This window comes from Xenopus laevis, chromosome 4L (assembly GCF_017654675.1).
Source record: "Xenopus laevis strain J_2021 chromosome 4L, Xenopus_laevis_v10.1, whole genome shotgun sequence".
NCBI classification, from domain to species: Eukaryota; Metazoa; Chordata; class Amphibia; order Anura; family Pipidae; genus Xenopus; species Xenopus laevis.
In genome coordinates, this window is record NC_054377.1 from 84,620,310 (window position 1) to 84,902,705 (window position 282,396).

The 282,396-nt window shown below is 38.6% G+C and overlaps 2 protein-coding genes across 8 annotated transcripts; both read left to right on the top strand.

Annotated features, from left to right (window-relative positions):
* The first annotated feature begins 26,444 nt into the window (after window positions 1-26,444).
* On the top strand, window positions 26,445-172,189 carry st3gal-iii (st3Gal-III protein). 6 transcript variants are annotated; one of them, XM_018256382.2, is made up of 13 exons: window positions 26,445-27,446; window positions 49,021-49,165; window positions 79,306-79,353; window positions 92,348-92,470; window positions 96,839-96,881; window positions 109,162-109,254; window positions 130,298-130,392; window positions 144,724-144,787; window positions 146,250-146,345; window positions 146,598-146,784; window positions 163,420-163,566; window positions 169,221-169,367; window positions 170,956-172,189. In XM_018256382.2, exons 2-13 carry the CDS (start codon window positions 49,045-49,047, stop codon window positions 171,043-171,045), a joined length of 1,254 nt encoding a protein of 417 aa, XP_018111871.1. In that variant the 5' UTR covers window positions 26,445-27,446; window positions 49,021-49,044; the 3' UTR covers window positions 171,046-172,189. The 6 variants fall into 6 exon arrangements, with proteins under 6 accessions (XP_018111871.1, XP_041445043.1, XP_041445044.1 ...); XM_018256381.2 differs by having other exon boundaries at window positions 27,373-27,506; XM_041589109.1 differs by lacking the exon at window positions 79,306-79,353 and having other exon boundaries at window positions 26,446-27,446.
* A 25,406-nt stretch (window positions 172,190-197,595) lies between these two features.
* artn.L (artemin L homeolog) lies at window positions 197,596-239,236 on the top strand. Of its 2 annotated transcripts, none has more exons than XM_018258308.2 (5): window positions 197,596-198,019; window positions 210,342-210,777; window positions 231,943-232,007; window positions 233,517-233,721; window positions 237,002-239,236. In XM_018258308.2, the coding sequence occupies exons 2-5, from the start codon at window positions 210,489-210,491 to the stop codon at window positions 237,442-237,444; spliced, it is 1,002 nt and encodes a 333-aa protein (XP_018113797.1). In that variant the 5' UTR covers window positions 197,596-198,019; window positions 210,342-210,488; the 3' UTR covers window positions 237,445-239,236. The 2 variants fall into 2 exon arrangements, with proteins under 2 accessions (XP_018113797.1, XP_018113798.1); XM_018258309.2 differs by having other exon boundaries at window positions 197,596-197,889.
* Window positions 239,237-282,396: the final 43,160 nt, after the last annotated feature.

The following is a 282,396-nucleotide window of genomic DNA, read 5'->3' on the forward strand; positions in this document are numbered from 1 at the left end:
GGCAGCTTTCCATACAGTCCAGGCACAAAGTTTCAGGCACAGGCTGGAATCGATCTCACAACATTTGGTATCATAGGTACGCGCCTTATCCATTTGGCTATTGAGGAGACCCGCTTTTGTAAGGTAACTTGGGTTCGTATTGACTCTGTTAGGCAGAAGATGGACTGCCGGTACTGCCAGTCAATGAAGAGGCCCAAGAGGACATTGGGTTCTTATGGTCATCTTCGACATGAGCAAAACTTGTGGCACAGTTGGTAAAGTGCTGTTTTTTCCCCACGAGGAGTCCAAGGTTCAAATCCCCGTGTGGATACTTTCCTGGAACCTTGAGAGTTGTCATTATCTTTAGGCTGCATTCAAGAGTGACTGCTACTTTAGGACATTGGGTTGTTATTGTCATCTGGAACTGTTCCACACAGGAACCATCACGGTGGCTCAGCAGATAAGTCACTTGTTGGTTTCCTGAGGAGACCTGAGTTCAAATGGACTGCCGGTACTGGCAGTCAATGAATCAGCCCAAAAAGACATTGGGTTGTTGTGGTCATCTGGAACAGGACCCTACAGGAACCATCCCGGTGGCTCAGCAGCTAAACCGCTCGCTGTTTCTCTGAGGAGTCGCAAGTTCAAATCCCGGTGTGCAACTTTGAAGGTTTTCATTTTCTTCAGGCTGCATTCAATAGTGAATGATACTTTAGATTAAGCAAAAACTGGACTCCTTACAGGTCTATTCTATGGTGCATGCAGCAAATTGCCTGGTTTCTTCCCAAAATGGCCTGGGTTCGAGCCTGTGTGGTAGTTGCCTTTTTAATTTTTTCGAGCTGCATTATTGAGTAACTGATATTTACGATTCGGTAAAGTGACGAAAGCTGCCTTTGCTAATCAGCTTCTCAAATGTTTTTTTCAAGCTATCTTCAGAAGCCTGTCTTTGTTAAAAAATTGACCAAGGTCCACTGCGAGCTGATGCAAGGCATGGCCCAAGAGGGGGCAGGGAGGGCGTCTTACAGGTAACCCCTGTAAGAAAAAGGGGCAGTACCCCTTTTAAAGAATGGGTACTGCCAACAGCCATTTTTTTTTTTAGCAAGGATGCTGCTGTCCATCACAGGCACGTTAACACCAGCCCCCTCTTTGCAATCAACCTAGGAGCAGACAGCTTGCCCTTCCAACTGTCCACCATCTGAGCTTTTGGCACAGGCAGGCATTGTGATTTGTCTCCACCTCTTGATAGGCAGCTTTCCATTAAGTCCATCCAGTCTAGGCACGAAGTTTCCGGCACAGGCGGGAACTCGATCTCACGACCTTTGGTATCGTAGGCATGCACCTTAACCATTTGGCTATCGAGGAGGGCCCCTTTTTGTAAGGTAACTTGGGTTCGTATTGACTCTGTTAGGCGGAAGATGGACTGCCGGTACTGCCAATCAATGAAGAGGCCCAAAAGGACATTGGGTTCTTATGGTCATCTGTAACTGCTCTTTACATGAACCAAACTTGTGGCACAGTTGGTAAAGTGCTGGTTTTCCCCCCGAGGAGTCCAGGGTTCATATCCCAGTTTGGATACTTTCCTGGAACTTTGAGCGTTGTTATTTTCTTTAGGCTGCATTCAAGAGTGACTGCTACTTTAGGACATTAGGTTGTTATGGTCATCTGGAACTGTTCCACACAGGAACCATCACGGTGGCTCAGCAGATAAATCGCTAGTTGTTTCCCCTAGGAGACCTGAGTTCCAATCCCGGTGTGGATACTTTCCCCGACCTCTGAGGGTTGTCATTTTCTTGTGGCTGACTGCTACTTTAGGACATTGGGTTGTTATGGTCATCTGGAACTGTTCCACACAGGAATCATCTCAGTGGCTCATCAGCTAAATCGCTCGTTGTTTCCCCGAGGAGACCTAAGTTCAAATCCCTGAGTGGATACGTTCCCCGACCTTTGAGGGTTGTCATTTTCTTCAGGCTGCATTCAAGACTGACTGCTACTTTAGGACATTGGGTTGTTATGGTTATCTGGAACTGTTCCAAACATGAACCATCTCAGTGGCTCAGCGGCTACATCGCTTGTTGTTTCCCCGACGAGACCCAAGTTCAAATCGCGGTGTGGATATTTTCCCCGACCTTTGAGGGTTGTCATTTTCTTCAGGCTGCATTCAAGAGTGACTGCTACTTAAGAGTCAGAAAAAAACAGCCTCCCCACATGTCTGTTTTATGACACATGCAGCAAATTGCCTGGTTCCTTCCCCCAAATGGCCTGGGTTTGAGCCTCTTCGGAAGTTGCGGGATCATTTTATTTTCAGGCTTCATTAATGAGTAACTGATATTTACAATTCGGTAAAGCGCCAAAAGCAGCCTTTGCTAATCAGCTTCTCAAATGTTTTTTTTCAAAATATCTACAGAAACCTGTCTTTGTTAAACAATTGACTAAGTTTCACTGTGAGCTGATGCAAGGTATGCCTCAAAGAGGGCAGGGGGGGTTCTTACCGGCAACCACTTGACCATTCAGGTGCCCCATTCGCAAGGTACCCAGGGTTAATATTGACTGTGCTGGGCGGAAAATGGACTACCGGTACTGGCAGTCAATGAATCAGCCCAAGAGGACATTGGGTTGTTATGGTCATCTGGAACAGCATCCTACAGGAACCATCCTGGTGGCTCAGCAGCTAAACCGCTGGCTGTTTCTCCGAGGAGTCGCAAGTTCAAATCCCGGTGTGCAACTTTGAAGGTTTTCATTTTCTTCAGGCTGCATTCAATAGTGACTGATACTTTAGATTAAGCAAAAACTGGACTCCTTACAGGTCTATTCTATGGTGCATGCAGCAAATTGCCTGGTTTCTTCCCAAAATGGCCTGGGTTCGAGCCTGTGTGGTAGTTGCCTTTTTAATTTTTTCGAGCTGCATTATTGAGTAACTGATATTTACGATTCGGTAAAGCGCCGAAAGCTGCCTTTGCTAATCAGCTTCTCAAATCTTTTTTTCAAGCTATCTTCAGAAGCCTGTCTTTGTTAAACAATTGACCAAGGTCCACTGCGAGCTGATGCAAGGCATGCCCCAAGAGGGGGCAGGGGGGGCATCTTACAGGTAACCCCTGTAAAAAAAAGGGGCAGTATCCCTTTTAAACAAAGGGTACTGCCAACAGCCATTTTTTTTAGCAAGGATACTGCTTTCCATCACAGGCACATTAACGCCAGCCCCCTCTTTGCAATCAACCTAGGAGCAGACAGCTTGCCCTTCCAACTGTCCACCATCTGAGCTTTTGGCACAGGCAGGCATTGTGATTTGTCTCCACCTCTTGATAGGCAGCTTTCCATCCAGTCCATACAGTCCAGGCACAAAGTTTCTGGCACAGGCGGGAATCGATCTCACAACCTTTGGTATCGTAGGCATGCGCCTTATCCATTTGGCTATTGAGGAGGCCCGCTTCTGTAAGGTAACTTGGGTTTGTATTGACTCTGTTAGGCAGAAGATGGACTGCCGGTACTGCCAGTCAATGAAGAGGCCCAAGAGGACATTGGGTTCTTATGGTCATCTGTAACTGCTCTTCACGTGAGCAAAACTTGTGGCACAGTTGGTAAAGTGCTGTTTTTTCCCCCTGAGGAGTCCAGGGTTCAAATCCCAAATGGGTAGGCGCGTGCCTACGATACCGAAGGTCATGAGATCGATTCCCGCCTGTGCCGGAAACTTTGTGGATGGACTGGATGGAAAGCTGCCTATCAAGCGATGGAGACAAATCACAATGCCTGCCTGTGCCAAAAGCTCAGATGGTGGACAGTTGGAAGGGCAAGCTGTCTTCTCCTAGGTTGATTGCAAAGAGGGGGCTGGCATTAACGTGCCTATGATGGCAGCATCCTTGCTAAAAAAAATGGCTGTTGGTAGTACCCATTGTTTAAAAGGGTACTGCCCCTTTTTCTTACAAGGGCTACCTGTAAGATGCCCCCCCTGCCACTCTTGGGGCATGCCTTGCATCAGCTCACAGTGGACCTTGGTCAATTGTTTAACATTGACAGGCTTCTGAAGATAGCTTGAAAAAAACATTTGAGAAGCTGATTAGCAAAGGCAGCTTTCGGCGCTTTACCAAATCGTAAATATCAGTTACTCATTAATGCAGCTCGAAAAAATTGAAAAAGTAAACTATCGCACAGGCTCGAAACCAGGCCATTTCAAGAAGAACCCAGGCAATTTGCTGCATGCACCACAGAATAGACCTGTAAGGAGGTCAGTTTTTGCTTAATCTAAAGTATCAGTCACTCTTGAATGCAGCCTGAAGAAAATGAAAACCTTCAAAGTTCCACACCAGGATTTGAATGTGGGACTCCTCGGGAAAACAGCGAGCGGTTTAGCTGCTGAGCCACAGGGATGGTTCCGGTAGGGTGCAGTTCCAGATGACAATAACAACCCAATGTCCTCTTGGGCTGATTCATTGACTGCCAGTACCGGCAGTCCATTTTCCGCCCAGCACAGTCAATATTAACCCTGGTACCTCGCGAATGGGGGCTCCCTAATGGTCAAGTGGTTGCCGCTAAGAACCCCCCCTGCCCTCTTTGGGGCATGCCTTGCATCAGCTCGCAGTGAACCTTAGTCAATTGTTTAACAAAGACAGGTTTCTGTAGATAGCTTGAAAAAAAACATTTAAGAAGCTGATTAGCAAAGTCTACTTTTGGCGCTTTACCAAATTGTAAATATCAGTTACTCATTAATGCAGCCTGAAAAAAATACAGGCAACTACCGCACAGGCTCAAACCCAGGCCATTTGGGGGAAGAAACCAGGCAATTTGATGCATGTGTCATAAAACAGACGTGTGGGGAGGCTGTTTTTTTTCTGACTCTTAAGTAGCAGTCACTTTTGAATGCAGCCTGAAGAAAATGACAACCCTCAAAGGTCGGGGAAAGTATCCACATCGGGATTTGAACTCAGGTCTCTTTGGGGAAACAACAAGCAATTTAGCCGCTGAGCCACCGTGATGGTTCCTGTGTGAAACAGTTCCAGATGACCATAACAACCCAATGTCCTAAAGTAGCAGTCAATCTTGAATGCAGCCTATAGAAAATGAGAACTCTCAAAGTTTCAGGACAATATCCACACTGGGATTTGAACCCTGGACCCCTCAGGGAAACAACAAGCATTTTAGCTGCTGAGCCACCGTGATGGTTCCTGTGGGGAACAGTTTCAGATGACCATAACAACCCAAAGTCCTAAAGTAGCAGTCACTTTTGAATGCAGCCTAAAGATAATGACAACTCTCAAAGTTCCAGGAAAGTATCCACACTGGGATTTGAACCCTGGACTCCTGGGGGAAACAACCAGCACTTTACCAACTGTGCCAGAAGGTTGGCTTGTGTGAAGAGCAGTTTTAGATGACCATAACAACCCAATGTCCTCTTGGGCCTCTTCATATACTGGCAGTACCGGCAGTCCATCTTCCGCCTAACAGAGTCAATACGAACCCAAGTTACCTTACAAAAGGGAGCCTTCTCAATAGCCAATTGGTTAAGGCGCGTGCCTACGATACCAAAGGTTGTGAGATCGATTGCCGCTCGTGCCAGGACTGGACTAGATGGAAAGCTGCCTATCAAGAGGTGGAGACAAATCACAATGCCTGCCTGTGCCAAAAGCTCAGATGGTGGACAGTTGGAAAGGCAAGCTGTCTGCTCCTAGGTTGATTGCAAAGAGGGGGCTGGGGTTAACGTGCCTGTGATGGAAAGCAGCGTCCTTGCTAAAAAATGGCTGTTGGCAGTACCCATTGTTTAAAAGGGTAGTGCCCCTTTTTCTTACAGGGGTTACCTGTAAGATGACTCCCCTGCCCCTCTTGGGGCATGCCTTGCATCAGCTCGCAGTGGACCTTGGTCAATTGTTTAACAAAGACAGGTTTCTGAAGATAGCTTAAAAAAAACATTTGAGAAGCTGATTAGCAAAGGCAGCTTTCGGCGCTTTACCGAATCGTAAATATCAGTTACTCATTAATGGAGCTCAAAAAAACTTAAAAAGTCAACTACCACACAGGCTCGAACCCAGGCCATTTTGGGAAGAAACCAGGCAATTCGCAGCATGCACCATAGAATAGACCTGTAAGGATGAAAGTTTTGCTTAATCTAAAGTATCTGTCACTCTTGAATGCAACCTGAAGAAAATGAAAACCATCAAAGTTCCACACTGGGATTTGAACTCGGGACTCTTCGGGGGAAACAGCGAGCGGTTTAGCTGCTGAGCCAACGGGATGGTTCCTGTAGGGTGCAGTTCCAGATGACCATAACAACCCAATGTCTTCTTGGGCTGATTCATTGACTGCCAGTACCGGCAGTCCATTTTCCGCCCAGCACAGTCAATATTAACCCTGGGTACCTCGCGAATGGGGGCACCCGAATGGTCAAGTGGTTGCCGGTAAGAACCCCCCCTGCCCTCTTTGGGGCATGCCTTGCATCAGCTCGCAGTGAACCTTAGTCAATTGTTTAACAAAGACAGGTTTCTGTAGATAGCTTGAAAAAAGACATTTGAGAAGCTGATTAGCAAAGGCTCCTTTTGGCGCTTTACCGAATTGTAAATATCAGTTACTCATTAATGCAGCCTGAAAAAAATAAACAGGCAACTTCTGAACAGGCTCAAACCCAGGCTATTTGGGGGAAGAAACCAGGCAATTTGCTGCATGTGTCATAAAACAGACATGTGGGGAGGCTGGTTTTTTTCTGACTCTTAAGTAGCAGTCACTCTTGAATGCAGCCTGAAGAAAATGACAATATTGAAACATGTATGAAGGGTGAATTAAAGGGGGGTGAGCATCCTTTCCATGTACAATGTTCTGAGATGTAATATCATGTCTGTGATTTATGGACAATGGTGATTGATTATTTACCCAAATTAAAAAGAGGTGGTGATAGGGAATGGCGTTTTATCCAGAGGGAGTGTTTTTGGATATATACATTCGATACCTTGAAACCATGAGGGTTAAATGTTTAATTACCTTTTGGGACCATTGAAGTTTATTGGAGGAAGCCTTGAATGTATTAGGGCATGACTACTATTTGTAGGTTACAGAACTGATTTTTTTAATGAAATATTTTAATGTTACTGGTCCTTTAAGTGATCTGATATGGATGGACTTACAAGATTATGGTATGGTCAATAAACAGAGTTACCCTGTATTGTCTAGGCTGCTTGCTTAAAACTATCCATTTAATATAGAGCACGTAATGTTCTGAATGGTGGGAAGGTCAGAGCCAGTACAAAATTTTCCATCATACATATGTGGAAAAACTTATTCTACATTGCTCTGACTTATAACATGCCAACGTGAATTGTTCTAACTTATGTGCACATTTTTCCATGAACTCTAATGTATTCACTGATATCATAACGTCTGAGGGTGTGATACAGCATAGATGGAAACTTGCTTATAGAGGTATGGGATCCCTTAAACGGAAACCCATTATTCAGAAAGCTCCGAATTAGGGTAAGATAGTACAGTCTCCAATAGATGCCATTTTATCCAAACAGTCCAAATTTTTAAAAATGATTTCCTTTTTCTCTGTAGTAACAAAACAGTACCTTGTAGTTGATCCATATTGTTTTCTAGTAGAAGAAAGATCTATTATCTGAAAAACCCCAGGACACGAGCATTCTGGATAATAGGTCCCATAAATGTATAGGGAATTATGTAACTAATTGTCAACTATAAAGCTATTAGCGGTCAATAAGTTGTTCCTTGACCATAAAAAAACACAAGGCTGCAAGTGTTGAACATATATTCTGTGGAAGGTCAGGATACAAAATATTCACAATGCCCAAAGTTTACTGTGCCCTGTGACTCAAATTACATTACTATGCATCAATTACTACTGATTAATCAATAGGCACCATCTATAAGGATATATTTTTAGCTATTAGTAGATTAATAACCTGCATGTCATTGCTTTGTCAGCAATTGTGCATGTTCGAATGCATGAGCATTTGTAAGACGTGGCTTGTGGGAAAATGTAAATTTGCAGACTCATATACCAACACAGGGCTTGGGCCTAAGTTTTACAATGAAATAATTACATTCCTACTTGAAATTTTCTTTTTATTTATTTACTCTAATTTTTCCTGCAGAGGGCATATTATTCCTCTTTCAAGTCTTAGTACTGATAATCTGATCAAGCAAATCAAATGAGAATCTCCTTAAAAATTAATTGTAGCCAGGGATTTTATTTCCAAGGTACAGTAAATAATGAGAAAGCAGAAAGCCTTAAAATGTAATTCCAGCAAGACATAAGCACAGATGAGTATGGGGAAATAGAGAGCAAAAGGTCATTTAATGCTAATACAAGTATAATACTCTCCAACCATGTGTGTGATTAGGTTACTGTAGTAGGAGACAAGTGTTTAGTAGTGTATTACACTGCAGTAGTTTTTATTTTCTATGCAACACCTACTGTATTGTTTGCACACACTGTGTTTTGTAATTAAATGAGGGAAAAGTATCATCTCTAACCAGAGATACCAAACAAGCAGAAAGCTGAAAATCTTTATCTGCATATTGAGTCTTGAATTTAATATCATTATCCTTTTGACATTTATCTGTTGGGAACCTATACTTGAAGGGGTCACGGCCAAGCATTTCCCTTCTAATCCTTTTACTGGCACAATCATCTCACTCGTGACAGAATAGGAAATATCACATGATCATAATGCAATGTCACTTCTTTGATAGCAAGGGCAACCAGCTGTCCCACCTTCTATTCTATAGGCATTAGGGGAAGGAATTACCTTCTTGCTCCAGGCCAAGAAAGCACACAAATAACAGTACACACAATTCACTGGTAAGTAGTCCTTGCTTTCACATGGCATAGAGGTGTTGTATATCTTCCTAGGTAGTGCTGTTGTGTGCAGCTATAAGATATTGCTCATATTCTCCCCAGCTTCTTTATGGGTCCACTATCTACCACCAAATTTCCTTGCTTGTGTCTGCAAAGAGTACCCTGCATGAATATGTGTCAGTCTTATATGTATGACAAAACTGAACAGAGATGGGAGCAAGTCCAAACCAGACTACAGGAGAACAAGGTTAGCAGGGCTCAGGCGCTAAGTGCACCCGCATAGCCCCAATTAGATATTTGCATACATTTCCTAACATGTAGTGGTCTGATCAAATGTCGGTGCTAATTGGTTGTTATGCAATGGTACAATTTACCATAGTGCTCTGTTTTCTTTAGCTGCACAGGATTGCTGAACCTAATAAACAGCACAGTAGCTTTACATCATGTACTCTTCATAGAAAATACACTCCTGTGCTTTACTGGCCCATGAAAATAAAATAAATGGAAGGTGATCATTTTACAGATATTGCATTTCCTCTTAATCATTTTCTTCTGTATGCTCACAATTTTTTTTTTTTTAAATATGTGCGGCAAAGGTCTCTTATGCAAGTTAGCATACAGCAGAAATAGCTGCACGGGGTACTGAAATAAATGCCAAATTGGTGTTGTAAATCATAGGCACTTACTTCTATTTGTATAGCCACTGCAGCATTTGACTCAATTTCCACAATGGATCTGATTTAAATAAATTGAAAGGTAGTAATTCAAAATGCCCCATCCCCCCACTGACCTCACAGGAGACAAAAATGGTTTCCACTTAGAAGAGCAGCAGATGGAAGGGCCTCTGCTCGACTTCTCTGTCTCAGATGGGTGTTTCCATCCTGCTTGTCACTGTCACAATAAAATAGATGCTCTTTAGTGCTAGACAGTCGGCTGGAAAAGCCCAATATCTATAACAATTCTCAGGCAATGTTTCCATGAGCATTATCTGACTCCATGTGTGGGTGTAGAAATCAACACTCAAGACAAAGGGCTTCCAACATTTGTATGTTGAAATCATTTATAAAACAATAACAACAGTTTTTTGCGCATCGCCTGAAAAATTGTCTGTGAGATTTTACAGCAAACACAAAGGGGGAAATTTGAAAAGTGGAGATAGCATTTTTTTAAGTGATGTTAAAGCTAGTGCAAATACTTTCTCCAAATTCAGTAACCCAAATTCTGATTAAACCACTACTTTTCACTTTCTGATGAAAAAAAAAGGCAGTTTATAGACAGTTGTGAATACGTTGTTAAAAAATACAAAATGGTGAAAAAAAGGTCACTTTTCACATCATTTACCCACATCATCAGCTCTGCATTGCTTCACCCAATATCCATTCACGCTTATTTTGGTGGTAGTATTGGGGACTCGTTAACATAATCATGGGGATTAGCTGGCTATTTTTTTTTATTAGAAAGAAAAAGATTAACTCTTAAAATAAATAAATACTCAGAATCTACAGCCACCCAAGGAGTGCTATTCAATTATAAATAAAAAAAGAACCTTGTTTGTGACCGTATCAATTTACCAGACCTCTTGTATTTCAAACACTTCCCTTAATATTTATCTTAATGATAATGGTTACTTAGTTTATATTTATTGTATATTTTAGAAAGGATAACCTTATCTGCTTAAATTGCCCAACTTGATACTTTGTTATAAGTCTCTAATATAAGCTGATAATACCAGGTTATATGAATAGTGAAAATTACAATGTTGCCTATTGTTGAAATTGAGTAGGTAGCTGTATACTGATGAATATAACGTGCCACGTGTAACGTTCACCTTAAAAGAACCCCAATAAAACATTTTTAAATGAGAAGAAAATGATCAATTGTTTTCGTTGTTTATTTATTTTATTCCAAGTTAAACCCACAACGCCAACAACAATTGAAGGCAAACCAGGAGTTAATCACAATTCATTCAATCAACATTTTAAGTGCCAATACTGTATAAAACTCCAATTAATTCAAAAATGAATTATGTTTGCTCTTAATATTTTGTCAAACCAAGTTAACTGATAAATAAATTATTACTACAATTCATTAACGTGCACAGTGTAAAGTGACCTGTACAATTAATTGTGCTATAATTTTTAGATTAATAAAATATGTTCTAGTTTATAAAGTGACTTGTGCAATTAATTTAATTCACCAATTCATTGGATCTAAAGTGCACAGTTTCAAAGTGACTTGTGCATAGATTAGCAGGCTATTGGCAGGGTATAAGCCATATTTTCTTTTACCTTATCTAGCAAAAGGCATAAAAAGCCTCATTAAAGGGATGCTATCATAATTTTTATGGTATAGTTTGTATTACTAAATGTGTATAAGTGTTTATGGCATAGTTTTTATTACTAAAATATGTATATTGCAAGTAATTCATTCTACCATTTAAGTTTTTTTAGATGTTGGAAGCAAAACTCAAGATTTTGCATTTCATGTCAAAATCTGTGTAGTGTGGCAGAAGTCTAAGGAATTACTGAAGTTTATCAGAGCAAATCACATGACTGAGGGCACCTGGAAAATTTACATGTCACCCCTATGTAAAATTTCAAAATTAAAGGTAAAAAAATATGTTTACTCTTGAAAAACAGATTTCAATGCAGGAGTACTATTAACTGACACATTTTGTAAAATGAAAAAAAGTCTTTAATATTTTTATAAACAACACAAAAAGTGTATTTTATAAATTAAAGTGCCAACATAAAGTAGGTATTGGACCTGTTATCCAGAATGCTTAAAACCTGAGGTTTCTGGATAACAGATCTTTCCATACATGGATCTTCATACATAGGTCTTGCTTCCAAATAAGGATCAGGATTAAGTGTAAGGTACTTGTATTATTACAGAAAAAAGGAAATCATTTTTAAAAATTTGGATTATTTAGATGAAATGGAGTCTATTGGAGATGGCCTTTCAGTAATTCGAGGCTTTCTGAATAACAGTTTTTTGGATAATGGATCTGTATAAATATTTACTTAAAGGGGTGGTTCACCTTTAAGGTAACTTTTATTATGTTATAGATCAACCAATTTTAAGCAACTTTTCAATTGGTTTTCATGATTTATTTTTTATAGTTTTATAGTTATTTGTCTTTTTCTTCTGATTCCTTGCAGCTTTCAAATGGGCATCGCTGTCCCCTTCTAAAAAACAAATGCTCTGTAAGGATACAAATGTATTGTTACTTTTTTATTACTGATCCTTCTATTCAGACTCTCTCCTATTCTCCTATTCATATTCCAGTCTCTTATTCAAATCAATGCATGGTTGCTAGGGTAATTTGGGCCCTAGTTACCAGATTGCTTAAAATGCAAATTGAAGAGCTGCTGAATAAAAAGCTAAATAACTCAAAAACCTTCAATAATAAATTATCTTAGAATATCACTCTCTACATCATACTAACAGTTATCTCAAAGGGGAAGTTAAGTCCCCCAGGCAAGTTTTTAGTTTTTGTACAAGTAAACAGCCCAGCTCCTTCTCCAGTGTCACGGACACTTTTCCCAATTTATCTGTGCCCTTTAGCATACCCAGAACTACAAAGCCTTTGAGCACCACCTTTAGGGCAAGGGCACACATAGTGGATTATCCGCTTTCCTCCACCGGAGCTTTTTATAGAGGCAGAAGTAAGTGGATCCAACATTATGCACACATCCCCGTAGCTCCATTGACAGGCCCAGTGTCAGCCTGTATAGTGCTACACATAGTGGAACATACTGGTGAAAAAAATTCATACATTCGTATAACCCACAACTTCTTTGATGAACTGCACTAACTATTATGCAGAGTTCACAATAAATATGAACATGTGTAGTAAGTGAAGGTGTGAGACTGCGCATCACAATGAAACCTCAATTTTACATGCCCTGATTTTAAGTCCTCTCTCATTTTGCATTGTTTTTTGAGTTCCCACCAATATATAATGCATAATACATTTCCCATTGTCCTGCATTTTACACAACTCTTTCTGGTCCTCTGAAAACCATAAAATGGGGGTTCTGCTGTACTTGTATTAATATATTGTCAGTCCTTTTCCCAACAGAAGCAAAAAACACAAATAGCGAGCACTCACCGACACCTGAACCACAAGGTGCTAATTCCACCAGTGCTATCACGTATACACGCCTCTGGACTTCAGCGTTTGGGAATACAAAGGTACAATGGTTCATACATTGGTGTGTTAGTTAAAATCTCAATTTATTAAATATAGTTAAAAGCATGAATATAGCTCATATGAATGTGATTAATATCCCACGATTGATGCGTCTCAATGGTTAATGATTTTATAGGGAGGGGTTAATGTGTCTATTTCTACTGGGAAGAGGGGTTTGGATCTTATGCTTGAGGAAGTGGCGAGAGGCCATGAAACGCGTCAAGCGTGGGATATTTATCCCATTCATATGAGCTATATTCATGCTTTTAACTATATTTAATAAATGAAGATTTTAACTAACACACCAAGTGCTCTATATGAACCATTGTACCTTTTGCCAACATCAATCTTGTCGATCAGCAAACAGGGCATGCAATTGCAAACCATCAAATTGGGATCTTGAGCTACTGTGCATGTTCCTAGTTGAGATTCATGACAGGAATGGAAGTTACATGGCCAAAGATTGTGGGGTGTCTGCAATTCTGGATGTACTATGGGCCACAGTTGAACTGGGGCAAGTGTAACTGATGTGTTTAGGGAGGTGGGATGGAGGATCTGCTTGCACTAAAACTAAGAATTTACCAGGAAACAACACCTAATGGATATAACTCATATGGTGCTGCATTCGTCAATTGAAAGATGTGAAATTCACTCAATGCGATAAAGCATGTGCTCTTCCACACTGGCTTTAAAATCAATCATTAGTACAATGCATAGGTACAGCTGGAAATCACAAGATGACAGTCTGACAAGATTAGGAAGAGCTAAAGACAAATTTAGAAAAAAATGTAAATGTTTTATGAAAGACAAAACTGGAAAGTGTTTAAAATACAAATTCACAGAAGTTTGGATAGAGGTTTGTGAATACAATGGGAAATGTATTCCCAGTTTTATTTCACCGCTTTTGTGAATTCCTACCAAAAGTCACAGCATGCTGTCCAGAGCTGAAGTATCTGGGATAAGATAGTCCAACAAAGGACACTACAGCTCACTGTGTAAACAAAATAGTACACCCTGAAGTTTAATTTTAGTGAGTGGAATTGCAAGCTGGATAGCTGCTGAATAAAAAGTTAAATAACTTAAAAACTATAAACAATACAAAATTAAAACTAATTGCAAATGGTCTCAGAATATCACTCTACATGACACTAAAAGTTAAATCAAACATTAACAATCACTTTAACCTGTCTCTCTAAAGCTTGCATTCTTACATACTGCATATCAGGTAGGCAATACATGGTATCATGTTAGTTTTTTCTGGAATATGGCGTACATAGTACAATACTCTACTCTGTACTCTACTACAACGTGAAGCGAATGACTGTATGCCGAAGTTTAGGCACCCCCACTCAAATTGAAAGAAGGTATTTTTACATATTATTATTCAAACTGGCAAGTTTAACACCAATCCATGAAGCAGTGTGAAGATTTTTTAATGCAATAGCAGCCACCTGGAGATATAGGTATAAATAATTCAGGCTTACCGCATCAATTGTTTTTTTTTTTTATGTATGTGCCATGCATTTCATTTGCAGTGCATGGCACAAATAATTAATTGTCTTAATTCTTCCCTGCAGGTTTATGCCAACAGGGACAAACTCCACTGCTCAATTCAGTTAGAATAATGTGTTCACCAATGGTCTGTAACCACATGGCATAACAGATTCAATTAACACAAGTGGTGGTGTTTGGTGGAATGCATAAAAGAAGTGCTACTTGGTACATGCCATAATGATGCCAACACTATTAAATGAATACAACCACAGATAATTTGCTAACATATTATGAAAACCAAGGGCAGGTGAAGGGCATATGCAATAAAAACTATTGCTACTAAACTTTGCATTAGAGTTGCTGTATGATTCCTCATGTTCATAATGGACTTATCCACATAGAAAATCATGTACAACAGCCATTTAAACTAAGTATAGCTGCATATCAGTACTTATTGTGGTATGTATTACATTTTACTTTTATCCACAGTGGTAAGTACCATTTTTGATTAAGGCTTTTTCTCCCCACATGCATTTCCCTGCTGTTGCAGCAACTTGCTGCATTCTACCTACATATAGCAGTTCCTTGCAATGCAGTCAGTACAGCCATTATAGGATTCCTCCGATGCATTCAATATGGCTGAATGCATCAGAAAACTCTCACGTGTAACGGCCTCTAGGTTTTAAGATACAGAGTCGCTCAGTGAACGAATGATTTGTTTTGATTCTGAATATATGCTCACAAAACAGAATGTGACTTTACTTTCAAATGAATTATTTGCCCTGTTAGTGCAAGACCTATGGCCATATTTGGGTGCTAGCCTGCCTGTGGAGAATATGCCGCAGTATTACTATAGGGCCTGAAAGGACCAGTAAAAAGAATTTGCATTGACATACTATTTAATTTGAGTGTTTCCTAGTTTTTGTTGCAGGGTTTGCTATAATGTCTATTTAGTTACATTTTAGTGACCATTCCATTATCCACCTGTGCCCATGGCTTGGGGAGTTCGCCAGTCAATTGAGCATTATTGCACTCTCCTACATTAATAAGAAATAAATTTACTATTAAATAAAGTGTTCACGTTTCAAAGTTACATTTTTAGTTTTTTGCTGCCCATGGTAAAATGTCAACTAAAGCTCTTTGCTGCCCATTTTAAGGTAAGGTCACACTGGGCGTTTTGAGGAGATTTGGTCGCCTGGCGATTAATCGCCTCGTCTTTGCGGCGACCAACTAATCGCTGCGTGGGATTAGCGCTGGCGGTTTTTCATTTTATCCAGCGCATAGTGAGGGAAGGCGTTTGGGGAGATTGGTCGCCGCAAAGATGAGGCGATTAGTCGCCAGGCGACTAAATCTACCCAAAACGCCCAGTGTGACCTTACCCTGAAGCAGGGTTCTCACCTCACAAAAAAACAAACAACTTCTTTGTAAATATTAAATTACTGACACAGCTTTCATTTGTAAACTTGCCTATGCTACCATTGTCTCCCTAGCTAGCCTCAAGTCCCATTATCTCTCACAGCTATCCTAAAGTGATACTGACACTACAAATGTTCTTTTCAAAACATTAACCTACATCAAAAGTTACCTATAGGTCATGTTTTTTTCCTGATAGTTCTGCTTTTGTATGTAATTGTCACTTGAAGTTCCTAAACCTGACTGTTTTGCCAACCTGTCAGTTAAGAGTTTCTAATGCTAATGGACTACTGCTGCACAAATATGGCTGCCCCCTCATAGAGGAACATGGGGGTAAGAAAGGTAATGTAAAAGCATCAGGCAAATACTTTAATGGCAAAATTATAAATAGCATTCAAAGACAATGTTAGGATTGATATTAAAAAAGGTTATTTTCTGATGTCGGTATCTATTTAATGTTTTATTATCCTTTTTCAATAAGGCAAAATGGCATCTCCACAGAAAGGATTTCTAGGTTTCTCACAGCTGCTACAGAAAGATCCAACTGAACTATACCAACCTAGTCATTCCTCTAATTCTACAAAAAAAAAAAAAAAGCTTGAGGATGCAGATTTTCAGCAAAATTAAACATGGTGCTGCAGTTACACTCCTGCATTGGGTTGGGTACCCACGGAATACCTACAAAGTGGTCAGGTTTCGGGTATAAAGTCCCCCAATTCTCTAACCATGTACAGTAGGTGATCTGCGAGCGCCCAGGTCAATTGCAGGATCGCATTGCCCCTGACTTAACCTGGTTGATCCAAGTCTGGAGCCACTTCCGATTGCCCGGTTTTGGGTTAAGGCTAAAGGCAAGGGCACATGAAGCAGATGAAACACTACTCTCCACCTGTGTAAATTGACAATACACATTGACCCCCCATAATATCCCAATTTGTTAGATCTGATATATTTATTTGGTATATCAGAAATGTAGCTAGCGCTGTACTACAAAAGGACAAGTTAACACCAAAAACTAAAAGAACTAATTTGAGCTAAAAGTGCTTCTAGATGTAAAACCATTTCCCCTTACGTCCCACTCGGCAGCACCATGAGATATATTTTGTCTATTACTGGCGTGTAGGACAAGTGAGAAAGAAAGAGTTAATACACCACACCCATAAATAGGATACTCCCAGCACCAGTTGCTGCTGACCGTCATTCTGCCAGGGCTGCAGCCTCCTGTTTAGGCTCAGAGGTACACGGTAGTTCTGTGAATCAGTCTGTTGATATAGGAAATTATCCTAACATGTGACTAATCATTTTACAGATGTCTACCCTAGATCCTCCACCTATTAAAAGACACAGAAAATCTAAGCACCAGCAATGCAGGGCATGTGAGGTGCCTCTACCTGACGAATATGACAGGAGATTTTGCAAGGACTGTTTGTCTTATTTAGCCCAGAAAGATTCTGGGGTTGTGCCTGAATCCTCTATGTGGATAAAGGGATTCATCAAATCTACAATGAAGGAAATGTTTAATCAGATGCAGCAAAGTGCACTGACTCCTACTCATGATATTAATTCTCCCACTCAGACTAATCCTCTATGTCTGGATGATTCTGAACAGGACTCATCTGAGGATGAGGAACCTTTAGCTCTTTTTCCAGTGGATTATACTTCCAAACTTATTAAAAGAGTGAGGCAGACTATAGAATCCCAGGATGGGGAGGAATCTCAGGCTACTACTTCGGAGTTAGTTAAAAGACTTTTCCTGTACATTCTGTTATGAAGGAATTAATGATCAGGGAATGGAAGAATCCTGAGAAAGCTCCCTCCGTAACTAAAAGACAGAAACTTTTGTTTCCTATTCAGGAGGATGAGTTACAGACATGGGAAGCACCTCCTAAGGTTGATGTAGCCATTGCTAGGCTTTCTAAAAGAACATTAAACCATTGGAGGATGGTGCAGGATTAAAAGATCTTATGGATCGAAAGATAGAATGCATACTAAGAAGAACATATAGTACTGGTGCAGCCATTTGTAAGCCAGCCTTGGCAGCATCAGGAGTTGCCCGATCAGCCAGACACTGGATACAACAAATGTCAGATGATATCAGTGGTACAGTTCCACGAGAGGAATTGTTGGAGTCAATTTTTAAAATAAGCACGGCTGTAGAATTCCTATGTGATGCCTCTATTGAAAGTATTAAATTGTCAGCAAAATCCATGGCTTTGTCTACAGCAGCCAGGAGAGCATTATGGTTAAAGCCGTGGCCAGCTGATGTGACATCAAAAAATAGTCTCTGTTAGATAAGCTCCTTGAGTCCCTGTAAGGAGCTAAAGGGAAACGTCTTCCTCAAGAGAATTTTTCTAGGAAAAGTAGAAATTCTTTTTTTCGTTACAGAAAATCACCACCCAGAAGGGAGAACACGTTTCGGAGAGAAATCAAGAGAAATAATTCAGACTCCTTTCAGAGCGCTAGAGCTTTCTCATCCAAGGGAGAGAGAGGTGGAAAAACCTTTACTCCCAAGAAAAAGTCATCTTTCTGACGCCAGAAGTGCACTTCCTGTGGGGGGAAGGTTACAATATTTTCTTCCAGAATGGGAGGAAACCATTGTGGATACTTGGGTCCTTCAGTTAGTAGCAGAAGGCTACAGGATAGAGTTTTGCAGACTTCCTCCTCAAAGATACCTACTTACCCCACTGGATTCTTCTCCAAGACAGTTGGCTCTCGAGGAGGCGATAACAGAGTTTGTATCAGCCCGAGTGCTCGAACCAGTTCCCTTTTTGGAAATACAGCAAGGAACATATTCAAAGGTTTTTTTGGTTCCCAAACCCAAGGGAGCCTTCAGAACTATTATAGATTTAAGATACGTCAACCAATTCATTTGGTAGAAGAAATTCAGAATGGAGACGATCAAGTCCGTAATAAACATTGTGGACAAGGGAGATTACATGGCGTCCTTGGATCTCAAGGATGCATACCTTCATTTTTCTATATTCAAGACTCAGAGGAGATTCCTGCGGATTGCGGTGTACATCAAGGGAATCCTTCACCACTATCAGTTCAGAGTCCTACCATTTGGGATCACAACAGCACCTCGAGTCTTCACCAAGATAGTGAGTTCTATAGCAGCTGTACTGAGACAGGAGGGGATATCTCTAATCCCTTATCTAGACGACTGGTTGATCACAGCCATATCAGCATCTCTTTTGAAGAAACATCTAAACAGGACTATCAGTCTGCTTCATCATCTAGGATGGATAATAAACTGGGACAAATCTTTTCTAGTTCCAACCAGAACAGTCCAGTTTTTAGGGTTCATTGTCAAATCAGTGGAGATGAAATTGTATCTGCCTCAAGTGAAGATTCAGAAGATGATTCAAGCCATTCAGGAAATAATTTGGAATCCATATTCTTCCCTCAGAGAATTGATGAAAGTATTAGGGTTGATGACATCATCCATAGATGCGGTGCCATGGGCAAGGTTTCACATGAGACCCTTACAATCGGAAATTCTCTCGAGATGGGATCGGAAAATATCTTCATTAGGAATGAAGATATGTCTCTGTCAGGAGACAAGACACCAATTAAGATGGTGGCTTCAGGAGAGCAACCTTTCACAGGGATTATCCTTTCAACAGACAACCTGGACTGTGCTAACAACAGATGCTTCTCGGGTTGGGGAGCCCATCTAGACCAAGAGACAGCACAGGGCAGCTGAATCCAATGGAGAGCTCTATGTCGTCAAATTTCTGAGAGTTGAGAGCGGTCCACGACGGTATTCTGGCATTTCAACACCAGTTGGAGAACAAGTGCTTGAAAATTCTTTCCGACAACTCTACTACAGTGGCTTACCTAAAGAAACAGGGTGGAACCAGAGTACCCAGTTTGAATCAGGAGGTTTTCAGGATCCTGTCCTGGGCAGAGAGTCATGTTCCCAGTCTGAAGGCCGTACACATAAAAGGGGTAGAGAATGTTCTTGCAGATCATCTGAGCAGGAAGATAATCAATCCTGGGGAATGGACATTAGACCAACAGATATTCTGGCAGATCACGGCACGTTGGGGGATTCCAACGATAGATCTGATAGCAAACAGGAAGAATCGCAAGGTACAGAGATTCTGTTCTCTCAACAGATTCGACCAACCAGATTACATAGATGCCATGTCCATCACATGGAAATTCCACCTGGTGTACATATTTCCTCCCATACCCATGATTCCGAGGATATTACACAAAATCAGAATGAAGCAGGTACAGACAATTATCATTTCTCCCTTTTGGCCCAAGAGAATGTCCAGGAAGCAGTATTGGATTCTTCCTCAAATTCCAACTCTCTTGGCTCAAGGTCCTCTTCAATGTCAACACCTTTCGAGATTACAGATGACAGCTTGGAGACTGACAGGGCCATTTTAGAGCTGCAGGGGCTCTCTCCTGAGGTAGTACAGATCCTCATTCAATCCAGGAAAGAATCTACCAAGCTACTCTAGAGTTTGGAATATATTCAAAACTTGGTGCTACAGAAATAAAGTTTCCTACACTCAGCCTCCAATTTCGATGGTCCTACAATTTCTTCAGGAGGGATTTGATAAAGGGTTTGCAGTCAATACCATTAAAGTTCAGGTATCAGCACTCTCTGCTCTTATGAATAAACCCTTATCTATTCATCCTCTTTTCAAAAGATTCTTCAAAGCTATGTCTAAAATTCGGCCTAGAATATACCAGACTTCTCCTTCAAGGGACCTTCCTCTAGTTTTAAGCAAATTATGTGAGATTCCTTACGAACCTCTGGAAGATTCATCGATTAAGTGCCTTTCTTTCAAGATGCTGTTTTTAGTAGCCATCACTTCATCTAGAAGAGTTGGGGAACTACAGGCTTTATCAATCAAAGAACCCTATCTAACCTTTTTTCCAGATCGTGTAGTTATTCACCTCCTGCATCCCCAATATCGGAACAAGCACCGCCAGAACCAACATTAGGTGAACTGATGGGGGCAATACTGGAAAACCGCACAACAGCCACTGCACAGCTTGAAGAACTAAAGATAGATGTATCATTGATACGGCAAGACCTACAGAATGTTAGGGAGAGAACAACGGAGGTCGAAAACAGGGTCTCTACTCTAGAAGACCAAGTTTCTCCCCTGCAAAACACTATACGAGGATTACAGCAACAGCTCCAAACAGCACTGGATAAAACAGATGATTTGGAAAACAGACATAGGCGTAACAACGTCAGAATCGTTGGTCTACCAGAGAGGGTAGAGGGACAAACTCCTGAAAAATCTACCGAAACTTGGCTGAAAGAATTGTTTGGAGCCACCATATTTTCTGAGGTGTTCATAGTGGAAAGAGCTCACAGAGTCCCTGCTAGAGCTCCTCCACCAGGAGCTCCTCCGAGGCCCTTCTTACTGAAAGTCCTTAACTACAGGGACAGAGACGCTATTCTCAGAGCAGCTCGCCAAAAAGGGGACATACAATACAACAACACCCGTATCTCCTTCTATCCCGACTTCTCTATCGCAGTGCAAAAACAAAGAGCTACTTTTCAGGGAGTCAAGAGGCGCTTGCGGGAGGCACAGATCCAGTATAATATGCTCTTCCCCGCTAAACTAAAGGTCCTAGATAGCGGACGCTCACATATTTTTGCAACACCATCAGAAGCAGACGGCTGGTTAGATGCAAGGGGTCCACGGAGACAAGCCCCCGACAACAGTCCCAGATCGTGTAGTTATGAGGTGGTTACGACGTCAAATATAAATCAGGAGATTGTATTACCCTCTATTCAGGAAACCCAGTAAGAGAACTCCCAACTTCCTCTGTTGGATGTATGTAGAGTACTTAAAACTTACATTAAGCGTACAGAAGATTTCAGGAAGGAAGAGAATATATTCATCAGTTTTGCTGGAAAGAATAAAGGATTAAAAGCATCTAACTTTTTTTAGTAAGGCATTTTTTAGTAGCAGTATGCACAAAATGTCTCTGTCTTAAATATATTGATAATGGGTTGAGTGCAGAGGACCTCTTGTAGTTGACTGTATGTATTTTGTGGTCACACCCTCATTGCACCCCCGCCTAATGGTTTTAAAAAATAGTGGTGAGCACAACTTTCCCTTGTTTGTTAAAAGCATCTAAACCATCTCTTGCCCGATGGATTAAAGAGGCTATTCAGATGGCTTACATCAAGGATGACCGTATGCCACCCTTTCAGATTAAGGCCAATTTTACAAGGAAGATGTCAACATCTTGGGCAGAAGCTGCTAATATTTCTATCATCAGATATCTATCAGATATGTAGGGCAGCTACATTGAGTAATCCTAACACCTTTATATAGCACTACAGGGTAGACATCCTGGGCTCTCAGGAAGCTTCCTATGGCAGTAGAATCCTGCAGAAAGCATTATGAAGATCCCTCCCTTTATTACATGTTAACTCTCATGGTGCTGCCGAGTGGGACTAAGGGAACGAGTAAATTTATATTTACCGTAATTTACTTTTCCCTTAGTCCCTTCGGCAGCAAGTTATTTCCCTGCCCTATTACAATTATTAAGCATTGTTTCTCTGTGTTATTAATGAAAAAAACAAAAAACACTGAGGTCTGATGCTGGGAGTATCCTATTTTTGGGTGTGGTGTATTAACTCTTTCTTCCTTTCTCACTTGTCCTACACGGCAGTAATAGACAAAATATATCTCATGGTGCTGCCGAAGGGACTAAGGGAAAAGTAAATTACGGTAAGTATAAATTTACTCATTCTTTGACATATAGTTCCCTGGTAACTTTTGCAGCATGTTTGCTGCAAAACACCGCCCAGTGTATTGTGTTCCATAGAGCTTTAGATAATACATATTCAAATACTGCACCAAACAATGTAGCGCTTCCAAAAACACTTGTTTTTATATACAAATATCCCATAACATTCATACAAAATTATAGCCCTAATATGGTTGTCAATGTGGATATTAAAATCCTGACCAAAATTATGCACATCTGTAGGGTCCATATCCACGGACATTAGCTAAGTCTGGGCACGGACGGCATGTGATAGGTGGCTGGACATGTGATGTTGGGACTGGGCATGTGATGTCAAGGCTGGGTATATGACACAGAGATTATTGATTGGCTGATCACTGCATCATACAAGGTGAGTCCTGTCCAGATTTCCTAATAAGGAAAACTAGGCAGGCAATTTTGACACTGACAGCCCTTACAAAGTGGGCTGTCTGGGTCAAAACCAGATAGGTGGCAACCCTAGACATTGTCTTAAATTATTTAATCCCTAGGATAATAAATCCAGATGAAACATGCATTATCCTTGGTATACAACCTTCTGATGCAATCTGCAAATTGACAAATATCACTGAAGATTCCAGTCTTACTAAAAAAAGGTTGCCCACTCTCACCACTCATTTTTGCTATTGCAATAGAATCGTTAAAGCTCTTCCCGTTAACATTCCTAGACATGAAAATATAGGAACTTATTTTTCCCTTCAAGTGGAGGACAGCCTTTACTTTCTTCTAAAAAAATATATCTTTACGATAATAACACATAATATAAATATTCTTCTCTGTACCCTCCATGGTTATGTTAGCTAACATAACCAACCTCTCTCTCTCTCCCTAAAACAACGTGGGTCAAATTTTGGGAATCACTTTGAAAAAGTTTTTGTGAGACCTAGGTAGTCTGTGTTGGTATATGATGAATGTAAAAACAAATTAGACCCCTCAGCTTCTCCAAATTGTTTTCATGGGTGTCTGTACAGGTCCATATTTTCATACTTGGTAAACATGTCCAACAGTTCAGACTTTCTGAAGGGAAATATTTATTGCTGCCTCGCAAATATTTTAACATATTTATCCAGAATCATAATTGGCAATTCATTTAAATGTCGCCGGTCAGTTGCCATTAACTCAAGTCCCCACTGGATAAGTTAACATGAAAGAAGAAAAGGTGTTGTTATAGAAAAGGCAGTGTTTCTCGACTACAATACAGCCACTTCCCACACTTTGCGTTTGTGCATCTGGTGTGTGTGTGTGATCTGTGGGTCTGTACCTCTTCAATTACTGCCTGCTTGTGAACTGCCTTGCTGCAGCATCCCCTCTCTATCTGATTCCTGTTTGCCAGCACAGAACACCAATCTTCCAAGAAGCCTTGTTTGATGTAAACATAAATATTTGGCTTCAACAATTAAGGTAATCCAAATGCATGTAACTGAACTGGACCAGCAGATGAGTTATTACATTTAAATCATTTAAATCTCCTGTGCCACTTGAATTTAGTTGCAGCTGTCACTAGGAGTCTAAACATTTTTTTATTGGGTTTTATAGATTTACAATATACTTTACTGTATCGGCCACTGCAGTGTAAAGGTGCATTCTGAGCCTCAATTGCTTGAAGAGACCGTATAAACCTTTTTCAACAAAAGCTCAATTAATAGGGTTTAGAGACAAACATACTTTTTGACTATTGTTTTAATCATTAAATATTTTTGTTACTTTGAGCACTTAACAAGATAATGAAGCCAGTTTCACTTTAGTACTTCCTGTCACTTCCTGGTTCTAGCAAACTGTATCAGTTCTGAATCTAGTATCAGTTCTAGTAACTGATAATACGAATTACCAGTTAACTGAAAACTCACTGATAAACAACTACTCAAAGGTTGTAACTTAGGGGAGGGAGGGGTTTGTATAATGGTAGATAAGGAGCTCTGAAAGAACTGCTCTTTCTATAAAGGGAGTGGAAGGTTCAGTGTAAACCCCAAATTTCAAATACTCCAAGGTTTCGATCCCACACAGGAACCTTTTTCAAGCTTTCCTTGAAAAAGGTTCCTGTGTGGGACCGAAACATTGGATTAATAAACCTGTTTTGCTTTTTAACCATATTAACTTTTGTGTGTAAAACCTGTGAGTGCCATCACTATGGAATATATATTATATATATATATATATATATATATATATATATATATATATATATATTATATATATATATATATATATATATATATATATCCCAAAAATGAAGGTGCCATGAGGGTCCCGTTTTTAATATATTTAAATAAAGACATGGATTTTTAATTAATTTATCAAAGGCTCCCTGTGTGCACCTTCATTTTTGGGATGATATATATATATATATATATAAGCAAAAAGAAAAACCGCACCAACAGGTCTATATACAAAAATAGAAAAAACTTTTATTGATCAACGTTTCGGCTCGACTGCTGGAGCCGTCTTCAGGAACAAAAAAATTGTGCATACTTACAAACAAACTTAAATACCCCCATTGCGCGCCAAAAGGGAAGTGACAAGTGAAAGTGTACAATGTGTATCAATTAGTGACATGATCCCCTTCATCTTTAATGAATAATAAATAAATAACCATCCATAATGAGTATTGTGCAGTATCGCTGATCTGCGTGCCTTGTGCCAAGTGTGAGGTTAAAATCCTTAAAAACCACAGAAATCGCCGTGTGTACTACCTTCACATGTGTATGTGAAGCTAACACGGACTGTGCCCCATCGGTAGGGAAGACGGCTCTTACATACCTCCATTCACATGTCGCCTCAGAAATGCAGGTACAGAGCAGTGTATAGCAGCAGCAGCGTAGTCTGTCTCAGCTAGCTTAAGATAGCTGATGGGGCGCAGTCCGTGTTAGCTTCACATACACATGTGAAGGTAGTACACACGGCGATTTCTGTGGTTTTTAAGGATTTTAACCTCACACTTGGCACAAGGCACGCAGATCAGCGATACTGCACAATACTCATTATGGATAGTTATTTATTTATTTATTATTCATTAAAGATGAAGGGGATCATGTCACTAATTGATACACATTGTACACTCCCACTTTCACTCGTCACTTCCCTTTTGGCGCGCAATGGGGTTATTTAAGTTTGTTTGTAAGTATGCACAATTTTTTTGTTCCTGAAGACGGCTCCAGCGGTCGAGCCGAAACGTTGATTAATAAAAGTTTTTTCTATTTTTGTATATAGACCTGTTGGTGCGGTTTTTCTTTTTGCTTATTATTATTGATATATATAACCAGCACACAGGGATTGCTCTTTGGATGTCCGTGTGCACTGTGTCTAAATTTACTATATATATTATATATATATATATACATATATATAAATAATTCACTTGTAGTGAAATATGAACAGGTAGTGTACTGCACCACAAAGCCCTCATAATGTGTGGGGAGTGTGGTTTGTGCACAGTGTGAGCAGGTGGGTTTCATGTTTGTGGCCTAATTATTAACATTTATTTATATAGCTTATGGTGGATTGTGGCTGGTACATCTATGTTGTGTTGTGTAGCACCATGGTACTAGAGGAACGTTGTTTCGTTTCACTGTGTACTGTATATGGATGAAATGACAAACTCACTCTTGACTCTGATGGTGTGATAGTGTGGCCTAATGGTGTGATAATGTGGCCTAATGGTGTGATAATGTGGCCTAATGGTGTGATAGTGTGGCCTAATGGTGTGATAGTGTGGCCTAATGGTGTGATAATGTGGCCTAATGGTGGATTGTGGCCTAAAGGTGTGATTGTGGCCTAATGGTGGGATAATGTGGCCGTGTGTGTGTGTGTGTGTGTGACCTCAGTCACCTCAGCATGTGATTCTCAGAAGCATCTGTATGCCTGGATTAGCCCATAAACACAGAAAAAAAAATAATGAACCCTTTGTGCCCAATTTCAACATTTTATTAGGGAACGATTACATATAAAACTTTTCAAACTTTCATTTTCGACACTTTACGTGTTTGTGAAAGGGGGAAGTCAGACCGCGCCATATTTCAACGCACCCCGGCCTGGGTGTTCCAATGAAGAGGCCAACAAGTGCGTCACAATAACAAACGTATTCGAAGAGACTAAAGAAAAGGTTTCCGACTACTATCATACAAGCGAGGAGATGTTAGCAGAGAATTATAAGGGACGCGACTACAACGCACACCATTCATGGTTTACCTCCGTATCATGCCTTTGCCCCAAAGAGAGACCTCAACAGCTGGGCTGAGAGTTCAAGCCCACCACTGGCTGGAAAAGCGTAGGCTGAACATCCCCACAGTGCTCACTAGATAGTGATTGGCAAAGCGTGGGATTATAACTTCCCCCTCCCTTCTAACCAAACACAAATTCCCCCATTGGAGCCTATCAGTCTGCGGCGCTCGGCAATTGGTGGTCGCTGTTGGCCCCTGATTGGTCAACCGCTTATCCAGCGTTACGGTGTTGTGGTTGGTGAAGATTCTCTCTGTCCTTTGCTCTGATTGGTGCAAGATCTTCGGGGGTTCTTCGCGGTGGTCGTGCAGCGATGCTGTCATTGGGTCTGTCTTGGAGTATCATCTGCTAATTGGTTTGACTGTACCTTGTGGTCAGTTTCCCTCAGACGTCCGCAGACAGCCGGGCATTAACAGGCGGAACACAAGGGGGCTTCCACGTCCAGCCTGCAGCACCAGAGCATGGCGGCGCCCCGGAGCCAGTGCACATCAAGGAGCTCCTTCAGCTATATGGAGGCCTCTCCGGGACCCTGTGCTACGCAGCGGTGCTGACCAACAACGGGCCCTTGCACGCCGAGCCGGACAGGTAGTAGCACCAAGAAGGGGAGTGAGGCTAGTCCTGGAGATAACGGTCCTACTAGGGGAGGTGTGTACAGGCAGGAGACAATGAACAACAAGGCACCACTCATAGTCAGTTGTACAGCGCTACAGCGTATGCCGGCGGCATATAGATTCCATAGTGACAGAATAGTGTTCTGCTTCATGCACCTATCAATAGGGGTGTTGCCTGCAGCAGCAGCTAATATATCATCTGGCGGAATCATTCATTGTGACAGAAGCACCGGTGCCAGCTGATGACTGGAGACTGCTGTTATTTCTTGGCCCATACACTGCAACATTACTCAGCTCTGGCTTAAACCACTGCTGCAATTGTTACACCAATTCAATGCGCAGGCTAGTGTATGTTTCCTCTTGTTGCTTTTCATGACTGTATGTGGCAATAGCAGCTGAACAGACCCACATCCAGCATTTCATTCTGACCTCAAGGGTTTTATGGCTGCTGGTTATGGCTTTCCTCACATCATATCTGCTTTACATAAAGGCTTCAGAGCTGTAGTTTGCTATTAAATATGGTTAAGATGTTTTTATTTTAAGTTATATACATAGTTTGTTCTTTGGCTGTCAGGCTTTGCATTTAACTGGATCTGGTTTCTAGGTTGTAATTACCCTAGAAACCAAGCATTAGTTTAAAAGTCTGTTTAAAAAAGGAATACGAGTGGTTACAACTGCAAAAGTAAGCAATAAAAGTGAAATCGTAGATTGAAGCTGCCTGTTCTCTTTTGGATGCTGGATCCAGTGACTAGATAACACGTTTGAGTTGCAGTTTGGAAAGAAGCAGAATAGAATGACCAATAATAACTGAATTGCTTAGAATCTGACCTTATATCATAGGGATCCACCCCCTTGAACCTGTGAGCAACATTCAGATTTTAAAGTAGTTGGGGAGTAACACAAGCATGAAAAATCTTCACAGGGTGCCAAATAAGTGCTGTGATTGGCCATTTGGTAGCCCCTAGGTGGCCTGTCAACCTATTTGAGGCTCTGTTTGGCAGAATATGTGTTTTTTCTATGCAATTAAAACTGCCTCCAAGTCAGTAATTCAAAAATAAGTGCTTGGTTTGAGACCACTGGGAGCAACATCCAAGGGGTTGGAGAGCAACATGTTGCTCACAAGCTACTAGTTGGGGATCACTGTTATATCACACTTCACTTACCCTTAATTGCCACTCCAACTTTTTAGGCTGACCACTAGTAAGATCAAAGTCATTTTATAAATCCCTTGGGCACTTTAAGAAGGTTCATGAACTTCATGTGATATGACTGAAAGTGTCAGCAGTAGGTCTGTTTTGTCCAAATGCATCACAGTTCATTGCAAAAGCGGTATACTAAACATGGTCATGCAGTTTCATATCATTTGCTCTGATCTTGCATGGCCTTTTCTTTATAAAAGAAACTAAAGGCTGTTATAAAATCTAACTCTGTGTGCAGAAAGTGCTTTCAGTTTTACAGTGTACTTTAATTTTATTTTTCAGGGAAACCACCCATATTTTCTTGCATATTGTAAGAAAATGTCATTCTAAGCAGCTTTATAGTATACATTAATGAAACCTTTTCAGTGGTCTTAGAGTTGTTTGTAAATGTATCTGCAATATGTTGATGTTATATAAAGAATAATTATACTGCTATGTTAGCGTTTAAGAAGGTGTTGGGTGGTTTGCATTACTGCCTTTCAGCTAAGTTCAATTCCAGACAAGGCACTTCATGGAGTTTGTGTGTTTTCTGCATACTTGCATTGGTTTTCTCTAGGATTTTTTGTTTTCTTCCTACTGTCAAAAACATAAAGGCAGATTAACCTTTTAAATGCCACAGATCGTAGAATCTACGTTCTGTGGCAAAGGTACTTGAAATGCCACAGAACGTAGATTCTACGTTCTGCAGCATTTCCTGTTTCAGGAGCGGAGGAGCGGCTGTTAGAGCTGCTCGATCCCCTGCCCCTAGGCAACGAGCAGAGCAGGGGATCGAGTGGCCCCTGGGGCGCGATCGCCATGGGGCCCAAAAACAGCAGCAGGCACGTGTTACTTACGTGTCCTGCTGCTGCAGCCTGCACCGGATCGTCGATCTCCGCCCCCACAGCACACAGACAGGAACCACGAGGCAGATGTCTTCCAGGGGCTCTTCCTGATCGCCTGCAACAGTCTCCAGCGATTTTTTCAGGTTAGTGCAACAATTACACACACAAACACACCAACACACACTTATTACAGTAATACACACTTAGATTCACACTTACACACACTTACACATACATTTTTGGGGATTGGGGGGGTCACTTACACTCACTGCACTTACACACATGTGCACACGCACACACGCGCACATAACATGTAATTTACCATTTGTACACACGCACACGCACATACATGGCATTGTGGCCTTTTTTTTTTTTTTCTTATCGCATCGTTTCTTTTTTGGCTGAAAAAAAATGTTTTATTGCCATTACGCATAGCGTATTCGCTAACCGTACTGTGCAATACCTTTTGTATGTTATTTCGGTGATTATATTGCAATTTTGGGTATTTTGGTGCATTTTTAGCCATTTTATTGAATTTTTAGCCATTTTATTGCATTTTCAGCTCTGCATATATTGTGTTCACTTTTTTCTAGCCGTATAACCTGTTTGGCCCATCTAAAATATTCAAACTGTGATTCTGACAGCTGATAACACTAGTCTGGAAAAAAAACATTGATTTTTGTGGTTTTATTGGATTTTTTTGCATTTCACCCTTTACTGCCTTATTTTGTTTTGCCTTGTAAATTTTATCTACTATATATCCATTTGGGGGTCTCTGTGCGCCACATAGTTTGGTATATCTATGCATTTTGGGCATCAAAGTGTTCAGTAGACCTCTGGCGTTCATATTTAGGATGTTTTATGCTGATACGTTACGAAATGTGGGGCATATAATGGGGTAAAATTCAAGCTTTCTGACAATTTTCAGAAATTTGATAAAAACCGTTATGTTCAGCATTGCTTTGCAGTTTGGCAGTTTGCAGTAGAAACACTTATTTACCCATATTGGATTCGTCAGAATGTGTACTTTCTGAAAATATATGGTTTTCTGGGGTCTTTGTACTGTTAGGGGGTCTAATGTCGCATAATACACACACCAGGTGCTTATATTGCAGCAGCCAGCGCGTCAGCTGTGAAAATGTATATACACTATTGTCATTTGGGGGTCTCTGTGCGCCACATAGTTTGGTATATCTATGCATATTGGGCATCAAAGTGTTCAGTAGACCTCTGGCGTTCATATTTAGGATGTTTTATGCTGATACGTTACGAAATGTGGGGCATATAATGGGGTAAAATTCAATCTTTCTGACAATTTTCAGAAATTTGATAAAAACCGTTATGTTCAGCATTGCTTTGCAGTTTGGCAGTTTGCAGTAGAAACACATATTTACCCATATTGGATTCGTCAGAATGTGTACTTTCTGAAAATATATGGTTTTCTGGGGTCTCTGTACTGTTAGGTGGTCTAATGTCGCATATTACACACACCAGGTGCTTATATTGCAGCAGCCAGCGCGTCAGCCGTGAAAATGTATATACACTATTGTCATTTGGTGGTCTCTGTGCGCCGCATAGTTTGGTATATCTATGCATATTGGGCATCAAAGTGTTCAGTAGACCTCTGGCGTTCATATTTAGGATGTTTTATGCTGAAACGTTACGAAATGTGGGGCATATAATGGGGTAAAATTCAATCTTTCTGACGATTTTCAAAAATTTGATAAAAACCGTTATGTTCAGCATTGCTTTGCAGTTTGGCAGTTTGCAGTAGAAACACACATTTACCCATATTGGATTCGTCAGAATGTGTACTTTCTGAAAATATATGGTTTTCTGGGGTCTCTATACTGTTAGGGGGGTCTAATGTCGCATAATACACACACCAGGTGCTTATATTGCAGCAGCCAGCGCGTCAGCCGTGAAAATGTATATACACTATTGTCATTTGGGGGTCTCTGTGCGCCACATAGTTTGGTATATCTATGCATATTGGGCATCAAAGTGTTCAGTAGACCCCTGGCGTTCATATTTAGGATGTTTTATGCTGATAAGTTACGAAATGTGGGGCATATAATGGGGTAAAATTCAAGCTTTGTGACGATTTTCAGAAATTTGATAAAAACGGTTACGTTCAGCATTGATTTGCAGTCTGGCAGTTTGCAGTAGAAACACTTATTTACCCATATTGGATTCGTCAGAATGTGTACTTTCTGAAAATATATGGTTTTCTGGGGTCTCTGTACTTTTAGGGGGGTCTAATGTCGCATAATACACACACCAGGTGCTCATATTGCAGCAGCCAGCGCGTCAGCCGTGAAAATGTATATACACTATTGTCATTTGGGGGTCTCTGTGCGCCACATAGTTTATAATATCTATGCAAATTGGGCATCAAAGTGTTCAGTAGACCCCTGGCGTTCATATTTAGGATGTTTTATGCTGATACGTTACGAAATGTGTGGCATATAATGGGGTAAAATTCAAGCTTTCTGACAATTTTCAGAAATTTGATAAAAACCGTTATGTTCAGCATTGCTTTGCAGTTTGGCAGTTTGCAGTAGAAACACTTATTTACCCATATTGGATTCGTCAGAATGTGTACTTTCTGAAAATATATGGTTTTCTGGGGTCTCTGTACTGTTAGGGGGGTCTAATGTCGCATAATACACACACCAGGTGCTTATATTGCAGCTGCCAGTGCGTCAGCCGTGAAAATGTATATACACTATTGTCATTTGGGGGTCTCTGTGCGCCACATAGTTTGGTATATCTATGCATACTGGGCATCAAAGTGTTCAGTAGACCCCTGGCGTTCATATTTGGGATGTTTTATGCTGATAAGTTACGAAATGTGGGGCATATAATGGGGTAAAATTCAAGCTTTGTGACGATTTTCAGAAATTTGATAAAAACCGTTACGTTCAGCATTGCTTTGCAGTTTGGCAGTTTGCAGTAGGAACACATATTTACCCATATTGGATTCGTCAGAATGTGTACTTTCTGAAAATATATGGTTTTCTGGGGTCTCTGTACTGTTAGGGGGGTCTAATGTCGCATATTACACACACCAGGTGCTCATATTGCAGCAGCCAGCGCGCGTCAGCCGTGAAAATGTATATACACTATTGTCATTTGGTGGTCTCTGTGCGCCACATAGTTTGGTATATCTATGCATATTGGGCATCAAAGTGTTTAGTAGACCCCTGGCGTTCATATTTAGGATGTTTTATGCTGATAAGTTACGAAATGTGGGGCATATAATGGGGTAAAATTCAAGCTTTGTGACGATTTTCAGAAATTTGATAAAAACCGTTATGTTCAGCATTGCTTTTCAGTTTGGCAGTTTGCAGTAGAAACACTTATTTACCCATATTGGATTCGTCAGAATCTGTACTTTCTGAAAATATATGGTTTTCTGGGGTCTCTGTACTGTTAGGGGGGTCTAATGTCGCATATTACACACACCAGGTGCTCATATTGCAGCAGCCAGCGCGCGTCAGCCGTGAAAATGTATATACACTATTGTCATTTGGTGGTCTCTGTGCGCCACATAGTTTGGTATATCTATGCATATTGGGCATCAAAGTGTTTAGTAGACCCCTGGCGTTCATATTTAGGATGTTTTATGCTGATAAGTTACGAAATGTGGGGCATATAATGGGGTAAAATTCAAGCTTTGTGACGATTTTCAGAAATTTGATAAAAACCGTTATGTTCAGCATTGCTTTTCAGTTTGGCAGTTTGCAGTAGAAACACTTATTTACCCATATTGGATTCGTCAGAATCTGTACTTTCTGAAAATATATGGTTTTCTGGGGTCTCTGTACTGTTAGGTGGTCTAATGTCGCATAATACACACACCGAGTGGTTATATTGCAGCAGCCAGCGCGTCAGCCGTGAAAATGTCTATACATATTGTCATTTGGGGGTCTCTGTGCGCCACATAGTTTGGTATATCTATGCATATTGGGCATCAAACTGTTTAGTAGACCCCTATGTTTATATTTAGGATGCTTTATGCTGGTAATGATACATGGACAATACGATGCTGGAAAGTTGAATCTTTGAGGCAATTTCCAGATATTTCACCAAAACCGCCAAATTTGGCAAAGCCTTGCGACTCAGTAGTTTGGAGCAGAAAGGCATGGGTACCCATTTTAGATTCCGTAGAATGTGTACTTTCCAAAAATATATGGGTTTGGGGGGTAAACATATATTTCTGTGTTTTTACCCCGCAAAAATGCAGTCAATGTGTTGATTTTTCATTAGCTGAAGTTACCCACGGGACTGTTTGTATGCGCTAACTTCATTTTGGGGCCTCTAAATGCCAGATACTTTGGTAAACTTATGAACAATGGCCACCAAAATGTTCAGAGGAACCCTGGCAATCATATTTAGGGTGCTTTTTCTTAGTACGTAATGACACATGGGTGATATGGTGCTGGGAAGTTGAAGCTTTGAGGCAATTTTCAGATATTTCACCAAAACCGGCAACTTTGGGAAAGCCTTGCGACTCGGTAGTTTGGAGCAATAAGGCATGGGTACCCATTTTAGATTCTGTAGAATGTGTACTTTCCAAAAATGTATGGGTTTGGGGGGTAAACATATATTTCTGTGTTTTTACCCCACAAAAATGCAGTCAATGTGTTGATCTTTCATTAGCTGAAGTTACCCACAGGACTATTTGTATGCGCTAACTTCATTTTGGGGCCTCTAAATGCCAGATACTTTGGTAAACCTATGAACAATGGCCACCAAACTGTTCGGAGGAACCCTGGCAATCATATTTAGGGTGCTTTTTCTTGGTGCATAACGATACATGGGTGATATGGTGCTGGGAAGTTGAAGCTTTGAGGCAATTTTCATATATTTCACCAAAACCGACAAATGTGGGAAAGCCTTGCGACTCAGTAGTTTGGAGCAGAAAGGCATGGGTACCCATTTTAGATTCTGTAGAATGTGTACTTTCCAAAAATGTATGGGTTTGGGGGGTAAACATATATTTCTGTGTTTTTACCCCACAAAAATGCAGTCAATGTGTTGATTTTTCATTAGCTGAAGTTACCCACGGGACTGTTTGTATGCGCTAACTTCATTTTGGGGCCTCTAAATGCCAGATACTTTGGTAAACTTATGAACAATGGCCACCAAAATGTTCAGAGGAACCCTGGCAATCATATTTAGGGTGCTTTTTCTTAGTACGTAATGACACATGGGTGATATGGTGCTGGGAAGTTGAAGCTTTGAGGCAATTTTCAGATATTTCACCAAAACCGACAACTTTGGGAAAGCCTTGCGACTCAGTAGTTTGGAGCAGAAAGGCATGGGTACCCATTTTAGATTCAGTAGAATGTGTACTTTCCAAAAATATATGGGTTTGGGGGGTAAACATATATTTCTGTGTTTTTACCCCACAAAAATGCAGTCAATGTGTTGATTTTTCATTAGATGAAGTTACCCACGGGACTGTTTGTATGCGCTAACTTCATTTTGGGGCCTCTAAATGCCAGATACTTTGGTAAACTTATGAACAATGGCCATCAAAATGTTCAGAGGAACCCTGGCAATCATATTTAGGGTGCTTTTTCTTAGTACGTAATGACACATGGGTGATATGGTGCTGGGAAGTTGAAGCTTTGAGGCAATTTTCAGATATTTCACCAAAACCGACAACTTTGGGAAAGCCTTGCGACTCAGTAGTTTGGAGCAGAAAGGCATGGGTACCCATTTTAGATTCAGTAGAATGTGTACTTTCCAAAAATATATGGGTTTGGGGGGTAAACATATATTTCTGTGTTTTTACCCCACAAAAAATGCAGTCAATGTGTTGATTTCTCAGTAGCTGAAGTAAAGTCCTGATCAATTTGGATGTGCTAACTTCATATTGGTGTCTCTAAATGCCAGATACTTTGGTAAACCTATGCATAATGGGTATCAAACTGTTCAGTGGACCCCTGGCAATCATATTTCAGGTGCTTTTTCTTGGTACCTAATATAGTTTGGGATATGCGGAGCAGCAAAATAAAACCTTTGAAATGATTTTTCAGAATTTTGAATTTTTTTTTGAAAAACCGCTATTTTCAGACAAGCTTTTATGTTTGGTAGTTGGGAGTAGAGAGACATAGTTACCCATTTTGTAATCGGCAGAATGTGTACTTTTCAAAAATGTATGGTTTTCTGGGGTAAACCTACGGTTTCAGGATTTTTTGCCTTGGAATCTAAAGCATGCCGTTTTCTGCCTTAGTGCTTTCAAAATTCGGTAATATACTGCCGGGAGTTTTTGCTGTACAGAAATCCTAAATCTCCCTAAAACTATACATATCTGGTATTGGCATGTTCGAGAGACATAAGGCTTTCCAAATCAGTTGGATTTTCATCCCTAAAATGAAATATTTTTCTGGTATAAATTGATATACGATGAAAAATGGTAATTTTTCATTTTTTTTTGGTATTTAGCACTATAAATTTTTTTGCACAGGTGGAAATACATGAAAACTCCGGCAGATTTAGAAAGCTCAGTTTCTACCGAAAAAAACAATGTATAGTTTTCCTAGGTAAACTATAGGTTTCCCCTCAGAAAATGCCCCTAAAGTGAGAGAGCACAAAATGTTTCAAAAACGGCTGGCATTTCGCGTAACCAAAATGTGAAATTCTGCTGGCACTTAAAGGGTTAATAGGCTCCTTATTCTCTTAACTAGGAAGACTTTGCAACTTTCATAGGTCATACCTCTCCTTATTGATTGAGACGCTCCTGTAGTTGAAGGGTTTGGCTCCACTGTAGTATTATTAAAGAACAACTATACCCCCAAAATGAATACTTGAGCAACAGATACTTTGGGGCAAATTCACTAAGCGACGAAGCGCCTAACGCTAGCGTCAATTCGCTAGCGTCAATTCGCTAGCGTTGGGCATTTTCGTTACTTCGCAAATTCACTAACAAACGCTGGTGTAAATTCGCTAGTGTTACTTCGCACCCTTACGCCTGGCGAATTTTCGATACGGACGTAACTACGCAAATTCACTAACGCGCGCAGTGTACTGAACGCTACCTTTTACGCTAGACTTCCTTCGCCACCTCAGACCAGGCGAAGCGCAATAGAGTAGATAGGGATTGCTTCAAAAAAAGTTCCAATTTTTTCTAAGTCCCAAAAAACGCTGGTGTTTTTTCTATATTATGGGTGATAGGCTGAAAAAGATCGAAACATTTTTTGGGGCTCCCCTCCTTCCCCCCTACATTTCTTCACTCATGGCAACTTAACTATACAGTGGGCACATGTGTAGGGCAAAAATTGTATTTGATGTTTTGAAGGTTTCCCAGGCATTTGTAGTGATTCTACATATTCCTCCATTGAAATTTGAATTTGGCGCTGTATGCAAATTAACCATCGCTAGCGTAACTTCGCTTCGCTTAGCGAATCAACGCTAGCGCAACCTTACGCTACCCCTGTGCGCAACTTCGGATTTTAGTGAATTTGCGGAGCGCTGGCGCAACTACGCCTGGCGAAGTGCGGCGAAGTTACGCCTGGCGCAACTACGAATCTTAGTGAATTTGCCCCTTTATCTCAAATGAAGTGGCATATTAAAGAATCTTATCAAACTGGTATATATATTTAAGTACATTTTGCCCTTTTACATCTCTTGCCTTGAACCACCATTTTGTAATGGTTTCTGTGCTGCCTCAGAGATCACCTGACCAGAAATAATGCAACTCTAACTGTAACAGGAAGAAGTGTGGAAGCAAAAGACAGAACTCTTTCTGTTAATTGGCTCATGTGATCTAACAAGTATAGTTTGTTTGGTATGTTTGTGTACACAGTTAATCATACGATCCCAGGGGGGTGGCCCTTATTTTTTAAATGGCAATTTTCTATTTTTACCCAATGGTACATACTGCTAAAAAAGTATATTATTATGGGAATGGTTTACATATGAGCTGTTTTATGCAGTATCTTTTCATCGAGACCTACATTGTTTGAGGGGTATATTTTTCCTTTAACACAAGATTAACACAGTATGGATCCCACAATGTTTTTTGCCTTAATTCGTTTTGTCTCTAAATATATATTTTAGGCCTTATATTTCTTCAAAAACCAGTATGTTGCTCTGAGGTTTTCTTGCTCTAATCCTGTCATCTGAAAAAACTGACCATAGCATGTGTGTGTGTGAATGTGCAGGGCCGGATTTGAGGTACACCGGAGCACATGGTGCTCCGTAAAGAGTGGCTGGGCGGCATGCCGCCCCTAGGAATTTGCTGGCCCGGGCCTTTGTGGCCTTGCCACAAATCCGGGCCTGTGAATGTGATAGGGACTGAGATTTTAAGCTCCACTGGGACAGTGACTGATGTGAATATGGTATAATCTCTGTAAAGCTCTGCAGCATATGTTGGCACTGTATATAACGGATAATAAAAATGTGCAGCTTTCAGGGTCAACAAAATGCAACAGGTCTCTTGGAGTCACTTGTAAACCTCCATCATGTAAGTGCTTAAAAATGCTTTTGTGTGCACATTTGAGCAATAAACGTGATATGAGTGTTTAAGCAGAGACAGTTTTCAGTATTGCCTATGGCATAGACAAACTGCCTGGTAAATTTTAGGGACGATTTAAGAAAAATTTAGTTTGCCTGTTTTCAACAATTCAAGAAAAAGCATGACAAATAAACATGAATAAACAACTTTATTTGTTTTGCCAGTTAGTTAAAACATTTGAGTTTTTAGCCTCATTAAAATGAATAGAACAATGTGATTCTCTCTGTAATGCAACTTGCATCTGAGAAAACCACATACTATTCTTTTGCGTTTTTCAAGACAAAATGTTCACGTTCCATTGCTTTTTTTTTTTATGGCCCTTTTTTCACTTGACCTCAAAATTGATAACTAGACCCTTAATCTCCCCTCTGAGAGCATTGGGATTGTGTACTTACGCAGAACTGTCTTCTCCTGCACTTGACGGCAGAATCAAATCAAAGAATTAAATGGACCTCAATACAAATTTTTGAATGTTTTGCTGTCCGAGCTGGAGTTGATTTAGCTTAGGTGACAAAACATGCTGTGTGCCATAACCCTAATACCATTACAGGTACAGGATGTGTTATCCAGAAATCTCCGAATTACGGAAACGCAATCTCCCATAGACCCCTTTATAATCCATTAAAATTTTTTAAATTATTTCCTTTTTCTCTGTAGTAATGAAACGGTACCTTGTACTTGATCTCAGCTAATATATTATAAGACATATTTGGATAAAAAACAATATCAATGGGTTTCATTTCTGTTTAAATGATGTTTTAGTAGATTTAAGGTATGGAGATCCAAATTATGGAAAGATCCCTTATCCGCTAAACCCCAGGTCCCCAGCATTCTGAATAACATCTCCCACACCTGGCTTATTACAAGGTGGAGTTGAAATTAAAGGAGAAACTAAACAATTATTGGTTTATAATAATAAAAAAATAAAATATTTTACACCAGTATAACATTTTTACTCAAAGTGGTTTCACCTTTTAATTAACGCAGTTGGTCTTTATTTTTTTAAAAATATTTTACTTTTTTGTCCAGCAGCTCCCCAATTTGGGATTTTTTAAGTCTGGTCACTATTGTCCAATTTACCCTAGCAAATAAGCAGTGGTTTGCACAGATTGGAAGGCCAGCACAGAAAGTTACGTTTTAAAAAAAAACAACAACAAAACTAAACAAATTAAAGTATATGTTTTACTTTAAAACCACAATCTGATGTTTCGGCCGACCCACGGCCTTTCTCAAAGTGTAAAGTAAGCAATGAAGGATGCCTTAAATCTGTGTTGTGGCGGGAAACAGCAGCATTACCCATGACGTATAGATATCATCATAATGAAGCGACCCCCTCATTAAACATGTCATTGTAAATACAAATAAATCCCAACCTCCATTAATTAAAAACATATAATCAATTAATGCTTTATACAATTCATCCCTTGGTATACGTTAGTTTAAAAACATAAAAAAAACAAAGTAGCAAACTTAAATGTATCAATATTGTAACTTCGCTAAACATTGTTGCTAGTTTGTCCGTCTCTGAGTAGATGTTCCATAATTTACAAAGCTCTCAGTCATTTCGTGGAATAACTCCTCTCTACAATTGGATCCCCTTTACTTTCTAGGGTTTTACACCCAATTCATTTCTTAATTTTATAAATTTTAACTAATGATTCATCACTAGATTATGTTTAATTTAACCCTTGTTTGCCCTTTCTATGTTTCTCATGTGGCCACACAGGTATTCTCTTCAACTCCGGGGTTCTGTCTCGTTCTATTTTTATTTAAACTTAATTTGAAATATTGCCTCTCTTTCTTACACATGGGGAACTAATTGGATCTCTGGGACCTGACACATACCCCCTCTGGTTTATATATATATATATATATATATATATATATATATATATATATATATATATATATATATATATTTATATATATTTATATATATATATACACATACACACACGGGGCAGCACTACACTACAATATTAGCTTTTCAGCAGGATCCAGATTCGGCTGAACCCTTCTGTCAGGCCGAACCGAATCCTAATTTACATATGCAAATAAGGGGCAGAGAGGGAAATCGTGTGACTTTGTATCACAAAACAAAGTACATTTTTCCCCTCTCCACCCCTAATTTGCATATGCAAATTAGGATTTGGTTCTGTTTTCGGCCAAATCTTTCACAGGATTCAGGGGTACGGCCGAATCCAAAATAGTGAATTCGGTGCATCCCTAATTTAAAAGGCTGTACATGCATTTTTTAATACACGTATTTCGATTTTTCACAAGAAAGCTTGGTGTATATATATATATATATATATATATATATATATATATATATATATATATATATATATATATATATATATATAGCAAAAAAAAAACGCACACACAGGCCTTTTCAAAGGTGCAAAATCCAAAAATGATGTTTATTCCAACGTTTCGGCTATTCACTTAAGCCGTCATCAGTGAATAGCCGAAACGTTGGAATAAACATCATTTTTGGATTTTGCACCTTTGAAAAGGCCTGTGTGTGCGTTTTTTTTTGCTGTATACATGTTCTGTTATAACCAGCACCTAGGCATTAACGTTTGTTTTGAGTGCACCAGTATTTGGACTGTATATATATATATATATATATATATATGTATTATTTTTTTATATATATATATATATACATATACAATGTATTATAGGATTGTGTATACAATCCTATAATGCAATTTGTTGAAGCGTAATTACTGTTGTGTGTGAACTGCATGTATTGTCTGTCCCTTAAGCTGAAACACATGCAAAAATGTCAGTGTATTGATACCATCTAAGTCACATGCTGTTCTTCGGTTGCACTAGGCAAGTCATTTTCCTCTAGACAGTTTGTTTATGCCTTTTTTCCATTGTTTCCCGAAAGCTTTTATTGTTGGTATGGAAACGTTTACTCGTACATATATTGTATATCCAGCAGCATGCTTAAAGCAAACACCACTTGCTTAACACTAAAGTGCATGTGCATTTTTCTTTGTTTCTTCTGGGTAATGTCATTTTGTAGGTGTCCACCGAACCCATAAAGATTAAGCAAAATACCATACCAAATCTGAACCATAATTTGCATAGTTAAGCCAATCGCTTTAAAGTCACAAGAATTTAAAGGTTAGGATTGTATTTGGCTGAACACTCAGGATTAGGCTGAATTTGGCCAAAAATGTGATCCTTCTTCCCACAGACAGTTAATTTTTTTCGTTGAAGCGATACCTCCCAAGTGTTCCGTTTTCAGAGGGACAGTCCCTCTTTTGACCGCTCAACCTGCAGTCCCTGGTTTGTGATGGAAAGTCTTGCTTTTCTCTGCACTGAACAGCCAGAAAAAGAAACAATGTTTCTAACTTAATTGGCTTTTGGCAGAGAGCCCAGAACAGCCATGCAGATAAGATAATTTTGTAACAATTTTGAGATAAGCAAATAAGTAATTGTAACAATATAAGATAACAGGTCCCTTTGGAGAAGTTAAACTCACAGTTGAAGGGTAATTCACCTTCAATAGCAAAACTGTAATAACTGAAAAAATAACCACAACAATATGTTCAAACTTTCATAACCTGCCAAATGAACATGGTAATTAGGCGGAGTGGCCACAAAATGGGTGTGGTCAAAAATGTGCCCCTCTTTTTCTCCATCTTTTTATTTCCAAAATGTTGGGAGGTATGTCAAAGCTAAACTCAACTCCTTTGGGGGAAACCACACTCTCTGAAACTGCTGTATTCTTACAATGTGAGAAATGAAGCATATTTACAGGAAACTCAGTAATATAACTGAATAGTACCTGAATCAGGTGTTGCTGATGTTGTTTCCAATTCTAAAAATACAGTATTTCCCCTTGTTTAATGTGAGTTCAATGAGTAAGACTAGAGATGAACATGCTTACTGTCCATTATTTTAAAGGAGACCTGTAATATTCATATTTGGGTATATGATTCATCATTCCTCACAATATGTAATGATGTAAGGAAGAAACTTTTGAAAGTAAAAATGTCCTTATCTTAGAATTGCAGAGAGAACCTTTCTCTGACAGGAAATGGTTATAGCACTGACTGACAGGCTGAACTCTGCAGCAGGGAAACTCCTCCCACCCTCCTGCCTGCATCTCTCTCTATTCCCAGTGTCTGTTATAAAAGATACACAAACAGTGCATGTTCATGCACGTTCATCAAGGATTTGCTTTCTCTGGAACTCCTGCAATTGATCATTTTCTGTTTCTGTACATTGATATTTATTTTCATCCTATTCGAGAAAATAATTAATATCACAGTATGTGATAATTTGCAGAGAGTTACAGAGGTAAATGTCCAGAAATATATTGCTTGCAATTTGTAAACTGTATATTCGGTTTGTGCAGAAAATGATGGAAGCCTTTCACTTCCATTTTTTATTTATTAAAAATGCTTTTTTTTTTTTAAAAAAAAAAAAATACAGCCATATGTTTACTACCTGTTATACCTGGGGTGTTCCGGATAAGGGTTATTTCTTTAGTTTGGATCTTCGTATCTTAAATTTACTAAGAATCATTTAAACAGTTAAACAGTTAAACCCAACATGATTGGTTTGGCTCCAATAAAGATTAATTATAGTTAGGATAGTTAGTTAGGATCAAGTACAACGTGCTGTTTTTACTATTACAGGAAATCATTTAAAAAAATTGAATTATTGTATTCCCATAATTCCGAGCTTTCTGGCTAACTGGTTTCCGGCTAAAGGATCCCATACTTGTACATTAGCTGTGCAGGACATCAGGGAGTGCAGAAATGTAAGAGACAATTAGTGCGGTTTCATTGGGAGGCTGACAGGGCAGGAACATAGGAGGCAATTGTTACAGCAGTGAAGGCAGGCCAGACTGCTGAGATACACTTAAGGACTGAGCATGACATGATGAACTCCTCCTCGAGCCTATTCAATTGCTGCCTGCCCAGTCTCCTCCATGGAAGCAGGCCATACATTATAAGATCTGCTTGTTTGGCAAGGTCAAAAATGAGCTGATCTTCCCCCAATATGCCCACCAAAAGGTGGGCGATATCGGGCTAATCCGATCGTTTGGCCCTACGGGCAAACGATCGGATTACAGTGATGGGATCACCAGCCAATGGTCGGGGACTGCATCAATTAGCCGATATGGTCTTCGATCAGGCTGGAAAATCAAACCTGCATTTTTTATCACCTACCATATCCCTCCAAATATGCTGTCAAGGGAAATCTTGTTTTTTTACAAAATGTATCAGTTAATATTTTGCACAGAAATCATTTTTTTAAAAGAGCTAACTTTTTTTTTATATTTCATTTTGAAATCTGCTTTGGGACTAGACATGTCCATTTCTCTAGTGCCCCCAGTTATGTGACTTGTGCTCTGATAAACTTCAGTCATTCTTTACTGCTGCACTGCAAGTTGCAGTGATATTACCCCCCCCCCAGCAGTTTATCAACAGAGCAATGGGAAGATGATCAGATAACAGCTCACTGGCACCTGCATTGCTAATAATGTTAACATGCCCCACCTAGTGGTAGCACTCAATAGTAAATATCCAATCCGGCTTACCATAAAACACAAATCAGTTACATTGAGTTGGAGGAACAATAACCTGTCTGAAAGTAGTTCCATTGTGAAGTGCTGGTTCTTTCTGAAAGCACCAGATAAAATGACCTGAGATGGTTGCCTATTCATTTACTTGCAATGTACACAGTGTAATTTAGTAATAAAAACTATACCATAAACACCATAACAGAATCCAATAACAAGTCAGCAATGTATTTAGCCTAGTCTGGAAGGGATTATAACATGGTCAGTCAAAATGTAACTTAATGTGGAATTTTACCCATTCTGCCTTATCATGAACAACACCCGTCTAGGCCTGCCCTGTACACATTTCAAATGCTAACCTTAACCAGAGATAAGTGAGTCAGCACAGTCTGGTAGATAGGTTTACTGTATAGGTATGGCAAGGTTAAGCTTTGAATTCTTATCTGAAAATTACTTGACCGGACACTTTGTTATATACACAGATGCAGCATAATGGTGACAAAACATGGATGGAAAATGATTATTGGAGTGAATGGAGGTAGCACCTTTTAACGGCATAGGGCTCTTAGACATGTGAAGTTGAACTTTAAAGTAGTTCATCTTTACATTAACTGTTCCTTTGTTATAGCTAGGTCTATTCTAAGCAACTTTTTTTATTTATTTTAAATGTGTTTTGAAGTTTTCGACTTTCTATACTGCCTGGAGCTAAATATGCACATCATGTTTACTTTAAAGGGGTTGTTCACCTTCCAAACACATTTTTCACATTTTTCAGTTTTCAGATTGTTCCCCAGAAATAAAGACTTTTTTTTCTATTACTTTCCATTATCTATTTTTTACTGTTTTTCCAAAATCTAAGTTTAAAGTTGAATGTCTCTGGCGTTTCAGTCTGGCAGCTCAGTAATTCAGGTGCAGGTTACAATTTTGCAAAATTTAGTTGATACATTTCTCAACAGCACCTCTGGACTATTAGCAACTATTGTATCAAGTCAAACAGCTGCCTGTAATAAAACTCAGGGATTCTGCTCAGCAGGGACACAGATAAGAAATGTATCAACTAAATTTATCAATTTAGAACAGTTTACAGGGTCAGCGACCCCCCCTCCAAGAGCTGCTTTAGAAGGTGAAAAATGACACTTTACACTTCAATATTGGAAAAACAGTAACACATAGAAAATACAAAGTAATTGGAAAAAGTTGTAATTTCTGGTGATCTATTTAAAAACTAGTTGTTTGAAGGTGATCAACCCCTTTAAGGCATCCATTTTTTTGTTGCGCTCATTTTTTAATTGCCCTCTACTATTCATTTGCTCTTTGGTACAAAACTGGTCCCTTTTTACTAGGCTATTTAAGCCCTGTTTTACTGTGCACACCATAATTAATACAACAAAGGGCTTAAGGGGTAGTTGTATCCTGGTAAACAAATTATATAATACCTTGCAAACATCAAACACAGAGTAGCTTCAATTTCCCAATTTGTCCTGTTTAGCTGAAGAAATATAAAAACAGCAACATATTTTTCATTATTAAAATAATAGGCAAAAAAAGTGTGTTCAGCACGAGGCCTATTCACAGAATTTATGTTGAACAAATAGGTATACTGCTCCTTTATTTCTAAATAGCTTAATTCTCGACAAGGTTCGGTTTAGATAGTGTTTGGCTTTGTGGTTTTACAGCAGAAACAGTACAGAAAGTAGTACAAGTGATACAAGTTTTTTCTTACCTCTGGTAGTTAGAATATTGACTACTATTAAGTCATAGAGTTCTGTGAGTGTTTTTTCTAATGGACCAGTGAGAAAACGCAAGTGCCTTCGTTCAAATGAGTGCTGACCCTTATTATTATCATGTGGTTCATGGGGAGGTGTTTGATTACATCAATATGTTACCTACCTTGCTTGGATAGCCATCAGGACGATTTAGTAAGGGCATGGTGTGACAAGTAGAATTCCACAGGAATACCCCATCTACTCTCTGGTCAGAATTACTTAAAGCAGTTGGCATTGCTGGCTTGCTGTGTGTGTGTGTGTGTGTGTGTGTGTGTGTGTGTGTGTGTGTGTGACCTTATATTGTAAGCTTCACTATGTTAGGGACTGACATATCTTAGTCTGCGGAATATGTTGGCACTATATAAATAAAATATAACTATCGTTTCACCTGATAATTATTTTATGGTTTTGTCACATTTTTGTGTTGTAGTTTGTTGCCTTGTATAGTAAGCCATTTACTTTCCTGTGTAGGAAAAGCCTCAGCTTCCTCCTGTCAATAATATGTGGACATTGACATAGCTGTAATATGATGACATCTATGTGTTATTGTTTAGAGTTCAGTGAAAGAGACCAGCACACAGTTGCTTTTTCACACTTGATGTTGTGTGCAGTCTGTTGACACTATAAACGTATGGGATCGCCATGTGGAATAGCAACTGTGTGTGCCAGTCTCTTTCTTTCAACTCCTATAACAGGTAGGCGAATCCTTCCCCCACTACTGAACATTGAAGTGTACCCTTATAATTTAGGTTGAGTGTGCCTGTGAGACTTTGTACTGGTACTACTTAGGGCCAGCATGATGGCCTCAGACATTTACTTCTATGGTTTCTATACAACAAATCGGCCATCTACAGTTATTGCACCCTTGAGCAAGATGGTTATGGTACAAAAAATATATATCCCTTTCTACTGAATTTTCAAACCTTTAGACATAAATTTGATTGGGTTACAGTATTGCATGTCTGTGTTTCTCTGTTATTATGGTTTTAAGTTGATGACAGGATACCCAGGATCATAACCAGCCATATAAAGTATGCAGTATATGTGTATATGGCACTCGGCTTGCTTATTTGTCTGTTGTACCATGCTGTCTTCTTCACTTCAGTCTATCTCTTTGCTACTTTTTACTAGTTTTTATCTTTCTCCTTGCTCTTTTGCTCTCCCCTCCAATACTATTACATTTCATACTCTCATTATTTCATATTCATTCCTATGGGATTTTTAGAAGCATATTTATCAATGGTTAAAAATGGTTAAAATGAAAGTTAGAGTTCCCCATTTGATAAATACACTTCTAATAATCCCATAGGAATGAATAGAGTTTTTCTGTGGTGAACACTTGGCTGCAGACATGTAGGGGCAGATTTATCAAGCCTCCTACACTGTGGGTGAGGTGCATGCTGTTTCTAGTTACAGCTTTGATTATGAACCACTCTTTTGTTTTTAATATATACTATGGGACTTGCTTGGGCTGTCTGCAGTGAGCTGCATGAGGACTGGATATTAAGCAGGAGACTTGGCAACTTATTACCATATCCGCTGCTCATTCAGCTCACTTCAGGCAGATAGTCTAGTTATTAAACAAGCATATTTGGTATCAGGAATGCACATTAAATCAGTATAGTAATGGCCACAACATTTAACTGCACAGCATTTAATTTAAGGTTGAATCTTACAGTTTGGGTCTAAAGTGTATATACACCTGTACTAATGATGTTTAAAGGAGAAGGAAAGCTAAGGAGGCATTTTATTGCCAATAGATTAGCTGCAATAGTGCAAGCTAGAATGCTATATTTATTCTGTAGAATGGTTTACCATACCTGAGTAAAAAGCTCTAGAAGCTCTCTGTTTGTTTAGGATAGGAGCTGCAGTATTAATGTGGTGTGACATCACTTCCTGCCTGAGTCTCTCCCTGCTCTGGGCTCAGATTACAGTAGAGAAGGGGGGGGGAAGAGGAACAAACTGAGCATGCTCTTGCCCACGGCAATGAGGTTTAAGCTGAAGGCAGGAAGTCTGATACAGAAGCCCATGTGTACACAATAGAAGGAAGAAATGCTGTGTTTCTTTTGACAGGGGACTCAGAGCAGCACTACTTTGGGGGTTTACTGGTATATTTAGATGGACCTTTCTGATAAGGCTTACTTAGTTTTTACCTTTCCTTCTCCTTTAAACTCCATCTTTTACAACTTCACTTTTATTATGCTACCATACATTGCTTATAGTAGCATAGATACCTGTACATTTCAGCTTTTATTTACCATATCTGTTTCCTGTTTGTCAAACGATGTAGTGCACCTATTGCTTTATTTAATGACCTTTCACTTCCTGTTTTCCCTTGATACTATGGCCTAACAGCCAAGAGCTCTGAAACAAAATTGTGGACATCTACATGACCACACAAACAAGGTCCAAATAAACAAACAGGGATTCATTAACCTTGCTACCAAATTTTACCTGAATACCAGGACAGCTTAAGGAGATTCTGGTATTAGGTATCCGCATCCACCATTAAGGGAGTCTTTGAACTGAAATAACAGGTCATAGGAAGGAGGCCCACAATCCTGTTTATACCAGTTCTGACGGAAGGAATTGGCAAAGATTTTGTGCATTGGCATGCACACTCAATGACATAATGTATATGAACATATTTAGGTGTATGTAAGCTTTAGGACTTAACTGTAGGCACTGCCGCTACCCTCTGATACAGTTATGTTGTTGCTCCATCATAGTCAAGACATACAGATGTCAAGTGGTCACAATGTTCATTACATATACTGTGCTCAGGATTATGCTTCTAGTTTCCTTTTGTTCTTATTTTGTTTGCCTTTCTTGAGGGAAAAATAGGTCAAATGATGATGAGGTAAAAATTGTTCTTTAGAATGTAGCAGTTTTTTTTACTGTGACTCTTTAGAGTGAATTGAATGAGTAAGACCACTAACAGGAGATTAGTCACCCTGCGATTAATAATGTAAATCGCTCATGGGAAAATATAAGAGACACTTTGGGCTGAAATCCACGGCGCTCTCGCCAAGGAGAGATCAGTCGCCATGCAATGACACGCATGCGACGTGTCAGATGTCCAGAAGATAAAGGAAGTGAATGAGAAATCTCAGGTAAAAGCTACATATATCCGACTGTCTGATGAAGATGCAGCATGCAGAGTTTTCATCCGCCATATATAAATATATGTCGTTTTTACCTGCGATTTTTTTCATTCCCTTCCTTTATCTTCTTCACATCCGACACGTCGCATGCGTGGCATCGTATGGCGACGGATCGTTTCTTGGCACGCTGTGGAGTTTAGTCCTTAGGCTTTCCTAAATTACCAGAAGTTTACTCAGGAGCCAACTTCGGGTGACTTTGGAAAGCCGAAGCAGTTCATGTTTTCCCACCAACAATTTATATTATCGCTGGTGGGAAAGCATTCAGAGGAGATTAATTGCAGAGCAACTAATTTCTAATCTGTTTCAGGGCCCTAATAGAGCCCTAACAAAGAGATGTCAAAGCTGCTCCCCTGCAACTATTTTAGAACCACAAATCAATCATCCAGTTAAGTTTATAAAGGCCGAGGGGGTTGTGGAAACAGTGGTAGTGCTTAATTTTGGACATTCATGTGCTGACTGATTGATTTGTTGAATAATATAATTTCTGTTTAAATTGTGTTTTCTGGTCCTGTAGGTCATGTAGGATTGCAGGTATGCTATGAAGATGGGAATTTTGGTGTTCATGAGGAACTTGCTGCTAGCCCTGTGCCTGTTCCTGGTGTTGGGCTTTCTCTATTACTCTGCCTGGAAGCTGCACCTTTTGCGTTGGGAAGACTCTCGTAAGTTTCCTCTTTCACTCTCTTCTATTTCTTCTTTGTTGCACTTTTTCCTTTTGCTCTTATAACATTATAGCTTATTTAGACTTTATCCTTTGCACTTCTGTATAGGCAGATTGACTTTGTTGTTCTTTTTTAAGTAAATATGCAATAAAGATCCCAGTCTTAGCCGCCATTAAATCTTAACAAGTATCCTGTGCTGAAAGAATCATGTTTAAAGGAAAGGGCTTGGTTAAACTAGTAGCTTTGTTGCAACAATTTCATCAAGTGTTTAAATCATTAAGTAGCAGAGGAATTGGTGTAGGTAGCCAAAATCCACCAAATTCTTGTTAAAGTGAATCTCACACTTGTGAACTTTTTTCTTCATTGTTTGCTAGGTCTATATGTTGTGCTTGTTTTTGTGAGCATCAGAGACACGCTTCCCCTTGCTTATGGGGGAAGGCTTTAGCGAAAACAATTCTGTAGTTTCTTCTGAATGTAGACAATGTGTGGGTGGGTCACTGATATATAGTTGTTAAAGAAATGGTTGACGGATATTAAGGTCAATATTTATTTAGAGTATTTTAGATTTTTGAAGCTCATTTTTATTGCATTCAACATTTATGTTGGCTTTCATGTGTACAAACCCTGGTCTTCAGTGGGACCCATAGAAATTCATCTTTTAAACAGGATTACAGGACAGAGACACAAACAGTGCTTCTTAGAAAGTCCAATTTGAAATCTTTAATCAGAATTAGCCTTGCAGCACTCAGATGTATCATACTAAAGGTGTTCAAGGTGTTTAAGTTCACTGTTATTACATTATAGAATGGCTAATTCTAAGCAACTTTTCTATTGGCCTTCATTTTATCTTATATATAGTTTTCAAATTATTTGCCCTTTTCTTCTGACCCCATCTAAAAAATGCCCTGTAAGGCTACAAATCTCTTGTCATCACTGCTTTTTATTGTTCATCTTTATAGTAACTTATTCAAGTCAATACAAGGTTGCTTGGGTATTTTGGACCTTAGCAACCAGATTGCTGAAATTGCAAACTGTGGAGCTGCTGAATAAAAAGCTAAATAACCGCAAATAATAAAAAATTAAAACCGATAGCAAGGTGAACAATCCCTTTAACTTTTCCATGTATGTATTTCCATCATAGAAATGCAAAGGAGCAGTGGTATAACTATATGACCAGTCACTATGCAAAATATGGTTCTGCTCTTTCTCTCCGCCCATATTCCTGAAACTCTGTATCTAACTTGTCAGTTGGTTCCTTCACATTCATTTTCCTTTTGTGATGAAAAATATTCTCCCCCAACCATGTTGAGAGATAAAACAGGTACCTGCACTCAAGGCAATACAAACATGGTGTTGGTGTTTTGAATGACTTAAATACAGGAAGCTTGTCTTAGATGGCATTCTTCTGAAAGCAAGTGTGCAAGCAATATTGTGCAGATCATGTTTTGGCACGGGTAAATAACTTAATTTGAATTTTGTTCCTGCCCCTTGACCTTGTTAAAATCACAAAAAATGTTTGCATTTGACTCATTGGGGCAAATTCACTAAGATGCGAAGTTGCGCCTAGGCGCAACTTCGCCACACTTCACCAGGCGTAGTTTTGCCAGGGCTCCGCAAATTCACTAAAATCTGAAGTTGCGCACAGGGATAGCGTAAGGTTGCGAAGTTGCGCTAGCGTTGATTCGCTATATAAAGCGACGTTACGCTAGCGAAGGCTAATTTGCATACGGCGCGAAATTCAAATTTCAATGGAGGAACATGTATCTGCATTACAAATGCCTAGAAAACCTTCAAATCAGCAAATAAAAAATTTATTTTGCCCTACACATGTGCCCACTGTCTAGGTAAGTTGCCATGAGTCAGGAAATGTAGGGGGGAGGAAGGGGAGCCCCAAAAAATTTTCGATCTTTTTCAGCCTATCAGCCATCATGTAGAAAACACGCCAGCGTTTTTTTGGGACTTAGAAAAAAAATTGACTTTTTTTTAAACAATCCCTATCTACTCTATTGCGCTTCGCCAGGTCTGAGGTGGCGAAGGAAGTCTAGCGTAAAAGGTAGCGTTCAGTACACTGCGCAAGTTAGTGAATTTGCGTAGTTTCGTCGCTAGCGAAGATTCGCCTGGCGTAAGGTTGCGAAGTAACACTAGCGAAACTACGCCAGCGTTCGTTAGTGAATTTGCGCAGTAGCGAAAATGCCAAACGCTAGCGTTCGGCGCTTCACGTCTTAGTGAATTTGCCCCATTGTCTCTCCTATGGAAATCAGCCTTATAGTTTGCAGATAGTAATTACTTATAAACACCAGCAGATGGCGCCATGTCCTCTCCGATTCCATCAGATGCAGGCAAAAGTTGTCTTGATAGTAATGTGTATTGTTGAAAAAACAAATTCCTATTGTTTGTGAAAGTGGGAATAAAAAGGTTACATTTAATGTGGAGATAATATAATATTACTATATAAGGATAACAAGCAAACTGTTACCTCCCTCTTTTAGCTGGCACTTCTTATTTGGTATCACCAAATATCTATACAGTTCTTGAATTAATTCACGAATAAGAGTGTTGTTTTTTCACTGAAAAAAGCACCTTGCTGCCATCTTGTCTCTTGTTCCAGGGATCCCTTGTGAGACCCTATATGAATCCCATTCTTTACAATACTGATGGACTTTGAGATGATTATTATGTAATTCAAATATTTCCTTTATGTGCAAAGTAAAAATAGAGAAACACTTGTTTAGCAGTGCTAACTTTCTATCCCCCAGAAGAAATCTTATTGTTAGGTACAGTTCTTAGCTAATATCAAAGTCGTTTTTTGGAAATATTTACTGGGGTCTCACTCAGTTTACGATTTCTACAGTTTTCCACTTTTGCCTGCAAGCCTATATATCTATCTGCTGTCTCATCATCTGCTACCTGCTGAAACAGTACAGGGAGCATGAGGAGTGGAGGTGGGCCTCCCATGGCCATTGTTCTGCAGGGCTCTACCATAAAATCTCTGTAGCCTGCAAGAGGTGATGGGATTTTCTTGGTGTATGTCTGGATGTTTACTGACATTAATTATTAATTTTTCTTTGACATGTTAGATGTAATTGCTTTTGCCATCTGCTACACATTAATTTCTCTTTTTTTTCATTTAAAAAAATGTTAAGTATAATAAGTCCAAGACTCAACATTCTTAGAGAAGAGCACCACTGAAAATAGCTCTTCCCCATGGGCTCAATAAAATCGTGTTTATATCAATATCATGCTTGGGATAATGGCATTTGCTGTGCTCACACTGCTAACAAAATGCAGTTAATATGAAACAATTCATGCTCTGCCAGACTAATTTTGGCAGAAACGGATTATTTTCTAAAAATTTATTTTGTTTAAGATACACCAGTCTGCCTTCTACTTTTGCTTATAGGTTAAGTAAACCTTAAAAAAGCTGATTGTTAAATTGCTCAGGTTGCTTTTCTAAGCACTTTTGCAATTTACATGAATTCTTTTTTTTTCAGTTTCAAAGTTATTTAATTTCTTATGAACTGCTATTGTAATGAATTTTACAACACCAGCACCACTGTAACTGTACCAGCATGTAAGAGACACCATGAGAAGGAAAACAGAGAAAAGTTCTGATGTTGCTGTGCTCAGGAAGGAGATGGGAAAGAACATCTGATCTTTTTCCTGACCAGCAAATGAATGGGGCTTTAAAGGACTAGTAATATCAAAAGGGAGTTTGTTTCAATTTAAAGTAACAGTAAAACCAACAAAGTAACCTGTTTACAGGGTCGGTCTGGGTCCAGATCTGCTCCCACCTGCCTGGTGATTTCTCCCCACCCCAACCGGAAAACGCAGGCAAACGCTGGTCTGGGTGGAGGCAGGTTACAAGCGATGCCAAAGGGGGAGTGTCGGGGGCCCAGAGTTGGTGTGTGTGGGCCCCTGAAAAGGCAGCCCCGGTGGGCCCGGCCCCTCCAGTCTGACACTGCCTGTTTATATGTATTCAAATATAATGTAGCATTACCCTGCAATGATAAATATTGTGTGTGTGTGTGTGCTTCAGAGACACTACTAGGGTTTATTAAAATAAGCTGATATGTTGTGTTGGGGGCAGCCATTCTAGTTGAATATGGCAAACAGGCACATTGACACAACAGATAGAAGACAATCTCTGTAGAATACAATGGATTTCATTCTTACACAGACAACTAAGCAGTGTTCAAATGTCATTTATGGCTATCTAGAGGGCTAAAGCCTAAAAACCTCACTAATGTTTAATAGGTCATTTGTTGCCAAGAAAATGTATTAGACACTTGTTCAACAGGTACAAACTTTAACTGTGTTGATTTTTTGTTGTTGTTACTGGTCCTGTAATTGATATATCTGTTTCTTTAGCAAGAAGAAGCAAAAAAGGTAAATCTGACCCTGACTGTATTGTTTGCATAAGCTTTGCAATATGTGTAATGGCTAACATTTTTTTTCAGGTTAAATCTCCAGTGGTATAACGCACAGGTCTCAATATCAATGTTACAGCAGCTTCACAACCTATTTTGATTAAAATATACAAGCATATATGTTTGTGAAGATTCTCATTCATCAGTTGATGTGACTTCTTTCTACAGATACTCAAACATATATGTGTGTGTGTGTGTGTGTGTGTGTGTGTGTGTGTGTATATAAATATATATATAAGTCCAACATGTGTATTGCACACTGAAAAACAGTGATTAAGCTGTACTAGGTGCGTTATCTCAAAATGTGGTAAGTCACTCCACTAAAAATATATATATTGTCCAACGAGATCACACACCATGATATAAAAGTTTAAAACAAAGCGTTTCATAAGCATAAAAACAGCCAAGGTAAGCTTAAATATACTCATCCATATGGAGATCTATGTGACGTTTCGGGTGCTTGCTGCTCCTTTTCTCAAGCTGGTCTCCATACAGTATTAGGACTACAGTTCCAAAAAGCTCACTTAAGCCTTGTGGCGTCCCATGTGGTCGGGATGACGTCACCTTTGTGCGCAGAAATGCAGCGTAAATATGCAGCGTTCATGCGCAGGCGACGACGTGACAATATATATATTCATTCTTAAGGGAGTAATTTTAATATAGGCTATATTACTAGTCACAAGCTGTATCCAAACAGTAGCTAAGAAATGCCTAAACCCAATAAATTTCCACTACTAACCCTCTGATCCCAACCCTCAGTCTAAGACGTGCTGCCGTAGTTTCACTGTTACCCATCTGGCATTTATTAGAATTGGCTAGTACATAAATATTTTGTTGTATGTCCAGGCCTGGATTAGTGGAAAGGCCCGGGCCTAAGGAGGCAGGATTTTAGGGGGTGGCATGTTGCCCAATTGGATATGGGCAGAAGATACCATTGTTTCCCGTGCGCCAATCTCCAGTGCTCTGGACCCAATGATGAAAATGCGCACAAATGAAAGGGGACACGGGTGACGAATGTCAGTGGGCCTAGGGGTGCCCAACTACGTAAATCCGGCCCTCTGTATGTCTTCCTTTCTAAACGATGCTGAGTATCACTAGAAAGTATATTTTGATCGGTGAGGATACTTCTAAAGAGCCCAGCGCATCTGGAAATAATTGAGGTTTGGACATATTGAATTTATGAGTGTGTAAATTTATGTTGAACAGTTTGACAGTTTAACTTTATATTCCATAATGTGCAAGATGAAAAAGCAGGGGAGACTAGCCAGTATGTGCTTTCTTGTGTGGGATTTTTTTTTTTTTTTTTGACTTAGCGCAGAGGGAGCTTTTAATGTTTTATAAACAGGTGCATAATGCCAAAGTAAAATAAATTGAGGCCACCCAGGAGAAACCTCTGGTCTTTTGCAAGGTTATTCGAGGGTGTAAATGATCATCAGCATATCTGGAAATTCATGTTATTCTCATCTGTAGAGTCGTATACTGAATACAGACCTATTAACTGTACTAGGGTGATCATCACCTGATGCACAAAGAGCAAAATATTACAAATTAAACATTAGACAATCCAGCTGTTCCTGATTCGCCACTTGTAACAATTGATATTGTCTAAGATTCATTAAATTTGTTAAGGTAAATTTTGAAATTAAAATCTATCTTATCTGTTTGAGCCATCCCACTTCCCAGAAAACAGAAGGAAAGTATTCTTACTACAGTTAAATGATGTGTAATGGTTTGGATAGTTTAAAGATGAAATATTTGTAGTTTGAACACTAGGAGGCATTGCTAGCACATATCTTACAATTTTACATGGGTTTTTAACTTTTCTGCTATAGTTTAGCTATGGAGCAACCACAGTGGTTTCAGCTCAGAAGTCTATAGTCACTAGATTTATGCTGTACACAGTAGGTGTTGAAGAATTCTAGACTGAATTCTCCTGTTTTAATTCTGGGATCTTTTAAATTGAAGTCCACTGTTTTATTACAATAGTATGTACAAAACATTTGGCAAAATAAATGGTGATGAAGAAAAATCTAAACTTTATAAACTTTCTTACTCTTTGCTTCCCTGTTTATGATCATTTTAATTTACTCCTTGGTGCAGGAGCTGCATATTTCACAGCACATTTGGAGTGCTGACAGTGCTACCAGGAAAACTCCCGTGGGCCTAGGTGTCAGGGGGCCCTTGTGCTGCTAAAGATTTGGCCTATTTCATGGCCATTTCCTATTTCCTTGAGAACAAAGAGGCTAAATAGATGGAATCAAAGATTATAGTATGTAAAGAATAGAGACTAAGGGGCACATTTACTAAGCTCGAGTGAAGGATTAGAATGAAAAATACTTTGAATTTCGAAGTTTTTTTTTGGCTACTTCGACCATCGAATTGGCTACTTCGACTTTCGAATCGAACGATTCGAACTAGAAATCGTTCGACTATTCGACCATTCGATAGTCGAAGTACTGTCTCTTTAAAAAAAAAAAAAAATTTGACTACCTACTTCGCCACCTAAAACCTACCGAGCAACAATGTTAGCCTATGGGGAAGGTCCCCATAAGCTTTCTAAGCTATTTTTGATCGAAGGGTTTACCGCACTTTTTCGTTCGAATCGAAGGATTTAATCGGTCGATCTAACGATTTTTCCTTCGATGACAAAAAAGTGCGGTAAATCCTTCGACTTCGATATTCAAAGTCGAAGGATTTTACTTTGAGGGTCGAATATCGGAGTTAATTAACCCTCGATATTCGACCAATAGTAAATGGGCCTCTACGATAATAAAAAAGTAAAAGTACTGAGAGTGGGCCCCTGGTCTATGGTTCTTTGGTGAGCCCCTGGTGTCCCAGTCCAACACTGAGTGCAGAGTATTCTCCCAATGCTTTGTTTTTTTGTGCTGTATTGCTGCTCAATTTCTTCACCTCATTATCTAATGTTGGAAGTGTCCAGGTGAAACTTGTGTGCTGAAGAGACACGCAAGCTGCAGCACAAGACTTTCCTTTGTCAGATGATTTTCTTTTAAGAAATTGGCCCACCCAGGGTCACTGGCTTAGGGGATATGCAAGAAAAGATCAATAAAACACTGTTTAAAAGTGTTCAGTGTCACTTGTGGTCTGTTAGGAATTTCCAGAATGCACTGCTGTAAGGTTACATTGTAGACCGTCACATTAAGGATGATTGACCTCGGAGAGTGAGTGCTTGTTGTGTGTTTTTTTTCTCGGGAGAACACTATATTGATAACGATAGGCTTCAGAATAGTGTAGAATTGCCAATGCTCGCTGCAAGTCCAAAGCATGCTTACATATAGAATCTGAACTGTTTTGGTTTCAAATTTTGAGAATCTAGTCAATATTATTGGTAAGACCATACCAGATTAATGGAAAGACCTTTGCATATCTCCATAGGAATAATATAGCATATTGGTAGAGGAGCAGGCATCTTGACTGGTAGGAGTTTTGTTGATCTTTGTTTGAAGCATTTGATGTCTTCATTTAATCTTGCTTACTGTGTAACTACATGAAATAAGGTGCAAATAATGATTCACAAGGATGTTTTTACTGAACATGTACTGCTAAAGGATACATATTGAATAGTACCTGGGCTGTTCATTTTAAGTCTAATATGTCACACCTTGAGTTCTGTGGCCATATAAAATCCATGCATTTACTTGTCTGGAGTGGACTCTGAGGTACTGTTCATAATATCCTTTTAACTAACATCATGGGATGCTGACTGTGTCTGTGATGACTTATGTTAAACTAGAGGCTCTCTGACTATTTAATTGCAGCTCCCAACCAGGGCCGGGCCAAATTGGCTGGGCGCCCCAGGCAGCACGACCAGTCGCGTCGCCCCCTCCAACCCAGCGCATGTTAGGCAGCTTGTGCACACGCACAGGAGTGCACACGTTCTGGAGCGAGCACGCACTGACAGGCCGTGTCAGGCCACGCATATCACCCTTTGCTCACCTGGGTGCTCTTACAATGCGCATAGCCCAGGATTCTTCAGGCCGGACTGGGGTAGGCAGCAGTTAGAGATACGTGCTGGGCGCCCTCCAAGCTTTGTGCCCTAGGCACGTGCCTACTCTGCCTACCCCTAGTTCCGGCCCTGCTCCCAACACTCTGGCTGGTTGACTTGTGCTACTTTTAGATAAAGAAGTACCTTGCTGATTTCTGGTGCCCTTATGGGGGAGAGGGTGTTTTATCTCATGTGTACTGGGTAAGGTTAAAGCATGTTTATCACACAAGGCATAAATTATGTAACTAACAGAATTTACCTTACTGTCAGAGATTTTTACATTATACTCCAACCCAAAAAAGAAGCAAAAATAATTTTGCCACTGCATAAAATGTTTGATTTGGGGCATTTAGTATTTTTGGTGACCCTTATTTCTTGCGTTGAAACACTTGAGAATATATTTCTTTGTAAGCACTGATTCTTACTGTAAGAATTATGTCAAGTCTGTGCTTTTCATGAATTCACACATAGTTCCAGGTGCAGGTTTTAACTTGCAGTTATTTTACCCCTACCTAAAGGGAACACCACTGTAGAGGGTCAAAATCAAGCAAAGAAAAAAGTTCAACTGTTGATAAATCTGGCCATTATCTAGCAATTTGTTCTCTTGGATCAGTCCAGTGCCTTCCCTTGGTCTTGTCTCTGAAAAACACCTACTCATGCTTAATCTGTAGCTACAGAGTGCTTGTGCCAGTCCAGGTATGTGTGTTATGTTACAGCAGAGCTATACACACAGATGGCCTACAATGAAATGTAAATGGTAAGGGGAACAAGAAACATGTTGCTGCTTGCTGTTTAAATAGATCTGTAATAGGGAGGCAGTACAGCAGCCCATTTCTTTCTTAGCCATCATAAGGGCTTTGTAAGTGGCTTAAAGGAGAACTAAACCCTCAAAATGAATATGGTTTAAAATGCCATATTCTATATCCTGAACTTATTGCACCAGCCTAAAGTTTCAGCTTCTCAATAGCCGCTATGATCCAGGACTTCAAACTTGTCAAAGGAGGTCACCATCTTGAAAAGTGTTTGCGACACTCACATGCTCAGTGGACTTCGAGCAGCTAAACTTAGGGGTTGTCACAAATTATCAAGCAGAAAATGAGGTTGGTCTGTAATAAAGGCTGCTGCTACAAGGTTGATTATTAAATTCTGATGCTAGTTGCACTGCTTTCTGTGCTGTCATGTAGTAATTATCTGTATTAATTACTAATCAGCCTTCTGCCGTGGCATTTACATGATATATATGCAGAAACTTCTGCATCGGTCCCTAAGCTCAGTAACTGACAGCAGCACAGAGCATGTGCAGTGTATCTGCAGAAAAGAAGATGGGGAGCTGCTGAGGAATCTTCAGATACACAGATCTTTCCTGCTAACGGGCTGTGGTTGCCTTGGGCTGGTACAGAAGCCCAACGCATAATATACAAGATTTCTAGCCTAATTCTTTAGTTAGGCTTCAGTTGTCCTCTAAGTGCCCTTTTAAAGAGAAGCATTAATAAACAGCAAATAGTAAGGTTGAATTATTATACTTGTTTTGGGTGTCCACCATTTGCAAAGGCTTAGGGACCAACTCAAAATATACATTAAAAATAACAATGTAGATTGATATTATATGACAGCATAGAATTGCATTCTACATCAGAACTGATGATCAGCCCTGAAGCTTTATGTTTTGATGTTTAACCAAGACCCAAAACAATTAGCTTCTCAGCATCCAAGAGCACTCTGAGCATGTACTGAATAGGTGGGCTAAGTTTGAAAGATGGGGTGCTGCTATAAACAGTTTTGAAGCAATGTGAGAGTATGGCTTCTGAACCACTGGGCTATAAGATACAACATTTATAACCATAATATTTTTTTATAATTACTAGCCATATTAGTTTCTCAAATTTGTATAGATCACATTGATTATATACGGTTATGTGTAGTCATTGTTAGCAAAGGTTTGCAGAAGAGCTCCACATGTAAGACAAAGAAAACAAATGTTGTACTGAGTTGTCTGAATAGGAACATATTGCAGATGTTTACAGGGAAAATACTTTGTCTGGAACTTCAGCCATGTTTAGATCATGAGGTAGGTCTGGCTTACATAAGCTACTGTACTAATCACATTCCGTTAATTGCATGATTGGATTTTCCTTATGTACCAAGCAAGCCAATACACACAGTAGGAAATAATGATAACTAAACTGTGCAATTAGAAATTTTTTTTAACATAGACTATATAAAATTAGTTGTGTTTTTTTTCACTTTTTTTCTGTAACCACTTCTTCTGGATATCCAGTTGCTAGAATGAAACCACCAGACAGTGGTTTTAATGTCTGACAGATTATTGTTACTTATATTAATACATATTTTCAAAGCACTGCATATTTCGTGGTGGCGTACAATGGATGTATGTGTATATATACATTGAAAATACAAATGACTATGATCAATACAGTTCTAAAAATGTAAATTGCTTTACTAAAGGGTCAGTGTAACGATCTGTTACCTGGGATCCCGGAGGAGGACAGCTGGTCTTAGGCGGACAGATGGCAACTGGAACTCCTCTACGGCTCCGGTCTTCACCGACGCCCATTTGAGGCCCCGGACTTTCTGCGGCGGAGTCAGCAAAGGAGCCAAGCGTGTTAGCCAAAAGCGAAGTATCCAGGGATCAGGCAAAGGCGTAGTCAATTACAGGCAGTGGTCGGTTTCAGGAAGCAGAGAAGCGAAGTACCAAGGGATAAGGCAAAAGCGTCGTCAAGTTCAAGCAGTGGTCGGTCCGGGCAGCGAAGGTACAAGGTCGAATTAACAGGCCAAGGGTCGAATAAACAGGAAAGCAGGCAAACGGGACTTGAGCAGGAACTGTGGAAACAGAAGCCAGCTTGGGCAATGTGAGAAGGAAGAGGAAGGTATTTAAGGGGACAGGAACCAATCAGGAGCAGGCTGAGGAAGACAGACAGACCAGGGACCAATAGGAAGCCAGGCACCCAAATTAGTTGTCATAGCTCCTAAGTGTTTTGGTGGGAGCGTCCATTTTGGCATGCACCGGTGTTTATGCGCCGGCGCCTAAGTTGACGCGCTCCAGCGTTTATGCGCTGGCGCACTGCCGGTGTTACAGTACCCCCCCCTTCAGGAGACCCCTCCAGGGGCTCCCAGGGCTTGTCGGGAAACCTCCTATGGAAGGTCCTCAATAATCGGGGGGCATGGGTATTGGCAGCACTCACCCACGATCTCTCCTCAGGACCAAAGCCTCTCCAGTGGACCAGGTACTGGACTCCTCCTCTGGACCTACGAGAGTCAATAATATCTTGTACCTCAAATTCCTGATGGCCATTCAGGAAAACAGGAGGAGGAGGTGATTCCAGAGAAGAAAATGCGTTCTGGACAACAGGTTTGAGCAATGAAACGTGGAAAGAGCTGGAAATGTTCATGTTGGGAGGAAGGTCCAACCTCACAGACACCGGATTAATGATTTCCTTGACTTTAAAAGGACCGATGAAGCGAGGACCCATCTTAGGACAGGACTGCTTGAGCTTGATATTCCTAGAAGAGAGCCAGACAGAGTCCCCTACCTTGAACCAGGGAGCAGGGCGACGATGTTTATCGGCAGCCACCTTCTGGCGTGAAGAAGCCTTGGCAAGGGCGGAATGAGCATCTGTCCAGATCTTCTGAAAGTTCCGAAACAAGGAGTCAGCTGCAGGAACGTCCACTTTGACAGCAGTTGGAGGAAGAGCTGAGGGAGAGAGACCATAGACACAGAAAAAGGGAGAGCAGTTTAAAGAGCTATGTTTGAGATTATTATGTGCAAACTCAGCCCAAGGAAGAAGATCAGACCAGTTATCCTGATTTTGTGAGATGAAACATCGGAGAAACTGCTCCAAAGATTGGTTCGTCCTTTCAGTCTGCCCATTACTCTGAGGATGGTAAGCCGTGGAAAAGTTCAGATGAATGTTCAGAAGTTTACAAAAAGCCCTCCAGAATCTTGAAACAAACTGAACGCCACGATCAGAGACAATGGAGGAAGGAATGCCATGCAGACGAAAAACCTCTTTGACAAAAAGCTGAGCGAGAGTGGAGGCTGTGGGAAACTTCATGAGGGGAACAAAGTGCGCAATCTTCGAGAATCTATCCACGACGACCCAAATGGTAGTCATCCCCGAAGACTTGGGTAAATCCACCACAAAGTCCATTGCAATGTCCACCCAGGGTTGGGAGGGAGTGGGTAAAGGTTGAAGAAGGCCACAAGGAAGGGAACGAGGAGTCTTCTGTTGAGCACAAGTGACACAGGAAGACGCAAACAAAGAGACATCTCGTTTCAAGGAGGGCCACCAAAAGTACCTGGATAACAAATCGAAAGTCTTGTTGACACCAGGATGCCCAGCCAACTTGGATGAATGGGCCCAGGACAGGACTTGAGGGACAGAGGAGGCAGGCACAAAGGTCTTTCCAGGAGGACATTCTGGAGGAGAGACAGAAACAGGAGCCACAATGAATTCAGGAGGAATAATTGGAGTAGGAGAGAGAACAGGGGCTTCACCTGACGAAAATGATCTGGACAGGGCATCAGCCTTGGAGTTTTTTGAACCAGGGCGAAAAGAAATGATGAAATTAAATCTGGAGAAAAAGAGAGCCCAACGTGCTTGGCGGGGATTCAGTCTCTTGGCAGAAGGGATGTATTCAAGATTTTTATGATCCGTAAGAATGGTGATAGGTTCAGCCGAACCCTCCAGTAGATGACGCCATTCCTCTAGGGCCAATTTAACTGCCAAAAGTTCTCTGTTGCCCACGTCATAGTTTCTCTCAGCAGAGGAAAATTTCCGTGAAAAGAAGGCACAGGGATGTAACGGGCCATGAAAGTCAGACCGTTGTGAGAGGATGGCCCCAACTCCGGAATCAGAAGCATCCACCTCCAAAACAAAAGGACGAGAAACATCTGGATGAATCAAAACCGGAGCAGAAGAAAAGGCTTGTTTCAGGTCATCAAAAGCTCTCTGTGCTTCAGGGGTCCAGACAAACCTTGTACCCTTCCTAGTAAGGGCGGTGATGGGAAGGACGATGCCGGAAAAATTTCTAATGAACTTCCTATAGAAGTTGGCGAAGCCCAGGAACCGTTGGACTGCTTTCAGATTAGAAGGAGGGACCCATTTGTGGACCGCAGAGACTTTTGCTGGATCCATCTCAAAACCAGAGGCAGAAATGATGTAACCAAGAAAGGAAATCTTAGGCTGATGAAATTCGCATTTGTCAATCTTGGCAAACAAATTATTCTCTCTGAGGCGCTGAAGGACCTGTCTCAGATGAGAAACATGAAGAGATTCACAAGGGGAGAAAATCAAAATGTCATCTAGATAGATGACAACAAAGGAGTAGAGGAGGTCTCGGAAAATATCGTTCATGAAGTCTTGAAAGACAGCGGGGGCGTTGCAGAGGCCGAAAGGCATGACCAGGTACTCATAATGGCCGTCACGTGTGTTGAAGGCTGTCTTCCACTCATCTCCTTGCCTTATACGGATAAGATTGTAGGCTCCCCGGAGGTCTAACTTAGAAAAAATTTTGGCGCCCTTGAGCTTATCAAAAAGTTCAGGAATGAGAGGGAGAGGATATCTGTTTTTGATAGTTATCTTGTTGAGACCACAATAATCAATGCATGGCCAAAGACCCCCATCCTTCTTCTGAACGAAGAAAAATCCGGCACCAGCAGGTGAATTAGACTTCCTGATGAACCCCCTAGATAAATTGTCCTGGATGTAGTCCTTCATAGCCTGAGTTTCAGGTATGGATAAAGGGTAAGTTCTTCCCCTAGGAGGGACGGTTCCAGGGATCAGGTCAATGGGACAGTCATAGGGTCTATGGGGGGGAAGGACTTCAGCGCTTTTCTTCTCGAAGACATCAGAAAAGTCTCTATAACAGGCAGGAAGAGACTCGAGGGTGGATAAGGAACAAACGGAGACTGGAGAAGAAGAAGAAGAGAGCAAACAACTGGAAGAACAGCAGGAATTCCAAGCAGACAGTTCTCCAGCAGACCAGTCAATAGCAGGGTTATGCAGTTGTAGCCAGGGCAACCCTAGGATGACCGGAGTGGAAGGGCAGGAGATGGCCAAAAACGAAATCTTCTCTTTATGGAAAGAACCAACTTGCAAGTGCAGAGGGGAAGTGGAGTGAGTAATCAGTCCAGGAGAGATGGGATGTCCATCAATTGCTTGAGCCGCCAGAGGCACTTGAAGATCAACAAGGGGCAAGGAAGAGGCTCGGGCAAAAGAGAGGTCAACGAAGTTCCCAGCAGCACCGGAGTCGATGAAAGCCTGGCAAGGAATTGTTTTGGAGGAGTGCTTAATAAGACAGGGAACCAATAGGCGAGAGTAGTTTCTTGGTGGAGAAGAAGCGGCAGTGCCCAGGACGGTCTCCACCGGCCGACCTAGGCTTTGGAGTTTCCCTGCGGCCGAGGTTGAGGCTTGTTAGGACAAGTTTTGACAAAATGACCCTTCAGGCCACAGTAAAGGCACAGACCTGCCGTACGACGATGAGACCTCTCCTCGGGGGTAAGTCTAGTAGCCCCCAGCTGCATGGGTTCCTCCGGCACAGGAAGAGAATTAGCTGGAGAAGGAATGTTGGAGTCGAGGAGCAGTCTGTGAGCACATGATTTGGCCGAAAGCCTCTCCTTCAGTCGAACATCAATTCGGATGACCAAAGAGACCAGGTCTTCAAACTGCGGAGGCAGATCTCGGGCAGCCAACTCGTCTTTTAGGGACTCATTGAGACCGTTCCAAAAAGCTGCCACAAGGGCCTCGTTATTCCAGGAAACCTCCGTGGCAATGGTACGGAAATCGATGGCGTACTCGGCTGCGGAGAGTGACCCCATGGAGATCTTTAAGAGACGAGTCGAGGCATTCTCCTTCCTGCCAGGAGCATCAAAAATCTCACGGAAAGTGGATAGGAAGGCCGTGGAGTTGTGAACCAGAGGATCGTCCCGTTCCCAGAGAGGGGAAGCCCAGGGCAGGGCCTTTCCATAAAGCAAAGTCAAGACATAGGCCACTTTGGTCTTCTCATTAGGAAACTGTGAAAGCTCGAAGTGGATCTTGTACTGATTCAAAAAACCTCGACAGGTCTCGGGGTCCCGGAGTAACGAAGGGGTGCAGAAATCTTGGGTCTCCAGCAAAAACTCTCCCCACTGGGTAAATGAGCTGAGACCAGAACAGGAGCAGGCGGTGCCACAGAAACAGGAGGCAATGGGGTCTGGGAGGCCTGCAGGACATCTAGGCGACTGGACAGATGTTGAATACTCTGAGCGAGATGCAACTGCTGGGTCTCAGAATCCTCAAGACGCTTCATGAGAGCCTCCAAAACAGTCTCCAGAGAGGAAGGTCGACCAGCGGCTTGGGAGGGATCCATTTTAAATGGCCCAAGCTAACTGTAACGATCTGTTACCTGGGATCCCGGAGGAGGACAGCTGGTCCTAGGCGGACAGATGGCAACTGGAACTCCTCTACGGCTCCGGTCTTCACCGACGCCCTTTTGGGGCCCCGGACTTTCTGCGGCGGAGTCAGCAAAGGAGCCAAGCGTGTTAGCCAAAAGCGAAGTATCCAGGGATCAGGCAAAGGCGTAGTCAATTACAGGCAATGGTCGGTTTCAGGAAGCAGAGAAGCGAAGTACCAAGGGATAAGGCAAAAGCGTCGTCAAGTTCAAGCAGTGGTCGGTCCGGGCAACGAAGGTACAAGGTCGAATTAACAGGCCAAGGGTCGAATAAACAGGAAAGCAGGCAAACGGGACTTGAGCAGGAACTGTGGAAACAGAAGCCAGCTTTGGCAATGTGAGAAGGAAGAGGAAGGTATTTAAGGGGACAGGAACCAATCAGGAGCAGGCTGAGGAAGACAGACAGATCAGGGACCAATAGGAAGCCAGGCGCCCAAATTAGATGTAATAGCTCCTAAGTGTTTTGGTGGGAGCGTCCATTTTGGCATGCACCGGTGTTTATGCGCCGGCGCCTAAGTTGACGCGCTCCAGCGTTTATGCGCTGGCGCACTGCCGGTGTTACAGTCAGTCTTCCTTTCACTAATTGGTGTGGCTGTCTAGAAATAGTTGCATTTAACTGACATCTGATGGATTTGCAATGCAGAAAGAATTCAGAATAACAGTGTGAAAAATCCAAGTTTAAAGAAATTGAAATCTAATATAGGTTTCATGGCAGCTGCATTCATTTTTTTTTTGTCAGTAATTCATGATTAAACATGTCACAGTGGAAACTAATTATTTCCCTTTTACTCTCTTGAAAAGCATAGGAAGGAATTGTATTTTTTTCCTGTTGTGACAGAAGTAACTGCTTTTCCTGCACAGCTTGGATGTTTAGCCTCTAACTGTCCAACATCCCAGGAGTGATGATACATAAAAGTGGTGATAGTAAGTCCTTATGTAATAATTCTAGAGCCATGAGTGTTGTGAATGCATCTGGATGAGTCTTGCTGTTACACTTAAATGTTGTATCAACAGTCTTCTGTACGTAGCTCTGAGACTCTGTTCCTATACCCATTTAGCAGCCAATGAGGGGCAGCTGGTAGGATGTCATTACCCCTAGTGAGAGGGGGCATCTTCCCCATCTACTTGCAAGTTGTTTTGCATAGAGTTGATAAATGTGCAGAAGTATACATTACATAATAAATGAGAACTATGAGAATACTATGTTCAGAAATTACCTTGTTTTTCAGTCTCAGTGATTTTAACGTTTTATTTACGAGTAAATGCTTTCTAAAGAAACTCGAGTGCCTCAACACGTACAGTTGACACGTCATAACAGCTTCTGGGAAAATAATGCAGTCTTAACTTGCCTTGGAATCAGATAACTACTGCATCCTTTTACAGTGCACACACTAGGTCAAGAGAAAGGAAATCCCATTGAGAATGCTAGGAATGCATAAAACTCCAGGCCTTGTAAATGAACAATTATCTATAATTTCCCTTGTTTGAAAGTGAGTTCATTGTACAATGTATGGTTCAAGAAACATTTTTATGACTGATCATACCATATCTCTGACATACTCCTATAAGCACATGTTTTCGTGACTACTGTGTCAGCTAGGTCTGAACATTTTTTATTTTTTCTTGGTAGACAATGCATTCAAAGTAAAGCTCTGTTGTAATATAATATACAAATAGGTATTCTTAATTCTCATACTGTTAGCAATTGGTAAGCAATCCATAGCCATAAAACCAACATGCAGACAGATGGTTCTGACCTTGTTAGATCTAATCCGTACAAGATATATGATGATGACTCCTAAGGTACAGACAACGCTTGACCTCTCTGTGTTGTGGTCTCTTTAAGGTAAAAAAAAAAAAGTCGAGTGCTGTCTGTTCTATAGTTGGCCACTATGAGATGTAAAATCCCAGGGGTGTGAGTAGAAATCTATTTATGCTCTTCACTGCCAAAGGAGCCCATTTTTTTCTAACTTTAGTTTTAGCTAACACTAAAACTAAACATTAACACGTATTATTATTTCTGTGGATTTGAGCAGAGTTTTCTCTTCTGTTTATAGTCTGCATTCTGCCACTATGCAATGCATGCATGCAACAACAAAAAAATTAAGGGGATTTCATCCCAAATTAAATATTTGAAATGTTTCTAGATTTATTGATATTGAATAGTTATTTACAGGTCTTTAAGGAGAACGAAAGGAGAACAATGGTAGCTGCCCCCCAATGATTGTAATGACTTCCCTGATACCCCCGGCTAATGTTCCTGTTAGCAGAATACTGCAGAAGTACTAGCCTTCTTTCTTCGGGCATGTACAGTAGAGTTAAAAGCTGGACTTTAACAAAAAAAAAAGCTGCCTTTCAGAAGAAAGAAGGAGAAAGGAAGGGGTTTGTTCACTGTTCAAGTGCCCCTTGGGGAGTGCCCTAACCTTTGCTTTCCCCATCGATCGGAACTTTCATTTTCCTTTAAGTGACTTCTGTTGAACCAGCAGTGTGAGAATTGAAAACAAAAGTCATCTTTGTACTATTGTGGGCAATGAGGAAAACAGCATACATATAATTGGATTTCTTTAAAGATTTAAAGAACTGCAAAACTATGCAGTGATTTGCAGTACATCTGAGCAACTTCTTTTTTAATTACTGGTTTGGGGAAGTGATCAGTTGAAAAGTAACCCTATGGCACTAAATGCTGCCTGAGGGAGGTGCACAGAAAGCTGAATTTTCTCCTAGACTTGTGAAGAGTGAGAATTTATGGAGCTTGTAGCAAGGGGTTATGTATAGTTTAACAGTTTCCTCCTGTTGCACATCTTCATCTATGTGTAGTAGTTAGTGCTGTCAGCCAAAGGGAAACTTAACCTTTAAGTCGCAATCTTTCTATTGCACCTTTCTACATCTAAGGCATTCTAAAAATATCTTAGTACATAATATCTTAAAGAACCTGTGTGGAAGGTCACTAATCTCTAATATGTATAAAGTTTTAACTTGTTTTGTCTTTGACTATTTTACAGAAAATATATGGAAGATAACCTATGCATAAAAACATTTAGTTGTCATCTTATAAGCATGGCTTTGAGTAAAGCAACAGTATCCCCTTCTCTGATTTCCTTTTGCATATTTTGACTTGTGGTGTTTCAAATAGTCTTTGTAATATGAGTTTCACAGACTGGCAAGTGGACACCTGTCTACATTCATATGAAGCCCCCTGCAAGGAGAATGTCTCTAACCTCAACTATGGAATTATTGTTTGTTGCTTTTGTACCAAGCCTGTAATGTTATATGTTGCCATCTATGAACTTTGCACAAGGTCAGGTCTGCTTTTCAAAAACCCTGTGGTGTAATTTCACTGACAATTTCTTATGTCAACTTTCTCTGTTTAGATGAGGGAATTGAGTTACAGGACGTAGAATCATAATAATTGCTAAGCCTACTCAACACACAGTTTGCTTGCTAGCCCATACTATGCGTAGAAACTTGTTCCATTTGGAACAGTTTTTAGCATGGTTGGTTAATAGAAAAAATAAATTCACTGGATCAGTTAAGCAATTACAAACTTTGTGGAGTAAGTAATTGAAAGCTTAGGAAAGGAGCTAGGAAATAAAGTGTATACATGGTCCAGAGCTCCACATACCTTATTTATGTTTCAATGATTTTTATTGAAAGTTTTCAAAATTTCGAACTTCCAAAGTTAGACATCCACCGTGACATCCATAGAAAAAAAAGTCTGCATGTTACATTTTTAACAATTGTTCCAAATGTGCTTTACATACTCTAATATCGGTGGGGCTATTAAAATACAAAAGCCACGCAAAAAGGGGGTACAGAAAAAAGGGTAAGAAATACAGGGAAAGATAGGAAAAAGCTGCAGCAGAGAGTTATATATTGTAAAGAATAATTATAAGGGTCAACCCAATCTTAAACCTTTCAAGCGGAACAATCCAAATCTACATGGATGAGGATACGGAATCCATGGGTTCCAAAGCTTTGTAAATTTGCTTATCAAGAAGTATACTAGTTTGTTTTTCCATAATTAGAACTCTATTTAGAGACTTTTTCCATAATTATGTTGGCTTTGAAAAAGCCAACATACTGTTCTACTAGTTCAGCTCGTTCTTATTCTTCTTCTTATTATTATTATTAGCGCCCCCCATTTTCTAAACGCTACTCCTCCTACAGTTTTAGGGGTAAAAGTTTCAAATACTGCCATTCTCACAGTTTTAAAGCCAGAGGCCCCAAACTTGGTACAGACCATGACTGGATGACTGGGGTGAAAATTTGGAAAACTGGGTGGAGTTTAAAACAGCCAATCAAATGTTACCTATTGCTAATCAATGTCAATATATAAGTTGCTGCCATTCTTTCACAGTTAATGGCAGGGACATCAAACTTGGCACAGTCGGTCACAGGGGGACTGGGATTCACATTTTAAAAGTGGGTGGAGCCAAAAACAGCCAATCAGGATTTTTGATTGATTTTAATGGTATAATTTGAACTGCTTCAATTTTCACAGTTTTAAACCAGATTCTACCAACTTTGTGTACTCTCTATGCACCAGGGGCGACTGGCCCCAACACCTCTTGCGTTTCAAAGCCAACATCTTGTGGTTTCTTCAGAAACGACACCATCTAGTTAGAACTATCTATTCTTGCCTTAACCTCCAGAAAAGATAAATGAGGGGTAAGCCAGGCCTATGCAGTTATTTGCTTAGTGGCAGTAAAAAAATGTGCAATTAAGGCACATGTGCTTTAGAAAATGCATACATTTGTTTATCTTTACAGCTTGGTACCAGATACAATCTACCTTATATGATGTTTCCTGAGCTAGCACATTAATAGAGTTTTACATAGTACTTGAAAAGATTTTTTGCCAATCTTGATAGTCTAAAGCTAGCCAAAGACGCAAAGATAAAGTCGTACGAAACAAAGGTTCGTATGACTTTCGAAACATGTGTAGATTGTTCCAACATTGTTGGTACCCTGGTGATCGAACAGGTTAGAAGATTTCTGTCGGCTAACGATAACTCTGCATGTATTCCCTGACTATATCATCAGGTGACCGTCACTTCTATTTGTCGGACATAACTTTTGTCTGTCAATTAATGACCAAAATATTGTCTTTGTTCTTTTTACTACTTTATTTAATCTGAATGTTTAGTGGTAGATCGAGATATTGCATGAATGATCGATCATTCGTGGGACATAAGCATATATCTGCTTGTCTATGGCCAGTTAAAGGCAATTCTATATTCCATTTCTTTATAAATTTCAGGGTATAAACATGTTGGGTATTAGTGCATTGTCAATAAAGAAAACTGCCTTCATCACCCTCTAATGAAAGGATCTCTCAAATTGCTTCAAAAAAAGCATGCAAGGAGAAAGGGTATGCCTTCTATAAGATCATTAGAAATAGCCGTATTTACATAGTTACATAGTTAGTTACATAGTTAAATTGGGTTGAAAAAAGACAGTCCATCAAGTTCAACCCCTCCAAATGAAAACCCAGCATCCATACACACACCCCTCCCTACTTTTAATTAAAATTCTATATACCCATACCTATACTAACTATAGAGTTTAGTATCACAATAGCCTTTGATATTATGTCTGTCCAAAAAATCATCCAAGCCATTCTTAAAGGCATTAACTGAATCAGCCATCACAACATCACCCGGCAGTGCATTCCACAACCTCACTGTCCTGACTGTGAAGAACCCTCTACGTTGCTTCAAATGAAAGTTCTTTTCTTCTAGTCTAAAGGGGTGGCCTCTGGTACGGTGATCCACTTTATGGGTAAAAAGGTCCCCTGCCATTTGTCTATAATGTCCTCTAATATACTTGTAAAGTGTAATCATGTCCCCTCGCAAGCGCCTTTTTTCCAGAGAAAACAACCCCAACCTTGACAGTCTACCCTCATAATTTAAGTCTTCCGTCCCTCTAACCAATTTAGTTGCACGTCTCTGCACTCTCTCCAGCTCATTTATATCCCTCTTAAGGACTGGAGTCCAAAACTGAACTGCATACTCCAGATGAGGCCTTACCAGGGACCTATAAAGAGGCATAATTATGTTTTCATCCCTTGAGTTAATGCCCTTTTTTATGCAAGACAGAACTTTATTTGCTTTAGTAGTCACAGAATGACACTGCCCAGAATTAGACAACGTGTTATCTACAAATATTTGGTTGTATCAATAAAGTTTCCACATAACTTTTAAGTTTAATTCATTTGGACCTTACTTTCCAGTTTATTGAAGGAGAAAATTAGTAAGATAATACATATTTGACTGCCGAATGTAAATCCTTCGAATATCGAAGTCGAAGGATTTAGCGCATTTCCTACAATCGAACGATCAAAGGAATAATCGTTCGATCGAAGGATTTTCATTCGATCAGAAATTTGTTAGGAAGCCTATGGGGACCTTCCCCATAGACTAACATTGGCCTCAGTAGGTTTTAGGTGGCGAAGTAGGGGGCCGAATTATTTTTTAAAGAGACAGTACTTAGACTATCAAATGGTCGAATAGTCTAATGATTTTTAGTTTGAATCGTTCGATTCGAAGTCGGAGTCGAAGGTCAAAGTAGCCTATTCGATGGTCGAAGTAGCCAAATTCGACCATTCGAAATTTGAAGTATTTTTTCTTCTATTCCTTCACTCGAGCTAAGTAAATGGGCCCCTAAGTGTTGTTTATATGTCATTCTTTGCAAATATATAAAAACAATTTCTGGGGTATTCTGTTGCTCATCCTGCCTCATTATTAATCCAATTAAAATGCTAGTTCCTTTTATTTTTCACCTCAAATAACTCCTTCCATTTTTCTGAAGTTTGTTCTTTTTTGAAAATCTTAAAGCATATTCTTTTCCCATGGGCTCTTGCTTTCCACAGTTCTATACATTACAGTATATAATAGCTTTCCTATGCCAGACTTATGGCATCTCACTTCAAAGTATGTTCTATATAAACTGTAGCCTGCTGTATATGGAAAGTAAGTGTGAGAACTGGCAGAATCTTTAATTTTATGTATCCAAGTTCATCCAAGGTTATAACGTTGATGATTAGGAGTTAGTTATGCTTGCATTGTCTCTGCTATTCATCCATGTTGAAGTATTGGGCTGCGAGGAGGTCCAAGTGGCCTCATAGTTGTATATGATAAAAATTGTGCTTTCTCTTAATACTGTGCCTAAGTTTCTGGGAAAGGCGTTTAATAAGTTAAAGCTAGTCTAGCAACCTGCTATCTTGCAAAAATGTCTCCAACCTTTTCTAAATGTATTTTTTAACCCTGTTAAAATAGGCATTTTAAAGTCTTGTCAGGGGTCAGTAGTCCATACAGTACTGCTTTGCACCTGTGATAAATTGTACAGTGCATGTGTGTCTGAGTTGTTTGCCCATACACATACTGTACATGCCTATTCTTTGAAGGACCTCGTATTTTATTTGATCTTGTCTGTGGTGTGCATGTAGCTTTTTAGGTTGTGTTTGTGTTTGAATAGTAGTAATCTTTAGGTGCAAGTTTCTGCTGTTTTGTTTTTGGGCAGCTGACAATTGCCATACATTTTCTTTCAATATAATTTGTATTTCAATTCCTAAGGAAATATCTCGCTTCATTTTATTGCAATGATAATTTGCCTTATTTTGCTTGTATACCAACTCTTTACCTGTCCAAATTTATCTAGATTTACACTGTATGTTTTGCTTTATCTAAGCAACATTTAATATCCATATTTTCAAATGGTCAGTGCCCTTTGTCTGTGAGGCAAGCAATGTGCCAACTTTATCTGTTATGTCTTACCATGCCTGTGGTATAGCTTATATGTACTGCTTTTTTTGTATCACAGCCTAACCCTGTAAAAATGATAGCGCCAATTATTTTGCTGTTCACTCTTGATTGTTGATATTCTTATGTAAAACTAATACAGGTATGGGACCTGTTATCCAGAATGCCTGTTTTTCTGGGTAAGGGATCTTTCCTTAATTTGGATCTTCATGCCTTAAGTCTACTAGAAAATCTTGTGAACATTAAATAAACCCAATTGGCTTGTTCTGCTTCCATTAAAGATTAGCTATATCTTAGTTTGGATCAAGTACAAGGTACTGTTTTATTATTACAGAGAAAAAGGGAATAATTTGTAAAAATTTGGATTATTTGGATAAAATGGAGTCTATGGGAGACAACCTCTCCGTAATTCGGAGCTTTGTGTTTAACGTTTTTTTCGGATTACGAATCCCATACCTGTACCTGTTATCCAAATACATTATTGGATTATATGGCTGAACGTCCGGAGACTCCATCCATGATGGCATGCACCCAGTTCTTAGGTCCAGACTCCGGAAGCACTGGAGAATTAGACCTGATCCCCCAACATCAGTTCCCAAAGGCACTAATGCTTTTGTGTCTTAATTGAAGCAAATTCCACCAATGTTATTCTGGAAAGCCATTCCAAATATGAATCAACTGTAGCAGAAAAGAGACACCATCTTTATATTAATACCCTTGGTTTGAGAATGAGATGTTGGACAGGCAGATGTCCATATACTTATGGGCTCAGAACTCACACAGGGTTCAAGTGATCTGGCAAAATTAAGTTTCCAGGAATTTGAGAGCAAGCACTCAATGCTTTGACCTGACTGGGAGAAGTTTTTGCAGCAATTTAAGTTTATTGAGTTATGTTGCCAAAAATAGCAACCACATTAATATAGTATTTATTCTTCCAGGGTTTGTTTTCATGCATGCTTTGAAAACGATTTAGTTGAAATCCTTGTAAACAAGAGAACTTTAGGCGACAAAGGCTCTGTAATGGAAAGCTGCTTCATAACTAAAATTCGCCTTATCGGAAAATAGATATTTGATTTAATTATTTTGTTTGTTGTGCTTCCAGTAGACCAGGCAACAGCCCAAGTTATTTTGTGAGAAATATATTTAAAAGAAAAGCTAGAAAATCCTGGGAATAGCCAGTGGCTTATAAAGGACAAATATAAATAATTGCAGAAACTAATAAATGATTTCTGGGGGCAAATACGCAAGTGATCAGTATATCAATAATGATAAGAGCTACAATTAAATGAAAAAGTAATGTTGCAATGTTATACAGTTTACGTTTTGTTGATTAAAGACTAATTGAACCATACCTTTACTACAAAAGTCAAGGCTCTTCCAATGTACTTCTGTGTAGGTGTGATGTCTGTGTAGGTGTGATGTGTATATATTTTTTGGGAAATGTACTTAGTCTGTCAACATATATTTTAAGTAAAGATCACAAATTTTTCTTTTGATTGCCACCTTTCTGTTTCAAGTTTTTTATTGTTCTGCAGTTTGGTTGCCTCTGAATATTTCAGTTTCTTTGGAATGTGTGTAGGCATTTTCTTCTCTTCGTATGTATGTATGCATGTGCTTTTGTAAGCATAGGGCTGTAGGCGAACTCTATCATGAGTTCCCAATACTAAAGCTTTTTAGAGTAGTTTTTGTGTGAACTAACCTTAATTAACTATTCACACAAATTAAACCGTTTGTGAACCAAAGAAAAAACTAGTGTTGATGGTATTAGCATGATTGGAGCTATGAGGTTTTATTAAACCATCCAGGTAGAGATGTTAAAACAGCATATGTGGCAGACAATAGATGTCACGTATGTTCAATGCTATTTTTTTTTCCCCACATATATGGCTTCTTTGACCCCTCTTTTGAACCCATCCTCCTCCCTGTCCAAAATGTAAACTTGGCAGTCTTCAAACGTGTGTCCTTTTTTCCTTTAGCTGTAGATACAAAGCTGAGTCCTGACCAGAGGAGCTGGCTCTCCTCCCTAGGGCCGAACGATCAGATTACATTAAAGAGAATGGGTGCCGACGGGTCGTGGAACGCATCAACTATCTGATGCGGTCCTCGATCGCAGGAAAAATCAAACCTACCCGATTGATATTGGCCCGATTTTTGGCCTGATATCGATCAGGGGTTCCCCTCGGAAGCCCCCATACACGGTCAGATAAACTACCGAATAATTTCTAAAGGACCAACATTGGCAACTTTAACCTGCCCATGTATGGCCACCTTAAGTCATTGGTTTTTTGGGCTATGTCTTCTGAGTGGGATCAAAGCAGTAAACTGTAAGCTGTATGGAATCTTTAGTGCAACTTTGCATTGTATTTATTTGTATCTATTATTGTAATGTTTGTTCTATTTATTTATTGTTTTGCAGTACAGTGCTGCATAAGTAGTGTTATTTAAATAGACATAGACATGGGTGGGATTTAAGGTTGAACTTAATTGCTGGTTTGGATTTATTTCCCTTTATGTTGAAGGCTGACTATTAAAACATGTTTTGTTTTTTTCATGTAAGTGTAATCTTGCTATTATTTAAGGGGGTCAAATCTAATTTTGAACTACGAAGAGAGGCCTGCTAACAGAAAATCTCATGTCTGATAAGGTGACAATATCTTTAAATGATATAAACCTATAATTCATTAGGACATATTAGTGATGCTAATAAAGGAGAAATGGATGTTAATTATATTTAGCCCAGTGTTATTTAAAATTATGGACGCTTTGATGTGACTTAAATGCTTATCGCGAAGAGCAAATTTTGTGATTTATGTTTGGTTGGGGCCTATACTAAAGGAAAATGTCATAATTTTTTTTATTGGAGAAGTAAAAGAGTACTAAAATTTATTCCAGAATATGCCATATCTGATCTCTACATGTATATTATCAAATCTCTAAATGTGTATTACCCAATATTTTTTACTTTGTTATTAATTACATTCTTTTCCTGTTGTGTGAACCCAATAGAGAGTTTAATAATTGGTCTTAACATTTACAAAATCCATTTTTTATTGTATGTAATGTGTGTAATCACTAGGAAATCCTATGTTGAAATTATCTGGCATTGTACTTCAAACATTTCCTTATAAGTAAAAATGTTATTCACAGAAGCACATAAAGTTATAAGTTATTATCAGTATTACTGTTGAAAACACAAGACTGTCATGAGAACCTCTGGGCATGTTATCCCTGTGTACATACTTTTAAGGAATAAAAAACTTTTTCCCATGTTCTCTCCAAAAACATCCTCAAATGTTCCCATATGAAGAACCTTTTTTTTTTCCAGAACTATTTTGATTGCAGCTAAATTGTGGTATGCTTTTAGTTTATATTCCTTCTTTCCTTGGCTGCTAATGATGAGTGAGACCCATAAATTTAGATTTTGATTTGAAAACCCTTTTTGCATTTAAAGACCTAAGGCCGTAAGCATACGGAAATAGGCTCTGCTGCTCTTAGCCTGCATAATTTTTGCAGGCTAAGAGAAGTGGATTCGTTCTGAGCCCTATCTTGATTTGAATTAGATCTCTGCTCCTCTGTATGTGAATAAACACAAGTGTAAGCAGCTCAGATGAATGGAGGAAAGGCACAGGGTGGATCCACTTCTCTCAGCCTACAAATAATACGCATCCTGAGAGAAGTGTAGCCTAAAATCTGTGTGCCCTAGCCCTAGAGCAGGGATCTCTAACCTTTTGAAGCCGTGAGCAATATTCAGATGAAAAAGGAGTTGGCAATACCAGTGTCGGAACTGGCCCACCAGGATTCCAGGAAAACTCCCAGTGGGCCCAGGTGTCAGTGGGCCCTCTTGCTTCTAACCATTTGGCATATATCATGGTCTTTCCGTATTTCTTTATAGGAAAAAAGAAGCTTAATAATGGAACAATAGAGTATAGTAAGTAGATATAAAAGACTTGGAGAATAAAGAGGTTAAGTGAGTACAGGAGGAATAATAGTTTGGAAAGTGGGCCCACGGTCTAAGGTTTTCTGGTTGGCCCCTGGCATCCCAGTCCGACACTGAGCAACACAAGCATGAAAAATGTTCCTGGGGTGCCAAATAAGTGTTGTGATTGCCCATTTGGTAGCTCCTATGTGGATGTTAACCTTCATTGAGACTCTGTTTGACAGTGCACCTGGTTTCTATGCAACCAAAACTTGCCTCCAAGCCTGAAATTCAAAATAAACACTTGTTTTGAGGCCACTGGGAGCAACATCCAAGGGTTTGGAGAGCAACATGTTGCTCATGAGCTACTGGTTGAGGATCACTGCCCTAGGGGGATGTTGTATACACAATATGGCACTCTTGCAGCTTTAACGGTTAAAAAGGGCCCTATCTGCAAGTTTCCGGTTTCCACTAGATACTCCAGTTTACGCCTACACTTCAAAAACAAATAGGCAGGTTAATTAGTTCCCGAATTCTGTAAGGACTGTAGGTTGTAAGCTCCACTGGGGCAGTCTAACTGAAACATTCTTCTGCTAACGCCCCCAGATTTTGCTTGTAGCAAAAACACAAATGTTTAGTGTCTGTAGCCTCTTCTTTGCTAAGTTCAAAGCTCCTCTTCACTTGCTGCTGTTCGGATTGTTCATTGTTCAGGCTTTTAGCCCGAATTCACAGAACAAAAGAAAGATGGCTATGCTCATATAGTATCTGTCTATTTTGCCCAGTAAATAGTCGGCTACTAATCTGTTTATTTTGTGATGAGAGTGTATATGAGCAGAAGTGAAAAAGAGCTGCTAATGCACCATTTTCCCACTTATATGGAGCATCAGCAGATGTTTTCAGTCCTTTCAGTTCAACTACAATCCAGTTGATCTATTAAAACTGACATGCTGAAGTGCCACACATGCCAAGATGGTTGTACAACCATAGTGTTTAGTAATCCTATAGTGAATAATAGTCCTAAAAATTATGAAATGCTTGACTGGATTCTTTTCATTTGGTCTTTTATGAAAGTAATACAGAATCATATTTGCAAAGCACATATTCCATTCATAACGACATTATGAGATACAGCAGCATAGGGGGTTGTAGCAATAAAGTCCATTCTACTCTTGGAATACAGCAGCAGAAGTCAATGTACTAGAACAAAAGCAAGAAAAAAAAGAAAAACCCAAATCAGTAAACAATGTGAAAGCATTGCCCATACTTTAGATCTCATTGCACGGTACCTGCTAAATTTACTTTTGGATCTATTCGGGGAATAGTAATGGACTAATGCCGTTCAGTTGTATTTAGAGGATATTGTTGCACAAACAAATTAGCTCATAGTGAGAGGAGCTCTTGGTCCACACAGCCTGGATAAATATATCTCATCTGTGGATGCAACCAAGAACTATTGAAATAACCATGCCAGACACTGTAGGTCCTTTGTTTTACTCTGCTTTGAAATACAAAATGTTTTATAACTTGCTTCCTTGACTGAGTCTATAAGAATAGCCTTTTGAAATATATATAAGGAGGTCTCTAGTGTAATTGCATTTGTTTATGCATTGGCCAATCCTCACATGAAAATCCTTAAGACATTTAGTTCTTTAAATTATATAGAGTTGTATTTGCTAGATTTAATTTTTTAAAGGATTTCAAAGTAGTGAGTGTTGTGTTTTATTCAACAGCTAATACTGTTATGATAGATGTATCAAACTATTGTAGAATTATATTCTTCCATGCTTCCAGAAACACATACTGAACGGACTGTTGGCATTCAGTCAAGCAATAGTTCTTATATTTTATGACCAGTGACACAGAAAGCATTATAACTTCCTATCCTTTTAGTGGCAGTCTGTAAAAGCCATTGTTTCCCACAGCTTCACCCCCACCAGTGTATAAAGGATTCCTTTATTACTTCATCAGTAGAATGCAAGATGAAAGCTCCCTTTACTAGAACAAGGATTTAGTTAACATAGTAACATAGTAAGTTAGGTTGAAAAACGACACACGTCCATCAAGTTAAACTTTTACGTCTATATAGAACCTGCCTTACTGATAGTTGACCCAGAGGATGGCAAAATACCATCTGAAGCCTCCAATATGCCCCAGAGGGGAAAAATTATTTCCTCCTTTTTACTTTGTACTTTCAAATAATACATACTTAAATTTTAGAGTTCAGAGGCATTTACCTCCATGTGTCAGAAGAAAATAGTTAAGGAACGTTATTCTCATGTTTTACTTACTTATTTATCTATTACTTATATGGTTAATATACTCCACTTTATAATTGTTCTCATTGCTTTAATTTTTGAAGGCTAGGCTAGGCTATGGCAGTGCATGCATTACGGTGTTGATTTATTATTTTATTTAGAGCTCCAATATTTAATGCTAAATTAATGGTTTCATTATGTTGCAATGGACTTTAGGTATTCATATATATTTTGTGCTTTTTTGGGGTGAAAGAACAACAAAGCACACCCTTCTCACACATAGTGACAAGCTGAAAAGAAAAGGGATTGAACTTGTCCTCTTGTGTTGCAGATTCAGTTCTACACGCCTTTGACTCCGTTGGACATAAATTAGGCCCAGGTACTATTTCCCATTCCTTACCTTCCTTACCCCTCTATGCACAGATCCTTTTCTTTTCCAGCTCAGAGACAAAAATGAGTTCCTTTCTCAGCTATAGGGAGCATGTTGGGAGGTAAATAGGCAGTACAGTTCTATGTTTATTTATGCTGAAGGCACACACAAAGGAATACAAGTTTTGGATATGTCACTTAAACATGTTTCAGGAATTTTGTGCGGAGCACAAAAAAAAGTGAGCATTTTTAATTTATGTGACAAAGCATGCACTGTGTCAGATGTCAGACTGCAGGAAATCATATGTGCACAAAGCACATAAGCATGTTATAATTAAAATATATGTTATAAAGGTTAAGGAGCGGTAGTGCAAATAGTAATGCACATAAACAAATTAGTTACTAGGAATAGTATACCCCTTAGTTCAACATGAGTTTAATGAAGAGGACATGTGCTAAACATTCTTTTTGCCCGTCGTCTTAAATAAGAAAAAAAACATTGTGTGTTTTGTTTTGGTTTTTTTTTTTTTTTTGCACTGAACATGGTGAAATGAAAAGTACTTTCTTTCTGCAGCTTCTTAGTTCTTATGAGCAACTGTAGAATGAATGTAGCTAATAAAATTACCAGTCCACAGATAAAACCTTCTATTTGAGGCTTGTTTACATGGAGCAAACTTTCTCTATTTAACCCTTTAAGTGCCAGCAGAATTTCACATTTTGGTTACGCGAAATGCCAGCCGTTTTTGAAACATTTTGTGCTCTCTCACTTTAGGGGCATTTTCTGAGGGGAAACCTATAGTTTACCTAGGAAAACTATACATTGTTTTTTTCGGTAGAAACTGAGCTTTCTAAATCTGCCGGAGTTTTCATGTATTTCCACCTGTGCAAAAAAATTTATAGTGCTAAATACCAAAAAAAAATGAAAAATTACCATTTTTCATCGTATATCAATTTATACCAGAAAAATATTTCATTTTAGGGATGATAATCCAACTGATTTGGAAAGCCTTATGTCTCTCGAACGTGCCAATACCAGATATGTATAGTTTTAGGGAGATTTAGGATTTCTGTACAGCAAAAACTCCCGGCAGTATATTACCGAATTTTGAAAGCACTAAGGCAGAAAACGGCATGCTTTAGATTCCAAGGCAAAAAATCCTGAAACCGTAGGTTTACCCCAGAAAACCATACATTTTTGAAAAGTACACATTCTGCCGATTACAAAATGGGTAACTATGTCTCTCTACTCCCAACTACCAAACATAAAAGCTTGTCTGAAAATAGCGGTTTTTCAAAAAAAAATTCAAAATTCTGAAAATCATTTCAAAGGTTTTATTTTGCTGCTCCGCATATCCCAAACTATATTAGGTACCAAGAAAAAGCACCTGAAATATGATTGCCAGGGGTCCACTGAACAGTTTGATACCCATTATGCATAGGTTTACCAAAGTATCTGGCATTTAGAGACACCAATATGAAGTTAGCACATCCAAATTGATCAGGACTTTACTTCAGCTACTGAGAAATCAACACATTGACTGCATTTTTTGTGGGGTAAAAACACAGAAATATATGTTTACCCCCCAAACCCATATATTTTTGGAAAGTACACATTCTACTGAATCTAAAATGGGTACCCATGTCTTTCTGCTCCAAACTACTGAGTCGCAAGGCTTTCCCAAAATTGTCGGTTTTGGTGAAATATCTGAAAATTGCCTCAAACCTTCAACTTCCCAGCACCATATCGCCCATGTATCATTACGTACTAAGAAAAAGCACCCTAAATATGATTGCCAGGGTTCCTCTGAACATTTTGGTGGTCATTGTTCATAAGTTTACCAAAGTATCTGGCATTTAGAGGCCCCAAAATGAAGTTAGCGCATACAAACAGTCCCGTGGGTAACTTCAGCTAATGAAAGATCAACACATTGACTGCATTTTTGTGGGGTAAAAACACAGAAATATATGTTTACCCCCCAAAACCCATATATTTTTGGAAAGTACACATTCTACCGAATCTAAAATGGGTACCCATGCCTTTCTGCTCCAAACTACTGAGTCGCAAGGCTTTCCCAAAATTGTCGGTTTTGGTGAAATATCTGAAAATTGCCTCAAAGCTTCAACTTCCCAGCACCATATCACCCATGTATCGTTACGCACCAAGAAAAAGCACCCTAAATATGATTGCCAGGGTTCCTCCAAACAATTTGGTGGCCATTGTTCATAGGTTTACCAAAGTATCTGGCATTTAGAGGCCTCAAAATGAAGTTAGCGTATACAAATAGTCCTGTGGGTAACTTCATCTAATGAAAAATCAACACATTGACTGCATTTTTGTGGGGTAAAAACACAGAAATATATGTTTACCCCCCAAACCCATATATTTTTGGAAAGTACACATTCTACTGAATCTAAAATGGGTACCCATGCCTTTCTGCTCCAAACTACTGAGTCGCAAGGCTTTCCCAAAGTTGTCGGTTTTGGTGAAATATCTGAAAATTGCCTCAAAGCTTCAACTTCCCAGCACCATATCACCCATGTGTCATTACGTACTAAGAAAAAGCACCCTAAATATGATTGCCAGGGTTCCTCTGAACATTTTGATGGCCATTGTTCATAAGTTTACCAAAGTATCTGGCATTTAGAGGCCCCAAAATGAAGTTAGCGCATACAAACAGTCCCGTGGGTAACTTCATCTAATGAAAAATCAACACATTGACTGCATTTTTGTGGGGTAAAAACACAGAAATATATGTTTACCCCCCAAACCCATATATTTTTGGAAAGTACACATTCTACTGAATCTAAAATGGGTACCCATGCCTTTCTGCTCCAAACTACTGAGTCGCAAGGCTTTCCCAAAGTTGTCGGTTTTGGTGAAATATCTGAAAATTGCCTCAAAGCTTCAACTTCCCAGCACCATATCACCCATGTGTCATTACGTACTAAGAAAAAGCACCCTAAATATGATTGCCAGGGTTCCTCTGAACATTTTGGTGGCCATTGTTCATAAGTTTACCAAAGTATCTGGCATTTAGAGGCCCCAAAATGAAGTTAGCGCATACAAACAGTCCTGTGGGTAACTTCAGCTAATGAAAAATCAACACATTGACTGCATTTTTGTGGGGTAAAAACACAGAAATATATGTTTACCCCCCAAACCCATACATTTTTGGAAAGTACACATTCTACAGAATCTAAAATGGGTACCCATGCCTTTCTGCTCCAAACTACTGAGTCGCAAGGCTTTCCCACATTTGTCGGTTTTGGTGAAATATATGAAAATTGCCTCAAAGCTTCAACTTCCCAGCACCATATCACCCATGTATCGTTATGCACCAAGAAAAAGCACCCTAAATATGATTGCCAGGGTTCCTCCGAACAGTTTGGTGGCCATTGTTCATAGGTTTACCAAAGTATCTGGCATTTAGAGGCCCCAAAATGAAGTTAGCGCATACAAATAGTCCTGTGGGTAACTTCAGCTAATGAAAGATCAACACATTGACTGCATTTTTGTGGGGTAAAAACACAGAATATATGTTTACCCCCCAAACCCATACATTTTTGGAAAGTACACATTCTACAGAATCTAAAATGGGTACCCATGCCTTATTGCTCCAAACTACCGAGTCGCAAGGCTTTCCCAAAGTTGCCGGTTTTGGTGAAATATCTGAAAATTGCCTCAAAGCTTCAACTTCCCAGCACCATATCACCCATGTGTCATTACGTACTAAGAAAAAGCACCCTAAATATGATTGCCAGGGTTCCTCTGAACATTTTGGTGGCCATTGTTCATAAGTTTACCAAAGTATCTGGCATTTAGAGGCCCCAAAATGAAGTTAGCGCATACAAACAGTCCCGTGGGTAACTTCAGCTAATGAAAAATCAACACATTGACTGCATTTTTGCGGGGTAAAAACACAGAAATATATGTTTACCCCCCAAACCCATATATTTTTGGAAAGTACACATTCTACGGAATCTAAAATGGGTACCCATGCCTTTCTGCTCCAAACTACTGAGTCGCAAGGCTTTGCCAAATTTGGCGGTTTTGGTGAAATATCTGGAAATTGCCTCAAAGATTCAACTTTCCAGCATCGTATTGTCCATGTATCATTACCAGCATAAAGCATCCTAAATATAAACATAGGGGTCTACTAAACAGTTTGATGCCCAATATGCATAGATATACCAAACTATGTGGCGCACAGAGACCCCCAAATGACAATATGTATAGACATTTTCACGGCTGACGCGCTGGCTGCTGCAATATAACCACTCGGTGTGTGTATTATGCGACATTAGACCACCTAACAGTACAGAGACCCCAGAAAACCATATATTTTCAGAAAGTACAGATTCTGACGAATCTAATATGGGTAAATAAGTGTTTCTACTGCAAACTGCCAAACTGAAAAGCAATGCTGAACATAACGGTTTTTATCAAATTTCTGAAAATCGTCACAAAGCTTGAATTTTACCCCATTATATGCCCCACATTTCGTAACTTATCAGCATAAAACATCCTAAATATGAACGCCAGGGGTCTACTAAACACTTTGATGCCCAATATGCATAGATATACCAAACTATGTGGCGCACAGAGACCACCAAATGACAATAGTGTATATACATTTTCACGGCTGACGCGCGCTGGCTGCTGCAATATGAGCACCTGGTGTGTGTAATATGCGACATTAGACCCCCCTAACAGTACAGAGACCCCAGAAAACCATATATTTTCAGAAAGTACACATTCTGACGAATCCAATATGGGTAAATATGTGTTCCTACTGCAAACTGCCAAACTGCAAAGCAATGCTGAACGTAACGGTTTTTATCAAATTTCTGAAAATCGTCACAAAGCTTGAATTTACCCCATTATATGCCCCACATTTCGTAACTTATCAGCATAAAACATCCCAAATATGAACGCCAGGGGTCTACTGAACACTTTGATGCCCAGTATGCATAGATATACCAAACTATGTGGCGCACAGAGACCCCCAAATGACAATAGTGTATATACATTTTCACGGCTGACGCACTGGCAGCTGCAATATAAGCACCTGGTGTGTGTATTATGCGACATTAGACCCCCCTAACAGTACAGAGACCCCAGAAAACCATATATTTTCAGAAAGTACACATTCTGACGAATCCAATATGGGTAAATAAGTGTTTCTACTGCAAACTGCCAAACTGCAAAGCAATGCTGAACATAACGGTTTTTATCAAATTTCTGAAAATTGTCAGAAAGCTTGAATTTTACCCCATTATATGCCACACATTTCGTAACGTATCAGCATAAAACATCCTAAATATGAACGCCAGGGGTCTACTGAACACTTTGATGCCCAATTTGCATAGATATACTAAACTATGTGGCGCACAGAGACCCCCAAATGACAATAGTGTATATACATTTTCACGGCTGACGCGCTGGCTGCTGCAATATGAGCACCTGGTGTGTGTATTATGCGAGATTAGACCCCCCTAAAAGTACAGAGACCCCAGAAAACCATATATTTTCAGAAAGTACACATTCTGACGAATCCAATATGGGTAAATAAGTGTTTCTACTGCAAACTGCCAGACTGCAAATCAATGCTGAACGTAACCGTTTTTATCAAATTTCTGAAAATCGTCACAAAGCTTGAATTTTACCCCATTATATGCCCCACATTTCGTAACTTATCAGCATAAAACATCCTAAATATGAACGCCAGGGGTCTACTGAACACTTTGATGCCCAATATGCATAGATATACCAAACTATGTGGCGCACAGAGACCCCCAAATGACAATAGTGTATATACATTTTCACAGCTGACGCGCTGGCTGCTGCAATATAAGCACCTGGTGTGTGTATTATGCGACATTAGACCCCCCTAACAGTACAAAGACCCCAGAAAACCATATATTTTCAGAAAGTACACATTCTGACGAATCCAATATGGGTAAATAAGTGTTTCTACTGCAAACTGCCAAACTGCAAAGCAATGCTGAACATAACGGTTTTTATCAAATTTCTGAAAATTGTCAGAAAGCTTGAATTTTACCCCATTATATGCCACACATTTCGTAACGTATCAGCATAAAACATCCTAAATATGAACGCCAGGGGTCTACTGAACACTTTGATGCCCAATTTGCATAGATATACTAAACTATGTGGCGCACAGAGACCCCCAAATGACAATAGTGTATATACATTTTCACGGCTGACGCGCTGGCTGCTGCAATATGAGCACCTGGTGTGTGTATTATGCGACATTAGACCCCCCTAAAAGTACAGAGACCCCAGAAAACCATATATTTTCAGAAAGTACACATTCTGACGAATCCAATATGGGTAAATAAGTGTTTCTACTGCAAACTGCCAGACTGCAAATCAATGCTGAACGTAACCGTTTTTATCAAATTTCTGAAAATCGTCACAAAGCTTGAATTTTACCCCATTATATGCCCCACATTTCGTAACTTATCAGCATAAAACATCCTAAATATGAACGCCAGGGGTCTACTGAACACTTTGATGCCCAATATGCATAGATATACCAAACTATGTGGCGCACAGAGACCCCCAAATGACAATAGTGTATATACATTTTCACAGCTGACGCGCTGGCTGCTGCAATATAAGCACCTGGTGTGTGTATTATGCGACATTAGACCCCCCTAACAGTACAAAGACCCCAGAAAACCATATATTTTCAGAAAGTACACATTCTGACGAATCCAATATGGGTAAATAAGTGTTTCTACTGCAAACTGCCAAACTGCAAAGCAATGCTGAACATAACGGTTTTTATCAAATTTCTGAAAATTGTCAGAAAGCTTGAATTTTACCCCATTATATGCCCCACATTTTGTAACGTATCAGCATAAAACATCCTAAATATGAACGCCAGAGGTCTACTGAACACTTTGATGCCCAAAATGCATAGATATACCAAACTATGTGGCGCACAGAGACCCCCAAATGGATATATAGTAGATAAAATTTACAAGGCAAAACAAAATAAGGCAGTAAAGGGTGAAATGCAAAAAAATCCAATAAAACCACAAAAATCAATGTTTTTTTTCCAGACTAGTGTTATCAGCTGTCAGAATCACAGTTTGAATATTTTAGATGGGCCAAACAGGTTATACGGCTAGAAAAAAGTGAACACAATATATGCAGAGCTGAAAATGCAATAAAATGGCTAAAAATTCAATAAAATGGCTAAAAATGCACCAAAATACCCAAAATTGCAATATAATCACCGAAATAACATACAAAAGGTATTGCACAGTACGGTTAGCGAATACGCTATGCGTAATGGCAATAAAACATTTTTTTCAGCCAAAAAAAGAAACGATGCGATAAGAAAAAAAAAAAAAAAGGCCACAATGCCATGTATGTGCGTGTGCGTGTGTACAAATGGTAAATTACATGTTATGTGCGCGTGTGTGCGTGTGCACATGTGTGTAAGTGCAGTGAGTGTAAGTGACCCCCCCAATCCCCAAAAATGTATGTGTAAGTGTGTGTAAGTGTGAATCTAAGTGTGTATTACTGTAATAAGTGTGTGTTGGTGTGTTTGTGTGTGTAATTGTTGCACTAACCTGAAAAAATCGCTGGAGACTGTTGCAGGCGATCAGGAAGAGCCCCTGGAAGACATCTGCCTCGTGGTTCCTGTCTGTGTGCTGTGGGGGCGGAGATCGACGATCCGGTGCAGGCTGCAGCAGCAGGACACGTAAGTAACACGTGCCTGCTGCTGTTTTTGGGCCCCTGGGCGATCGCGCCCCAGGGGCCACTCGATCCCCTGCTCTGCTCGTTGCCTAGGGGCAGGGGATCGAGCAGGAACGGAGCGAGCGGCTCTAACAGCCGCTCCTCCGCTCCTGAAACAGGAAATGCTGCAGAACGTAGAATCTACGTTCTGTGGCATTTCAAGTACCTTTGCCACAGAACGTAGATTCTACGATCTGTGGCATTTAAAAGGTTAATCCTGTGCTATTTTGAGGTTGTGAGCTCTCAGTAAACAAGCTTTAACCCTCCTTTATGTTTTTGGTTAGCTTTTGGTGTGTGCCACATTGTTTGTTGCAATGTGGTGTTGCAGATCAGAGAGTCTCCAGCATTCAAGGTGTTTGCAGCACAAGCTGTCTGCTCATGTTGAACAAAGGTCTAAACTAACTTTTAGGGCAGTGGCCAATATGTCGCTCGCAATTATTTATGCATGACGGCGAGCTGCGCATCTCCCAAAAATGCCTTTTCATTTGAAATAACTGAAATCGCTTGCAGTAAAAACAAAATATCCCAAGGTTGCCCAAAGTTGCCTCTGGAGGAACAAATCTCCCTGTCAGCCACTGCCCTTAGTATGATGTAGATGGTGGCAGTTGAAAGCTGTTTGTAATTGGTCTTCATTTTTTATATTTCTGGGTTGTGAATTACATAAATTGATAAATAGGAGAGGACCTGAATATAAAGCGGAGTACTGATATGGGATCCGTTATCCGGAAACCCATTATCAAAAAAGGTCAAAATTACAAGAAGTCAATCTTCCGCAGACACCATTTTAACCAAATAATTTTAATTTCCCTGTAATAATAAAACAGTACCTTGAACATGATCTGTGCTAAAACTTTACAACAATTATACCTTTGCAGAAGGGTATAACTTCCATTGTCTGCCACATAAAATGCTGCTTTGGCACCTCTTCCTGGAAGGTTTAATAACACCTCAAAGCTCTAATCTTGCTAATAAAATCAACACCAAACTTCATGACATCCTTGCTGATTATGATAAACAGATTATACTGATTGGATCAACTTTCCAGGGTATTTAGTCATATGCATCTTTGTAGTTCATTCAGTGTTCCATGTCTCAATTGGTTATCTTCACTCATTTTCCCAATATGCTTATTCTGCAGACAAGTGCCTTGTGTCATTAAATTTCCTGTGTGCAGTAAAACTAAAGGCTAAGTAATGCAGTGTGGTGTGCGTGGTGGTATTTTAATTACCCTAGTTTGTAGTGTTATTGAAAGCTTCCTGTGTATGATGAAATGTTTATTTCCCAGGAGTATTCCATCTAATGCTGCAACTGCAATGCTTCTTGGCAGATTGAAGTGTATTGACTAATTATTGTAACTGTAAAGCACTGGCTCTGTCCCCAATGCTCTGGTGATAAAAAAAAACATTTTATATATATATATATATTAAAAAGACAATCATCAAATCCTGTGTTCCATCATTCTTCATCCACTCATATGGTGAATATTTTGAAAGAGAAACTTAAATGTGCAATGTCCAAAAGTGTATGAAAATGCCAACATGCCCATAGGAAAAAGGAAAAACAGCTGGCTATGTTGGACATTTCCCTGAATGCTTTGCATTAATGTAAATTATTTAAATTTACAATAAAATAATATAAGCTTGGCTAGCACCATGGATAGTCATGTAAGGAACAAAATAATGTTGTTGGGATTTTTTTTGCTGAGTCAGTGACATTTGACAAGAAATCAATTAGACGGTTGCATTATCACTTGTTTGGCATGTTAGACAGACTTGCATTGTAGATCATTCACTGGCAAATCAGTAACATAGTAGGCACTACAATTTTCTCTTATTGTGCTGCTTATTAGGCCACATGTTGCAGAATGATAATTATATGCTTTTATAGTTTGAAATGGAAGTTTGGAAGCCCTTTGGGCCATACAGGCAACTCATGATGGATAGAAACAGGGTAAGGGTAACTTTGGTTTATAGAAAACCGTAGAGTGATGAATGGTTGATTGAATGGCACTGCATGTTAATGCCATTTTGTACTTTAAAGCCTTGAGTTTTGTTAGGCTTGTTATAACAATTCTGTTTAATGGGTTGCACTGTTAAGATAGCCAATAATTCCAGGAAATGAAGATGGCCCATTTGTATTCACATGTAAAATTTACTTACACTGCTTTTTAGGAAATTCTATATCTTTGCTCAAGCACAACTGACTTGGTGGGTTTTGGAAAACAGATAAAAGAACAGAATAGTTCAAGCAAACTTGCTACCACTGGAATGGAACTTGGTCATTTAAAATCCATATAATTTGCTTGTAGTTATAGCTGGGATCTTGAAGAAAAGTAGGCGTTTCCTTGCTTAAGAGGAGTCTCTTGAATTCTGACCTGTTGACTGCTGAGTTGGTGGACATACACTGGCCGACTCCCACATCAGCGTGGTGTTAATCTGCATGTTATAGGGAAATAAAAGTGAAAGCTCCACTGATGTAGGGACCAATATGAACAATTAAAGTTTCTCCATTCAATAATTTGGAAAAATAAATTCAAATTTGGACTAAAGATAGCAAGGCCTACTCTTTAAGACACCCTGGACTTGAAATAGCTGTAATTCGGATTAGCATATTAGATTTAGCACATGAACATAGCCGTGGAGGAATGTCTGTTGACCTTCATGCAGCAGCATGTATCAGACATTACTGGCCACTGATATGCCACTGTATGACTGCATAAGCTCATATCATGTAAAATTTGAAATTGTAGGCACCACCTTAGTGAACTTTGGTGTTAGCTGGAAGTCTATCTATCTTTGCTGCAATGTGCATGGTGCATAGCCTTTGTGTAAATACACTGTCGGCAGTTTTCCATCAATGTATGAGGACCTCTTTTCAACAGTGTGCATCACCAGCAAAATATATTGCAAGCACACACAAGTGAAATATACATATTAAGTCTTGGCAACATATGCTAGGTATATGTTGTAGTATGTTTGAGTATTCAGATTTGCTGCACAACAACAGACTATTAGAAATCTTTTCTTGTATAAACAGGTGTTTGTCATTGGAGCAGGCGGGCTTGTTCTATATACCAAACTACTGACAGATGGTACACTAATGCTTAAAATAAGTTTCTGGTATCCAAAAGGGCACATTGTTAAACTGACAGATATAAGTAAAATTAACTCTTCTACAATAGATCACCACTTTTAAAGACCTCCAACTGTGCAGTTTTTCCATTATCTCCTGACCTAAAGTCAATGTCATTAACACAGTTAAAACATGGGTGTTTTACGCTTTGCCAGCCACCTGTTGTACCACACAGCAGTTTATCGGCTGATGAGTTTAGGGGCTCTTGTTTTCATTGAGGATGGTGGCTTTACATGCACATGCATACATACATGCACAAGGCAAATCTGTTACCTGTGCCAGTTAAAGTCATTCAGAAAAAAGTGTGATTACGATATATAATGAAATGGTCAAAGGTGTCACAACCATGTTACAGAGTTTTTACAGGGGGCAGTCTTTTGGCGCGGAAATGAAAAACCTGATCAACGAGTTTGTGCTTTTTTTCAATTATGGTTTGGCCATAATCTAAGGTGGCTATAGAAGTGGCTGGGCATTGTTTTGCTCAATTGCAAGTATGAATGAAGATATCCCAATCTTCATGGGTCAACAATATGAAAAAAGTTTAAATTACTTTATAACAAAACAGTATAAACGACAAATAAATCACAAAGTAAATCAAGGCTGCTAACAAGCCTGTAGGTTACTATACATGGAGCATTATGCTTGACCATTGCTATGTGAAAGGGCTTAGCAAAAGGCAGTTTCTTCAGGCTGTCATACATGCCTTTTGGATTACAATAGCTCTGTTGAAGCTGAACAGCCTTATCTTTATTTTTTTATTTTTCAACCTACTGACCAAACAAGTACCAGTTATATTCTAAAACTTCCATTTAGAGTATCCATTTATATCTTTGTTAGCATAGGGGTTACAGATCTTTTCTACACTGCAAACCAACATTGCACTAACTGCAGCTGTCAAATACCAAAGTGGCAGTGTGTAATAAACACTGGTCTGGTGTGGAGACGAGACGGTCGAAATGCCACAGTGGTGCTAAATTGGCTAACGTGTCACTTTGTATGTGGCCATCCTACAGTTGGTACCTTATTTTAGCCTGAAGACTCTCTTTACTCACTTAGCTATCCTTTTAAAAGGCATGAAAATTGAGAACTTAAATGGGAAGTTGATGTGACTGGAGATGCTGTTGTTTTGCTCTTTAATCGTCTACTAAGCATTTGATACATCCCTTTCTCAGCAGAGCAATGTATGCCTTTTAATGTAGAGCCTCCTGTAGACCACTTACAAATTATATTTAGCTTTGGTAGTACTGGTACTTTGTGGTTTGCAAAAGATAGAATGCAGCTGATTTTACATAGTTCAATATAAATACTATACACACACATACAAACTTAAAAACCATTGAATATATTTTTAGTTCACACCCCCTTTACGAAACTTCCTTTCTGCATAGTTATAGGGTAAATATACACCTACTGTATACACCCTTGTTCAATGTGCGCAAAATCAATAGGACTTGTTTGGAAAAGGTGCACATGCTATTTTATTTTTCATTGTAAAGTTGTTTTTTTTTTGTTATTCTCTGTACTACCCCCCGTAACCTGGAAAATTTAAGTAAAAATAATGAGCTCTGTATAACATAGCATACAGTTAATAATATACAGAGCTAGTACAGAGATTTGTAACTGTTTGCACTGTTTAGTACAAGAAATAAGAAAAAAATGGTATTTCTTAACTAAAATGTTTGGCTAAAAGTATGTATGCAAGCCATATATGAACTCATTTTAAACAAGCGGTTATGTTGTTCCTTCAATGTATTCATTGCTTTTTGCCAAAACTTTTTTTGAAAACCATATCATTATCCATCCAATCTTGAACAGCAATAAAGGGACATACTGATATATTCTAATACCAAATGTCTCCTGAGATAAGCATATGCTCATTGAAATGTAATCATGATGCATAATAAACAGTGGGAAGTCAAACAGCCTTCGTATGTGTTTTAGCAAACTGTTGATATCTGTGAGTTCTGTTCTTATGGTAAAAAGTGTGCACAGACTTTCCTGGCAGGGTATGCAGGCACTCCACCATTGCTTGCTTTCTAAAACTGAATCTTGAGCCTGATCTTTGCTTTACTGAGGAACAGATTTCCTTGTTAAACAGGACGGAGAGAGAGAAAATTGGGGATCCCGACCCTACCCTCATCTACTCCATCGCAAATTGCTGCTGACAGCATCCAGCAAGATCTCAATGAACCAAGGCTTGCACCAGTGCCAGCGATTCTAAGTAGGTGGTGTATATATAAGTAGTAGTAGTATGCATCTGCTTTTTATATAAGAAAGCTATTTCCTGTCGGTAATAAAGGCAATGCTTGCCTGGATTTATGTATGGTATATTTTAGGAGCAAAATAGTAGGTAGAGACAGTTGCTGTTAGTAAAGATAAATAAAGAGCACCAGTCTAACTCCTTATAGTAAGTATAAGACTCACAGAAAGCTTTGAAATGGGTTTGTCAATGTCCTTTCCTAGTTTGCAGCAAAAGTGAAGCACTTTCTGTGTATTGCTTTAGCCGCCTAATGAATAAATACGGTAATAAGTATTTGCCTACAATGCAATAGCATATGCCAGTCTCTGTTAGCTGTTTTGCTTTTTGTATAGCTGTGCATAATAGATGCCAGTGCAGTTCTGCAGAAGCTCTATCTGCTAACAGAGGTGTGTGGTTTCACTTTAATCGATACCTCCAATATCAGGTGTATGCCGTTGGTGCGTGCATATAGGATAATTTACTGCTTTCTGCAAATTATAGAAATATTAGAAGTCGCCATGGATTTGTGGCATCTGCCGTGAAGGTGCTTTCTCTGAGGCAGATTCATTTTCTGCTCCGTTTCCAAATGAAGGATTTCCTCCAGGTCTGTGTTTTGTCCCCCCACATATGGAGGTTATTCACCATTTAAGGAGACATCAATTGAAAACTGAAATTCAAGTCAGTATATTGAGCAAGCTGTGTTTTGCAACATATAAGCATTCAAAAAGTTAAAAATTACGTTTTGGACATTATTTTTCAGGCCCCCAAAATATCTAGAGGTTGACCTGTTACCAATATTTATATAAAATTTTATATGCATTAGTACCTCATGGGGCCCTATACCTCCTGGGCCCCCCTGCAGCCTCAGGGTCTGCTTCCTCTGCAATTAACACCCCTGCATAGAAACATAATTAATGGTGGTGGGACACAAATGCACTAAATGTATTATGAACATGCTTGTGTGTTTGTAACCTCTTAAGGGACATTTACTTGGGCCAACAAGTTCATCCACTTGTGTGTCACGTTCATTCACAAAACTATGTTTTTCGTTCCTTGGAAATGCGTTCCTAAGGTTCTCTGCATTGTTTTATTGCAAGCTGTGCTTGCCAAGTTGTGCAGCTCTTGTTATTTATGTTCTACTGAAAGGCAGAGATTAACGTCTCTTCACAGCTCATATTTTTAAGCAGTGCTATTAATGTATGCTTTGAATCCTCAAGAACCTGTCATGTATGTATTTCTAGGGAACTTTTGAAAGAAAGATAACCTGTGTTTTTAAAGAATAAACTAAATAACACAATATTTTTATTCCCATAAAATATAAGCATTACCATTTAATCCCATATATGTAAGGTCACACAGGAGTTCAGTGTCTTACGACTATTTACAAAATGATGACACTGTGTAAATAATTAATAGGTTTGTAAGATTTTTCACACTGGCATATTTTAAAGTGTATAAAATATTTGTTAAATCAGCAAAACATATGATATTTATTATTAATACATGTGGGTTATTTCACTACATTTTCTGAGCTTCACCTATCTTGGTATCTCATTAATATGTCGAGTTGGCAGATGTAGGACATGCATGAAATGTCTTCCAGAAGTCTGTGTAGTGATGGTAAAAAGTTTTTGCATGGACAGTTCAGTAGGTGAATGTTTGAATACCAGTTTGATATTGTTGTGATTGAATTGGAAAGAGGACCCTGGTGAAAGACAGACCAGATATCATGACTGTTAAGGGACAATTGCTTCTTTTTATAACATAATTAAGTGTATTGATGTGTTCTGACAATTCCTGTATGTATCTTTTGTAGTAGTTTGACATCATGTTGTTAAAATGTAATATCCATATTTATACAATGAGTAGTGGGGCCATGTTTTGAAGTTTCTCTCTTATGATTTGAGATTGAGTCTGATGCTTTATATGAAAAGGAAAGGCCCATCTTTTGGATTGGTATCTTTGTATCTTTTAATAAAGTGTTTTAGAATAACAGTGAAAGCTAATTTGTTTTGGTATAGGGCCACATTGTGCTTGGAGGCTCCAACTAGGACACAAATTCATATTTTAGCATGCCATTGATTATAAGAAAGTTCGAAGAGCTGCAGAGGTACTATTGCATATTCACACTTCACAGAATGTTATGTTACAACTTCACCAAATTGTATTAACTCGCCAGTTTAAAGGAGTGGTTCACCGTTAAATTGTTATAGAATCCATGAATTAGACGATGTACATGTGAATTAGACGATGTACATGTTACTTAGACGATGTACATGTGACTTAGATGATGTACATGTGACTTAGACTAAGTAAATTGTTATAAAGATTCATTACTTTTTATATTTTATAGTTTTTGAATTATATGCCTTTTTCTAATGACTCTTCACAGTTTTCAAATTGGGGTCACTGACCCATCTAGAAAACCAAATGCTCCTGTAAGGCTACTCATTTATTATTACTGCTACTTTTTATTACTCGTCTTGACAAAATCGAAGGAAAATTTGAATCGTGAGACTTTTTTTGATTTGACACCCGAATCGTTCAATTTTTTTTTTTTTATTGTCGCCCGAAAACCCTAAATTTTTCGGATTATCGTATGAAACCCAGCGCAGATCACAACATCTTCAAATTGTAAAAGTTTTATCTGCCATTGACTTCTACGTGACCTCGACAGGTTTTAGCTGGAGTAGTTTCTTATTCGAATTTTTTCAGCTTTGGGATAAGCAAATCTCTAAAAATCCGAGTTTTCCCCTTTAAAAACTGAACTAGAACAAATCAAGGTTTAATAAATAGGCCCTTAATTTTGATCAGATTGCACACTTCTTGTCTTGTAAAATAGTAAAAAATATATTTCCAGATCTTGGGAATAGTAATATTTTTATACTGTGTGACAGACATATTACTTGTGCTTCTTTACTTCTACATAAACATGCCACAGACATCTATTCTTCCCACCAAACCACATTTAAACATTCATTTTTTTTATAGCAAAATTATACTTCGATTGACATTTACTAATAAAAAAGCCAAAGTGTACTGAGAAAAATACCCATTCTGTCAGAACTCCCTTCCCACGGTGTGTCGGATTGTTTTTTGGTATCATGATTGCACTGGCATGCATGAACACTTATCATTTTGTGTCTTTTGTTTACTAATCCTAATGCTATTTTACAGTCACAGTGTCTATGTAGCCTGGCCATTATATTTGAGATATTCCAATTCCTATTCTTAGTACCTATGTGAAACATTCAAAACTCTAAATTAAATGAATGATGGGTAATGTTATCTTTAAGTAAACATTGTTTAAGGAAACAAATTTTTCCCCAGAAATATGAGCTAAGCATGCAGTGAAGTTTATGCTGGTGGAGATACTGGGTTAATTTTTGCTATAGTTTCTGTAAATATGACAGTGTCTATGTATAGCACTTAATGACAGCAGGTTATTTTATGTGTTTTGTATTTACAGTATGTTTATGTATTTGTGCAATTTTCCAGGATAATGGATCTTTATGAAATTTGGATTGTCTTACCTTAAGCCAAAAATCATTTTAACATTAAATAAATCCAATAGGATGGTTTTACCTCCAATGAGGATTAATCATATCTTGTTTGGGGTCAAGTACACGGTACTGTTTTATTGCAAAGAAAATTTGCTAAAACACATTCAAGAAAATATTTGGCTACATTGGTTTCTGATTCCAATTTTAATATTTATATGTGTTTTATTGAGATCTTTTTGTATCAATCTGTTATCTACCTTATACCAATATGATATTTGCATAATTAGAATATGTTATCTATTTTTTTATTTTATTTTATATTTATTTATTTTAAGGCCAGGTGGGGGGGGGGCAGGCATGTTAAGGTTTTTGTTTAATTGTTGTTTGTCCAAGAATAATTAGATGTACCTTTAAAAAAACTTTAATTCCATTGATATGTGACTTTTTTAATATTCCGTTTTCATTAAAATAGTTTCTAATCTTTAATGCTGAATAACGTTACTGGTGTTTTTTTTTTTACATCACTGAAATAAACAATCAAGTGTCTTGTTCTTTCCCATAGAGCATTGTTTATAGTAAGGATCAGCAGAGATCTGTAGGGAATGTTTTGCTGTAAATGATGCACAAGCTAGCCTTTATTAGGAAGTTGATAAAAGCCACTTGATTACCTAAAATAAAGTTACCCAAAGTTGTTAAAAATAAAGGTTCTCAAGGTCATTATCTTTCCACAGTGGGTATCTTAGAATACTTTGTGGTTGTGTATAATTGTAGTGGTTTATGGCACTTTATATTTGAAATGTTTTAAAAAGAATGTTTTTTAAACGAAAAATGTCTTTTTGTTTTTTAGAATATGATCGTCTGGGCTTCCTACTTAAACTGGAAACTAAGCTGTAAGTACCATTTTGTGTCTTAATTTTGTTAAACTCTGTGTCTTTAAATAGATAAACTTATTGAGGGCTTGGAGATAATGCAAGTGACAAATAAATACTTTTTGCTGACTTACTCATGTATTAGATTTAGACTTAAAAATTAGCTTTTTGAGTCCAAGAATTTCTATTGCAGTGCTATCCACAGGCAGGGAAAATTTCTCATCTCTGAGTATCATGTTCTTACATGGACCGTTTAAATAACCCTAAAACATCAGTGGTACTCAGGCTTACAAATTCAACTCCTGACAAAATGCAAGGTGACATTCCACAAGAACATAAGAAATAAGATTTATTGCACCTGATGACTGATCTTTATTGCATTAAAATTTGCCTTATCTGTAGGCGCTGCTAAATTCTACCCTGTAACTTTTCTATTTCCTGCTCATACTCCTGTATGCTAATGACATAGCCTCTGCACAGCCTATGTCAAAGTATTGATTAAGATCCTGTTGTGCTTTTTAAGTAGCATGGATCGTATAGTTTTCAGTATGTCAGCTGAAGGCCCACTCACCATGACCTGCACTCCAAACACCTCTTCAGGATGGACACATGTCCAAGTTTTCCCCTCGCCACTTTTATTTAATTTTTCTTTTTTGTCTCTTGCATATTTTTTAACCCTTTTGTTTCTATCTAGCACAAAGCCACTTCAAACCTGCAAAGACAAGTAGATACAGTAATTGGTGTTAGCTTGGTAAATTCACTCACATATGGCAGTAGTCCTGTCGCAAAAATGCAGACTGTGCTCAGATCTTGATAGGGTTACATTAGTTATTTTATTTCACCTTCTTTTTTTCACTCTTGGGGGCACATTTACTAAGGGTCGAATATCGAGGGTTAATTAACCCTCGATATTTGACCATCTTAGTAAAATCCTTCGGCGTCAAAGGATTTACCGCAAATATTTCGATCGATCGATTCGAAGGATTTTAATCCATTGATTGAACGATTTTTCTTGGATCATAAATAGCTTGCAAAACTTATGGGGAAGGTCCCCATAGGCTAATATTGGAGCTCGGTAGGTTTAAAGTGGCGAAGTATGTAGTCAAAGTTTTTTTTAAAGCGACAGTACTTCGACTATCGAATGGTCGAATAGTGAAACGATTTTTACTTCGAATTGTTCCAGTCGAAGGTTGAAGTAGCCTATTCGATGGTCGTAGTACCCATGTATCCTTCACTCGAGCTTAGTAAATGTGCCCCTTGCTGTTTAGCCCCTTTTTTGTTTTTTGTATTGCTTTAAATATTTTTACAAATTTTTTTTTTGCTTCTCCTCTTTTAACCTTTTTAGATGCTCCGTTTTTTAGCTGTTATTGTATTGTGCAAGTGTGCGAAGGATCACTTTACATTGAGTAGCGCAGGCATTCATATGAAGCCTTGTTTTATAGGTGAAAAGCTCAGGTGTACTAAAAATAACATAAATCAGCTGTAAAGTTGACCATACATAGCTAAGTGCTGGCTTTTGTTTCAGCTTCCATCACCATTCACACAATTGGGCTTTTGACCTGTGTATGGGGCCAAATAGATCATCTTTTCCTGATTGATATCCTGATTGATATCTGATATCAGGTCCTGGAACTGGTGGATCTTTATTTGCTCTCCTAAATGGCCTGGTTTGATCCATATCAGAAGCAGCCTACCTTATCCAGTATTTATGCCTTTAGTCCTTATGTTTTCCATTGTAATAAAATAGTTAATATTTGCATCTAAAGAAGAATAGACTTTTATATTTCTGTTGTTTATTTAGGACTAAATTATTTGTGTTTACCACAGGTGAATATCTTTTTTTTTACTTTTATTGTTCATTTGAAAGTAGTTGCTAGCGCATGGCTTTGATGTGTTTAGTGCCTTCTTCTCTGCTACATATTTGTACTTGGATAGGAGTAATATAAAAATGGTTGCACTTCAATTGCATAAGCTCTTTTATGAAGTGGTGTACAGTATCTTGTGTTGAGAGCACTATGATAGACATGTCTTGATTACATGGCTACACTTTGGAATACAGTATGCAGGGTGGGAATTTTGTTACAGATGTATCATGTCATCAAGTAGCTTGAAGTGTTGATAGCCAGGAAGAACCTTCCTTGACCTGATGAGTCTGAGGTTTAATGTGTAGCAGATTGCACTTATTTTCTCTCTTCCTGTCTGCTGTTTTTGGATTTTCAAGGGATTGAATTCAGAATACTTCTTTTTGTGTAAATATAAACTAGACTTACAGTACTAAGCTAAGGAAATTTCAGTTCATTTTTTTGCGCATTTCTCCACTCTCAAAAGAGTGAGTATGATTCCTGCCAGGGCATTATCTGAAAGGAGTGTTTTTGTTCTTCCAGTGCTTGCTTAGGTTTTCTCAGAGTAGTTTTGGTTTGTTCCCAAACATACAGGTAGGTTTTACATACACATATACCATATGATCCTATGTACTGTACCAGCTGCTCTAAAAATATGATTATAAGAATAGTATGGCTTTGTATGGTCATCATTGACTCCTTAATGACTTCTAGTCCATTTATATTTAACAGCATATGTATATCCCATATATAGATGTGTGTAAACGTATGAAATGTGCCCTCTTTCCATCTGGTGGAGGTGTGGTCACTCCTTTAGTTAGAAAGTTTATTTCCATGAGATGAAGGATATATAGTTTTTTTTTTAATTTCATGAAGGTTTTAAGGACTATAGCACATCAAAATACCATAATATTACCCAGCATGTTTCCCATTGACTGCAGTATAAAGCTCCCTGAGTGGTGCATGTCTGGGAGGTAAAGGCTGTTTTGTTTTGCCTTTTTAGTCCCACTTGTTGTGCTGGTAATAGCTATTGATATAAATAAAGAGAATTCTTAAACTTTTGGCATGAGTGCAATGTTAGCAGAGAGCAGTCTGTGTATTTGTGCAGTAGTTTGTAGTGTTTTCTTAGGCAAACAATTTCCTTTATAACAAGAAGCCATAAAAGGCATTTGTTGTTTTGCAAATATTTTATTTTCCTTGGTCTTAATGCAGGTTGATATACGGGGAAAGTTTTGATGTACTCATTCCTGGGTTACATTTAAAACTCATAAACGTACCTACTTGAGTCATCAGATTATTTGGTTTTCCATTTTTGGCTGACCAGCTATGCTTTATTTACACCTGAGTTTAATGAGATATTTTGATTTAAGGTCAGAAGCACAGACTAGTGATTGCATGGATTCCTTTGAACAACATAATTGCATATAATGGTCCGTGAATGTAACACAACCATGAGAATTTAAATTCTTCCTAGTGCGTCAGTGCTGTTTACCATTTGTGATGCCTGGAGCACAAGGATTTTGGACAATACAGTCACCTTGATGCTAGAAGGAAATATAGCTGGCATATTAACAAAAAAGAAAATATATATTTTTCTTTATTTGATTTTCATGCTATATTATAACCCCCAGGATGTTGTAACTTTGTCATAGTCCAGGTGTACTAGTCTGTAGCGCAGACATTTAAGATAAGTTGCACGTTGCCTTCTACAGCTCCAAATTGTTGTGGAAGAACACTGATACCATTCCAGTTTAAAGAAACATGCATGTGCAAAAATCAGCACTTGTAGAATCGTAACAAAAAATATAACCTTCTTTGCATTTATATATATATATATTTTTTTTCAAATAATGTTCCATGTCTACCCAAAACGTTTTGACACAGACATGCTTCTTTTGTTTGTAGTGGAATGTTATTCCATACAGAAGTCCTAAAATGGACTGAACAAAATTAGCGACACCTTTTAAAAAATATTTGGATTTCAAGCAGATGATTACATAAACTCACATGTGACGAATTGCAGGAGCTTGGAATTTAAAACGAACATGGTAAAAAAATAAACAGAAAGCAGAAATTTTCTTAAGCAATGAGATAGAAGATCTCTAGAGACCTTTGTGTTCCTGTACCTACTTAAATAATGTTATCAAGAAGTTTGATCAAATGCCAGACAGATTTAAGCTGACGCAGACAGAGGCCAACTTGAACCATCCTGCTCAAAGAAAGGGGACTCTACAGTCAGAAACATAGGGAAATGCCACTGTTGACAGAGAAAATTAAAGGAGAAATAAAAGTTAAGATGAAATGTAGTATTCCTTGACAACCCTCCCTTCTGCTGCCCCCCCCCCCCAATACATCACCCTTGGCCCTACATGTTAAGATAAAACGGAGTAGCGCAGCAGGGTTCACATATTCATCGTCGGGTTGGAGGCCCAATAGGGCTTCCACCACAGGGGCCCTATGCCTTTGCCGCAACCACCCCTACAGACTCCCCACCTCAAGCACAACCCCTTCCAATCCCCCGTACATACCTGTCCTTTATTTGCCACGTGATCTGGGGCTGATTCAGGGAGATAATGGGGCAGAGAAGGCTGAAAACAGATGCAGGTCTGGGCTGGCAGGGCCCACTGGGTTTTTACCCAGTGTCTCACTGGCCCAGTCTGACCCTGCACAAGTTTACATCTTGCACAGCTAAATCTTATCTAAAAAGGGAATGCAGACACTTGCTAAGTGTCGGTTAGCTGTGCAAGATGTTGCCCTTGAACACTGTTGCACTACTATGCCAAGGGGCATTACTTCGGGGGCCAGGCCCCCTGCAGTACAACATTTCTGGCCAAACGCAGGTGACTACAGAGGCACTGCCCCCCCCCCCAAAAAAAATCAAGGGTTTATACAGAGGAAACAGATTCCCCGCTGAGTCCTCTCATGGAGCTATGCCATTTGACTCAATGTGCTATATCTCATTGTGCAAGGTGAATAAGAAAATATTCCAAGGGGCAGACTAGCATAGTTCAGGGAATGGGGGGGGGAAGGTCTGGCTAGAGACACTACATTTCATCTAAACCTTTTGTTCTCCTTTGAGAGAGCCTGAATGAAAACCAATAAAAGACTACAACACCATCTTCATAATGAAACATAGAGTAGACTTGCTGGTGATTTGGATTGCTTTGCTACACCTTTGCATGGCATCCCATAATGTCAATGTAATTTTTGTCAGATCTTAAAGAATATGTTAGATTTTGAATAGAATATAGTGAATAAAGTACCCCCTCTTGTAAAATATAAGGATATTAAAAGTTACTGAGGAGTTTCATGACCATTTTATACAGGTCATGGAACTCCGAGGTAACTTCTAATATCCTCATATTTTGCAACTGGGGGTACTTTATTTATCATAATACACAAATTTCAGTGAGTCATGGGACAGAAATGACATCAGAACTCACCGTTTATAACTGATGACATCAGAACTCACCGTTTATAAGGATATAATTTACAAGATATTCATAGCTTTTGTGTATTATAACAAAGTATACTACCTTGTTCAACATGATTTCAATAGATTGTACTTGTGCTAAACATACTTTTCATCTATTGTTTTAATGACGAAAAATCTGTGTTTTGTTATTTCTTGGGCTAAACCTGTGCAAAAATTTAAGTTACTCCAAAGTAGATAATTAGTTTACCAGTGTACAGATAATCCTCCTGCATAATGGATTCCTGCTGAAAATATAACAGAAATCCGGTATCCAAAAAATTCCTGGATTACGGGATATGCCATAGACTTCATTTTAAGCAAATAATTAAAATTTTCAATCATTTTTGAAAATTCTCTGTTATAGGTAAACAGTACCTTGGTCTGGATCCTAACTTAGATGTATTCTATGTTGGTGGCAAAACAAACATATTGGATTTATTTAATGTTTAAATTATTTTTAGCTGACTGACTATGGTGATCCAAATTATGGATAGATCTCTTATCCAGAAACCCACAGTCCCAAGCATTACAGATATAGATCCTATTACTTTAAACTAATATACCTCTCAATGACTATAATTAAAAATATGTTTGTAAGTTATTCAGGGAGGTGTAAGTATTTTTGGCAATGGTTGTAGTTGCCCAGTAAGAACTGATCCTGCACTCCCTATGGATGAAGAAAAAAATGTGGATAATGTCACTTCCTATACTCCAAGAGACAGCTTTGCCCGAAAGCTTTCTATCAATTTACTATCCATAGAGCAGCTTTAAATGTCAGATTGTACAGCAAAGGTTTAACAGTATGTTTGCTGTTATAAATGCCCCATATGCAGGAGCACAGTACTTTTTGCAAGACTGCTATTCAGATTAATCATTAGTATGTAGTCAAATGAAGCCCTTAATATCATGTGGTTTGACAAATGATGATGACACAATTTTCTTTAGCGATTCCAGATTCTTTAATTGTCTTGTTAAGTGGCATATTCTAATCAACACTTTGATGTAGTCTGGCATTCTTGGGAATGTTCTGCAAGGATCATCAAAATGTATAGATTTGGTGCATCTCTATAAAATGATTGCATGCTAACCTCTGTAGCTCTATGTTCTGCCACCAGAGTTAATGGTGGATGCATGCATTTTTGGAACAATATTGTGTCCTTTACTGTCATAAAACATATGAGGGAATCAAATGTTCAGACATGAAACCTGATCATTTACAGAAAATAAACCGCCTGCAGAGCTTCAATGTGGGTTTGTCAAATAAAAAAAAAAAATGGTCAGAACGGTCTAATGAATTTTGATTCAGGATTGAGAAGCTTGTAAACAATTCGCAGGAAAGTGTGGATTGATGGGGATTCAATTTCTTGTTTGATTTAATTGCGGTGCGATAAAAGAACAGAGAAAACACTCTGTGAAGCCAGCCCTTGTGAATGATATAGATGTCATGTGCTAGAACATGTTTGTTTCACTTCTGTTAAGCAATAAACATTTCTGTAACCCCCCCTTAATTGCTTTCTCCCCCATAAGAGAGCACTTTTTTCATTTAAGTACCAGTTGCACCAAATATTGGAAATATTTTCTATGCTTTTCTGCCCAGCATCTGCCAACAAAATATTTTGGCAGCAAACATCATATTATGTATGGGAAAACTTTAGAGCTTGCATTATTATAAATTACATTTAATGTATATATAACCACTTCATTGTTTCTTCTAGCTAATTAATATGTGTTCCTATGCAAAAATGTGTGCACCTGCTTTAAATTCCATTAACAACAAAACATTCTCCTTTTCTCACTAATGGGAGAATTATCTTTTAAATGTAAAAGCTTTTAGTACATTGGACACGTGGGCATCCAGATATTTATTAAATTAAACTATCCTTGGCAAAGGAATCCTGTCTAGCTTTACACACAGTGTAAACCAACTCAAGTGTTTATTTTTGTGGAAATAATTTATGTGGAAAGTGTGGCATGTACATCTCTATTCTTGTGTAGCAGATGTAATATGAAAAATATGCAATCTGCTGTTTAAAAGATACCTATTCTCAGGGATACAGTGATGGACTTGAAAGTAAAGGAGAAACTCAAAATTAAAGGCTGCGTTGAGATTTTTTTTAATAGGTCATCATCTGCATCTCTATCTAGTCAACAACTAATGAGTCTCAGACAAAATTATTATGCATTATTTATATATAGTGCAGTGTTTCTCCACCAGCATTATTCATTAAAATTGTTGTGCCCCAGTGGAGTTTATAATCTACGGGCCCTATTCTATACACACACATATTATGGTTTAATTTAATCAGAAGCCATATAATCTACCTACCTAGAGCGTCGGAGGAAACTTACATAAACCATGTCCTACACATAAAATGAACTCTGTCTGTGCTTTCTTTTTTTTTGTAACTTATTTTTTATTTGCTTTACATAAGTCATACAACAGGTGCAACAGTTTTTTCCATTTCTGTTTGCATCGTTCAAACAATAAAAGTATTTAGTATTGCATAGAAATATAAATACAGTACCAAGAATTAAACCAGATGACCATTTAAGAACCATAGAGTATCTAAGTACTTAGTAACCTGCAACCAAGGTTGATCATTTAGCTATAGAAATAGCCTGCACGTAACTAGTCGTTAATCTTACGTCACATTTAAAATGCTGTACCTCTCAAATTTAATTAACAGGTGGAGGGTGGGAGCCCTGTGGCATATTAGCAGCCAAGCCTCTCAGTATCCATATGTCCCAGATTTTTGTGTATTGGTCAATTTTATTGGCTATTAGTGCTATACCTGCCTCAAAAGTCCTGGTTGCGTTTATTCTGTTAAGTATTTTGCCCAAGATCGGTGGTGTAATATTCTTCCATTTAGATGATATTGCCAAACGGGTGGCTGTTAAGACCTGATCGACCAAAGCTGCCCACATTTACGCAACTTGAGTAGAGGTTTGCCTAAAAGCAGAACTATGGGGTCCATTGGTATTGGTCGCTGCAACAGCTGACTTAGAAGATTTGCCACTTCAGTCCATAGTGGTTGAATTATTGGGCAGTCCCAAAAAGTGTGTAGCATAGTACCTCAAGATCCACAGTTCCTCCAGCACAAAGGTGAATATTGTGGGAATAACTTGTGTAATCTTTCAGGCGTATAGTACCAGCAGGTCAATACTTTATATATCTGTTCCCTTTGGCGGACACATGTGACCATGCGTTTTGCGTTGTCCCATATCAGGGGCCAGTCGTTGGCCTGTACCGGTTGTGGAAGGGCCTGGTCCCACTTGTCCATATATTTGTGTCTGGGCTGCAGGGAATCTGGAGATACCGTCAGTAAATTGTATATTTTTTGTGGTAGCCCCTGAGCTGCTATAGTTTTGAATGCCATGGGAGAATTTGCCTTTGCATATGAAGCGTAGGATGGCGGACTTGAAAATATTCAAACAATTTTATGTCAATCCGAGGCTGTTTATCCCTGAGTGCTTGAAAGGGTAAAATCGTATGGGTTTGTGGATTGAGAAGATCTCTTATGGTGAAAAGTTGTAACTTGGACGATTTAACATAGAATGATGGCTCAGTCCCTGGTAGGAACGCTGGGTTATTCAGGTAAGTAGTCATCAATGACTACAAAAAATCAACTTGTGTTTATGCCTGGCCTTTAGCCATATTGAGTAAGTAATTATCGTTGCTGATAGAGCATTTGGGGGGATTCGATTGGGTGAGTTGAAGTCCCATATGAGGTGACATTCTTTTGCCATAGAGCTCTCGATATGACCCCAAGTGGTATAGGGAAGGTGGCTTGACCATACTAAAAGTTGTCTCAGCTGTGCGGCTTCATAATACTTTTGGAGGTAGGGGACCCCTAGGCCTCCCCTTTTCGCTGATTTTGCGACTCTGTGGTCGCGGTAGGACCATTTAAAGTTGTGAAATAGGGTTTGTATTTCCCTGAAAACTGTCGGAGAAATAGCAATTGGCAAGGTTTCAAACAAGTAAAGATATTTTGGTAGAATGGACATTTTTATAGCCGCTATCCTTCCAAGCTAAGAGATAGTATATTTTGTCCATTTCAAAAAAGAGGTGTTCGTCTGTTGTATCAGCGGCTTAAAATTAAGGTTGTAAAGTTGGTGGTGAGTAGCTGCAATTTGGAAGAGCTTCTGTTTTATTAATGTTCAGTTTGTAACCTGAAATACTGCTATACCTGTCTAGGACCTGGTGGAGGTTCGGAAGGGAGATAATCGTTTTAGTCATGGTGAGCAGGACATTGTCCGCGAATAGGGCTATTTTGTATTGCATGGAGCCCACTGAGACCCCCTATGTCCGAATGAGCTTGTATAGCCACTGCCAGGGGCTCTATGCTGAGGGCGTAAAGAAGAGGGGAGAGGAGGCAGCCCTGTCTAGTACCGTTATGGATTGGAATAGATTTACATGACTGTCCTGGAAGTTTAAGGGAGGTAGAAGGGGAGCTATATAGATTTTGTAGCGCTAACAAATAAAGACCAAAGAAGTTTAAGTGTCTCAGTAGTGCAAACAGATATGATCAGTCCAGCCTATTGAATGCCTTTTCGGCATCCAGGCTAAGCACTAGGGAGCTTTCTTTCCGTCTTTGAAGTAGTTTGATTAAGTCTATAGTACGTCTTGTATTATCCCCTGCCTGTCGACCCATAATCAATCCAACTTTGTCTTTATTGATAAGTTTTGGCAGTATTGGGGCTAAGCGATTTGCGAGGATTTTTGTGAATAATTTTAGGTCTGAGTTTAAGAGGGCTATTGGCCTATAGTTTGTGCAATGTGTGGGGTCTTTCCCTTCTTTAGGTATTAATGATAAGTACGAAGTTAAGCTGGGGAATAGGATTACCGTGTAAGTAGTGATTAAATAACTTTTATCAGGTATGGCAATAGGAAATGCTGATAAAGTTGATACTTATATGGAAGTCTATCAGGGCCGGGAGTTTTGCCGCTGGGCATCTCTCTGTGCTTTCTTGAACAATTTGTCAATTTGTTGTTTTTTTTAAAAATTTATTTATTTTTTTACATCTGGCAGAGCTTGTGACAGGAATTCTCCCTTCATAGATCTCCAAACATTACGATGGCTCAGACTTTAGGCTTTCCTCCACTATGTTTCTCATTGGTGGGGCAACAACTACTTCTATCAGCACAAAGAGTTGGAAGAAGTGCAATTGTTTTAAATGGTTGGGCGGGGGGCAGGGTTGCACATCCTCCCAACAATGGATAGTTATGTCAGATAGAAAAAGGTGCAAAAATAAAAACCAATAAAATGGGTCATTAAACTATACAAATTATAAATCTATGTTACACACACAGATTTATCTGACAAATTATTTTACATGAATAGCCTGCTAAAACAGTAAAAAAATATAATTAAGGAAAAATGCTTTAGACAAGACATTACTTTGTTGGCTTTCTCCATTTTAAAGAATTATATGCGACAATTTAAACACAACATATTTGAGCTCAGAAAGCTACTGCAGAAGCCCTTTAGGCACCGATTATTTAGCATTTTGTTATGACCAAATCTATCTGCATGTTGTCACCTTAGAATGTGGATAGGCTCCAACATATTTTAACATATTCCGCTATAGAATGAATTAGCAAATAGGCAACAAAGTCTTATATTTGGCATTTTAAGTATTAAACATATACCTGAAATCATTTTTGTTCTCTTGCTGAAGATGGGAAAATCACATAACATTCCCAAGTTCATAAATTTTCCCAAGGCTTTGTTGCTTATATAATCTGTAAATGAATGCCCCACCCCATGTAACATTTGTGAATCATACTTGCAGGGGACCAAATAATATGCTTTATAACAACATGACTCTAAATCTATTGATAATGTCACGGTGTACCATTCAGTTTTTTGTTATGTATTGCTACAACCCTATGAAGCATTAATCTAATCAAATCGTTTTATGTTGCACACTTGTTCTGACTAATACAAGTGTTTTTTATTTCATGTTGAAAGAAGTATTGTTTGTTCAGGGTAGCTTCTGAAAAAAGAATGATTGTACACTCTCTATCTTTGTTTTCTTTGTATAAAGTAAAGTTAAAATACATAAAACCTTTTAACTGCCGCACTTTTACTTTTTTGGTGGAACTCATTTTTTAGCTTTAAGCTTTTTAGAGGTCTGCAGAGCTTAGTGTCCCATAGAAAATGATCCGAAAGATTGCCCTTTGAACCATAGGAGGCAGAACTTGTTTCTAGGCTATCAATCATGTGTATACAGTGACTTTGCTGAAAGTGGGAGAGTTAAAAGTAACTTTTGTGATCATGAATGATGTCATGACGCTCGGTGTCACGATGCTCATCGTCAAATGCCTGTGAACCATTGCCGGCATAATTTCTACATAGCCGATGCACGCGACAACATCGCTAGTGCGCGCCTGTGCCCCCTTGGCCGGGGAGAGATGCGCCGGGAGGTAAGAATGCCAGGGGATCTCCCGGCGTGTCTTACATTACTGCAACAAAGGGTGGGGGCTAGTATAATAGTAATCTTTATGGCTCTCAAGTTTCCAACATGGAGTACTTTCATTTGTCCCTGTTTGGCCGAAGACAAATTTTTCAAGATTTATGATACCCTGACCGTGGAAGTAGCTTGAATCCGAAAATACACCATCTGAAACCTGTCGAGGTCATGTAGAAGTCAATGGCAGAAGTCCCTTGAAACATTTAAAGATGTTAATAACCTTCATGATCTAGTGTTTTGTCCGATAACTCGATCAATTCAAGTGATTTGAGGGTTTTTTTCTCCAAAAACTTGATCAATTTTAGGGTTGTTAATCCCAAACTCACTGATTTGAGTTTTTTCCATTAGAGTTTTTTCTTAAATTAGAAAATCATTCGAGTTGTGAGTTCATTTGAGTTGATTAATGAGTGTTCTGAAACCACATAGAAACCACTAGAAAATTTTTTTTTCAGACTATGCATCTGCTTTTTGGACTTTGGTCAAAATCTTGTTTATTTTTCTATTTTTACAGACCAGTAGAACTGGCAACAAGGTATGCAAATTTTTCAGAAGGTGTGTGCAAGCCTGGATATGCTTCTGCGCTCATGAATGCCATATATCCAAAGTAAGTTCCTGTACCCTACTTCTCTAAAAACAATGTTAATTTTGCATACTTGTTTTCATTTAAATCAACAAAACATGAACATTACTTGTGATCATGCAGAGACAACTCACACAACAGGTGATAATTTGAAAAGGTTAATGATCCATAAGGATATTTTCATATTGTATAAAATAACATTTTGCCTAGCGAAAGATGATACATTTCTGTTCAGCTATTCAATATATTAATTAGTCTAACGTTTTAAAGTTATTTGTAAATGTAATTGCAATCAAAAGCAATATGAAAAGTGAGTTGTAATTGCGCTGACATTTTTTTTTGTGATTTTATTGCATTTTTACTTTTACAGTTTTGCTGATTGTTTATGCCTGTAAAACCTATGTTGCATGTGAGATTTTTGAATTGAGATTTTGAACATTGATCTCAGTGCGCTATGTTTTTGGATTGAATCTACGCTGATCTTGTATACTTATTTTTCAAATAAATATTTACTTACATTCTTTTTCTTTTTTTATATTTATGATGTCTTGTCTATGTCAAAAGGCCTAGGATGTTAACAAGTATTCGAAGTAGAACTCGGCAGTGTATTAATATAGATAAAAAACCAGAGAATGTGTTTTTAACTTGCATTTATGGGATTCTCTCCACTTTCTGGTGCTGTTATATCTACTATTATTATTTCTAAAAATTAATTTGTAAAGCATTACATTTTCCTTAGTGTACAGATCGAGATGATGTGGGTACAGGTTGGGTGTAGGTGCTACAATGGGAACATTTCGTGGGTTACAGTCGGGTGCGGATTAAGGTTTTGTGGTTTAGGCTCTGGTCTTTCCTGACCTGTACATCACTAGTATATATACTGAACATACAGGTTACATGCAAAAAAACATTGTTACGTTGTTGTCATGCAGTTTGATAATACAAACCTCCACAGAGCATGCCAGAGGGCTGGGCTCAACTGTGAGGAAAAGTGTGAATCCATTCACTGTATAATGTAAAGTTAAGGAAATGCCCACCCAATATAGCTAGCACTACACTATACCTACTATGATATAGAATTATGGTGATCCAGTACCATTCAGGTCCTATTAAGGTTTATAAATTAATTAACAAGAAATTTGTCGCTGTGTAGTCACCTGCACCCTCCCCCTGACCAGTGCATTAGAGGTAAGCTTGGTGGGTGGGGGGCAGAAAAAGACCCAAATGCGATCCTGCAGTGCATCGCTTTGAATACATCAACTGCAAATTTGAATGGCTGCACACCCTTCAATTTTATTTCCAGTTTGTCATGGATCCAATTTCCAGTGATAAGAGGCAAGAGACAACATGTTTCTGATTAAGAGAAAAAGAATGGTGAGGACTGACCAAAAATTGATGCTCATTACTCTTTGTAGAAGTGAAAATAAAAGGGAGATTGTCTGAACTGCTGTGTAACCCTTACTGCATGACCTTCTGTAAAGTGAGGTCTAACAGAATACAAAGATTTGGAGCTTCTCTTGTCTACTGACATTTAGTAATCGTTTGAAATATCTCATTGCAGCGACTGAGAGTGATGTTTATCAGGGAACTGCTTTTTACTAATAGGCTCCAGGGTTAGCAGCTTGATTATATCATGCACCAGACAAGACAAAAGACTTCCTTTTATTTGATTGTAAATCTTCAGACTCAAAATCCAATCTGACATAGTGACATAGTGACTACTACTTTTTTTTCCCTCATGATTTATCAAAAATCTTATTCAGACATGGCAGCCGTATTTTGAAGTTGCCACACTTTTGCGCAATAGCACTGGTGCCACTGTTATGAAAGCCCTTTTTTAATCAGCAAAATTATTATTCAGGGATGTCTAAGGAGGCGATGTATCAAATGAGACACAAGGTTTGGCAATCACAGGGCTAAGCTATTTTAGTACCCTAACATGAATACCATCTGGCCCCAGAACTTTTTTTCCCGTTTTTTAGTTGAATTTCCTCCTGTCCCCCATCCAGCAAAAGTTATATTATAAGAACTGAGTCTGTTAAAAAGAAAACTCTGTCTCTCCTAGGAGACCGCTCAGCCTCCCCTCCTATATCAGCTTCTGCTCCTCTTCAGGGGTGCTCAGTCCGCAGCGTCCCCACCGCTTAACTCAAACTGTGCCAAAGGAATGGACGGCACTCCACTTGAAGAGGAAAAAAGTCTTTATTGCAAGCTAAAACAGGGATCAAAGGCCCTACGCGTTTCGGGATACAATCCCTTAATCATAGACCTATGATTAAGGGATTGTATCCCGAAACGCGTAGGGCCTTTGATCCCTGTTTTAGCTTGCAATAAAGACTTTTTTCTGATTAAGGGATTGTATCCCGAAACGCGTAGGGCCTTTGATCCCTGTTTTAGCTTGCAATAAAGACTTTTTTCCTCTTCAAGTGGAGTGCCGTCTATTCCTTTGGCACAGTTTTTGTTATAAAGAAAACCTTCATTAGCAGGTTCCTCAGTTATGTTAACAGATAAAAAATAACTGTTTAGGCTTTTCCCCCTTCTTTTATCAACCAATTGACCTCACTCTGACATTACAGGTTCCTCCCCTTCTTGTTTCAATTTTTTATTATTTACATAATTTAAAAATATTTTGAATTCATACACTGGAAAAGTCCAGAGACACACACACGGCACTGTGTATGCAGAGTGCAGACAAATGTTTTATTCTTTACTTATTTTTTTTCTTATACTAGCATGAAACTGATTCCTTATGGCAAAGGAAGGATAATTTTGTATTTTAATAAAATTCCTACCCTCTGCACTCTGCATACTGTGATTCTTTTGCCTGCCATTTTTGGTCATATGTGTGATAATGAAATCCAGTTGGGACAGGGATTGATGAGAAAGCATTATCTTTAAAGCACTGCTTAATATCTTATATCTTTATTTATTAAGTCTAATGATAATAACCATATAAGCAGGCTGATGCTTTTCTTGGCCTTCTGTCATTCTGTACTTTGCTTTTCCCTTTATAAGCAGAGCTTGATACAATTTACAATTCTTACAGTCATATGAAAATGTTTGTGAACCCCTCTTAATTATTTGGAGTTTTGGCTGAGCTTTCAAAGTAGCAACTTCCTTTTAATATATAACATGCCTTATGGAAACAGTAGTATTTCAACAGTGACATAAAGATTATTGGATTAACAGAAAATATGTAATATGCATCATAGCAAAATAAGACAGGTGTATACATTTGGGCACCCCAAAAGAGATATTACATCAATACTAAGTTGAGCCTCCTTTTGCAAATGTAACAGCCTCTAGATGCCTCCTATAGCCTTTGATTAGTGTCTGGATTCTGGATGGTGGTATCTTTGACCATTCGTCCATACAAAATCTCTCCAGTTCAGTTAAATTTGATGGCTGCCGAGCATGGACAGCCTGCATCAAATCATCCCATAGATTTTCAATGATATTCAAGTAGGGGGACTGTGACGGCTGTTCCAGAATATTATATAAGTAATATTGAACCCTAGCAACAAGATAGCTGCTGAAATTCCTAAGTGGAGAACTGTTGAACAAAAAGCTTAATAATAAAAGAACACATCTTCTATATATCCCCATATGTAATAAAGGGCACTAAGTTTGCCCATGTACTGGAGTTAGAGGTATAGTGTTCTTCATGTCTCTAAAAATTTTCTCTCTGTGCTTAGAAGAATACTAAGAAGAGAGAGCTGCTTTAAGCATCCCAGCACTGTGTTCATTAATGCATTATCCTGCAGTGATCCAACAAGGACTTTATCCTCTCACAAATGTGCATTGTGAAGACCATTGATACAATGTTGGATGTTGGAGTTTCCAGTGACTTTGACCTTCCTGTTATTTGCAGAGCCCTGTCATTTCCTCTGCTAGGATAAGCAGGTATAGGATCCCTTATCTGGAAACCCGATATTCAGAAAGCTCAGAATTACGGAATGGGCTCCATTTTATCCAAATAATCCAAATTTTTTCTCTGTAATAATAAAACAGTAGCTTGTACTTGATCTCAACTAAGATATAATTAATCCTTATCGGAAGCAAAACCAGCCTATTGGGTATATTTAGTGTTTAAATGAATTTCTAGTAGACTTAAGGCATGAAGACCCAAATTACAGAAAGATCCGTTATCTGGAAAACCCCAGGTCCCAAGCATTCTGGATAACAGGTTCCATACCTGTATAACTGTTTCTTAAAGTGACACTTTCTCCTGACCTGCAACCTAGGATCAAAAAAACATATAGTGGAGATTTCCAATAATCACAGTGGCTGCCTCACGTTACCCTGATTTAATACTGCTTATGCTCATTTTATCTCACGAGAAAATTCCATGTAATAAAAAAAAGTCTCTGCTGCCAAATCACTAGGCATGTAAAATAAAGGAATTAGAGTACACCCAAAGTTTTAGAAAGGATACAAAGTTCCAAATATTAGCATTCTTGCTTGGTTTATCTAAGATTTTTCCTGCATATTGATAAGCATGTGACAGGAAAAGTGCTTGTAAATTCCAGATGTGCAGTCTTGTCATGGGTTCTGGCCTTCCAGATGCGATGACTCAGTTTGCTGGTGTTCCTATGGAAATGTTTATAGCTAAGTAAAAACACAAGTGTCATTGTTAAGATTTTCTCTGTGAATGATGGATATGAAAGTCAGGCACCCAAAGAAAAACTTGTGTGACTATTTTACAGTTGTGTTTTACAATAGAAAGCATGTGTTTGATATTTGAATAGATGCAGTCCCAATGAGTGTGTGTTTTAAAAGAAATGAAGAGAGTAAAGCTGGCCACAGACGCAAAGATCAGATTACGATTTCGGACTGTGTGTGGAGAGTCCCGTCATTTTTCGTCCTACGGAGATCGTTCGTTTGGTCGATCGGTCAATCGGTCAGGTTAAAAGATTTCTGTCGGCTGCGGATAATTTCTCTGCATGTATTGCCAATCAGACAATTTTTAGAGGGAGACTGTCACTAGCTTTTGTCGGACATAACTTTTGTATGATTGCTGTCAGGGGCAGAACATCGTCTGATCTGTTCTTTTACTACTTTATTTAATATGAATGGTTAGTGGCAAGTCGGGAAATGGGGAAGTCCAATCGTTCAAGGATTTGAACGATCAGATCTTTCCATCTATGGCCAACTTTAAGGTGGCCATACACAGGCAGATTTAAGTTGCCATTTCAGGCCCTTCAGACTGATTTGACAACTTATCTGGCTGTGTAGGAGCCCTTGATCATTGGCCCACGTGTCAAATGATTAAATCAGTCCAATCATTTAACTCCTTAAGGTGAGCATATACGTGAAAGTGCAGCTCGTTTGGTAAGGTCACCAATGTGTGGGCACTAGAGATGAGTAAAATATTTTCCCGTGAAAAAATGCCCACAGACTCTAATTTATAGTAAAAATAAATTGTGCAAAAAAAAAAATGCACACTGACAATGCATTTGGCGATTTCTTTTTTTTTTTTTTGGCCACTTTATGGAGAGTATATACAAGTCTTATAGCTTTTACTGGTTTCATAGGTAAAATGCAGTTCAAGACTGAGATTCAAAATAGGCCCTAGTATTTCAAGAAAACAGAGACCCAGGCAGCCAGATGAAAGACAAATACAGCATGCAGCATCTGTGAAATATGAAGGGTGACAGTATCATGGTTTGGGCCTGCTTACTGGGCATGACCGTTTTCCATCATTGATGTAACTATTAATTCTGAATTGTACCAGCAAATTCTGCAGGTAAATGCTAGGGATATCAGCAAACCATGTCAATCAGTGAACTGAAGCTCAAGGGAAAGTGGGTCATGCAACAAGGTAACAATCCTGAACACACGCACATCAATCTAATGAAGAATGTTTAAAGTAGAAGAAAGATAATGTTTTGGATTGACAGCAGTGTCGGACTGGCCCGGCGGGATACCGGGAAAAAACCCGGTGGGCCCCCGCCGGGCCAGAACCCTTCTGTAGATATTTCCAATCGGGAATGCGCAGCGCCGCCTGCGCATGCACGCCAAACGGCGCTGTTGCGCATGCGTGCCGAGCGGTGTCGATGTTGCGCATGCGCGCCGAACGCCACTGTTGCTGGGCCGACGCGTTTTAGTAGGGGGGCCGGAGGGGGCCCCTGGACAGCAGTCCCGGTGGGCCCCGGGCCCCCCAGTCCGACCCTGATTGACAGTCAAAGTTCTGCCCTTAATCCTACAGAAATGTTTTGAAAACCAAGCCCGTTCCAGCTCTTTTTCGGAGCCTGGAGCACCTAATCTCCCGATGCTCCCACTGCAGGGTGATAAGTGTAAGAGAGCAAGCAAACCTTTTCCTAGCCCACCCCACACCACAAGGGTAGCTGTAGTGTTTTTCGTGGTGGGTCAATCAAGGATGGAGGATAGGCTTTGGTGCCCTCAACTGTGGCACTGTGTTAAAAGATTTGAAAGGAAGGTGTGGGCAATTTATGCAAGGAAGTCCACCATAATCCACTTTTGTTCTGTAAGAAGGATGGGCTAAAAGTTATGGGCTATTAGTTCATTTTCCATAAATAAGAAAACAATTATGTTTTTAACTTATCTGTGTCTGAGATGTCTTTGTTCAGTTAGTAATAACTTTCCCCTGTCAATTACCAACCATCTGTTCCATATTAGTTGAATTAAGGATACCTCAATTTGTACAACTGACACTTAAAATCTTGTTCCTTGAGGTTTATGTGGAATGAGTTTCCTCTCTATTTTAAGCAATATCCATCTCCTAGCAGTGACAATGTACATCAAGGGTGGCGAGAAAAACCATCCTTATTTTGGGTTGCACTGTTTGTGCTCAACTGTGAACTGTGAACAGAGCTGTTTGTTCAACACGAGACTCAATTATGTTTGTGACATCATTTGATAAAAACAAATGTGGCAAATCTTTGGCTGACAACACCTCCTGGAGAGGCTTCATGAGCTTATTCTGTCAGACCTAGGAAATCCAACTATTTTGATATGTTTCTTTCAATTGCATAGATATTTGCATGTGAAATATTTCAGGCTGACTCAATACATATGTATGAGAATGCTCTCCTTATGTGGTAAACTCAGGTGGGCTTTGTATTCCGTGTGGGTGGAAGGGTGCAATCACTTTTACCATGTTCTTCAGAACTTTCCTTCAACCATGACTTAGTTGTAGAGCTTGAGTCTCTTTAAAGCATTCAGTGTATTTTGCCTATGAGGAATTTACAGTATAATTTCCGGTTGTCTCCATTAGCTCATTTTAAGGATTTGTTCTTTGTATACCTAGAGAAAATCCAGGTATTTACAGTATACACATCATGTAACTAAAATAACTGAGAAATTTACCTCATTAGACAGTTCTTTCTCTGCACTGATTGAAAACCGGAAAAGAGAATAGAATTTAGACACCATCTGCATTAAAGATAAGTGGAGATCCTTACGTCTGTGTGTACTTTTTTTTATTTTATTTATTATTATATATCCCAGGTATGGTATCCGTTATTTGGAAACTCGTTATCCAGCCAGCTCTGAAATACAGGAAGGTCATCTTCCAAAGTCTCTATTTTAAGCAAATAATTCAAATTTGAAAAAAGATTTCACTTTTCTCTGTAATAAGACAGTATAATTAATCCTTACAGTGTGCACATATGTGTGTGTGCGTGCATACGTGTGCGCTCACACACTGATATTGTTACAAGACTCCTTGCTATTTTAACATTGTTGTTTGAAGTCTGTCAGAGAGAGTTGTGAAGAGTTGTTCAACTCTGTCTCTGACTGACATGCAGCTGCAGTTTGTCATAGGGATTGGTTAAAAATAATTTCCAGGAATACTTTGTTTCTGCTTTGTGATATGGTGTGTCTATTATAACCCCTTATAATCATGCAGCACTGCAACAAAATTAAACATCATGTATTGATTGTGCCCCATCCCTTTAACTGTGAAAATGTGGAATTTGTAATACTACTGTGTTTTACATACACCCTTTTTAAATACAGTGATGCCCTTAGCTGATTTATGCTTGTTGTATTAGAGCATTTCTGCAGGGACATATGTAGGAACACAAATTTCCAGAGATAGAGGAAAAAAACAGGAACAGTGCAAGAAATTAAGAATGCTTTGCATACTGGCAACCGGTGAGTTCTGGCAAATGCCAGAGAGGCTGCTGTAAGATGCCACTATTTAGTGGGCTGGTGGTAGACTGGGTGGGCTTCTGTGTACTTGAAATGCCAGGGCCTATTTTGACTCCAAGTCCCAGTCCAGACCTGATGCTTTGTACGTATATCCTAAAAACTTGGCCTGCGGTAAGTTTTTCAACCATTTGTTATCAATTTTAAAGCTCTCATAGAGGCACCCTCAGAGTTTCGAAATTTTATTTCTAATATAGGCTATTGCTTGTGTTTCTAGTTAGGATTTTAATATTTTCAAATATCACTCTTGAGATAACTTTTTTAAATTAAATGAATATTCAGAAAAAACTCTGGGCATTTTATTTTATTTGACTGTCTGTTACCTTGACACAATCTGTCATGGTCCTATTGACTTAAATATGGTAGAAGGTAAGATTTTCTTTAGATTTAAATGTTGCCCATGTTTCCATTTTCTAAATGGCAATTCCATGCAGTCAATGTAATTAGCAGCAGCAAGATAAAACTTTAAAAAAAATAAAAACAATTAGAGCCATCTTATTTAAGATGAGGCCAGTTCCCCTACTTCTACAATACAAGCATGCACCAGTATCCAAAAAATATCTGCAATTTAGCAAATACTTGTTGTTTGATAATTTGGGGTATGAAGACGTTTACCCATTTCTTGCAGTTCTGCATTTGGAGTTTTCCTTATAAACACAATATTTAGATTTTACTAATTATTACGAATTGAGATTGGATATTTTAGTTTTACATTTTTAATACATTTTCCATTATCAACTCTTTGTTTTGTTGCCTTTTAAAAGGTGGCAGTTATATAAATTGTACAGTGTACAGAATGTCAGTGAGTGAGTATTTAAACTCATAACACATCAAAGGATCAGTCACTCATTCTGCATAAAGAGCGAGTCCAAAAGAATTCCTTAGATGCTCCAGTGTCAGCGGAGTCCAATATATATAAGAATGCTGGATACTTTAGTATATCTGGGTATGTGACAAGAGCCTATAGAGTTGTTTTGACTACAACGGTCCACAATTTTTCTCTGCACTGTAGCTCTTATTCTAGCAAAGTAGGCTGTCTCTTGCTCACAGATTCTAGTACCACCTCCTTTTTTTTTTTTTTTTAGTCCAAGCATTCATGAAACCAAAAAGCAGTAGAAGGTATGCAAAATAAATAAATAAATAAATAAATAAAAAATATATAGAGAGAGAGAGTTATCTTTTTATCCTTTACTTAACTGTAAAACTCTAAACTAGCAGAATGCAACAACAAAACTTTGTGACAAATACAAACTTGGCCTTTTTATATTTAAAAAAAAAACAAGCATTTTCTTTTATAGAATACAATAAGTATGTTTTTCAGTTCATTAATAGTATCACAGACACCATTAATATTTAAACATATGTTTCAATTAACATACAAATTCAACTTAAGAACAAACCTACAGACCCTATCTCATACATAACCCGGGGACTGCCTGTCCTGAAATTGATTGCTTCAAGTATCTTAATCAGATAATAGTGCTGCTCCAGCAGACTAATGCACTGAAATCAGTTTCTCAAAAGAGCAAACATATATTTTTCTATTTCATTTTAAAGTCTGACATGGGGCTAGAATTTTAAAATCTTACATGGAGCTAGACATATTGTCCATTTCCCAGCTGCCCCCAGTCATGTGACTTGTGCTATGATGAACTGCAGTCACTATTTACTGCTGTACTGCAAGTTGGAGTGATATCACCCTCCTCCCTTCCCCCCCAGCAGCCTAACAACAGAACAATGGGAAGGTAACCAGATAGCAGCTCCCTAACACAAGATAACAACTGCCTGGTAGACTTAAGAACAGCACTCAATAATAAAATCCAGGTCCCTCTGCAACACATTCAGTTACATTAAGTAGGATAAACAGAAATGGAACTAGAGGGGCATAGGACGCACAGCTGGGCCCCCCTCCGTACACCCGGAACTGGCCGGGACTGCTGGGGGGCCCTGAGGGGGTGTGGGCCCTAGCCCGCTCACACCCCCCTGCTCCCCCGGTAGTTCCGCCCCTGAGGATAAACAACAGCCTGCCAGAAAGTAGTTCCAGTGCTGGCTCTTTTTGAAAGCACATGACCAGGCAAAATTACTTGAGAGACTTGCTGGTACAGGAATTACATTCTACATGGTAGAGTGAATTATTTGCCGTATAAACAGTGTAACTCATAAATAAAAACTACATAGTAAAAATCATGACAGAATCTCTTTAAAACTGTATCTGTTCCATTTCTACCTTTTTGCATTAGAAAGCATACTGTTATATCAATAAAATAAAAACAGTTTCACAACATTCCTCTGAAGCTGTGCCCTAGCATTTGAGTCCAACGCACAAAGCATTTTCTGTGAAAACACAGAATCTCTGCTCACAGTTTTTTAAAGTGTGCTCCAATAATCATTTTTTTGCACATACTGCCAAGAAATATCTATTGTGAATACTGCTGTGTAAACATTAATCTAGATGTGCTCTGCAGACTACCCTGGTTGTTATGCAGCTATACATTCATTTACAATGTAGCGTATTGCATTATTGTTAGGAATTATTCCTAATATCAAACTGCTTCGGGTTCAGCACAACCCAGCAATTTAGACACCACAGAAATTGATGAAGCAGTAGGAGGTAGTTGCTTTGTTGAAAATAATGCCCTTTTTCATATAGGCTACGTATGCTCTGTCCCATCTACACCATAAAATAACCCCTAAGCACAGTGACTGCCACTATTGAATGGCACAGCTGCCACTAACTTCAAATGATGTTATGACACCCAGCATTAAATGGGGCAGTGACTTGCAATGCTAAAAGACACTGTTGGAAAAAATACTTGGCAACAATTTGCAGGAAGGGTACATTATAAAATATATAGCTTCATTCTGTAAATTTGTAGATTTTAATACATTTAATTCATCTGGAAGTGGTCCGCGGTCTTTTGATTGAAATGTTTACATGCCATAACTCACATGGGAATTAATTGATTGTATTGTAGAATAATCTCACATCCTTGTCTATTCTTAAGTACTTATAAAAACAAAGCTAAAATCAAGATAAATTCAAAGGTAAAGGTGGCAGCTCTAGATAACCTTTTCTTTGCTTCCTGAGCAGAATAAAATGCTTGATGTTTAATGAGATAAGCGTAGGTGAGGGCAAACAAAAGTTGCTGTAACCTCATTAGCAGAACTTGCTGTAGTGGAACAGCCACTAATATTTGTTATCTTTCAGATCCACCTTTAAAAGGACACTCATTAAAACAATGTTTACACAGAAGTTATTACTTTAAATCCCACAGAATAATTATATGGTCACTTTTGCGGTTGAACATGAAAGTTTGTTATTTGTTATTCATAAGGATGTGCCATCTGCCTTTCTCTGAGGGCATTGTGAAATCTTTTCCTGGCATTTTGTCAATGTGGCCTTTATTTTGGAACTGTAGCAGAAAGAAAACATTGCTGGTAAACTGTGTAAATGGATCTACACGTGTATGATAAAGAAACTAAACTTTATATTGTGCTTTATTCTCTATTATTTAGATCTTTGGACTGAATTTACAGTATTTTCATAAATTATAATGTAATTATATGGAAATGTTATGTCAAGTGATTCATTGCATCTATATTTTTAACCACTTAATTTTACCCCCCCCCCCTTGCTTTTACTGCATGATGCATGATAGCATATATAATCACCCATTGCTATAGACCAGGCGTGCCCATGTTTTTCTAATGCAAGGTCTACTTTTAGTGATGTTGTCCCATGAGGATCTACATCCATAAAAGCATTGTTATCATTCTGCTCTATGGAAAATATTACTTAAATACTGATTTATAAGAAAATGTATATTGCTATATTTAACTAACAATTATTCCTTATGTAACCTTAATATAATAAATATCTGAATGAAAAGCATGAAATAGGAGGGTGATTTAGTCAAGCTGTTTCTTGACAGTGTCTTGAGATCTACTGATCACCAGCTAAAGGTCTAATGATAGATCCCGATCTACCTTTTGGGCACCCCTGCTATAGACCAACATGATGGAAAAGGCTAGTTTATTTACACTGTCACAAATCAATCACCCTCTTGCCCCAAGCATTCACACTGTGTATTTATCCCAACTCTTTGCATGAAAATCTTTGTATAGTGTGTGTTACAGTTGATATATAATGGGTGGAATACAGCTTTTAACGTGTTTCACTGGTTCCAATAAATGCCTTCCGTGCCCTCCAGCTCTGCCTTTGTCCAAAGAAAGGCCTCAATAATCAAGAAATATAAGTAGAGCCAGGCACTCGCAGGTTAACTGCAGAAAGTGTTTTTTATTTGCACGACATGTTTCGGGCAAAGCCCTTTATCAAGTGATATCTCCAATACATCCATACATACAATATAAAGAAAAAGCCACACCCCTTTGTTTAATTGAGTAGGAGGGGCGACTGCTAAGGGGAGTAATTAGCCTAGCCCCCATTAACCCAATGTTGTTGTGGCATGGAATGTGATACAGATACAGCATTAAACAATAAAAAACATTAGTGGCATATGGTGAAGCAAAGTGAAAAGTCCAATTCTTAGTGTCCATAAGTTAGTTTCCAAAGTCTTTATATACATCTCCCAGGTATTGCCGTCTCCAGCCTACCAAAAGGGACAATTGCTGCGTTGATCCATCTTATAGCACAATCCATTGCATCAAAACATTTATCAAACCTTTTAGCATATTATCTGCCCAATAGACTATCATTATATTTATATCTTACCGCACTGTCGGTTTCAAAAAATCTTTAAAGGGCAGCCAAATATTCTTATTATCTGCGGAAAAGAGGAACATGAATGAGAAATCACAGGAATGGTGCGATGCTCCAATATTCATTTAACCCCATAGGTTCCATGCTACTCAATTTCCTAATCCATACTGCTTCGCGTTGGAGGAGTAATTTCTTCAAGTCACCACCTCTCTGTGGTTTGGATACCACCTCAAGGACCAACCATTTAAGTTGTGATTGATTATGATTATTATTAAAGAAATGTCTAGATACAGATGTGTCTGTCGGACTGTTTGTTCTATAATTTCTAATATCCGATTTATGTTCTTTGATTCTTTCTTTTACAGATCGTATCGTTTGTCCGACATAAACTTTGCCACAAGGGCATTTCAACAGGTATATTACTCCACTTGTTTCACAAGTGGCATAGCATTTCAATTTAATTTTATGTCCTTTCATGGGGTGACAAAATGACTCTCCCTTAATCACAGACGGGCAACATACACACCCTAAACATGGAAAAGTACCATTTCTCACTGGTCCTTGAAACAACACATTCTGTCTGGTTTTCTTTTTGGGTTCAGCTGCACACAGGTGGTCCCTTAAGGTGCGACCCTTCTTGTAGCAAAATAACGGTGGTTCTGTACAATATTTAGACAATGATTTATCACCCTGTAAAATTGGCCAAAACCTTTTTACTACTTTTTCAACCTGATTACTTTTATGGTGGTACAGGCTTACAAATGGTGTCCTGGTGTTCTTTGTAGTGCTTTTTGAACCCTCTAGTAGGGAATTTCTAGAGATCTCTCCTACTTCTGTGGCTATTTTTTGCAGTGTGTTTTTATTGTATCCTTTACCCAAAAACCTATCAGTTAGGGACTCTGCTGCCTCCCAATATTTATCATCGTCCGAGGCTATCCTTCGTGCCCTTAGGAACTGGCCTTTTGGGATACCTGAGATACATTTGCGATTATGAAAACTAGTGTGATTTAAAAGGTTATTTCTATCGGTGGCTTTTCTGTACAGATTGGTGACTATAGACCCATTTTCAACGGTAAGTTTCACATCTAAGAAGTGTAATGAATTCTTGGCCGTTTCTGTAGTAAATTTGATAGTGGGGTGCCCTTTGTTTGCTTCATCCACCATTTCATTAAATAAAGCCACATCACCCTTCCAAATTACTAGAATGTCATCCACAAAGCGAAGGTAGAGCAAAATGTGGTTGTTGTATCGATGTTTCAAAAAGAAATCTAACTCTAGTTTATGTACAAACAGATTTGCGAACGAGGGGGCCACCGCTGCCCCCATTGACGTGCCTTGGCACTGCCAATAATATTCGTTCTCAAATCTAAAATAGTTTCTCTTAAGTACAAGAGTCAGGCAATCTACCAAAAAATATATCAAGGAATTTGGGAGATTTGTGTTCAACAGGGCTTCTTCTACACATGAAATGCCCTCATCTTGAGGAATGGAAGTGTAGAGACTTACTATGTCTATACTACAGAGGGTAACATCATCTCCTAAGTTATCCAGACTGATTAATTTGTTCAACAAATCGTTAGTGTCCAGTAGACAACATGGTATATCTTTTACCAGTGGTTGTAAGTATTGGTCCACATACTTTGCCAAAGGCTCTAGAAAAGATTTGTTGAACAAATTAATCAGTCTGGATAACTTAGGAGATGATGTTACCCTCTGTAGTATAGACATAGTAAGTCTCTACACTTCCATTCCTCAAGATGAGGGCATTTCATGTGTAGAAGAAGCCCTGTATATATTTTTTGGTAGATTGCCTGACTCTTGTACTTAAGAGAAACTATTTTAGATTTGAGAACGAATATTATTGGCAGTGCCAAGGCACGTCAATGGGGGCAGCGGTGGCCCCCTCGTTCGCAAATCTGTTTGTACATAAACTAGAGTTAGATTTCTTTTTGAAACATCGATACAACAACCACATTTTGCTCTACCTTCGCTTTGTGGATGACATTCTAGTAATTTGGAAGGGTGATGTGGCTTTATTTAATGAAATGGTGGATGAAGCAAACAAAGGGCACCCCACTATCAAATTTACTACAGAAACGGCCAAGAATTCATTACACTTCTTAGATGTGAAACTTACCGTTGAAAATGGGTCTATAGTCACCAATCTGTACAGAAAAGCCACCGATAGAAATAACCTTTTAAATCACACTAGTTTTCATAATCGCAAATGTATCTCAGGTATCCCAAAAGGCCAGTTCCTAAGGGCACGAAGGATAGCCTCGGACGATGATAAATATTGGGAGGCAGCAGAGTCCCTAACTGATAGGTTTTTGGGTAAAGGATACAATAAAAACACACTGCAAAAAATAGCCACAGAAGTAGGAGAGATCTCTAGAAATTCCCTACTAGAGGGTTCAAAAAGCACTACAAAGAACACCAGGACACCATTTGTAAGCCTGTACCACCATAAAAGTAATCAGGTTGAAAAAGTAGTAAAAAGGTTTTGGCCAATTTTACAGGGTGATAAATCATTGTCTAAATATTGTACAGAACCACCGTTATTTTGCTACAAGAAGGGTCGCACCTTAAGGGACCACCTGTGTGCAGCTGAACCCAAAAAGAAAACCAGACAGAATGTGTTGTTTCAAGGACCAGTGAGAAATGGTACTTTTCCATGTTTAGGGTGTGTATGTTGCCCGTCTGTGATTAAGGGAGAGTCATTTTGTCACCCCATGAAAGGACATAAAATTAAATTGAAATGCTATGCCACTTGTGAAACAAGTGGAGTAATATACCTGTTGAAATGCCCTTGTGGCAAAGTTTATGTCGGACAAACGATACGATCTGTAAAAGAAAGAATCAAAGAACATAAATCGGATATTAGAAATTATAGAACAAACAGTCCGACAGACACATCTGTATCTAGACATTTCTTTAATAATAATCATAATCAATCACAACTTAAATGGTTGGTCCTTGAGGTGGTATCCAAACCACAGAGAGGTGGTGACTTGAAGAAATTACTCCTCCAACGCGAAGCAGTATGGATTAGGAAATTGAGTAGCATGGAACCTATGGGGTTAAATGAATATTGGAGCATCGCACCATTCCTGTGATTTCTCATTCATGTTCCTCTTTTCCGCAGATAATAAGAATATTTGGCTGCCCTTTAAAGATTTTTTGAAACCGACAGTGCGGTAAGATATAAATATAATGATAGTCTATTGGGCAGATAATATGCTAAAAGGTTTGATAAATGTTTTGATGCAATGGATTGTGCTATAAGATGGATCAACGCAGCAATTGTCCCTTTTGGTAGGCTGGAGACGGCAATACCTGGGAGATGTATATAAAGACTTTGGAAACTAACTTATGGACACTAAGAATTGGACTTTTCACTTTGCTTCACCATATGCCACTAATGTTTTTTATTGTTTAATGCTGTATCTGTATCACATTCCATGCGACAACAACATTGGGTTAATGGGGGCTAGGCTAATTACTCCCCTTAGCAGTCGCCCCTCCTACTCAATTAAACAAAGGGGTGTGGCTTTTTCTTTATATTGTATGTATGGATGTATTGGAGATATCACTTGATAAAGGGCTTTGCCCGAAACATGTCGTGCAAATAAAAAACACTTTCTGCAGTTAACCTGCGAGTGCCTGGCTCTACTTATATTTCTTGGAATACAGCTTTTGCGATGATGTGTCCCATGCATATCATGGATTTTTCCATTTTCCGTCTGCTTCCTTCCTTTTGTGTTAAAAAAAAACAAAAAAAAACTGTAAATTAAGTTTAATGAAAGAATAATAACATGCACATCTGGAAAATGTTTATATCCTCCTGATTGATGAGAATCTTCATTTTCCCCCCTTGTTGTTTTGAGTGGGTGCACATAAAATAATTCTCCCAGTACTGTTCAATGAAAATAGCACCTTTAAATGATGTGAATACTGCCAAGGTTTATTCAAACACTGAAGACAAAAAGACCCACTTGGCTACAAGTAAAGAACGTCAGAGCCAAGAAGACTCTTAGCCAGGAATATTGACACACAGGGTTCCTGGAAGAGTAAAGGGAGTGACCTACAGTTTAAACAAGCTTTATTGGTGGGCGAAACATAGCGAAAGGTTTGCAGCTGTATCAATGTATTTAGTTTTTTTTTGTAGTTAGCAAAATGTAGTGATTTGTAGTTTAAGATGTAATTATGATATCATATAATGTTGTTTTTAGTTCTTGGCCTAGGTTGTGAATGTTAAATGTGAAATATAGCAGCATCCTTTAAAGGGGTGGTTCACCTTTTAGTATTTTATAGAATGGCTAATTCTAAATAACTTTTCAGTTGGCTGCCATTATTTATTTTGTATAGTATTTTAATTATTTGCCTTCTTCTTCAGACTCTTTCCAGCTTACAAACAGGGGGGGGGGCTGTTTTTATGTTATTATACTAATTGAAAAGGAACCCACATTTAACAAGCAGAAACCTTGGTGACACAACATCTGGTTTTGAATTAAATGTGTTGTTCTAATAACTGCTGCCTGTTCTAAATGCATTTTTACACAAAGCTATGTTGCAGTTTAATTCTGGATCCTAACCCATAGCTTAAAATCACAGTTATCAACAGTGATGTTAAAAACAGGGTTTATGCCGTTGCATTCTTTTCACCCACTATGAATATAATTATATTTGAAATCACTTTGGACTGCCATAAATACAAAACAGTCAGCCTGTAGCATGGAGCTCTTTAGTAGCGTCTATTATACTTGTCTATGAAATTCATATAAAAAAGCTGATGATGTTTGTAGTAAAAATAATATGTACCGTATTTAAATTTAGTTAGTGAAATGTTTTTGGCACATAGGATTTGCATCTGTTTTTATAGTCATTTTGCATGAATAGAACAGTGTCACGGGTAAGTCTTATTCCTTTCAGTCAGGGTGTCTCAGAAAGCTCTGTATTACATGAAGGCTGTCTCCAAAAGACTTAATTTTAATCAAATAATTTTAATTTTTTTTCAATTGATTTCCTTTTTCTCTGTAATATTAACACAGTACTTTGTACTTAATCCCAACTACAGTTAAACCTCAAATTTACCTCCCCTGATTGTTAATTTTCCCTCATTTAACATTGTGTTTTTTTTTGTGGACCAGCATATTTATTGTGTAATACCTTAACCTCATATTTCATACCTATAATAATCTTGATTTTTTTTTATTCTACATGTTAGTTGAGCTTCATTGATACTTCTGATTAAAGGGATACTGTCATGTGAAAACATGTTTTTTCCAAAACGCATTAGTTAATCGTGCTGCTAATAGATTTTCAAAAGTGCAAACTATTTTTATTATATTTAATTTTGAAATCTGACGTGGGGCTAGACATATTCACAGTTTCCCATGAGCCCCCAGTCATGTGTAAACTTCAGTCACTCTTTACTGCTGTACTTTAAATATGAGTGATACCACCACCCCCAGCAGCCTTACAACAGAGCAATGGAAGGGTAACCAGATAGCAGCTCCCTAACACAAGATAACGGTTCCCTGGTAGATATAAGAACAACACTCAATAGTAAAAATCCAGGTCCAAAGCAGTTCCACAGTGCAGCACTGGCTCTTTCTGAAAGCACATGACCAGGCAAAGTGACCTGACATGGCTGCCTACACATCAATATTACAATAAAAAAGTACAATTATTGGTTCAGGAATTACATTTTATATGGTAGATTGAATTATTTGCAGTGTAAACACTGTTGTTTAGAAATAAAAACTACACCATAAAAATCATGACAGAATCCCTTTAAGGGTGTTCTCAGCAGTGCAGGGATTATTTACATTTTTTTTTTTTAAATTTTAAAATGTCTATATGCACCTTTATGTTAAATGTTAGTTAGTGGCAAATGTACTTGTGTGAGTCATTTTCCAGCTTTTATTATATTGTTCAAAACTAAACTCTGTATTTTTGAAGAGGCAGAAATTTAGTGAGTAATTGGTTTAGTAGGCAAACGGGGCTGCAAAAATGATTGGACCAGGAGTAATGTTCCCTCTAAGGTGTGCGCTTGTGCACATACACAACATTTTGTATTAATTCTGACCTCAACACACAGTTTTTAAAAACTGCGCACAAAAGCTTAAAATGTGCACAAGTGTAAAATATGCGCACAAAATCATTTTTTTTTTTTGCACATAGCTACGAAGGAATTAGAGGGCACATTGACTAGCATGGTATCTATAGTAAATCCAGCTATGGCAAGATATTCCATAGATCAGAATTTATTAAGTATAATTTTAGAAAAAAAATGGATCCGTATGGCAGGTACTTCACACAGTGTAGGGAAAGCTAGCAACTTGTGCTTTTGATCTAGGTCAACAAGTCCAGTTCCTCAGTACAACTTATTATACTAACTGTACAGGTAAATTAGTTTGCCATTTTAAACTTAAAATTCATGTGCAGTGGAAGTAGGTGAGTTTTGATGTTTACAGATTGAATTTGAATCCCTGAAACACATGTGCCCAGTACTGACACAGTCCTATTGTATGTAGCAATTTAACACATTGTACCTTTAAAATACTGCTATTCCTGCAGGCCAGATTCATGCTTGATGCTTGCCTTTGGTGTATTGTTCCTGTGTATTCTTCTCTCTTCACACTGTGCTATTCCTACTGGTCTGAAGTGCTGATGGAATACTAGGTGCTAAACTAGGCTAGAAAGCTAATGCTAAACTAGGCTACAATATACATGGAATATAGACTATCGCCGACACTAGTATGGGGAGTTGTAAGACCATTTTGGGTTGAATAGTGTCATTATAGCATTTGTCATTCAGGGCAATGGGAAGTGCCAAAGGCTAGCTGAAAAGCACCCTGCATGCCATCTTCTAAATTGTAAAGCTAGTCTTCGTTAATAAAACACAAAGGGATAGGATTTACCTGCACCGGTTAAGCAAGTGAACAATCTTATTGCATTATTATTAAATGTGAATATTTGTTTATTATACAATTTATATGCAAGGTTAGTTCACCTTTAAGTTATTGTATGTTATGGAATGGCCATTTATAACAAGCTTTTCAATTGGTCTTCATTATTTTGTGTAGTTTAATTATTTGCCTTCATCTTCTGACTCTTTCAAACTTTCAAAAGAGGGTCACTGACCCCAGTAGGGCAGTAATGATTGCCTTGTGTGGCTACAGTTTTATTGTCATTGTTACGTTTTATTACTTATTTTTCTGTTCAGGCCTCTCTTATTCATTTACCAGTCTTTCATTGAATCCACTCCCTAGTAGCAACCAGGTGAAATTCCAGACTAGAAAGTTGCTGAACAAAAACTGAAATAATAAAAAGCCAAGAATAATAAAAAATGAAGTCCAAATGCAAACTGTCTTCGAATATTACTCTACATCATGTTAAAAGTTAACTGAAAGGTGAACACCCCCTTTAACATTTCTGATACAAAGAAGGGAAGCACAGTGCCCTATCTTGTAATTACTAGTTAATATTTTATTTAAAATTAAAGGTGTCTTACATGATCCCTTGATTTATTTAAAGCTGTCGTTCATCTTTAAATTTAAACTTTTTTAGTATGGCATAGATATTGATATTCTGAGGCAATGTGCAATTAATCTTAATTTTTTCTTTTTTTGGGGTTTTTCAGTTGTTCAGCAGCCATCTGGTTGCTAGAGTCTTGTTTACCTTAACAAGAGGCAGTGATTTGAATGAGAGCCTGGAATATTATTAGGCAAAGATCTGAACAGAATCATAAGTAATAAAAAGTAATAATAATATTAAAATGAAAGCTCACAGAGCAATCAAACCACCCCTTTAAACACATGAGAGCTTTTACAATTTATAGTTTAAAGAAATGCATAAATACCCTGAAAATAGCATGGTATAAAGATGCAGTATATTATTCTTGTTTGTTTTTTAATAAACTCAGCATTTTCTACCATATGCTTTAGTATACAAACTTCTCCATACAAAACAGAACATGCTGTACATATTGCAATAGCTTCAAGGCAGTATTTGAATGTCATCAAACATATTTGTAACTTTGGAAAAACATGTAAATGTCTACTACAATCTAAAAACACAACATGCTGCTACATTTCTATTATAGTAAACATTTTATCAGCAACAAGAAATATTATGTTCTTTTTTTCATGTAGTTTATTTGCTTTACTTTAGGTTCTCCAAACCAGCACCAATGTTTTTGGATGATTCTTTCAGAAAATGGGCAAAGATTCGCGAATATGTTCCTCCCTTTGGTATTAAAGGGCAAGGTAAGAAGATGAATAATGGTGGTGTATCTGAATGTAGGTAGTTGGCAGATCAATAATGAGCCACATTTGTTACTCCACATTGATTTTTATTTAAATCTCAACTTTTCTATTTATATATAGATTACCCCATCCCACACCTAACTGATCTCCTGCTGTTTACAACTACAATAACCTGGCATACACAGAGTGCTAAGTGACAGATAAGCAGGCCCATCAAACAATCTTGCAGACGTGTGTATTACTGGCAAGCATCAAAGTTGAACCCATATCTTAGAACTAACCCTGACTGATGGAAAGCATACAATTAATTAAGAAATTAGTTCACTTCACAGCTTGTGTAATTATCCACAAGCTAATTACTCTTACAGAATTCTTCTTTGATAATCACTGACAAGCTTGTTATTCTGATAGTGATTCACTTTTATTAGTAGTATGTAGGTACATGGTTATGGTACATGAGGCATTTTATGCTCACAGGGAAGAAAAATCTAAGACAAACAGGGTTGCTGCCTGCACAGTAAAAATGATATGTGATGCTAGTCTTATAGACATTTTTTTTTGGAGTTGACCCCAGTTCCTTCCAGAGGAAATTTGCTTAATAGAAATGCTGCATATGTCATTTCCCTTAAAGCAGTGGTTTTTGGACTCTTTTAGTCCCTATGGTGCTCAAGTTCTTGGACATTTACTGTATTTGAAAAGATGGCAATTTCTTGGCAGGGTTATGGCATTATGATTCACATTCTAATTTTTGTTTACTGAACCAGCTTTTTAATAGAATTGCAATCGGCAGTGCTGGACAATCTCCATAAAATTTACATATAATTAAAAAATGGATTGAGCGCAGTCCCAACGTAGATAGGCAGTTTTTGGCACGGGGGAGTCTGCTTGGAAGGGAGGGAGCGGGCGGTTGTGGTCTCCCTGCATATGGAAGGGTTAGAATACATTTTCATAACAACCAGTGAAGTCTCTTAGAGACCCCACCGTTCCACCTTGCACTCAATCCATTTTTTAATTATATGTCAATTTTATGGAGATTGTCCAGCACTGCCGACGGATTGGTTGGCTAATGGGTGTGTACTTCAGAGAGCGTGTTTTTTTAATAGTATAACAGTAAAAGTTACGTTTTAAATTATATGTTGTTACTTTTTCTAGTGTTACCACTTCCTGAACTGGCTTGCTTTGTGGCGAATGAAAGGTCACTTACTACTATTGGTGTCCAGTTGTTTACCACGATTTTTTTGGTTTGATTTTGATTTCACATGTGTGAGCTTGCAGTGTAGTGGAACACATGTACTGAATTAAGCTCAACTATTTCTCCTTTTTGGAATTTAATGATCCACTCAAATGTGCTGTTCTAACTATCCATACATTCACAAAATATTTATTTTTCTAACCTATAGAGTCATTGTTTATTTACAATGTTTTATCGCTTTTATAGGGCTGATTTCAGACTTTTTAAATAAACTATAATGCCTGCAAAAATAAATTCACTATTCATTGAACTGAGTGTTCAACTGAAGTAACATATTATTGCCAATAGAAACTGAAATTTTTTGCTCAAATTTGAATAAAATTGTAAGTTATGTTTTTTTTCATTATTTAAGTATTTTCTTAGTACAGGGCTTGGTATTCTGCTTTATATATCACAGTGCCTTACAAAAGTATTGTATCAATTATCTCATGTATATAATAGATACTATCCATAGTGGATTTTTGTGCAGGAACACTAAACTATGCAAAGTTACACCAAAATCTGCCTTTTGTGTGTTCCCTAACAACCAGAACCCTGGCCTTTCAGTGATAGAGAGGTGGAAGGCAGCTAATCAGCTTTTCACTACTGGCATATATACATCATCAAAGAAAATTGCCTGTGTTCCATTAGCCTTAAACATCCCTTACAGATCTGGCTTTTTTTTTGCAATCTCTTTTGAGATTTCTCAGCTGCACCATTAGGTCTGCTGCAAGGAATGGATAGCACACCCAATTTGAGAAAACCAAAATTAATTTATTATAAAAAAGAAAAAAATCTAACAGAAAAAAATAATTTACAAAACAAAAGCATAATGAGCCCAACGCGTTTCGACCTTAAGGGTCTTCATCAGGGGCACAAAAAATTAACAAAAATCAAAAAGGCAGAACGAGCCTTACTGTCTGTATCATTTTATAGTCCATGCTGAGTCCATTCGATAGGGATCCGCGTCTGACGTCACTTCCGCCCCTCTACTCGTGGGGGGTGAAGCAGCGTCACCTAGTATCCTGGTGGAACGCAGATGCGTTCCAATATAGCGTGCGTCCTACATCAAACATTTAAAGATGCGGATCACTCCCCTGACGTCACTTCCCGTTAACTCAACTTCCAGAAATAACCCAGCGTCTCCTAAAGATCCAGTTGGAACGCACATGCGTTCCACCATAGCACCAAAGCTTCACACATTCAGGAAGGGTTATCTAAAATATAATGAATACTGTCCAATGTGATTCTTGAAGCATTCCACTAACAGAAAACAAAAACAAATATCAATAATATATTAATAGATAATCATGACCAACATCAGGTTATAGGAGTGCATAGCATTTTGACATCATTCACATTAGCACAATAGTAAATGTCACACCCCTCTATTAACGTGAACCATACAAATCATTAACAATGCTAAGGACCCATAAATCATGTAATTTTCATTAAAGGACAGCTAACAAAAAAAGTAACAAAAGACCTATCCATGGGAGCAATATGTTCTCATCAGAATATACTAGGTAAAATATGAGACAGAAAGAAAAAGGAAAAGAGGGAAAGGAAAAGGAAAAAATAAATAAAATTTTCATTTTATTTATTTTTTCCTTTTCTTTTTCCTTTTCCTTTCCCTCTTTTCCTTTTTCTTTCTGTCTCATATTTTCCTGTAACTCACTTTAAAAGGGTGTGCGCCTTCTCTCTTTATTTTTGATGCACCATTAGGTCTGTCCTCCCCTTGGCTTATAACAAGGTTACAAATATATGAAAACTTTACCGTATCACTATCAGATGTTCAGCCATAGTTCAAAGAAAATGGCAGTGCTTTGCCAAACTGTCTATGAAGCTTTTGGCTTTGTCAAACTTTTTCAGATCTGTGACCATTTCTCTCTGATATTGCTTTATGTTAAAGAATATTACAAAAAAAAAAGAAGAAACATGAAATTTGCATACGTATTTAGTCCCTACAATAATTTACAGATCCCATTCTTTAATGCAGATTTGAAACCTAACAGCATGTTACCACTATCACACTTCACTTGTACGCATGGGTTAACCACATCACTTCTGTGTTGAGGGTAACGTCCATGGCACATGCACAGAATATTACATGGTAGTTATTTTGTAACAACAAATATTGCATTCCATTATTGAAGATTTATGCTTTAATCAAGCAAATAAGTGATAATCTAGAGTATGAAGGTTAATGAAACTAGTTGAGAACCATTGTTTTATAAAACAAGTAGCTAAGTTTCTCTCCAGATGTTCCTTTATCGGTTGGTTGGTTGGTTTGTATTGTAAGTCATCAACAGGTTAAACATACCACAATGTGTGGCGAAAAGAAAAAAATTGCACAATTGTTTTTTCCCCTGAATGCGCTACCTGATCTGTTAGATTTATGTGACATTGCTCTTATTTCATGGGGTCATCTTGGGTGAAAGGCATTTGATTACTAGCTGTCTAGCTAAGCATGGAACTCACTCTCTTTCTCTCTCTCTCTCTCTCTCTTTCTCTCTATCTATCTCTCTTTCTCTCTGTATATCTCTCTCTCTCCCTCCCATAGAGACCTTAATTTCAAATTTCAAACTTTGGAGAATGTGAACATATTGTTTTTAATGATTACATCTTTCTGAGGGAAATCGTTTGCTTCATTCTTGAAATCATAGCTTCCTCTTTCTGCCTAATGGCTGGTAATTCCTAGAAAGAAAACCTAGAAAGAATTGGCAGATTTTGAGTGACTCATTATGCCTCTGAAAAATTTAAGGATCTCTCGTGGCCCCTGGGTACTCAAAAGGGCATTATTTTTTATGTTGACAATAGAGCTAAAGAATGCATTTTAATAAAAGGAGTAAAGATTCCTGGTGTATCGTTTTGCATTTAGGAGCTACATGCATCCCTTTAGCTGTTTCGGCCACCTTCTTCTGCAATCCATATCTACAATCCATATTTAAACACGTTTTATGTTTCTTCACTACTCGTACACTTGTGGACGCACTCTGATGACGTCACACACACCAATTTTGGCGCCACAACTTACATGTTAAAAATGACTTCACTTTGTGTTATGTTTTCACCTCCTGAGGATGGCTAGAGTTGGATAGCCGAAACGTTGAGGAGTAAAATCACAAAGGCATTCAACCATTTATTGTGGAGTGCACCAGTTTGGACTCTTTATATATATATATATATATATATATATATATATATATATATATATATATATATATATATATATATATATATATATATATATATATATATATATATACATATATACATATACATATATATATATATATATATATATATATATATATATACCCTGCTTCTTTTACTATTTACAGTAATATATTTTCTTTACTTTTACCTAAACCAATAGTCAAATTGATGTTCTACCAAAATGTGTCTGCAAGTCCTTACAATTGTTGTAGTAATGAATGAAGTTTAACATAACACAAATAGTAGACAAAACTTTTCATAGATAATGTAAGGATATACACTTTTTTACAGAACACTTGGCAGATTTACAGCATAGTACTTGTGAAAGTATAAAGTCAAATGTAAAATATTGTTCTCGGTCCTTATAAAGGGTGTTATTTATTAAAGGCCGAGTTGTTTTTTCCAGAAAAATTTGAGTTTTGGGGGGCAGTTTTCAGTAAGAACTCAAATTTTTCGGGCTTTTAAAACATAATTTATTTAAAAGATGTATTATACCCGAAGTTGGAAATAGCTTGAATCAAAAAATACTCCAGCTGAAACCTGTCAATGTCATGTAGAAGTCAATGGCAGAGGTGCCTTGAACCATTTGAAGATGTTTGTAGCATTTATGATGTTCAGGTTTTTTTGGTGGTTTTCTCTCGAAATACTCAATTCAAATGATTTGAGATTTTTAGATTCAAGTTTGTTTTTTTTTTTTAAACTTGTATGTTTATTATGTAATAAACGAGTTCAGAACAAACACTTGACTCAATTGTACATAATTAAAGCACATATAAACACAAACAGTATGTAAACTGTTTGGTACATGAAAGAAGGAAGAAAAGTAAAAAGAAAAGAAAGTAAAATAAAGCAATATAAAGGCATCATGGAATAAAAGAAAAATCTTAGGTAGTACATGGCATATGTGGCATATTAGGTAAGGTAACAGGGTATGTAGCCTATTCCCCATAATCCAACTATCACCAAAAGCAGCAATGGCAGAGGGCATAACCTCACAAGAGTCATAGAGGGTGCCATGGGTCCCAAATTTGGCTACATTTGAGTTTGGACTCCAATGATCTTGCAATCATTCATCCATATGTTCCCTGAATTCCAATTGTTGGAGTAAGTGCTGTATAGTAGGAGTCTCCTTTTGTTTCCAGGATTTCGCTATTAATGTAGCCGCAGTATTGAAAATGTGAAACAAGAGTTTCCTGTTAAGGCTAGGAGAGTTTTCAGGATATATTTGTAGGAGCCCTATTTGGGGCAGGCAAGGCAAGGTATAGCCCAATCTGTTGTTTAGTAAGGTAAAGACGGCAGACCAGAACGGTTTAACTGACGGACAGTGCCACCACATATGAATATAGGTACCAACTTCCCTACATTGCCTCCAACACAAAGGAGAATATTGGGAGTTTATTTTTGCTATCTTTTGCGGAGTAAGGTACCAGCGATGAAGCACTTTCAGATGTGTTGCACCTTTGGGGGCCAATATGGAATACTGCCAAGTACGAGGGGCAAAATGAATTTGGAGATCGTCCTCCCATCTTTGCATATATGGAAATTGGAAGTCATCTGGTAACTGGAGTTGCTGATGGTAGCAATCTGAAATGAGTGCTTTACCGTCCCATGCTTTACTGCAAAGGTATTCCATTCTTGTCTTTTGACGTAGGATTTTCACATTCGGAAGATGAGATTTGAGGAAGTGAGTTACCTGGAGGTAGGTGTAATAATGAGAGATTGGTAAGTCGTATTTTTCAGCCAAATCTTCAAATCTCCTCAAGGAATTCGCAAAATACAGATGTCCAATATCAGTAATACCTTTAGTAATCCATGTGTGGAGATTGATGTTAGGGATCAAACGGTGCAAGGCTGCAATGGGGGTCAGAGGCGATGGAAAAGAGGTAAGATTACGTTTTTTGGTCATGACATCCCAGATATGTAACAGAGTCCGTAGATTCAAGTTTTTTCATGAATTAGAAAACATTCAAGTTGTGAGTTTATTCTAAGTATAAAAACCTCACAAACTCAACCTTTGATAAATCACCCTCTAAGTGTAGCACAGCAGATTTTGAAACAGGAAGAATAAAACCATCTAACAACCTCCAGCATCACCTTTCATATGAAAGAAATTATTATTAGGCAGACCAAATTAAAGCAGATACATTCTGAATAAGAAAGCTGGGAACACAGAGCCCACAGGTTCCCTTACATTCAATATTGTATGTAGGAAAGGATACGGCCAAAGGTAGAATAACTGCAATGTGCATTTATTGAAACACTGTCAATAAATGCACATTGCAGTTATTCTGCCTTTGCCCGTATCCTTTCCTATATACAATATTGCCGTTGCACATACGTTTGGACAGGACGTGGAAAGGTGGCTTTGCTGAAAGGTAATTGTTGGGTATGTAATAGTTATTGTTGTAGGTTCCCTTACCTGTTAGGAGACAAAAGATTTAAGCAAGTGATTTATGCATCCTGCACATAAATTTTTACACATGACACATTATTTGACTACTTCTTAGCACAGAAATACAGTTTTGCTGTTCAGACAAAAGAAAATACTGGGGTTGAACTAGGTTACAAAATTACAGGTTTTTTTTACTTGCTTTCTGTTGGATGGCCTCTTACCCATGCACACACCTTTCATGTAACTTATGTTTTACCCGGCAATTTACCTACAATTTAATTCTTGACAACACAGGAAGCACCCATTACACAGAAAGAACACAGCTGCAATGTTCAATATGTTCAGCAGGACAGAATAGTTAGGATGTGCAAAGTGGCAGAAATTGTGTGGCTAAACATACTTAAGGATTCCTTTCATTCATGCATGCATCTTGGTCTGTGGTTAGACCTTTAATTAATATGCTAAAAATGCCTAGTTAAATATTTAAAACATTTCAATTATTTACAATTCTTTTGTAGGTTGTAGTGATGCTTTTCCAAGGCACTGTTTTTATAGTGTTACATTTAGGCATTATGCTTGAACCATTTCTGTGAAAAAATCATGTTGCTGGCTATTGGCATGGCAGATAATTTGTGTGTTTTACATCAAAGGAATATTTTTTGAGGAGGAATACCCTAATATTGTATTATTGTTATGTAAAATGTGTTTACTGCAAATGCACAACTCTGCACCCATCAGTGCTACAGATACCGTCTTCAACAAGAATTTACTTTTGAATAAAAATACAAATTACTGCAATATAGGAGCAAATAAGCTTGCATTTATTGTATTGATTTCAGATACACTTAGGGGCAGATTCATTAAGGGTCGAATTTCGAAGTTAAAAATACTTCGAAATTCGACCCTCGAATTGAAATCCTTCGACTTCGAATATCGAAGTCGAAGGATTTAGCGCTAAACGTTCGTTCGATCGATCGAAGGATTTTTCGTTCGATCGAACGATTAAATCCTTCGAATCCTTCGAAAAAAGGTTAGCAAACCTATGGGGACCTTCCCCATAGGCTAACATTGACTTCGGTAGGTTTTATCTGCCGAAGTAGGGGGTCGAAGTTTTTTTTAAAAAAGTACTTCGACTATCGAATGGTCGAATAGTCGAACGATTTTAACCAATTCGATGGTCGAAGTACCCAAAAAATACTTCGAAATTCGAATTTTTTTAATTCGAATCCTTCACTCGAGCTTAGTGAATCGGCCCCTTAGTCCATGAATAGTGACATTTGGTGCTGAGCTAGCCAGTGGGTGAGGCCACAGGGTCAAAATACTGTTATACTACTCTCTGTAATTAACATAAATGATTTCATGCAAATCATAGTCTGCAGTGCCATAAAAAGTACCATAACAATGATCCCAAAACTTACAAATGCTGTTGAAAGGTGTTGCTCTTTCCTAGGTTTTGTTCTTACTATTGACATATTTTTTCAGTAATGTCATGCGAATACAGCCTGCTGCCTTCATGAATGAAACCGCACAGAATGGGACATTGACATTTCCACTCCTCATGAAATCTTACCACGTTCTTTCAAACCACCAAGCCTACCAGTGTTCAATCATTCATCTTTATGTCTTCTGTAACATTTCATAAATGTCTCACATACAAGTAGAAACAATCACTGATTGTTTGCCAGTCTCAATCAAAGCTGAAAATGATTGCTGTTACATATTTTTATAATTTATTGTTCCCATTATGATGCTGAGTGAAGTCATATTGCATGAAAAGAGTCTGGGCAAAACAATACTCTTAACTGATTAACTCTGTGCCATGTAATATGCAATATTTATTCAGAAACGAAGGAAGGGTTGTTTAATTACTTGTCGTGGAAGGCAGAATTATTGCAAACTGTCTAAAAAGTTTGGATGTGGCCATATGCAATAGAATTTATTGAAATATTATACCAGCAGCAAGTGTATGCAGGTGCCTATTATTAACTTGTCAAGCTGGTAGCTTTTAAATGCCAAATATATTTTAAATATACATACCTTTTCCATGCATGCCTTGATAGAATGCAATAAATTGTTTTTCCAGCACCCTTGGAAAAATATTTGCTGACTTTGAATACGCAAAACAGTAATACAAAATGCACATGGAGTTTTTCTGGTGGTACTTTATGCTTTGTTATTTGTATAATGGCCACTTGATCCTGTTTCCAGTCAAATGCTGGCTGCAGTCTTTGCCCTGTAGGTAGTTGGACATGAAGGTATGAAAGCGTCAAATAATACAAGCACGCACACACGCATTGCTCAAGTCTGATTTTGGTCCATTCTTCAAGTCTTCAAATTTTGAGGGATTTTTGGCTCTTGGACAACACTTCTGATTATTCTTTTGAATCCTCTGGCAGAAATCTTGCTAGGAAAACCTGGTCGTGGCCAGTTTAGGGTGAAATTAAGTTCTTTCCACTTCCGGATTGTGGCCCCAACTTTAAGGTTGCAAAAGTCTTGAGTGAGTGCTTTGCATTTACCCATCATGAGATACTTCTTCTGTGATACCTTGGTAATGCGAAACCTTTTTATAGGTCATCAATTAGGACTAAACCAGCTGATATTAATTTGCACTGATAAGAGGGCAGGATTGCTTTCTAAATACTGACAGATTTCAGCAGGTTTCTAGGCTTTCCATGCCTTTTTGCACCTCCTTTTCTTCATGAGTTTGATGTTCGATGACTCATTCTCTGTCTTATTCCACATAATTTATGGATTTATTTGTTTTGATTTCTTTGTATGTGTGGATTACGTCGGTTGTGTGTGTATATATATGTGTGTGTGTGTGTGTGTGTGTGTGTGTATATATATATATATATATATATATATACATATATATATATATATATATATAGCCTTCAAAATGGACCAGCACACCAGATTTTTAAGTGTTCAAATTCCTTTTATTTTCATATCACTCGTGTTTCCAATGTTTCTGTCCACATTGGGGCCTTTATCAATCCTCCTTTTTTGTGCAAATCCTGTGAGTGCCAGTACTTGAGACTCTATATATATATATATATATATATATATATATATATATATATATATATATATATATATATATATATATATATATATATATATATATATATATATATATATATATATATATATATATAGAACTAGAAATGCCGGTACAGCACGTATACTGGTATAAGGTGCCTGGGTGCAGAGCTATGTATTAGTATTTACAATGGCTCAAAAGAAGCTAGCACACACAGGACTTATGGAGAAAAAAGGTCCAGCGCTATTAATATAATCAAGTAGATGTGGTAAACTCAACTCCATAAATACTATTGAAAGTCCTGATTCTTTTTTTTTATTTTGCCTTATATAGGACCTATGGCTGTATAGAATTTTAGGTTTAAAAAAAAGAAAAGGTTCATCAAATTGAACCTTTACAAAACACTTTACAAAACTATTAACAGGTGTCTCGTTTTACAGGATGTGACTGGTACTGATTTACAAAAAAGTTTTGTGACGCACAGAGGCAGATTTATCAAGGGTTGAATTTCGAGGGTTAAAAAACCCTCAAATTCAACCCTCGAAGTAAAATCCTTCGAATATCGAAATCGAAGGATTTTAACGCAAAAGCTTTGATCGAATAAAAATCGATCGAACAATGAAATCGTTAGAATCGAACGATTTTAAGCGATGAAACAAAGGATTTTTATTCTATCAAAAAAAAGTGGCAAAGTATGAAATCGAAGTTTTTTTTAAAAAGATAGTACTTTGATTATCGAATGGTCAAACGATTTTTACCTCGAATCGTTCGAATCATATGATTTGATTCAATTTGACCAATTCGATAGTCGAAGTACCCAAAAAATGTACTCAAATATTTTTCCATTCAAATTATTCACTCGAGCTTAGTAAATCTGCCCCACAATGTTGATGCAAGGTGATGCTAGGCTCCATAAAGAAGGAATCAACATCATTTATACTTTCATTCAAACTTTTTTCTGTGAATTGTAGAAGAAGCCAGTGGCATAACTATAGAGGGAATACATGGCTTGACCCACTTTGCAAGTCACATCCCTGGTTGCACCGGAGGAAATATTGGCACCTATAGTTTTGGAACTGTTTGTACAATTGTATTCTTCTTTTGAGAATGCAAACAATTTTAATGAAAATGTTATTTTAAGCATAGTGACATAGTGAAAATACAGTAAAATGTTAGTAGTAGCTACAAAGGTTTGGCAACATATTTGTTTAATTTCCTCATTCAAAGGCTGGCTCGCTCTGCCAGGTGATGTTATTTTCATTGTCTTGCACACACATGTTGACATATTTCTTGCATGCCCACAGCCTTAGTTACTCCCTAGCATGGATAGATCATGTTACCCCAGCTAGTGATCCATAATCTTGACTGATTGATCTGTTTGTTCTAAAATGTCTGTATCAGATTCAGGCTTGTATGTTGCAGATTGGTGAAGTGAATGACGCACAGGTACTTAGTTTAATTAACTGGTTGCTGTCACGCATGTATTTTTCACTCATCACCACATTCTATTAATGAAAATTTACATACTATTTTACAGATTTGCTGAACATCAGTGTTTAATCACTTATTACTGTCACACTTTTAATTTGTTACTATTTTCAGTCCTTTTCACATAATACCATGAACTTGTAGGTAAATTAGTTACAGGGTTGCACATCTGTAGCGTGCTTTTTTCATTTTTGTTACCTTGACTAACTATACTGGCTCAGTAAATACGCAATTTTGTTTTGTTAAATAACTTTCTCACAACCATTATACTGTCATTCAGAGTATTCTCAGATGTAAAAACGGTATGGATTTTTGTCACTAAAAATAAAGCTTTGCTGTACAGTTGAATGTAAAAGTTTAGGCACCCCTGAATTACATATTTAGTTAGTGTTTAAGTGGAAAGTAGAAAAAAAAACTACTGCAGGGATCATTTTGTTTAAAAAATATTTATTTATATATATATATATATATTATATATATATATATATATATATATATATATATATATATATATATATATATATTTGTATATCTGTAGATGTGGGGGATAATGGCAGGGTCGTACTGGAGCATTGAGGGCCCACCGGGGCTGCAATAACAAAGGCCCTCCTGGCAGTCACAGAGGGCCCCCTGCCAAACTCCAAACCTGTTCTCAACAATGTTCTCTATGGGCCAGCCAATCAGGGGAGCAGGCCTTGCATAATGGCATAAGGTCGTTCACTCTGTGTGTGTATACATGGAAGCAGAGAAAAGCCATTCCACTGCTTTCCATCCTTGTTGGTGGTTGCACTCTTCCATAATGCAGCGTTGATTACACAAACATGTGGCACAGGAAACTTTATTTATGCAGAAGGAAGAATAAAACAATCCACAAAATATCAGCAAATTCTGGATGCCATTGTGACAGTCAGCCAAGATGATGAAGCTTGAATCTGGGATGGCCCCTACAACAAGACAATGTATTTAATCATACCATAAAAGCCACCATGAGCTACTTAAAAAACTACAGTATATCTGTACGGTTCTGTGTATATAAGTACATTTTTTTTTTTTAACAAGTGCACAGTTTCTTCTACACCTGTTTTACACATTTACCTTCATATCTCTTCCTTTTTATAAGGCATTAATTCCATCTTCCCTTATTATATTTAACTCCCATACATATCACTTAGATCAATTTAGATTATTTGTTCCGCAGGGGCCGAAACTGATTTGTGATATTTATATTAACTTTTTTTTCAGTAAAGGTTGCTTAGTACAAATGTGCACAATCAATAATCGGATGGCAACAAGTCAAAATATACCATTTTTATCATTCCAACTAAATATACACTTGGAGACACACTAACACTGGATCAATTTGTATACATTTGTGATAAGTATTTTTTGCTTCTTAAATAATTTAGTGGTTTTCAAAATGCAGTGACATGAGAAGACTTTTCACAATAATTTTGTGTGCATAATTAAACTATGAAAAGAGGAATCCCTTTGAAGTAAGCAAGGGAATTTCATTAACATTATTGTTCCTGCGAGGCTGCCAGAAATAAAATATGTGAGTCATGAGAGTATAATACTGCTAGACCGTTTCATCTGTTTGTGCAGCCTTAGAGACCTCTTGCCTCTCCCAGGGACCTTTACTGTAGCTTCCCAGAAAGATGAGTCACAAAACATGTTCTCCTTGACATCCAGGGCCTGTATTAGATTAAAGGGAAATTTAAATCTTTCAGAGGGTGGTATGTTGTCATAAAGCTCTGGCTGCGGCAACTCTGAGAAATGCCCTCTTCCTTGGATGTAACTATGTTCCCTTGACAAAGGTATAATAAGCATTAATACTGGGGTTTAAATCAAAAAGAAGGGTGTGCTCCATAGTGTAATATTTTCAAAAGGACACTGCTACTGCTTTGTTTGATGAGCGAATCAAGCACTCGTCTTGAAAGTGCATTTATTTAATAAAATATTTGATACTGTTACACTAGCACATGCTTTACTTTTTGATTTCCTTTTTAGAATTTTTTGGGGGCGACAAACCTTAGAAATGTGCTGCGCCTCTTGTTTTCTGAGACTAGGACTGTTATATCTTCACACGTGACATTTTTCTATTGGAATTTGAAATTTCATCAATGCTAATTTAATTCCCATTTATGCCAAGAAACTGTTTGTTTGCACATTGATTGTTTCTGTGGTTTGGGATTAATGTGGGGATGCTCCCATTGATTTTTACATTAATAATGTTTTGTGCCTCATGATTTATTTTCTTTTATATTAAAACATTTTCAGACAAGGTAGATTAATAGAATATTACTGACGCAAAGTATAATTACTGTATATTTGGAACTCCATTTGGGTCCTGTGCCAGTGGACCCGATTCATGTAAGCCAGGCTTCTCTAAGTAGGATTGCTCTCTGTGTTGGTCATACCAATAGATTTTTCTGCAGACTCTGAAGTGTTAAATATGTCACTTCTTAGAGTGTTATATCCTGCATGACACCATTTTTTCTTAATTTTATTCTCATAAACACAACTCCAATGTAATCAAGGTTAAAATAGCACCATATAAGGCTTGGGGATAATCAGGCAGAAATAGTTTTAAGAGGTTGCAAAATAAGCATCTGAGCAGCATCTTTTCTTGATGCTAAATTGTAAAGGCCAATATTTGCCCTAAGTGGTGCTTACTGTAATTTGATATCATTACTATGTTCCTTCAATGTTACTGGTTTAAAAAAAAGAATAGAAATAGAAATTAGGTATAGATGAGATCTTGTAGCATTCTTTAACATGAAAGCTATAGCTGCAACATCATTCATGGAATGAATGCTCAAAAAGGATATAAAGCCTCCAATGCTACAGGTGCTGCTAAACTCCACGGTGACTCTTTAAATAATTATTTGTATTCTTGCAATGTTATACTGCCCCAGATTCCAAATGAACGCATTGATTTCTGTGTGATCTTTTTTACAGATAACCTAATCAAAGCTATCTTGGCTGCTACAAAAGAATACCGACTCAAGCCAGCATTAGACAGGTATGAAATACAAATGAGACCCATTCATAGGAAGACAATGCTCCAATTTCAAACCCATATCAGCTGATAAACTTTACCGCGTTTACCTTGGGTTACCATAGGGCTGCAACTTCAGTTCTGTGCTAATTGCAGACTGAAGTATATGAAGGATGACAATATTATTTTGATGTTCAACAACAGTTGTATATAGAACCACCAGTACAATTATCAAAACTGCCAGCCATTGTATATGGTGAAAAAAACTGAACCAAAATCGTTACCAGACCATTTGCTTCAAAACTTTACCTAAATCGTGATGTAGTTGCATCACACTGCTTTTAACGGCTTCATATTCAAAGGATTAGAAATGTGCCGAAGTGTACCGATTAGCATAGCCACATGCTGGTTATTCCAAATCCCAACTGGCTCTGAAATAAAACACAGGTTTTCTCCAGATGTGGCTGCTTTTGTCAACTCTGACATGTAATGCAACTTTAATTCTGTAGCAGAAGTGTTGTCTGTTTGATATAGTTTCTAAAAATAAACCCATTATCTCTTTAAGTGACAGTGATGTTTAAAACAAGACAAAGATATACATAGTTTCTCAAACATCTATCATCACATTGATTTTCTTTGTTTAGCATTGTTGTATATGCCTTTTTTTTTAAATTTATGACCATAGTCTGCTCAATTACCAGTTTAATATCCTTATGTTAGTATAAACCAGAAGAAGGAACATATGCCTACATTTTAATACTGCAACATCATACTAAAAATTGTCAGGTTACATCATATGTACTATATTTAAATACTGTATTTACTGCTTTCAAAGAAGCTGGTTTTTATATTTCTTATGATGTCTTTTAAAGTGGTTGTCCACCTTTAAATTACATTTTTGTAAAATGTACAGAGTGATATTCTGAGACAATTTGTGGTTGATTTTCATTATTATTATGGTTTCTGAGTTATATTTGCCTCTCCAGTTTGCAGTTTCAGCAGTCCGGTTGCTAGAAATTAATGGAAATTAACCTAGCAACTATGCACTCATTTGAATAACAGACTGAAATATGAATAGAAGAGGAGAGAAATGTAATAAAAAGTAGCAATAACAATAAATTTGTAGCCTTACAGATAATTTGTTTTAGATGGGGTTAGCGACCCCCATTTGAAAGCTCAAAAGAGTTTGAAGAAAAAGGCAAATTATTCTAAAACTATATATATATATAAAAAAAAAGGCCAATTACAAAGTTGCTTAGAATTAGCCATTCTATAACAAAGTTAACTGAAATATGAACCACCCCTTTAATCATTATATCTGTTTATTTGTTCACTTTTGGAAAATAAATCTGTTAAACTGAGTGAAAAAGATAGTAAGATATTGGTTGGTATAGTATGGACTGTTCAATCTGTGCATTTCATTGCAATGTGCTTAAAACTGTGTTGCTTTGTATGGCTCTTAATACATAATGTACCTTTATTTCAGCTTAAACTGTCGACGATGTATCATAGTGGGGAATGGAGGTGTTCTTGCTAACAAATCACTAGGATCTAAAATTGATGAATATGAAGTTGTTGTCAGGTATGATTGGCATTTCTCAATACCTAGTATTACACACTACATTCAGATTGAGTGGCATGTCACTAGCACACAGGGGTTGCATGCAGTCAACTTTTTTGGGAAAACAATAACTCCATCCAAAATTAAAAATAACTTTCTGAGAGCATGTTTCCCTAACTTTGCAATGGAAGATCTTTTTTTTTTTTTTTAAATAGTAACATCTGCATTTCATTAGAGCACATATCATAACAGACATCTCTGGCAATATTGCAGGTTGAATTCTGCTCCGGTGAAAGGTTTTGAGAAGGATGTAGGCAGCAAAACAACTCTAAGAATCACATATCCAGAAGGAGCAATCCAGAAACTTGAACAATATGAAAAAGACTCCATTTTTGTCTTGGCGGGTTTTAAGTGGCAGGATTTCAAATGGCTGAAATATATTGTTTACAAGGAGAAAGTGGTAAGTAGAGGATTGAATATAAACAACTACTAAAATGTAAAATGCTTCCTGTTACTATGTACAAAAGTTTTTAATCTTTACATATGTATTATAACTTTGTCTGTGTAGGCGCATATATCAGTGAGATATAACTGTGTGATATAAATGATATCACTAAGAATTGTTTATGAGGATTTACTTTACATTTTAATGATGTACTTCTAAACTGGATTCAGCACTCTATACTCTAGAACTCTTACGGGGGAATGTAATAAAAGTCTGTAATGGAAAAACTATTTGCAATACGAAAAGTTATGCCTTTGCACGAACAAATTTTGCTTTGCGTGAATTTACTATAGCTTTTTGCGAACCCGTAAAACTGTTTAGCGACCACTTCCGACAGTGGAAGACCGTTTGCGAATTTTATAGTTTGCGCCAATGCGCAGTAAATGTAATAAAACTCCTTACTGAAAAAGTCGTTGTTTGCGCCAAAAGATTACGACACCTTCAAGCACTTCTTAATAGTGCTCAATTAAAACTCGCAATGCACAATTAAAGTTCGCAATGCAACAACAGTTTAAGGAACAATATTACATTGTGATTTTTGGATTGGTGCCAATTGTTTTGCTCTTTGCAACTTTTATTACATTCCCCCGTTATTGTGTGCAGGGCCCCAAGGCCAAAGCAGTAAAATTCATTTATAAGAACAAATATATATATATATATATATATATATATATATATATATATATATATATATATAAGTTAGTGCAGTATTCTACATTTTTGGTTTGTGTTGCTATATATATATCATTATTTAAATATAAATAAAAGAGTATGTTTAAAAGCAACTGAAACCCCTTGCACCCTCTATTTTTGCAAAGTAACTGCATTGCCACCTCAGTTAATGTCATTCGTGTCATTGTAACAAATGGTACACAGGGATCTGGAAGACTTCTGCTTGGGATTTTATATGTTTTTTGGCAAAGTCTGTAGATAACGCACATATCCGGAGATGGAAGAACAATTTATTAGGAGTTTTCTTTCATGATACTTAATCCTATAAATTAAGCTGAGGCCAAGCTTGTGACCTGTTTTTTTTTTTTTTTGGAGGGATTGATGTGGGAACATTTGGGTTGATTTAAAAAAAAAAAAAAAAAAAAAAAAGCAAGTTGAGCAGCCACAATGTTTTCTTGTTGTACATGGTTTTGTGTGCTTTTTAGTGTGAGTAATTTTGCAGTCATCCAGCAGTTTCAAAAAAAAAGAAAAAAAAACCTTTTAAATTGCATAATTTTGTGATTTGGCCATTGTTATAGAACTACCACGTATTAGAAAAGTACAGTGGTACTTGAAATTCATTTTTTTCTGCTTAAATATGACCTAAAATATGATCTGTCCTAAATCTAGTTACATATTTGTGTGTTTCAACCTTTGCTTTCAGTAACTGGTGTGCCCTTCTTTGGCAGCAATAACTGCAATTAAACATTTCTGGTAACTGTTGATCAGTCCTTCTCATTGGCATTGAAGAACTTTAGCCCATTCCTTCTTGCAGAACAGCTCTGATTAAAGGGATATTGTCATGGGAAAACATGTTTTTTTCAAAATGCGTCCGTTAATAGTGCTGCTCCAGCAGACCTCTGCAGTGAAATGCATTTCTCAAAAGAGCAAACAGATTTTTTTTTTTTTAATTTAATTTTGAAATCTGATATGGGGCTAGACATATTGTCAGTTTCCCAGCTCCCCCGTGTCATGCGACTTGTGCTCTGATAAACTTCAGTCACTCTTTATTGCTGTACTGCAAGTTGGAGTGATATCACCCCCCTCCTTTCTTCCCCTAGCAGCCTAACAGAGCAATGGGAAGGTAACCAGATAGCCGCTTCCTAACACAAGATAACAGCTGCTTGGTAGATCTAAGAACAGTAATCAATGGTAAAAACCTAGGTCCCACTGCAACACATTCAGTTTCATTGAGTAGAAGAAACAACAGCCTGCCAGAAAGCAGTTATATCCTAAAGTGCTGGCTCTTACTGAAAGCATATGACCAGGCAAAATTACCTGAGATGACTGCCTAAACACCAATATTACAACTTGAAAAAATACACTTGCTGGTTCAGGAATTACATTTTATATTGTAGAGTTAATTATTTGCCGTGTAATTTAGAAATAAAAACTACACCTTGCATGAACTGCTCACTTCAGGTCCTTCTACAACATTTCTATAGGATTAAGGTAAGCACATTCAGGGGCGCGCCGCCAATGAGGCGAGTTGAGAAACTCGCCTCAGGCGGCAACGCAGGTGAGGTTTCCAGGGGCGGCAAAAAGCCGCTCCTGGTACCTTTAAGAGCCGAATTTCCGGGTTTTAAACCGGAAATTCGGCTTTACTATTGCGAGAGAGTGCAATTGCGCTCTTCGCATTAGTGTTCCTGCCGGCGAGGGAGGGGCGGCATTCAAGGAGCCGCCTCAGGCGGCGCTGTAAGGAGAATCGGCGCTGAGCACATTGATTCTAAAATGTGTTTAGGGCCATTGTCTTTCTGCATGACCCCGGTCCCTCCAGTCCGATGATTGTCCTTTAGTTCCTTAGACATTAGCATGGGGTTGTGTGAGATCTCTGAGTATTACACAGTTAGTGGACAGGTGGAGTTCAAATTCTTTAGAAATATGTATTTTACCTTTTCCAGTCTTGTGAGCATCAATAACTGTTTTTGGAGGTTCTCAAAAATCTCCTTTGTTGGAGCCATGGCACATTTCCACACGTGTGTTGTTAAGATAAGACTTGGATAGTGAAGAGCTACCTTTTAAAATAAGGCAGGGCCTCCCACACTCACTCCTAATTTTCATCCCATATATCCTTAATATGTAACCACATTTCATTTTCCTTAATAAATAAAGTATGTAGAACATGTTTTACTTATTTGTTTAATTGGGTTCTCATTATCTAGTTTTAGGACTTGTGTAAAAAATTTCAAAGGGTTCACAAACTTTCTTAATATGATTTTTTTTTTAAATATTGGCTGCTTGATTTTTTTATTTTAATAGACAACTGCAATGTTCAGGGGTATATTTTCCTTAAGCCAAAACAAATTTCAAATAAACAATGAAAACTACTACAGTTACACAGGGTAGATTTTTATTTAATATATCCAAAGGTACAAGCAAAGATATTCCTGACTAAACTGGCTATATAAACTTCAGTGCTGATTCCATGTGGCATAAGATGCAACTGAATACTTGCTGGGCCTGTACTCCTTTTTCCACTTTATAACATAACATAAACAGTTTACTGTCTGTACAGCTATTCCCTCTTCTTTAATAACACATTTATATCCCTCCAACTGACTTCTCCTTAATGATCTGATTGTGCTAAACAATAACAGTACCTCCTTTAATTATGATGCAAAAAAAATACTTTTACTCTGGAGTGTAATATATTTTAATAAATACTGATGTAAGGAATTTGACATGCCTCTATTTTAAAGGGGAACTCCGGCTTCCAAACCCTTCACAGTTACCTGTTTCTTCAAAAAGTATGAATAAATGCCATTTTCTATGCTGCAATCCAGCTGGTTAACAGTTCTTCTCTTTCTACATCATTTGAAATCTTGGCAGGGAAGGAGGTACTAAACACTAATGTTCCAAATTGTAACAACTTCTCCACAGCTTACAGACAGCGTGCAGGAACTACATAACCCACAATGCATTGCACTCTGATGTTCTGTTCCTTATTGAAATCACATGTGCAGGGAATTGTGGGGTTTGGAGGATGCAGGCTAAGGAAAGATGGCTGCTGATACAAAGTAACAATAAATTGTCAGCCAGCTCAGCAAAGTAGTCAGAAAGATCAGCAGAAGATCAGGTGGCTAGGCTTAGGGAACTGTCAGAAATAATTAAAAATCATGAAAAGTCTGCATATATTTGATATGTATTATATATTGTAAAGTTGCTTGAAATTAGGTTTACTTTTCAAAAAGCTAATGTTATGTTTTTTGGGGAGTTCCCCTTTAATAAGAAAAGATTCTACATGTGTACAGTCAAACTGACAGATTATCTCTGTTACCTTTGAAAATCTAAAAATGTAATCTGCCATGAACTATTTTGTGTCTAGCTTTGTGATGTTTGATTTGTAATGCAGCTATTGCATCTGCTCTTTATCCATCTATATGCTTTTACTACCTGACACTTTGACTTATTTTCAATTAATTAAAGCAGACAGTCCCTGTAACCAAATATTATGATTTTGAAAGAGAACAGAAGCTCTGGATTTAGAGGATGGGGTCACAACTGACTTTGGTGGTGTCCATTGCTTTTTAGAATTATGTCTCTAAACGAATGAACTTTGCTTGACAATTTTGAAATAGCTTTCCACCGCATTCATATTCACCGGCCATGTACTTCCTGGTCCTTAATATCATTTTAATACTAACTTAAAGATAAGTTAATACTAAATTAAAGATATCATTTTAATACTAACTTAAAGATATGAAGTTGGAACACAACCAAAAATTCAATTCAATGCATTTTTTCTTTTGCTGTTTTTCTGCCCAAAATAAATAGAGGGGGCATTTATTGGTTTTAAATGAACCAGGGCAGAGCCTGACATGGTGAAGTGAATATGCAAAGAGACAGAACTCCCAGGCAGGAATAATAAAAATAGAGTAATAGCTATACCGATTAGGTCAATATGGAACCCCTTAACATTTACAGTGTTACAACATTGGGGAGACATCAAAGCAGGAAGATAAACGTTAAACTGCTTATATTAATCTACTTGATCTATAACTGGATGACCCTAAATAATTAGACTAAGGTCACAGGAACATGATTATAATCTTATAATGGCTATAGCAAGAACCACACCAGACTGTATATTGAGGGGTCCGTTTACAAACAATAGATTTTCGATTTCTCATGGTGCTGCGCTGAATTTATTGGACCATTTTAAATCAATTCTGACTTATACAAGTTTTTGCATTCTTTTTCACTAGGAATTGTCCAAAAAACTAAAATTTTTAGAGGTTTTTGAGGTATTGATAGTTTTTAGCACATAGTTCAGAGTAATTTTCCATTCCTACTTTTTTTATTATGATATTTTAATAAATGTCACGATATTCGTTGTTTTAGAGTTTGTGCGTTTTAGTTGTGGTTTCAAAAACCTCTTAAATCTGACCTTTGATAAATAGGACCCCCACAAGTCAGCATGGGTATCCAACCCTATCCAAAGAAAACTTTCAGTAAAAGGAGGTAACTAAAGACCTTGTTGGAAATATTATAAGTATTGTATAGCTAGGGTTTCCTCTTTAGTTTTTAGATAGGATGGGGAAACATGCACCAACACCTAAGACAGGGATAGCAACTGTTTGCTATCCCTGAATAGTGAATACTTTATTATCTTTTTACGATACAGGGGTAACTGCGAAAACCTAAGGTTTCCCAATTGCTTTGTGAACATTGTTTATCTTGTTTATCATTGCTTATGTGCTAGATTGTATTTAAAGCGGAAGCATCACTGAATTTTCTCAGAAGCATAAGACAATTTAGATAAAAAAAATAATTAATAAAGACACCATGTCTTCTTTTAGTAGCAGCATAATTAGCATAATTCCAAATCATACAGGGAGTTTAGAGATGTGAACAATGTGATTTTCTTTTTGGAACACTTGTAGAAGAAACGTTTGTTTCCTTTCCTAATATATGGTTAATGGGCAATTCATCACAAAATTTAGACAAAAGTGAACTGCAAAATCCTTAATAAAGCAGAGGGGTAACTTTTTATTTGGGTCAGGTGAATGTTTGGGTATATTCGCTCTCAGAAATGCATGTTTCCATGTGACAGGGACACCAGAAATATCAAGTAAATGCAAACGTTTCTCAAGTACTTTAATCCTTATATGATATGAAATATTTCATTATTGCTGTGCCTCCATCAACATTAAGCAAGTAGTCCCCTAATGGTTTGGTAAGCATTAAAAGCATATTGCATGACTGATTTTGTTATCATGCATCAAGCCAGCTGAACTCAAGCAGGCAATTCTGGCCCAGGTATTACACAATATTTTCTGCTGCTATGAAAAAAACCATCAATTGTGGAATTTCCCACAGAAAACTTACATTTTATCCCTAGTTTTGAAATAGGAATACATCATGCCAAGACATGTTAGAGTTGGTTTGCCAAGTATCCTTATAAAGAGGACAGTTGATATTATAAAGATCATAAAAAACTATAAAGGAGGTTTACAAAATGTTTCATAAATATTTCTTACAGTTGTTAATATATTTTAACAATCCTGTTGTTTTACTATAGCCCTAGTTTGTTATATTGTTGTAAAACCCTTGTGTGTTGTAAATTAAAGTAAAGCACTCTGTAACTTGCTGCTACTTTATTAATAAATGATGATGATTTATTCCTCAACCTAATATTACAACCATACCGTCACTGGCGTTGCCTGCTCTAACTGGCTGGTTTTCTGCAGGAATGAACAATTTGCATCCACTATGATTTTTCTTTTATAATAGAGATGGTTCTTTTTTAAGACATTTTATTGTGATTGCACTGCAAAACTTGTGAGCCAGTGCTGGATTGTAATTTCTGTGTACGTAGCTGTGAGGTTTAGTGTCATGAAAACGGGACTCTCAACCACACATTGCCTACTGGGACATTCTCATTATTACCTTATGCATGAGGAGTGCCCAGGAACTTGTCATTTGTGACCCCCTGTAGGGGGTTGTTATTTTCAGGCAAAATTCCCCAATATAATATGGGTACTTGTCAGTACCCAATATTATAGTGAAAATAGGGGCAGGCTGTGATCCATATGTGGGCAATCAGAATGATACCAAACATGAGGGGTGTCTCATGTTCCAGTCCCCCAGGAGCCATCCCTCCTAACTGATATGTATAGGCTGGCCCTGTTTGGTATCATTAGGAAGCACATCCTCATAACCAATATGTAAGTTATGAGGATGTGAATCCTATGACAGAGGAGATATGGATCCTTTTCTATTATCCATATTTTTCTATTAACTATTCCCCCTGCTTCTCTAGGTCCCACAGCTCTGTTATGTGATCAACTGATCAAAGAACTGACTGGCCCAGCTTCCTTGCCCAAATGGTATGACTCCAAATTGTCTCAGAAGGCAGCTATAGATGTCACCTCTCCATAGCCCCCTGGTGAGATATCCAAACAAAGGTTTTCGCTTTTACATGCTATTTAGTGAGGTTCCTACATGGTAAATTAATATTCATTCTGTGTTTGTACTTGGTGCTTCACATGGCATTAGCAAATAAGCTCAGAAGAGTTTATTTGAGATCATTTTTGAATATATACATGCCCCTGTTCCAATTATTCAGAATCTATAAAGCATCATTTTATCTGTAAATATACTTTAGAAGTCAGCAGCATATTGCGGAACAATCTGCCCAGAGACAGAAAAGATTTGTTTTTTAATCTGTTTTATCTAATGTGTTTAGTAATTTGCCAGCTGGAACCAGAAAGTGCTGGCTTTTCCTATCCTGTGTTAATCCTGGAGTCATCCTGTGCCAGTCATTCTTTTGTCATGCATTTATTAATGAATCGGAAATATTTTGGCAATTCCTATAAAAGTAATCCTTTTTTTTTTTTTTATCTTTGCACAGATTTCAGTGTCTGATGCCATACTTTTCTATCTATCTCAATGCGAATTAAAATAACAGGCATTACATTTTGCATCTACGTGAAAGATTTTATAATGTATTAAATATTTTGCACCATTGTAGAACAAAGCGCGCATGTTTCTAATGCATTTAACTGGGTGATTGGAAAGTTTTCTTTAGCTATGTTAATGTTATAATACCTCAATGGCCTGGTGTTTTATTGTAACCTTATAAAAAACAGGACTGTAGCAACTTTCCACTATTCCAGACCAGGAAAAAAAGAATGCAACGCTAATTACACTCTCCTAGTAAAAATAAAATTTGTTCATTATACTATATGCTCAGTATATGCTAATCCTCCTCCAGTATCACCTGGATTTTTTTTATTTCCTCTATGGGTTTGGTTAATGGAGATTTAATGGACAAGACTTTTAATTGGTCGATGTTGCATTATATAATGCAGTAGACTTTAATTATCCTTCAAAGATTTAGCATAGTGAGCACCTAGGTCTCACATTTAGATCAGATACAAACAGGGTTACAGGTGTGAAACACTATTGTTATTGATATATATTTATTTGCTTTGCCACTATGAAAAGTAACCTGACTTACTGTATTTGCAAAGATGGGTGTATATTTGTACATGTGAAATGGGTGTATATGTTGTCTACAACATAGCATGTTTAAATAGGTATATAATTAATCTGATAAACCAATGCTTTTAAAGTTCTTCTCAAGCAACCCTGTTTATGTCCAGGAGTTAGCTAAACAACACACAAATAGGTTTAAGATTCAGTATGTACTTTGTTTAATCATGATTTTAGAAATTTAATATATATATTACGTGTCACTGTATTAAAAGGGATCTTGGAGACTCACCCAAACAACATGCAACCCAGAGGTTAGGAATCTGTGTTATTTTTTTATTATTATTATTATTATTTAGGTTAGTTTGAGGTTTTATTTGCTTTATTTAATTTTGATATTTTATGGTAGAATTGTATTTCATGTTTCATGACTCTCTGTTACCCAGTGTTCTTTGGTTTAATCAAATCACTCATGATTGGAAAGCCTTGCAACTTTATTTTGCAATCACTGACTCATGCTAATAGATTTTACTTTTTAGAATATAATGGTCTGAAATGAAGGATTCTCTGTATAGTATTTGTATACAGTGTTGAGTATCTAGTAGTACCGTAGTTGAGTAATGAAATCATTTGATCATTCATCATTCATGAGCAACTCAGATGAGTGGTGAAATGTTTCAAGATTACTCAGCAAGTCTGGTTGATTAAGACTTCTCAGTACTGGATATTGAATGGCATGTCTTAGTTTATTGAAAGCCTTTATAGAATTTTGGTTTCAGTTGCTGTACACTGTAGGCTTTAAAAAGGTCAATGAAAGAAGATTAATGAGGTTTCCAACCGCTATTCACCATAGCCAGCACCCTGAGTCGCATACCCCTCTAGCCAAGTTGGCAGTTCAGTTCACATATATTTGCACCTAGCAAGTGCACTGAGCTGTAGTATGCATAGTTAGGTTTCACACTGGGAAAGTGACAAACTGTGGGCAAAGCCATGGCCATTGTGTCACTTGTTTTCGCACTTTGTGCCATTTAGTAAACACACCTTGTGTGTCCTGAATTTAAGTTTGCTGATTGTTGCTCTTATGTAAGAGAATTTTTGTTACAAATGGGAAAAACCTCATCTTATCTTCTGCTAACTTTTTGTTCTCTCTTTTTGTAATCATATATATGTTTCAGGCTGAGGAATAAGTGGTTGCGTATAACTTATTAAAATATCTTTGTTGTTTTGCTATAGATAATTATATTATGGGTAGGATTGCAGTTAAAGATTGGGCTGTTGCTACAGTTAGCTGGGACTTCTTTCAAGGCCAAACTAGAATATAAAAAAATGTGTGTTGTCAAGCATTAGTTAGCCTGGTGGATAGTAATGAAACACATGAAATTATAATATAAAGGGGCTGTTCACCTTTTTTCAGTTCAGTTGGTTTCAGATAATTCATCAGAAATAAAGACTTTTTCCAATTACTTTCTTTTTGTAACCTCTAATACCTGTATTGAAGTTTCATTTTTCACCTTCTTAAATCTTTCTGAAACTCTGGAAGGGGGATCGCCGACTCTGTAAACTGTTCTGAATTGATACATAAGTTGATACATTTCTTTTCTCTGTCCCTGATCAGAATCTCAGAGTTTCATTAAAGGGGTGGTTCACCTTCAAACAACTAGTTGTTTTCCGTCAGATCACCAGAAATAATGACTTTTTCCAATTACTTTTTATTTTCTATGTTTCACTGTTTTTCTAATATTGAAGTGTCTTATTTCACCTTGAAAGCAGCTCTGGGGGGGGGGGGGTCGCCAACCCTGTAGCTTGTTCTAAATTGATAATTTAGTTGATACATTTCTTATATTTGCCCCTGCTGAGCAGAATCCCTGAGTTTCATTAAAGGCAGCTGTTAGAATTGGGGACGAAAAATCCCGTCGGATCGCGGCCGCATCTATTTGTTGATGCGGTCCCGCGAACCGACCGCCCATTACTATTCGTTAGGATCCGATCGTTGGGCCCTAGGGCCCACGATCGGATCAGCCCGATATTGCCCACCTCAAGGTGGGCATATCGGGGAAGAGATCCGCTCGTTTGGCGACATCTTGTGTCACCTTAAGACTACTAGTAAGGTGAATGAATGCTACAGACACATGGAAGTTAGACCTCCCTGCCTGTAAAATAACTAATAAAATACAAAAATACAGTTTGGGTACTGGGAGCATTCCAAGATTGTAGCAAAAAAGTAAAGTACAATGGGAATTCAACTGACTTTGTCATTTGTTTCAAAAAATGCAAAAAGAACCCCATGTTGTATTTGTAACTCACTCTATGCAAGTTGTTTGGTTAAATGTACTGTATGTGGGATGGTTAGTTTCTTTAAGTTATGAGCACACAGTAATTTGTGTCTTCATACTTACACTTCTGGGTAAACTACTTGGAATGTAAATCAAACTTCTAAACTGCACATATTTAAAATCTCTTAAAAATGATAACAGACCTACAGTATAATGAAAGATTGACAAATAATCATAATCCGTAGAAAAAAAGTCTTTAAACAGAAGAGGGTGAGAGGATGTCTAAGATTCTTTCCATTGTATAGATGCATCAGTACTAGGAATTGCACAGTGTCTACTCCAAATTGTTTGTGTTAGCCAGGAAGCTTGGAACATTGTGATCTGTTCACTTAGTATATTCGCTAACCGTATCAAATATTTGCTAAAATAGATTTTAAACTTTGTAAACCAAGGGTTTGTGTCTTTGACCCCTCACATCCCTCACCACTCTTGTGCTGAATTTCCTAGGGATTCTATACCACATTGTGTTGCTGCAAGTGCCATGGTAGTTTGTGGTGTGCATATCTTGGGGTATGTTGGCTCAAAAAAAACAACATAATGCACTATAACTTCTACAAAGAAATATCACATAAGTCATATAGTCCTCAGTGGTCACTCTGATTTTCTTAGGAGCATGAAGTAATAGTTTATATGTTATTTGTATTTTATAGTATAATAAAGGTTACAAAGATGTGCTAGCAGGGACCCTGATTTTCAGGGTTTGGCCAAATCCAGGGGTATTGATATTTATATATGGGGTGCTCCTAGGAACGAATGTGAGTGAGGCTGGGCAGCATGCCCCCCCCCCTAAAATCCTGCTGCCCTAGACCCAGGCCTTTGTGGCCTTCCGACAAATCCGGGCCTGGATTCGACCAAATACCGAACCAAATGCACTGGAAAAGCAAATCCTGATTAAAAATTTCTCCGACTCAGCAGAATCCTGAACCAAATCTGGGATTCAGTGCATCCCTAGATATTGCCCACATCAGTCTGTGATCTGTTCATTTGGTGACCTCACAACCCCTCTAGGCATGAATAGCACAATTTTCACCTGCAGCAACACAAATGTTTCTTGAGGGTAAGGATGGGATGGTTGTAGATTGGCCTCCAGGGAGATGTGATAGCAGATTCCATTAAATGCCTAGAACTATGCTTTTGACAAGTACATTTTATCTTCATCAATCTTTGAGTAACCATTTTAAGTTTGACATTAAATGATATATCTCAGTGGGTTTAGGGAAAGCATTGCCACTGAGCTCATCATAAATACATGTACAGACAAGCAGGTATAAAACCATTAATATACATTCCAGGAATAGTGCTTTGGAAAACAAACTTTTCAAACAGACCGATATTAGGCCATGAAAAGTAATTCCTTTAATATGGAGTAAATAAGACAACAAACAGAGATGTTCTGGTTAAAACTTGAAAGAGTAATGTTCCAATATCATGAAACAATCCTTTAAAAGCTAATGGCATTTTTAAAACAGCAGAGAGGAATTATTCTTTATTATACTGCTGTTTAAGGATCAATCGTGTTATCGCCTTGTTCAGTCACCTCAATAGCAATTCAAACATCCATTATGTGAGACAAATAAACCTCATGTAAGAGTGCCATAGGGTGCAAAATAGCTGATACTTGCATAGATAGGAGACTAAAGATATCAGTACTTTAAGACTTATTTCTTGACTACACAAACAAATGGTTAAAGGTAAAATGCATATATTCAGGATGTTGTTCTAGGCAAAGACCATTACTTATTGATCCAAGCTAGACACATAATTTAGAAGATAATATTCACATCCATTCAAATGGGTAGATTCCATATGGCCGTTGCATCTGCCCAAAATTATTAGACCTGGCAATATTTATTTATTTTTTCCCATATTTATCTAAAGATATTGTTTTTCTCAGTGCTAGACATAACTCCTTTGCCAAAATGTTAATCAAAGAGGTATGCTGTATTTATTTTTGCCTGAACTCTAAAGAAATTGCTTTAGATCTGGATGTTGTCAGAGCTTTATGGATTTATCTCTTGGGGACTGTTCAAAATCACAGATTCCCTCTTTCCTGCTTGGGCTGGCAGCATCTAAATTCTCACGATAATGATGGGATGAATCTGCATTTCAGCAGAGCAGAGTTTATTCTAAAACTGGCCATAGACGTGCATATTTAATTTCTTGTACGACAAGAGATTGTTTGCTTCAATGCAACTATCTACAATTAACCTCAGATTAATTTCAGATTAAGTAAAGTAGTGAAAATAACAGATCAGAAGATGTTCTGGCCATTAATTGACAGGCAGCAATCATATGAAAGTTATGTCCAACAACAGTCACCCATTGATATTGTCAGATAGGCATTACATGCAGAAATCTTATCATTAGCTAATATAAATCTTTTAACCTGTCCGATCAACTAAACTACTGATTTTTTTTTTTTGTTCGACTTTATCTTTGCGTCTATGGCCAGCTTTACACTGTTTTGGTCTACTCTATAGAGCTGCAACAAAGCAGCCGTCCTATTTTATCTTTAAGTTTTACAAAATCTGATACAGTTTCCCATTGAAGTACTAATGCAGTCCTTATGTGTAATGTTCTACAAGCATGTTCATTTGTTTTGGACATTTTGATTTTTTATGCTCACTATATGTATATCACCTGTAGTCTTTTTTTCACAACACAGACTTTCTTTTTCACAACACCGACGCAGTGCAATTTAGATATGGCCATCCAACAGATTTGCAGCATACAACTTTTGTTTGAAGCCAATAATCATATCATTTTGTTGATTGGCAGAAATAGCAATTTTAAGATTTCTGTAGTAAGTCATAGTGGTCTGTGGTATCCAAGATTGAAGTTTTTTTTAAGTTATTCGAAAATCTCCAAGTCATTTGATATACAGTATATGAGCGTTATAAAATACATTGGGGCATTTATGAATGCAAGTTCAGTAGGCAAAGTTATTCAGTGTGTTTTTTTTATGTATGGTATTTGTTTATTATTTTTATTACATCTTTGATTATTTAACCACCAGATAGGTAATGGTTTTAATGTTGAACACAATTCAACAATTTTTAAAGTGGAACACAAAGTTTTTTTCAAAATGAAGTGCTGCGGCATGAAAAAAGAGAGTTGCAGAAAAAATATTTATTCAGAATAGTTCTTGCGATGGCGCATCATCTCGAAGCTGCAGCTGCTCATTGGTCTTATTTCCCTCCGTCCATGGCAAGTATTAGGAATAAGCTACGGGCTACCAAATGGCCATTGCAGCACCAAAGAGATGCGTTGCATCTGGAGTTGTCTTTGTTGTTTCATTTGCAGTGTCCATTGCACAAATGAACGATTAATTTGTTCATACTTATTCACAAAATATTTTGAAGTGAAACAATACTTCCATGCAGCATATGTTGTCCTTCAGTTCTGGCGATCATGTTGCATTGACAAAAAACACGTGTCCTTATTATAATTTATAGATATTGTACGTTTCAAAATTATTACACTTACTTTAGTTTAGTAATGATCCTGTTGGACTTTTTATTTCATGTCCTTCCAACACATTGATCTTCTACTCTAAAGGATAGTTAAACATGCCAGTACATCACTGAAGACTTAATAAGCACTAATTTTGTGATTCACTAGTTAAGCTTTTAATTATGGTGTAGTACAAATACAAATACTTTTGGAGGAGATGTGTGAGAATTTCTGTAATAGTAAGGCATGACTGTGTTATTTAAATAGTGTCTGCCTCGCAGTAAGTAAAACTATGCACTATTTCGATTTTAAATTTCTAAGTTAAGTTTTAAGTTTTCTGACTTTTTACAGGTAAATCAAAATTTTGTTTAGGGGCCTTCTTACTGCATATATGAAAATAAAGTTTGTATCAGCCATTTAACCATAGTTAACCAAAATATCCAGCAAATGAGATGTCAAATATTACACTAAATGACTTTCAAGCAGGGTTTTCATGAATATCTAGGAAAGCAAATATGACCTTCTTCACCAATTTCACCTTAAACGATTGTCAGCTGTAATAAACTGTACAGAAATCAATCAGTCAGTGTCTATATGTAGATGTAGATGTAGATGTAGATATATATCTATATCTATATAGATATATATCTATATATATATATATATATAGATATAGATATAGATATATAGATATATAGATATATAGATATATAGATATATAGATATATAGATATATAGATATATAGATATATAGATATATAGATATCTATATCTACATCTACACACACATATATATAGATATATAGATATATAGATATATAGATATAGATATAAATACTGTATATATTTATATATTTTTTCCTTCTAAATTTTATGATGTTATGAGTAGGGGTCTATTACAAAATCTGATTCCCACAGTAGATAAGACTATCATTTTTTTTGAAGAATCATCTTGAGAATATAGGACACCAATTATTTTAATCAGCTATATTTGCAGAGATATACTACATATAAGTGATAAACTCCTAACGCTTGTCATCCAAAGATATAATGATAAATTAGCATAATATCTTTTCACTGGTATGTTTTATACGACTTACGACGTCCTATCAATGAAAGTGAGGATATAAACCCTAATGCAGAGGGCTGCCCTAGGGCACCTTTTTCACTAGGTTTCAATAAAAACTACAACATTAAGTAAAAAAACTACAACATAAGTAAAACTATGCACTATTTCGATTTTAAATTTCTAAGTTAAGTTTTAAGTTTTCTGACTTTTTACAGGTAAATCAAAATTTTGTTTAGGGGCCTTCTTACTGCATATATGAAAATAAAGTTTGTATCAGCCATTTAACCATAGTTAACCAAAATATCCAGCAAATGAGATGTCAAATATTACACTAAATGACTTTCAAGCAGGGTTTTCATGAATATCTAGGAAAGCAAATATGACCACCTTCACCAATTTCACCTTAAACGATTGTCAGCTGTAATAAACTGTACAGAAATCAATCAGTCAGTAGCAACAAACAAACAATATAGCAAGTTAAATGCACTGCTGCCTTGTAGTATATATATATATATATATATATATATATATATATGTAGATGTAGATGTAGATATATATATATATATCTATATAGATATATATATATATAGATATATATATATATAGATATATATAGATATATATATATAGATATATATAGATATAGATATATAGATATATAGATATATAGATATATAGATATATATATATATATATATATAGATATATAAATATCTATATCTACATCTACACACACATATATATATATATAGATATAGATATATAGATATAGATATAAATACTGTATATATTTATATATTTTTTCCTTCTAAATTTTATGATGTTATGAGTAGGGGTCTATTACAAAATCTGATTCCCACAGTAGATAAGACTATCATTTTTTTTTGAAGAATCATCTTGAGAATATAGGACACCAATTATTTTAATCAGCTATATTTGCAGAGATATACTACATATAAGTGATAAACTCCTAACGCTTGTCATCCAAAGATATAATGATAAATTAGCATAATATCTTTTCACTGGTATGTTTTATACGACTTACGACGTCCTATCAATGAAAGTGAGGATATAAACCCTAATGCAGAGGGCTGCCCTAGGGCACCTTTTTCACTAGGTTTCAATAAAAACTACAACATTTCTGTTTTTCTGCTTTTGTTATTAAGGTTGCCTTTCAAAATGTAGTTAAGTATCCTCTTGTGCACGTGAATGTTTATTATTTTAACTACAACATCTAAGAGCATACCTTAACAAGAACCAGGAGAAGCTGAAAATTTTTGCTACATGGCAGCTGGAGGCATGGCATGTACCCACACTACCATTTAAAGAGACCAATTTTAATACATTTATTTTTGCATAATGAAAGAAAATGTAATTCTCAGCAGCTTTCCAGTAAAGGTTTTCAGTTATTTTTGTTATTTGTATATGCAATTGATGATGACTACTGCAACATTGTATAGGTACTCACCTAACTAACATGTCTTCTGTTAAATTCTTACTTAAAGTCTGCCTGATGCCATTTCCTTTTTAATTGCAGATCCTTTTGTCCAGATATTTATCCCCTTGGTCTTTTTTTCTCTCCATAGAGTGCCTCTGATGGATTTTGGAAGTCAGTAGCCACACGTGTTCCACGTGAACCACATGAGATCCGTATCTTAAATCCATACTTTATTCAAGAAGCTGCATTCAGCTTTATTGGGTTGCCATTCAATAATGGCTTGATGGGAAGAGGGGTAAGTATATATGTGTACCTTAATAAGGCTGCTGCAAATTAAAATTAAACTGTGAGAGGTGGGAACATGCAGGCAGTTTATAGATTATGCTCATTCTGGTAATCTGTTTTGATGTATCATTCTTTGGTATAACCATGTACGTTATGGGGGTTATTTAGCAAGGGTCGAATGTATGTGAATTTTATTTACTTTATTAAATTTGAATGTACTCACAACTGGAATGGAAGGTTATATGTGAAAAGCCTTTAATGTGTAATATTCGATCGAATAATCCCGACCCGAAAATTCAAATCAAATTCAAAGTTTTCCTCCTAGAATGTCAGGAAGGCAATGAACATATTCAAATAGTTCAACGGACCTCTGCTATTGACTTGTAAATTAACTTGGCAGGTTTTAGGTGGCGAATATTCAAATTAGAACTGTTTTCATGGTCAAGTTGTGATAAATCTCACATTGAATTTGGTGCTTTTAAATTCAAATTTGTGAGTTTTGACACAAAAATCTAGAAAATTCGAATTTACCATTTGGACCTTAATAAAGCTTCCCCTTTATGTCAGATCAGACTGAGAGGACAGATATTCTAAGACGTGCCATACTTAATACAGTAACTTTCCAGTGTTCGGAATATAAGGGCAGAAAGATGAGCATTTGGAGCAAAAATGTTAAGAAGAAACTGCAGCTCCATTTCTTCATCTGATGATGCGTGATACTCTGGCAGATATGGTGCATTGGCAGCTTCCATTTTTAAACATGTTCAATCCCCAAACTGACCAATATCCATAGTATATGGATATCTGGCTGGATTTTCAGGCAACTATACATGTACTGAAAATTGCACCAAATGTATTTGTATGGCCAGTTAAGTTCTCTTCCCTGCTCTATTTCCTTGAGGAGATGCTGTTGTGACATGGCCTGTGGGTGCTTTTATTGCCATGGTGTGTCTTCAAAGAATATTACTGCTAAAATAATATTCTCCGAAAATTTCACATTTAATTAATATTTTAATAATAGTGTTGGCAAACAGCTATCACTCTTATATGTCTTCCTAAACTTCTATAAACATAAAAGAACAGCATTAGGAAAATTCTCTGGGGCAGCTGTTGTTTGAAGTGCGTTGCTGTTTTGGTGATGTTACCAAATGATGGTGTAAGCCCAGCCCTTGACAACAGCCTGTACTGGCACTGCTAGATTATCCATACAGTCATTGTTTCAGCAGCTGCTTTATAGACAAAGGTTGCAGATGATAAGTATTTCCATCATTTGGTTTCAGTCCTTTGATTTCTCAAGTTAATCTGTTTCAGATGTGATCTTCTGCATGCCTATTTAAATGCATTATCAGTACCTCTCTGGATTGGGACACATTATAGGGTCTGCACTTTTAACCCATCCAGCTCCTCCACATTAGGGAAGAAGAGGTTTCAAAAAGACAAATAACAAAGCATTGCTAACTTGCATTACTCAGATAAATGAGCTGCAGGTCAGACAAGGTTATCTTGCTATTGGGAAAATAAAGTGAGTAGGGTAATTGAAAGGCAACTGCACTTACATTTTACAATGCAACAGAAGCGGTAAAATAAGTAGATGTTGCATATACAGTTACTTATATGAAATATTGTTGCTGAAGGAAGGTTAATTTCAATACAGTTTTTTGATTTCTCTGTAGTAAAATAATGAGACATCTTTCTCCCACTGAATGTAAAGGCTGTACATGCAATCCAGAAATCCCTTTTGGTCCCCTTAAAATCCATCTATGCGGTCTTTCTAACCTTAGCTCTAGTGCCTGGATTCTAGTCTAACTTTGACTAAAAGGTAAATATACCCCACGTACAAATAAACTCAACTTTTATCATATGAGCTGCCATGCCATTTGCTATATTATTATTATTTTTTTTTTTTATTGGTAGTACTAAGAGACTAAGAGACTCCTCTGATTTGTCATTCCACAAGTTCCAGTGCTAAATATTAGCGTTGTTATAGGGTTTTCTGTGTGCTAGCGTCTCTTTAGTGCTATTTACCTATTTAATATTTTCCTATTTAATAAAGTCAGATGTCTTACTGCAACTGGTAAATGTTCTAATCCAGTATGCAAATGTGAATGAGTCTGGGTCCCATGAGAAAGAGATTAAAGGACCAGTAACACCAAAAAATTAAAGTGTTTTTAAGTAAAGAAAATGTCTGTTGCCCTGCACTGGTAAAACTGATCTGTTTGCTTCAGAAACACTACCATAGTTCATACAAACAAGCTGCTGTGTAGAAATGAGAATTGAAAAAAAGGCTATATGGTACAGGTTAAATAGTGGATAACAGATAACATTATGTTCTACAGAGCTTATCTGCTATCTGCTGTGTAACTTGAGCCTTTTCTCCTTTGAATGGCTGCCCCCATTGCTACACAGCAGCTTATTTATATAAACAATAGTAGTGTTTCTGAAGCAAACACAGCAGTTTTACCAGTGCAGGGCAACACTGCATTATGTTTTTATTACAGTTTCATTTTTTGATATTACTGGTCCTTTAAGAAATGTTGCTTTAGTCAAGCTGTTGTTTGGCCAGTCTCTTTGGATGACTGATAGGAGAGTGTGCAAGTGTTCATCTTAATGGACTAGTTATAGTTTGATTCCGTTGTTATTACATTTACTATTACATTTTCTATTTATCAAAACATTTTAAAGTAAGTTATCTCCTCACCCACCATGAAGAAATAATGTGATTTTTATTCACTGAAAGGGTTTGAAACATTTTTCTATACATTCTGTCTGTTTAGCATCTGTGACTAACTCTTCTTAAAATTTTCTCATGGGGCCTTGATTAAATATGGGTGTCAGAACTGGGTTAACATTAACAATGCAGCTCTTTTTATAATTTGTGGCAAGAAAAGTGGTCTCCATAATCAGATGTTATCATGCCCATATAAATTTAGTGGCTGAACACCAAGAACATGGAGGGTTTGTTTTTATGAGATCCAAAAAAACAAACAAACACATATGACATAGAGAATTTCATTTATAAACACTGTGCGTGCTTGCTCCTGCTCAGTAACTAATAGCAACCAATCAGATTTGCTTTCATTGTTATTCTTGCAGCTGGCTTAAATGATCAGTGTAAAAATAAAAACTGGATAAATAGATAGGCTGTGCAAAATAAAAAATGTTTCTAATATAGTTAGTTAATCAAAAATGTAATCTATAAAGGCTGGCATGAGCATATGTCAAACATAATAGCCAGAACCCAACTTCCTGCTTTTCAGCTCTCTAACAGTTAGTGACTTTAAGGGGGGCCACAAGGGACATGACTGTTCATTGAGTTTGCAATTGATCCTCATCAGCTCAGATTCAAAAGCTCATCTCTGATTGGTTACTGCCTTGTAGCCAATCAGTGGAAACTGCAAAGCAGGAAGTAGTGTTCTGGCTATTATGCTACACACCCAGTCACTCCAGCCTTTATACATTACATTTATGGCTAACTAACTATATTAGAAACATTTTTTATTTTGCACAGCCTATTTATTTACCCTGTTTTTATTTTTATACTGAACAATTCCTTAAAAACCACTAATCATTGCTTGTCGGCAGGTACATATTTGCCCTGTATTTATAAATGAACCCCATGTTATTCAAAGCAACTAACATCAGAAACTAACTTCAGCCCATTTTTTATCTACTACATAGAATAAAGGAGCAATTCAGCAATTTCATCTTATATACCACAAATGTTCTCAATTTTAATTCCATTCTATTTTCTTATCACATTGCTTCATTTTTCATCCCTTTCATATCAGATAGGGCTGTAAACTAGGCTGCCAGCTTTCTAAACTGTTTTTAATATATTAGTCAATACATTTCTCAGCAACATCAGACAATGCCAGTGACTAAGGTATCTGTAAGACTTGGTGCTGTGCAATGATATTTTTGGGTAATGGGATTGGCTGCTATCAGTTCATTTTGCAATCTAGCTCCTTCATCCTGTCATGTTTACAGTGATATCTTAGGGATAGAATGGCAGCTCACACACACACTGCCTTCGTTTTTAATTGCACAAAACCACTTCCCATACTGTAGGGCTAACCCCATTAATGTGACCAAGAGCAGTGGACAGGGCAGGGGCAGGGGTTTGAATGAGTTTTCAATTGCTCAAACCTACTAAAGGATCCTTGAAAATAGAGCAGGTTGAAACTAGTAAATCTGAAAACAACAAATTTAAACTAATACTTGCCTAGGGTTGCTTATTAAGCTCCCCATACACAAGCTGATATACAGTAAGCTGCTGTCAGCTTATTGGGCAGTGTATAGGGTCCTCCGACAGGATTCCCCGATCAATATCTGGCTAAAAGTAGGGCTGATGTCGATCAGACGGGTTATAAGTTCAGTTGGATCGAGGACTGCATTGGTTCATTGTTGCAGCCCTTGATCCGACCCCTTGTATTTTTCTCATTGTGATCCAATTGTTGGGCCCTAGGGGCCATGATTGAATCAGCCCAATATCGCCCACCTCAAGGTGGGCATATCGGGGAGAGATCTGCTTGTTTAGCGACAAAACAAGTGGATCTCCCCATGTATGGCCAGCTTTACTAGTTTTATCTCAACCTATTATTTGTGCTGAGAAATATGACTCTGTTTCATACAAACAAAGAGAAACAAAACAGCAATGCAACATTTTATTGTGTTTAAATCAAAGGAAGAAAAAACAGAGAATGTTTACTATTGCATATTAAAGCAGTGCTTGGTTTGTCTGGAGAAATGAATGAGGTACGGCATTTCTATTCTTTTTGCAGATCTCCAACTTTCACTAGGTTTGCATCATGACATATGGGTGATTAATCTCATCCCGAACTGATTTAGTGTTTCCATCTGGTCTGTGCCTTTCTCTTGCTCAGAACAGGCCAGAGCTGACATAAAACAATCCTCGTCCTCTGCAGGAAATAATGATATGAAGATTGGTAGCAACAGGGACATATCAAGTGATAATTAATACCATCCTTATAGCATTACTTATGACCACATTTGTCCCTTGACGATTATTATCATCTTAAGTTACAGAATATGAAATGAGATCCTTCCAGATGCTCTATATTTAACTGCTCCACTGGCAGCTAAATTAAGAAATTTGACCAGTTTTATGTTAGATTATAAATTATTTAAAATCCTCAAATTATCTGGTGGCTCATTGTGTATTATTGTACAATACACATGCCAAGAACAAAATGTAAAATATATCCTTATCAGTGGCGTTTAGTGACTTCGCTTGTCACATGCCTCATGGAAACTTGTGTATAATATAAAATAATGAAGCCTCCGTTGTAAAATCTCAGGATATGAGAACTCAACTTGTTTACCTTTGATAGATGAAATTGTGAGGCTGCCTTGTCCTTAAAAAAAAAAAAAAAGTATATAAAAATAAGCTTGTACTCATGTCCTAAGTGTATGGTTTTTCTCCTTTTATGAATTTTACAGCATGTTTTATGGTGGAAACACCAAATAAATTCTAGTGACCATAGGACAGAAAATTCTATTAAAATTACTGTTGTACAAACTCTCATCAAATGACATTCTATATGCTAATGTGCTGTTTCATCTAAGAATAAACTAGCGAGATGATAGAAAAAAAAAGTTTGTCCTTTTATATTTATACACGTTTTTTTTTCTTTTTTAACACAGAATATCCCAACGCTGGGTAGTGTTGCCATAACTATGGCACTACATAACTGTGATGAAGTGGCAGTCGCAGGATTTGGCTATGACATGAACCTGCCTAATGCTCCGCTCCACTATTATGAGACTATCAAAATGGCAGCCATTAAAGAGGTAATCGTTCTTTTTCAAATTCTGACTCCGATATATTGATTGCATACAATAAGCATGTTCTTAAAGAATGACTGCTGTATTATGTCTTATCAGATATCAGATGGTTTTATTCTGGTTTTCAGTAGAGAGAAATAGGAGCTGCACACACATTGCATTTAATAGGGGTTTCAAATATTTGTTTAGCCAGAGAGTATCAAAGCATGATAACTCTGACGCCAAATAAATTGTAACACCTCTTTTAAGAGGTGTGCAGCTCCTAATTCTCTCTATTGTTAACTTGATACTCCACTACGTATCTATGGGGCACCTGCACCACCACCTATACACCACATTTTGTGTGCAAGAACCAGTCAACACTTGCTTTGTTCTTCTCTTGCACTGGCTGTAAGAATACATTTCCAAGTAGTTTTTTTGTGTGACATCTTGTTACTACTTCTTTATTTAAAGGACAAGGAAACCCTTCATTATATGTTTCATGTATATTATTCACTACCCCATTCAGTATAAGACTGCTATTTTTTTTTCTCCATAAAACCCCATATTTCAACTGTGGTCATATATCTGATGTGGGTGCCATTTTAGCATCTTTGACGTCATTATTATGGCTTCTGCTGATCTAATGTGCATGGGCAAACTTCTCACTGCACAGTCACCATGGAGACGCTAGCTGAAAGAGATGGTGGGCATTTTGAGGATCAATCTATGTCTGTGCTGCTGTTCATGGAGACAATTGCTTGCTCCCGATTGCGGGTAATGCGCATGCGCCAATTTCTTACAGGAGCACACTGCATAAATGCTGGGTCTTGGCGTAGGACAGATGCACTATGGGTAATTTTTAAAATGTAGTCGCTGGTTTCTTTTAAAGTACTGGGTTTAAACAGCTGAAAGGTTGCAGATACAAGAGATTGTACACTACTGCAGAGCACACAAGAGGTATGTCTGTAGAATAACAATATCGTTGATAGACTTTCCTTGTCCTTTAAATGCTTAAATGCCGCTTTGCATTTTTTACATTGCATTTTGACTATCGATTTACATGGCTTCCACTTCTCAATATCAAATTACAAGTTCACTAGCATGTAAGCAATGCCAGAGGATGATTTCAGAGCAAGAGAACTTGCCTTTGAAGACCAAAAAAGAAAAGACACAAATCAAGGAAATAGATCAAAGGTTCAGTCTATAGAGACATGGATGCAGATAACGTGACCTGTCCTCTTCAGTGGGGTGCTGCACATAGTCTGACACTTAAATCATTTCCAGTGCTTAGAACAATATTAGGGTTATGTGTCTGTAAATAAATAATGATATAGCAAAGCATATGGAAGCATTTTCTTTTGGTGGTTTGCTTACCTCCAGTTTTTAATCACCACATGCATTATGTGATGATCCACTGCTTTATAAATAGACAAAGTGAGGATGGATCCAGCTGTTCTTTGTCTCAGTGGCACTCTTTCTCTCTTAGATTGCTAAATCTGGCAAATTCAAATGAAAAAGGTAAAATATTGTTATGGGTTGAATATTTAAAATAATAAGACAGCCATAAGAATATATTTGGAATTACTAATCAATTGTTTTTATTTTGTTCCAGTCCTGGACTCATAACATTCAAAAGGAGAAGGAGTTCCTTAAGAAGCTTGTTAAAGCACGAGTAATTAATGATCTGACTAATGGCATCTGAGTGAAATGAGTATGAGCAAAAGCTGGAAGATGCACTGATTTGGATAAGCATGGATACCAAACGTTATCAGAGCTTATCCCAAGACAGGCTTGCATGCCTTCAGATGTCCACACTTCCAAGTGAAAGTTTGGTTTTTCAATTAAGCCAGTGGCCATAAGAAAGGAAATCCGTACAGAAGTACCTGTCAACAATTTGCTTTGAGGAAGAAGAAGAAGTTTTTCTAGAAACTACGACTTTAATCTGGAAGCAGACTTTTAATTTTAAATGGACAAGTTACTGTGCCAAATGTACTTCTAGTTTGGGATTTGAGGTGCAAAAGGTACACCACGCGCATTTTGAATGTATAAAGTATTATTTTCGATAAAAGCATGGAGTTATTCTGCATGGGAGACAGAGATATGGATGGACATCATGACACTAATATTTTCATATTAATGCACATTGTGAGATATCTCTGGCTGTTTTATGCAGAATCCTATGTAAAACTAGGACCCATGACCGTCCAGGGTTAGGGGCATTGTTGGTGCTGCTATTACTTAGATGAGCAAAGATTTGTTCAGTCTGTTTGTTATTGAAGAATGTTTTAAAATGTTTGATCGAGGGTGGGAAGGGTTAATTGGCAGGTTGTGAACACCAGAAGCTTCGATCAGTGTTAATAATTCGCCGTGGATCAGTGTTTAAAATCTTAAGAACGGGCACTCTGTGGCCCACTGTCATGTTTTTTGCCTTTTGCATCAATAATGTGAAGGGCACGTTAGATTCATCATTAACAAAGGTATACAGTATGTGATACAATTTCAGCAATACATGTCATATCAAGAAAACAGGTGTAAGCCTGAACCAGATTCCACCACAATATCACATTATCATCCAAACTAATAGGAATTATCATTAAATACCATGAAGTGTTGCAGAGTCTGCAGTTAATTCTTTTGAAATGTATATTTCATGATTGACAAGCATATCCCCCACACGTCTTTATTTCTTGTCTGTTTATGTTATCATCTTCTTACATTTGGAAATCTGAAAAACGGTAGGTTTCAGATTTGAAGTTTGTGACTTCAGTATTCATTTCTCTTACTGCTACAGTGCATATCTGCTCCCAGAAAGTAGCCAGTTCAGTAAAACTTTAACATACTTGAAATTGCCTTGTTTTCTTGTTTGCGTTGTTGGCAAAAAATAGTATCAATATGATTAGATCCATATTTTTTTCTCTAGGTTACAATATATGGCAAAGTATGCAAAACTCGGTGCTTGCAGGAATACCTGTTTAGGAGCATTATTTAAAAGGTAACACTTCATGGATGGTAAATATTTGCTGTTTAATGTTGGTCGTACATGGGTCAAAGATACCAATATCTGCATGGTCACAGTTGGCTCAATGTTAGTGAAATATGGCCACATTGCAGTCATCCAATGGGACAATCAATCAGATCATGCAGTAGAAAAGGGATTGTGCATTTCCATTTGTGCATGACATCTGTGCATTTCTTTACAAAATACACATTGGATCAGTTGTATCCATCATAATCTACAATTGACACAGTAGTTAACACAATGCATAACCCATTTACATAGCAGGGATTGTAGAGTGTACAATGCTTCTACCGTTCAGCCCAGAATAAGGAAGCACACCTGTACAATCCATTTGATTGGACACTCAACTCATGGTGCCATTGGCTGCGCACTGGTGTTGCAACTCCTCTACTAACTGACTACTTTCATTTTTTCTTGAGTAAAATCCAACTTTATGTACACATGTTTTATTTATCACATCCTTATGTGCTTCCATTATAATTTAAATAGGGATTTTCCATAAGTAAAATATAAAAGGGTCTATTATCAAATGGTGGGAATAAATGCTTGACACAATTCGCCAAAAATAATGTCAGTGGAAATATCCAACATAATGTTTGCTATGTCGCAGCGTTTCACAACACATCGCACTCTCTTTATTCCTTAGCATTTTGGAGAAACTATAAATTGTGTAACATAATTCATCTTACTGGTATTTTACATTTTAGAAGTGATTAGACACAATGCTAAATATTGTTGGAGGTAAAGCAAAATAATGCCAAGTTTCCAGGACTCCACCATCTGAATGATACTAAGGGCCTTCTGTATTAAAATTCGAGTTTGTGGGGGCTTAAACCCCGAGCAAGGGGAAAACAGTGCAGACAAAACACAAGCAATTTTTCTTTTGTTTTTTTTCCTTGAGCATTACCTAAGACCTGAAGAAAATATCCTTGGGTGCCTTTTATCATCGAAAAGAGACCATGATGAGTATCACAGTGTTCCATTCATTTTCAATGAGACTATAAAACTCAACAGCTTTTACTTGCTGGCTTTTTTCTGGCAACTTTTTGCGGTTTATTTTATTTAATTAATCCAGACTATATGACCTTGTGCTTTTTTTTTTTTTGAGCTTTTTGACAAATCAGCCTCTTAGTGATTGTCAAACTCATGTTACTGTGGCTTACTAAAAACAAATCTCTTGCCTAAGATGTTACTAAATCGGTTGGAAGGTGACAGTGTTCCCCTGTGGCATAGGTAAGTGACCTTTATTTCCAAACTGCTGTTGTCTAATGATATGAATAATGATATCCTGACACAAAAAGCCTTGCGTGCTGTAGCACTGCGCCTTTTTCTAAAGCCAGCATTAATTGGCTTCTTTCAGCTGTTGCTTCATTTAGTAGATATGGGATCACCAGCAAGTGATCACTGTAACAATAATGAGCAGCCTGTCCCTCTGCTAAAATGATGGAGAGGTGGAATCGAGTTCAGCAGTAGTTCCAGCAGTGCCACAATGCAGATCAATGTTTCATGTAACTGAATCTGTCTTGTATTTCATTTCACAGTATTGCAAGTACTGTTAGTGTAGCATAGGATAGATTTCTGGCATCGTCGTCTTGATTTGTAGTACAAAAAGGTTGCAGGGAATAAAATGTAGTTTCTGAGATGATAATATCAATCCGACAAAGAGCAGCCTCTAAAGAAGGCTTCTTTTTGGGGCTGAACTCCAGCAAAACTCTTGCCTCTGTTGAAGGAAGACCTGGCTTGTTTGCTTCTAGAAATATTAAATGTCATGGTGTTTTTTCTAAGAGCGGCAGACAATTTTCTTTTTGAGAGAAATAGGATTGCCTGTATTAAAATACACTACTTTACCAATATCCAACATCTCATTCCAAAGCTTAAGAGTATTAATATGAAGTTGGTCCTCTCCTTGACTGACATAGTCTACTTTTCAGTGAAGGCTTCCCACAGCACTGATCTCTGGGATCTCACCTAACTCACACATGCTGTTTAAATTCATCACACAGATGATCACTTTGCAAAAGGCCAGGTTCTTCCATTGCCATCTTGGCAAACCCATTATGTGCAGACCTTACTTGTGCAGTGGCCATTATTGTACTGAAAAAGAAAACAGCCTTCCCCAAACTGTTGCCACAAAATATGAAGAAAAGAAAAGTCATGACATGTACATGCTGTACTTAAAAGGGAGAGTTCACCTATGAAATAACTTTTATAATGACGTTGACAATTATAAATATTGCAATTAGTCTTCAGTTTTATTTTATGTTTATGAATTATTTAGCATTTTGTTCAGCAGCTCTCCAGTTTGGAATTTCAGCAGCTTTCTGGTTGCAGGGGACCAGTAGTGACTCCAAGATAAATAGGAGAGAGTAGCCTTTTTTTTGTGGTCAGGGTCAGTGACACCCATTTGAAAGCAGCAGAAGAAGAAAGCAAAAGTATTAAAAATTGAAGAGCAATTGTAAAGTTGCTAAGAATAGTTTGCTTAAAGGGATACTGTCATGGGAAAAAAAGAGAAACAGATTTTTTTATATTCAATTTTGAAATCTGACATGGGGCTAGACATATTGTCAATTTCCCAGCTGCCCCAAGTCATGTGACTTGTGCTCTGATAAACTTCAATAACTCTTTACTGCTGTACTGCAAGTTGGCGTGATATCACCCCCCCTTCCTTCCCTCCACCTGAGGTGGCCACAATGAAAAACATGAGGTCCCTGACTGCACTACGCCATGATGTTTACTCTGGATACTTCCAGTTCGTAACCATGCTACATAAAATGGCTTACTTATACTGAATAGCATGCTCCTTTATTCACAGCGACATAACACTTTATGTTTGCAGCCTGAGCACTTGTTTCTGTAGGCATGTAGCAGCGAGGGCCCACTGGTGCAGTCAGTAGTACTTATAGGAGTATTTATGCATATTCAGCTTGTGCAAACAAGGATTTATTGTCCATCATGCCAAGGACACAGAAAGTTAAAGGGACACTCTATTTTTCCATTAAAAATACAAAAAAAGAATTTGAATCTTTTGTTTTAAAATTGAATATGGTTTTTAAATAAAAATCGGAGGAATTCCATATTTAAAGAACTGAAAATTTTTTCAAATAGTATAACTTGTCTGCAGCATTTTCTGTGGGATATTCAAAAACCCGTATTATTTGCGTGGGCTTCTAGAGAATGTAGCACAGAATGATCTCTTTAACCCTTTGTTACATATGCCCTGAAGTCTAAAGGCAGGTGCTAAGCTACTGTTCTTTGGAAAAAAGGTTATAAGTTCGGTTTCAGCTTCACTGTGAATGGTATTTCCACACCCAATGGAAATGCTTTGCATTGGCAGAAAATGTACAACCTGGGGCTGTGTTCTACTGGGCGTGGAAAGGAAGGTGTCTCAGGTATTTGGCATGCTTATTAAAGGAAAGTGAGCTTTCTTAAAAATAAGTCTAAATGACCATCAAGAACACTCCCTCGCGTGCAAAGACTAAAGAAAGCTCCTCTTTTCTGAATGAATAAATACAGGCAGACTGAGTCACTGTCCTCCTTGAACTGTAAAGACAAATATTTATGAGAAAATAGTATTTGGTAGCTCTTGCCAGAAAGCAGCAGCTTCTCCTAAAATGTCCAGCTGAGGCCCTTCCTATTGAACATTAGGAGCCAACACAGTGCGTAGCTGTATTTGTAGATACTCCATCTCTGCAAGATTTACTTTGACATTAATTGTCCTTTTATGCAGGAAAGTCATATATGTGTCTGCCCTGCTGGTGGTACAATTGCCAGCATCCTCTGCCTTTCAACTTTAAAACCAAAGAGAATGGATTCTGAATTATAAATCATTTTGTCTATGGTGACATATATTAAAGACTCTTGCAAAAAATTTAGACATTTTATCCATGAGTTGCTGAGCCACAGAGCAAATTAGTTTGAGGGCTCCCTTCAACTAAGGGATGAAAACTTTGTTTTTATAAAGAAATACTTATGAGTAAATCACATAGCCTAGTTGTCTTATGGTCTGTCTTCACGCATTCTCTTTGATGTAATCCAATTGTTTTGCCCTAGGGCCGAACGTTCGGATTAACCCGATATCGCCCTGCTGTGGGTGGGTGAGGTCACCAAACTAACAGATTTTACCGTGTATGGCCACCTTAAGTGTTCCACTGGGCCCCCTATATCTCCTGCGTTATCAGCAGTTGTAGAGTGTGCTTGTACTATAGTTATGCCCATGGTCTTTAGTGCTTAGGATAAGGACTTAAAGGCATAGTATAATAAGCTTCAGGTCCCACGGCCACACTCTGCTAAATCAGTGTAGTACTGCTACCATTATATACAATCTACTGACGGACATGATGGTTACAGTAGAAACATGCCAATCTACCAATGAAGGTAATACTCAGGATACTACTGTGCCCACTGGATAGATGGCACAACGATGTACTACAGATTATAACTGGCTACAACAGAACAGAAGCACCAAGTTGCCTTTCATGCTCCAAGATATGGTGGAACCTGCTCTCAAAAGAGAAGAAATTCCTGGAAGAAAGGTCTGCTAGTCCAGAAGACAAAATTAATTGGCCAAAATGAGAAATATGCTGCTACTGTAGTGGTTCCCATTAGTGCTTCTAGAGCAGCATTCTAGTAAACAAATGCAGCAAAAACCATAAATAACAATGAGTGGGGGCAATTAAAATAAATTCTGAAGTGGTGACATCTAAAAGCCAAAGATTGAATGTTACAGTTTTTTATACTTCAAATGAACTCGAATGGTTTCCTATTTAAGAAAAAAACGTGATTCAGTGAGTTTGAGTTGCAAAAACTCGAATTGGCTAAAATTTGTTGAGTTTTTGGGCAAAACCCTCTGAACCCAAACATCATGAAGACTTCAAATGGTTCAAGGGACCTCTGTCGTTGACTTCTACATGACTTCTACATGACCTCGACAGGTTTTAGATGGTGTATTTTCCATAGTTTCTAGGGTCGGGGTATAATAAATCTCAAAAAAGTTTATTTTTTTAACCGTAAAAATGTGAGTTTTGACAAAAAAACACCTTGAAAACTCAAATTTTTCCTGGAAAAGCAATTTGAATCTTACTAAATAACTCCATTAGTGTTTTATAATCCTTACCTTACAGAAATGCTCCTGTGAATGTTCATGTTTGCTTAATTTCTCTACTTTCAGCAGTGACCGCTTCCAGAGATGTGCGAGAGAGATTTCATGGGCTTAGAGACGATATTATGGTCTGTGTTTGGTGACTGTAAAAGAGACAATTCAAACAAAGACTTAAGAATTTTTCCCATCAGTTTTCAAATAAATTTTTTAAAATTTTTGTTAACCACCACCTTGCATAGACATAATGTACTGTTTATTCAGAGCGCACATCACAAGTAACTAATGCACCCCTCTACCTTTAACTCATGCCTCAATTAGACACCGGCATGCCCTGAGATGCCCATGATCCATGATGACACAATTGCACTAAATGGTTTGCTGCTGGCTCAGATAAACGTGTATGTCTGTTGGAGACCTCAGCAAACAGGGAGCACATATGACTTCTCGTAATACTGTACATGTATAATGGAATATGTTGCTATTTCCCTACCAAAAAAACTTTATTTCCGAGCACTTCTACCAATCTTTTCAATTTTTTTTTTTGTACAACACAGTTTTTCCAGTTATAATTTGTCTTTATGATGATTCATATGCGTGGTTTCCTCTGTTGGGGTTTTCCATGTCTGTCATCATAACTCCTTGTAACCATAGACTGAATATTATAAAAGCTAGGGCAATCCTGCGGCATAACAGCTTCATCATCATTTCACTAATGGCTGTGACTAATGTTTGCTGTGCAACTAAGGATGATATAAGTGTCCAAGGCCTTTTGGCATCTCCTTTTATTTATCAGTGCATAATGTGACTACTGATGCTGGCTATTATCAGACAACAGATCCCACGGTCGAAGTGACCTGACAGACTTGTTCTGCTGCACACAATACTATACTTTTCAAAGCATCTTGGGCCCCACCCTGTGTCTTTTTTAGTTCAGAGACCTGTTATAATAACAAGTTCCTTTCAAGTACCTTCTATATTATTTGTACCTGAATAGAGGCACAGAGTGAACCCTGGACGACTTCTATCTCTGAGATGAGATAAACCTAGTTATTGCTTAGGAGGCCCTTACATATTTTTATAAAACAGACTATTTCTACACTGCCTGTCTAATGCCCTTCCTATAATGGAAAACCATTAGTGGTATGTACATATGCTCAAATTCCATTCTGCAAGCATAAAGCGTTTGTATATGTACACTGACTTCTTACTCTCAGAACCTTTAATTCACAACTGAAAGAAGCCGTATTGCTATCCCCCGATCTTATAGAAAATGTATATAATACACAATATCATGTATCGTAGTGACTTATAATATATTTTACACCTTATTCCCTATATATTTACTGTAGATATTCTACCATTTATTGATGATTGAGAATCAAACAGAAACTAAGGATATCACACAGCTATAGAAATGTCATTGTATAAGGCTGCAAGTCCTGACTTTTCATGTACAGGTATGGGATCCATTTTCCGGAAACCCATTATCCAGAAAGCTTTAAATTACAGGAAGGCCATCTCCAACAAACTCCATTTTAAACAAATAATTTTTTTAAAAAATGATTTCCTTTTTCTCTGTTATAATAAAACAGTACCTTGTACTTGATCCAAACTAAGATATAATTAATCATTATTGGTGGTAGAATGTAACAAATCCATTACCTGGTTGTCTAGTGGGGGGACAGCAGGGACGCCTGCCGCCCCATTTGGCGGGGATGCTAGTCATGTCGCACTGTTGTTAGGCCACAGACGCCACTTCCTAGGCCGCAGGCGCCGGTTCCATAGGAGGTGCGCCTCTGTGTAATTTAAAGGAGCAAGCGCGCTGGCATGTGAAGTCGGCGCGCATTGGCGCGAATTGCTCTCTGTATCCTGACCCTTGCCTGTTTACCGACTTCAATTCTGCTTTACCCTCTGATTGACTTCCTGATTTGACCCTTGCCTGCCTGACTATGAATACTCTCCGCCTGCCCCGACCCGGCCTGATCTGACTACGATTCTGTCTAAACACCTCGTACCACGACCTTCTGCCCAAAAACTTGCTTACAGTTGTGCCCCTTTGTCTGCCCAGAACCCCTCGCCTAGCACCTCTCGTTTTAAGACCTGGCAGCATCTGAGTAGCTGAGGGCTCCTCCCGAAGCCAAAGGTGGCTGCTACAGGCAGAAGCACGAGCCGAGACTAGGGTCTCGGTTCTGGGTTTAGGGTGCCGACCGTTTGGTTTTATGTACTTAAAGGGCACCAATCATGACCAAAATAATTTACTAAGTAAATACACTATGTGAAAGTTCAAGAAATCTGATTTTTAAAACAGTTAGAATTGTTTGTATAATGTAAATGATCAGCTCACTATACCTTCTGCAAGATCTCCACTATCTACCCTGCAGTTCTAGCTGAGGCAGGCATCTTGGATTTCACTGGCTCCTCCTACCTATATCTTCCCAGCCAACTGTAGCTCTGAAATCTCGCACATGCTCAGTTGAAATTCCTTGCTTGCTTATCAACCCTTCTAAGCTATTTTCAAATCAGCCAAACCTGTGTGTTAGCTGCTGTTCAGTAGTGCTGCCACCTGCTGGAAGTTAGTGTGTGCCCTTCATTTGCATAATAACATCACCAGCAGGGGACAAGATATCCTGATACTTCTAGTGGAGGAGTTTACTAAAACAAGGCATTCTGGATAGAATACTCAAAGCAGTGTTACAATCTGAGCATGCTCCTGAAATTGGCATATTAGAGTCTCTGTTATAGTCTCAATATGGCCTCCCTCAGTGAAAGAACCCATTTGACAAAGTAAGGGATTTTTATTAAACCTGCAGTTTTTTCAAAAAACTATATATGTAGTTTGATTAAACGTGTTTAGCTTGTACTGGTCAGATTGCTAATATGTGTTTGATTTTGGCTGTGATAGGTGCCCTTTAAAGTATGGAGATTCAAATTACAGAAAGTCACCTTATCTGTAAAACCCCAAGCATTCTGAATAACAGGTCCCATAGCTGTATCTTAAAAAAGGCTGCTCACGTGACTTTGCCTTGTGTAGTCTGCCAGCTATCATGGCTAAACCTCTATCTCTGTGAGTTCTGAAGTCAAATCACAATAAGCCATGTTTATAGTAAACTACAAGTCCAGTTCTTTTTATAACTTGATAGAAAACATTGGCAGCTTTTCTTTTTATTTGTGAGGCAAGAGCTTTGGAATGCAAATCTTTACAAGGATTTTGCCTTACGAGACTCTAAGGAATGGAAACAAAAGGAAGATGTTCCCCCGTGCCATTTTCAGCCACACTCCGATTAAGGTCATAATATGTGTTACGTTTTTCACTGGGTTGATAAAGCAAAGTTCAATCTCTTTCTCCCAACATGGGAAAATGCATCTGCTTTACCCCTGCTCTGCGTCAGAAGGTCTTTTGCTGGACATGTTTTTATTTTTCCTGAATAATTATGCCGTAGACTATGTACAACATGGCTGGTTATTACTTTAAACAGGGCTTTAAAGCACAGAGCTGACGATTCGTATTCCATGTTTGGGAGAAGTAACTTTATTTTGATATACATCCATGAGCCAGGAAAAGATTATCATTTGATCCTATGAAATATTACAGTTTCACCTTGTATATCAAAGCAATGTTAAAGGTCACATCTGCAAGGGAAAGTGGTGCACACTCTGTGATTTACATTGTGCTTCAAGGAAACCGCTTATTTATCCACCAAGGTATTTCAGGAGCTCACATGTAATCCTCCCTTCTGAGAGGTTACTGGCAACATAAATTACAGATAATAAGGCATTAGTTGTATTACAAACCACTACTGGAATATTATATTGCACCCAGAGGTGACATCTTACTTCAGTCCGAATCTTTTTCACTCGCAGACGGTAAACCACAGCAGGCTAAACCAGTCTTGCTTCTAAAGTTCCAGTTTAAGGTGTATTCTTTCAGATTTTGTCTCTGTGGAACAACTGTCATATCAGGATTATGTAGTATATTTAGCTATGGCCTTTGGTTATTTAGTGTATCAGAAATCGGTAGTGCTGTTGGGAATACGTAGTGGGGAAGGTGTAAAACTGGGGCGTGTGCCCCTCTTTGCTTTCTGTTGCAGGTCGTGCTCCATCAAAGCAAATCAGCTGATGAGCCCAATTAAATGACACAGCACAATGGGAATGCTGCATAGGAGACAATGGCACAGTAAATATGGCACAGTCAGGCTGTGTCACAGCTCTTTGGAATGTCTATTAGGAGTTCTAATTCTGGCAAACACACCGTGGGTGAGAGGAATAAATGTCATATATTTACTAAGTGTCACATATTTAATATAGTGGATTAAACAGCACACTCACACTGCATAAATAAATCTGCTCCTAACTATTATAAGCTAAGGTAATTAGTAACCTGTTACAACAACCAACTGTTTGTTTACATACAAGTGACCAGGAAATGCTACCTGTTGCCTAGTCTCCTCAGTGGCATTGCATAGAGGAGCACACCAGACAACACCAGGTGGCCTGAACACAGAAGCTACCCAGTAAGACCTGTAGTTCCCCCCTTACCCACTCGTGTCCCATGATACTGTTCCCCAACATCACTGGCACTTGCAACTGTTCCCACATATATACAACTAGTGCTGGTGCAGGGGGAATGATGCCCCTGAGTTTGAAGATACATCACTGACTTCTGAATCTGATGACCATCACCTGGCTTTAACCATGCATGTGCCTGGTTGGCAATGTGTCAGAATAAGACATCAAGGGGTGCGAGATGGCATCCGCCAAGCCCTCTGGCTACTCTACTTTTTATGATCAGAACCAGGTGCAGCAAATGGAGCATTACTGGGGGCTCCTGTGGGGAGGGAGGCCAGGGTCTTACAGAGGCTTTCGTTCTCCTTCATTTATTTCACCAACATTTTTTGCTTAGAGTTATGGTTTATTAGTTTGCTTCCTCGTTCTGGCCTTCACGCCCTACTGCAAACAACTCAACCATGCGTGTCAGTAAAGCAATGCAAACTGCTGACTAAGCCAATGCTGGAACTGACCAGTTATGGCAGGTGAAACCAGCAAAGGACTCACAGCATCTGTTGCCTGTTGGCTGCAACTGGAAAAAAATGTTTTTATCAAACACATAAAACTAGTTGTGAACCAGATTTATTAAACATCCACTACATTTCACTGGATTTCTATAATAGCAATGGTCTCAGTTTACCTTTGCACTATTGTTAGTAATGCTGATTACACTGTTTTCTGTTGATATTTGAAATACAGTTTTGATGGAGCATTCATGCTAATGCTATGAGTACCTGTGACCATGATGGGCTATTTGGTTAAAGAAATGTGCATTTCACATCAATAGCACTTTATATCCCTCTTACTCCTAGTACCTGTCCATTCTTTAATGCCATGTGGAGACTTCCCTCCTCCAAATTCTTTGCTAGAAATATTAAAAACTCAACTACTGCTTCAGAGATTGTCTGTGTCATCCACAACAGCAGTAATTATAATATACTGAATAATGTGACCCTTCTGTTGTAGGAGAGGCCCAGGGGTGCTGAGATCTACCATTCACTCTGTTCTGGCTGCCGGTCAGCATTCTGGGAAGTGTACATGTGGGAGAGATTGTATAAATCAAGATTTTAGTGGTAAAATCTCATCCAGGACTGTGTTGCAAGGTGTGGAGTTGAAAGTACAGCAAGAGCATAAATAAAAGTGATTTATGCATTGGTGACATATGTAATAATGTTGCTGGACCATCAGAAATGCAAGATACTGATTTCTGCTATGATTTTATCAGTCAATGATTTGTATTAAACCATGAAAAACATGTGCCTTAGGTAACCAGCTGGCATATGAATGTATCTCCCTCCAGGCCACGTGGATAGATATTACATGGCCATCTCCACCAATGGAAAAAGCTGATCTGATGCCTTCCACCCCCTGTATGTAGGTGCACTGACAGGCAAGGGGTTTCTGGAGCTGAAATCTGGAAGATTTCTGACCACTTTCCAGCTTTATTGAACACCGTGTGTAAATCTAGAGCACTAAGGTAACCATTAATTCAGGGGAAAGTTATAGGAAGCTGGTGATTGGAATGTTATTGAGTAAGGCAGAGGACCAAAAACCAGGATACTGAGTGTGGAACTGGGAATCCTAGGCAGACTAGAGAACCTGTCACTTTAATAGCAATTAAATATACTTTGGAAAATTAAAATTTTTCAGGAGTCACGATGATTGAAGACCCCTCACTTGGTCATCTGCAGTAACATGTCCATCACCGGCTGTCAGTGATTTGCACACAATCCCATTGAGATATATAGAATCATCATTGTCTGACATTGTCTAAAGCAGTGGAGTAGGGAGCATGGAGTGTGTGTGTGGGGGGGGGGGCAAGGGATATGGCAGGCATCTCCAAGATGCATCTGGATTGCTTTAGAATCTCTATCTAGGTTCCAGTGGAATTAAGGATTGGTTCATTTGTGGGACCCACTGGGGCATGGGCCTACCATTAGTTCCTCTGGTAATCTCCAGTTCTCCATTTTCGAGAGTCCTGAAAAAAAAACAGGAGAGTTTTCTTATATACAACCCCTCAATCCGCATTTACACATGTATGAGAGACTTAATTTGAATCCCGTTATCCAGAAAGCTCCACATTTTTAAAGATGGTTTTGTTTTTCTCTGTAATAATAAAACAGTAGCTTGTACCAATCAATATATTATGTATCAATATATTAAGGACATTGAAACATTTTGTGCTTAAAGGAGAAGGGAAGTTACCAAGGCAGTTTATTGCCAATAGATTAGCCACAATAGTGCAAGCTATAACACTATATTTATTCTGCACAATGCTTTACCATACGGTGACTAAACAGCTCTAGAAGCTCTCTGTTTGTTTAGGATAGCAGCTGCCATATTATATTGGTGTGACATCACTTCCTGCCTGAGTCTCTCCCTGCTCACTCATAGCTCTGGGCTCAGATTACAGCAGGGATGGGAGGAGGGAGGGAGGAAAGGGGAGAGGGAGAGAGGAGCAAACTGAGAATGCTCAAGCCCAAACCCTGGAGGTTTAAGCTGAAAACAGGAAGTCTGATACAGAAGTCCATGTGTATACACAATAGAAGGAAAGAAAAGCTGTGTTTCTTTTGACAGTGGACTCAGAGTAGCAATACTTTGAGGGTTTACTGGTGTATTTATATAGACCTTTCTGATAAAGCTTATTTAATTTTAACCTTTCCTTCTCCTGTAAGCTACTAATGTCCTCCCCTTTAAACAAAACAGGTATTGTTTGTCCATATATTGCAATATATTTAAGATGGCCAACTAAGTCAGTCATCCTCAGGATGGCCAGTTCCTACACTCAACTTGCATCTGATTCATTAAGAATTCTATTGCTTCATTATACATTTTGTACAGGAACTAAGTTTTACCTGCAACTTACTTGCTGCTTTCAAGGTTAAAACTCCCGAACATGGTTGCCCTTTTATTGACCACCACTGGACCTCTGTCAGGCCTCACCTGTCCAGAGTCCAGATGTGAGGAGACGAGGTCCAGTAGTAGTGACACAAGATATAGCAGACAACAGTAATCAGATGGAGTAGGCAGAAGAATAGTCGAGGGGCAGGCCGGGGTCGGTGCAGGCGGAGTTCAGTCGTAATCGGGAAGCAGGCCGAGGTCGAATGCAGGCAGAGTTCAGCCGTAACGGATAAACAGGCTGGGGTCAAATGCAGACGGAGTTCAGTCGAAAGTCGATATCCAAAGCCGAGTCAAAACCAGAATCAAGAGTCAAAGTTTCCAAACGTTCAGGAGCAGGTTAAATTATCAACAAGCACAGAGCCTTTCCTTGAGCGTCCTTTTAAAGGGGTATTTTGGCGCCAAACGTAATGACGCCTGCGTCCTGCGTCATCACGCCGCGCACGTTCACGTTAGCGGGCGTTTTTGCGCCCGCGTCCATTTCGGCGCGCTAAGACGCACGTGCGTTTGCGCTGGGGTCCGTCTTGGTGTGCTGAATCCTCACATTGCCCCCCCCTTAGGGGTGGCCTCCGGACACCCTTGTAAGGCTTCTCAGGATGACTCTTGTGAAAGGCTTTGATAAGTCTTGAAGCGTGGACATTTCCAACAGGTTCCCAGGAATTCTCCTCATCTGGAAACCCCTTCTACTTGATCAGGTATTGTAATTTCCCCCAACGGAGCCAGGAATCCAAAACTTGTCCTACTTCAAATTCAATCCCATCTTGGCAGATGATAGGAGGAGCAGGAACCTGATGTTGATTGGGAAATGGACTTGGATGGAACCTCTTCAGTAAGGAGGCATGGAATACAGGGTGTATTTTCATAGAAACTGGGAGTTCCAGTTCAAACGTAACAAAATTAATGCACCTCTTAATTAAAAAGGGACCCACAAACTTAGGAGCCAGCTTCTTCGATGGATGAGGAAGGTGAAGGTTTGTGGTAGCTAACCAAACCCTCTCTCCTACTTGAAACCCAGGATCTGCATCTCGTTTTCGGTCAGCAAAATCTTTAAACTGGAGTTGAGCCTTGTTAATCGACTGTTGTAACACCTCAACGTTCTCCTTCAGAAAAGATAATCTGTCTTGGACCAAAGGAAGCGAGACTTCAGGCAAGATACCGGGAAACATCGTAGGATGAAATCCAAAATTGGAGAAAAAAGGTGTCTGTTTTGTGGAAGAATGAATGGAATTGTTATATGAAAATTCAGCCAGGGGAAGAATCGAGGCCCAATTAAATAGGTAGAAAAAGACCGGATGTACTGTTCCAACGTCTGATTCGTCCTCTCCGTCTGCCCATTGGTCTGAGGATGATAAGCAGAGGATTTGAGTATAGAGATTCCCAGAGATTTACAAAGTGTAGACCAGAATTTGGAAGTAAATTGTGTGCCTCTATCGGAAATAATCTCTCGGGGCAAACCATGAAGACGAACTATCTCCTTGATGAAGACATCTGCAGTCTCAGACGCTGAAGGAAGATGGGGAAGTGGTATAAAATGGGCCAATTTTGTAAGCCGATCTACCACGACAAAAATAGTATTGAACTTACCAGAAGGAGGAAGTTCCACAATAAAGTCCATTGATATGGAACTCCACGGTGCTTTAGGTGGTGGTAATGGTTTTAAGAGTCCCATCGGTTTAAGATGCGATGTTTTTGATCTGGCACAATTTTCACAGGAGCGTACATACGAAATGCAATCCTTCACCACAGATGGCCACCAGAAAAAACGCCTCACCAGATCCAAAGTTTTCCTGATTCCTGAGTGACCTGCCAAAGGATGATCATGCATAAGTCTCAAAGCTTCACCTCGCAGCGAAGAAGGCACAACAATTCGTTGTTCATAAAACAGAGTTCCATCTTTTATATGTAAGGACTTAGAATGTGGGTAGTCTTCAAAGGATTGCTGAATCTTTTCTACCTCTTTGAGAAAAGAAGACTGCAGCAGTAAAAAATTCTTTGAATGAAGAATGGTCGTAGGAAAGATTGTCGTCTCTATTTCAGAAAATTGACGTGAAAGGGCATCAGCTTTCACATTCTTTGAACTGGGCTTATAAGTAATGTGGAACTGGAACCGAGAAAAGAACAGAGCCCATCGGGCTTGACGGGGATTTAGTCGTTTAGCTGATCTTAGGTACTCCAGATTCTTGTGATCTGTAAAAATTAAGATAGGATGCAGTGTTCCTTCCAATAAGTGCCGCCATTCTTCTAAAGCATACTTGATAGCTAGTAGCTCTCGATCACCCACACCATAATTCCTTTCAGTTGCACTAAGCTTCTTTGAGAAGAAGGCAACTGGATGGACAATGTCCTTAGCACCTATTCTCTGGGAAAGAATTGCTCCCACAGCATCTTCGGAAGCATCCACTTCGAGTAAAAAAGGCCTAGAGGGATCCAGATGAATAAGAATTGGAGCAGAGGTGAAAAGTACTTTCAGCTTTTCAAATGCTTCCTGAGTACTAGGAGACCAACAGAATCTTCTCTTGAGACTAGTTAAGTCTGTGATTGGTTTGATTATGGAGGAAAAATTTTTAATAAATTTTCTGTAGAAATTGGCAAAGCCCACAAATCTTAGAACTCCCTTCCGATCCTTAGGAGGAGGCCATTTAAGAATTGCATCCACTTTGCTTCCATCCATCTGAAATCCCGAAGCAGAAACAACAAATCCCAAAAATTCAATAGAAGATTTCTCGAACTCACATTTAGTGGCCTTTGCATAAAGATGATGTTTTCTCAAACGATGAAGAACTTCTTTAACATGTTCACGATGTTGTTCCAAAGAAGAAGAAAAAATCGAAATATCGTCCAGGTACACAATAACGAATTGATCCAGTAAATCACGGAAAATATCATTTACAAAATGTTGAAAAGTAGCGGGGGCGTTGCAAAGACCAAACGGCATAACTGTGTATTCGAAATGGCCATAACGAGAACGAAAAGCTCCCTTGCGTATCCTTATCAAATTATAAGCCCCCTTGAGATCTAATTTGGAAAAAATTTTGGCTTGACCCAACCTTTGAAAAAGCTCTGGAATGAGTGGTAAAGGGTAACGGTTTTTGATTGTGATCTTGTTTAGATCTCTACAATCGATACACGGCTTTAATGTGTGGTCCTTCTTTTCAACAAAGAAAATTCCGGCCCCAGCGGGTGAAGTGGAAGCCCTGATGAACCCCTTCTCCAGATTTTCATCAATGTATTTCTTGAGTGTTTGAAGTTCAGGTTCAGAGAGTGGATAAATCCTGCCGAAAGGAATAGGAGCTCCTGGGAGAAGGTCGATAGGACAATCATAGTCTCTATGAGGGGGAAGAGAATCAGCCCCTTTTTCATCGTAAACATCCAGGAACTCATGATAGCAGATAGGTACTGCTTGAAGTTCTTCATTCTTCAGAACAATAAGCTCTTTTAGCCGTAGAGCCGAGTGGCAGTTCTGTTGACAAAAAGATGAATTAAAAACTGCGGTACTTCTATGCCAATCAATTGTTGGATTATGACGCTTCAACCAAGGCAAACCCAGAATAACAGGGAACAGTAATGAGTCCATCACGTCAAATTTTATTCTTTCATAATGCTTGACATGAGAAGCAAAAAGAACCGGAGTCTCAAAAGAAATAGAGCCAGAAGACGTCAGTGTGCCATCCGCAAGCTTGATGCTGAGTGGCTGAGGCTTAGAAATTAAAGGAATTTTATGTGATAACGCAAAAGTCTTATTCATGAAGCAGCCACAGGCCCCAGAGTCAACAATGGCGTCTACTTCAAATTTTCTTGAATTCATCTGTAAAAAGAGGTGTATGATCAGAAATGAGTTCATCGGAACAGATGATTGGGGAATAAAAGATGAGTAAGGAAGCGGATTACCATTAGGACAAATTGGACAATTACGGAGAATGTGCCCCGATTGGCCACAGTAAAGACATAAATTGAGACGTCTACGTCGGAGTCTTTCTTCTGCTGATAAGGCTCCCCGCGCTACCCCAATCTGCATAGGTTCTGATTCAGAAGACATGGAAGGGGTAACGGATTGATGAACTGGTGGTGGAGCTTTGGGAATGACCCACGAAGGAGAAGAAAATGAAGAAGTAGCTGAGACCTTCTCTTGCCGTCTCTCTCTTAATCTTCGGTCAATCTAGACTGCCAACAGAAATAATTCCTCTAGAGTATTCGGAATTCCCACTCGAGCTAACTCATCTCTGAGATTTTCAGAGAGTCCAATGCGGAACTGCCGTTTCAGAGCTCTGTCGTTCCATTCTGTGTCAGGAGCCCAACTCCTAAATTCGGCAATATAGTCCTCCACTGGTCTCTGTCTTTGACGAAGAGCACCTAAAGCAATTTCCGCCGTGTCAACACGATGAGGATCATCATAGATAGCGCCTAAAGCTTGAATAAAAGTCTCAGTAGATGCCAAAATAGGACTATCTTGTTCCATCAGACGATGAGCCCAGGCTTGAGGCTGCCCTTGAAGGAGCGAAATCATTACGCCCACTCGAACTTGTTGAGTAGCGAACGTCCGGGGTTTTAAAGTGAACAGGAGCTTACACCCATTGATAAAAGTCCTATAGGTGCTTCTGTCTCCTGAAAACTTATCAGGCATGGCCACTTTTGGTTCAGGAAATGCGGAAGCCCCTGCCACCGGATCATCTGGAGACAGTAGAGAAGGACCAGGAGCGGGACTAGGATGAACCACTGGATCTTGCAAGGCTTGTAGCTGATCTTGCATCACCTGATAGCCGCCTTGTAATTCATGAACAGCTTGCGCCAGACCAGCAATCTGTCGAGAAATGGTCTGAAGAACGGATTTCTCCTCTTTGGACTCCATATGGCTTGTTGATACTGTCAGGCCTCACCTGTCCAGAGTCCAGATGTGAGGAGACGAGGTCCAGCAGGAGTGACACAAGATATAGCAGACAACAGTAATCAGATGGAGTAGGCAGAAGAATAGTCGAGGGGCAGGCCGGGGTCGGAACAGGCGGAGTTCAGTCGTAATCGGGAAGCAGGCTGAGGTCGAATGCAGGAAGAGTTCAGTCGTAACGGATAAACAGGCTGGGGTCAAATGCAGACGGAGTTCAGTCGAAAGTCGATATCCAAAGCCGAGTCAAAACCAGAATCAAGAGTCAAAGTTTCCAAACGTTCAGGAGCAGGTTAAATTATCAACAAGCACAGAGCCTTTCCTTGAGCATCCTTTTAAAGGGGTATTTTGGTGCCAAACGTAATGACGCCTGCGTCATCAAGCCGCGCACGTTCACGTTAGTGGGCGTTTTTGCGCCCGCGTCCGTTTCGGCGCACGTTTGCGCCGGCGTCCGTCTTGGCGTGCACGCTCATGCGCGCTGAGTCCTCACAACCTCTTGTATTTGTCTATATGGAGTTTGTGGTCAGCGCCTCATTGCACCCCTGCTTCATGGTTTAAAAAATAGCGGTGAGCACAACTTTCCCTTTTTTGTAGTAGTTTGTACTTCATGGTAACTAAGCTGCATAAATCCATATTTGTGTGAAAACAATCCTATTGGGTTTATTTAATTGTTTTAGCTGGTTTATGGTATGGTGGTGATCCAAATTACGGAAAGACAATCTGGAAAACCACAGGTCCCAAGCTTTCCGGAAAACAGATCCCATACCTGTTCTTGTGTCTATTTATTTCCCTAAATGACCATCTTTCTTGTTTCTTCCCCCCCCCTTTTCATCTGAAAGCTATTAATTCTCTGTGCCATTTGGACACCTTTATTATTTGCATTCCAATCACTTATTGTGTCATAAGGGCTTCTTTATTTATATATTCTCAATTATCACGCAACGCCACAACATGTAGAAAAATTCTTTTGTCAATTAAAAGGACATTATTTTGGCAAATTATGGATTTAGAGAAAAGAAATGTTTTGCATGGTTTTCCTCACTGAGTAAATATTTGTCTCTCATGAGTCTTTTCAAGGTTTTAAGTTGCTGTATAGAGTCAAGTAGGCATTCCACCATTTCTCATAAACATCTGTCAGCTGTTATACTATAAAATAGGTCTGGTGAATATGTTTTTTTTTCCTTGTTCGCAATGAATTAAATTAAGAATTTTGTATGGCTTTGTGTTTTTTGCTTCTTGTGTTAAGGTATGCTTGCACAATGTTGAAGTTGCTTCTAATTTTTTTTGTTCACCTCTTGTGTTGTGCTTATTTATTTCATGAAAATAACTATGAGGAAGGTAGTCCCTTTCCATTTGCATTCCATGCACATTCTTTAGGAACTACAGCAATAGCAAATGGAGCAATTTTGAGTGTTTAAGTTGGGGCTCTTACACACAAACTTATATATAATATTCTTACATCCCAGGTGCAAGACTTTACATTTATCAACAATGAATCTCATCTGCCACTTAGCTGCCCAGATTGCCAGTTTGTCAAGAACCTGCAGTGTATACTTTTCCCTTGAGTTTTGTGATATAAAAATGATTTGCCTCACACATTGGCATATATGATATACAGTTTATTGTCATATATATGGGTAAAAGGAACAGTAACACCGAAAAATGAAAGTGTTTAAAAGTAATGAAAATATAATGTACTGTTGCCCTGCACTGGTAAAACTGATCTGTTTGCTTCAGAAACACTACTATAGTTCATATAAACAAGCTGCTGCGTAGCAATGGCCGAAATTGAAAAAAGGCTATATGGCACAGGTTAAATAGTGGATAACAGATAACACCATTATGTTCTACAGAGCTTATCTGCTATCCGCTGTGTAACTTGAGTTATATCTCCTTTGAATGGCTGCCCCCATTGCTACACAGCAGCTTCTTTTAAAAACACTTTCATTTTTTGACATTACTGTTCCTTTAAGAACCACTAAAAGCAGGCCTTTATAGGAAAGTCTTTCTTATATGCACATCTATGTGTGCAACAATACTAGTTTAGTCATTTTTACCAAGTTATCCCTACACAATACAACATGGGGGCTCTGAGAAATCAGTTTACTTTATTAAAGGACCAGTAACATCATTTTTTTTTATTAAAAAATTTGTTAGTGTACAAAGAAAAAAAAACACAAAGACATATCAAACTTTTAAATTGCTAAGTCTTTATTAAGAAATAACTTACCGAAACTCTGCTTGCACTCCTCTTCAGAAAAGGCGATTCGGCGATCCATAGTGTGGTGCTTGTTTTCTCCTCCCTGCCTTCCTTATAGGAGATAGCCAGGGAGGAGAAATCGAGAGCCGCATGATGGATCGTCGCCGTGTCGCCTTTTCCTAAGAGGAGCACAAGCGAAGTTTCGGTAACTTATTGATAAAGGGCCCGGAGGGGTCCGAAACGTTTCCCTTTTGTGATATATATATGGACTCAATAAACCACTTTTGATACAAACAGGTGTGCATCTGGATTTTTTTGCAATCACTTACTAAATTGTGACAGAGAGTGATAATGACTTCAGAAACAATTCCAGAACCTATATACTCAATTACAATTATTTTTGAACCTGCAGAATTCTTTGACACACATATGATCATGTATTATCGCATCCAATATATTGTGGTGGTTTTGCAAGATAAAATAAAGTGCCAAAATGATCACATAGCCACATTATTTTATGGTTCGTTTTTAACATCATTGAGCGCTACTGGGGGGAAATTATACTTAGATGATGGATTATTACTACATTGATAATAAATATAAAATAAAACAATAGTTTAGTGACTAGTCGTAGCTACTTATGATAATACATGGATAAACTTTTAATGAATGCAATTTATTGATAATCCATAGAAAGCATTAGTGGCGGCTTTTGCAATGGCTCCAAAAGCAGATTCCACAAGATCTATAGCAGAATATGTAGTTAACCTAAATGGGTGGTAAATACTTGCAGCTTGATATATTGCTGACAATATTGCTGAAATTAGCGGATAAAAATTAAGACCAACTCTGAGTTGTCTCTGAATATCACCGTCTATATCATACTATGTTAATTTAAAGGTAAACTACACTTTTAATAGGCAAGAAACTTAAATGGATGCCTACATTCTAGTTGGCTGGATAGTGGGGTTAGTAATTTGCCAAGTGGTCTAAACAAATGGATCTGCTGGCTTGTATCCTTGTCTAAACTCTTATAACTGCTAATTAGTATGGCAAGTCAGTGCAATACAGGAATTACTAAATACTGCAATGTTGCTTTTATTTTTGCCAGCTGGTATGAAGATTAATGATTCTACTCTAAAAGTAATTAGCTGGCAGAGAGTCCATATCAAAGATTTATCACCCAAACCGTTGCTTTCACCTCCTCACCTCCTCTCTCAGTTTTGTAGATTAAGGAGGTAGCTTGTGGATCATGAATTTTGTCAAAGTTCATGAATTTTAATTAAAAAAATGACATAAATCCTGTCCAGATCATGTTGAGATAACAAATGCACAGCAAGGTATGTGGATTAAAGGGACCTCATCCACTTAGTGGGGCTTTGCTGCAGATATAGGGTTATGTATGAGTTAGGAAAAGAGGGTGATGCATGTGAGAGCAGGTGAAGGGCACAAAGCTGTTCTTATTACATTTTATGTGTGTAGGGATTTGTAGTTTGTAGGAGTGATTTCAGTTATTAAGCTCGAGTAGGGGAATGCACAGTCACTTGCAAGGTGAACTTCAGTTGGCGGGGTCTCCTTATCAATCAGGTGGATGAAAAATAACATTGGAAGGCAGTATGACATTTGCAGCAATAAAATGGAATTATTTGCAAAGACGGAATAGTAGCAATGAGGTTAAAGAGTCAGTGGAAAAAGTAGCATCAAATGCTGTTCTGAATTCTACTGATTCCTGTTATACTTTGTCTAGTAGAGCAGGAGAATGTGCAGATCTGGGGAGTAGAGAATAAATGCCCCAGTACTCCTCTGCATTGCCTAACGGACAATAGTAATGTTCTGGACATAGTAAGGCTAATAGCACACGGGGGGGGGGGATTTGCAATTAAATCTGCTCTACCACAGACAACAAATCTGCCCAAAATGCTTTTCCACTGGTAGAGTTGCCACCTGGCCAGTAAAAATGATGGTTGATCCCAATGTTATTAATCGGAAAAAAAGATAAATATATAGGAAGGCTGGTATTTTTTTCTGGAAAAGGCGGCAACCCTACACACTGGCAACAAAGTAAATTTCTGGTGGGAAAACACCAGTTTTATGAAGTCGCCCAAAGTTTGTTCACTAGGCAACTTTGGGCAACTGTGGAAAAGGAAGTGCCAATTATGTTTTCTCGCCGGTGATTTACTTTTTTGCTGGCGGGAAAGCATTTTGGGGAGATTTGGCGCCCTCAGTAGCACATATTTTAATTTGGGTGACAAAGCAGCCATCAGCCAATGGGATGGGAGCTCTCCCCAACCATTTCCTGTCTATTGAAGGCGCTGTGTTAGGAAGAAACTGGAAAATTTGGAGTAGCTTTTTTCCCTAAGAACAGTAGCATAGGAGGTCAAGGCAATGCATATGCTACTGCAGAATTAAAAAAACTGTAACAGCAGTTGCCTTTCCATTGACGGCACTTTTCCATGGATTTGCTAAATTTTCATAATTTCTGAATTATAGTGAAACAAGGGATGATGCCTTTTGTGGCATTTATTGGCCCAGGAAAACACTGAGTCAGTTTGCTCTGTTCCAGGGCTCCTACTTATTATAATCTGCAATGGGTATGAGAGCGTTACTGTAGTTTCCATATTTCCAAGCCCTCTTCAGCTCATCATCCAACTCTCAAATGTCTTCTGTGCCCTTTTGCATGAAACACACAGCTCCAGGAAATGTCTCTATAGTAAACTAGATCTGATGCAGGGTATAGTTTGGCTGCCTGTTCCAGTATAATGCTTTTCCTGCTGATGAATGAAATGACTGTATTGTCTTGTTTTCCTGGAAAGAAACTGAAGACATAAACCTATAAGGCAGTGGTTTTCAGGTCAAGCCCCCCATGAAGATTTAACTTTTGCTCAGTGTCCCCCTTAGTTGAATCAAAATTTAAAGATATAAAAAAAACATCAGTGTATAAGCCATTCAGCCACAGTTCCAACAGTATCTAGGACTAGTGTTCACCCTAAATTTTGCCCTAACTGACCTTCAAACTGACGCCCCTCGCAACTTCTCCAAGTCCAACTAGGGAGGTGGGGGGGAGGTAAGGCAGCCCACGGTTTGGGAGCCACTACATACACTCAGAACCACACTGCCCCTCTCTGGGAAAAAGCACCCACCTTTAAATAGTAAATAGTATATAAAATATGAATATCAACCACCCCCACAGGAGACACAGGAGAGCATTTATAAATTTTGCTGAGTGCAGAATGCTTTGGAAAGTGAATATATGTGCCCCCTGCTTGTTTATATTTATAAAGCTGGGCAAGATTGGTGTATGTAATGTGAAAACATAATTGCCAATATTTATTAGCAATTGTGCCAAATGTGGCATCATCAGAAAGTGTTAATATTTATTTATGCCACAACTTTGGTGACAGGAAAAAATATTTGATGGACAGTTTTTGCAAATTGCGAATTTATATTCCTAAAATTACTTTAATGCTATATTTGCAGACAACCACACATAGTGGTCACACTCACCCATTGCAATCACCCATTTCACTTGTGAGCAATTTGCACCTAACTGCAACTGCCAAAACGGGGTACAGCAGCAGTGAGCATTTAGGGGAAAATACACACAAATCAACCATATATAAAATAAATATGTGCTGTATGAATTTATAAATAACCCCCACATTGTTTGTTTCTACCACTGTTATTTGATCAGTTGAGGCAAAACAAAGTGTGCAATATGTTGGCGCTAAATACATGTTAATAATAATAAATGGTAATAAAGCATATACAGGTTTGGAATCTGTTGAAAGCTCTGAATTACCAGACAACCTTCTCTTCTAGACTCCATTTTATACAAATGATTAAACTTTTTAAAGATTATTACCTTTTTATCTGTAATAATAAAACATTACCATGTGAGTTATACCAACTAAGATATAATAAATACTTATTGGAGGCAATACAAGCCTGTTTAATTAATGGTTAAATATTTTTTTAGTATGAAGATACAAATTAAGTTGAGATCCCTTATATGGAAAACCCCAGGTCAAAGATTGCGCAAAGATTGGGGGTTGCTGGGCAGATACCTCTACTGCCTACCCCTAGACCGGACATGGCACTAGACTTCCGCCTGTGAGTGCTTCAGGCACTTCTGCCACTGACACACATGCATGTGAATGACGCTGATGCTAATGCGCACGCGAGCGTCACTAATGCGCTGCTAAAGCACATGCGCGGAAGACTGGGATGGGGGGCAGGCTGCCCAGCCTGACCTGACGTGATGAGAGAAAGCAGATGCGACAAAACGGATGCGCCGAATATAATGTAAGTAATAGGAATGTCGGACCTACAAGCTGCGTGCATCCGACACGACTGTCGGATGTGAGCGCCGCAGGTTGCGTCTTCATCTGACAGACGTGTCGGATGCATGCAGCTTGTAGGCAGGGCCATATTTATATAAAGGCCCATGAGTGCCTGTGCCTAGAGCGGCACGGTTTTGGGGGGTTTAAAAACCCTCCCCACCCTCTGCCACGGATTTCCATAGGAAAGTAGGGGGTCCGAGGAAGACTGCGGAAGTAACGTCACCTGCACGGCACGCTGACGTGACTTCCACTGAGCGTGACGTGTGACGTCAGCGCGCACAACATAGGGGTGTGTTTAGGTCAGATGTCTAGGGCAGCATCAGACCTACATACAGCCCTGTTTGTAGGTCCAACATTCCTATTACTTACATTATATTCGGCACATCTGTCTCGTTGCATCTGCTTCCTCTCATCGCGTCGGATCTGAAGAAGGCGCACTGTGTGTTTCAGCCCTTAAGCTGTTGCTGCACCATAGGCCACCTAGGCCGCGTGGTCCTAGCGCCTGCCCACACTCCCCCAGCATGCCACGAGAGCATGCGCGCCTGTGCGTGACAGCCGGCAAACAGCGATATTGAATGGTCCCCATAATGAGGCTGGGCCTGGGAGGCATGCCGCCCCTAATTTTTTGCCGCCCTAGGCCTGGGCCTATGTGACCTTGCCACAAATCTGGGCCTGTTCCCAGGAACTATATACTACCAGGAGTGACACAGCTGAAAACCCTTAGCAACATATAGGAGCCTGTTTCCTAACACTTAAAAACATTTTTTTCTTTAGCACTTTTTTTAAGGAAGTGCCTTTGGATAAAACAATATTTTGGCAATAGGGACCTTAGATTGTAAACTCAGCTGGTGCAAGGACTGATGGGAATGATGATGTATAATCTCTGTACAAAGATGCAGAATGTTGGACCATAGAAAGTATTATAATATTATTATAATTATTAATTCTCATATCTATTAGTATTTAATTAATTCACAATGACACTAATGTGGCTGTTTAATCTGTGTAAAATTGCCTAATGAAAATGTGTAAATATATTCCAACACAGTATCTAGGACTAAATGGATGTTTTCATTGACAAATCAATTTCCCTGTTGAGTTTACAGACTGCTTGACAAAAAGTCCAAGCCCGAGTTGTATTTCCCGGTGAATAATGGGCTGTGAGGCAATGGATGATGAGCTTTTACATAATCAATGGGATTACTATGAGGAAGTGCAGAAATGGCTGCAGGTCAGGCGCCACAGGGCCAAGCTATACACGTGTAGGGAGGGCGAAGAAGGAGGCAAGACTAATGGAGGCAAGACTATATTGTGTGCTCCTCACTCGTGTGGGAATGTGACAGCAGAGGAGGGAATGTCCCCGGCAGCGCTGAGAGGGAGAGCTAAAGCAGTTGAGAGGTAGGGGATGCTGTGAGGCTACAGTATGTGAGAGGGTAGCAGGGAGGGGATCCCCGGGGAGGTGGGAACAATCCTTAGAATAGGATCGGCAGGAAGCTTTGTAGCCCAGAGCATGCCATGGGGTGGATCAGAGAAGCAGGAGCCTGCTTGAGAGAGAAGGCAGGCAAACAAGGTAAGCGCCTCTGTAAAGTCCCGTATGTGGCAGCTCCCGGGCAGCCTCTAGTCAGGTGGAGTGGAAAGAGACAGGCAAAGCCGAGAGGACGTTCCGCAAGCTCAATAGCGCACATTTGGCGCACACTAAGGTACAGTCGCAGTTTGACGTTTCTTTTTTTCTTCATGTACAGACAGTCCAAGAGTTCCGCTGTCACACTCACACACAGTACAAGCACGGGCCATGTTCTACTTCTTATACTGCAGAGGATTGCACGGGACTGTGACACAAACTGCTCGCTCGTTTTTATCTCTACATTTTTCCTCGTTGCGATAGATCGTTGTGCGTGTGTTACTGCTGTTTCTGACACGTGCGATCCCTTAACTAGTGATCAGTGTCAGCTCTGTGTGTCATGTACTGCAACTACTGTACTCTACTGTACTCTACTCTATTCCACTGTACTCTACTGTTTTCTGTATTCTACTCTACTGTATTCCACTGTACTCTACTGTATTCCACTGTACTCTACTGTATTCTACTGTACTGTAGAGTAATGTACTGTCCTCTCTTGTAATCTATTGCACTGTAGTGTGACATATTGCAGTATAATGTACTGTACTATAGTGTAATGTACTGTATTGTACTTTAGTGTGTTATACTGTAGTGTATTGTAGTGTAATGTACTGTATTGTACTTTAGTGTGTTATACTGCAGTGTATTGTAGTGTAATGTACTATAGTGTAATGTACTGTAGTGTATTGTACTTTAGTGTGTTGTACTGTAGTGTATTGTAGTGTAATGTACTGTAGTGTATTGTACTTAAGTGTGTTAAACTGTAGTGTATTGTAGTGTAATGTACTATAGTGTAATGTACTGTAGTGTATTGAACTTTAGTGTGTTGTACTATAGTGTAATATACTGTATTGTACTTTAGTGTGTTGTACTATAGTGTAATATACTGTATTGTACTTTAGTGTGTTGTACTATAGTGTGATGTACTGTATTGTACTTTAGTGTGTTGTACTATAGTGTGATATACTGTATTGTACTTTAGTGTGTTGTACTGTAGTGTATTGTAGTGTAATGCACTGTAGTGTAATGCACTGTAGTGTATTGTAATTTAATGTACTATAGTGTTATACGCTGTGCTGTACTGTAAATCCCTAGCCGGGATTAGGATTTTACTGCTCAGCCCAGGCAGCAGCTTTTCTAAATAACTTGCCTGTGTTCTTCTCTGGGTAGCAAGTACTGTGTGTATAACAAGGGTTAAGTGCAGCACTTTTACATGGTTGTCAAATGCCTTTCTGTTGAAGGGACAGTGCCAAGTGTTTGATATTTCTGTGCATGTCATTTTAGGGGTTATGAAGTAAACTTCAAAGTAGTATTTGTGTAGTTATCCTTGATATAAAGGATGCACAGTTAAAATGCAGCGGGTAGAAGCATGGCGTGTTTGGGAAGCCAGGAACAAGATAACAGTTTAGACTAGAGCAAGTTACATGCAGCACACAGACATCAGAAGTGGCCCTGGATTTTTTCAGTTTCTCTACAGCTGCTCACTTCCTATAGGGGGGTAACAGAACCGCTGTGCAGCATTTAGCAATGTAATGGGGTCCTGTCTAGTGCATCATATTACTATTTGTTAGTTATATTATACGTTCTACGGGGCAGGGGCTTCCTTTGGGGGAAACTTACTAAAGGGCTAAGTGGCTAACCGTGACGTCATTTCGGCACTTCACTGATTTACTAATGGTAGCTGGCGTAATTTCAACAAGGAGATAGACTCTAGCGCAACTTCGCACTCTAACGCCAGGCGAATTTACTACGAAAATTCACTATGTTTTTGATTTTACTGACCGTTACCTCTATCGCCAGACTTGCCTTCACCACCTCAGACCAGGTGAAGTACAATAGAGTAGATAGGAGTTCCTCAAAAAAAAGGTGAACATTTTTCTAAGTCCCAAAAGACGATGGCGTATTTTCCTATTTAAAGGGTGAATGACTGAAAAAGATCGTAAATTTTTTTGGGGGTACCCTCCTTTCCCCCTATATTTGCTAACATATGGCACCTAAACTATACTGTGGGCACATGTGTAGGGCATTATAACAACTTTATATAATTTTATTATGGTTCCCTGGCCTTGTGTAGTGTAATGTATTTGCTGCAGCATATACTGCCATTGTACTTTAACCTCATGCCATATGCTAATTAGCCAACGCTAGCGTAACTTCGAATTGCTGAGCATAATTTCGCTGGCGTAATTTCGCCAGCGTTCGGTACCCTGTGTGCAACTTCGGATCTTTGTGAATTAGCGTTGTCCAGGCGAATTTACGCCTGGCAAAGTTTTGCGATGTGTGCGAAGCCAGCGCTGTTGAATTTTCGCCGGTTAGTGAATTTGCCCCTTTGTCTTGTCTCTTGAACTAAGCAGTTTTGAGAATTATATTTATTAATTCATCTGTTGTGTTAATGTGTTGTTTTAATGTAAAGAGCTGCATACACATCTAGCATTATAGAAATTAGAATATGCATATGTGAAACAAATGATTTTATATGTGCTATTGCACACAGGCTTTTTTGACACGTGTTTGAGACGCAGGCTTGAGTGAACCTTCAAAAATTAGTTAATTGCACACATTTTATTCTGCCAGGTTTTGTCCTCCAGCATCCATAGCTATATTGTAGCAGTTTTGTTACATTTTTTTAATGCAACATGCTGCATTTTTATATGCACGCCTAAGAGCCTTTAAAGGTATGGGATTTTTCATAATCTAAAATTATGCCACTAATTTTATGTCACAAGCCATATATGAATAAAGCACAGAAAAATGGCAAAAGCCACAATAGGTGACCTATTTTGTTACATTTACTGCTTGAACTGGAGTAGAATTACAAATGGTGCAGTTTGTGTACAGCTTGTGCAGTACAGGTAGGGTTGCCACCCGGCCTGGCCGGTAAAATGATGGCTAATACCAATGTTATAAATAGGGAAAAAGATAAAATATATTAGAAGGCCGGTATTTTTTTTCCAGAAAAGGTGGAAACCCTAAGTACAGGTTATCCACAGCTGGAGTGCTGCAGGTTGCAGGAGTCCCCATTTGTGGGAAGTATTCTCTTTGTTCAAGAGCCCAAGCAGAGACACAGGGATACAAGGTATGGGTGCAGCGACAAGGAGAGACATCGCTAGTTACTTACAGGCCTGACACAGTACAATAATGTGCCTGCTCTCCCTGTAGATAGGCTTAAACTGCTGAATGGAAGACGGTAAATGATTCAGGATTACTGCAAATATTTTTCCTCCATTTTTGTTTGATAATTGTATTCTAAATCTTAAACAACTTTCACTGTATTGTCAGCAGCTGCAAAAGAGTCTTTGTGATCACCTGCTGCGGCTATGGTATTGGAAAAGCAGTATAGTTCCCAAAACAGGCGAATCTTTTCTATTCGTACGCCACCCTAGAAAAGCTAGGCAAACATACAGCAAAGTACCACAATGGCTTGGAAGTGAAGGCATGTATCTGAAAATGCATGTTGTAATTATTATATATTTTATTTTACATGTTCTGGTCTATGTTTCTGCTGCACACTACCTAAGATGTGTGACTTGTGATGGCATGAACATACAAAGTTGCAGTGAGGACCCTGGCTTCAAAGATTTTCTTGTTTTTGTAGAGCTTTCATGTATGGTAGTTAAGCTCCTGGTGGTACTTTTCATATAATAAACATTTGCGTTTGCATTATGATTTTTGTGTATTTTACAGCAGCCCTGTAATAAGGATTTACTAATAGTTTGATCTAGAGTCCTGCAGCGGGTCGGGTACCTGTGGGTTACCTGCAAGAACCTGCAGTACCCTGCAGGTTACAGGTAGGAGTTCTGGGTGTGGGTATAGACGCAGGTCGCAGGTCGGGCCGCAGATCTTCTCAATAGCGGTTTTTACTCCTTTTTTCTAATCACGCCTACTTATGATTACATCACTTCCGATTTACGACAGCACTTCCTAATTTTTGATGGTCAGCGGGTCGCGGGTCCGGGTTGCGCATAAGGTAATTGCGGTTCCAATCGGATAAGAATGCGAGTCCGGGTTGCGGATTGCAGGTTGTGGGTATTGGTCGGGTACGGGTTCCAAACAATGCCTGATCAGCTACACAACATATGAATATTTGCACGAACATAGCTGATTTAGGAGCAATTCTTTTGCCTAGAGCTAATGTCAGAATGGTGTTTTTTTACATTAGAATGATATGCTGATTCATCTCACCAGATTACAGAAACCCTTTGACAGAGAAGATATGTAGCTTGCCTTGGAACTTCTGATGCCTTATCACTTATTTAGCTTTTGCTCAGCAGCAGGTTCAGAAACGAGGGGTAGGCAGAGCAGGCTGCCTAAGCTGCGGGGTGCGCCAGGCACGTACCTTCGCTGCCTTCTACCCCTAGTCCGGTTCCCTCTCTCCTCTATGCACGACTGTGTGTGCATCGATTTGCGCATGCACCTCATTGATGCTGCAACCGGCCAGGTTGCCTAGGACACTTGGCCAGTCTGGCCCAGCTCTACTCAGCAGCTCTCCAGTTTGGCATTTCAGCAGCTAACTGGTAACTAGGGACTTAATTTCCTTGGTAACCAGGCAGTGGCTTGAATGAGAGACTGAAATATGAATAGGAAAGGGTCTGAAGATGTAGATCAGTAAGAAAATTAACAGTGACAATAAAATTGTAATCTCACAGAGCAAATGTTTTTTGGCTGTCGGAGTTGACCTCCGTTTGAAAGCTGGGAAGAGGCAAATATTCCAAAAACTAGAAAATAAATATCAATTCCAAAGTTGCTAGAGATTGGATACTTGATTATAACATACTAAAGGTTACCAAAAGTGAACCATCCCTTTAATGCATTTGCGGCTGGGCCCAGTTTCCGTCAAGTAATAGCAGGGACATCAGGTAGGTAGGGTGGCCATTATCAGAGCACCCTGTGGGGCTATTAATATAGGGCTGTTGTAACTCCAGACTGGTACAGTTGACCCACATACGGTATAAGATGCATTATTTCTATTTCCACCTTGTCCCACTGCAGTTGTCACGGCTGCTCCACTTGTAGGAATGCACAGCAAGCTGAGAATCTTCCAAGACACAGACATTTAAATGGAGCGGCTTGTAACTACTCAGAGTTCACTGGCACTATCTGAGCTGGGAAAGTCACCTGTATTCCCACACTGAAGATGCTTGCACAGATAATCTAATCTCTCCCGTAATGAATTATAAATTATCACTACCGAAAAACAATGAACACAACTACAGTTTTTTAAAATGTCCAACTATTTACAAATTTTGAATATTTCTTAATATTAAAGCAGACTGTGATAAGTGTACTAAAGTTCATATTATTCTGAATACCCATGCACGGGAAATGAACCGTCACTTGCTTGGGAATCTGCGCCTTGTCATCCAGTTATTTATTTTGTTACACTGGGTGGCTAACAGGGTTGACAGTTTATCATTACAAAGAAAGAAACCTAGAGAGAAAAGAGAATATTTTAGGCTTCACTAACTAAAATGGAAACTAATAATTAGTTAATAAATAAGTAGCTTCCAAACATACTAAATATGAACGCCAGGGGTCTACTGAACACATTGATACCCAATATGCATAGATTTACTAAACTATGTGGTGTACAGAGACCCCCCAAATGAAAACAGCGCTTATGAATTTTTACTGCTGACAATTTGGCTGTTGCAATATAAGCACCCGGTATGTGTATTACGAGCCATAGGCCCCCATAACAGTAGGGAGACACATTCTGGCAAATCCAAAATGGGTAAATATGTCTTTCTTTCCCAATCCCCCAAAAATGTGAGTGTAAGTGTAAAAAGTGTGTGATTGTGTATTTTGTGTTTTATAATAACCTGGGATGTGCAGGCAGCAGATCCATCTTCAGGCAAGCAGAAGGAGTGGAGGCCCTGGAGGTAGGAGCTGAGATCCAGGTTGGGGGGCGTCACTGGGGGGAGCAGAGACCTTGAGGCAGTGCCAGGCAAATGTGTCTGCTGCGCCTATGGGGCCCCTGGGCGATTGCACCCCAGTGGTCACTTTTCTCTCCTTTCATTGCCTAGGGGCTTTTGAGCAAGCAGCTTTAAAGCTGTGGCACTTAGGTACTTTTATCCACAGAATGTAAATTCTATGTTCTGTGGCACTTAAAGGGTTAAGACACATTCTCTGTTTTATTTGTAGGCAATCAATGTAAATAAAAAAAGAACATAACAGCACCCGGAAAATAATTAAAATAAAATTTATGTTGGCAACTGTCTAATACAATGTATAAATAACTTTATTGGAGCACTAATCTCTTTTGCATATATACAGTGATATAAATATTCCTCCTTTGTTGACTTAACTTTCATACATCGCTGGAGTTAAGAGATGCATATATCCTACAAAAGTAAATCACATGCCTGGCAGTGCTGATATTTTCATGGTTTTTACATGGTTTCTTGCATTCACTTAAAGGTTTAGCGTTCTTCTGGCTTATTAAAACAAGGAACCAGTTCTGTGAGGTACATTGCTTATAATGTTTTCCACTTCAGGCATCTGTTGTTTTGTGGGTAATATAAAAGTAGCCAGAACGTGTCTGGCCTTCATGGTATCTGACAAAAGTCATAAATCAGCTACCGTAGGCCCCTAACCACATTTTTGGGTCCCCTGCAATGCCTTACATATGTATACATCAGATGGCGACAGTATTGCTGATCCTTACTAGTTCCGAACGGGCCCCCACATTCACATGGTCTGCTCCTCCATTCTCACACCACTGTATCTGCTTGATCTTTTAGACATGTCAATGGATATAGACAATGGGGTAAATTTATCAAAGAGTGAAGTTAAAAGAGCACCACAGTCCGTTAGAGTGAAATACCCAGCGCCGGATTTCCTCTCCGGCCGCCCCTAGGCCGCGCGGTCCGACCAGGCGGCCGCGCGGTCCTAGCGCCCGCCTTCCCAGCGTGCCGGCGAAAAAACGCCGGCGCAGCTGATGTAGTTGAATGGGGACGCGAACGTCCCCATAATGCGGCTGGGCGGCATGCCGCCCCTATTTTTTGCCGCCCTAGGCCCGGGCCTATGCGGCCTTGCCGCAAATCTGGGCCTGGAAATACCACCTCTCTTCATTCATTTCTATGGTATTTTTAAAATCAAATGGTGAACTTTCACCCATTGATAAATACGCCTTTAAAACTCCCATAAAAATGAAGAGTTGCGGAATTTCACTCTAGCGGGCTGGGTGATCTCTAACTTCACTCTAAAGCTGGCCATAGACGCAAAGATCCGATCGTACGAATCGAGGATTCGTACGATTCTCGGACCGTGTGTGGAGAGTCCTGGCATTTTTCGTCCGGCGGAGATCGGTCGTTTGGTCAATCGGACAGGTTAAAAGATTTCTGTCGGCTGCGGGTAATATCTCTGCATGTATTGCCGATCGTACGATTTTCAGTGGGAGACTGTCACTAGCTTTGGTCGGACATAACTTTCGTACGATTGCTGTCAGGGGGAGAACATCGGCTGATCTGTTCTTTTACTACTTAATTTGATCTTAATGGTAAGACTTTGATCTGATTGGTTAGTGGCAGGTCGGGAGATGGGAAAGTCCGATCGTACATTGATTCATACGATCGGATCTTTGTGTCTGTGGCCAGCTTAAAGGGATACTGTCATGGGGAAAAAATTTTTTTTCAAAATGAATCAGTTAATAGTGCTGCTCCAGCAGAATTCTGCACTGAAATCCATTTCTCAAAAGAGCAAACAGATTTTGTTATATTCAATTTTGAAATCTGACATGGGGCTAGACATTTTGTCAATTTCCCAGCTGCCCCAAGTCATGTGACTTGTGCTCTGATAAACTTCAATCACTCTTTACTGCTGTACTGCAAGTTGGAGTGATATCACCCCTCCTTTTCGCCTCCAGCAGCCAAACAAAAGAACAATGGGAAGGTAACCAGATAACAGCTCCCTAACACAAGATAACAGCTGCCTGGTAGATCTAAGAACAGCACTTAATAGTAAAAACCCATGTCTCACTGAGACACATTCAGTTACATTGAGAAGGAAAAACAGCAGCCTGCCAGAAAGCATTTCTCTCCTAAAGTGCAGGAACAAGTCACATGACCAGGGGCAGCTGGGAAATTGACAAATTGTCTAGCCCTATGTCAGATTTCAAAATTGAATACAAAAAAATCTGTTTGCTCTTTTGAGAAATGGATTTCAGTGCAGAATTCTGCTGGAGCAGTACTATTAACTGATTTACTTTGAAAAAAAATTTTTTTCCCATGACAGTATCCCTTTAAGATAAATATGCCCCATAGTCTCTTACTTCAGAGCCGGTGTTCTTTTGCTTGATCTCACCCTAGGACACCTATCATTATGACTGACTAATCTTTATTAGATGGGTTCCCCACACCAGGCTTATTCTTCATTGTGGCTTCCTGTTTATATGATTCCATCCTGTCTTCTATATTAGGGAGATCCAAAACACTGTCTGTAAGAGCAAACTGCTTCTTCTTCAGACGCAGGGGCCACTATCAGGGGGGCACAGGGGGTACAAGTGTACCTGGCCCGGGCCTGAAGGGAGCCGGGCCCGACTTGACAGCAGCGAAGCCGTGCCACCTTCTTCCGAAGTCCTGAACAGCCGAAACGCAGAAGTGCCAAAAAAGCCGAACAGCTGAAGTCCCGAAGCAGTGAAAAGACCCAAAGCCACGAAAACAGCCAAAGCCGAAGTCCCGAAGCAGCGAAAAGATCCAAAGCCACGAAAACAGCCAAAATTGAAGCCCTGAAGCACCTAAAAGACCGTAGTCACAGGAAGAGCCGAAATTTAAATCCTGAAGTGGTGAAAAGACCCAAAGTCACGAAAGGAGGCGAAGTTGAAGTTCTAAAGCCACGAGTTCCTTTTAATCCGCTGGCCACCAATGTATTATTTTAATACTCTATAGGCCCCTGCCACCAATGTTTTTTTAAAAAATTATTCTTTGGGGCCCCAATTTTTTTTAACTTGTAGGGGGGGCCCTGGTGCCAATGTTTTTCTAAAAAATATTCTTTGGGGCCCCAATTTTTTTTTAACTTGCAGGATGGGGGCATGGCGCCTATGTTTTTTTAAAAAAAAATATTCTTTAGGGCTCCAATTTTTTTTAACTTGTAAGGGGGGCCGGCGCCAATGTTTTTTTTAAAAATATTTTTTGGGGCCCCAATTTTTTTTAACTTGTATGGGGGGCCTTGGCACCAATGCTTTTTAAAAAACTGTTATGGGGGACCCTGGCGCCAATATTTTTTTTAACATATAGGGGGGCCCTGGTCCCCAATAGCTTTTTATAACTTGTGTGTGTGTGTGGGGGGGTTACCTTATTTAGCCCTGATGTCTGTGTGGTCTTTTAACTGTGATGTGGAGTGGGTGTGACCTGAGGTGGGGCTTGGGAGCCAAAAATGTTGTTGTACGGGGCCCCGTGATTTCTAACGGTGGCCCTGTTCAGGCAACTCATCTCCCCAAACTGCCCCACCGCGGGCTAGGATCTAAATCGCCGGTGGCATCACACTCGGAGAGCTTCATTTTCCAAAGTAGCCCAAAGTTTCCTCATGAGGCGGGCAACAAAATCTCCCCGAATCTCCACGTGTGTCTCTGCCCTAACCCTATCCCAGTTATCAATGCTGCCATACAGCATCTACAGTGGGGCTACCATATATCCCAAGGAAACACTCTGCTGAAAGGACATCCTTGTATTACAGTAGGGGGCACTAACACCTAGGGGACCCACTTATTAAGGATGTCTATTTTACTATATCCCTTTGTAGAAATATATTTCATAAAAAGAAAAAATAGCTCTTTTATAAAGTGACTGAGGTGCACCTTGGGTATGTGTGGCCTTCATGATGACCTGAATAAGATGATCATTGATCTAGTTAATCATTTTGGACAATCAAAGTGGTGTGCAAATACATCAGTAGATTAGCAATGCTAAGAGGTCAGACACATACAGATATGTGATACAGATGCGAAGTTTGTTCAAATAGTGAAAGACCTGCATGGAAAAATCTGCACATATGGCCAGAATATAAAATCTTCTATGACAGGAGTGCCCATACTAATGCGATGTCTACTTTTAGAAATGTTGTCCTGTTATGATATACATCCAAACAGGGCTGGATTTCCTTACCGGCCACTCCTAATCCGCCCCGGTCCTAGTGCCCCCACAATTCCCTGCACACATGATTTCAATAAGCAAAGGAACATCACAGTGCAATGCATTGTGGGTTATGTAGTTCCTGCATGCTGTCTGTAAACTGTGGAGTAGTTGTTACAATTTGTAACATCAGTGTTTTAGTCCCTCCTTCCCTGCCAGGATTTCAAATGATCCAGAAAGAGAAGAACTGTTAAAGGGGTTGTTCACCTTTGAAATAACTTTTAGTATGATGTAGAAAGTGATATTCTGAGACAATTTGCAATTGGTTTTAATTTTTTGTTATTTGTGATAACTAGGGTCCAAATTACCCTAGCAACCATGCATTGGTTTGAATAAGAGACTGGAATATGAATAGGAGAGGCCTGAATATAAGGACCAGTAATACAAACTAACAATAACAATAAATTTGTAGCCTTACAGAGCATTTGGTTTTTTAGAAGAGAGTCAGCGACGTCCATTTGAAATCTGCAAAGAGTCAGAAGAAAAAGGCAAATAACTATAAAACTATAAAAAATAAATAATGAAAACCAATCAAAAAGTTGCTTAGAATTGGCTGTTCTATAACGGCTAATAACATAATAAAAGTTACCTTAAAGGTGAACCACCACTTTAAACAGCTGGATTTCAACATAGAAAATGGCATTTATTCATACTTTTTGAAGAACCAGGTAACTATGATGGGTATTTTAGGGGTTTCTGTGTTATGTGGGCCTCTTTATCAAATTTTGGTTTGGAAGCCTGAGTTCCCCTTTAACATAATAAATATCTGAATGAAAAGAATGAAATAGGAGGGTGATTTAGACAAGCTGTTTGTTGACAGTGTCTTGAGATCTACTGATCACCAGCTAAAGGTCTACTGGTAGATCCCAATCTTCCTTTTGGGCATCCCTGGTCTATGATATTTTCATTATCAGGAACAATACAGAAGACAGACATTTGTACACCCAGTCCTCAGTAGTTTAAATCTCATTTTTAGAACACTTCTAAACAGAAGCCACCTGAGAATATGTTTCTCATTGGAATGTTGTACATGAAGATCTGTTCTGTGTGTGTATATAAAAGCTGGATCAAGAAGTATGCACATTCTCAATTACAAGAGGCCAACTCTAGGGCATTGGTCTGCGAATTTTCATTCATGCAACATCATATATTTAACCCTCAGTCTAGCCTGTGTCAGGCACATAATAAAGGATATATCTAAATAGAGAGACAAACATGCCTGTGTTGATGCAGTATTTTGGTTATGTAATTATGCACTGTGTAGTCCTCAATGTCCTTAATTTCACCTTGTCTTGATAAGACCCCACTATCCCTTTGCATACATGCCTAGGTCTGTATTTATCCCTCTTGTAGAATGTTAGCTATTCAGGTGCTACACTATATTTAGGAGGCCCGAGGAGGCTGTGCTATAGCACAGTGAAGGGTGGACCTTGGCACCAAAACACTCAAGCTTTTTGCCACATAGATGAATGTCCTATACAGTGTTTCATTCACTACTATCAGCAGCAATGACAGTTGGATATTGCATTTTATCCACTGCTGTTTTTTGCCAGATGGTGCACAAAACAAACTGTGTGCCATAGCCCTAATGAACTGGGTATCTGAGACATTGTTAGGTTTTCTGAGGAGTTAACATGGGCAAAGATTGCATGGTCCAGTAACTCATAGCAACCAGTCCAGAGTTTCCAGTATTCACTTCTGCATTATTTGTATTTGCACCTCCCAAACCAACTCTGCCATGCATTTTGTTGTGTAATCACAGACCTTAATTCTAATATAAGGAATTCATGTTGACAAAAGAAATGTCATCTGAACCTAAGTTCCCTGAGTCTCAAGATACGTGCATCACTTGTCAGCCAAGCTCCTGCGTCATTTGAATGACCTTGTTAAATGACCTTATGCTTCAAATGAAGTAATTGCAGTTTCTCCAAATCTATAAACACCAGACTTCTGAATGCCTGTATTTCTATTTAAGACTCTCCTCTAAGACTGACCCTCTATTTTCAGTAATTTTCTAGGTACAGTATTTATTATTCTGCATTTTGTTACCATCTTTGTTTATTTGTATTGCTTTTCTGCTGAACCTTCATGCCAATGTTCAAGCAGGTATCTGATGACTGCTCATATTTACTTCTCTTGGTTTCTCTAGTGTCAGGCTTTATGGATGTGATATGAAGTGTCTTAATCATGTGGCAGGCAACTTTTGGGAGTATGCGTTACTTACATTTCTTCTTTATTCTTTTCCTCATTCTCCTGCCCTCTTTTCTCCTGCAGACATACAGTGTTCTCTGTGCCCAGACTCTTTGGTGGACTTTCCAGTGTGTATCAGAGGATCTACTGACTGGAGTATTGGACAGACTCTGTGCCAGGACTTATTATGGTGCTGTGGAGCTGGATTTAAACTGGGCTCATCCCCTGGAGATGCTCAGTTTTGGGCAGGGGGACCTCACAGTCACATTGTGCTACTGGTGGAAGAACCAAATAAACATCTACAGGGGACTGTACAGGAGCACAATAGATTGTTGGCAGGTGTGTTGCGAGGAGAAATTAAATGCTTCAAAGGAGCAGTGTCCTGAATGGAGCTGTAGATCAGAGGAATCCACTGGGCTTGTGGGTAAACTCCCAGGAAAGCTCTCAGAAACTTGGTGTCCTAAGCAAAGAAACAGAAAATCATTGGAAAACAACAGTAAGGATAAAGGAAGGAATCACGGTGAGTAAAAAACACCAGGCACTCCATGTATTTAAGATAGTACATGAATGCTCTGTTGGGGGCATGCATGGATGCTGCAATAATACTGATGGTTTTTCATAATTTCAGTTCTTGTAGTAGCATATGTGTATGAAACCCTTTTGCTTAAAGTTCAGCATTACCAGGCTGAATGAGGGCATTGTACTTCATAGGTAGTGAATATTTTTGCATGGGCTGTAGGCAACGAGACCACATTTACATTTGGTCTTTAAACCATGTGCTCATAACTCAGAATAGCATTATTAAAAATGTAGTTTGTTTCTTCATATGAATCAAATTAGACACCAGTTATTACATTTCCATTCCTGAGTAGTAAAAAGTATAAACCTATGCAATGAAGAATCTGAATGTACAGATGTGGGATTTCTTATGCGGATAGCCTGTTACACAGAAAGCTCTGAATAAGGCTACTTTAAACTATTTCGATTTTTCTCTGTAATAATAAAACAGCAGTCCATGACCTCTTTATAGCTAAATCCCTTCACCTTCTTGCAATCACTGAAACATGGCTCTCCCCCTCAGACACTGCTTCACCTGCTGCCCTCTGCTATGGAGGCTTCTCACTTACTCACACTCCTAGACCGGATGGCCGTCATGGCGGTGGGGTGGGATTTCTTCTCTCTCCCAAATGCAGGTTTCAAAATCTAACTACACCGTCTTCTCTCTCCTTCACTTCTTTTGAAGTCCACAGCATACGTTTGTTTTCTCCAATCTCTCTGCGTGTTGCTGTCATATATCGCCCCCCAGGTCCCTACTCCACCTTCTTGGATCACTTTGCTGCCTGGCTTCCATACTTTCTCTCCAGTGAGACACCTGCTCTCATTTTAGGGGACTTCAACATCCCCATTGACAACTCTGCTTCTGCTGCCACCTCTAAACTTCTCTCTCTAACAGCTTCATTTGGTCTCTCTCAGTGGACCGACTCACCTACCCACATCGAGGGTCATGCTCTTGACCTTATATTCTGCCACTCATGCTGCCCATCCAACTTAATTAACTCTCCCTACCCTCTGTCTGACCATCATCTACTCTCCTTTCAGATACTGCTTTCACCTGCACCTTCACAACCATCTCTCTCTACCCATACGTACAGAAACCTTAATGCCTTTGAACCACAACAATTATCAACAGTATCAGCACAATCCATATCTCATATTAATACTCTCTCCTGTCCCAATATGGCAGCTTCTCTCTACAACGATGCCCTTTCAACAGCACTTGACTCCCTTGCACCTTCTACCACCCGTCACAGCCGGCCAGCTAAACCCCAACCCTGGCACACTAGTGTAACACGGTACCTCAGAAGATGTAGTAGATCAGCTGAGCGACGGTGGAGAAAGTCACGAACTGATCCTGATTTCATCCACTTCAAATTCATGCTCTCCTGCTATAACCGAGCTCTGTCATTAGCCAAAGAACAATACTTCTCTTATCTAATATCTACTATGTCCTCAAACCACAGCAGCTGTTTGCCACATTTAACTCACTCCTATGCCCCCCTCCACCTCCTCCACCTATTAATGTTACTGCCCAAGACCTTGCTCATTTCTTTAATGAAAAAATCAATCTCATTAGGCTGAGCATACCGTCCGACAACAATCTCAGACCAACGTGCAGTCCACTCACATCTACTTTGCACTCCTTCACCCCTGCAACTCTAGATGAAGTCAGCAAACTTCTAGCCAGCTCAAAACCCACCACCTGCTCCCTTGACCCCATACCATCTCGCCTTCTCCACCCAATCTCTGATACACTCTCTCCTGCACTTACCCACCTATTCAATCTTTCACTCTCTACTGGTACCTTTCCATCATTATACAAACAAGCACTAATCACTCCTATCCTCAAAAAACCTTCCCTTGATCCCAGCTCTCCCACTAACTATCGACCGGTCTCCCTTCTTCCATTCGCCTCCAAATTACTAGAAAGGCTTGTTTATAAACGCCTGATCCAGCATCTCACTCACAACTCCCTCCTCGACCCCTTGCAATCTGGCTTCCGCCCATCACACTCAACTGAAACTGCCCTCACCAAAGTAACCAATGATCTTCTATTGGCAAAGTCTAAAGGTCATTATTCCATTCTAATCCTTCTAGATCTCTCTGCAGCCTTTGACACAGTTGACCACACACTCCTCCTTGACATTCTACACTCATCTGGCATTCGGGACACTGCTCTTTCATGGTTTACATCTTATCTGTCTGACCGTTCCTTTAAAGTTTCCTTCTCTAACTCTACTTCTACTACTTTCCCACTCTCTGTTGGAGTTCCTCAAGGCTCTGTTCTTGGCCCCCTGCTGTTCTCACTCTATACAACTTCACTAGGAAAACTCATTCAGTCATTTGGACTTCAGTATCACCTTTATGCTGATGACACCCAACTCTACTTGTCTACTCCTGATCTTTCTAATTCTGTCCTTTCCCAAGTCACAGACTGTCTCTCTGCTGTCTCCTCCTGGATGTCACAGCGCCACCTGAAACTGAACCTTTCTAAAACAGAACTTATTATATTTCCTCCAAGATCTTCCCCTGTCCCTCAGATATCACTCACCGTAAACAACACCACCTTTCATTCCACCACACAGGCACGCTGCCTAGGAGTTATCTTAGACTCTCATCTGTCTTTTTCACCACACATTCAAACACTTGCAAAATCTTGCCGTATTCAACTGCGCAACATTGCTCGAATACGACCCTATCTCAGTTCAGAATCAACTAAAACACTGATTCAGTCTCTCATCATCTCCTGCCTTGATTACTGCAACTTACTCCTCACAGGTATTCCAACAAGTCACCTTTCACAACTCCAATCTGTTCTAAACACGGCCGCTAGACTCATTCATCTAGCTCGCCGCTCAACATCAGCTGCTCCCATATGTATGTCCCTTCACTGGCTCCCAATCTCTTCTGGAATCAAATTCAAATTACTAACACTCACATTCAAGGCCCTTAATAATGAAACCCCTCCCTACATTTCATCTCTAATCTCCAAATACACTCCTTCACGAAACCTACGCTCTGCTTCTGATCTTCGCCTCACTTCTCCTCTGGTCACTTCTGCCCATTCTCGTCTACAAGACTTCTCTCGGGCTTCTGCTTTTCTCTGGAACTCTCTGCCACAAGCTGTCAGACTTTCTCCTTCCTTCCAAACTTTCAAGCGCTCCTTAAAGTCCCATCTGTTTAAAGAGGCCTATTCGATGTACCTTAATTAATCATTGCTGTATCAAAAATGACAAAGTGTTTATATAATCCTAATGTCTCAATTGTACCCTAACCTTTTAGTTTGTAAACCCTATTGTACTCTGTAATCCTTGTCTGTTATCCACCATTTATTCCCTGTTTGCTATAACTGCAGTAAAGCACTGCGTATCTTGACAGCGCTATATAAATAAATGATGATGATGATGATGATGATGACCTTGCACTAGGCAATAACTAAGTTGCATAAATGTTTTTTAAGCAGACTTAAGGTATGGAGAATCTAATTATGGATAAAACTCATTGAATAGTAATGTGCTAGGGTTGGCTTCTTCATCCATTTGAAGAGTGGAAGGTACTGAAGGGGCAATATGATGAGGAAGGACTGCTGCATTTTTAGCTTTGTACATTAGCCTTAATACAGACAACTGAGCTTGTTGCACAAAATTAAGTACTGTTAAGCATTTGGCAATCCCACTTAGAAGGCCAACTGGTTCTTCAAAATGACCATTTTGTTATGTAGATGTGATCCTTGTTGTCTATCTTCTTGCCAGTAGAAACACATTTCAAAGCAGAGTTGCAGATGTGACAGTTACACCCTATAAGGTGTTTAGACTGAGCAAGAAAAGAACAACATGTTTTGCATAAAGAACTTGCTGGTAGTGTTTTTTTCTTGGGTTACATTGTTGCAACTTTTAGGAAATGTATGTTTCATGACAGCTGAAAACAGTTTCAAACCATACACTTGGGTGACACTTCCTCCAGTGAAACTCCAAGTTTTGTCTGCAGGGCAAGTATAACATTTGGTTGCAGGGTTGCACAGACAGGGTTGAAATCAGTGATGATGCAGTGGAATTCACTGTCAAGTCCTGCACAACCAAATATCAAGGTGCATTGTTCGGCTTGTGCTTGCAGTCCATTCCAGCAGTGGATCAGAATAGGGACGCCTCATTTCTGTGGCAAGCTAAACAAACATTTCAAAGTGTAACTGCAAAATGTAAGCACTGATTTTCATGTTAAGATTCCAGTGCAGTCATTTCTTGTGAGGTGTTTATAGCACGTTCTAAATGTAAACATATGCTGTTACTTTTTTTGCTAAACAGAGCAAAATGAATGTTATACCTTCAGTGACACAGACGAGATGCTGTATATGGAAAAGGTACTAGTTTAAGCTTTCATTACTTATAAGTAGTCGGATCTAATGTTTGTTGCCTCTCGTTTCTGTCTGGCCCTGGTGGGTTATTTTGGCTGCCTGTATTTTTGTACTTTGCAGCATCACCTTTTGTCTTTATTTATTTCTCTAAAATCTAAAAGTATATTTCCAAATTACTTTTTTGTTTAGAGTCACTTGTTAGGCCATGGACCCTGCTGCCCCCTAGACCACATCTTCAAAAGTTTAGGGTTGGGTCTTTATCTGGAAAAAACGTTTGGACTTTTCTGTCTGTACTTTTGCTGTAGTTTTTGTAAAGTTAGTCTAAAGACCTAGTGCATGGAAGGAAGACATGTTGGGAGCCTGCCTTACCTGATAATCATCAACAGGGCTTTTGTTGTGGTGAATTCACAGGACTTCTGTCACAGGTTGGGCCCTAATAAATTGGGGGACTGGACTCACATGCAATTAGAGGGAGTTGTTGTTGGTTTGCACAATCAGTGGATTAAATTCACAACCAGGGAAGAACCAGGAGCAGTCATCTTATTATTGTTATTGTTCCTGAGACATTTATTCAGTCTGTCAGCATGATATATGCCAGGCCCACAGAACATTCATGGGGGTTGTTTCAGCAGAAATCTACATAGTGACAGTAGGAACCTTTAAAGTAACTTTTAGTATGTTATGGAATGACCAATTCTAAGCACAGTGGCGGAACTACCGGGGGAGCAGGGTTTGCGAGCGGGCCAGGGCCCCCACCCCCTCAGGGTCCCCGGCAGTCCGTGCGCCACTGACAAATGCGGCCGTACAGGGGGGTGGGGCCGGGCTGTGCGCCACGCACCAGGGCCCGCCCCCCTCTAGTGACGCTACTGTCTAAGCAACTTTTAAAGTTTTCATTATTTATTTTTTATAGTTTTATAGTTATTTTCTTTTTTCTTCTGACTCTTTGCAGATTTCAAATGGGCATCGCTGACCCCTTCTAAAAATCAAATCAGTGTATGGTTGCTAGGGTAATTTGGACCCTAGCTACCAGATTATTTAAAATGCAGATTGAACAGCTGCTGAATAACTCAAAACCCACATATAATAAAAAATGAAAACCAATTGCAAATTGTCTCAGAATATCACTCTCTTCATCATACCAAAAGTTATCTCGAAGATGAACAACCCCTTTAAGCAGATTTTCATCATTTTGTAAGCAGATGGTTATGGCCTCAAGTAGATATGATGGCCAAGAATGCCAAGGTTCCACTTTGTTTTTAAAAGGTATTCCTGTCCTCTGAGCCATGGTGACAAATGCATTGGCCAAGGATTGTAGTTGAATATTGATATGTTTTCCACTTTTCCCCTTATTATTCTATTAGTGCAGCAGAGAATGGAAATCATATTGATAGCTTGGCCATGCTGGTAGTGGTGCCCTCTATTGTTGAGATGAAGAACAGGCCCAGAAAAAAATCCCAGTGAGGAGATCTATTGATTCAGGGCAAGTGATTTATCCCAATCCTCAGGGCTCAAGCCTAACAGCCTGGAGGTTCAGAGGCAGCAAGGTTTTTCTAAAGCTGCCAATGAAACTTTCTAAAATCTATTAAAAACTCTATATCTTTGACATATAGAACAATCTGGGATATGTTTTCAATTTTGGCAACCAAGGAACATTTTAGTAATTGGGTACCTATGGTTCAGTAAATCCTTGTATGCTTCTGAAACAGATTGGAATTAGACATTAGCTTTAATACACGAAGGTCCAAGTGTCAGCACTGTACTTAACTTGTCAGAAGTTTTTTTTTTTAAAAGACAGACCTCCTCTTAGATCAGATGTGTGATCTTGTTATGTTAATGGAAGCTGATGTCTAGTCCATCTGAAACACTAGAGGTTATATGCTTATTGGATTTAACAATAAAAGCTGTCCTATTGAGGGCCTTGGTATCAACCAAGAGGACAACAGCTAAAGGTTTAGGTATCTTTAGATCCTTACCTGATATTTTTTCCAGACAATTATAATATTGATGAGTAAGAACATTTCTCCCTCCCATAATATTCTGTTTTCATCTCAAGAAGGAAACCATCTTGGCTATCTTTTTGACTAAGCCCTACTGCCAGAAAGAATGGTTATGGCATACGATGGACATTTGCAGGTTCCTCTGCATGTACTTGGACAGAGTTAAAGGCTTGCAGAAAACAGACTGTCATTCCATCTGGTCCATAGCAAGGGCAAGCTGCTTCATTAGCTACTATTACGTGTTCAATAGTGTCAGCAATTCCCAGGGCTTATTCAGAAGTACACAAACCCATATTTTTGAAACTGTATCACCTTTATGTGTGGTTGGCTGTAATAGCTGACAGGGTAGGGGCAGAAAACAAGGAAAGGAACCATTAACATATGCAGTTCAAAAGGACTAACCCACCTCTATGTGCACATAGTTTTGTAAAAAATGACAACAAAAGATAATTTTTGTTCTGACGCCTACTTTAAATTAGTTGGATAATGCTGGTAAATGAAATATTGACATATTGAGCAACTGATTTCCTGCTCTGTATTTACAACCCATGAAATATTTACATTTTCATACCAGCAAGACATAACAATTAATCGTATAGATTCCTTTTCCCTTGTTAGTATGTTATAATTTCTTTAGACAAGAAGGAGATAAATAGAGGGAGGTGGAAGAGTAAATATGGACGTTTGATAGCTTTGGCACCTGTTAGGCTTGCACCAGTAGCAGAGGTTACAGATGATACATACTTACGTAGTGTACAACTAGAATTTATTGGGTCTCAGAGTACATATTATAATCCCATTACCAAAACCTTTGAGAGAATGGGTTTGGTTTATGTCAAACAGTGAAACCGTTTTGCAGTCAAGACTCCTCTAAATCCTCTGCTAGGCATGTCACTTGGTTTGCTGTCTCTTTTGTTACCCATATTTCTCATTGTTTGTAACACCTGCATCTTCCTGCAAACAAGCCTGTGTGGCAGACATTCAGAGAATAACAATCTTTGTGAATAGTGTTTAAGCAAGATTTGCACTTTGCTTTGGTAAATGAGCTTTTAAATGTTTTTTAAGTAGGCAATGTTATTTTAAAAGAAAGATAGATAATTACTCATGGTCAACTTCTTTGCAAAGAGGGCTTAGTAATGTGGGGTCTTTTTTTATTAATTTTATAGCATTTAGGCCTACAGTTCTAAGTGCTAATCTGTACATGGGCCAATATTAGCAGTTCATTGGTCTGTGTATGTGGCCAAAATTATAGACTACCCAACCAAAAGCTTAATGGGGATTGGCCAGATAGAGATCAATAGAGTTTAAATGTCATTGAGTCATTGTTGCAGGCAACATGATCTAATTATTATCATCATCATAACATATCATTATCATCCGATTATTTGACGGGGCAAAACGTTGGATCAACCCAGTTTTTCCCACAACCTCGTGTCCAAAGCAGCCAAAGGTCCACTTGTTTGGCAATCTCACCAACAACAACATATGAACAATATTGGGTCAACCAGTCACAAATGCAAGATGCATTGATCAAAATATACCTTTTGTAGAACCCATCCTTAGTGACAAATGGCACACATCTGGCTAGACAGTAAAAAGTACAAACGTAACTGTGTACTTTGTCACATTCCCAGTCCCATGTTTAATCTGGATTTGTAACTCTATAGCGGTGGACAGAAGCTGGGCCATGTCTAGCACATGTAATTAGATCCTGCAATATAGACGGGTGAACAAAAGCTTTGCATTTTATTATGTGCACTACAGGAGAGTCATATGGCAGCATCTAGAAATATATCCCTGAACAAGGAAGAGGACTTGCTGCTCTTTTCAGTCTGCTGCACAGCTAGAAACTCACATGGACCAGCAATTAACTGCAATTTTATACACTGTTGTAGCAAGCCACCTCATATGCCAGATGGATCTGTTAATAGAAGCCAGACTTTGTTTACAAACAACACACAAATCCTCACAAGGCCAGGAAACTTGGCTTTGTAAACCATGGGGGTCTGCTCTGTTTACAGAGACTGAAACCCATGAAATACATAGAACATTCTAATAAATTGTGTGCCTTAAAGGGAAAGTAATGACAACAAGGAAATCAGACTTAATATCTGAAATTACTTTAGACTTAAATTTGAATGTACATCATTACATATAGTATACAAGTAGCACTGTATAAATAAAAATATACAATAATACCTATAAGACTTTACAGATCTACAGCTGTGTGAATATTTTCCTGGCTGAGGAATACATTACACAATCTTTCTTTATCATTTATTGATAGTGTGAAGTATTATGTAGTGCTGTCCACAAATTCAAGTAAGGCTCCTGCTCCCAAGGAAGAACTTTCGCGGGCGTTTCGCGAATTTATTCACTGGCGGCGAATCGCGCAAATTTGCCACAAATTCGCCCATCACTATTGGTTATTCTTTAGGGTATGATAACTTTTTGATCAAACAGGGTGCATATGATCGGCTTATATAAAAATATGGGTCTTTTGGGAGCATTTGAAGATTGGAGAAGGGGGGCATGCCATATGTCATGGCAGGGAATTCCAGAGACAGGCGGAAGCTCAACACAAGACTTGACATTGGGAATAGGATGAAGTTATTAAAGGAAAAGAAAGCAAAGTTCAAAAGCAGAGTGTAGGGAGCTGAAATATTTGTAGGAGCTTCATTGGTAAGGGCCTTCAATGTGAGTGTTGGTATTTTGAATGTAATTCAAAAGGGAACTTGGGAGCTAGTGAAGGGATTGGATAGAGGACTAGATAATATGGAATGGTGAGATAAGCGGATGGGTCTAGTGGATTAAGTTGCACTTGTCACAGTGGCAAATAAGGGACAGAATAAGTGAATTGGTTGTTTCTAATCTAGGGTTTTATTTGTGCAATATAACACAGATGAAAGCAATTTAGTTTGGATTTAGGAAGACAGATGGGAATTAAAAAATAACTCCTATATGTCAAGCTTGTGTGATTGGGTGGACAGTACTATTGTTGAGTGTTTGTGAAACCTGAGGTAGATGGGAAGAGGATAGTGGAAATAAAATGGATTTTGTTTTATGGAATTTCAGTTTTAGCTAGTTCCAGCCAAGACATAGCAGAAAAATCATGACAGAAAGAGAGAGGTTACGAGAAGACTGGTCGATTTGGATGTTATGAGCATAAAGGTGCTATTAGATCCAGATGACTGAATCAGTTTTCCTAGAGAAGTATTATACAGTGGGAAGAGCAGCGGGTCTTGAGGAACATCACTGAAGAGAGACAATGAAGTGGAGCCAGGAAAAGCTAATTTACAGAAATGATCAGAAAGCTAAGATTTGAGTCAGGAAAATGCAGTTTCATGAAAGCAAATAGAGCACAAAATATCTAGGTGCAGTGGGTTCTATCTTTCCCATTGCTTACTGTATGAAGTCAGGATGATTTGACAGATATTTCAGCGTTTAATGCCACCAGATTAACTTCCTAGGTTTTGAGTCATATTTTCAGGATGCAGTTATCATCCAAACCTCTAGCCAGTCAGATGCTATATGGAAGGCCACACCTTTGCTAGATATATCAACCCAGACACCTCATGAATGGAAGAGATGATTCTTAGGCACTATACTGTAAATATGATAAACTAGTTATCATACACCTAAATGAATTCCAGGTGATTGGTTAGAATCAAGCTTCTTCTTTACCATGTTATGTATAAGTAAATGGTTTTAAAAGAATGAACTTTAGGGCGATTTGTGATCATAACCAAGCAGACTACCAAGGCCCCCAGTGATATGGTTTCACCTAATTACCCAAAGACTGGGTTCTTGCTTTAATGGTGTTTCATTGGCTGCAAATGAACATATAAAGACACGACAATGTTTTGTGCCCCACTGGGCCCTTTATCAAGCCTCAGCTGTTATTTTGTTTTTCTTGGGTATCAGAAAGTGAAACCTTGGTGGGGTTGACTGCTATCTAACTAATATCTTAGTAGGCCATTATTTACGTTCCAGCAATAAAATGTATTTCCTTTGCCTGCACACAATGTGTTTCCTTCTGCAAGAATGCTCTACCATTCCTTTTCTCCTTCCTTGTACCCACTTACTGAGTCATATCATCACAAAAGCATTATCTCTTTATCTAGTAATCAACTTACTTGAATGCCTTTGACTAGCTGCACGCCCTGCAGAAGTTTCTGCCTAAACTCTCAATGTACAAATGGACAACACTCATTTCTCATTGTCATTTTGGCCTCTGTCCCTGCCTTTGGGCACCCTCTGCTGCATTCATTATTTGGATTCCTGTGTTGACAGGAGACACCTTATATCCTTATATCTCCGCTCTTAATTATGATCAAATTATATTGGCATACAGCATTTCATCAGGGACAGCAAATAGTCACTTTTAAAATTTTCATATTGTTAACCAAAAAGCAGGCTTTTAGTGCAGAAAGCACAACTAAAGTGCCCAAAGCTGTAGCAGCCTCAAAATTGCCCCCGTTAATGAACCAGTAATTTGTCGATTACTTTTAATGTAGCTGGCATGTTTTAAATACACGGCAGTTCATCCAAATACATTTTAGAATAGATCAATAATTAATATTAATACATAAAAAGAAGATATACTGATACCCCCCTCTCCAAACATCTTATTTCTTCTGATTGAAAGAGCTCATTCGGAGGATATCAGTTGTGAAGATTCATATCTTGTTTTTTCTTGCATTTGTCAAACACAGCTTGCTAATAGCATTCCCAGCATTCTTCTCACATGCAAGGTCTTTGGCTTCACATTTGTATGCAAATTAAAGGAACACCAATGCCTGATTTAAGGTCTTCGCTTAAGGCAAAAATTACCCCCCTGCTAAGACTTATCAAATGACAACAGCAGTTTGCCTCTGTGTTCTTTGTAAGGATGATGAATGGGTTTGACATATCAAGTGTATTGATTCTCTGGATCTATTTCATGTGTTTGAGTTTGTATATAGATATTTAGCTCTGATTCATTGTGCGTGTTCAGAATTGTTACTATTTATACGTGTTATGTGGTGGACAAAATATCTTTTTCAGTGTACATACAAGCTTGAAAGGTTCTAGAAATGTTTTGCAGAAAAACTGGTATTGCTTGAAAATATCTGGGAAAGAATTCTGACACTCTCTGTCAAGCCAATGATGGTAAGGCTAACCTGAAAACCACACACCATAACCCCCAATGTAAATAAACTAAGGGCAACTGAAAAAAAGACCTGATAAGGATAGTTCGAAGGTATTATTTTTCTAGCCCAACATGGGATGCCACCTGTTGTGAGTAGACTCCATTGAAATAAAGTCTGCACCTGGCTCAGAAGCTCTTAGGAACTCTTCTGGATAAAAGAATGTGATTGACAGTTCCATAATCTGACAGTTTCTGGAGCAGCTGAGTTTTTTACAAGCTGCACTGGGTGTGTGAGAGTTACAGGACTATCTATATATGTCTTAATAGCAACAATGTCAACCTGTATTCTACCCACTGAAATATTTGTGCCCAGGCACTGTAATGTGGGTTACAGAGACTAGTCTTGAGAATATGCAGGTAGTAGTGGCCTGGAATTAGCCCTTTTCTATCTATATGGCAATTTTTTTTAGTGTACAGTAATGTCTGATTATTGTCATGTACCTTGGGGTGGTATAAGACCGCCACAGTAAGTGAGTGTACCACTTATACAATATAATACATTATTTTTGAAGCCTTACATTAGGTCAATGGCATCTCCACTGTACAACTTTTTAGAACCAGTGTGTAATGTTTGTGCAGCATTGCAGGTTGTCGGGCAAATACTGAGTGATTATCCTGAATTGTAATTAAACTTGAGAAAGTCAGTTATTATATGTTATGTCCATGGATGTAAACAATTTGGGACACTTTATTAAATCTGTACTGTCAGCACTGTTTATTTCTCACATTGAATGCTGCTTATACATTAAATGGCAAATTAATCAAAATTTGAGTTTTGATTTTAATAAATAAAAACTCACCCACGTTCTAATCATTCCTATGGGATTTTTAGAAGCATATTTATCAATGGTGAAAGTTAGAACTCACCATTTGATAAATACGCTTCCAAAAATCCAATAGGAATGAATAGAATGTGGATGAGTTCTGCCCTAAATTTCCTTTTACTAATATGGATTTCAATGGGCACTTTATTTTCCGATTGCCCCTAGTAACTCTGTGACAGCATTTTCATGGGAATAGAATTTCATCTAGCTTGTAATACACTCATACTTACACAATACCCCTTTCCAGTAGTGGTCGATTAAGACTTTATTTGCATTTTCCCTGTGTTCCTTTCTTTGATGGGCAGTTTTCATGTTTTCTCTAAGGCAGTCTGGTCAGTGTTTAAAGATGCGCCAAGAGTAGACTGATGCAATGTTCCTGTAAGGCATGGTGCTCTGGAGTTGCACTGTAACATCATAGTCTGTAAAAAAACAAAAAAAAAAGCTTGTTTAGTAATTTAACAAACATCTGTAACGTTTTCCTGTGTATAGTATTCTCCATAACATCCTAGAGCGACGTGCATGGCGTATCATAATCATATTTCAAATGTCTTTCTCAAGATTGATATGGTATGCTGTTTTGGGATTAAAATCTTCTGACCTAATTTGGCTCTAGAATCTTATGGGAACAACGTAGTGCATGAATCCATCCTGACCTCTAGTAGTGCTGGCAGGAAAGGCGAGGCCAGTTATTAATAGCCAGGTGACATGTACTAAGGCTGACAGCCTCTGATTTCTTATTGGCGAGTAGACAAGTAGGCAAATACTTTACTGCCACCAAGCTGGCAACACTTGAATTGCACTGTCAGTCTAGTACAATGTGGAAGGTAGTATTTCATTTTCCAAATACACATGAATCAAAAGTGTATTGTTAACGTACAGTTCTGACACTCACAGGTACAATGAATTTACTATGTGTGTATATAGTATTTATGTGGAATGACACATATAGTGCTGATTCACCATGGAAGGCTTATGGAAAGTCACAGCTGACAGTCTCAGTGAAGTGGCAGATTGAGTGGGGAAACGACCCACATTGCAGACAAATTCCTACACAAAGCATAGAAAAGAAGACCTACTTGGAAATGCCGACACTTCATTCAGGTGGTATTTTCTGTAAATGTTTTTCAGATTCCTCCATAAGCTGTATTGTTTCTGTAATTGCATGCTGTCTCGTGAATTATGATTACCCAGAGGGCTCGTTTAGTAACACTAGCAAATTTAAACCTGAGTGCTGAGGAGAGCATGAAATGTGTTGGACTATGGTAGACTTTTTGTAATAACCTGCGTTTGCTTGTTGGTTGACTGCCTTTTGCGGCTATAGATAATACTTTTGACTTGGATATTTTCTGGATAGTGGAAACCAATCACTAGCTTGCTATCATTGTTTTTTATGCATCTGGCTGGACAATCACAGGTTGCTTGCCGTGGGTTACTACCTAGTAGTAGTAAATGAGCCCTAGTTGGGGTTGTTAATGTGAGTCTCTCTGTTGAAGGTATCTCATGGATTAAAGCCCTCTCAGTAGATGCAGTCCGTCTAAGGGTTCATTTAGTTGCAGGGAAGCCTATAGTATTCATGAGCTTTTGTTGAATATCCATTTTCAGTCTCGCTGAAGTTGCAAGCTGTCTAACTGATTCAAAACCGTCTGTCACAAGCTCACTGTACTGGAGACTGCCTTGCTATATGGTTTTGCCTTCAGCAAATATTTAGGAATCTTTTGAGCTGTTTTAGACTAAGCAATCAAGATAAACAGCATAGTTATCCTCAGTACTGTAATTTCACTTTTAAAGGAAGCAAGAATGCTGTTTTTTTTAACTGACTTGGTGTGTTTGCTGTAGCTCAGCTTGCTGCATTCGTCTTTGCCAGTAGCATGGGGGGTTTCTGTGCTGATTACTAAATCCCATTGAAAAGAATAGGGTATGACTTGTTTACAACACACATGGGGGTGATTGGTGCCAGTGTCAACGTTAGGCATAGCTTTTGCCATTTTTTTCCACTGGGAAGTGGTAACAGATGAAACGTTTTTGAACACCGTGGCTTTCCCTGAGGTCACAGTGGAGGCCAAAAGTCACCAAACACTGAATTTGTATCTGCCACATTCCTAGACACATCCTAGATTCAGTGCATTCTTAATTTAAAAGTAAATTCCTGTTAACAGTTTCTCCCTTGGTCCAACCAAATCACTTGTGCTCCATGGGACTTGGGTCACTGGGACTCCGCTACTAACACAACGGTCATTTAGCACTAGTAACCAGAAGCAACCACCAGGTTTGCATTTATTATTTTAACTAATTTCCTGTATGATTTCTAAGAGTGCATTTTGGCAGCTGTGTTTGTAAAAGAAGGCTTGTCACCTAGAAGCAGTGGGGTTTCCCTGTCATTCATATTAATTTGTCAGATCCAGACAGTATCATATGGTTGCATGTGGGAAAATACAATAACAAAACATGAGATATATTTATTTTATGAAACATACTAAATACCATAGGGTTCACGAATGGGGTCTAAAATGCAAAAACCAGGTGAAATGTGCATTTCTTTCCTTACAATACACCTTACTGGAGTCACACCTGCGACTCTCAGACACAACTCTTTGCAACCATTTGTTTATCTTGTCAACGCTGCATTTTACAGTACAGGTATTGGAACCGTTATCTGGAAACCCATTATCCAGAAAGTTCCGAATTACGGAAAGGCCGTCTCCCATAGACTCCATTATAATCAAATCATTTAGAATTTAAAAAATAATTAGCTTTTTCTCTTTAATAATAAAACAGTATCTTGTACTTGATCCCAACTAAGATACAATGAATCATTATTGGAGGCAAAACCAGCCTATTGGGTTTATTTAATGTTTACCGGATTTTCTAGTAGACTTAAGGTATGAAGATCCAAATTACATAAAGATCCTTTATCCAGAAAGCCCCAGGTCCTAAGCATTCTGGAAAACAGGTCCTATACCTGTATTAGTAAAAGGGGTGCCATCAAGGGTTGCAAGGGACTCTGGAACCCTGTACATCATACCTACCCTTCTGACACTGCTGTAACTATACAATCAGGGGTGTAACTACACAATAAGCAGACCCTGCAGCGGGCCATGAGGTATAGCAATTTCAACATACATTTGTAAAACAGGATAATCTCTGGACATGTTGGGGGCCCTAAAATGAACTTGCTGTGGGGCCCAGTAACATCTAGTTACTTCACAGTATACAATTATAGTGCACCTTTTGAGGCAGTAGAGTGACTGGGGATGAGGGATTTCTATACTGCTGGAGTCCTGTTCTTAATGTTCATCTACTTAGGGGTATGACAAACGTGACTTTTGACCATTACTCTCATGGAAAACCATCAAAACGCCTTTTTGCCTGTTGCCCCTTTCCATTAAAAATAATACCAAATGCTTTGCATACTGTGGATATTGGAGTTGACAGACAGGGTCTGATCACACCCAAATGTCTGTCGTACTCAAAGCCATTCTTTTCATCTATCTGCCTATATGTCTATTTATCTAAACCTGGCTACCCTATTGCTTTTACCATAAATTCATAACAGGTAAATTCTACTATGCAAAAGATATTCAGTTGTACATATACTTGAAATGGAATACTGTATGTAGTCATGTACATATTCAAATATTCTTAAAAATAAAATCTAGGTATTGTAGCCAACTACTGTGGGTGACTGTAGTCTGCAACCAACTTATTAGGCATGCCTCATGTCATCCCTAAGGATATTTACCAAACTTGAAAGGGTGTCAAATAATGTTTTGCACTTTAAAATATTTCGTCAGCAGTGGTTAAAATCTCTTCCAACTGCCGCCTTGCAAAATAAAAATAATATGAGGAAGAAAATGTGTTAGTGTGTAAAGCCAAACCAAATAGTAGAAACAAAGATTTGCCAACAGGTTGAAACAGGCTGAATGAATGAATGTATCACAGAAGTAAATGTTACCCTGCAATTAGCTTCATTATAGAGCATAGCCATATCCGACCTAATAAGGGCTCTTATGCACGAGCATTTCTTCCTGCATTGACAGTAGGATAGTGATTGTGAATTTTATAGTTTGCGATAGTGTGCAGTGTATGTTATAAAACTTCGTAATGAAAAAGTTGTTACGTTTGCTTCAAAAGTTGACTCCACCTTCTAGCAGGTGTTAAAGGTTCGCAATGCTCAATTAAAGGAATTGTTCAGTGTAAAAATAAAAAGTGGGTAAATAGATAGGCTGTGCAAAATAAAAAATGTTTCTAATATAGTTAGTTAGCCAAAAATGTAATGTAAAAAGGCTGGAGTGACTTGATATATAACATGTCAGTCAGACTCTACTTCCTGCTTTTCAGCTCTCTTGGTTTACACTGACTGGTTACCCTGGCTACCAGGCAGTAACCAATCAGAGACTTGAGGGGGAGCCACATGGGTCATACCTGTTGCTTTTGAATCTGAGCTGAATGCTGAGGATCAATTACAAACTCTTTGAACAGAAATGTACCATGTGGCCCCCCTTCAAGTCGCTGACTAACTCAGAGTTATAGAGCTGAAAAGCAGGAAGTTGGATTCTGACTGTTTTATTAGACATCTGTTCACTCCAGTCTTTATACATTACATTTTTGGCTAACTAACTATATTAGAAACATTTTTTATTTTGCACAGCCTATCTATTTACCCAGTTTTCACTTTCACACTGAACTATTCCTTTAAGATTCACAATGCAATAAAAGCCTAATGAAGAATATCACATTGCGGCATGCAAATTTTTATTTGCAAATTTGTTTTCTTTGCGAATTTTGTTTCCCCCTAAACTCTAGCGCAGGGCCCTCTTTACCTCTTGTATTGATTATTGGTGTTTTTTGTGCTTTTTCCTGTATGTTTAATGTATACAGCCATTTACTGTATAAGCCACGGAATGTAGTGTTTTAAAAATACATGTTAATAATGATGATAGTACACATGCTAGCCTGAGCATTACATACGTCCAGTGAGTGGGCAGTAATGCGTGCATTAGGTAAATGAAAAGAAAATATTTTAACTAGAATGCTATGCTGAAATATTTATCAAAGTACTCTCAGGAGGAAAATCGCAAAGCATACAAAAGGTTCACTTATCACTTACAGTTCTACATACTATTTGTGGTGTAATAAAATGACAAGATAATCACTCAACAAATAGCAGAAAAATGTACACCCTCCAGTAAAACAACTTCTTCTGGAAACGTGTGCTGCATTAGACATAAGGTTTGTTCTTGGATTGTGAGGCTCAGTTAGAGATGCAATGCTTTATCAAAAATATATATATATATAAAATAGGTAATAGGTTTTACTTGTGATCTTAAAGGGGTTGTTCAAATTTGAGTTAACTTTTAGGGGGTTATTCACTAAAGCTTGTTTAAATTTAACTGGTCCTGTTTTTTGGGACAAAAACATGAATTTTTCGTGGGAAAAAAACATGAATTTTTCAAGGTTTATTATATCCTGATGCTGCAAAAAGTCTGAATCTGAAAATCCGCTATCTCAGACCTGTCGAGGTCAATAGGGCAAATTTACTAAAGGGCAAACTTCACTTCGGGCTTCGCCATACTTCGCTCAACTTTTAATTCGCAGCTAATATGCATATTTCGCGAAATGAGAGTTTTGTCTTGGCAGATGAATGCTGGTTAATTTTTCGTCCAGCGAAAATTCAGCGTGGACATGACTAAGTGCATTTTCACTAGCGTTACTTTCTTCCTAGTGAAACTTCGTTAACATACTTATGCTTACGTCAATTTAAATATGGCGGGTACATATAAGTCATATATATTTATTTATTATTCAGTGTTGGTGAAATAGCTGGAAGTGGCCACTTATTATTAAAAATGTCCAAGGAAGCAAAATAAAGACAAAAGTGATCCTCTATTGTCCAAGACATGAGCCCACACTAAAACAAATGTAGCATGCCTCAAAGGGTAAAAAAAATATTTACCAAAAAACCATATTTGTAACAGTTACAACTTTAAACATAATCCCACATTAAAATATGAAAAAACGCCAACATTTTGTATTTTTTGGCATTCAGGATATGATGTCACTGACATGATGTAACTTCATGTTAACAATTCGCCAGGTATAACCTCACTCTATACACAGACTCTGTCAACAAAAGTAACTTATTGGAAAGTTTGCACGTTGATAAATTTGCTGAGTAACGATTGTTCGCCTGAGCGAAAATTCACCTGGCAAAACGGAATGAAACTTCTCTAGTTCTGAGCTTTTTCGATAGCGAATTGTCCCTGTGAATTGTTTTTTTGTCGAATTATGGCTAGAAACCCCCACTTCTCCCTTTAGTAAATATGTCCAAATGGGAGAGGCACCATCCCAATTTGAAGTAATTTCTTGGGAAATGTATGGGCCTACAACTGAACTTGCTGTCAAATAACCCCTCATTAGCTTTCCTGGCCCTATGTAAATACATGTAGTGATAATGATGACACAATCAAAAGAACACAAAAATGTTCTTGTGCTGTGACAAGCCTTTCTCTATGTGGACTGACTTTGCAGAAAATGTATGGGACAGGTGAAGTATACAATGCCATAAGTGAATGTACTAGTAACATTATCTCATGATTTATTCTTTCATTGTATAAACAGAAACTGTTCTTTTGAATATTGCTGACCCCAGGTGGTAAGTGAGTCACTTGTCTTTCAGTGCTCTCCCCTGCTTTCAGAAATATTCCAAGCAAATCAGTAATATTTTTCTAACAGTCAGCATAGTGTTTAATGATTTCAGCAGTGTTAGAGCACAGCAGTAGCAGCACTGAACTTCAACACCATTCCAAGCACCCAAAGAAAATTGCAAGCATTCACTTACCACATCTTTGCGTATTGGAATTATTGGTAATTCTGAACTGGTTCTTACAGGTTTGTAAAACAGTCTAGAGAGAGACCCCATAGTATTTTTTTAATCTACATTCATATGAAGAGGAGATGAGTTCACTTCTAACTTTTGTTTGTGGCAGATAGTTGTTTTAAAGTATTTCTCAGTGCAAAAATATTTTGAAAAGTGGTTGATGGAATCTTTTTGTGCTTCAGAGCAGCCATACACATATCCCAATGGTTTAACTATATGACTCTTAGGCCAAGGGCACACAGAACCTTTTTCCACTGGTGTATGTCATGCAGAAGACAAATGTTCTATACCCCTCTGTGTGGCCTGTCAGTAAGATTTATAGAAACTGGCTACCTCGTGCATTTTTGCTCCTATTACAAGCAGCGACAGGCAGTTAGGTGGCACAGCGAGCGTCTGTTGAAATGCCAGCTGAAATACACGGCTGGAGAAACTCATTCCATTTGTATTTGACATTATCAACCCATCAAATTGAGCCTGAAAATATTTACATTCTCATATGTAATTATTACTGTGGTTCCGTAAAGAAATTCTTCTTGCCTGAAATCCACTAACTTTACCATAAATATGAACCCTGTGTATTCAAAAAGATACACAGCTTTTCTGCTTTCTTTTGATCACATTAAGGCAGTCTGCCAAAACATCTGCTCCATTACTTTACTGCTTTAACAGTTCTGAAGGTGAAAATTCCTCTCTTTTAACCTTAAGGCACGGAATAAAAATATCACAAACACAGACAGTGATAGTAAACAGTTCCAAAGAAAACATGCACCTTTCCCTGGGGACAGTTCTGTTTAGTGTGAGGGGGTCTATTTTTGGTAAATAGTGGTTTTGGCCCCCATGTATATATTTAGTTTACAGATATCTTTAGTGTAATGTGTTATATATGGCTGATTCTGATATTAGTTTTAGTTTGTGTAAGGATATACTCGATCTTTTAAATTGTGAACCAATAGACAGAATGGACCACTCATTGTTAATCTGCCGTAAAATAATCTGAATTGTCTTTAGGGGGGTTGTTTAGCAACGGTCGAGGTCTTTTTATACCTAAAATGAACTCACAACTCAAATATTTTCTGATTTAAGAGAAAACTCGAATCGAAAAAACAGGAATCAGTGAATTTGGGCAGAAAAAACTCAAATTGCTCAAATGAATTGAGTTTTCAAGGAGAACCCACTGAAAAAACCTGAACATCATGAAGGCTACAAACATCTTTAAATGGTTGAAAGGACCTCTGCCATTGCCTCCTACATGACATCGGCAGGTTTTAGATGGTGTATTTTCAGGTTCAAGCTATTTCCAGCTTCGGAGTTTTAAAAAAACTTGAAAAATTCAGAAAATTCGATGTTTAACTGAAAATTACCCTCAAAAACTAAAATATTTTGGGTAAAAATCAGCTCAACCTTTAATAAATAAGATAGATAAGATCCTGCATGCAGTTTTATACTGCTACAGACATTGTTAGGATGTCACACTGTGACCAGCTCTACAAATTTGAGCTGAATTATTTGTTTTTTTTAAAAACAAAACGCAAAATGCATTTGCACCCAGTTGCACCCATTTAGTAAAAGATTATTGTACTTCCAGATTTTTACATCAGCACAAAACCACGCATGCAGTAGGGTGATACTTTGAATTTTCTCTTGCTGTGACATGTTCCTAATCTGAGGGCTGGTTTTAAAATGTGATTTAGGAACTTTGTGTCATCAGTGATTCAGTGTGTATTCTGAGGCATACATACCCATAGCCTGCCCTGTGTTATATTTTACACAATACATGGAAATTTGACCTACGGCAGTAGAGGTGAATAAGAGTAAGGTAATATGCAGTTCTCCCACTGATATAAAGAGCAAATAAATTAAAGTATTATGTCTTCTTTATGTTTTCAGACAGAAAAAAGACGTTCATGGGAAGAGGATCCCTGTCTATGACAATCTCACTCTGGAGCTATAAGGTAGGTCTATGGGTGTTTTATCATATATAATATAAGCTTCCGCTTGTGTTCAGTCACACACAGAGGAGCAAAGCTGTGGTCAGCCCAGAGATGCCTCTTTTTGTGTATTTGGGCTGACCACTGCTTCCACTCCAATACATGTCACAGCACGCAGGCGGATCTAATACAAATCAATTGAGATGGCACATGGAGCAGGTCAGCCTATAGTTCTGTGTGCTCATAACCCTAGTCACACCAAAGGAACAGTCTCCAAAATAAACCTAACATGATTAATGTAAAGAAGTGCTTTCTGCCAAATGCTCCTGTTAATTGCCTGGTTAGGAATCTCATTGACTATATCACCCTGCCACACACCCTTTTTAATAATATGCTACTGGAGAATACCTTGGGGATATGCACTTAAAAAACATGGTAATTTTGAAATAATTTGTTTTGTAACCACAGATAGAATCTGTCTTATAGTGTATGCAGAAAACAATGGAACTAGTCTGGTTGATTTGTTTAAAGCCTTTTTTTTCTCCTTTGGTCCAATTAAGTGAGTTAAGATTGCTGGACACTTAGCTTAAAACTAAGTAAGAAAGAAGAAAGGCTATGGGGACTGTATATGCTGTTGTGTTGAAAATGATTTTACGCTGTACTAATTATCATATGTAGGACCAAACTGGGAGAATCCTTGGCCAATAGTCAGCCTTACATCTCTGTAATAACCCTGGTCTCAGAGAGATTCTTCCCTGTGTCTGTCCTGCATTGAGAACCCTTGCTTAGGGAACAAGTGGACAAAATATAAGCATACAGCCTATTCATTAATTCCAGCACCTTCTGGTTTCCAGTCCCTGCAACCCTCTTGGGTTTAATTCTCCAAACCAAACCTTCTCTAGAGTAAATCATCTCATATGGTACAAAGCCTTCTAATAGTATTGCATTGAAAACATAGCAGTATGTTGGCTTTTTGAAATGCTTCATTCATTCAACTAAAACCTGCAAGAAAATTTAAGAGAGATGGAGAACTCTATGGTGCTCTCTTAAACTGATATGCCTGAGCCTGATACGACTAATAATACGTTTCATTGAGATTAACAGCTTCCCATCGTTGCTGTTAACTTCAGTACTTTTCCACCCCGAAAACACTATTCACAAATATTTAAAAATTCTTTTTTCTATATTTCATTAAAATGCAAAAAAAAATACGATTTACCAAAAGTAAAACCATCAAAAACACTAATACATGTGTCATGGTCCTATAGAAATCAAAGGAGTTGCGCTGATCTGATTGGACCTCTTTTAATCAATTCGGGCTTTTAGAGGTTTTTACGTCTCATGAAGAACTGAACTCTGCAAAATATAAATGTTAAAAAATGTACACACATTTGTTTTTATTTGTCAGAAAAATGTTTCTTCTTGAGGCATGTTTATTAAAAGCTTTAGCTGTGCTGGCTTTTGTGAATGGTTGACGGATACATGCTTTTTTTTTACATCCTAATCCAAAGTGTGCATTTTGTTCTTTAAAAGGTAACGCTCTGGACAGTTATTGTGTCATTTCTGCTGCTGTCAGCAATGGTAACTGGGTCTCCCACTCCAGAGGTGAATATGAATGGGCAGCCAAACCCAGAGCGAGAGGCAGGCATTTTGGGGACAGTTAGCTCAGACAGCTTAGAGCCAACACCAGCAGATGCCATGGACCAAATCATCAGATCTACCTGGAGTTCCTATAATGGTGAGCACATATTTCAGAATAAAATTAAAGTATAAGAGATGATTTTATGATAACACATTTAAAACTTTGGTGCTAATTTATTAATAGAGAGTATGAGTATATATGCATATGTAAAGACTACATTGAAACAGCTACTGTGTTTTTGCACAAGGTTACTTAATTAATGTTGGATAAAAATAGGTGCCAACATAGAAATACGTCAGTGCTCGTTCCCAATGCCCCACACAGTGTCCCCTGCATGGGACATTGTGCAAATATCCACAGGCCTCTGCACTCTGTTTGATCCAGTGTTCCATGTAAAGAGCAAGTAGCCCGGTGACCCAAGTTCTTAGGAAATGAACACTAAGGGGTGCATTCTTGCTTGCCTTAGTGCTCTTACACTTGCTTCCCCATTGGTCATGAATGACCCTTTTACTATACCTACAGAAACACAATACATTCTGTTATGAGTTTCATTAACCATTTGTATTAATAAACAAGGAAACAGGCTTTTCAGACCTGAGTGCAGCTGAATTCACTTTTAGCTAACGAGTGTTTATTTAAAAAAAGATGTTTTATGCATGCTAATGTGGAACAGTGATCTCCATGGGCGGATTACTCCGCTGTGCTAAGCCAAACTGATATATAATATGGTGACCTGACCTTCTTAAGTGAAATGTCAGATCTCAGCACCACTATCACTTACTGTCCCAAGGGGCTGCCGCTCCCTCTTTCCTTTTCTTTTTACCTTTTAAACCCTGCTTTTTCTTGGCTTTAAACTTGTACTACACTACTGATATTGTTTTTGCCATTTAGTTCTTAAAGCGGACCTGTCACGAGACTGTGCAATAAAAGTCCTTTTCAAATTAAACATGAAACCTAAATTCTTTTTTCTATTAATGCACCCGTACTTGTTATAAAAACATATAAATTCTTAGCTGTCAATCATATATTGCCTGCCCCTCCTCTATGCCTTAGGCAACTAATGACTTTCACTTTCTATTCTGCACTTTCTAGATGTCAGTGCACTCCTCACATTCCCCCTCCCTCATCACAATCTAATTGTGCAGCCAGTACATGTGCATCAGGTGCAGCATTCTGGAGCAAAAAAAAGATTTGGGTATTATGCAATGCTTGCCTTAATAACAGTGTCCACAAAATGGCACCTGCCTGCTTGCTGTGATTGTGAATCTCAAAACTAAAAGAAACAAGATTTAAATAATTTAAATAGTGAACGTTAAGTTTATTTTGCTTGACTAACATAATAAAATAGGGTTTGGAATTATTTTTTAGGCAGATAGGTCCCCTTTAAAAACTTAGAATAGACATTCAAAATGTGTTTTAATAATCATTCACTAATAGGGATGGACGAATTTGACCCGTTTCTTTTCGCCAAAAATTCGCCACCGGTGAAATGTCGCAGACGCCCATTAAAATCTATTAAAGTCCCATTAAAATCATTCTTGTGAAGAAAGGCTTCCTAATGAAGTAGTCCCTACAGCACCATGCACATTAATAGGAAACATAAAGTAGAGTCCTGCAGCGGGTCGGGTAGCCGCGGGTTACCCGCAAAAACCTGCGGTACACTGCGGGTTGCGTTTAGAAGTTTCAGCTGTGGGTATACCCGCGGGTCGGCGGTTCTGCGGGTTGTGGGTCGGGCCGCGGGTCTTCTCAATATCGATATTCACTCCTTTTTACTGGTCACGTCTACTTCCGATGACGTCACTTCCAGTTTACAATGACAGCACTTCCTGTTTTACTCCTTTTTTTCCTAATCACGTCTACTTCCGATGATGCCACTTCCGGTTTACAATGACAGCACTTCCTGATTCTTGATGGTCAGCGGGTCGCGGGTCCGGGTTGCGGATAAGGTACTTGCGGGTAGGGTCGTGTAGCGGGTCCAAGCGGGTAAGAATGCGGGTCCGGGTTGCGGATTGCGGGTACGGGTCGGGTGTGAATTTAAAAGGTGCTTTATGTTAGAGTCCTGCGCGGGTCCATAAAGCACCTTTTAAATTCACAAAGCCCATAATAAATAATATATGGCGACAAAGATACATGCTGGCTAAAATTGGCTACTTATTGTTGTTCAGCTTTCCTGAACAACTTGGAAGCCAGCAGAAACAGAGAATTGTTGTTGGGTAAATTCTCAATAGAGTAACACAAAATATACATTTTAAAGGCACATTCTTTTTTTGAAGATGTGTTATGTTATAGCAAATGCTGAAACTTGATATAATATACAGCAGAATTGTCATCTTACATTATCCAGGCATTATTCCCCAGGAAAGGGAAAACATAGTTTGCCTCTATGGGAGATGTAGAAATTGGTGTCAGTTATGGAACAATGTTAAAATCCAGGGACATAACATTGGGGGTTCTACTTCTACTTCTACTTTTCCCCTTCTTGTCCCAATAATAATGCATAGTTCGTACACCTGTAATCGAAATAAAATCCAAGCTTTCTTTATATATTTCTTTTTAAATGTAATCATAAAGCATTAACAAATTACAGTGTTATTTTTATTTAATTACTTCCCACCACCTGGACTAATATGAGTCCCTTTAAATGAAAGATAAGAAGCTATGTATAAACAATCCCCTCCCTTACTTCACTTGCTGCCTGTGTCTCATGCATACAGGACCTTGGCAGGTTTGAGATGGCAGATTTTCGGATTCATACTTTTTGCAGCTTCGGATATCTTGAAAAATTCAATTTTTTTTCCTCTAAAAATTTGAGTTTTTACCCAAAAAACCTCAACCAGAAAAAATTGAGGTTTAGTAAATAACCCCCTGAGTGTATATTGTCTCTTCAGTGCAGACATTGTAGGATGATGTGGATTGCTGGTGTGCAAGCACTAAATTGTGGTTCTGGAGGAAATTAACTGAGATGCAGATATCATCTATTATAAATAGACATTTGTTTTTATTTAATTGTTCATTAAAATATATAATGGTGAGTTATTTTGCCCAGTGAGCATTATTCTTTATATACTGTAGTTTCTGAAAGATTCAATACTGTTTCTCATGGGAGAACTATAGACTCAAGTGAATCCATGGACTTTGGTGCCATGTTGTAATGGCTATTTAGCTTTCCAAGTCTCAGTTCACTTCTGGCTGTAATAACTGTTATCTGTAATAACTGGCAGTAATAAATATATTATATACATAATATATATAATTTCTACATTTAAAAATAAATATTTTTTTAATATATTTTATTTCTCTCATAATTGATCAGTTTTAATGTTTTTTGCTATGGGTAGTGATTGATGCTCATTAAAAATGTTGCTTATTTATACAGGTGACAACGTAACTTCTGAAGGGCACGTCCATGATGACCTGTCAGATGACCTCTTATTCCGGTCAGAACGTTCTCCTATAGAATCTGCAAGATCCAAGAAAAACAAGAAGAAGTCTGATGGGCGTCGAAAAGGAGGGGGCGGAAAAGGCTGCTGCTTGCGGCGTGCACGACTTAAAGTTCGAGACTTGGGGCTGGGTCACAACTCAGATGAGACAATTACATTTGCTTACTGCAGTGGTGCTTGCCAGCATCCTCGCAACAACTATGACATTGCCCTCTCTACCTTGCTCAAACAAAAGCTCATAACTCCTGGCTCCCATGAACACATCAGGGATCAACCCTGTTGCCGCCCTACACGTTATGTGCCTTTTTCATTTATGGACGTCTACAACAACTGGAAGACAGTAGAAGGGCTTTTAGCAGCTGAGTGTAGCTGTGTGTGACAAATAATGGTGTAGCAGTGATAATCACCTATGAGACTGGCTTCTGACTGCTGGGACAGGCCAAAAGGCATTGGAATGTTAGAGGAGGTACAGAAGCCTGGCACAATGCCACTGGTGACATGGCATTATTTTGGTTTGCAGAAAACTAATCAGAGGAGAAGAGCTACTGGTCCATTGGTCCATGCAGTAATTCCAACCCAAGGTTATCTGAATGGGAATTATGAATAATGTCATTTTCGGCTGTTGGAGTATACAATAGTGTTGTACTTTTTGGGTGCAATTTCTTTTTCGTCCTATGGATTACTGAAACGTAACAAAAGATCATAGCATTACATAGGTCCAGTTTGCTAAAGGGTCCAAACTTGGATATAGGATTTGCTATAAAGTATAAAATCTGCTCCTTCTTTGTATTGCGGCAATATACAGTTAGTGCGTTTAAAGGGATACGTGTTTGCAAAAAGAACTGCAGAGCACACGCAATAAAGTTTGTTATGTAGAGAATGCAGGGCTACTTCTAATCATGACATTCTAGAAGTAATTCCTCAGTTTGTTATTATAAGCGTTCTAAGCATATAGCTGAATGATTTCTTTTTTCCTACCAATCAATCTTATTTTTGGTACTGGATACGGATAATCATGCCTGTATCACTAAGTAGATTTATTCAATGCCTAATGATGCAAATCAATATAGAAGATGATATATACAGAGAGGTAGGGCTTTTCCTAGTAGGAAACTATGTTAGTGGTGGGATAATAATTCTCTGCATTTGCACATTGAAGCTGCTTACCTGTAATTGCTATAAGCATTGTATTCCAAGAGGAAACCCAGGTTGCTTTTACTGGACTAAATGGTTTTCTTTGACAGTTTATAAAAATGTTAGAGCGGTAGCAGATCCCATCTTTTTCCTGCACATGCCGAGAGATACCTCATACAGAAGAAATCGCTTTGTTGAATTTAGGATTAATCTGTTCATGTTATTATAGTGTTTGAATGTCACAGATTTCTCATAATTCGTTAATAATCAGTTCCTGACAGCATTCTTACATTTGAGAATTAGTCACTGCCAGAAGATTAATTTGAGTTTTGCAACTCAAACTAGCAGAATCAAGTTTTTTCTTACATAAGATACCATTTAAGTTGTGAGTTCATTCGAGGTATGAAAAACTCTGACATTCCACCTTTGATAAATAACCCCCCTTATTCTGCAGTCGTAATAGGACATTTATGGATGGAAATCTGACAGCATCTACAACTTTCCTGCTGAGGATCTCATTCACCAGTCATATCGAATTTTCCCAATGAGAAACATTGGTAACAGTAATATTACTCAAATTATTTTATTCAAATAGAGGCTGTCCAACCTAATAGGTGGGTCATGCTATAACTGCCCTTACAGATTTCTTTTTCATTTCAGTTTATTCATGGTGCAGCAGTCAAGTATGCTTTGTGACTTGTGATGACCATGTAGGGGTATATACAGGGAGGAAGGATCATTTTCAGATGTGTTGAACCAAAGACTCATTCTAATCTTGATAATCAAGGCTGAAGTTGGCAGGATGAATAGACACGGGCTTCAAAATGCAAGCATGCATTTCTGTATTTCGCAGCCAATAATATATGACTCTTCCGTTTTTTTCTTTGCTGTTTAAGTAACTACCTAAACTCACCTATTGGAGATTGCCACAAGAAAGTACTGTTAGAAAATACAGTTATGCGATCTATTATTCGGAAACCCATTATCCAGAAAGCTCCAAATTACAGAAAGCCTGTTTCCCATAGACTCCATTTTATCCAAATAATTTTTAAAAATAATTTCCTTTTTCTCTGTAATAATAAAACAGTACCTTGTACTAAGATATAATGAATCCTTATTGGTAGCTAAACCAGCCTATTGGGTTTATTTAATGTTTACATGATTTTCTAGAAGACTTAAGGTATGAAGATCCAAATTACGCAAAGATCCGTTATCCAGAAAACCCCAGGTCCTGAACATTCTGAATAACAGGTCCCATACCTAAACAGGTATTCTGGGATAGGACAGAGCCACTGACTTTTGCATCCTAAATATTAGACCTTTATTTGGAAGGCTTGAAAGCTTTGATGACAATAGAAATTTAAATCTCTTTTGCTCATAAATATATATATTTGTAGTAGTATTCACTGTTTGATTTTTTGGGTCTGGGCTTGAACTCAGGAAGCAGAATAGTGTTTTCAAAAGTTTTTTTACATTCTGAAATTGCAGCGCATTCTTTGACATCCTAACTAGCTCACAGTTTAATGTGGTACTCCGTGATGGACAAAAGGCTTATATCAAGAATATGGCCAATGCATGAGGATGATATATACAGATATAGATGTTGTGTAATTGGGAATTTGTATTAGGAAGCATCAGAAATCAATTCCATATGCAAATATTTTAAAAGCAATAAAACATATTCTGCTGTAACAGCAGAATGATGTAGCATTTTGCTATGGTGTATCTCGGGAATCAAATTTGCCTTGACGTTTGTATGTAGCAGTGGGCATAGATGCATTGGATGCTCGCCTATTGGATTAAGAAATCTCACATGGAAGAAAGTTTGTGTTTACCTCTTGGTTTTTACTTACTCCTATCTCATTTATCACCCCTGCCCTTAGTAGTCAGATGTTAGGTCTGTTCCCATATCCAGTTTTAGAATTTATATTACAGTTTGAATATTGGCTCAGACCCTGTGTTTTTCAGATATTAAACTCTGAATTCATCTATATGAGAATGGCTGCTCACATTGAATTGATTGAGTGGCTACACATATACAGGTATGGAGTCTGTTTTCCAGAAACCCGTTATGCAGAAAGCGTTGAATTACAGGACGGCCATCTCCCATAGACACCATCATAATCAAATAAATACATTACAATCCTTTTTCTCTGTAATAATAAAACAGTAGCTTGTACTTGATCCCAACTATGATATAATTAATCCTTATTGGAAGCAAAACCAGCCTATTGAGTTTATTGAATGTTTACATGATTTTTGATAATAAAGGCATAAGGTATCGAGATCCAAATTTCGGATATGCCCCTTTACCTGAAAAATCCCAGGTTCCAGGCATTCTGTATAACAGGTCCCATATATCCTTATCATATCAATATATATAGTAAAATAATGGATAAAATAGCTCTGTTTTGGAAATGTAGCAAAGCAGTTTCCCATATACCAAAAAGGAAGTAATAAATAGACAAGAAAGTCAAATAAATACAAGACAGCTGCAGTCTGATAGCTTTATTGTTTTTTAGATATATCAACCATACATGTACCCAGTTATTGGTATATATACACCATCTGTCCATATAGAGAGAACTGGAAATGATTTATACTTCTTAATGGAGATAATTTGTCAAACAGATAGCCCTTGACTACTGAAGAACTTTGTTGGAAGCAGAGCTCTATATATATATATATATATATATATATATATATATATATATATATATATATATATATATATTATATTGCAATGCTTTATTAACATACATACACACCCAAAGCTGTTGCAGAATGCTTCTGTATGATTTACTTGCCCTTGTTTTTGTTTGTCAAGCCATTCACAAGTACACCAGCCCCGGCAGCCCAATTAGACCCACCTTTCAGTTATCAGTTATGCCATAGCTACAAAATGACGCAGGTAAAAATCCATTAGACCTGCAATTCAGGGCATTTTAAATCGTTTTTATAAACCAGATCACTAATACTGTAGAAGTACCAGCAGAGATATGTTGGTGTAAAGGCCAATAAATGTTTTGTGTTTGTAGTTAGAGATGTATGTTATATTATGCCTGATAAGATGACAATGACAAGTAAAAACTATGGCTTGTGAGGTATATATGATCTATCAGCATTGTGACATAGGACAGTGCAGTTGCTTTTGCCATCTAGTAACCTGTACCATCCTTTAGCTGTATTGCTGAGTCAGATGCACAATACAAATATAGCAATGTGCCACAAAGTAGCACCTACTAGTTACAACTGACAAGGGTTCTTTGCTGTAGATAGAAAGTATCATGGATGTTTTTTAAAGGGGAACTCCACAAAAACATAACTTACGCTTTTTGAAAAGTAAACATAATTTCAAGCTACTTTGCAATGTACATCAATTAAAAAATATGCAGACTTTTCATGAATTTTAATGGTTTCTGACAGTTCCCTAAGCCTAGCCCCCTGCTGATTTGTCTGACTACTTTGCTGAGCTGACTGACTACTGTTACTTTGTATCAACAGCATTTTGTCCTCAGCCTACATCCTCCAAACCCCACAATTCCCTGCACACATGATTTCAATAAGGAAAGGCCCATCACAGTGCAATGCATTGTGGGTTATGTAGTTCCTGCATGCTGTCTGTAGGCTGTGGAGAAGTTGTTACAATTTGTAACATCAGTGTTTAGTCCCTCCTTCCCTGCCAGGATTTCAAATGATGCAGAAAGAGAAGAACTGTTAAACAGCTGGATTTCAGCATAGAAAATGGCATTTATTCATACTTTTACAGGTAACTGTGATGGGTATATTAGTGGTTTCTGTGTTATGTGGGCCTCTTTATCAAATTTTGGTTTGGAAGCCGGAGGTCCCCTGTAATTAGCCTATTAGTGTATATCCTCACTTGCATACAGCAGCATAACATAGGATGAGCTTCAAACAGGTGGAAAAGGCCCCAAACCCAGGCATATCGTTGGCATTAGAAACTTTATAGGATTTCATCACTGACTTTTTTAATCAAGTGCATTTATTTTAAAACTAAATCACCTACCATGCATCCTTCTTGCAGCCAGCATATCAATCTATTTATTACATTTAACTTATTTATTTATTGTCTTTTTATTTTGTATGGATGTATTTTCCTTTTACAGAAAACTATTTATTATGTACTGAACATATAGTTTAATCTCATTTATAATTTTGTGATGTTAATAATTTAAATTCCACCAATCTTTGGTTTACCCGAATCCCTGTCACAGCGCAGGGACTCGTCAGGTTTTTTTAACCCATGGATCAAAATTGCTGTGAGCATGTAAAGCCTTTAGGTGCCAGGGAATCCCATGCATTGCAACATAGCTCAGAAACTATTCCTGGCACTTAATGGGTTTTCTGTCTTCTATTGCAATTGCTGGTAAGACTACAGTAACTGTTAATAAAGCATACATTGTCATAAAACGTTTGTTTTTACAGTTACATTAACCTAAACTGTTTTTTATGCAATAAAACTCTATTTTTGTACAGTTGTCTGTTTACTGTAGGAATAAAGTTGACATTTGTTTTATGTTTTCCTGGAAATTTTCATTTTTCTGATGCAAAACATTAAGGAGGATTTGTTTTATATTTCTACAGCACCAAATGATCTGGCCTAGCACTGCTCTACTAATAGTAATCCCTTTATGACCCGTGCAAAGATTATTTCTCCATTGCAAGTGGGCATTTATATAGTGGAAACCAAGCTATGTGTATAGCTGCCATGTATGTAGTGAGCAGCAATACTGCACAGTCAGATTATAAAACTAAACTAGGTTAATTAAAAGTTAACCTGAAGGGTGGTTCACCTTCAGGTTAACTTTTAGTATGTAAGCAACTTTTCTATTGGCCTTCATTATTTATTTCTTTATACTTTTTAAATTATTTGCCTTCTTCTTCTGACTCCTTCCAGCTTTTAAATAGAGGTCACTGACCCCCATCTAAAAATAAATACTCTGTAAGGCTACAATTGTATTGTTATTGCTACTTTGTAATACTCATCTTTCTATTCAGGCCTCTCCTATTCATATTCCAGTCTAGCATGGTTGCTAGGGTAATTTGGACCCTAGCAACCAGATTGCTGGGGAGCTGCTGAATAAAAAGCATAATAAAAAAAAAAAAAAAGCTTAATAACTCAAAAACCACAAATAGTTAAAAATTACAAATTATCTCAGAATATCACTCTCTATATCATACTATAAGATAACTCAAAGGTGAACAACCCCTTTAAATCACAGTTGGTGTTTCTGACCCCTGTATATACTTTGTGAAGACTGTTGTGCACTTATATATGGTACTATTAAAACATTTCAATATAATATTGCTTTTCCAACAACATGGATTACAGATGAGCCATACAAAGTAAGGGTGTATTTCTGAGCCAATTTTTCAATTGCTCAAAGCAATGGAACACATTCAGAAGACCTTACACATGTATCAGTCTGTTCAAAATGATCTTGTTGACTGTCAGGAATGAGAGTGACTCATTTGTTGTGCATCAAGTTTTGTAGACAGGTGAGTTCAAGATGGAGCTCATTACCCCAAAAACACCCTGCTTACACTGAAGTATCATGGTAGAAGTATAATGCTATGGGCTGCTAAATATCAGCATGGATTGGGCATCTTGTTATATTCCTATAGAAAGGAATAATATGCAAGCATACTGCAAAAGAACATACAGTATTTTAGCTACAACCTGAAGCTTAGGTAAAAGTAAAAGTCTCAGCAGGGTACATGTTTGGAAAAACAAAAATAACAAAAAACAAGTCTTGAATAATGATCCAGACACATACAACAAGTAACAATGGAGAAGCTCAAGAACAAGTGAATGGCCTACAGCAGTCTAGTCCAAGGGCTGAGCTCAATCTAATTGAAAATCTGAGGTGTCATCATTGGACTTTAGAACATTGATAAGCAAGATCTGTAAATAATATCATTTGTTTTTCAGAGGCTTGTAGGTGTGCCAAATCATATTACTTCTTTTTTTTCATGTTGTGCCAAGGGAAGGGAGTTTCATTCAGGAAACAAAATACAGGGCTGCTACCTACAATTTCACCATCCCTCCATTTTTGTGAAGAAGCTCCTACTTGTACAATACACAGGCAGCCTGCCAGGCCCAAACACTATGTACCATAATTACACCTTGCAGCGAATTTATTCAGAACTAAAAACATTCTGCCCCTAATACAGTTGGTTATTGTGCCATACCCATACATCAAACAATCTATCCTGGGAACAACAGAGTATTTTGATAATCTTGTGTTACCATTTATTGTAGCTCAATAAGTCAAACGTTACTAATTCTTACTATAATTAGTGGAGGTATTTGCTCAGGGGAACTCTTACCCCAGCAATTTTCATTGGCAAAGCCCATCATTCACTATCTGCCTTCTGCCTGTGCCAGCAACAACAGGCGAGGCTGCTTCTACTGGCACATTTAGCATTTTAGTATTTTTATATTGTATTTTCAGCAATTATGTAGTATATATTTAGCTAATAGTGTTGGTTCAACAACAGCTGGAGATCTGCATATTGTAAATATCTAGTCTACCCACTGTGCTCTCAGTAAATACTGGCCTTCCCATCAGTAGCTTCCATGCTTGGCTTCTAGATATAGAGCAGACAGACATTATGGGGATTGACCTGAAGGAGACTTCAAAATATATTTGCAAGCAAAGTAGGGATTTAGGTGTTTGAGTAGCAGATGAGATCTCCCATGTAGATAAATATAAAGTGTATGCATTTGAAGATTAAACATCTGCAGATGATTAAGGGTAGAACTACATGGGCGACTTCGGTGCATTTCCAGGGGATCTGGCGCGTTGTGCCAAAACGCAGGCGTCAAATCCGATGCAACGGAGAATAAGGTATGCAATAGCAATGTCGGATGGTGTCGCAGCGTCCATCCCACACGACTGTCGGATGCAGACGCTGCATGCTGTGTCTGCATCCAACTTGATGCCTGCGTTTTGGCGTAGCGATTCGGATACACCGAAAACGCATTGAGATCTGCCGTGTAGTTCTACCCTTTTTTCCGTTGCATCCGATATGACACCTGCATTTTGGCGCAGAGCGTTGGATCTGCCGTAAACGCACCGAAGTCACCCATGAAGTTCTACCCTAATACCCACACTAGAAGTATGTTATCTGAATCCTTGATGAAGAAGGAACTAGAAATACAAGTGGATAATAGTCTTAAGTTAGCAATTCCAGTCAGAATACACAAAAGCCATGAATATCTTGTAAATTATATCCTTATAAACGGTGATGTCATTTCTGTCACATGACTCACTGAATCTTGTGTATTATAATAAATAAAGTACCCCCTGTTGCAAAATATGAGGATATTATAAACTCCTTTGTAACCTATAATATCCTTATATTTTACAAGAGGGGGTACTTTATTCACTATATATATAGTGAATAAAGTACACCCTCTTGTAAAATACAAGGATATTACCAAGTTACTGAGGAGTTCCATGACCATATTGCATTTTGGTGCAAGTACCTTTAATAATAGTGGCTTACAGTGTCAGACTGGGACACCAGGGGGCCACCCAAAAACCTTAGACCAGGGATCCACCCAAAAACCTTAGACCAGAGGCACACTCTCAGTACTATTATTCTTCCTCTCCTCACCCAACCTCTATTCTCCTAGTCTCTTTTCTTTACATACTATAATCTATTATTCCTTTGTTCTCATAAAAATAGGGAATGGCCATGACATAGGCCAAACGTTTAGCTGCATGAGGGCCCACTGACACATGGGCCCACCGGGAGTTTTCCTGGTATCCCAGTGGGCCAGTCCGACACTGGTGGCTCAACATGTCTGGCTTATCTGCATTATTGCATTGCTATTGACAGCACTAAATACAGTATATCTATTTGGAGGAGAAAAAGTTATGAGGTCAATATAGACCCCAGAATAAAATAGAAGACTGTTTTCAAATATATTCAGCATTAGGTAAGAGTACAGACATCCAGGAAATCTGCTGTCATCCCTCTGGACACATTTTCTATTTGATCACTTTGTAGTGTCGTGTCAGCAATATTTGCACATTTTGGGAACACATCCAATTTAGAAGTAATGTCTAGAACAAGCCAATATAAATGGATTTCTATACAAAATGCTGTGCCTTTTTTCCTATTATTGATCGACAGGTATTTGATCTTTTATCCAGCATGGTGGGATCCTGGGGTTTTTAGCAAAGGGATCTCTCCGTAACATAGAGCTGTATGCAATAAAGGGATAGCTCAGTTTTAATGGAATCTTTAGTAATAGAATGGCCTATTCCTAGCAATTTAGCTCTTTGCTTTCCTCTTCTGATTCATTTCAGCTTTTGAATGGGGATACCTGACCCCAACAGCCAAAAAACTATTGTTCTGTGAAGCTAAACTTTTATTGTTATTTTTCATAACTGAGCTTTCTATATGGACTCTCTCCTATTCATATTCCAGTTTTTTACTTGTTGCTAGGGTAAACTGAACCCCAGAAACCAGATGGCTGCCAAAATTCGGGATTGGAGAGCTGCTGAACAAAGAGCTAAATAATTAAAAAAGTTACATAAAATAACAGATGAAAACAAACAGCAAATTGTCTCGAAAAATCACAGTCTACATTATACAAGTAGTTAATTTAGAGATGAACTACCCATTTTTATTCTACTAAAAATAATTTAAACATTAAAAAACCCTATAGATTGTTTAGCCACCCACATGGATTTCTGTTAATGGATTTCATTATCATCTATTATAAGATGTTGTATTATTACAGAGAAAAACAGACTAGTTAAAAATTTGAATGAAATAAATAACACTGTAGGAAATGGCATTGCAATATTGTGGAGCTGTCTGGATCATAGGTTTCCAGATAATAGATCCCATACACGAGATGTATCCAAACAGTCTTAAATGTAAGAAACTTTTGAAATGGTGGTTTTCTCAGGACAGAGTTTGCCAAGTTCTGGGGAGTAAAATACTATAAATGTTCCAAATAATAATAATAATGGGAGAGTTTTACTCATTGTTCTATGGTAATGACAGCATATTGATACACGCAAGGATATAATTAGGTTATGGAATGTTCCATTCTCAGGAGTGTAAAAAAGCAAAACCACCAGTTTCTGTATAGACTTGACTTACTTGTCTTTATATTTATAGCTTAAAGTGACACTACTACTACTACACTACTACTACTACTCTTTCTGGGGGTCCAACAGGAAGTAACATTGCAATGCCCCTAAAATGTGTGTGAAATAACCCAGCAGAGTGGAGGAATATGTAGATGTATTTAATCCCTACATTCTGGCTGGCTGGATAAAGCAGTTATATATACACACACTTTCACTTTTAACTGATCATTTTTCAGGGGTCCCCAATACATTTTATATGGACACCAGTAAACTTTTATTGTGGGCAAGGAAACATGGCATAGTCATGGAACATTATGCTACATTATGCTATGTTTTTAAAGATAGTTTGCAAATGGAATAGTTTGTGATCATCACAAGGTAAGTGTGGGTGGGGCTGCATCAGCTCTGCAGCCACACATAGAAACTCAACAAAATCTTTCTTATTAATACCTTTTAATAATACCATTTTAGGAATAAACTCATTGGTAGGTATTTAGTCACCCATACAGGGTGACTACTTATAACTGCAGTATACTCCCTTCTTCAGCATTAATGTAATGAATAGGGCTTGTGCTGACCATGCTTTTTACCTGTTGGTTTAATTAGGAAATATTTGGTTATTTCCTGCACAAAACAGGACAATAACTAAAACTGAATGTAAAGCAAAATCAAAACAAATCAGCAGTCCACTGAGAAACAGCTGCAGCCTGTTAGGCTGTGAGATAAGGAACAACTAATTATACAGAGGGCTGCTGATTTGTTTTGATTGGGTCTACAGGGACTTTACTTTCAGATTCAGATTTTTGCCTTATTTAGTACAAGAATTAACAAAAAAACACACATTTCCTAATTAAATCAACAGGCAGAAAGTATTTTCAGAATCAGCCCTATTCATTAAACTAAAGTTGAAAGGGGGTAACTATAATGCCCTTTTAAGAAAATGCAGAGTTTTGTCGTGGCCACCGAATGCTGGCGACTTTTTGCTAGAATTACTTCAGCAATGCGAGCAATTCAAAGCGAAGATGTGCTAGCGTTCATTTCTGCCTAGCACAAATTTGCTAGAGGTCTTGCGCTCAGGTTAATTTGCATCCGGCGGGAAATTTAATGTTCAATGGACGTCTTTTTGTTATATATTGCAGCAAATACATTACATTTCCACTGTTAATTACACAAGTCCAGGGAACCTTAATAAAGACATTAGAGTTAATATAATGCTCTACACATGAGCCCACTGTATAGTTTATGTTCCAAATGTTAGAAAATATATGGGGGAAACCCAAAAACAATTTTAAGGACTTTTGCAGGCTATCACTCTGAAAAAAAGTAAAAAGGATGCTTTTTCCACTCAGAATATGAAGTAAGTAACTGAAGATTGAGGAAGATCTATGCACTCCAGTGCACTTCCCCTAGTCTGAGCTGGCGAAGGCAAGTCTGGTGAAAGGGGTAACGTTCAGTAAAATCCGCATTTTAGTGAATTTACGGAGTAATGTCCATTCACCAGAGTGAATTTTCGCCTAGTGATAGAGTGCGAAGAAGCGCTAGCGTCTATCTCTTTAGTTAGCGAATTGGCGCCTGCACCCGGGGCGGTAAGGCTAGCAAATTGTCGCCATTGTATGCCACTTCGCCCTTTAGTAAATCTGCCACAAAATCTAAAATTATTATAGCATGAAATCAGTATATACAGTAAAAATACAATTCAAAAAAGCCTTTCCAAATGAGATACAGGTATGGGACTTGTTATCCAGAATGCTTGGAACCTGGGGATCTTTGCATAATTTGGATCGCCATACCGTAGTACTAGAAAATCATGTGAACATTAAATAAATCTGGAAAAAATTGCCTCCAATAAGGATTAATTATATCTTAGTTAGAATCAAGTACAAGGTACTGTTTTATTATTACAGAGAAACAGGAAATCATTTAAAATGATCCACTGACTACTGCCAATATGTTATAAAATAAATACATTTTAAAATGTGATGCTCTGGCATGTGTTACTGTGCCTTAAGCCTAACTGAAACATTTTTAAAAATGTATAGTACCAAAGATAAAAAAATATAAAATCCCTATGCTGTTTGGATACAGTATCTGATACATAGATAATTGATTCATTTCCAAAACAGCCTCTAGACTCTGCTTAATTCAAACCAGAGACTCGTTACACAAATGTGCAAGAAAAGGCAAATCAGCTCTGAACTTTATTTCTTCTTCCTATAGTCAGAACCTGGTCATGATAAAATCATTGGCAATCATTAGCTTTGACATACAATTCATAGAATGTTATATAATTTATATAGTGGGAAACAGGATACATTAGATTATGGGGGTTATTTACTAAAACTCAAATACATTTTTATGAAAACAAAGTCGACCAAACTCCCTTCCACGAATTGAACTCATTTATCAATAATTTTCTCCAAAAAAAAAAATCATAGCGACCAAACTTCGCATCAATTTGGAATGTACAAATGAGGCTCCGAAAACTAGACTTTTTCCATAAAAACCCCGACTTTTATCGGATTATCCAGTGCAGATCACAATGTCAAGAAACATCCGCCATTGACTTCTACATGACCTCAACATGTTTGAGATGGAGAATTTTCAATTCGGATTTTTAGCAGCTTTGGGGTATAATAAATCTCTAAAAATATGAGTTTTTATTTTCCCACGAAAAAATAGGATTTGCCACCCTTAAAAATCTCAACCAGAATAAAATCAAAGTTTAATAAATGGGCCCCTATATGTTGACATTCCCCAGTACTGTAGCAGCCCAAATGATAAAAATCTGCAAAAGGAGAGGGATGGTAAAATCATCCTTTAAAATATACTTTTCTCAAACTTTCATACTCTCCTTGTGTTATTACATTTATACTTTACATTACTTATCCCCCTGCTAGGAAGAAAAAGAGGGAGTTAACCCTTACATGGGGCTCTTCATGGGCCCTTATAGTGTTTCTAGCAGTAACATTATATCATTTATGGGATTGTGCTTATGTTGCTATGGCTGTTGTGTTCCAGGTTAGATGTACATTTGGGAGCTTATATATAGAAGCTATGGCACAGTGCACATTGCAAACTGTGGAGCACACAATATTCTATATGCATACACTTAACTCAGCACTTGCATGGACTATATACTCTGTGCACATGGTTTTTTTTTTTCTTTAAAGAAATACACGCAAAAGATGCTTTCTAACAGCAAGACTGATATCGCTAGTGCTGTTGTGTCCAAAGACAATACACAAAGACAATTCCCATCTGATTACAAGAGATTTCACAGGTCGGATGTTTGCATGTGTCTAGTCTCAAGTTGTCTGAGGGCTTCCTCTCCATCATATGGTCACGCTGTTCATATTTTCCTAAATAAATTGTGAAATAAACTGTTTTAGTTTCATGAACCCCCTGGAGCTCAGATACAACGAAACACATATTCTTTTCCATTTCTGGTGAATTTACAGTCACAGGAAAAATATTTTCATGTCTATGGGGCACTGATGGTAGTAATTCAATCATTGCTTTACCCTGTTGGCCCAGAGGGTTTATTTTATGGATTCAGGTACAACATGGGAACCTCTAATCATTGTGGTACATGTGCCATTTTTACACATCACCCTTTCCATTCAGAAGAACAGATAAAGCCCTACCTATGGAAAATGTTGGTAGTACCATTCAGATGCCATTCAAGAAAAAAATAATAATACATGTACAAATCTGCATCTTTTTGCATATTTTACTAAAGATGGAACAAAATATAACTGCTACACATGAAATGGAAATAAGTCAAATAAGTGGCTTGGGTATGGAAATTCCATACAATAGCAAAAAGAATGTAGGAGCCATATACACTGGAAATATAAGGTGCTTAATCCATTTAAGAGTGTGGCAAATATAGGGACTATTTTGCTTGTGGCATCTACTTTCTTCTTCTGTTGTTGTATTGTCAATGCTCTTCCAAGCATCCAGCATCACTTTTATATGTTTGCATTCACATGCACAGCAATGATTCTGCAAATTGAATTCTTAGGAATGCAGTAAACTGATACCTAAAAGAACAGCCCTTGAATACAGTTCCTAAATCTCATTTACTAATCCTGCAGGGTAAAGTGCAAGAATCCTAAGTGACCTTAAGATCCACTCAAAAGCTAGTGCCTCTGGGTGCAAGTTTTTATAGAATCACTCTCCAAGTCTGCTTAAAGGAGTTGTTCACCTTCCATATACTTTTTTATTGCAGTTGTTTTCAGATTGTTCACCATGTTTTCATACAGTTTTTCAAAAATCTAATTTTAAAAGGGAACTCCGGCTTCCAAACCAAATAACACAGAAACCCCTAATATACCCATCACAGTTACCTGTTTCTTCATAAAGTATGAATAAATGCCCTTTTCTATGCTGAAATCCAGCTGTTTAAAAGTTCTTCTATTTCTGCATCATTTGAAATCCTGGCAGGGAAGGAGGGACACTGATGTTACAAATTGTAACAACTTCTCCACAGTTCAGCAGGGGCAAAGATAAGATATGTATCATCTTAATGTCAGCGTCCTCAGGCAGAGCTGCTTCAGAAAGACATAAGAAGGTGAAAAAATTAATTTTTAAACTTCAATATTAGAAAAATGGTCACAAATAGAAAATAGAAAATAATTGGAAAATGTATTTATTTCTGGTGAACTAGCTGAAACCAACTGAACTGAAAAAATTGTTGGAAGATGAACCACCCCTTTAAGTGTCTAAACACCCCTCATTGTACCTGTACTGTAGGGAAGGCCACAGACCAACCAGTGAGGGCAATGGATATTGGCAATGTAGAAATTAGATTAGTATTTACAAGGTTCACAAAACCAAACATACTCATTGAAGGCAAAATTGGCTCGTGAAAAAAAGAATTGATTTCTGAAATTTTTTAAACCAGTTTTAATTAGAATTTATCTCTATCTCTAAATTTACATTACAGCTTATTTTTTCATTTCTTCATATTTTTGTAAAGGCTTAACCTGGTGGTCTAGTGGGGGGATGGCAGGGACGCCTGCCGCCCACCGCGTCCTCTCTCTGTCACGGCGCTGGATTATTAAGGGCGCGCGGCGCGCCTCTTCTGCTTTATACGCATGTGATGACGTCAGCGTGCAACGGCGCGAAAATTCGAATATTTAAAGGCTCATTCCACTAGTTCTCATTGCCCGTTATAGGTTTGTTCCTGGTGCTTTTAGCTGTTTGCTATTTTGATTCTGAACTTGATTCTGACTACCTGTTGTGACCCCTGCCTGTTCCTGACGATTCTGACCTCTGTATCCTGATCCATTGCCTGAATTTCGACTACCTCTTCTGCTGTATCCCTCTGATTGATCTCCCGGTTTTGACCCTTGCCTGCCTGACCTGCCTGACCTCGCTTTGAACGCTGCCTGCCCAGACCCGGCCTGATTTGTTTACGCTCACTTTCTGCCTGCCTCGACCTGGCCAGTTCCGACTACGATCCTGTCTAACATCTTGTACCACGACCTTCAGCCCAAAGACTTTGCTAACAGTCTTGCTCCTCTGCTTATCCAGAACCTCTCGTCTAGTTTAAGTCCTGGTGGCATCCAAGTAGCTGAGGGCTCCTCCCGAGGCCAACGGCGGTCACACTACAGGTGAAGCACGAGCCAAGACCAGGGTGCTTGGCATTTGTTCTGGTGTTGGGTGCCGACCGTGACATTATAACGGGCCATGGACAAAGAAGGTCAAGCCGCTGCTGCCGCTGCTCCTTCCACCACTGATGTGCTACTCACCACCTTGTTACAGCGCCTGGAAGAACATGAGCAGAGGCAAGATTACCTAATGCAAGGTTTTCACAATTTGACTCGTCGACTGGATGCTTCTGTTCAGTCTCCAGCTCCAGTAGTCATCCCTCCTATGGCCGCTCCTGTGGGTTCTTCTGCCATGATTGGTAACGTGCCTAAAACCCATGAACCCAAGATTGTGTTCCCTGATAAGTTCAATGGGGACAGATCTAAATTCTAGGTATTCCAAGAAAGCATGCAAATTATACCTCAGCTTTTCCCCCCACTCTTTCGCTACTGGCAAAGAAAAAGTTCGTAATGACCCTGCTACAGGGTGATCCCCAAATTTGGGCCCTGAGGTTACCTCCCACTGACCCTGCCCACTTTTCTTTAGAAACTTTCTTTAAGTCTACGATGACCCGGATCTTGCTTCCTCTGCCAATTCGTAAGCTGCGCCAGGGAAAGCGGGATGCAGAGGTGTACTGCACTGCGTTCCACAGATGGGCAGTAGAAACTTGGTGGAACGACGTGGCTCTTCGTAGCCAGTTCCGGATAGGGCTCTAAGACTCTGTCAAAGACAGTTTAGTAAATTACCCGCTATCTTCTAACCTAGATGACCTCATGTCTTTGGCCATCCAAGTAGATAGAAGACAGAGGGAGAGAAGGGGTGAGAGGGGAACTTCTTTTCATTCTGGGATTTCCAATGTTAAGTCTTTCCTTCCTAATGTGGTTACTCATGTCAAACCTCCTATTCCCTCTGTGCCTTTGCCTCAGGATGAACCTATGCAACTGGGCATATCCCATCTAACTCCTGAGGAAAAGGCCCGTAGGCGTAATTTGGGTCTTTGCATTTACTATTGGGAAAAGGGTCATTTTCTAAATCTATGTCCTAAGAGGCCGGGAAACTTCCAAGCCTAAATGGAGAAGGGGAGCTCCATTTGGGTCCCCATTCTTCCTCTAGGATTATGATACCGGTTAAATTAACATGGCCTATGGGCTCTGTCAAAGTCTCCGCTTTTGTGGATTCTGGGGCGGAGGGGAATTTTCTGGATGCTGCCTTCACAGTAAGGTGTAATGTTCCTTTAACCCCTCTTTGTCCTCCTATGAGAATTTTAGAGGTGGACAAAAAGCCTTTATGTTCGGGCCTGGTAACCAAGAAAACTGTAGTTCTGTCCATGTGTTCCAACAACTCACACTTTGAGGAACTAGCCTTTCTTTATTGAGGGTGCTTCTTCCCCTCTAATTTTAGGGTTACCTTGGCTTCAGCACATAACCACATGTAGATTGGGTAACAGGGGAGATTCTAAATGTACGGATCTTGCCTTCCTCCGGTGGTGGCAGTCTCGTCCCTTGAGGGGTTACCTGCAGCTTATGCAAGCTTTTCTGATGTGTTCTCTAAGAAGGCCGCAGAGATCTTACCCCCACATAGACAGTATGACTGTCCAATCAATCTTATTCCTGGGTCTACTCCCCCTCGTGGTTGAACATACCCTCTCTCCTTACCTGAAGCCCAGGCAATGAAAGAATATATCCAGGAAAACCTAGAAAGAGGTTTCATCAGACCCTCTAGCTGGGGCAGGTTTCTTTTTTGTTGGGAAAAAAGGTGATGGTCTTCATCCCTGTATAGAGTACAGACGTCTAAACAAGATCACTATAAAAAATCGTTACCCCCTTCCTCTGATTTCTGAACTTTTTGAAAAACGGGGGGGGTAATGTAAATGCTTACCCTGGTGGTCTAGTGGGGGGAAGGCAGGGACGCCTGCCGCATCCTCTCTCTGTCATGGCACCGGATCATCAAGGGTGCGCTCGGCGCGCCTCTTCTGCTTTACTGACGTGATGACGTCAGCGCACATCGGCGCGAAAATTCGAATATTTAAAGGTTCTCATTGCCCGTTATAGGTTTGTTCCTGGTGCCTTTAGCGGTTTGCTATTTTGATTCTGAACTTGATTCTGACTACCTGTTGTGACCCCTGCCTGTTCCTGACGATTCTGACCTCTGTATCCTGATCAATTGTCTGAATTTCGACTATCTCTTCTGCCGTATCCCTCTGATTGATCTCCCAGTTTTGATCCTTGCTTGCCTGACCTGGCTTTGAACGCTGCCTGTCCAGACCCGGCCTGATTTGTTTACGCTCACTTTCTGCCTGCCTCGACCTGGCCAGTTCCGACTATGATCCCGTCTAACACCTTGTACCATGACCTTCAGCCCAAAGACTTTGCTAACAGTCTTGCCCCTCTGCTTATCCAGAACCTCTCGCCTTGCACCTCTCGTTTAAGTCCTGGTGGCATCCAAGTAGCTGAGGGCTCCTCCCGAGGCCAATGGCGGTCACACTACAGGTGAAGCACAAGCCAAGACCAGGGTGCTTGGCATTTGTTCTGGTGTTGGGTGCTGACCGTGACAATTTTTCACCCTCCTTTTCATGAGAAATTTGCAATTGGCTGTCTTTCAGAAAGACTATGAGTGAAAAATTTGCGATTCTTTTGTACAAACTGTTGCCTGTCAATTAATGGCCTGAGCATCGTGTGTTTTTTTCTCTTTACTATTTTATATAAATCTTAATGGTTAGTTGCAGGTCAGAAGATTGGCACGGACGATCATTCGTCCGACATAGGCTAATAATCTGCACGTCTATGGGCAGCTTAACTCAGGCTCAACTGGTTAAATCTTTTTTAATTATCACTGGAAAGTATTTATATGCTAATGGCCCTTGTTAAACCAAAAAAAATTATGTTTGCTTCCATTTAGAATTAAAAAAATTATATTTTTTTTCTAATTTCTGACAAGAACTGGTTTTGTTGCCATTAATAATTGGGGTTACCACCTGATGTTATTTTACTGTACTAGCTCATTCGGTAAAAATGAAGTTTCAACCCAATGTTGGTTGAAGGATAACAGATCACTGTGCAACAAACATAATTACACTGAGCAAACCCTCAAGACTGGTCAGCCATTCTAAACTGCTGTGGGGCAGTCAGATGTGAGTATATAATCACCGAAAAGCGGTGCCCTCCTGCTCATTTTCCAACATATGAAGATTACTGGGAACTGCTCTGCAGTTGAGAATTCCTGTTGTAGTCAGCATTGTGCTCTAGGCGGGTATTGGCATACAAGGTAGGTAGTATTTTGCTCTCCCAGATATTTATCACTCATAGGGAGGTGAACAAAATGCTACAAAACTTCCCTTAGTCAATGTGACTGCTACTAACCTGCTGCAGGTGCAATCATGATGAGTCACATTCACACTGAATAGGAAGGGGGGGGGGACATTTGTAGCAGTCCCTCCTTCCTCAGAATGATAAATCAATGGGGGGGGGAGAAAATACTATCCCCCCATTTGATATTATCTTTAGTGACAAGGGCAATATGCTCTTGTCACTAAGCAGTGGGGCCAAAACATTACGTATAGTACTGTGTGAGCAATTACCCTTAGGTAACAGAAATGCGTACCACTGCATCTTTTTTGAAAAAAATCTGGATTTCCCTTTTTTTCCACAAACTGTATTTTCCTCTAAAAATGTGTTTTTTTTAATTTCTCTAAAACTCTAAAAATTGTATGATTTATTAAGGGTTATTAATCATAGGTCGAATGTTAGAGTTTTTTACACCTTGAATGAACTCGAATGAACTCACAGCTTGAATGGTAAAACCCAAATGGTAAAAACTCAATTCTGCAAGTACGGAGTTGCAAAACTGTAAAACTCAAATGAATCATGTTTTCTGCAGGAAAAAAACTGCTCCAATTGAAAGCAGTTGAGGTCACATAGAAGTCAATGGAAGCTGTGCTGATCCTATCAGACCTTTTTTTAACCAGACTTTTAGAGGTTTTCAGATATGTTTCCGTTTTTTTGAATTGTCCGAAATATTTGAATTTTTAGAGGTGTTAGAGCGTTTTTTTGGATAGTTCAGAGTTTTGTTTTTTCATATATGCTTTTTATATTCAGATCTTTTATAAACTTCCATGGCATGATGCCCGATTTAAATTTGGTGTGCCCCTAGACCGCACACACTGCCGCCCCCTCTTACACCCTGAACCGCTAGCAACCAACCCCCCCACACACGAACATCCTGACCTGCTTGCACAGCTCCTCCTGCATTTACCAATTCCCAGCTTTAATTTCAAAGCAAATGCTCTGATTTGGAAACACAGTGCAGCAGATGATGTGAAGAGGTGGTAACTATCAGAAAAGCGCAAAATGGGGGAATATTGCATTGGGCTACATACATGGGGTTAAAGCAACAAATAGGGGCACAGGACTCAATGTCTGTATCACTCGTAGATCAGGTGGTCCAGGTGCACCAGACCCTCAGCTTAGGGAGCAGATAAATCAATATCAGAACAAGCATGGTGCATCAGGCACTCAGAAAACTTAGATGAAGCTTCAGTGGTTTCTAGTTATCACGTATATACATAACAACAGGGCTACACAAATATTGCTTTGTTTAGAGAAGTTTTTATTACTTTACAAAAGAAAATGCGGGAGTCATATTTATTCAGGCGTGGTAGCAGCCATGTCCTGAGGCAAAATGACTGGAACCTCTTTCCCACACGCTTGTACTGATCTTCCCAGGGTGGAGGTTGATGGTTGCCATGCATATAGGTTTAGTAACATGTCCAATTCTGGCCAAAACCACAATTTTGAGTTCCATTGGACTCAAAAGGTACTTGCCTTCCCCCTTCCCAGCTTTGCTAGAATAAGAATTTGGGACAATGTGGGAGAATTTGGTTGTTATGGATCTGCTGCTTTAGGGAAAGACGGCAGCATTACAAATTCAGTATAGATTTACAGGCTACAGATATACCATTTATCAAACAAACATGCTCCTACCCTTCTTGGACAGACTAATAGCCTATCAGAAGGTCTCAAATGGAGCAGAAATTTAACAGAACTTGTATTGAATGAGAAATGCAGCAAATATCATGGAGGATTCTTAAAGGAGAAACAAACCCCTTATTAAAAAAAACCCTACCCCTCTACCCCACATAGACCGACCCTCCCTCTTCCCCACCCCAGCCTAGTTGCTACCCTGGGCAAATGTTCCGAATTTTTTTACTTACCCCTCGTGCAGATTCAGGGAGCAGAGTTCACAGCAGCCATCTTCCGGGTCTTCGTGTCTTCTTCCGTAGATTCTGCAATTTCCGTCGATTTTGGCACATGCCAGGAAAGTTGCTCCAGCTGCGAAAGCGCCGGTACTCCTGCCTGGAAGATGGCTGCCGTGAACTCAGATCCCTGAATCTGCACTGAGGGGTAAGTCAAAAGTTAGGGGCATTTGCCCGGGGTAGCAGTTAGGCTACAAGAGCAGAAAAGCAGAACTATCAGCAAAAATCTATCAACATGACCTATAGGTAACTTTTCATGTAGATTAATATTTTGAAAATAAAATTTTAGTGTCTGTATCACTTTAAAGAGGAGTGAGGAATTCTGCTCTTGTGCTAATTCTCATAGAAAACAAGTTCTATATACTGTATATAAGTAGGTAATAAAGTACAGGAATGGGACCTGTTATCCAAAATGCTCGGGACCAGGGGTATTCCGCATATGGGGGTCTTTCCGTAATTTGCATCATCATACCTTAAGTCTGCTAAAAAATACTATAAACATTAAACAAACCCAATCGGCTGGTTTACACTCCTATAAGGATTAATTATATCTTAGTTGGGATCAAGTACAAGATATTGTTTTGTCATTACAGAGAAAAAGGAAATCATTTTTAAAAATTGTAATTATTTGCTTAAAATTGAGTCTATGGGAGACAACCTTTCCGTAACTTGGAGATTTATGGATAAAAGGGTTTCCAAATAACTGATTTCTTACCTGTACCAGTAAAACATGTATTGTATAAATAATATAACTTTCCAGAATGTTTATATCATATAGCCATAGAGCAGTTTTTTGCCAGAAAAACATATATTTTACATTCTTCCTGAAACGGTCAATATAACTTGTGTTGACAACATAATATGTAGTGGCCATACGACCAGGGGATTTGCTTGTCAGCCTATCACTGATTAGGAAATAACAAATTTAGTGGCTATAGACTATTATAAAAGGAACAAACAAATAAAAATGAAGAACTAAACTGAATACTTACACAATATATACTAACCACCTTGAAATCTTCAAATATTTGTGCAATTGCAAACGAACCCCCCTACAAACATCTAAAAGCTTGAACCAAAGAAAGATTTTGTAATTGGAAACTTTTTTCATGCTTTAGAGTAATTAATATAATCCACGATTTTTTAGCTCTAAAAATACAATTCATGAAAATGAACAAAATACAAACATGAATAAGTTGCCCTCAAAGGGTTGGGAAGTAGTAGATAAAAATAAATCACCAAACCAAAAAACAACAAACAACCATTAATGACTGTCCGTTAATAAAGCGTTCTAGAAAGTATGACTAGATCGCAGATACCAAAATATTTAGGAAACATTCATACATTATATGGCACAGGTATGGGATCCATTATCCAGAAAGATCCAAAATCCAGGAAAGCCATATCCCATAAACTCCATTTTATTCAAATAATCTATATATTTTTTTAAAAAAACAATCATTTTTCGCTGTAATAATAAAACAGTACATTGCATTGGTTCCAAACTCAGATATAATTAATTCTTCCTGGTGACAAAACCAGGCTATTGGGTATATTTAATGTTTACATGATTTTCTAGTAGACTTAAGGTATGAAGATCAAAATTACGGAAAGACCTGTTATCTGGAAAATCCCAGGTCCTGAGCATTTTGGATAACAGGTCCCATACCTGTAGCGAGTTCCAAACCCTAAGCAGCAGATAGTATAACTCCTTAATGACTTAGGGGCCGACATAGTTACATGTTTAATTGTGTTGAAAAACAGACCAAAGTCCATGAAGTTCGACCCCTTCAAATGAGACCCAGTGTCATACACACACACAGATAACTACCCCTCCATACACTCACGTAAATTATATATACCCAAATCTATACTAACTATAGAGTTTAGTATCACAATAGCCTTTAATATCATGTCTGTCCATGAAATCATCAAAGCCACTCTTAAAGGCATTAACTAATGCAACTAAATTGGTTAGAGGGATGGAAGACTTAAATTATGAGGGTAGACTGTCAAGGTTTGGGTTGTTCTCTGGAAAAAAGGCGCTTGCAAGGGGACATGATTACACTTTACAAGTATATTAGAGGACATTATAGACAAATGGCAGGGGACCTTTTTACCCATAAAGTGGATCACCGTACCAGAGGCCACCCCTTTAGACTAGAAGAAAAGAACTTTCATTTGAAGCAACGTAGGGGGTTCTTCACAGTGAGGACTTTGAGGTTGTGGAATACACTGCCAGGTGATGTTGTGATGGCTGATTCAGTTAATGCCTTTAAGAATGGCTTGGATGATTTCTTGGACAGACATAATATCAAAGGCTATTGTGATACTAAACTCTATAGTTAGTATAGGTATGGGTATATAGAATTTAATTAAAAGTAGGGAGGGGTGTGTGTATGGATGCTGGGTTTTCATTTGGAGGGGTTGAACTTGATGGACTTTGTCTTTTTTCAACCCAATTTAAATATGTAATATGTAATATATGTAACTGAATCAGCCATCACAACCTCACTGTCCTGACTGTGAAGAACCCCCTACGTTGCTTCAAATGAAAGTTCTTTTCTTCTAGTCTAAAGGGGTGGCCTCTGGTACGGTGATCCTCTTTATGAGTAAAACGGTCCCCTGCTATTTGTCTATAATGTACTCTAATGTATTTGTACAGTGTTCGCAAGCGCCTTTTTTCCAGAAAAAACAACCCCAACCTTGACAGTCTACCCTCATAATTTAAGTCTTCCATCCCTTTAGTAGCCACAGAATGACACTGCCTGGAATAAGTCAACTTGTTATCTACAAAAACCATAACATCCTTCTCAATTAAGGAAACCCCCAACACACTGCCATTTAGTGTATAACTTGTATTTATACTATTCCTGCATCACAAAGATCAAGAGCTTTGCTCATATGAACAAGCACACTAGTTGAAACAAGAGTTGATGCATCGGTGTAGTGGTAGCTGCAAAAATGCCCATAAATGCTTGTACCTTATCACAATAACATCTAGCCTCAATAGTGAATTTGCACCCTTACAGGCTCAAGGTAACCCTGATTACCACTGGCATTGAGCAGGTTGTAATTCTCACTAAATTACATACCAATGGAAAGTAAAACAATTACGAGGATGATAATGAGGCAGATGCAGCCAGTGAAATATTTACAAATGGATGCAAGTATTGTACATATATTAACCTATTACTTGTGCCTGGTGCAATTATATTGAAACTGTGTAAAAATGTCTGTATAGTTGAAAAAAAATAATGTGCCACAAACATCTCTAGAAAGAAGAGCATACAACGTATAAAGCAGGGACAACGGCTTCAGGGCTTATGGGCTGAATTATACAATGTCAATGAATTTTAGTCAGCTCTAGTAGGTAGTCCTGTTTAGAAATGAGAAAGTGACTCACAGTCCATGCATTTTTATGTTGAAAAGCAAAAGAATTTTTGTTGGATGTTTGTTGGATGAGGCAATACCTTGTACTGTGAAACTTGAAAATATCTCTTGTACAGAAGAAAAATAGAAACCTGTTCTGTATTATCTCCACAGAGGTCCCCTATTATATACATGTCACGCATACATATGTTTTATATGATCACAAAAAGATCCCCTGCTTGCACAGAGAATTGGATCAATGTATTCCTGTTTTTATGGCTGCTACCCAAAGACTCAAACAGCTTTAGATTCGATTTTTCTTCCTCCTCCTGACTACAGCTTTGGATACCACATGCATGCTTCGCCTCTCATTGGGATGTAAAGCCTTTAGCTCCATCTTTCAATTCCAGTGGCAACTAATTGTCAGACATTCTAGCAGACTGTACAGTAGCATTCTACAGGCTGTATTTTATGTGTATCGTATTATTATTTGTCCAGTGGAGGGTAAAATCTATTATTTACATACACTGGAACTGTATACCTTGTAGACTGAGGTGTGACTCAGCTGAAATTCCAGCTGAACTAATAGTAACAACAGGGTGCTGGGAAAGTTGACATGTCATGTTTCACAAACCTGCAGTCATATCTTGTAGATAGGAAAGTAGATAGAGAAAGTGTGTAGACGTGATGTGTACTGGGTGAGTAACAGCGATTTCAAACAAAAGAAAAAGTAAAAGGTGAAGAATTTATATTTATCTCCAAAGAACATGAGAGAAAATGCAAAGTAACCTATAACTGAGCCATTTCAGGTATGTTATTATTGAAATCCAACACTGCATAGCCAGTTTCTTTTATGGTAATGGGTAAGAACAGTCTCAGTAATAAAACACACATAACTCTCTTATCTGGTGTTTTCCCTGCAACCCACAATTTAAAGGGATACTGTCATGATTTTTATGCTGTAGTTTTAATTTCTAAATTACACTGTTTATAATAAATTTATATAAAAATATAAGTAATAATTCACTCTACCATATAAAATTGTATTCCTTAACCAACAAGTGTATTTTTTTAGTTGCAAAAATGGTGTGTACACTGCGATCTCAGTTCATTTTGCCTGATTTCGTGCTTTCAGAAAGAGTCAGTACTTTATGATGGAGCTGCTTTAAGCCAGTGCTGTCCAAGTGGTGGCCGCGGGCTGGACCCCCCCCCTTGTATGACCTCCACATGAAAGTATGCCTGCTGTCATTGCCTTTGCTCCATGTGTGTGCCAAACTCTGCCTGTCCTATGCTCTATGTGTGTGCCATACTCTGCCTACCCTATGCTCCCTGTGTGCCATACTCTGCCTGCCCTATGCTCCCTGTGTGTGCCATACTCTGCCTGCCCCTATGCTCCCTGTGTGTGCCACACTCTGCCTGCCCTATGCTCCGTGTGTGTGTGTGCCATACTCTGCCTGCCATATGCTCCCTGGTTGTGCCATACTCTGCTTGCCCTATGCTCCCTGTGTGTGCCATACTCTGCATGCCCTATGCTCCCTGTGTGTGCCATACTCTGCCTGCCACATGCTCCCTGTGTGTGCTATACTCTGCCTGCCATATGCTCTCTGTGTGTGCCATACTCTGCCTGCTCTATGCTCGCTGTGTGTGCCATACTCTGCCTACCCTAAACTCCCTGTGTGTGCCATACTCTGCCTGCCCTATGCTCCGTGTGTGTGCCATACTCTGCCTGCCCTATGCTCCCTGTGTGTGCCATACTCTGCCTGCCCTATGCTCCCTGTGTGTGCCATACTTTGCCTGCCCTATGCTCCCTGTGTGTGCCATACTCTGCATGCCCTATGCTCCCTGTGTGTGCCATACTCTGCCTGCCCTATGCTCCCTGTGTGTGCCATACTTTGCCTGCCCTATGCTCCCTGTGTGTGCCATACTCTGCATGCCCTATGCTCCCTGTGTGTGTCATACTCTGCCTGCCCTATGCTCCCTGTGTGTGCCATACTCTGCCTGTCCTATGCTCCCTGTGTGTGCCATACTCTGCCTGCCCTATGCTCCCTGTGTGTGTCATACTCTGCCTGCCCTATGCTCCCTGTGTGTGCCATACTCTGCCTGCCCAATGCTCCCTGTGTGTGCCATACTCTGCCTGCCCTATGCTCCCTGTGTGTGCCATACTCTGCCTGCCCTATGCTCCCTGTGTGTGCCATACTCTGCCTGCCCTATGCTCCCTGTGTGTGCCATACTCTGCCTGCCCTATGCTCCCTGTGTGTACCATACTCTGCCTGCCATATGCTCCCTGTATGTGCCATACTCTGCCTGCCTTATGCTCCCTGTGTGTGCCATACTCTACCTGCCCTATGATACCTGTGTGTGTGTGTGCCATACTCTGCCTGTGCTATGCTACCTGCGGCACATTTGGAAATTGTTGTTTGGGGCTCCTAAGTCGCCTAATCATGTGGTGGGTGGTCCTGTATCCACAGGGGAGGAGGAGGAGGCATGTGGATGTAAGAGTGTTTTAATATGACTTACATTTCTCACATAGGAGCAATATCCCTGCAGTGAGCACCAACCATTTGGTCTTTTGTGTTCTACCACCATTAAAGTTGATATGGTCTTGAAAGTTCTTGTGGTAACATTTAGGCGTGGTTTAAAGGGGGTGTGTCAACACTGGCTTCCTTTATCAGGCTTCCACCACGTAGACCAGAAAAATTCCGGCCCCCGGTACCACAGAAGTTGGACAGCACTGAGTTAAGCTATTGTTTCTCCTAATCAATGTAACTGACTTTTACTATTGAGTGCTGTGTCTTGTATTTTCCCTTGAAAGAATCCCTTTATGATGAAATGATATAAACAGTAAAAAAACTGGTGACATATAGAATAGCTTTTTTTTGTTCAATTTAACAGAGCAGGTAGTACATATTTGAAATCCTGTTTAGAACCATGCTGCACGTGTGTGTGTTAAATCCCATGCCAAATTGAGTTTTAACCTACCCTTTAAGAATTCAGTGGTTTACATGCAGCCAATTACAGGTTTATCAGCAGATGGCAGCACATTTTTGGGAGGGCTAGTGGTTTCTTGCCAAGGAATTTATATATTTATTTATCCTAAACCTTGTCCCATTCGTGTTCTCATAACAGAAAGACTGTACCACCTGTTTTGATTTACAATAGATAAAACCATCAGGTTTGAAATAGAAAATCTTTTGGACAAGCAGCAGCATCAACCAGAAAAGGCAGACTCAAATGAAGGATCTACGTACATAGCACTGAATTGCTAAAACCCCATACACTATTTTTGTGTAGCATCACAAAAATCTAATTTCTCTTATATGGAGCCAGCATGTGCTAAACTTACATATTAAACATTAATCAGGTATCCGAAGCTGTATGTAAGCAGTATGTCATACTCTAAGTAGCATTCTACTTTTGCCAGTAACCTTCTACAGTGCTAAATGATAAATAAAAGGTTCTCAGATTAAGATGGTCATTTTATTGTTCTTATAAAGTGCCTGCTCAGGAGGCTTAAGTACAAATACATTCAGTCTAATGACTGGTCTTTATCTTAACAGGGGAATTCCAACACATTGCATGCCATATATACTATAGCTGATGCAATTACTGTCACACCTACAGACTTTTAAAATGCATTTGTAGCTTACCTATGTTACAAGAAGGTAAAACATATTTTTCTATAAAATGAGTTGGAGATTTAGACTTTCAGCATAGTATTTTTATTTCTATAGGCTTTGCTCCTTTTTTTGTTTTCTGGTACAATTAGCCCGTTGGACATGGTATCCAGTCAAATATTTTTACAGACAAAAGAAGTTGCAAAGTTTTTTGAAAAATCGAACCCAAAGTATCTCTATAAGAATGCTTGGGACCAGGGGTTTTCTGGATTACAAATCTTTCTGTAATTTGGATCTTCTGAATTAAGTCTACAAGAAAATCATTTAAACATGAAATAAACCCAATAGGCTGGTTTCGCTTTCAATAAGGATTAATTATATTTTAGTCTGGATTAAGTACAAGTTAATGTTCTATTATTACAGAGATAAAGTAAAGTATTATAAAAAAAAATTGGATTATTTGGATAAAATGGAGTCTATGGAAAAAGGGTCTTTATATAATACAGAGCTTTCTGGATAATGGGTTTTCGTACAACAGATCCTATACTAGTACGAGGTATGAAAAAACTGATAATCTTCAAACAGATAGAACTTCATTAGAAATAAATCTATTGTAGACAGGACTTTTATGTGAAAATGTTTGTGTCTATGGCACATGGATACGTCGAGAGTTTTAATTTATTAATCTAACAAATGTTTGGAGGATTTTTTTTGTAAATAAAAGCATCAGTTCCTCTTTACATATAATGGGCAATATTAGAATAATTATTCTATTATTTTCTCTGGCACCCTACATTTGTTTAAAGCAGTAATAAGGACATCACATGATAAACTGAAATGGCTGCTAACTCTAACTCCAAAACTTGCTGCGTACCTGAATTGAGAGTAACCTACTGTATGTACTAGCTAGAAGAGCAGTTACGTATCCAGGGGAATAAAACAAACCTTTCTCCAACACTGAGATACTATTGCATGTTTGCAATAAATGTTTTGGCCTTAAGTTTTTATTTAATTGCTTCACAGCAGTGTAAATGTACAATACACTATACTGGAATGTGGATTTTACGTCTCTTAGGAGACCAGGCTAAACATATTGTAAATTCAGGGAAAAGTTGAATTAAGTTTGTGGTTTGTGGGACCTAAAAATAAAAGTGTAAATTGAGGGAAAATGTTAAATGTAAGATTGTAAATGTGAAGTTTGTCTGCCTCTATGGTCAGTGAAGCAGTGTGAGGCTTTTGGGAATAATCAATGTTTATTTGCTTTCGTGCTCAACTAAACAAGCATTTTGGGATAGAAAATCAGATCCGAGAAGTATCAAATCAGATGCCAAAAATGTGTTTTTTTTATTTCAAATGTTTGTTTTTTTACTTTAATGGTGAATGACATAAACACATTAATAACTCAAGTTTTTGGATGCCTTTTAAAATGAGAAATCAGTCCAACAAAGCACTTCAAGTAAACTGTTCAGAGAAAGCATTTTTTTTTTAATTAGAAAAAGTTTGTTATGCTATGGGCGAATTCTGCTTTTGTTCGTAGTTGCGAATGTAATCTGTAGCATTTAGCAGCTATATAGTTCTTCTTGCACCTATGACCCTATTAGTTGTGACTAAGGGAACTCTATATTTTACTGGCACTGATCACTTATAGGGGTCCTTTTGTGCTCTGCACCCATGCATTGTTTCTTTTGTCCTTATTAATTTAAACCTAAACAGAAGGCATGTTAGGGAACACCCATGTCGTATTCATGCGGCATGTTAACGTGCATGCAATTTGTAGATGATAAAGGAGTGCAACATTTGCACCTATATGGATTCATCTCTTGCACCTAAAAGGATATGCACTGAGCAGCTTTCCTGGAAAAAATAAAGCAAGGTGGGTCAAACCATTCTTAATATTTTTTATACACATAAACCTGAACCTTGCAGTGAAAAAGGCCCAAAATGTCCTTTTTTTTAAAAAAAACATACATTAGGTGCTAGGTTACATTCCTCTTACTCCCAATTATATGTGACAGATAGCAGCATGGTTCAAAAAGGGCCAATATAAGCTCATGAATGTGCGTAGTAAAGGTGAATAATTATACTATCATAGACTTATGGCATTTCTCTATAATGGCTATAAATAAAAACCCAGGAATTTGACTGTGGTATGAATAGTGCCAATTATGGTTCCAGTTAAATGACTATGCCCACTATGATACAATGCCACGCCTCACTGACTATAGGACCGTGCACCCTCCTAGTTTGTGGGAATAAAAAGCACTTCCATATTGGCTTTCCCTTGATTTAGCTTATACATTTAAGTTTTCAAAGATGCAAAACCCTTATCCTTGCCTTAACAGGTGAACAAGCTTTACTTGGGGTTGAGGAAGGCACCTTCAGTAGGAAAGCTATTGCTATTTTAAGAGGGGGGAATATTTTTTTAATGCACTGCATATATAACCTCTGTATAACTAGGGGCATTTAAAAAAATCAATGTGCTGAAATGTCATCTTTTTCAGATCAGCTTTAATATTATTATCATTAGCGTTTGCTTATATATTTAGCCGAGTCATGCTGTGCAGCACTCCACAGACACTATTCATTCACATACTTTGCCTGGTAAAATTATTTATATGGTACAAAGAGTTTTAGGCTGTTAATTAAGTTTATTATTTTGAGAAACATGACTAAGACTGATGTGAATCTAAGTATGGAGTAGGGGTTAGCCAATAATAGACAAGCTTTAGCTCTGCTGTTCATTATTATTATACAGTAATCATTCATCCCGGTGCCAGAATGGCCTCCTTTACTAGATTCTATGATTTATTTCTGAATGGACTGCCTCAAGATACTGTAGGTAAGGGAGATGAGGGCCTAGTAATCTTTTTGCAGGCGGAAGTGAAACTGAGAAAGAGTTGGTAATGTAATATGCAGGTGTGTGCAGTATGTTAAGTGATGCAAATAGGTTAAAAGTCTAGGAAACTATAATTAAGTACTGGTTTCGGAAAGAACTTGTCATCCAATACATCTAAGCTATGAGTGTGCATGAAGCATAATCTGACAATTGTCTATTCACCTAGAAGTTGCATTAAAGGTCAACCTAACTTAATTGAAACCAATATAACATATATGACAAAATTAGAACAGAGAACATGCAAGCTAAACGATCAGCTGCATAATCTGCACAACTATGTGTCCGATCAAGAACATGCAACACAATCCCCAGTGGGGAATACAAGCTCATGTACTGTATATGATGCATTAGGAAAAAACCACTGTGGGCTCAAATTTCATTAACCTAATGCAATTTGATCTCCCTGAGACTCTCAAATCAGAGCTGGTATAGAGATTAGGGGGAAAAGACAAGGCAAACAGGACACAGGTCCTAACCTGTCAGTTAAATTCTTGCACTGAAAAAAGAGGGGGTCTGATATGCCTACAGGAAAAAAAAGATGAGTTGACAGACATTCAATTATTCCAAAATGTATCCCAACTTGTTAATACAAAACACAGAATTTGATAAAGTTTATTAATTTTTAAATAGGGCACGTGGATCATTGCAAACCCCCTTGCCTTCATCCACATAGGATAACAGACCAGCCAACTTATCCCGTGCAGTGACAATAGGAAATTTTAGAGTTTCCTCATACAATCAAAATTAAAAGAAACACTTCTTTGCCTGCAATTTAAATAATACTACTTAACTTAAAGATGATAGTGTACCAAAAAGTCTGTATTGTTAATTATCCAAACTCGATTCGAGTTTTAATTTGAATTTCGAGATTTATCATACTCTGGCCCTTTAACCTTTTCCCTGCCAGCCACTTGGTCCTATATGCGAACATCTACTGCCAAGCAGTTTTTGGACATTTTGCACTCATTACATTTATTTAGGATTTTTGACAAGAAAACCTACATGAACATTTTATATCGTTTTTTCTGTAATGAATTGGGCTTGAATACTGAAACAATATTTTGTAATTTTTCTGGAGATATAACAAGAATTTTGAGTGAAATATGTAAAAAAAAGTGAAATAAAGAATAAAGTATTTTTATTTTGTGTTTTATTTCAAAGAAGAGTTACATTGACTGACAAAAATGTTACTGTTTCTAAAAGCCCTGAGTATGCTGAATCCAATGATACCAAATATGTATTAGTACCCCACTTTTCTTGTCCAGCAGACACCCCAATAATAAAACAGCAATTTGTACAATTTTACATTGGAACACAATAAATAAGGGCATCTCTAGGTTAACATGGCATATCTAATGATATAAATGAAATACCCCCATAAGTTAGGTATTTTTAGAAACCACATATCTCTAGATTTTTAGCTGTGGTGTAGTTTTTGCTCTAAATGTAGCTGCCATCCTACAGATCACCCTAAAACGCAACATAATTTTTTGGAATTTTGTTTTTCATTTCTGAAACATCACCAAAGTCTCAAATTCAGAAGGGGATTTGTGAAAATACTCAAATAAAATTTTTCAAATGAACCCAAATATCAAAAAACAAGTTCTCCCGAAGAAAGCGATGCCCCACATGTATGGGTGCACCTAAAGACGCGGCCTCCAAACACCCCAAAACAGGGTCAATACACAAGAGCAATTTCAGCAGGAAAGTTTGGGACTGCGCTCTAGGTGCACACCTTGCAGTTCTTCAGTCAAAACACCCCTTTACCTGTGAAATACCCCCCACAAACTAGATATTTCTTGAAAGTGCACACCTGCAGCTATTCAGCGGCGCCATCCTTGCTTTCCTACATGCAAATATGTGGGTGCAGTTCTCCGTAGAAGCTTGTGGTTTGACCTAAAATAAAGAAAAAAAAAGTTCCAAAGTTAGATTTCTCCCAAAAATTGCCATGACAACTACAAAAAACCTGCTAATTATCAATCTCCAACTTCTCCTGAACAAAATGATACCCTGCATGTATGGGTGCACCTAAAGACGTGGCCTCCAAACACCCCAAAACAGGGTCAATACACAAGAGCAATTTCAGCTGGAAAGTTTGGGGCTGCGCTCTAGGTGCCCACCTTGCAGTTCTTCAGTCAAAACACCCCTTTACCTGTGAAATACCCCCCACAAACTAAATATTGCTTGAAAGTGCACACCTGCAGCTATTCAGCGGCGCCATCCTTGCTTTCCTACATGCAAATATGTAGGTGCAGTTCTCCGCAGAAGCTTGTGGTTTGACCTAAAATAATGAAAAAAAAGTTCCAAACTTAGATTTCTCCCAAAAATTGCCATGACAACTACAAAAAAACTGCGAATTATCAATCTCCAACTTCTCCTGAACAAAATGATACCCTGCATGTATGGGTGCACCTAAAGACGTGGCCTCCAAACACCCCAGAACAGGGTCAATACACAAGAGCAATTTCAGCTGGAAAGTTTGGGGCTGTGCTCTAGGTGCACACCTTGCAGTTCTTCAGTCAAAACACCCCTTTACCTGTGAAATACCCCCCACAAACTATATATTGCTTGAAAGTGCACACCTGCAGCTATTCAGTGGCACCATCTTTGCTTTCCTACATGCAAATATGTGGGCACAGGTCTCCGTAGAAGGTTGTGGTTTGACCTAAAATAAAGAAAAAAAAAAGTTCCAAAGTTACATTTCTCCCACAAATTGCCATGACAACTACAAAAAACCTTCTAATTATCAATCTACAACTTCTCCTGAACAAAATGATACCCTGCATGTATGGGTGCACCTAAAGACGCAGCCTCCAAATACCCCAAAACAGGGTCAATACACAAGAGCAATTTCAGCAGGAAAGTTTGGGGCTGCGCTCTAGGTGCACACCTTGCAGTTCTTCAGTCAAAACACCCCTTTACCTGTGAAATACCCCCCACAAACTATATATTGCTTGAAAGTGCATACCTGCAGCTATTCAGCGGCGCCATCCTTGCTTTCCTACATGCAGATCTGTGGGTGCAGTTCTCCGTAGATGCTTGTGGTTTGACCTAAAATAAAGAAAAAAAAAGTTCCAATTAGATTTCTCCCAAAATTGCCATGACAACTAAAAAAAACCTGCTAAGTATCAATCTCCAACTTCTCCTGAACAAAGTGATACCCTGCATGTATGGGTGCACCTAAAGACGTGGCCTTCAAACACAAGAGCAATTCCAGCTGGAAAGTTTGGGGCTGTGCTCTAGGTGCACACCTTGCAGTTTGTCAGTCTACATATCCCCTTACCTGAGAAATACCCCCACAAACTATATATTTATTGAAAGTGCACACCTGCAGCTATTCAGCAGCACTATCCTTGTTTTCCTACTTGCAGATATGTGGGCACAGTTCTCCGTAGAAGTTTCGGTTTTGACCTGAAAAAAAGAGAAAAAGGGTCTAAAATTTGATTTCTCCCCAAAATTGCCATGACAACTAAAAAACCTACTAAAGGTCTGTCTTCAACTTCTCCTGAACAAAAAGATACCCCACATATATTGGTGTACCTAAAGATGCAGCCACCAAACATTCAAAAACTGGGGCAATAGGTACATTTGAGGCTGTGCTCTAAAATCACATCTGCAGATTTTTCCCCTGTACCTGTGAAAAAACCCACAAATTGTATAAGTACTGAACATACACACCTTCAGCTTTGTAGAAGTGCTGTCCTTGCCTTCATATATGTAAAATTCTGGAGGCTTTTCACAGAAATGCACATTTCCTAAGGAAACAGGAGAAAAAAAAGAACAGATTTAACATTAGATTTTGCTCCAACTCCCCATAGACAAGTAATAAAAACTTACTGAATATTCTACTTACCTTTATAATTTTAGCTGAGCATCTTTGGACCCTTTCATTTCATCTGTACTCAATTTCTTTGGAAGTTCTGCTTTTTCTTTGTTTTTTTGGGAGGGTACTGTTAGAACACTAAATGAAAAAACTGTACATTTATGGAAAAAATATCTTGCCACCAAATAGTCACTGTCAACCCAAATCAACCCACCTCAATACGCCATACCACCACAGCATAAATATTTTAATTTGTTGCATGAGCACACAAAAACCATAGCTGTATCAACCAAAATTCTTCAAAAAGCTGAATGCCTCAACTAATTTCAAATATATATCTCCCAAAAATATCCTCAGTAAATGCATTGAAAGCTGAGTTATTGAGTTTTTAGAAAAAGTATCCTGTTTGTCTCCAAAAGTGGTATAACAAAGTGGTAAACGAAAGAGTAAAGTGGCTATAGAGGAAGCTGATCCTAAAACCTAATCTAGACTTAGGTTAGGACTACATGAACGATTCCGGCGCGTTGCAAAAAAAAATGTATGTGACTTGTCGCATGCGATAAAAATAAGGTAAGAGATAGAATTGTCGCATGGTTTTGCAGCATTGATCCGACGCAACACGACTGCCGGATGCAGATGCAGTGCACAGTGTCTGCATCCGACAGTCATGTCGCGTCGGATCAACACTGTAACACCATGCGAAAATTCTACCTCTTACCTTATTTTTGTCGCACGCAGCGAGTCGCATGCATTTTGTCGTTCATGTAGTCCTAACCTAAATGTTGGAAATGCAGATTATCTCCATGTGCCAAGATCACTTTCCAAAGAAAACTGAAGCCCTTTCTAACAAAAATTCGAGAGAGAACTAACATACTAAAAAAACTTGAAAATTTGAAATACAGGCTTAGTAACTGCACTAAAATGAGAGCTTATGAGGTGTCAGTAAAAAAAATGTTTGTGGCATTCGAGAGATGAATCATCAGCAGGCAAGATGAAATTATCTCATGGAGTCATCACGCACCACATATTTTAGGCACACTTGTCTTTCACCTGCACCTCAAATAACTACACCTCCCAATGCAGCCGGGAAATAAATACCAAACTAAACAAAACAGAAAAATTATATTATTGCCTTGAACACCTATAAACCAGATGTATACAATCTAGATTTTGCAAAGGGGGATACCAATTCTTGTCATACAGTATAGCCAATCAGTGCACACCACAATTTATCTTTCAATAGTGTAGCTGCGTATGGTATATTTCAAAACATTATTTGAAACATAACCCAGGGTTGCCAGGGCACTTTGGGCAATAGTACCGTGTATCTCGTCTGATACCCCTTTTGCGGCACACTTTGCAAGCTGTTTGGGCGAATCGCTTGCCAGGAGTGGGTGGAAGAATGTCAATAAAATGCTTCCCCAACAATCAGGCCACATTGTCACTTGCATGCATCTCTGGAATCTCAGTGCCACCAAACAATCGGGCAACTGTATCTGCAACTGGTATTTGTAATAGGATAATTTTGGGCCTGGTACTGCTGCCTTATATACAATGTATGAATTTTGAAGGGCCATTTGAATCAAATATATACCAACTTTCTTGTACCAGGCCTTTGTTTTTCGAGTGGCATTGTAATAATGTTGGAGTTGATCAGTTCTATCAAAACCACCCATGTACTTGCTGTATTCCTTGCTACAGAGAGGTTTGTTTTTAGAGGGCCTACCTGCTCTCTGTTCTGCAATTACTGATGAGTGATTGTCGTCAGCATGAATACATTTTTCGTGTCACTATATTTGATGGCAAGGAGCTTATCCTGTCTCAGGGCATAAATTTCTCCACGACTCAGTTTTTTGTTAACAAGATCCTTGGGCAATCCTTTTCGGTTGCGATTTATGGTGCCACAGGCTAGGGTGTCTAAACAATAAAGGGTTCTAAATAAAAGAATGCTTGTATAAAAGTTATCCACATATAAGTGGTAACCTTGGCCCAGAAGTGGAGTGATGAGCTCCCAGACAATTTTGCCACTGACAGTCAGGTCAAGGGGACAACCAGGGGGGTCTAATTGGGAGTCCTTGCCCTCATAAATCAGAAAATAGCTGGTGTACTCCGAGCTGCTTTCGCAGAGCTTATAAAATTTGATCCCATAGCGGGCACGTTTGCTAGGGATGTACTGCTGGAATTTTAGGCGCCCTTTGAAGAGGAGAAGTGATTCATCTATACAAATGTTTTTGGAGGGGGTGTACACTTCTCGAAAGCGCTCGGACAGGCTATCTATAAGGGGCCTCAATTTATGTAGCCTGTCATGTCCCGGCTCATTAGGGGGTACAGCAGTGGCATTATTGTTGAAATGAAGAAACCGGAGCAGTAGCTGATACCAGTTTCTAGGCATTGTGGCTGAAAAAACAGGGATAGACATCACAGTAGTGGTATCCCAGTAGGACTCCAAAGTATTTGCTTTAACGAGACCCATTGCTAAAGTGAGGCCCACAAACCTCTTCATCTAGTTAACATCTGTGGGAAGTCCATGCGTGTGCTCGAGCATATCTGGGTAGGGGATTTTGGGCAATAAATTGCTCAGCATACAAATTTGTATAGAGGACCATATCCTGTAGGATGGCCTCAGTCAAAAATAATTTGGAAAAATCAATGGGGTCAAAATTCCTAGTGTCCACCTTTACACCAGAGAGGCCCCCACGCAGGCTCTCCTCCAGTTGCAGCATCAGCCCTATTGCCCTCTTCCTCATCCTCAACACCCTGATCAACCTGATCATCCACATCCTGCTCAAGCTCCAAGGGCTCCTCAAGGGCAGTAAGGGTGTTGCTACTACCACCTGGTGACTTGTCAGTAGAGGAGTCACTGTCTGATGCAGAGGGCACATACTCAGAACCAGAGTCGCTAAACTCCTCTGAGCTAGATGCCATGCACAGAGCAGCAGCCTCTTCAGCTGAATAAAACCTTTTGGCCATGCTGCCAACAAAAAATAAACAGACTCTATATATACCCTAGTCAAAAAAGCTCACAATCAGAGGGACAAAGAAAAAAAATCAAGTGATTTCACAGTATGACCTGTAGCCAGAAAAAAAAATGACTTCTAGTAAAACTACTGCAACACTTGCAAAGGTAGAAAAACAAAATTAAGATAAATAAAACCTATGAGCCAAACCCCTTGAATTCCCTTGCACTCTTGATGAACTGAAAAAATATGTTAGCCCTATGCACCTGCCAAAAGAACCAACAATCTGGGACACAACAAAGTCTAAGCCCTATGCACCTGCCAAAAGAGCGAACAATCTGGGACACAACAGAGCCTAAGCACCTGCCAAAAGAGCCAATAATCTGGCACAAAAGAAAAAAACAGTCAAGTGATTTCACAGTAAGACCTGTAGCCAGAAAATTACTTCTAGTAAAACTTGTGCAGCACTTGCAAAGGTAGAAAAAAAGAATTAAGATAAACAAAACCTATGAGCCAAACCAAATTCCCTTGCACTCTTGATGAACTGAAAAAGTATGTTAGCCCTATGCACCAGCCAAAAGAGCCAACAATCTGGCACACAACAAAGCCTAAGCCCTATGCACCAGCCAAAAGAGCCAACAATCTGGCACACAACAAAAAGAAAAAAAAAAAAAGTCAAGTGATTTCACAGCAAGACCTGTAGCCAGAAAGTGAAAAATACTTCTAGTAAAACTACTGCAGCACTTGCAAAGGTAGAAAAAAGAATCAAAATAAACAAAACCTATGAGCCAAACCAAATTCCCTTGCACTCTTGATGAACTGAAAAATTATGTTAACCCTATGCACCAGCCAAAAGAGCCAACAATCTGGCACACAACAAAGCCTAAGCCCTATGCACCAGCCAAAAGAGCCAACAATCTGGCACACAACAAAAAGAAAAAAAAAAAAAGTCAAGTGATTTCACAGCAAGACCTGTAGCCAGAAAGTGAAAAATACTTCTAGTAAAACTACTGCAGCACTTGCAAAGGTAGAAAAAAGAATCAAAATAAACAAAACTTATGAGCCAAACCAAATTCCCTTGCACTCTTGATGAACTGAAAAATTATGTTAGCCCTATGCACCTGCCAAAAGAGCCAACAATCTGGGACACAACAAAGTCTAAGCACCTGCCAAAAGAGCCAACAATCTGGCACACAACAAAAAGAAAAAAAAAAAGTCAAGGGATTTCACAGTATGACCTGTAGCCAGAAAAATAAAAATGACTTCTAGTTAAACTACTGCAACACTTGCAAAGGTAGAAAAAAAGAATCAAGATAAACAAAACCTATGAGCCAAACCAAATTCCCTTGCACTCTTGATGAACTGAAAAAATATGTTAGCCCTATGCACCTGCCAAAAGAGCCAACAATCTGGGACACAACAAAGCCTAAGCCCTATGCACCTGAAAAAAGAGCCAGCAATCTGGCACACAACAGAGCCTAAGCACCTGCCAAAAGAGCCAACAATCTGGCACACAAAAAAAAAGTCAAGTGATTTCACAGCAAGACCTGTAGCCAGAAAGTGAAAAATTACTTCTAGTAAAACTACTGCAGCACTTGCAAAGGTAGAAAAAAAGAATTAAGATAAACAAAACCTATTAGCCAAACCAAATTCCCTTGCAGTCTTGATGAACTGAAAAAATATGTAAGCCCTATGCACCTGCCAAAAGAGCCAACAATCTGGCACACAACAAAAAGAAAAAAAAAAAAAAAGTCAAGTGATTTCACAGCAAGACCTGTAGCCAGAAAGTGAAAAATTACTTCTAGTAAAACTACTGCAGCACTTTCAAAGGTAGAAAAAAAGAATTAAGATAAACAAAACCTATTAGCCAAACCAAATTCCCTTGCACTCTTGATGAACTGAAAAAATATGTTAGCCCTATGCACCTGCCCATAGAGACAACAATCTGGCATACAGCAAAGTCTAAGCCCTATGCACCAGCCAAAAGAGCCAGCAATCTGGCACACAACAAAGCCTAAGCCCTATGCACCAGCCAAAAGAGCCAACAATCTGGCACACAACAGAGCCTAAGCACCTGCCAAAAGAGCCACCAATCTGGCACACAACAAAGCAAACCTTGAACTCCCTGGAAACTTCTGGCAAAAACTTCACTCTAACGCACAAGACAATCAACACCAAATAAAACACCACTCAACAACTTCAACCTAATAGCAACGCAAGTTATTATACAGTGTGATTTGAATACCTGGTCAGTAAACCCACTAATCAATAACAATTTTATGGGAAAAAAACACATTCTAAAACAGCAATGATAACACAAGCAATAAAAAATAAAGAGCAGCGCAGAAACAGTAATGAAATCAGTAAAAATACAATAGAATCATTAAAAAAAAAAAAAAAGAGAACCGATTACACGGTGTGATTTACGTTCAGAATTCCTGATCACTAACCAAACTGTGAAATAAAGGTAGCACAAGCAATGAAAAGTAATTCAAAAAACACAAGAAAGAACAAGAAATAATCAGTAAATGCAGCACAAAATTGAATATGCAATAATTTGTGAAAATGTAATAAAACAAGAAAACAGATTATACAGTGATTTGATGATCACTAATAACACTGAAAAATGTAATATGTAGTAATAAGTATGCCAAGAAAATTCAATACAAGAACAATCAACAAGAAACTATAGTAAAATGCAGCACAAAACGGAATATGCAAAAAAACACTAAAAATACAATAAAACCAATAAAAGAAGGCAGATTACACAGTGATTTGCGTTCAGAATACCAGATCACGAATCACACTGTGAAACTGTAAAATTTTAGTTCAACAAGTTCAACAGTAATAAACCAAGAAAATGAATGTAATAAATAGAAAAAAAAGAAGTAGGTAGAGGAAAGAAAGGCAAAGTAATAAAATGTATGTCTGTGTGTACACTTGCAAAAGGTGTGTGTATGTGTGTGTGTATGTGTATGTGTTTGTGTGTGTGTATGTTTGTGTATACAAAAGTAAGTGGGGAATAAAGTAAGACTAACTGCAATAAAAAATCAATTTAGGTAAAAATGTATAAGTATGTATAAGTATGTGTATTGTGTGTAATGGGGGTGCAAAAGAGTACCTGGAAGCAGATCTCACTGACAATGGACACTGGGGGACCGCAAGCAGTAGCAGGAAGGCTCCTCCAACACCAGCCAGCAGCAGAGACCAAAGGGGGCGGCTCCAGAGAGGTCACAGTTAAATACCCCAGCAGCTAACACATGGTGATCACGTAGCTGCAGGAGGGGTCGGCGCTGGGGCAATCTGTTCAGAGGGGAGTCAATATAATGGCCTAGAAGGGCCTCTGCTCGTTGTCTAGGGGGTCAGAGAGCGGAGGCGTAGTTTCGCCAGCGCTCCGCTCAGGGGTAGCGTAAGGTTGCGAAGTTGCGCTAGCGTTGATTCGCTATGTAAAGCGAAGTTATGCTAGCGAAGGCTAATTTGCATACGGCGCCAAATTCAAATTTCAATGGAGGAATACGTATCAGCACTACAAATGCCAAGAAAACCTTCAAATCATCAAATAAAAATTTTATTTTGCCCTACACATGTGCCCACTGTCTAGGTAAGTTGCCATGAGTCAGGAAATGTAGGGGGGAAGGAGGGGAGCCCCAAAAATTTTTTCGATCTTTTTCAGCCTATCACCCATCATGTAGAAAACACGCCAGCGTTTTTTGGGACTTAGAAAAAAATTTGACTTTTTTTTAAACAATGCCTATCTACTCTATTGCGCTTCGCCAGGTCTGAGGTGGTGAAGGAAGTCTAGCGTAAAAGGTAGCGTTCAGTACACTGCGCAAGTTAGTGAATTTGCGTAGTTACGTCGCTAGCGAAAATTCGCCTGGCGTAAGGGTGCGAAGTAACACTAGCGAAACTACACCAGCGTTCGTTAGTGAATTTGCGCAGTAACGAAAATGCCAAACGCTAGCGAATTAACGCTAGCGTTCGGCGCTTAGTGAATTTGCCCCCTTGTGTCTGGCGCAGCGCTGACAGGCGCTGATAGGAGCTGATCGACGCATTTCCAAGAGGAGGTACTTGTGGGGGGGGACTGGTGTTCGGGCAATCTGGTGGGAGGGGGGACAACTGAAGGGCTTGTGGTTGTTGCCCAAGTGAAGGGAGAGCGGATAGAACCTCTTCTGCAGCGCTGACAAGCGCTGATCGCTTTAGAAAGAGGCTGGGGGAAAAAACGTAGGTATTACGTTCTTGGCAGTCTGGTCCCTTTCCTGCAAGAACGTAGTACCTATGTTCTTGGCAGGCAAAAGGTTAAAGGGGTTGTTTACTTTTGAGTTAAGTTTTAGTATGATGTAGAGAGGGATATTCTGAGACAATTTGCAATTGGGTTTCATTTTTTATTATTAGTGTTTTTTGAGATATTTAGTTTTTTATTCAGCAGTTCTCCAGTTTGCCATTTCTGCAATCTGGTTGCTAGGGTCCAAATTACCCTAGCAACAATGCATTGATTTAAATAACAGACTGGAATATGAATAGGGGAGGGCATTAATATAAAGATAAGTAATAAAAAGTAGCAATAACAATACATTTGTAGCCTTACAGAGCTTTTGTTTTTAGATGGGGTCAGTGACCCCCATTTGAAAGCTGGAAAGAGTCAGAAGAAGAAGGCAAATAATTCAAAAGCTATAAAAAAAAAATAATGAAGACCAATTAAAAAGTTGCTTAGAATTGGTCATTCTAAAACATACTAAAAGTTAACTTAAAGGTGTACCGCCCCTATAAGAACTCAAATACAACTATTCGCCACTCAAAACCTGCCAAGTTCATGTATAAGTCAATGGGAAAGGTCCAGTGACCATTTTTATGCTGTTAGTAGCCTATCCTGACATTCAAGTTTTTTTCAGAGAAAAGACTCGAATCGAGTTTAGTTGAATTCGAATCAAATTGAATTCGAGTTTTTCTGGTTGGGAATATTCGTCTGAGTTTTAAATATTTGATTTTTTTTTTTAGAAATAATCCCCCATTCGAATTTCGAGTAAAATCTAATTTAATAGAGTTTAAAAAACTCATATGAATTCAAACGTTAATAAATGTGCCTCCCCATGTCTGACATAATAGCCAGAACCCAACTCGAGACAGTAACCAATCAGTGACTTGAGGGGGGGGGGGGCATATGGGTCATATAACTGTTTGCCTTTGAATATGACCTGCATGCTGAGACTCAAAAGCAAAAAAAACTGAACATTTATGTCCCATGTGCCCCCCCTTTCAAGTCGCTGATTAACTCAGAGTTAGAGAGCTGCAAAGCAGGAAGTAGTGTTCTGAATATTATGTTAGACATCCACTCACTCCAGCCTTTCTACTGTACATTACATTTCTGGCTAAATAACTATATTAGAAATATTTTAGTAGAAGAAGGAAAGAAGGAGCGCCAAGGTCACTATCCAAGAAAAGGCTAGCCTTTGAAAAAGCAGTTTGCGAAACGCGCTTCGGCTTGTTACTTTTTATACAAACGGTTGATACCATTTTTGGATAAAACCTTGGGGGGTTCTATTTAAGCAATTTTCTTGAATAGTGACCTTGGCGCTCCTTCTTTTTAGCTCTGACTAAGGAGATTCTAATCTGCATTCTCTTCATCTGTTTTCACTATAAGTGCCCTGGGATTTGTATTTTTTTTTAGAAAGGTAGCACCTCATCATAGCCAGACAAGGTTAATTTTGAGACAACAGTCCCAGAAGCACTGACTTCTCCGTTCTCCCTCTTTGTGGGGTCAAATGATCAGCTAGATTACAAGGGACTTCTCAATCCATCTTTATTTTCCTTTTCTTACCTCCTCACGAAAGAGCTATTAATTCCTTTATTATAATTGATTTTATAGATAATTCATTATAATCTTTCTTGGCACTTTAGCACTCAATATTGGAATTGGAATTGCTTTTCAATAATCTAATATTCACAAACATAATATGAACTGGCAATGAATTAGAAATGATGAATTATATACAGCAATTAATTGAAAATTAATTTGAGTTTTAGCCACACTTTATTTAAGCACAAAATCACTTTATAAATATAAATCCATTTTTTTAAATAGCCTCAACTGAGGTTAACTAATTAATTCATGTAATTCAAGCACTTGCACTTTGTAGGATTATTTACTGAGTGGGAAATAAATATAGACAGAGCTATGGGATAGAAGAGTCAAGTTCAATACTGAAAGACACAGGGGACAAACATTAATCGTGGGTGGTTTTTTGATTGACAGGGGATACTTTCCTTCTTTTCCTTTGCATATACTTCCTGTATACCATGTCAGACATCGTATTAGCCATTGAAGTCATTCAGAAGAAAATCACAGTGTACAGTAAGTAGCTGTATAAAACACAAAACATAAAAGCAGCAATTTGAATGTCATGATAATGATAAATAAGTTACATATTTTCCAGTCAGAATGGAAGTCTAGGTGGGCAAGGCTGTTTTGCCTTGTGTACAAAATGACAGAGAGGGATAATGAAAAGCTAAGAAATGAGAGAAAGGAATAAATTCAACAAAGTTAATAGAAAACAAAATATTAAGGAAAAAAAAACAATTTGACATTAGAAACTAGCTCATTTGATTTGCCACCTGGAATAAGGTGAGGCCAGGGAAAACAGATACATAGATGAGAAGAAGACAATGGGAGAAGTCAGTTGGACTGAGGTATGAAATTAGAGAGAGGATTCATATGAGGAGGAGAATTGCTGAGGAATGACAGAGCGGGGGTCTTTTGTTATATAAGAGTGACAATAGCCGAGATAAAAACCTGGAAAGAAAGGGTCCTTGTTTTATATATCTCCAAGTCCTTTCAGGGGCCACTGTCGGTCTCATATGCTTTACATACTCATATGTCTTTTCTCTCCATACACTCTCACGGGGCTCTGTTTTCTATAGAATGCAACACAATTGCCAATGATAAACATCTTTGTCTGCCCCTCCACATGTCTCTTCAAACTGTCTGGTTATATGTCTACATTACTCTTTTTGGATTTTGGTCTCTCAAAATGGTTAAACTGTGCAGGTTGAAGAGGTATATTTAAAATCATTGGTTGCTTCCGAAAACAAATTATTTGCATGTCATCCTAGGACCTGGTCTAGAGCCCCTTTTATTCTAGGCGGGGGGCACCAGGCTAAGAGACCCAATCACAGTAGAGCAAGAATGAGGCCATCATTAATTGTAGGGGCCCAAGGCAAATTATATTGAAACCTTGATCCTAGTCTAATAACCATTTTTAAATCAGGGATATTTGCCCCTTTTGAGGCAATGTGGATGTTTCAGATTTTTTTAGTCTTTCTTTAAATCAATTTAAGGTAAGATAGTCTCTACTCTGTTTTTTCTCATTCCATGCGTAGGGAGTGTTTAATTTGTAACTCTCTCTCTAATCTTTTTAAAGGTGAATGCATGCATGAAAATACACATGTGCGTGATGATCCACAAATTATTCATGTTAACTGACACCGAAAATACTGATAAATATAGTTTGAGCGTAACTTGCTTGTATACAGAGTAGTGCTTGTAACATATTGCTGC

Excerpts from the sequence above, each read along its gene's own strand:
- artn.L (XM_018258308.2), top strand. The coding sequence starts at position 210,489 with ATGCTCAGTTTTGGGCAGGGGGACCTCACAGTCACATTGTGCTACTGG. Across the intron at positions 210,778-231,942 it reads GGATAAAGGAAGGAATCACG|ACAGAAAAAAGACGTTCATG; the intron begins GTGAGTAAAAAA and ends TTATGTTTTCAG. Across the intron at positions 233,722-237,001 it reads TACCTGGAGTTCCTATAATG|GTGACAACGTAACTTCTGAA; the intron begins GTGAGCACATAT and ends TTATTTATACAG.
- st3gal-iii (XM_018256382.2), top strand. The coding sequence starts at position 49,045 with ATGAAGATGGGAATTTTGGTGTTCATGAGGAACTTGCTGCTAGCCCTG. Across the intron at positions 109,255-130,297 it reads ATGAATGCCATATATCCAAA|GTTCTCCAAACCAGCACCAA; the intron begins GTAAGTTCCTGT and ends GCTTTACTTTAG. Across the intron at positions 130,393-144,723 it reads CTTTGGTATTAAAGGGCAAG|ATAACCTAATCAAAGCTATC; the intron begins GTAAGAAGATGA and ends TCTTTTTTACAG.